General features: G+C 49.1%; 2 protein-coding genes across 3 annotated transcripts; one reads left to right on the top strand and one right to left on the bottom strand.

The window, feature by feature from the left end:
* The first annotated feature begins 72,456 nt into the window (after window positions 1-72,456).
* Window positions 72,457-84,097, top strand: CEBPG (CCAAT enhancer binding protein gamma). The gene is made up of 2 exons (XM_037139145.2): window positions 72,457-72,664; window positions 79,872-84,097. Exon 2 carries the CDS (start codon window positions 79,968-79,970, stop codon window positions 80,415-80,417), a length of 450 nt encoding a protein of 149 aa, XP_036995040.1. The 5' UTR covers window positions 72,457-72,664; window positions 79,872-79,967; the 3' UTR covers window positions 80,418-84,097.
* Window positions 84,098-86,477: 2,380 nt separating this feature from the next.
* On the bottom strand, window positions 86,478-210,525 carry PEPD (peptidase D). Of its 2 annotated transcripts, XM_037139146.2 has the most exons (15): window positions 210,363-210,521; window positions 199,946-200,129; window positions 197,957-198,084; window positions 190,458-190,521; window positions 184,308-184,355; window positions 182,859-182,920; window positions 163,768-163,812; window positions 154,751-154,826; window positions 153,277-153,323; window positions 109,562-109,630; window positions 108,376-108,453; window positions 99,505-99,653; window positions 90,871-91,055; window positions 87,406-87,597; window positions 86,478-86,949 (listed from the first exon to the last, which is right to left on the bottom strand). In XM_037139146.2, exons 1-15 carry the CDS (start codon window positions 210,377-210,379, stop codon window positions 86,812-86,814), a joined length of 1,482 nt encoding a protein of 493 aa, XP_036995041.2. In that variant the 5' UTR covers window positions 210,380-210,521; the 3' UTR covers window positions 86,478-86,811. The 2 variants fall into 2 exon arrangements, with proteins under 2 accessions (XP_036995041.2, XP_036995042.2); XM_037139147.2 differs by lacking the exons at window positions 108,376-108,453; window positions 109,562-109,630 and having other exon boundaries at window positions 210,363-210,525.
* Window positions 210,526-280,952: the final 70,427 nt, after the last annotated feature.

The following is a 280,952-nucleotide window of genomic DNA, read 5'->3' as shown; positions in this document are numbered from 1 at the left end:
TCAAAAGAGACTGAAAAAATGAACAGCACCTCAAGGACCTGTGCAACAACATCAAAATGTTTCACACGCATGTAATTGAAGTCCTAGAAGAAAATAAGAGACAAATGAGACAAAATGTTTAAAGAAATGGTTAAATTTGGTAAAGAAAAATTCAAAAAGCTCAGGAAACTCTTAAGTAACATTTTGAAAACAACGACACACCTAGGGACATGAGAGTCAAATTGCTGAAAACTAGATAAAAATTAAATCTTGAAAGTAATCAGAGAAAATAACATAACATACAAAGGAACGATGATTCAAATGACCTGGGACTTCTATCGGAAACACAAAACCCCAGAAACCAGTGGAACAACTGGGAGAAAGAAAAACTGCCAATCCAGAATTCTCTATCAAATGAATATATCCTTCAACAATAAAGGTGGAAAAAGACACTTTCAGATTAAAGAAAAGCTGAAGGGATTTGTTAGCAGTAGACATCTACTGTGAGAAATACTGAAGGAAGTTCTTTAGACGGCAGGAAAATGGAGCCAGAGGGAAACCCAAATCTTCAGGATGGAATGAAAATCATATGGATTTACTGTAAAAATGATCTTTGTCCTCTGGATTTCTTCAAACTCCAAATAATTGTTTAAAGCAGAAATTTATAACATGGTATTGTGGGGATTGTAATATGTAGCATAAAGACAGGCAATATAAATGAAACTATATGGTTGCAGGCTTTCTACACTTGATGTGAAGTGGTACCATTCAAACTCTAAGCAGTATAAAAAATTAAGGATGTACATTCTAATCCTGGGACAACAAACAAAAAATAACGCAAAGAGATATAGCTACTTTTCTAAAACCAGTAGAAAAATTAAAACTGAATTGTAAAACATCCAGTTAATTAAAAGGAAGAAAGGGAAACGGAAAAAAAAACCCAGAAGGGAAAAACAAAAGACAAATAGTAAAATTATAGGCTTAAATCTAACTATATAAATAATTATATTAAATAAAAAGGACTAGAATTCTAATTGAAGGCAGTTTGTTACAATGGTGAAATGCAAGGCCCAGTTATACGCTGCCTATAGAAGTAGCACATTTTAAATATAAAGACTCAAATAGGTTAAGAACCAATAGATGAGAAAACATATATCATATAAACATTAAATGCTAGAAGGCTAAATGTATATAAAAATATCAGTAAAATAGTATTCAAGGCAAAGAGTATAACCAGAAAGGGGGATGTTCCATAATGATAAAAAGCAACAATACATTATGAAATATAATAATCATAAATGTGCAAAATACATAAAATAAAAAACTGATCAAACAAAAAGGTGAATTGGAGGTTGACAGTGTAAGGTTTCTTTTTATTTTAATTTTATATATTTCTTAGAGTTTACATTTTACTTCAGTGCCTGTTCTATCGTCATCATCACAACAACAAAGAATGGAATTGATGTCTGAGCCAAGTCTTCGAAGATAAATCAGAGTTTCCAGAGAGATGAGAGCGGAAGGCATTCCAGACAAAGGTCACGTGCCAGTGCAGAGAGGCACTCGAGTGCCTAGTGTGTTCTGGGACTAGGTTTTTGGCTTGCCTGAAGTAGGGACTGAGTTGGTACAACTAAGGAGGAATAGGAGATAAACATCGGGTGAGTAGAAGCCAGACTCAGAAGAGTCTTGTAAATTTGCTAAGAAATTTTAACTTTATCATGATGGACACGAATAGTTATTGAAGCGTTTTTCAAAAGGAAGAGATAAGAATTGAGGCTATTCTAAATTATAATATACATTTAGCCTCACGTTTAGGCTTCAGAGAGACGATTACAAGTTCAAGTTGGTGAATGGTTTAGAGGAGACCACAGTGGCTTCTGGAAGATGTTTCAGTAAAACAGATGAGAAACGTTGGAGGCTTGCGCTGAAAGAGGAGAGCAGAGATGGGGAGGGAAGCACAGTTTCAAACAGTTCCATCGGAAGCAGTCTAGCGAGGGTTTGGCAATTCCGGATCCAGATGACGACACAACCGACATCTCTGAACGCCCAAAGCTGAGTGTTATGAAACCGCTTGGTGAATACTACCTCATTACCATTTCCCATAAAGTAATAATAACAGCACAATGATATCTACTATTTTAAAAGTTCATTTTATTTAATGCAATCCCTATCAGAACCCTGCTGGCTTCTTTGTAGAAATGGGCATGCTGAACCCAAAATTTGTATAAAACTTGAGGAATCCAGAATAGCTAAAACAATCATGCAAAGAACCACATTGGGAGGACTTGCACTTTTCTAATTTCAAAACTTACTGCAAATGAAAAGTCATCTAGGCAATGTGATACTGGTATAGGACAGACATATAGATCAACAGAATAAAATTGAGAGCCCAGTAATTAACCCTTATAGCTACAGCGAATTGATTTTTTTTGCAAGGGTACCGAGACTATTCAGTGGGGGAAAATAGTCTCTTCAACAAATGGTGCAGGGACAGCTGGATATCTATATGCAAAAGAATGAAGTTGGACCCCCATCTGGTACCACATACAAATATGAATTCAAAATGCATCAAAGACTTAAATCTAAGACATAAACCATAAAACTTCTACAAGAAAACTTAAGCAGTAAAGTCTTTGACATTGCTCTTAGCAATATATTTTTTTAGATCTATCTCCTCAGGCACGGACAACAAAAGCAACAATAAACAAACAGGACTGTAACAAATGAAAAAGTTTTTGAACAAACAGTGAAGGAAACCATCAACAAAATGAAAAGGCAACCTACTTAATGGAAGAATATATTTGCAAATGTTATATTTGAAAGTGGTTAATATCTAAAATATATAAAGAACTCATACAATTCAACATAAAAATCATATAAAGTGAAATCAGGTGTTATTTGTTTTTTTTTTGTCTGACTTATTTTACTTAGCATGATATCCCTGGGATGTAAGCACAAGGAATATGGTTAATATCTTAATAACTTTGTATAGTGGCAGATGATTACTAGACTTACTATATGTGAGTCTTACTGTATGTAAGACCTACTACCTTGCAGTGTGGGCACCACAGTACATTGAATCACTACATTGTATACCTGAAACTAATAGAATATTATATGTCAACTATACTTTAATGAAAAAATAAAAATTAAGAGAAAACAATCCAATTAAAAATGAGCAGAGGACATGAACAGACATTTCTCTGAACAAGACACACAACAGACAAATGAAAAGATGCTCAACATCACTAATCGTCAGGGAAATGCAAATCAAAACCACAATGAAATACCACTTCCCACCTGTCAGAATGGCTATTATAAAAAAATAACATGTTACAATACAGACAAATCTTGAAAACATGCTAAGTAGGAAGCCAGTTACAAAAGATGACATATTATATGATTCCATTTACATGAAGTGTCTGGAACAGGCAAATCTATGGGAGACAGAAAGTAGATTAATGGTTGATTCGGACTAGGGAGATGGGAATACTGGGGTAGCTAAAGGGTACATGGCCTATTTTGAGAGTGAAGATGATGTTCTAAAATTGATTGTCATGATGGTTGTATAACTCCATAAATATATTAATAATCATTAAACTGTACACTTTAAATAGGTGAATTGTCTGATAGAAAATTATGGCTCAATAAAGCAATTACTAATACAGTTATAAAACAAGAAAAAATTCATTTAATTTTTAATTTTTTAAATTGTACACCTAGTTGTGGTTACTATTCTTTTAAGAAATCCCAAATATAGCAGGGTGTAGAGGTCAAAAAGTTTAAATTACCATCTTATCCCAAACTTCTAATTCTGCAGCAGTCTTGAGAGGAAGTCACCTATCAGTTTAATGCAAGACTTTCTTCACATTTTTCTTGTATTTGCATATGTAGTAACATGAACAAGGTGCAGATACATAATTTAGTTCTGTGATTTAAAGGATAAGATGGCTTATGTATTGTTCTCCTGCTCACTTTTCACTGAACATTGTGTTTTGAAAATCCTTTCATAACTCTATGTATAAATCTTCCTCCAAAAAATACTGTCTAGCATTCACATAGTAATGCATTAGTAAAGATGTGTGTGAGGTGCACAGCTAACAGAGGAATTGTTGGCCAAAGGGGATGGGGTTTCAAATTTGACAGACACTGCAAATCGTCCTCTACAAGGCTGTACCATCGCACACACCAACAGTGAATGCATGTTCCCTTCCTACACCCACCCGAGTGAGGAGCATCATTAGTACTTTTAAATCTTGTTTTCGATATCTTCTTGTTTTAACTTCTATTTTCCCGATTATCTATGAGGTTAGTAAATTTGAAATGCCCTCATATTTTCACCCTGAGTTATTTATCTTACAATATCTGGTATATATATTTTTATATCTTCTTAAAATGTTTTCATCCTTTTAATTGATCCTTTGGTTTTTGTTTTGCTCATATCTTTTTCTAAATAGCAAGTAGCTGGATTTTCTTGGTGTAGTACCGATAGATCTACCTGCATGTGAACTAAAAAAAAAAGAGACTTAAAAAATTTATGAGAGTTAGTTAACAATAAATAACTAAGACTAATATTGTTTAAACGCCTGTCCATTATTTTTGTTTAGTATATTATCATGTTTTGCTGTAGAATTAAAGTTTTAATGTTTGTTTATATGATACATTTTAGTTTTGTTACAAAGGTTTCCACTTGGTTATTATGATGTTTTTACAATATGTCCACAAATTCTTTGACCCTTCTCTGCCAAAAGAAGGGATCCCAATATTCCTCCCCTGGAATATGAGCTAGCCTTAGTGGCTCATTTCTAGCAAATAGAATAAAGTAATGCTGTGGGACTTCCAACTTTTACTTGGCTCTTTCTGTTGGAATGCTTCCCTTGGAACCCAGCCACCATGCTACAAGGAAGCCCCGTCTACACCTGGAGGAAAGGAGGCCCCCCGTCAACAGCCAACTCCAACTGCCAGACCCGTGAGTGAGCCAGCCTGTGAGTCTTCCCACCCAGGCCTCAGACGTGGGGAGCAAAGACAGGCCATCCCTGTTGTACTGTGTCCCAGTTCCTCCTCCACAGAACCCATGAGGAAGATATATCATTGTTTTATGCTATTAATTTTGTGGTAATTACTTATGCAGTTATAGTAACTAGTATATTTATTAATAAAGATAGTTTTAGAGGTGTTTCTAAACACCTTTCTGTTGGGATGGAAAAGAGAAAACGGCCTTACTCAGATATTTTATTATGTTTTTCTAGAAATTTACTTTTTCACTTTCCTCAATGAGATATATTTAGACAAATTTTTCTATCTATCTATCTATCTATCTAGATATCTATTTTTAGAGAGAGGGCAAGAGAGGAAGAAAGAGAGGGAGAGAAACATCAGTGTGTGGTGGCCTCTCATTTGGCCTGCACTGGGGACCTGGCCTGCAACCCAGGCATGTGCCCTGACTGGGAATCGAACTGGCATCCCTTTGGTTCACAGCCTGTGCTCAATCCACTGAGCTACACCAGCCAGGGCATGTTTAGAGAAATTTTTTATCATCTTCTTTTGAGTTTCTATTTCTAAATGGAGTTCTTTTCTCTTTATCTAAAAAAAATGTTTTACTTTCTTTGAGTTAATAGGGTGCTTTTGTTGTTCCATTCTTAACATATATAGAATTTATGCATTATCTATTCTTCTAGGATTATGCTTACTTTTTTCAGCACTCATTTGCTCTATCAATATATCCAGAGGTGATTGATGTCTATTTCAGTAGTCACTCCATTGAACAAGATGAAGAACTTACTCAGTTTTTGTTTTCCTTCTACTTCTCTCATCCACCATCTCTCATGTTCACATCATTTGAACTTGAGTTTCAGACTAACTTAAAAAATAGCCAGCAATTATTTACACTTGATTATATATGCACCCTTTCCCCCTGTTTCTTTGCTTGTCATTGTTTTTAGTATCACATATCTTTCTCATGTATTCATTTTGTGACTTGCTGGAGTTCATGTTCTAGTACATTTTTCAGGGATGTCTATAGTACAAACTTTATGAGTCTTTGGATGAATGAAAATGTCTTCATTTTATGCTTTCCACTTGAATGCTCATTTGACTTGGTGTATATTTCTGGGTTTCAAAAATTACATTTCTTTCAGAACAATATAGTGTTCCATTGCCTTCTAGCATCCAGTGTTGCCAATGAGAGAGATACAATGCTAATGTGATTGTCATTCCTTTTGGGTAACTCGGTTTTCTGTCTCTCTCTCTAAAGATTTTCTGAAATTTTATGAGACAGATTTTTTCATCACTTGTCTAAATAATCCAAAGGCCACTTTCTTTCTTCCAGTTTGTGTATGTTTTTCTCTTAATCTTTGTCTCCTCCTCCTGCTTCCCGTCTGCTTCTTAACTTTTCCAGCACCACCAACTCTACTCCTACAGAACAAGACTCCTCTCATCCTCCTACCACCTAATCTACAGGTGTCCTGCATCCGCACCCATCTTCTGCATGGCCCCCTCTTTTGTGACAAGGGAGGTGACCTTTCTCCTGCTCCAGGTCAAGCCCTTTTCTCATACTCTGGATGCATTCTTCACACCTTCTCAGGGCCCCACCTTATCAGCATTCCTCCGTGCCCTGGTATCCCCCACTTAAGAAAACAAAACACCTCTCTCTCAACTCCACCCCCTTTCCACACACCTCCCTATTTCTCAATTCTTTTTCACAACGAAGTTTCTTGACAGATTTGTCCCCATATGCCATCTCTACTTCCTCACCTTTTATTAATTTTCCAGCTCAGTCCAATCTACTCCCCACACTCGGCCATGTTACTGGAACTGCTCTTGTTCACGTGCCTTCCAAGCTCCCAGATTCAGCAGTCAGTCCTCAGTCCCCACCTCACTTTCCTCTGGGCAGCTCTTCACGCTCTCTCCTAGTTCAAATGCTTTAATTCTCTCGGCCTCAGCCTGCTGCTTCTCAGTCTCCGTTAGTGGCTTGTCCCCTCTCAGGTTCAGGTCTCCGCCATCTTCTTTTCTCTTTATGCTCTTTTCCTGGGGATCGAACTTTTCTCCTCTGGCTTTAAATACCATCTATTTGCTCTTAGTTCCAAAAGCGTGTCTCCAGCCCAGATGCCAAGCCTGAGCTCCATCTTCTGACATCTCACCTCCTCCGGGTGTTTCACAGGTATCTTAGAGTTGACAAGTTCAAGACTGAATCTTGTTTTCCCTCTGAACTCCCCTTCCAACCTGCTTCTCTTTTCCAGTTATCAGGATGGAGCCCAGGGAGTTGATCTCTACCTCTCCTTTGCTCTCACTGCTCTGGGTCTAATCTCTTAACATAATCTGTTGACTGTGTTAACCCTTGATTATGGCTCAAGCGTGTCTATTAACCTCTCCTCACACCCATGCCGGTACCTGGGCCCAAATCACCACCGTCTCTCACCTGGACCACTTTATTCTTGGTATCATGTTAAGAGGCTTAAGCACAGACACTTAAGCCTCACTCTGTTTTGAAAGGAAATGGCCAGTTGAAGAGGAGATGGATGGTGGGACAAGGTACCCAGTGAGACAGGTAATTGGATGCACTCTCCTGTGACATTTAGGATAGTTAGGATACTTAGTTTTTGGACTCAGGACTGAAGGGCGGCTGAGAGACCGCTAATGGGGAAACTACAATACACAGGTTAAAATCCACCATCCACAAAACCCTCAAACTGAGAGAAAACCCCACAAACAATGCAATAAAAATGGAAAAGGGATTTAATAGACTTTTCACAGGAAGAGAAATCCAAAAATCCAAGAAACATGTGAAGAAACTGAGGTCTCTTTCTCCTTTTAAAAAATTCATTATAGCCCTGGCGGGGTGACTCCAGTTGGTTGGAACAGAGTCCCATACTCCAAAAGGCCCTGGGTTGATTCCCAGTCAGGACACATACCTAGACTGTGGGTTTGATCCCCAGTCAGGGCGCATGTGGGAGGCAACTGATCAATGTTTCTCTCTGTCTCTCCTTATCCTGCCACCCTCCCTCCCTCCTTCCCTCTCTTTCCAAAATAAATAAATATCCTTGAATGAGGGTTAAAAAAATCCCAACTCATTAGATTGATAAAAATGAAAGAGTGGCTGGTAAGAATACATGAAACCAGACACTCTTGTACCCGTTGGTAGAAAGATTAATTCCTGCAAAGTTTGGGGGGAAATAATTATCAATGTCTATTAAAATTAAAGCACATGTTCCCCTTGACCCAGAAATGAGGCTATCGAGAATCTATCTTGTAGATATAAAATTACCAGCCTATCAGTATATATTTACCCCAGGACGTCATTTTTGCAGTGTTTGCAATGGCAAAAGTCAGAGAGGAGATTAGAAAAGGATTGTAAGAGAATGAGAAATTATTCATGATACCATGTTAAGTAAAACAGGAGGATTCCAAATTCTACCAATACTACTACTGCAACTTTGTAAACATGAGTTGAGCATAGGGACTGAATGCCCTGGAAGCATACACACTGACAGAAATAGCTGATGGAACTGTGGGGGATGTTTGCCCTTATTTTAACATTGTTTTGGCACTAATGCAACTTTTGAGAGCTTGTTTGTAGGTTCTAGCAAGGGAGCACAGCTACTATATACCTTTGACTGAAGACAGTCCTCTCCTCTAGTTGGGAAGGTTGCCCTCTTGACCCAGTGCTCAGCTTTGGAAGGGACGTTCATGGATCGGTGAGGGAGGAAGGGGACACCTGCCTAGCCAGCCGGCCAGCCGGCCAGATCAGCCGAATCAACCCTGGTGATCCATGGGGTGACAGATGTTGCCCCATTGATCCCAATTAATCTCACATCCCAATAATGTAATTTTTTAAAATATCTTTATTTATTTATTTTTAGAGAGAGAGGAAGGGAAGGAGAGAGGAAGAGAAACAAACATCAGTGTGTGGTTGCTTCTCAGGCACCCCCTACTGGGGACCTGGCCCGCAACCCAGGCATGTGCCCTGACGGGATAGAACCTGCCCTCCTTTAGTTCATAGACTTGCACTCCATTCACTGAGCTACACCAGCCAGGGACACAATAACGTAACTTTTAAAAGGCATGAATGGTGAGTCCTGGAAGGGGTGATTATTTTGGGGGTGGAGGTTAATTCACCTTGAAGGCCATATAGAGGTTTTCGGACTACTCTTTGGGAAAACAGGAGTCATGGGTGGATTTGGGGCTTGATCCACTGTACAGCAGTGAGTGAGGTGGTCTTGGGGTTCAGGAGTGTTAGAGATGGGTATGGAACGGAGGGGTGAGGGTGGAGACTAGAGGTCAGTATCTTGGGTGGGGAAGTAGCTGCCACTGTAGAGATAAGACTGGAGAAAGGATCAGATGTGAGGCAGCTGAGTGAAGGGAGGAAGCAGGTACAGAGCAGTTCAGAAGAAGAAACCACCCACTGGAGAAGCAAAGAGGAGAAACAAAGGTGATTCAAGGTAATTCCAGAGGGCAGGTGGGGCAGCATGGTAGCCACTCACCTGGGCAGGGAAAGCAGTGGAGGTCAGGGGAATTTTTTAAAGAGGTGGAGTAGGAAGAGTATGAGTTTGAGTTCAGGCATGCTGAATTTGAATGTTGAGAGTTTTCTGAATCAGTTGGGAGTAGGGAAATATTTGCGGTGAATGACAAAGTTAAAAAAAATTAAAGAAGCCAGGATTGAACCTTCTTTTGTTACTTGATTGATCTGTAGAAAGATTGAACTTTTCCTCCAATAAGACAAACTACTTTCAACAGAGGGGGTTCTAAAAATAGTACTTCCTCCCTTTCTGGTAAAACTATTCCTTATTTCATATAGCTTTATCTTAATATTTTCTCTAATATTGAACTCAGATTTTCCTTTGAAGTCTTTGAAATGCTGCTAGCATATCTTCACTAGTTAGCATATCTCTTTTCTTAAAAAAAAAACCCTTACTGCTTTTCACATTATATATTTGTAACCAGTGGGTTCAGATGACCCAAACTACCCCTTGGAGCTTCAGTCTTTGCTATGGACCAATTCCTCCATTCTTTTAATAACTTTGGTTCCTCTTTGTACTCTGCCAATCTTTTCTCTACATACTTGTGGTAGAAAGTAGCCCTGGCTAAGCACAGTTTTCTGGGTGTGGTTCTACTGCACTTCCCTCCTCTGGGCAGCCATGGCTCTCCCTGGCTCTTTCGGGCTCTCTGGCACTAGCTGGTCTGTGACCTTGTCCTGCAGGCACCTCGTCAATTCCTCCAACTATGGCTGGTTTCAGTCCTCTCCACCACAGCTTGTAGCTTTACATTTTCCAAATCAGGTGTGAGTGTTGCAACACCCAGGCACACCCAATTAAGGATGACTGTAATAATTTTAGAAAGGAAAATGACAAATGTTGTCAAGGATGTGCAGAAATTATAACACTTGTATATTGCTGATGGGAATGTAAAATGGTGCAGCAACTGTGAAAAATGGTGGTTCCTCAAAGACTTAAAAATAGAATTACCATATGATCCAGCAATTCCACTTTTGTGTACATAACTGAAAGAATTGAAAGCAACATTTCAAAGAAGTATTTCTACATCCATGTCCACAGCAGCATTACTCACAATAGCCAAAAGGTAGAAGTGACCCAAGTGTCCACTGATGGAAAGCCGGATAAACAAAATGTGGTCTGTGTGTGTGGAATACTTCAGCCTTAAAAGGGAAGGAAATTCTGACACATGCTATAACCTGGATGAACTTTGAGGACGTTATACTAAGTGAAATAAGTCAGTCACAAAAAGATTCCACTTATACAATGTATCTAGAATTGTCAAATTATAGAGACAATGTACAATGGTGATCACCAGGGGCTGGCAGGAGGAGGGCTGAGGATTTGTTTAATGGAGTCCTGGGTATGGAGTTTCACTTTTGCACGACAAAAAGAATTCTGGAGGTCGGTTGTGCAACAGTGTGAATGTACTTAACACTTCTGAATTGTATAAAAGAGGTTAATTCCATGTTATGCATAATTTACCACAATCAAACAATTTAGAAAAATTAAAAAGAGAAAAGAGGGCATTAGGATTCAAATCTAGGTCATCCAATGACAGTGCCTGCTCTTACCAGTAGGCTATACTAGTCCCGCACGTGTGGGGCCTGTGTGCCTTAGAAGGCAGATGAGATGATCTGTCACCCACTCTTGCCAGAGTGTGTCCCTTGGAGGTCTCATTCCCCAATCTAAGCGGCTTATCAATGGATTCTTCATATGTACACTCAGGACACATCCACTGCCCCACCCCCTCCACCATGCTTAGACGGGTTCTGGTAAACCCATTTCTCTTTCTTCATTTGTCCTCTCCTGATTGGTGCCCTAGTAGCCAGCTGGCTGAGCCACACTCAATCAGACTGAACAAAAGTAGCACGTCCTCTATCATGTATTAAAGTAGGAGTCTTGGGAATGGGCTGACATGCAGCCCTGGTACCCACCCATGGAATTCACTCATCTTTATTTGTGTGCTCGTTTGGCTCCCTTATAGCCAGTATTAGTTTCTTCAGGGTTCTCATCTCTATTTGGAAGAGTCATATTCCATTGTGCTCACAAAAGCTTTTCTGCATAGACCAAGAATTCTGTATTTTCTTTTAGCTTATACATTCCTTGAAGTAGGATCTTGTCTTATACATAATATCATTACCACCATGTCACACACATGCTTGGTTTTTAAAAAGAACAACTTATAGAAATTTTCAAACTTCACAAATGTAGAAAAAAGAGTTTAATGAATATCTATGTATTTATTACTCTGCATTAGCATTTTGCCATTCTTGTTACCTAATAGGCGTTTAATAAATCTGAAATGAGATAATAGCATTAAATGGATATAGCCCCAAAATTAAGAATTTTAAGTTAGACATAAGGAAGAACTTCTTGGAAGAATGTGTTGGTTAAGTATATTCAGTTTCTTAGTAGGTGACATTGTGGCATACACTATTTCTGCACAGCTCGCCCAGATTTTGCCTTTCTGAGATCATTCATATCTAATTCTGCCTAAGGATAATCTTGAGATGGGCTAAATTACCTCTTAATGTATTTTCCCATTGTGTAAATCCAGAATGAATCCAGGTCTTTGTTTAAACACAACAGAAACTGAGTCTGGTTAACTTAAATCAAATCATCTACTGAAAGGATATTGAAAGTTCACAGAATTCAAGGAAAAAGAGAATGACCTTGGAAAGGACAGAAACCTGGGCAACTCCAGGGCTCCAGGAACTAACTGAAAATCTATTTAGGCTGCTGCTTCTGTTAAGATGAATCAGCTCCAACCATTCTCTGCCCTTCAGCATTTGAATTCCCAAGAGAGAACGTCAGTTGCTCTAACCTGGGTTGTGTGCCCACTAGCACATTCAACCAAATCACTATGACTGATTTAGCCAGGTCAGGCTGGTTGCCCAAAGAAGAATCTTATGCTATTATCAAAAGAATAAACAAGGATAAAAGGGTGAACAGAGACCATAAAGAATCACTGAACTTCTCTCCTTGAAACTACCTCCTAGCTTAGCATCTTGTGAATTTAATTTGTCTTATGTAGCTAAAGATATGGCTTTAATTTTTTTAATCCCTAAAATACTGTCACCCTCATGTTTTCCTGTGTGGCCTCTGTCTATGCAGACCTTTTGAAGAATGAAGAGTACCCAGAAGGGTATGAATCAGCCCAATCTATTTTACTCCAAATTCAGTTTACTTCACTTTATATAATTGATAAATGATTGGACTCCATATGTAAGTACTTTTTAAAATCAAATCGAGTTATATTTTCTTATTAACTTATTTACAATATCAAAATTTGTCATCTTCACGTTTAACTGTTCTTTAGTAAGGGGTGGTCATGACAATGAATGTCTCTTATAAGTGATGAGAAGCTCTGTTCAAAGACCACTCCAGAGAATCCAAGGTGGAAGCTACATTCACCTCCTTTCAGGACCAAACTGGAATTACAATTAAATTATAGAACAATTATGAATAACCAACTGAAAACTAGCTGAAATGAAGTCTTATAACCAAGGATTCACAGAAGCCACATTGGACTGGTAGGAAGGATGGATATGTGAAAGGGCTGGCCCTACCCCCATGTGTAGCAGCTGAGGTTCTGGAGGGATATCTCAGCTGTTGGGGGGGGTTCCCCCTGAGAACTGTGGGGTCTCAACCCCAAGCTGGGCTCCCTACCCTGGAGCATCAGAGCCAGGAAGAAGCAACCACATAACATCCAGCTATGAAAATCAGTGGGGATTCTAAGCATCAGGGAGAAATGAGAGTCTACTTGAGACACAGGCATCTTCTTAAAGGGCCAATGAACAAAATTTCATTCATAGCCACTCACAAGGGACTCTGGCAAAGGGAGGATGAATAGGACTAGAGTTGTATGAGGAGAGTCTGGGATTTGTGCCTCTGGGCAGAAAGCTGAAGGGACAACCACCAAAATCCTTATGCTAAGTCATTCTTCCATACTTCCATCTTCCTTAGATGGAACACTCTGCTTTGGGCAGCATCGGCCTGGGGGAAGGCAATAGCTCCATCCTTACAGTTGTGAGCCCCATCTTGTGGAGCTTACTTTCTGCTGAAGAATAAGCTGCCTGGCTGAGGCGTAGCGATCTGGGCAGATTCAGTGGGTGTCTGTCAGTGACTGAGTTAGGTGGCTTTCAGGTAGAGGCCATTCCCCCCACTTTTCTGCGAACCTGACTGGCACTTCTCCCTCTCAGGAGATACCCTAGAACCACCCTCTGGGTTTCCAGCAGATCTACCCTTTGGGCTCTGGTGGTCTCACCTGCCCAACTCCTAGTAGCTCTTCCTTATTGACTTCAGGGCAAAATCTGGGAAAGACTAAGTTTTGTGGCTCCTGGGCAAGGCCACAACCCCCACCTTCCTGGAAGCCTAACCAGCACCCCTCCCCCCATGGGAGATCCACTAGACCTATCCTCTCAACTCCCAGAGGCCCCACCCTGCTGAACTAAATCTCCTTGCAGAATCTGCGATAGACTCAGTTGTGTGACTCTAGGACAAGACCATTTTTCCCTCATATGCTCAACCTAAGCGGAGTCCTCTTCTCACATGTTTGGGGCTGATAAACTCTGTTGGCCTCACTCTGATGACTCTCTGAGACCCCACCCCACTATAAAAGTGTGTGAGCACCCAGTGGGTGGCAGCTATGGTTGGTATTTAAGGAGACATTTGCTGAGTGGTATCAGACACAGCACTGGCACCAAATTTGGACCTGTATCAATCTGGTGAATACCATTTGCCCTTATCTGATGACCCACTGCCAAAAGTTCTTTAAGTGACTGAGCTTAATAGTCAGCTGGCAGACAGAGGCAGGCAAAGGTGGATCTTGGGGTGCATTGGGACATTTGCTGGACTGCCTCCAGGTTCGGTGCTGGTAAAAGCACTGAATTTATTATGCAACTTGGTTCTTCCCATGTACATGCAGGCCCAGCAGAGATAGCCACAAATTGTGGACCTCTTGTAGCTCCAAACAGGTTGCCTGGGACCTGTTACAGGTAGCGCCTGGCATTGGTCTGAACAAGAATTCCTCCCAAGAGGCCCAGAACCAACATACCCAATTACCAGCTTCAGAAAACATCAGAGTAGGATTCAATAAGCTTCACAATAAGCATATCAAAAAGGAGATCTCAGCAGACACCAGACACTGCTGAGGCAAATTTTGCTTCATGTTGTTCTCATCTGTACAGCAGCTTGCACACCATGGTCAGGGTTAATCCTCAGAGTCAGCTAGTCTGAGGGTTGATCCCATATGTGAATGAGCCAATAGCAGTCAAGACTCAATTACAATAAGAGGGTCCACATAACATACGTGAGGGGCACTCCTGGAGTACCCAGCTCAGGTGATCAAGGAGACTGCACCACTGTGCCCCACAAGACACATTCTATATAAGGCCACCACACGAAGACTGGGAGTCATAGCAGGTCCACCTAAGACATTGAAACAAACCCAAAGAGGCAGTCAAAATGGAGAGACAAGTAAAGATGCCCAAATGAAAGAACAGGAGAAATCACTGGAAAAATAGCTAAATGAAATGGAAGCAAGCAATTTATCAAATATAAAGTTCAAATTAATAATTATGAGGATAATAAATAGTATAAAAAGACATAGAAACTATTAAAAAGTACCAGTCAGAAATGAAGAATACAATATCTGAAATAAAGAATAAACTGGAGTGACTACACTGGTAGGTTGGATAAAGCAGAGGACTGAATCTGATTTGGAAGGCAAGATGAGAACAACACCCAAATAAAGCAGAAAAAAAATAATGATGATGTTTAAAGGAACTTTGGGACAACATGAAGCATAAGAACATCTGCATCATAGGGGAACCAGAAGGAGAGGAGAGAGAACAAGAGATCAAGAACCTATTTGAATAAATAATGTCCAAAACTTCCCCAAACTGGGGAAGAGAAAGCACACACACATCCAGGAGTTCAGAGTCCCAAACAAGAAGAACCCAAAGAGGCCCACACCCAAACACAACATAATTAAAATGGGAAAGTTTAAAACAAAGAGAGAATCTTAAAAGCAGCAAGAGTTCCCCACAGGGGAACTCTCATAAGACTGTCAGCTGATTTCTCAACAGAAACATTTCAGGCTAGAAGGGACTGGCATGAAATATTCAAAGTGATGAAAAGCAAGGACCTGCAACCAAGACTACTTTAACCACCAAGGCTATCGTTTAAAATTGAAGGAGAAATACAGATCTTCCTAGATAAGAAAACACTAAAAGAGTTTGTTACCATTAAACTAGTGTTACAAGAAATGTTACAGGGCCTTCTTGAAGAATAAAGAGAAGGAGAAGGAGAAAGCGAAGGAGGAGGAGGAGAAAGAAGGAGGAGAAGAAGAAGGAAAAGGAGAAGAAGAAGGGAAAGAAGAAGTTGAAATTGAAGATGAAGACAATGACAGGGACATAGTTAAAAGGGTAAAATGACAATAAATGCATAGTTATAAATAATCACTTTAAATATAAATGGCTTAAATGCTCCAATCAAAAGACATACGGTAGCTGAAATAATAAGAAAACAAGATCCACATATATGCTATCTAAAAAGACCCACTTCAAGACAAAAGATACACACAGACTAAAGAGATAGAAAAAGACATTTCATGCAAATGGAAAGAAAAAAAAAGCTGGGGTAGTAATACTTGTATCTGACAAAATAGATTTTAAAACAAAGGCTAGTAAGAGATAAAGAAGGACAATAAATAATGATAAAGGGAATAATTCAACAAGGGGATATAACCCTTATAAACATTTATGCACCCAACATAGGAGCATCTACATATATAAAACAAATACTGATGGACATAAAGAAAGAGACCGACAGTAGAACAGTCATGGTAGGGAATTTTTAACACACCAGTGACATCAATGGATAGATGTTCCAGACAGAAAATCAAGGAGACAGTGGCCTTAAATGACACACTAGACCAGATGGATTTAATTGATATCTTCAGAGCATTTCACCCCAAAGCAGGAGAATATGCACCCTTTTCAAGTGCATGTGGAACAGTTTTTAAGGTAGACCGCAATAATCAATAATCACTTTAATGTTTGGAAACAAAACAAGTCCCAATTAAATTTAAGAAGACTGAAATCATACCAAGCATCTTCTCTGACCATAATGGAATAAAATCAATTATAAGAAAAAACTGAAAAATGTGTTACTAAACAATAAATTGGTTAACAATGGGATCAAGGAAGAAATCAAAAGATACCTTCAAATAAATGAAAAGGAGAACACAACAACCCCAAAATCTATGAGACACAGTGAAAGCAGTCTGAAGGGGAAAATTCACAGCATTACAGGCCTAGCTCAAGAATAAGAAAAATCTCAAATAAGCAATCTAACTTTACACTTAAATGAATTAGAAAAAGAACAACAAACAAGGCCTAAAGTGAGGAGAAGAAAGAAAATAATAAAAATAAGAGTAGAAATAAATAAAATAGAGTTAAAAAAATACAAAAGATCAATGAAACCAAGAGCTGGTTCTTTGAAAAGATAAACATGACTGACAAACCTTTAACTAGTCTCATCAAGAAAAAAAACAGAGAAGACCCAAATAAGTAAAATCAGAAATGAAAGAGAAGTGACAATTAACACAAAAGAAATACAAAAGATTGTAAGTAAATATTATGAACAACTAAATGCCAACAAATTGGATAATCTGTACAAAATGCATATATTCCTAGAAACACAATATTCCACAGCTGAAGCAGAAAGAATCAGGTAATCTGGACAGTAATTAAAGAAAAACAAAAACAACTTTTCAACAAACTAAAGTCCTGGATATTCAAAGAACTGACACCTTCTCAAACTAGTCCGAAAAGTTCAATAGAAGAGAAGTCTCCTAAGCTCATTTGATGAGGCCAGCATTATTCTAATTCCAAAATGAGACAAAGACACTACAAAGTAAGAAAATTATAGACCAATATTCCTGACAATCACACAGGCTAAAATTCTCAACAAAATATTAGAAAACCATATACATCAATACACTAAAAAATTATACACCATGATCAAGTGAGATTTATTCCTGAGATGCAAGGTTGGTACAATATCCACAAATCAATAAACATGATACACTACATACATAAAATGAAGGATAAAAATCACACAATCATATCAATAGATACAGAAAAAGCATTTGATAAAATCCAAGCACCCATTTATGATAAAAACTAATCAAAGTGATAGTGGAGGAAACATACCTCAATGTAGTAAAGGCTATATATGACAAACTCACAACCAATATCATACTCAAAGGGCAAAAACTACAAGTGTTTTTCTTAACTTCAGGAACAAGACAAGAATATCGACTTTTACCCCTCTTATTCAGTATAGTACTGAAAGTTGTAGCCACAACAATCAGATAAGATGAAGAAATAAAAGGTATCCAAATTGGAAAGGAGGAAGTAAAACTGTTATTATTAGCAGATGACATGATATTGTACATAGAAAACCTTAAAGACTTCACCAAAAAATTACTAGATCTAATAAATGAATTCAGCAGAGTAGTAGGAAATGAAATAAATATCCAGAAAATAGTTGCATTTTTATACACCAATAATAAACTATCAGAAATGGAAACCAAGAAAACAATCCCATTTATAAATTGCATAAAAAATACCTAGGAATGAATTTAACCAAGAATGTAAAAGATCCACACTCAGAAAATTATAAGAAACCAAAGAAAAAGTTGAAGAAGATACAAATAAATGGAAACATATATGGTGTTCATGGATAGGAAGAATTAACCTCATTAAAATGTCTTGTCCATACTATCCAAAGCAATATATAGATTTAACACAATTCCTCTAAAGATACCAATAGCATAGCCCTGGCTGGGTGGCTTGGTTGGTTGGAGCATTGTCCCATACACAAAAATGTTGTGAGGTCGATACCTGGTCAGAAAACATACCTAGTTGTGGGTTTGGTGCACACTTGTTAATTAGAGCATGTAGGGGAAGCAAATGATCAATGTTTCTTTATCACATTGATGCTTCTCTCTCTCTCCCTTTTTCTATGTCTAAAAAAAATCAATAAACACATCTGTGGATGGAAATTAAGAAAAAAGATATGGTGGTGTATATCACCGAAGTAAAATAAATATTCCAAAATTTTAATGGAACCACAAAAGACCCCAAATAGCCACAGCAATCTTGACATTGGAGGAATCACACTACCTGATATCAAGCTATACTACAAGGCCATAGTTATCAAAACATTATGGTACTGGCATAAAAAATAACATATAGATCAATGGAACAGAATGAAGAGCCCAGAAACAAACCCACACCTTCAAGGTTAGTTAATATTTGACAAAGGAGATCAAATCATACAGTGGGGTAAAGATAGACTATTCAATAAATGGTGTTAGGAAAATTGGACAGATACATGCAACAGAATGAAACTAAAACACCTTCTTACACCACACACAAGAAACTCAAAATTGATTAAAGACTTAAAATTTAGAATTGAAACCATTAAAACCCTAGAAGAAAACATAGGTAGTAAAATTTCAGACATTTCTCATAGCAATATTTTATTGGCATATTGCTTTAGGCAAGGGAAACAAAAGAAAATATAAACAAGGACTTCTGGCCAAGATGGAGGCATAGGTAGATACACTTTGCTTCCTGGCACAATCAAAAGAAGGTCAACAACCAATTTAAAAACAAAAAATAATCAGAACTTACAGAAAATCAAACTGTATGGAAGTCCGACGACAAAAGAGTTAAAGAAGAAATGTTCATCCAGATTGGTAGGAGGGGTGGAGACAGACAGCTGGGAGGAGAAGACTTGTAGCAATGCAGTGGCTGGAGGAGCAGGCGGTCCCACATTTTCATGCAGTTAGACCAGGAGAAACAACTGCAAAGTGAGACAGACCACACAATACAGGGTTCCAGTGACGAGAAATAAAGGCTCAAACTCTCTGACTGAAAAACCTGTGGGGGTTGAGGTTGTGGGAGAAATTCCCAGCCTCACAGGAGAGTTTGTTGGAGAGACCCACAAGGTCTTAGAATGTATACAAACCCACCCATTTGGGAATCAGTACTAGAAGGGCCCAATTTGTTTGTGGGTAGTGGTGCAAGTGGCTGAAAGCCTGCTGAGAGCTGAGCAAGTGGCATTACTCCCTCTCCAACCCCTCCCCCACATATAGCGTCACAACACAGCAATGTGGGTTGCTCAGCTCTGGCAAATACCTTAAGGCTCCACCCCTTACTATGTAACAGGCTTGCTGAGACAAAAAAAAAAAAAAGGCCTAAATGAAAGAACAGATCAAAGCTCCAGAAAACATACAACTAAGCAATGAAGAGATAGCCAACCTATCAGATGCACAGTTCAACACACTGGTAATCAGGATGCTCACAAAATTGGTTGAATATGGTTGCAAAGTAGAGGAAAAAGTGAAGGCTATGCAAAGTGAAATAAAGGAAAATGTAAAGGGAACCAATAGTGACAGGAAGGAAACCAGGACTCAAATCAATGGTTTGAACCAGAAGAAAGAAATAAACAATTAACCAGAATAGAATGAAGAAATAAGAATTCAAAAAAAAAAATGAGGAGAGACTTTGGAGCCTCTGGGAAAACTTTAAATGTTCCAATGTCTGAATCATAGGGGTACCAGAAGGAGAAGAGGAAGAGTGAGAAATTGAAAACTTATTGAACAAATAATGAGGGAGAACTTCCTCAGTCTGGCAAAGGAGATAGACTTCCAGGAAGCTCAGAGAATCCCAAAGAAGTTGGACCCAAGGAAGCACACACCAAGGCACATCATGATTACATTACCCAAGATGAAAGATAAGAGAATCTCAAAAGCAGCAAGAGGAAAGGAGAGCATTACCTACAAAGGAGTTCCCATAAGGCTGTCAGCTGATTTCTCAAGAGAAACCTTGCAGGCAAGAAGGGGCTGGAAAGAAGTATTCCAGGTCATGAAAGTCAAGGACCTACATTCAAGATGACTCTCTCCAGCAAAGCTATCAGTTAGTATGGTAGGGCAGACAAAATGCTTTCCAGATAAGGTCAAGTTCAAAAAATTCATCATCACCAAGCCCTTATTACATGAAATGTTAAAGGGACTTACGTAAGAAAAAGAAGGTCAAAAATCCAAACAGTAAAATGACAACAAACTCATAACTACCAACAAATGAACCTGAAAAAAAAACCATTCAGAAACAAAAACAAAAACAAACTAAGCAAACAACTAGATCAGGAACAGATTTACAGAATAGAGACCACATTGAGGGTTATCAATGGGCAAGAGGAGGGGGATAATGGAGGAAAAGCTACAGGGAATAAGTAGCATAAATGGTGGGTATAAAATAGACAGGGGGAGGTTAAGAATAGTATAGGAAATGGAGAAGCCAAAAACATATGTACGACCCATGGACATGAACTAAGGTGGAGAGGGGATGCGGGTAGGAGAGGGTATGTAGGGCATGGGGGAATAAAGGGGGAAAATTGGGACAACTGTAATAGTATAATCAATAAAATATACTTAAAAAAAGAAAAGAAAAACAAATGGGAGTACACAAAACTAAAGTTTCTGCATAGTAAAGGAAACTATGAACAAAATGAAAAGACAACCCATAGAATGGGGTTAGTATCCAAAATTAAGAAGTAACTTATGAAACTCAACCCCCCAAGAAGCCCAAACAGTCTAATTAAAAATAGGGAAAGAACCTGATTAGACACTTGTCTGAAAGACATACAGATGACCGACAGACATGAAAAGATGCTCAATGTCACTAATCATCAGAAAGATGCAAATTAAAACCACAATAGATATAGCCTCACACTGGTCAGAATGGCCATCATTAATAAATCAACAAATAACAATTGCTGGTGAGGATGTGGAGAAAGGGAAGCCTCATGCACTGTTGGTGGGAATGCAGATTGGGGCAGCCACTGTGGAAAGCAGTATGGAAATTCCTCAAAAAATAAAAAATGGAACTGACTTATGAACCAACAGTTCTACTTCTGAGAATTTCTCTGAAGAAACCTGAAACACTAATTTGAAAGAATACATTATCCAATAGTAGATGAATGGACCAAAAAGCTGTGGTACATTTACACAATGGAAAACTACTCAGCTGTATAAAAGAAGGATATCTTACCCTTTGTGACAGCATGGGTGAACCTGGAGCACTTTATGCTAAGTAAAATAAGCCAGTCAGAGAAAGACAATTACCATATGATTTTTCTCCTGTGTGGAATTTAATGAACAAAATAAACTAACAAACAAAATAGAAACAGACTCATAGAGACAGAGAATAAACCGACAGCTGTCAGAGGGGAGGCAGGTTGCAGGCCTGGTGAAAAAAGGTGAAGGGATTAAGCAAAAACAAAAACAAAATTCATAGACACATAACAGTATGGTGATTACCAGAGGTAAATGGGGGTGGGGGAGGTAGAAGAGGGTATAAGGAGATACATGGTGATGGAAGGAGACCTGACTTTGAGTGGTGCACACAATATACAATATACAGATGATGTATTGTAGAATTGCACACTTTAAACCTGTATACTTGTATTAACCAATGTCACCCCAATAAATTCAATTAAAAAGGAAAAGCACCATTTCATGTGAGATTCTAACTTGAATACTTAGTAAGAGAAAGTTCTACTGTAAAGTGAACCATTCTTCTCACTCTTTTTCAGAGAAGACTATCGGCTTGAGCTTAATGCATTTTTAATTCTTTTTAAATTTTATTTTATTGTTTATGTTATGATTGTCCCAATTTTTTTCTCCCCCACCTCTGCTTCCACTCAGCTCCCCTGACTCCCTTAGGCAATCTCTACACTGTTGTCCATGCCCATGGGTCATGCATATATGTTCTTTGGCTACTTTATTCTCTATGCTGTACTTTACACCCCCATGACTATTCTGTAACTATGAATTTGTACTTAATCCCTTCACCTTCTTCACCCATTCCCCAACCTCCTTTTCATCTAGCAACCAGCAAAGTGTCCTCTGTATCTATGAGTCTGTTTCTGTTTTGTTGCGCTTGTTTATTTTATTTTTTAAATTCAATTATTGATAGATATGTATTTATTACCATTTTATTGTTCATATTTTTAATTTTCATTTTCTTCCTCCTAAAGAAGGCCTTTTAACATTTCACATAATATTGGTGATGAACTCTTTTAGTTTTTTTCTGTCTAGTAAGCTCTTTATCTGTCCTCTGATTCTAGATGATAGTTTTGCTGGGTAAAGTAATCTTGTTTATAAGTGCTTGCTTTTTCATGACTTTGTATATTTCTTGTCAATCCCTTCTAGCCTGCAAAGTTTCTTTTGTGAAGTCAGATGACAGCCTTATGGGTGGTCCCTTGTAGGTTACTAACTGCTTTTCTCTTGCTTCTTTTAAGATTCTGTTTGTATTTAACCTTTGGCATTTTAATTATGTTGTGTCTTGGTGTGGGTTTCTTTGGTTTCATCTAGTTGGGTCTCTCTGTGCTTCCTGGTCTTGTATGTCTATTTCCTTCACTAAATTAGGGAAGTTTTCTGTCATTATCTTTTCAATTAAGTTTTCAATTTCTTGCCCTCTCTTCTCCTTCCAGTACCCCCCATGATGTGAATGTTGCTATGCTTGAAGTTGTCTCAGAAGCTGCTTACACTATTTTCATTTTTTAAAGATTTATTTCAGCCCTGGCTGGTGTAGCTCAGTGGATTGAGTGCGGGCCTGTGAACCAAAGGGTCACTGGCTTGATTCCCAGTCAGGGCACATGCCTGGGTTGCAGACTAGGTCCCCAGTGAGGGGGGTGTGAGAGGCAACCACACATTGACGTTTCTCTCCCTTTCTCCTTCCTGTCCCCTCTCTCTGAAAAAAAATCAGGAGGGATATATCTGGAGCAAGGAGTCCCAGCCCCAAATCAAGCCCCAAAGCCCAGTGTTCCAGTGCCAGAAAGATAAGTCCCCATACCTTCTGGCTGCAAAAATCAGCAGGGGTTGAGTCAGTGTAAGAAACTGTGTTTGAAGCAGTTCCTCTTAAAGTACCCACATATGGACTGCTCAAACTCATTCCCTCCGAGGTCCAGCACCAGGGCAGCAGCTTGAAAGTCACTAGTGGCATACAGGGAGGAACTGAAGTGTCTGGCACCAAGGCAGACGGGAAGAACAGCTTTCTCTCAAACAGAAAGGTGGGCAGAGGCCATTGTCCTTTTTTTGAACCTTCACCACCCCCCCACACACATACACAGAGCCACAGACCCACGGAATTGGCATGCAGGTGCCATATCGGGAACTCCATCAACTTGGCTGACGCTGTTTGCCCTGCCGTGGAGATCCCTTGAGACTTCATCCCATGCAATTTACAGGCCCACTCAAGTTGTTAACCATGATTTTTTCCATACGAATGGCTAGTCTTGGCTCATGCTTTACAATTTCTTAAATCCTCTCAAACAAGCAACAGCCAGCTTCAGTGAGGTCTCAGCCCCCATACTTCTTGCTAAGTGGCCTCAGGCAAGGCAGTAGCAGCAGGCAGCCTAGATTCACAGCTTAGCTTTTCCTGGGAATCTCCAAGTCCAGCACAAGTAGCAGCCATCTTAGATTACTTTATAGCTCATGCAGGTTGGCCCTGGGACAGAACACAGATGGGGGTTGACCTTGGTGTGAACCACCTGGGAAACCCTAGAGCCTGTATACCCAGTGGACAGCTACAGACCATGTTGAAGCACCACAACCTTGCCCCTCATAGCTGATCCTCCATGGAGGGTGAAGGTTGGTGGTCAGTAGTCACAGCCAGTCCTTGCAGCTGACTGGCCTAGGTAAATCTCTCCCATTGACCTTCCAACAGCAATCAAGACTCAACTACAATAGGAGGGTGTACTCAGCCCACAAAAAAGGCACACCTCAAGTACCCAGCTTGGGTAACAGAGGAGGCTGTGCCACTGGTCCCTACACGATACCTACTGCATTAGGTTATGCTACCAAAACAGAGAGTCATAGCTGCTCTACCTAATACATAAACACAAACATAGGGAGGCTGCCAAAATGAGGAGACAAAGAAACATGGTCCAATGAAGGAACAGATCAAAACTCCAGAAAAAGAACTGAACAAAATGGAAATAAGCAATCCATCAGATGCAGAGTTCAAAACACTGGTTTTAAGGATGCTCAAGGAACTTAGTGAGAACTTCAACATCATAAAAAAGATCCAGTCACAAATAAAAAATACACTAATTGAAATAAAGAACAATTTACAGGGAATCAACAGTTGAGTAGTTGAATCCCAGAATCAAATCTATGATTTGGAACATAAAGAAGCAAAAAAACAACCAATCAGAACAACAAGAAAAAAAGAAGATAGTGTAAGCAACCTCTGGGACAATTTCAAGTGTTCTAACATTTGCATCATAGAAGTACCAGAAGGAGATAAGAAGAGCAAGTAATTGGACATCTATTTGAAAAAAAATAATGAACAAAAGCTTCCCTAATTTGATGCAGGAAATAGACAGGCAAGCCCAGGAAGCATAGAGAGTCCCAAACAAGATAAGTGAAAAGAGGTCCACTCCAAGACACATCATAATTAAAATGCCAAATGTTAAAATACAAATAGACAATCTTAAAAGAAGCAAGAGAAAAAAAGTTAGTTACCTACAGGGGAGTTTACATAAGACTGTCAGCTAATTTCTCAAAAGAAACTTTGCAGGCTAGAAGGGATTGGCAAGAAATATTCAAAGTCGTGGGAAGCAGAGACCTACAGCCAGAAATGCTCTATGCAGCAAAGAGCAGATTTAGAACCAAAGAGCAGATAAAGAGCTTTCCAGACAAGAAAAAACTAAAGGAATTCAAATAGGGAGTTACAGAATAGCCATTGGGATGCAAAGTACAGTATAAGAAATGGGGTATCCAAAGAACTTATATACATGACTCATGGACATGAACAATGGTGTGAGGATTGCCTGAGGGAATGGGGGGTGCTTGGTAGAGGGCGTTAAATTGGGAAAAGGGGGACAACTGTAGTGACATAATCAATAAAATATAATTAAAAATAAAAATAAGAAAAAAGTCATAATTATGAGAAGTAAAACATGAAAGTCTTAGTATTCGTATGCAGTATGATGGTATATGTTGGAAATCCAAGAGAACCTACAAGCAAACCTAGAATTTACATGTGAATTTAAGGAAAGTTCAAGTTCTATATAATGTTTTTGTATTTCTCTATACCAGTAACAAATACATTAAAACATCAGATATAATAGAGTAAGAATATGTCAAATAATAAAGCTTTTTAAAAAAATACAGACGAATATCTTTGTGATCTTAAAGTAAGCACAGGCATGAAAAGCAATAACTATAAGAGAATATAACTGAGAAAATTGGTTATATTAAAACTTGAAACTTCTGTTCATGAGAACGATGTTAGGAAAGTGAAAACACATACAAAAGTGGTAAAAAATATGCACAATATATAAAGATAACAGGCTCTTACACAAACTATATGAAGATCTCCTCTAAACCAAGAAGAAAAATTCAGACAACTCAATAGAAAAGTGGGTAAAATACTTGAAAAGACATTAATAGAATATATATATATATATTTAATGAACATATGAAAAGATACTTGACTTCATTAGCCATTGTGAAAATGTACCTTGAACTGTAATGAGATATATACTACATATTCACCAGAATGGCTAAAATGAAAAAGGGAGTTCAGGTGTTAGTGAAGATGTGAAACAACCAGTACTTTCATTCATTGCTGGTAGGAGTATAATTTATGACAACCACTTTAGAAAAATCATTTGGCAATATCAACTACAGGTCAAAATATATATCAATTCTACTCTTAGCTCAGAAATGCATATGTGTTCACCTAAAGATATATTAAATATTTCCTAGCAGCACTATTTGTAACAGCTTCAAGCTTGAAATTGCAAAGTACCCATTAATTATTGAATGAATGAATAAATTGATGAAATACTATACAGTGATAAGAATAAATTATCAGTAACCAGACAAACAACATGGATAAATTTCACAAAAATAGTATTGCACAAAAGAAGCCAGATACAAAAGAAGACATATGGGGTGGGGGGACCCAAAATAACTGGGAATTTATTTATAAGAAATTGTGCATTTATTCTTACATATTTAAATTCCAGTCACCTTCAAAGTACTCTTCATTTGATGTAATACATGTATTAAGATGTTTTCCCACTGTTCAAAACAGTTTTTGAACTCATCAATTTTGATGAGTTTCAGTGCTTCTGACATTTTTTGTTTCACTTCTTTCACATTGACAAAACCTTTCCCTTTGAGGACTTTTTTCGTGGTGGGGTGGAAGTTGCTTGGGGTGGGATAGGGTGAATAAGAAGCCTGGGGCATTTATTAACAACCACACCTAAAACAAAACCAAAAACAAACTAAGCAAACAACTAGAACAGGAACAGAACCACAGAAATGGAGATCATATGGAGCGTTATCAACAGAGGAGTGGGAGGGGGAGAGAGGGGGGAAAAGGTACAGAAAATAAGTAGCATAGATGGTAGGTAGAAAATAGACAAGGGGAGAGTAAGAAGCAACAGAACTTATATGTATGACACATAAACATGAACTAAATGGGGGGAATGTGGGTGGGAGGGGGTGTGCAGGGTGGAGGGGAGTGAAGGGGGGAAAATGGGACAAGCGTAATAGCATAATCAATAAAATATATTTTTCAAAAAGTGTGGGGCATGGGGGTCATGCAGTTGTTGGTCAAAAACTGCTGAACACTCAGTGCAGTGTGAGCAGGTGTGCTGATAAATCATCCATCACAAAATGGGCAAACGCATTGAAAAAGTCTTCAAAAAAAAATTCACTGAAGCCAATAGTAACCTCTCACTACAACACCAGCTGATCCTAATACAGATGGGTTCCTAGAACACTCACCTAGTCAGGGAAGCCTATACTACAAGGGGTCTGCCCCCCAGAAGATAATTTCAGTTGTTTAGGGAGTTCCCTCTCGAATATGGTAGCATCTAAGATGGACCTCGATCTTTTCTACCTTCTGGTCTTCATGCTCTTGTTTAAAATCCTCCCCTTAAATATGGACAAGACCTAGTGTCTCACTTAAAATAAGTATGAGAAAAGTAAAAAAAATGTGAATTCTGAGATTAGGTTGCAAAAAGGCTCTGACTTCCCATCTTGGGTTCTCTTGCTCTCTCTTTCTTATTTTCTCACTGTGAGAAAAGCCTGTTGCCATATTGTGAGCTGCCCAGTGGAGAGACTCATGTGGCAAGGAGCTAAGGAAGACCTCAGTCTAACACCCCGCAAGGATTTGAGTCCCATTAACGATCTGCCATCTGGACATTGATTGTCCCCCAGCTGAGTCTTCAGAGGAGGCCACAGTCAGAGCTGACATCCTGACTGCAAATTCATGAGACACCTTGAACCAGAGCTGCCCAACTAAGGCACATGTGGATTCCTGACTAACAGAAACTAAAATAACCAGTATTTGTTGTTTTCAGGTGTGAAAACTTGGGTTATTTGTTATGGAAAAGTAGATAACTAATATGCTATCTGATTCCATTTGATAGGCAAATACAGAAGCAGACAAAACTAATTAGGATGGTAGTTATCCTTAACAAGGGTTAATGACTAGAAGGGAGAATGAATGAGTAAGGCTTCTCAGAGGTTGATTAAGTTTTACTTATTCATTTTGGTGTTGGATACATTGGTGTGTTCAGTTTATAAAAACTTACCAAGATTTATAATTAAGATCGGTCCACTTTTCAGTATGTACTTGTAATGGTTAATTTTATGTCTCAACTTGACTTAGCCACAGAGTGCTGGTATATTTGGTTAAACATAATTTCTGAATATGTGTATGTTTCTGAATGAGATGAACATTTCTATTAGTAGACAGAGTAAAGCAGATTGCCCTCCCTGACATGGGTAGACCTCATCCAATCTGTTGATAGCCTGGATAGAATAAAAAGCTGAGTAAGAAAGAATTCCTTCTCTTTGCCTGACTCTCTTTAAACTGGGACATCAGTCTTCTGCCTTCAAACTGCAACTTAGACTGGAACTATACCTTTGACTCTCCTGGGTCTGGACATCTCAACATGTATAATTGCATGAGCCAGTTCCTCATGATGAAACTCTCTCTCTCTTTCTCTCTCTCACATCCTATTGGTCTGTTTTTCTGCAGATTTCTTCACTTACTGTATTAAATATGTTATACTTTAGCAATAAATTTATTAAACCAATCAATACAAAAATAGGTGAATGGAAATTTTATCAGTAGCCAAGTGTTTCATTTAAAAAAATAAAATAAAATGGAGCCCTGGCTGGTGTGGCTCTGTTGGTTGGAGCTTCATCCTTTAACTGAAATGCTATGTGTTGATCCCCAGTCAGGGCACATACCTAGGTTGTGGATTCCATTTCCATTAGGGTGCATACAGGAGGCAACCAATCAATGTTTCTCTCTCTCCTTCCTCTCTCCCCCCACTTTTCTCTCTGAAAGCAATGAATAAATGTCCCTGAGTGAGAATAAATAAATAAACAAATAAGTAAATAAACCGAAGTTTCTAGTCTGTAGTTAAGAACACAATAGATGGGGTTAACAGTAGAATGACACTGAAGAGAGGTCAGTAAAGTGGAAGACAGATGGCTCTGAAGCAGAATGGAGACAAAAGAGGGTTAATGAACTAGAAGATATGGGTCTAGACTCAACTAAATATGCAAAAATAGAGAAAATAATGTAAAAGACAAGTGAAAAATGCTTAACATCATATGATTGGGATCCAGAACAAGAGGAAAGGGAGCATGAATTCCAAATTGGGAGTAAACAAAGAAAGTCACACATCAGACCTGACTGGTATGGCTCTGTCGGTTGGGTGTCGTCCCCCAAAATGAGAAGTCACCAGTTGGATTCCTGGTCAGGGAACATGCCTGGGTTGCGGTGCTGTTCCAAATTAGGGGCATGTGCAAGAAGAAACTGATTAATGTTTCTGTCTCACATTGATGTTTCTCTCTTTCTCCCTCTTTCTAAAAATATACAAATAAAATCTTTAAAAAATAAAAAAGCCACACCTCAGCACATCATAGTCAAGATTCTAAAAAGTTAAAACAAAGAAAAAATTTTTTAAGTATCTAGAGAAAAAAAACATTATCTTCTAAAGGAAAAAGAATATTGACAGATGAGTTTTTGATAGAAAGGATGGAATCCAGAAAAAAAATGAAGTAATTTGAATATACTGAAAGAAAATTGCCAACCTAGAATTCCACAGCTCATGAAAATCTGCTTCAGAAATGCATGTGAAATAAAGAAATGTTTAGACAAATAATAACTCTAGAAGAGTTACTAAAGAAGAAATCTTTAGAAGATTTCTAAAGATTCATTCTAGAAGAAATACTAAAAATTCTTTATGCATGAGAAAATTCCAGAGTTAAAGGTGGAAATTTGGGAAGAATTAGAGTGGCAAAAAGATGAAATGTGTTTTATAAGTCTAAGTGAATACTGACTGCATAAAACAAAAGTAATTATAACTTGTGAGTTTTATATATGCATAGAATCAAAATATATGGCAATATCACAAAAGATAAAAGTTGTTTTTTGTTTTTTTTACCAGAGCAGACCCTGAAACGAAGTTTGAGTTCAAACAATTTATTTGGTAAATTAATCCAGGTAGTATGAGCATGGGGCTGGGAAAGTGAAGTAGGGAAGGGAAGAGAAACAATGAAGCATAACTCAGCAAATCATCACTACGGGTAATTGGAGCTTAATCCTGCTTATAAACTCTAGGATGAAAGAATATGCCCCTCAGAGTTAATCCTACCTCAGGCACAAAGAAGCTGAGAGATTTATCCATTAACTCTGGTCAGCAATTAATTGATTGACAACTGCTTCAATTAAAACCTCAAAGGAGGTTTTAATTTTCCAGTACTTCCCAGCCTGTTCAGCACTCATCATCCAAAGATGCCCTCAGTCCAAGTTGAGTCACAGATGCTGGGAGCTGTCAATTGAGTCAAAGTGCATGGAAATGGGAAGTGACAATAGGGTTTAGGTAGAAAACATCTACTTCAGGAAAAAATGGAGTTTAGAAATTCCAATTTATTTTTTATCACCTAGGAAGAAATAAATGCACTAGTTTTTCAAGACTCCAATAAATAGAATATGCACATTGTAATCCCCAGATTCTAAAAAGTAAAATACTATGTATTTGACAAGTTAAGAGAGAGGAAAATGGATTATTAAAAATGACTTGACTAATCAAAAGAAGGTAAAAACTTTTAAATGAACATAGAAGAATTAAATGAATAGAAAATAAATACTAAAATGGTATATTTTAATCTCAATGTGTCACTAGTTACATAAATATTAAAAAAAGGATTCCATTAAAAGACAAAGATATCAGATTGAATAACAAAACACAATCCAACTAAATGCTGCTTACAAGAGTCATGCTTTCAATACAAAGATTTATTAATATTAGATAAAATAGATATTAAAATAAGAAGTATTACTAGGGCTAAAAAGGGATAATGAATCACCAAGGATGTATGACAATTTAATATGTATGTATCTACTAACATAGCCTCAGTATGTATAAAGCAAATGGTCAGAACTAAAAGGAAAACAGACAAAGTCACATTGGTAGAGAGAAATTTTTAGCACATCTTTCTCAGTAACTGATAAGACACACAGAGCCAATAAGGACATATAAGATGTAAACAACAAGATTAACAAACTTAACCTAATTAAACATAAAACGTGGCTTCCAATATCTGATGAATACACATTCTTTTCAACATTATTGTACCATTCACCAAAATTGGCCATACCTTGGGCCATAATGCAAAAATGAAAAAAATTTAAAGAATTGAAATCACACAAAATTTGTTTTCTCGTGGAATTAAGCTACAAATCAATCATTAAAAAACAAACAGAAAACTCTCTGAATGTTGGAAATTAAGAAACACTTTAAAAAATCTAATGAGTCAAAGAAGTAATTGCAACAAAAATTGGAAAATATTTTGAACTGAATGATAATACAAATATGATATAATGAAGTTATTGAATGCAGATAGAACCACTTTCTAAAGTCTTAAATGTTTATAGTAGAAAAGAAGACTGAAAATCAATGATGTAAGTATTCATTTCAAGTGCAAGAAAAACAACAGTAAGTAAACCAAAACAAGTAGAAGGAAAGAAATAATGAAGATTAAACTAGAAACCAATGAAATTAAAAACAAATGCATACTTAAAGAACAAAGACAAAAATTAGTTCTTTGAAAGTATTGAAATCTATAAACTCCTGTCATGTCAGATCAAGAAAAGAGAAAAAAGAACATATTACCAGCAAGCAGCTGACAAAGAGAATATCACAGCTGATCTTCAGACATTAAAAAAGATAAGATAAACAGTGAATTCTTTATGCCAATAAATTTGAAAATTTAAATGAAATTTAGAAAAATATCACAACCAACCAAAAATGACAAAGGAGAACATTTTAAAATCTATTTAATAAACTGAATCCATGATAAAAAAATCTTTCCATAAAGAAAAAATCCCCAAGCCCAGACAGCTTTACTAGTGAATTTTACTAGTTTCATAAGGACCAAATGACCTTGATTCCAAAAGTGACAAGGAAAAGGACTTCTGCCAAGATGGAGGCATAGGTGGAGACACCATGCTTTCTCACACAACCAAGTTTAGAGACAACAAAATATTAGCAACAGAAAACACAGCCAGAACACAGAAAATGGAACTTTTCGGAAGTCCGATAACAATGAATTCTTTAGCCTGACCGGTAAGAGGGGCGAAGCCAGCAGCTGGCGGAGCAGGGTTGCACAGGAAAACTTGGTCAGATGGACTCAGGCACACGGATCCCAGGCGTGGGGTTGCAACGGGCGGACCCAATGAGCGACCCAGTGAGCGACCGGCGGACCCAGTGAGGGCACAGGGCAGCAGGTTGAATTGTGATTGCCCATTCGTGTGCAGATAGATCAGCGAGGGAGTGGGAAGTGAGACGGGACCCAGCGAGCCCCAGCGGCTAGTGCAGCAGAGGGGCACTGCCATTTCCCCACTCTGACCCCACCCCCACATACAGTGTCACAAACCAGTGACCTGGGAGGCCCCGCCCTGGTGAACATCTAAGGCTCCGCTCCTCATACTTAACAGGCACGAACAGAGCAAAACATGGCTCAAGAAGATCTCAAAGCCCCAGAGCCCATAAATCTAAGTGACAAAGAAATAGCAAACTTTCAGACGCACAGTTCAAAACACTGGTGATCAGGATGCTCACAGAACTGGTTGATTTTACTCACAAATTAGAGGAACATATGAAGGCTAAACTAATTGCAATGAAGGGAATTGCACAGGAAACCAATAGTGTTGAAAAGGAAACTGGGACTCAAGTCAAGGGAGTGAACCAGAAGGAAGAAAAAAATGGCCAAACAGGAAAATATGAAGAAACAAGAATTCAGAAAAAATGAGGAGAGTCTTAGGAACCTCCAGGACATCTTTAAACGCTCCAATATCCGAATTATAGGGGTACCAGAAGGGGAAAAGGAACAGCCACTAGTGGAAAACTTATTTGAACAAATAATAAAGGAGAATTTCCCCAATCTGGCAAAGGAAATAGACTTCCAGGAAATCCAGGAAGCTCAGAGAGTTCCAAAGAAGTTGGACCCAAGAAGGAACACACCAAGGCACATCATCATTATATTAGCCAAGATTAAAATGAAGGAGAGAATCCTAGAAGCAGCAAGAGCTAAGGGGACAGTCACCTACAAAGGAGTGCCCATCAGACTGTCAGCTGATTTCTCAAAAGAGATCTTACAGGCAAGAAGGGGCTGGAAAGAGGTATTCCAAGTCATGAAATCCAAAGACCTACATCCAAGATTGCTCTATCCAGCAAAGCTTTCATTTAGAATGGAAGGACAGATAAAGTGCTTCTCAGATAAGGTCAAGTTGAAGGAGTTCATCATCACCAAGCCCTTATTATATGAAATGTTAAAGGGACTTATCTAAGAAAAAGAAGATAAAAAAGATGAACAGTGAAAGGACAGCAAACTCACAGTTATTAACAACCACACCTAAAACAAAAACAAACTAAGCAGACAGCTAGATCAGGAGCAGAACCATAAAAATGAAGATCACATGGAGGGTTAGCAACAGGGGAGTGGGAAGAGGAGAAGGGGGGAGAAGGAACAGAAAATAAGTAGCATAGACGGTAGGTAGAAAATAGATAGGGGGGCAAGAATAGTATGGGAAGTATAGACCCTAAAGAACTTGAGACACATGGTTATAAACTAAAGGGAGGGAATGGTGGGGGCAGGGAGTGCAGGGTGGAGGGGAATAAAGGGGGGAATAGAACAACTGTAATGGCAAAATCAATAAAATCCAAAAAAAGAAAAATATATATATAAATAATAAAATGGCAATTTAAAAAAGTGACAAGGATATCAGTCAGTGGCCCTCAATATCTAGGTGAGACCCTCTACCAGAAAAACAATCATGACTAAGGCGACAGGGTCACAATTATCTGTGTTCCTATGGAAACTAATTGAATATTTGTTTTACATGGATTTTTACTCAATTTTCAAACACTACTAAAGATTCCCCCTCAGCTGCCAAGCAAACATTTGTAACTTGTACATTGACAAAATGGGCCAGATGCTTATGATTGTGATCTGTTTTAAAATAAAGTACCTTGAAAATTAAAAAAAATATATATATATATTATGACTTGCTGAAGGCTCAGATAACAGTCACCATTTTTAGCAATATAGCACTTTTAAGTTAAGATATATATATTTTTTTAGACATAATGCTACCGTACACTACAGTACAGTATAATAGACTGCAGTATGGTATAAACATAACTTTAATATGCACTGGGAAACCAAAAATTTGTGTGACTAATTTTACTGCAATATTTCCTTTTTGAGGTGGTCTGGGATCAAACCTACAATATTTCCAAGGTAAGCCTATACTTAATTTATGATAAAACTGACAAGTGGAGCAGTCAGGGAAGAATTGCTTTTTCAATAAATGGTGCTAGATCAGTTGGATAACTTCATGGGGAAAAAAATGAATGTTGGCCACAACCTCAGACCATATGGAAGAATGAACTCCTGTCATACCAGTACTCTAAATGTGAAAGTTAGAACAGTAATGCTTCTGGGAAAAAAATGTAGGACAAGATCTACATTACTATGAAGTAAGCAAAGCTTTCTTAAGTAGCTCAGAAAGCATAAAGAAAAACACTGACAACTTTTATTACATTAAAATTAGGAACTTCTCTGCTCACAATAGATGCATTGAAAAGAGTAGAAGTCAAGCCACAGAATGGGAGATATTTGCTGACATAGATCTAATGAAGGATTTATGTAAAGAACTCTTATAAATAAAAAAATCCAATAGAAAAAATTCAATTGGCAGTTCACCAAAGAAAATCTCCAAGTGCTCAATAAACATAGAAAATGGTGCTCTATTTCATTAAGTATCAAAGAAATGCAAATTAACAGAACAATAGAATAACACTGCACCTCTCTCCAACTACAACGGCTAAAATTAAAATGACTGACAGTACTGCATATTGGTGAAGATTACAGTGGAGTGTGTATCAGTTTGCTTGGGCTGCCATAACAAAAGTACCACAGACTAGGTGGCTTGAACAGCAGGAATTTATTTCCTCACAGTTCTGGAGGTTAGAAATCCAAGGTCAGCGTGTCAGCAGTGTTGGTTTCTTCTCAGAGCCTGCTCCTTGACTTGTGGATGGCCTTCTTCCCCCCGGGTCTTCACATGGTCTTCCCTGTGTTTGTGTCCATGCCTTAATTTTCTTTCTTACAAGGACATTCATATTGTATTACAGGCCACCCTATAGCCCTTATTTAATCAATGCTTTAAAGAGTTGATTAACCTATTTTCCAAATGCAGGCACATTCTGAAGTACTGGGGGTTAGGACCTTAACATACGAATTTTAGGAGGGTACAGTTCAGCCTACCACCTGGAGCTACTGGGCCTCTCCTACACTGGGAATAAACTGAGATAACTGCTTTGGCAGCATCCATGACAGCTGAAGAGACACACATGCTGTGACTTATGGACGATTCCATTTCTGGGGGTGTATGAAACAGAAATGCAGACATGTGCACATCAAAAGATGTGGGAAGAATGTTCATGGAGGCATTTATAATTGCCTCAAACTAGAAATGACCCAAATATCCACAATGAATAAATGAATAGATAAATTCTGGTATATTCATCCAATATAATTCTTTAAAATAATAGAAACAAACTATCTATTGTTACTCCCAACATAGTTGAATCTCATGAACATTATGTTGAGTGAAAGGAGCCAGATATGAAAGTGTACATTCTTATAGAATTGCATTTACACCAAGTTCAAAAATAGGAAAAACTACTCCATGATGTTCAAGGAGGAAGTACAATAGTGACTGAGGGTCGGGAATCGCGAGGGGGCTTCTGTTCCTTGATCCGGAGGCTCACTTTGTGCAGTTTCACTGAGTTCTATACACTTAGAATTTATGAAATTTTTCTCAGTATACCGGTCCATTAAAAAAAAAGTAAAGCCCCTAAACCTAGCCTGACACTACTGTGCAACTGATTTTAGAAAAAAATACCGGTGTCAGGACAATTGCAACCTTCCGGGTCTCAGTCTATGCCAGGTAGGAGGCCCTGAGGTTGAGTCAGGGTTCGTACCTCCAAGTTGCTGGCCATTTGTCATTTATCTTCTCAGCAACAGTTTGGAAAATTTCTACCAAAACACTACACTTTGTATGGTTAAAGGAGTATTAAACTGACTATTCTTAGAAAGAGGAGCTTACACAGAGGACTACTTTTTATTATGGAATTGAAAAAACTGGAGCAGGACAGAAAATAACTTGCATAAATAAGACAAGAAAAGAGCCCAACAAACTTACCCAGACAGTATCTCGATCCCAGAGAAATCTAATAAAACTCATTTTGAGCACAATCCCTCTTGAGGACGGAGTTTCCTTGTTCCCAACTCATCTGTTAGCTGAATCTGGGCATTAGGTGTCCCAAAGCCAGCTGAGTTTGTAGTTACCATTCCCAAACCCCTCTTTGCCCGGATACCATGGAGACAGGTAATCAAAGAGCGTGTTCCCCTCCTCTTCCTTATCCCAAGGGGCAGAGCTGAGCACTCAGAGTCACAGCTTTGGATTTCTTTAGTTTGATGTCACAGGGAAAAAAGTTACCCTTGGAACTCTTAACATTGGGCATCTGTGCACCTCATGTGATTCTGGGGGAATTCTGTATCAAAACCAGGATTTTTTCCACGACAATCTCAGTTTTATGAATACCCTAGTAATTGCGGGTGAGGATTTCCTCCCACGCTGGTGCCTCTTTGGCTCAGTGCCTTGACTCTTTTGCTCTTTCAGGCTAATGAGAGCAAAATCCTGGCAGGCCTCAAGGGAGCGTTTGGAAATAGGTGTGGTGGTTACTAAACCCGTGCACAAGAGAACACGTTCTATTCCCAGGTGTATCCCACTCACTCTTGTTTGGACATGTTTTGAATCAATAGGCCCCTTTTAAAAAATAATTCACCAAGTATATAATTTGGATGGGTTTTATTTAAATTTCAAATTAAAAAAAGGTCTTCCTACAGGAACAAATTTCCTGTTAAGAGAAAGAAACTTACCCTTTCCTCAGTATGTCTGGCTGCTTCTCTGAGCATATATCATTCATATATATATATAATCCTTGAAAAGAAGGGCGGGGAGGAGGGGAGGAGACCATTCCCAAAGGAATGACTGTGCTTATGCCTACAATAGCATGTCCTAAGAGAAAACATGAACCTGGCAGTTTTCAGAGTAATGAGACACCTGTAGAAAGCCATTCCAGATCGTTCTGTTCTTTCGGGGCTTTGGTTTTCTTGGTCGGGCTCTACAAGACTTTGGTCCCACGTGGCCTTCTCCCTGAGGCCCACACAGAGCATCCTATTTCAGTGTACTCTGCCCCACACCAGTCCTCCTTGGGTTCCCCTACTTTCCCTTAGCACCTTTTATTTTATTTTTTTTAATATTTTTTATTGATTATGCCATTACAGTTGTTCAATTCCCCCCTTTCATTCCCCTCCACCCTGCACACCCCTCCCCCACCATTCTCCCCTTTAGTTTATGACCACGTGTCTCAAGTTCTCCAGATTCTATATTTCCCCTACTATTCTTGCCCTCCCCCTATCTATTTTCTACCTACTGTCTATGCTACTTCTTTTCTGTACCTTCTCCCCCCTTCTCTTTCTCCCACTCCCCTGTTGCTAACCCTCCATGTGATCTTCATTTCTATGGTTCTACTCCTGATCTAGCTGTCTGCTTAGTTTGCTTTTGTTTTAGATGTGGTTCTTCTTTTCTTTTTTTAACTTTTTAAAAAATATTTATTTATTTATCTTTACAGGGGAAAGAGAGAGGGAGAGAAACATCAATGTATGGTTGCCTCTAGTGCATCCCCTGCGGGGAACTGGCCTGCAGGGAACTGGCTTGCAACCCAGGCATGTGCCTTGACTGGGAATTGAACCGCGATCCTCTGGTTCCCAGGCCTGCGCTCGATCCACTGAGCTACATCAGCCAGGGCAGTACATGTGGTTCTTAATAACTGTGAGTTTGCTGTCCTTTCACTGTTCATCTTTTTTATCTTCTTTTTCTTAGATAAGTCCCTTTAACATTTTATATAATAAGGGCTTGGTGATGATGAACTCCTTGAACTTAATCTTATCTGAGAAGCACTTTATCTGTCCTTCCATTCTAAATGAAAGCTTTGCTGGATAGATCAATCTTGGATGTAGGTCTTTGGATTTCATGACTTGGAATACCTCTTTCCAGCCCCTTCTTGCCTGTAAGGTCTTCCCTTAGCACCTTTTAACACAGCATTCCGTTTATCTCTGTTCTTTGTCTCTTGGTAGTGATCTGTCTTCCCCTGCTAAAAGGTGACCCCAGAGCCCTGGCTGGTGTAGCTCAGTGGATTGAGTGTGGGCCTGTGAAGCAAAGGATCGCAGTTCAATTCCCAGTCAGGGCACATGCCTGGTTTGCAGGTCAGTTCCCAGCAGGGGAGGCATGAGAAGCAACTATACATTGATATTTCTCTCCCTCTCTCCTTCCCTTCCCCTCTAAAGATAAATAAATAAATTCTTAAAAAAAAAAAAGGTGACCCCCAGGAAGGTGAGGCTCTCCCTCTGGTCTGTTTCCTGGTTCATAGTAAATACCTAGGGCTGTGCCCTGCACATAGTGAGCACTCAGTAAGCACCTGTTGACATTTGAAAATTCACTTCCATAATTAACCAAGTGCCAAGCTTTTTAATCTTCTTGCCTCAAATTAAATTAAAAACTTTGACTAAAAAGTCTTTGCTGTTAGCCAAAAAGGATATTGTAACATATTTTCCAGATACAGGGTCAAGTTGCACTATTCCTTTTCATGATACCATTTAAAACAAATTATAAACGTTTAAAGAACAATAAAATTGTTAATGTTTGAATAACAAGGTTCAAAAGTCTGGAAATTTTATCTTATTTTATTTTATGTTTTAAAAAAAGTGTATTTATTTATTTTTAAAGAGAGGGGAAGGGAGGGAGAAAGGGAGGGAGAAAAACATTTATCACCCGCTTCTTGCATGTGCCCCAACTGGGGACCAGGCCCACACCCAGGCTTGTGCCCTGACTGGGAATCGAACTGGCGACCTTTTGCTTTGTGGGACAATGCTCAACCAACTGAGCCATGCCAGTCAGGGCATACAAAAATCTGGAAATGTAAAAAATTATGTATGTGATAAATATATACTCTATGACATAAACTAAATTTGGAGTTAATCAAAGATTCTTTAACAACAAACTTAAAAGACACAAAACATTTGTTTTTAATCATGGCATGAAGTGTATGAGGAACACCATATGAAAAAGTTCATGTCCGATTATAATTGTTAAAACTGTGTTTTGGATGCCTGGTAGGCACCAGGTACTTTTCTGCATTGCCTCTAATTTTTCCAATAGCCCTTTAAGGTAGGTATTATTATCCACATCTATAGACGAGGAAACTGAGGCCCAGGCAGGAGAAATAACTGGCCTAAGGTCATACAGATCTCAGATGAGAATGAGGGTTTGCTCAGTTCCAGGATTTGTCCCTAGACACTGTGCTCATTCTCCAGAAAATAGTGCAATGCAATTTGATGTGATATTCACATATGCCATTGGTTTCATATTCTTAGTCAACACATATGTTTTGAGTAATTGTTATGTTCATAGCACTGTGCCGGCTTCCTTGGAGATCACTGCAAGAAGCTTGCCATCTCTCTGGGAGGTGCTCATGAACTGTGGGGGCAGACTGTGTGATGGGACAAGTCAGTGGGATCCAGTAAGACTGTGGGAGTTCTGAAGAGGGAGAAGCCCTCATGGGCCAGGCGCCTGGAGCCTGATCACAGGTGTCCCTTTGCTTTCTTGTCCAGGAAGGAGCCCTTGATTGGGTTTGGCTGTCCGGCTTCTATCTCCCCCACAGTGGCACCTCAGTCCCCATGGGAATCAACTTCCCTGCACTGTATGCCCTTAGTACAGAGGTAACCCCAGGTTGTTGCTTCCCACTGCCCTTCCCCCACCCTCTGTGGATGCTAAGGAGGCAAATCCTTCCCTTGGTTGCTGATAGGATGGGAGCAGGCATGAGACCTACACTATGCCAATCGCAGATCCACTGTCAGGACCTTGGATCTTGAGTGAATGACAGAAAGATGGTGGACCTTCTGTGGACAGCAATTACCATGGTGAGCAGAGGTTAAAAAACTGAAAACAGCCACAGTTAAAAACGGAAAGAGCCACATCTTGATTGGGTTGCTCCAGGGATGAGGCAATGGCCTGGGTCCCAGTAAGTCTGGAAGAGCTTTCTAGAAACCCCTCTGTAGTTGACACAATCATAAATTTATGTCTTGTCTTTGCTGGAAAAGTATCTCTTTTCCTTTACCCTTTATCCTGAATTTAACATCGATGAATCTAGTTCATGAAAAATTATTCTAGGGATGATCATCACTGAGTCAGACTGAAGTCTGCTGTCGGGTAGTTGTCATTTGCCTACTGTGAAGCTCTCTCCACAGGCTGAAGAGTGTCTGCTTCTTAATAAAGCTGAAGAAGTTCAGTGGTTTCTTCAATCCTCTGAAGTTACCTGAAACTTGATAACCACTCAAGATGCCAGCAGGTGTCTCCAGGTTGAGCAGGGGTCTGGCTGAGGTGTCAGGATGTGATGCCAGGGCTCTGGGTAGCCTGCTGGTTTTGTGTTGTGGGATGATGCAGGGAGAGGCTTTCCTATATTTTGGCTCTGAGCAAAAGATCTTATCTGTGAAATCACAACACTGTGCCTGGTCCTGAAACCATGACAGAATTAAGCCTGGGATGACCCATTTACTGGAGGAGTGCTCTGCAGCTTCCAATTGTTTGTTACCTCCCACACTGTGTTAATTCAGAGTCTATTTGCAGAGCACATCTGCCCCTTTAAATCCTGTGCGTTCATAGTTAGTATGCAACTCTAACTTGAATTCATCAAAGCCAATCATTTCAGTTCCTTTTTCTCAACTCAGAGTTTTTTAGCTTAAGTTGTCATGGGAAAATAACTCTTAATAAATCCCTTTAAACATAGGGAATGAGGGCAATTAATGACATTTTAAGAATTATTGAAACATCTTAAAGTTTGTGATTTGTGTTCTAAAGGACATAAGTAATCCTTTTTTCTTTTTGGAAGGGTTTCAGTTAATCTCGAGGACAGACATTGGGCACACAGACTGCTCAAGTCTGATTAATTATCTGGTTTTGCCCACAACTGTCACACCTTCAAAACACTGAGACTGTAGCTAATCATCTCAAATTCTCCCACACTGGAATAATTGCACACACCCTTTTGGGCTAGATGGGTGGGTATATGTACGAGGTGAATTACAAGAAGGGAAGTCGCACACCCAGAGGGAAATCAAGTTATGTTTGTTTGTTGGTGACTCATCAATGTAGCCATGCACTAAATATTCAATATCTGATGTAAAACATTTAAAATCCTGATGCAGTACCTTGATGTGAAAATACATGAGTTGATTTAACCAACCACATTAGTATTTTCATACCATAAATTAGATTAGAAATCCCAGAGTTGGGAAAAGCAGTGGTGGAAAGATCCCAGGGATGGTGTGGCTCAGAAGTCCTTGGGTGAGCAAACCTGTCGAGGCTGGGCAGGGAGTTTGTTTCAGTTTATGATCAATGGGATGCCGAAGGCCAATCAGCTTTGGCCACCAGAGAGATCTACCCATGCTGAGTGGCATTCATCTGAATTGTTTACTGCATTAGAATGTGCACCCCAAAATGAACACAGTTATGACTCATATTTACATTTAATTAAAAAAAACACTTTATTTTTTCATGCACTGACACACTTTAAAAAGTAAGGTAAGAGAAAAATACTTTACCTTGAAGCCTCTCTTGGAAAAGGTACTTCGGTTACCTGGAGCAAGGCAAAAGATAAAATATGGCAGCCTCATGTTGAAAGCCAAACCCTTTCTATTTACCTCACACAAGGACACATCACACCAGGTTTTTAAATATACCAAAGGTCTTATCAGAGTCACAGTTGAGTAGTGGTATGTAGGTCTGGAGTACAGATACAAAAAGAAGTGTTAGAACAGGCTGTGACATGCCACATGCCCATCAGATGCATCTTTTCTTTGGCACAGAGGTTTGGAATTCACTGCTCCAAGGAAAAAAACTGCTTGTCACTCCAAACCCTGGACACCGATACTGGCAGCCAACTCAGATGATCTTTGAGTGTGTCTCAGATGGTTTCTGAAAGGTAAGAGAACCTTTTCTGTGAGAGGCTCGGGTACTGTTGCCAATAGGGTGCCTTCCAGCCCTGTTTTCTATAGACATCGGATGTAATCAAGAGAAACTGGCTGCTTTGGAGGCTGCCTTGTGTGAGCTAAGGGAGAAAGGAGCAACTAAAGTAAAGCCTTACTTTTCACAAAAGTTGGGCAGTGCAGACCAGAAGAGTGACTTCCACTTGATTATCATTGATCATTCAAGGAAAATCAAGTGTTTGGATCCAAATGTTGGAGACCAACTGCAGTGGTATCAACTTGTGACTGTCTAAGACTGATCTTCCATTTTCCAGTGCACAGTGGTACAGGCAAACTGGCCTGACAGTGTGCACTCCCTACTCAGAGGACCCCACCTGCACCAAGCCCTTCTGGTGATGGGCCAGGGTGGAAGTTAACTCCACCTTTCAGTTGTTCCACACCTGCCTCCAGACTTTTGCCTTCAGCTTTTTAGTGATCAGAAAAAAAAACAATACACACTAAGGAGCCAATTGCTGATGAAAGGTTAATTTGTGGGAGGTCCTCATTATCCTAGAATAAAAAGCAAAAATTAAAAAAAAAGAAAAAGAAAATGGAAAATTGAAGTGAATCTACTTATAACAGGAACCAAAATATCATAGTATAGTGAAATAAAATATGATTGGAGCTCTGTCCTGAAAAATTAAACAAGCATTATAAAAAGCCAATTTTATACTTTAGAAACTTGGGCTAAAATTGCAATTATGCATAATTATTAAAATTAACTAAGAATTGAGTTATATGTTGGTGAAGGAGGTTCTGTTTATGGTGTACGGTGATAGTCTACAGATTCCCCTCTAGACTGTCACTGTGTGATGACAAAGAGGGCCACTTTATTAATTTTCCCAAGAGTCTTCCCTTGCTATTTAACTCTTTCATATCAGCATGCTTTATCCATTGACTTCCCTTCCTCAGTTATTAACCTGTTTGAAACTTGCCTTATCCACCCCTGCCAATGGCTTTGCTTGTGATACTAGCAGTCAATATGACTTTCATAGACTGTGTGAAATGTGGCCTTTTGTGCCAGTTCACTTCATGGTAGATCTATTGTATATGTATCTCACTCCTTTGGCAAGAAAAGACTGACCTCTCAAGGTGGTCACATGAAAGGCAAGATGATTCTCCTATTGTGTCGGAGAAGTGTAAGTGAAGGTTAGTTTTAACCATGGCCAATTTATTAACCACAGCCATTCATATTTTTATGTTATGATTACCTTGTATTCCCTGAACAGTTTCATAAATGTCAGTCTTCAGATTAAAAAAAAGTCTTTTTACTCCCAAGAACGTTATGATTGCCCATTTACTCTTTCCAATTATACAACCTTTAAAACTATAATTTTCTTTTTTTTATTTTTATTTTATTGATTATGCCATTACAGTTGTTCTATTCCCCCCTTCATTCCCCCCCACCCTGCACACCCCCACCCCTACCATTCGCCCCCTTTAGTTTAGGACCATGTGTCTCAAGTTCTTTGGATTCTATATTTCCCATACTATTCTTGCCCTCCCCCTATTTATTTTCTACCTACCGTCTATGCTACTTATTTTCTGTACCTTCTCCCCCCTTCTCCTCCTCCCACTCCCCTGTTGCTAACCCTCCATGAGATCTTCATTTCTATGGTTCTGCTCCTGATCTAGCTGTCCTTTTAGCTTGCTTTTGTTTTAGATGTGGTTGTTCATAACTGTGAGTTTCCTGTCCTTTCACTGTTCATCTTTTTTATCTTCTTTTTCTTCAGTAAGTCCCTTTAACATTTCATATAATAAGGGCTTGGTGATGATGAACTCCTTGAATTTGATCTTATCTGAGAAGCACTTTATCTGTCCTTCCATTCTAAATGAAAGCTTTGCTGGGTACAGCAATCTTGGTTGTAGGTCTTTGGATTTCATGACTTGGAATACCTCTTTCCAGCCCCTTCTTGCCTGTAAGGTCTCTTTTGAGAAATCAGCTGACAGTCTGATGGGCACTCCTTTGTAGGTGACTGTCCCCTTAGCTCTTGCTGCTTCTAGGATTCTCTCCTTCATTTGAATCTTGGCTAATGTAATGATGATGTGCCCTGGTGTGTTTCTTCTTGGGTCCAACCTCTTTGGGACTCTCTGAGCTTCCTGGATTTCCTGGAAGTCTATTTCCTTTACCAGAACGGGGAAGTTCTCTTTTATTATTTGTTCAAATAAGGTTTCCACTCGTGACTGTTCCTCTTCCCCTTCTGGTACCCCTATAATTCGAATGTGGGAACGTTTAAAGATTTCCTGGAGGTTCCTAAGCCTCTCCTCATTTTTTTGAATTCTTGTTTCTTCATTCTTTTCTGGTTGGTCATTTTTTTCCTCATTCTGGTCCACTCCTTTGATTTGAGTCCTAGTTTCCTTCCCATTACTATTGGTTTCCTGTGCATTACCATTCATTCCAATTAGTTTAGCCTTCATATGTTCCTCTAATTTGTGACTAAAATCAACCAGTTCTGTGAGCATCCTGATCATCAGTGTTTTGAACTGTGCATCTGAAAGTTTTGCTATTTTTTTGTCACTTAGATTTATGGGCTCTGGGGCTTTGAGATCTTCTTGAGCCATTTTTGGTCTGTTTGTGCCCATTAAGTATGAGGAGAGGAGCCTTAGGGGCGGAGTGGGGCCCCCAGGGCAGGGTCTCTGGGTTGTGATGCTGCATGTGGGGGCAGGGTCAGAGTGGGGAAATGGCTTACCCCTCTCCTGCTTCCCGCTGCTGGGTGAGGAGCGAAGCCTTAGGTGCTCACCAGGGTAGGGTCGCTCAGGTCACTGGGTTGTGACGCTGTATGTGGGGGTGGGGTCAGAGCTGGGAAATGGCGGTCCTCTCTGCTGCCTCCAGTTGCTGGGACTGGCTCGGTCCCGTCTCACTGCCCACTCCCTAGCAGGTCTATCTGCGCAGGAATGCGCCAGCACAGTCAACCCGCTGCCCTTCACCCTCACCGGATCCGCTGGTCACTCACTGGGTCATGCTCACTAGGTTGCTCACTGGGTTGGCCCTTTGCAACCCTGTGCCTGGGATCTGCGTGCCTGAGTCCATCTGACTGAGTTTTCCTGTGCAACCCTGCTCCGCCAGCTGCGGATTTTGCCCCTCTTACCGGTCAGGCTGAAGAATTCATTGTTATCAGACTTCCGAAAAGTTCCATTTTCTGTGTTGTGGCTGTGTTTTCTGTTGCTAATATTTTATTGTCTCTAAACTTGGTTGTGTGAAAAAGCACGGAGTCTCCACCTATGCTTCCATCTTGGAGGAAGTACTAAAACTATAATTTTCTTGAGTAACTAAAGCTTTGACTACAGCCTCAAAATTTAATACATACCATTTTCATAATTATTTTTCTAAACATAACTGAAACTGCCATATTTATTATATCCAAAATTTATTATACCCAGAAGATGTTTTACTACAGTAATATTGGTTAATAACATTATGTAAGTTTCAGGTATACAACATTATAATTTGATATCTGTATATGCTAGAGTGCACTCATCATCAAAGGTCTAGTTTTTATTCCTCAGTGTATGTTTGACTCCCTTTACCCACTTTGCCTTTCCCCCACCTCCCTTCCCATCTAGTAACCACAAATTCATTATGAGTATCTATGAGTTTATTTTTGTTTTTGCTTTATATTCCACATGAGTGAAATTATATAGTTTTTGTCATTTTCTGTATGATTTATCTTGTTTGGCATAGTATCATCAAGATTCATTCATGTTGCCTCAGATGGCAATGTTTCATCCTTTATATGGCTAAGTAGTATTTTACCGTGTTGTGTCTGTGTATCTACATCTATCAGTTTATCTATCTATCTAGATCACATCTCCTATTTTCATTCATTCACGTATGGATACTTACATTGTTTCCATATTTTGGCTATTGTAAATAATGTTACAATGAACATATGGGTACATACACCTTTTTGAATTAGTGTTTTTATATTATTTGGATAAATACCCAGAAGAGGAATTGCTGGAGCATATGATATTTCTATTCTTAATTCAAAAGGATTTTTTAAAAACTGTTTTTCTTTTGATTTATAATTGATTCTTTTCATTAACATCTAGTTTTTGATTATTTAATTGATCCTTTTTATTAACATCTAGTTTTATTGCATTGTAGACAATAGAAGTTGTACTTTAAAAAATTTATTCACATTTTTTATTGTCTAATGTAATTATTTGTATTTCAATATCCCATGGACATTTGAAAAGAAAATATATCAATACAGTATTGATATATTTTATCTATTAAATCACAGTTATCTGTTGCTACTCAGATCTTCCATGTCTTTTTAAAATGATGTCTTTGTTAAGATATAACTCCCATATCAAAGGACTTCTGGCCAAGATGGAGGAACAGGTAGATACACTTTGCCTCCTTGCACAACCAAAACAAGGACAACACATTTAAAAACAAAAAACAACCAGAACTGCCAGAAAATTGAACTGTATGTAAGTCTGACAACCAAGGAGTTAAAGAAGAAACATTCATACATACCAGTAAGAGGGGTAAAGACAGGTAGCTGGGGTGGAGAGGACTCATGGCAAGGCTGAAGCTGGCTGACTGGACAAGGAAGTGGCTGGTGGAGTGGGAGGTCCTGTATTTGTCTGTGGATAACTGAGAGGAACAACAGAGGAGTGAGACAGACTGTGCACCCAGGGTTCCAGAATGGGGAAATAAAGCCTCAAAATCTCTGACTGAAAAAACCTGTGGGAGTTGAGTCAGCAGGAGAAACTCCCGGCCTCACAGGAGAGATCATTAGAGAGACCCACAGGGTCCTGGAACATACACAAAACCACCCACCCAGGAATCAGCATCAGAAGGACCCAATTTGCTTGTGGGCGATGGGGGAAGTGACTGAAAGCCAGCTAAGAGCTGAGCAAGTGGCACCGCTCCCTCTCGGACCCATTCCCCACAGACAATGCCACAACACAGCAACATAGGTTGCCTCACCTGGAAAATACCTAAGGCTCTGCCCCTTACTTTGTAACAGGTGCTAGGAGATAAAAAAACATATGGCCCAAATGAAAGAACAGATCTAAGCTCCAGAGAAAAATGCAACTAAGTGATGAAGAGATAGCCAACCTATTAGATGCAGAATTCAAAACACTGGTAATCAGGATGCTCACAGAAGTGGTTGAGTATGGTCACAAAATACAGGAAAAGGTGAAGGCTAATGTGAAATAGAAGAAAATATACAGGAAACCAAAAGTGTAGAGGAGGAAACCAGGACTCAAAGCAACAATTTGGAACAAAAGAAAGAAATATACATTCAACCAGAACAGAATGAAGAAACAAGAATTCAAAACAATGAGCAGAGGCTTAGGAACCTCCAGTAAATCTTTAAACAGTCCAACACCAAAATCATAGAGGTGCCAGAGGGAGAAGAACAACAGCAAGAAATTGAAAAGTTAGTTGAAGAAATCATGAAGGAAAATTTCTCCAATCTGGAAGAGGAAATAGACTTCTGGGAAGTCCAGGAAGCCCAGAGAGTCCCAAAGAAGTTGGACCCAAAGAGGAACACATCAAGGCACATCATCATTAAGTTACCCAAGATTAAATATAAGGAGAGAATCTTAAATGCAGCAAGAGGAAAGGAGAGTGTTACCTACAAGGGAGTTTTCAGAAGACTATCAGTTGATTTCTCAAAAGAAACCTTGCAGGCAAGAAGGGTCTGGAAAGAAGTATTTGAAGTCATGAAAGGCAAGGACTTACATCCAAGATTACTCTATCCAGCAAAGCTATCATTTAGAATGGAAGAGCAGATAAAGTGGTTCCCAGATAAGGTCAAGTTAAAGGAGTTCATCATCACCAAGCCCTTATTGTATTAAATGTTAAGGAGACTTATCTAAGAAAAAGGTGATCAAGAATATGAACAGCAAAATGACAACAAACTCACAAATATCAATAACCAAACCTAAAACAACAAAATAAAAAACAAGCTAAGCAAACAGCTAGACCAGAAACAGATTCACAGAAATAGAGATCACATTGAGTGTTATCAGTAGGAAGTGAGGAGAGAAATATAGAAAAGGTACAGGGAATAAGAAGCATATATGGTAGGTACAAAATACACAGAGGGAGGTTAACAATGGTATGGGAAATGGAGAAGCCAAAGAATGTATATGTACAACATATGGACATGAACTAAGTTGGGGGGAGTATGGTGGGGATGGTACAGGGTGAAGGGGGAGAAAGGGGAGAAAAAAATGGGGCAACTATAATGGCATACTCAAGGAAATATATTTTTTAAAAAGATATAACTCACATATTATATAATTTACTGATTTAAGGTATATAATTCAATATTCCAATTTTTAAAATATTTACATGGTTGTAGAACAATCACCATATTCTAATTTTAGCCTAACTTATCAAACTCTACTTCAGATTTATAATAACTTATTTCCAGTGAAATATAGAAATTTGCTCCTAAATATCTCTATTCCATCCATATTTTGTTTCTCTATGTAAACCTAACAATATATTGTTATACCTAATGCATTATGTAGTCTCATGTATATGAGAAACAGAAAAGAGAGAAAAGCAATTATATATTTATGTGATTGTTATATTACCTTTTTACCCTTTCTAATTTTCTTCATTTATTACTGTAGATTTGAATTATCATCTTGTATCCTTTTTGTATTCCATTAACTTTTCTCCAAAATTCCTTCTACATAATGTTATTGTCAAATACATTGCAATTTTATATATACAATTACATACATATTGTTTTTAAAATCAGTTTGGGGGATACAGAAGAAATATACAATTATGCACTGTCTTTTGAAATTACTACATAATTACCATTACCAGTGGTGTGTGTATATTCAAATATCTGGGATCACTTGCTTTCTGCATGAGTATTTCTTGTCAAGCAGGTGTGCTATCAAAAATTCCATCAGATTTTGTTTATTTGGGAATGTCTTTATTTTGCTTTTATTTTTAAAAGGTAATTTTATTGGACATAAGATTCTTATTTGGAAATATTTTACTTTCAATGCTTTGACTATACCATCCCAGTGGCTTCTGGCTTCCATTGTTTCTTACGAAAAGTCTGCTGTTAATCTTTCAAGGGCATCTTGTATGTGATGAATTTTCTTTCATTGCTTTCATAATTTTATTTTCGTCTCTAACTTGCAACAGTTTTACCTTTATGTGTCTGGGTATGGATCTATTTGCTTATCATATCTGAAGTTTGTTGAGCTTCTTGGTTATATAAACTGATGGTTTTTATTTATAATAACTCTGAAAAAGTTTAGCGATTTTTTTTCTTCAAATACTTTTAAGGCTTTTCTCTTTCCTCTATTGTTGTTAATTCCATTATGTGTATTTTGGTGCATATAATGGTGTCACTTTTTTTTGAGGCTCTTCATTTTTCTTTATTTTTGTACTCTGTACTTCTGATTGGAGAATCTATATTGTTCTATCTTCAGCTTCACTAAATTTACTTCTGCCAACTCAAATCTTCTGTTGAGCCTCTATAGTGAAGTTTTCATTTTGATTATTGTACTTTTCAACTCCAGAATTTCTATGTGTTGCTGTTTAAGTAATTTTATCTCTTTCTAGGTGTTCTTTATTTGATGAAACATTATTATTATACTTTAACTCTTTAAGCATGGTTTTCTTTGGGTCATTGAACATATTTATAGTACGTTCAATATTTATAATAGCTGCTCTGAAGTTTTGTCTGCTATTTTACTATATGGGCCTCTTCAATTTTACAACCATTAAAATGTTTATTTCTTTGACCTGTCAAAGAATAAGAGGTATAGCAAAGTATCCCATTACAAATGTAGTTTTATACATTTCCCCCTTATATTTCTAACTGTTACCTTCACAAATTTTGATGCTGTCATTAGATACATAATGAGTATGGTGTTTTTTTTCTAGTATGGTCATTACATATTGTCAACTATAAATTAATATTATAAAACATGACTTACATATAATAATGATGTAACAAATATCAGAGTATATACCCATTAAATTTAAGAAAAAGGACATTATCAGTAATATTTTTTTACTTTTCATTTTGAAAAATTAATTTGGAGGATGTATACTACAAGATATAAAGATCTATTATTATGTTACTATGAAATGTCAGTGTGGTATTAGCACAAGGTAGAAAAACAGAACAGAGAGTCTAGAAATAAATCCACACATACATGGACACTTAATTTATGATAAAAGTGACAAATGCAGAATAGTAGATTTGATTTGTACAAACTCATATATTAATAGTATCCCTGTGTTTGTTATATATGTTATAAATATTTTCTCCCAGTTTGTAGCTTATCCTTTAAAACTTTAGCTTAGACTTTTTCCTTCATGCTGAATTTTTTTGGTTTTGTTTTGTTTTATAATTTGTAGGTGGCCAAGTCTGTTGATATTTTCTTTTTGGAATATTAGGTCTTATGAATTACTTATGTGGAGCTCCCCCAATTAAAGTTTATAAAAAATATTTCTTCTAATGATTTTAAAAGTTTTTTAATGCTTGGATCTATCATTCATCTAGAACTTATGTTCACGAATACTATGTGGTAGGCATCTAAAAAACATCAAGTCACATTTATTAACCAATTCCTTGTTTTCCCATATAATTTAAAGGGTCACTTTTTAAAACATATTCTAAATTCCAATATATAACTATCTCTGCTTTGGAGCTTTCTATTCAGTTACACTAGTCTAGTTGTCTAATCTTGGACCAATATCATATTGTTTCAATAGCTGTAACTTAATAGTATATTTTGATTTCTAGAAGAACAATTGTCTCTTCATTATTTTTTCTCAAGCCTGTATTAACTTCAGGGGTAATCTTTAAGGTATTCTGACTCTAGATGCAATGGTCTAGGGATGCACAGGCTGAGGCCAAGTAGAGCCTCTATAATAGATCAGATGCTAAAGAAGTGCCTTTTGTGCTAGGCTCTGTAGAAACAACCACAAAAAACACACTGGACAGAATTATAATCTCCAGTTTCTACTAGGCCCCAAGCTACTGTGAAATTTTAGTTTCCTAGACTCATTTCTCTTTTCTAATCATCTGAGTTTCAATTTCACACTTAAAGGTCTCTATAAAGCACCATCTCACCATTTACTTTTCAAGGATAAACTTCCCTTCTATTTTACAGAGTAAAAATAAACCATAATATGGAACTTCTTAAGTTTCAGGTGGCAAAGCTACAAACTAGCACCTGAATCCATCCTTTCCTCTTTTCCCATTGTTAAAATGGAAAGAGGGTCCTCCCCTCACCCTCCCAAGTTTCATTAAGTGGGATCTGGTCCCAACCACTTAGGGAATAGTTTCTTTTTGTCCTATCTGTGCTTGCATTTGCCTATCAATCTCACCTTCACACACACACACACACACACACACACACACACACACACACACACACACACCATCACATACCCTTTTACTTCAGATTTCCCTGAAGATATGTTACTATCTCCACTTGTTCAAAGCCACACAAAAAAAAAAAAAAGGAAAAATTTGTGTGAATGCATCATCTCTTCTTCTACTCATTTCTCAGTGTACTGCAAAGGTTACCTGTCACTTCCTCATGGTTAAATCTTTACTAATATTCTTTTATAATTATATTTTATTGATTATGCTATTACAGTTTTCCCAATTTCTTCCCTTTATACCACTTTTACCCTGCACCCCCCTTCCTCCACCATTCTCTCCCTTTAGTTCATGTACTTGGGTTGTACATATAAGTTCTTTGAGTTCTCTGTTTCCTATACCATTTTTATCTCTCCCCATCTATTTTATGTCTACCAATTATGCTGCTTCTTCCCTGTACCTTTTCCCTGCTATTCCTCCCTTCCCCGTCCCCACTGAAATCTCTCCATGTGATGTCCATTTCTCTGATTCTGTTCTTGTTCTAGTTGTTTGCTTAGTTTTTATTTTCATTATTTGTCTTTTCTTTTAGGTTCATTTGTTGATAGTTGTGAGTTTTGTTGCGACTTTACTGTTAATATTTTTGTTCTTCTTTTTCTTTGATAAGTCCCTTCAATATTTCATATAATAAGGGCTTGGTGATAATGAACTTCTTTAACTTGACCTTATCTGGGAACCACTTTATCTGCTCTTCCATTCTAAATGATAGCTTTGTTGGATAGAGTAATCTTGGATGTAAGTCCTTGCCTTTCATGACTTCAAATACTTCTTTCCAGACCCTTCTTGCCTGCAAGGTTTCTTTTGAGAAATCAACTGATAGTCTTCTGAAAACTCCTTTGTAGGTAACACTCTCCTTTCCTCTTGCTGCATTTAAGATTCTCTCCTTATCTTTAATCTTGGGTAACTTAATGATGATGTGCCTTGATGTGTTCCTCTTTGGGTCCAACTTCTTTGGGACTCTCTGGGCTTCCTGGACTTCCCAGAAGTCTATTTCCTCTTCCAGATTGGAGAAATTTTCCTTCATGATTTCTTCAACTAACTTTTCAATTTCTTGCTGTTGTTCTTCTCCCTCTGGCACCTCTATGATTTTGGTGTTGGACTGTTTAAAGATTTACTGGAGGTTCCTAAGCCTCTGCTCATTGTTTTGAATTCTTGTTTCTTCATTCTGTTCTGGTTGAATGTATATTTCTTTCTTTTGTTCCAAATTGCTGCTTTGAGTCCTGGTTTCCTTTTTGTCACTGTTGGTTCACTGAATATTTTGCATTATTTCATTTGTGGTACCTTTCATTTGTTTTGTTTTTCATTTTTCAACCAAGCTCAGTCAGTTCTTTGAGCATTTTGATTACCAGGGTTTTAAATTCTTCATCAGATAGGTTGGCTATCTCCTCATCTGTTAGCTCTCTTTCTGAAGTTTTGTTCTGTTCTTTCATTTGGGCCATATGTCTTTGTCTCAGTGCACCTGTTAAGTTGTAGGGGGTGGGACCTTAGGTGTTCTACTGGGAAGGGCAACCTGTGGGGAAAGGGCCAGAGAGGGTCAATGCGGCTCACCTGCTTGGTTCTAGCCCACTTTCCAACAAACTCTTGTGTGAGACTGGGAGTTTATCTCGTTGTGGCAACTGCCATAGTCCTCAGTCAGCTCTGTCTCAGTTTCCTGTTCAGCCATCCCTGCCCACGAGGTCCACTGCCTTGCCTTGGGTTCTTACCAGTCTGGGTGTTCTGTTTGTCTGTTTCTTTGATTCCTTGGTTGTCAGAGTTCCATGCAGTTTGATTTTCTGGCACTTCTGGTTGTTTGTTGATTTTAGATTGGTTGTTATCCTTCTTTTGGTTGTGCGAGGAAGTGAAGGGTTTCTACCTACCTATCTTGGCCGGAACTCCTTTATGCATATTCTTGCCTCTGGTCTTGCTTTCCTTTAATTTGTGTCTCACTGTAGCAGCCAGGATAATCCTTTTAAGATGCAGATTTGGATATATTTACTTCATTAAGAAGCTTTCATGATGCTGGGTGGAAGGGGGTGGGTGGTGGTGGAAGAGGATACCGGAGGGATAAACGATGATGAAAAAAATAATATATAAATAAAATTTTTTTAAGCTTTCATGACTTTTTAGTGATCTCAAGATAAGATCCAAACTCCTTGGCAAAAGTTTCACCTTCAGCCTCCTCAATTTTCTGAGCCCTCTCCAACCCTAAACTTGGCTCACATCACACTACTCACTGTCCCTGACTTCCTCACTATGCTTTCACCTGGTTTTTCATTTTGCAACTTTGCTCAGCTAACTTATATTTATTTTAGTACTCCAGCAAACAATGAGATGCCATTTTTGGCCACCACTCCAAAGCCAAATTAAGCACCTCGTTTTGTGTTTTTCCTTGGCACTGGTACTTATCATATTATATGTAGCCAGTATCATGCTATTTATTTCCCTCTGTCTCCAATGACACTGAAAACTCTAGAGAGCAGGAATAGTGTCTTAATCACCATCTAAATCCATTGTTAAGTAAAGTGCCTCACATATAGGCACATATAGGCAGATGGTCTATAAATAAGGAAATGAAGGAATAAATAGCTCCTCTGCTAACTTGAGAGCTCAGAATCATCTTTGACTTTTGTGACTCAAGAAGGCTGTTTTCGTTTATTTTGTGGTAAAAAAGCTACCATTTTAACCATTTTAAGTATAACTTCAGTAGTATTAAGTATGTTAACACTGGTGTGAAGCAGATCTCTGGAACTTTGTCTTGCAGAATTAGATTTTTATACCCATTAAACAACAAATTTTTCCTCCCTACCCCCAGTCTCTGGTAACCACCGTTCAATTTCCTATATCTATAAATATGACTACTCTAGATACCTCCTACAATGGAATTATACAGTATTTGCCCCTTTTCCTGCTTATTTAACTTAGCATTATATCCTCAAGATTCATACATGTAGCATGTTACAGAATTTCTTCCTTTTATAAGGCTGCACAGTATTCCATTTTATGTATATACTACATTTTGTTTACCCATTCAATACTGATGGACATTTAGGTTGCTTCCACCCATTGGTGACTTTTTCACAATTTTCTGTAGTATTATAATTCTCATTTTCCACAAGCTTCTAATTCTACAACATTCAAATACAGTATTCCAGATAATATATGCAAATATATGCTTTCTAGAAATATGACAGTCTTTATTAAACATAAGCTTTTGTTGCTATCAAAAAAGTTATTCACACTTTTTTCTAAAAAACCTCTTGCCATTAAAATGTATGTATTTTGGTATATATTTTACTTATAAATCCTCATTAAAACAGAAACACTTATATAAGACTTGGTACATTAATTATACAAAAGAATGAATTTAATAAGATTGATAAACATCAGATTTTAAAATTAGAAGTATAGTATTCTATATAATGTATATTATGTTTTCTTCCAAAGCTAATTGTGTATATCATTTAAAAAAAAAGGAAGAAACAAGAAATTGATTTTTGGTTTTGTTTTGTTGATGTAACAATGTCAAATAAGAATTTATTTGAGCTAAACTGAAAATGTACCAGGAAACTAGATGTCAAGTGCTCTGAAGGATGACAGTATTATTAAGAAATTATTTTCCTAAATATTTTATTTTTATTTATTTTCAGAGAGAGGGAAGGGAAAGAGAAAGAGAAAGATGTCAATGTGTGAGAGAAGCATCCATTGACTGTGGACCTAGGCATGTGCCCTGACCAGGAATCAAACTAGCAACCTTTGGTTTGCAGGACAAGGCTCAACCCACTGAGACATACAAGTCAGAGCTGAAGGATGACAGTTTTGCAGTTCTTTTTATACACGTGGAATTAAGAAGGGAACATAAGGAAGATTACACCAAAGTGAGAGGTGGGGAAATCTTTAGGATTGGATTATAGGATATCGAATAAGATCAAGTGCTCCCTTGAGGGTGGTTAGCCTCCAAGAGGTCTGAAAAAGAAATACTCTGGCATCTCAAAGGTGTGTTATCCTAGGTGCACAAGAACCAGAGACAGTGTTGAACGAAGATAAACCTTTTATAAAAGTTATACACCTGGGGCCTAACACTTCACCATGACCTGCCCAGGTAAGAATTTGTGATCAGATCACCCTGTGAGGTTACTTTCAGGCACTGATTTATTACACAGCCTCCTTTTCTCCCACAGTTCAAACAACAGACATCACAGAGAAGAACATTTTAAATCAACACCTGTGATCAGGTGGGGTGGATAGAGTTCTGTGCACTAATGATCAAATTATAGTGCAACCCATACAAATAGGCACTCAGTTCCTCAAGGGAGAAGAAAAAAGAAAAAAGGGTGGCAAAAAATCCAATAATAGTCCCAGTAATTATTCTGTTACTTTTGAGACAATAACCTACGTTGGGCATATCTTTTTCTGTTAATTTTGAAAATCTGGTCACCACTGGTTGAGGGTCGTTCAAATGGACATTTACATGAATTCTCTCTCCTTCCCTGCTATTCTAAACAACAGTATAATGTACTTCCTTGCGTGTTTGCATGAAGATATGATGATCCTAAAATAAATGACTGAAGTAGAATAGGTGGGTCAAAAGGGATGCATACTTCTAGTGTTGTTACTGAACAGCAATTTGGGGTCCTGCTGCCTGCCACCATCCTCTAAGCAAAATTCCAGAGGCAAAGGTTTGGTGGTAAAGGAAAGGAGTCTATTCAAAAGCATCAAAATTTTAAAATAACAGCTTTCCACAAGAATTAGTCACTTAGGCCTTCAATTAAGACTAGACTCTTTCATTCTTTTTCTAAAGATTTTATTTATTTATCTTTAGAGGGGAGGGGAAGAAGAGAGGGAGAGAAATATCAATGTATGGTTGCCTCTCTTGAATCCCCTGCTGGGAATTGGCCTGCAACCCAGACATGTGCCCATACTGGGAATTGAACCTTGATCCTTTGATTCACAGGCCTGAGCTCAATCCACCGAGCCACACCAGCCAGGGATTAAACTGTTTAATTCTTAGTTACAGCTTTAGGGACTTCTGCCAAGATGGAGGCGTAGGTGGAAACACCTTGCATTCGTGCATAACCAAATCTAAAAACAATAAAGTTTTAACAACAATAAATGCAACCAAACCACACAGAAAATCGACAATACGGGTCTGAAAACAATAAAATGCTCAGCTAAACCAGTAAGAGGGGCAAAACCAGCAGCAGACCAGGGTGGTGTGAAAGCAGCTGAAGGCGCGGAGCCCAGGTGTGGGCTAGCTACCGGCGGACACAGGGAAGAGGTGAGGCTGGCTGTCTGGGGTCTGTGGAGCATTTGTGTGCAGATAAACTAGTGAAGAGGCAAGCACTGAGATCGCAGGGCGCAGGGCAGCGGGCTCGCACATTTCCACTCAGATAAACAGGCAGGGACGAGCGGTCGGATGGACTGGGTGAGTGGAGAGGACCGCCATTGCTCCCTCTCTGACCCCACCCCCACATACAGCATCACAAACCAGCGAACTGGGCAGCCCCGCACTGGTAAACAACTAAGGCTCCACCCTCATATGTAACAGGCACAAACAGATAAAAACATGGCTCGAGAACAACTCAGAGACCCAGAGCTGATAAATCTAAGTGACAAAGAAATAGCAAAACTTTCAGATGCACAGTTCAAAACACTGGTGATCAGGATGCTCACAGAACTGGTTGATTTTAGTCACAAATTAGAGGAACATATGAAGGCTAGACTAATTGAAGTGAATGGTAATGCACAGAAAACCAATAGTAATGGAAAGGAAACTGGGACTCAAATCAAGGGAGTGGACCAGAAGGAAGAAAGAAATAACCAAACAGAAAAGGATGAAGAAACAAGAACTCAAAAAAATGAGGAGAGGCTTAGGAACCTCCAGGACATCTTTAAACGCTCCAACATCCGAATTATAGGGGTACCAGAAGGGGAAGAGGAACAGTCACGAGTGGAAACCTTATTTGAACAAATAATAAAAGAGAACTTCCCCGTTCTGGTAAAGAAAATAGACTTCCAGGAAATCCAGGAAGCTCAGAGAGTCCCAAAGAAGTTGGACCCAAGAAGAAACACACCAAGGCACATCATAATTACATTAGCCAAGATTCAAATGAAGGAGAGAATCCTAGAAGCAGCAAAAGCTAAGGGGGCAGTCACCTAAAAAGGAGTGCCCATCAGACTGTCAGCTGATTTCTCAAAAGAGATCTTACAGGCAAGAAGGGGCTGGAAAGAGGTATTCCAAGTCATGAAATCCAAAGACCTACAACCAAGATTGCTCTATCAGCAAAACTTTCATTTAGAATGGAAGGACAGATAAAGTGCTTCTCAGATAAGATCAAATTCAAGGAGTTCATCATCACCAAGCCCTTATTATATGAAATGTTAAAGGGACTTACCTGAAGAAAAAGAAGATAAAAAAGATGAACAGTGAAAGGACAGCAAACTCACAGTTAGTAACGACCACACCTAAAATAAAAGCAAATTAAGAGGACGGCTAGATCAGGAGTGAACCATAGAAATAGAGATCACATGGAGAGTTAGCAACAGGGGAGTGGGAGGAGGAGAAGGGGGGAGAAGGTACAGAAAATAAGTAGTATAGACAGTAGATAGAAAATAGATAGGGGGAGGGTAAGAATAGTAGGGGAAATACAGAATCTAAAGAACTTGAGACACATGTTCATGAACTAAAGGGGGGAATGGTGGGGGAGGGGTGTGCAGGGTGGAGGGGAATGGAGGGGGGAAATAGAGCAAATGTAATGGCATAATCAATAAAAAAATTCTTAGTTACAGCTTTAATCACTTTACCCTATCAATTAAGGCTAAACTCTAATACCTGGGTTCTCTTATCATTTTCCCCTATTAGTTGTTAGTGAGCACTTTTTTGCCCAAAATTTTTGGGGAAAAACAAGGATGCACATTATACATGGGCATAATGATAACATACCATGGGTATAATAATAAGTATAATAATTCCATGTATAATGCACACAAAAATATGGGTGCACATTATACACAGTAAAATTTCTATAAGGTTAGTTTACAAACTAAAACAACATAAGATGCAAAGCAATTTTGGAAAAATGGTAGGCTTCTGCCTCAGAGCTTGTACCCTCAAAGAATAAATGTGGCACCCTCCGCCAGGCCAGCCCAATCCTAGGCTGTGCCTGGAGTTCCTTCCCATCCAAAATACTGTCTGTTGGGAGAGGCAGGCAGCTGCAGCACAATCATCCAGGCATACTAGGGGAAGAAGAGTCTAAGAGCCAGAGAGTCTGTGAGCCAAAGAGCCAGCATCTTTTTATTTGTATGTGATCTGAAGGCATTCAGCTTCTCAGCCAATCCTAGACTGCTTATAATTGCCTCTGCAAACTCCTCCTACAGTCCCTCCCTACTTCTCCCCAGTGATCTGATCAGATCTCTCTGTATCAGGGTTTTTTTCTTTTCTTTTTTTAAAAAGTTTTATTTATTTATTTTTAGAGAGAAGGGAAAGGGGGAAGAAAGAGAGGGAGAGAAACATCAATGTGAGGTTGCCTTTCACATGGCCTTCCCACTGGGGACCTGGCCCACAACCCAGGCATGTACCCTGGCTGGGAATCAAACTGGTGACTGTTTGGTTCACAGCCCAGGCTCAGTCCACTGAGCTATACCAGCCAGGGTTTTTATTGCAAATTGCCAACTAACCTTTCAGAAAGGTTTTTTACCAACCACTCCTCCACTGACCATATATGAAGCACCAGTTTCCTTACTTTCTCACTAACACCATTTATTATTCTTTTTAAATGATTTGTAATCATAGACAAAATACAGTATCTCATTGATTTAATTATATTTTTTTAATAATAAAATCTTTTTTTATGTCTCGGGCCATTAATATTTCTCTGCAAAATGTTTGTTCATTTCTCTTGACATATTTAATATTGTGTTCTTCATCTCTGGTTATTGATTTTTAAGAGTTTCTTGTATGATAAGAGTATTCATACTTTGTTATATGCTGCAAATATTTTTCCAGTTTCTTATTTGTTACTAATTTTATTTATGACATATTTTTATATCCAAACACTTCAAATATTTATGCAATCAACTCAAGCAATTGTTGCTTTTTTTTTTAATTTCGAATTCAAGCTTAAGTAACCTGTGTGGCAGTTTCCTATCCCATAGGGGAGCAACTTGCTAATGACCTCTGGAAGAAACTTGGAGTAGGAATTGGGTGCTAGTGAGGGAAATTTGTCTTACTGTCTTGTGTGCATGGAGAATCTTACCTTCTGCAGGCCAGGAAGACCAGGTATATGAGTGGTGCAGGGTGGTGAGGGAGGTGTACCTGTCTCTTCTACACAATGACTGCTTCCACTCCCAACCTCCCAGCAGAAGCTGATCTGACCAGGAAACAATGATCAAATTTAGGAAATTAATGTTGGCACAACACCGTTAACAAATCTAAAGACCCAAATTGATTTTCTCTGGTTATCCTGAAACTGAGAGATCCTATCAGATCACTGGGGAAAAGTAGGGAGGGGCCATAGGACTGTTTACCATTGTACCTGAGGCACATGGTAAACCTGAGGCAATGGTAAACAGTCTAGGACCAAACTGGCTGAGAAGCTGAATGCCTCCAGAGCGTATGGAATTATGGGCAAGAAGATTTGAAATATAAGAAGGGCTCTTGGGCGGGTGGGTGTGGGCTCTTTCTGGCTCTCTTTTTCCTCGGGGATGCTTGGATGATGGGGCTGCAGCTGCCTGCATCTCCCAACAGACCGTATTTTGGATGGGAAGGAACTCCAGGCACAGCCTAGGATTGGGCTGGCCTGGCAGATGGGCAACAGGTTTATTTTGGGGGTTCTTTATTTTAATTTTTATTCTTTGGGAGTTCTTGAGGCAACAGGTTCTGAGGCAGAAGCCTGTCATTCTTCCAAAATTGAGTAACTTTTGTATACTACGTTGTTTTAGTTTGTTAACTAATCCTATAGAAATAAGATAACTAAAAACAGGGGGAACTGATAGGAGAACCCAGGTGTTAGAGTTTAGCCTTAATTGACAGGTTTAAGTGATTAAAGATGTGATTTGATAGGCTTAAGAGACTACTTTTGAATAAAGACCCCTTTCCTTTATGACTAAACCTTTGTCTCTGGAATTTTGCCTAGAGGGCATCGGAGGCAGCAGGCCCCAACTGCTATTCTGTAATAATCCCACTAGTTTCTTTTTTCAGGTCCAGAGCCCGGTCAAACATCCTGAGTTGCTTTTAGTTGTCACGTCACCTCAGTCTTCTTTAATCTGGGACAATTTCTGAGCAGTTCTTTGTCTTTTATGACCTAATATTTTTGAAGAGTACTGTCCAGTTATTCCACAGACTGTTACTCAATTTGAATTTATCTGATATTTTCTTGTGATTAGATGGAGGTTATGCATTTGGCAAGAATGCCACAGAAGTCACTTGCCTTTCTCAGTGCATCCATCATTCCAGGGTCATGGTGTTGAAGTATATTATTACTGCTGATGTTAACTTTGATCACTTGGTTAAAATGGTACCTTCCAGGTTTCTCCACTGTACTAAAGATACTATTTTTTTCCATTTTCATTACTAAGTATCTTGTGAGGAGATACTTTGAGAATATGTAAATATTCTATTTCTCATTATATTTTCATTGATGATTCATACCTGCAACAATTATTACTGCAGTGTTGTCTAAAGGTGATTTGCTATTTCAATCATTCTTTCTACATTTATTAATTGAAACTTGCCGTAAGAAAGAGCTTTCTTTCCTGCTATTTATTTCTTTGTCAAAAAAATATCTATTACTTTGAACTCATAGATATTTATTTTATTCTGCATGTTATCATTCATTACTATTATTTATTTTATTACTCAGATTGTCCCAGATCTAGCCATTGGGAACTTCAAATTAACTCCTAAATTCTTTTGATATGTCCTTCATCCTTTTACGAGCATTTCTTTACTTCTTGTACATCTTTACAAGATGTACAAGATTCTCGTCTTTCCCTGCCCAATGATGGAATCAACCAGTTCTCCAATGAGCCCTAGTTCCTCTCATTAAAGAGAGAGATTTACAAACCATGATATGTCTCTAGGTGGAATCATTGCTACTGGCATGTCACTGCATGCAGGTCCTCTCAGTGGATAAAGCCATATATGTGTATTCTCACACACCTATACACACATCCATATTTGTTTCTATATCAATCTGTGTATATACTACAAATCGTTAATTCATTCCAATAACCTCTGATTCCAGTCCAACACCACAGGGTTCATTCTAGTCTCCCTTTTTTCTTATTTGTAACTTCTTTCTCCAACAAGGAGAAACTTGCTCTAATTATCTAAATATATTTACCTATTTGCTTAGTCCTAGCATATCTGTAAATAATTTTAGAATTGCTACATACCCCTTTGAAAAATTTAGTAACTACTGAATATTATTTGCATACAGTTCTTCTATTTAGTCTTATCCAATCAAAATACTATTTTCTACAGTCACTCAGATTAGTTCCTTTCTTTGCTACTGTGCAATTACATTGTTCATTTGTAGTGCAGTTAGGTTCCTTGGTTACTGTTCATTTTGAGTTTCCCCCACATCCCAGTTGGTGTTAACTATTTATTTCTGAGATATATGAAACCTTAGTATGGTTCTCAGAGTCAGACCTATACAAAAACGTATACTCACAGAGGTATGCCCTCCTCCTCATCCCTTCTACTGTTTCCATTACCCATTCTTTCTTTCTTTTTTTTTTTTGCCTTTTAGGTGGTATTTTTAAATATATTTTATTGATTATGCAATTACAGTTGTCCCATTTCCCCCCTTCATTCCCCTCCACCCTCACACCCCTCTCCCACCATTCCCCCCTTTAGTTTATGTCCACGTGTCATAAGTTCTTTAGCTTCTACATTTCCACACTACTCTTGCCCTCCCCCTGTCTATTTTCTCCCCACTATCTGTACTACTTATTCTCTGTACCTTCTATCCCCCTCTCCTCCTCCCACTCCCCTGTTGCTCACTCTCCATGTGATCTCCATTTCTGTGGCTCTACTCCTGATCTAGTTGTCTGCTTAGTTTGCTTTCGTTTTAGGTGTGCTTGTTAATAACTGAGTTTGCTGTCCTTTCACTGTTCATCTTTTTTATCTTCTTTTTCTTAGGTAAGTCCCTTTAACATTTCATATAATAAGGGCTTGGTGATGATGAACTCCTTGAATTTGATCTTATCTGAGAAGCACTTTATCTGCCCTTCCATTCTAAATGAAAGCTTTGCTGGATAGAGCAATCTTGGTTGTAGGTCTTTGGATTTCATGACTTGGAATACTTCTTTCCAGCCCCTTCTTGCCTTTAAAGTGTCTTTTGAGAAATCAGCTGACAGTCTGATGGGAACTCCTTTGTAGGTAACTGTCTCCTTTTCTCTTGCTGCTTTTAAGATTCTCTCCTTACCTTTCATCTTGGGTAATGTGATTATGATGTACCTTGGTATGTGTTTCCTTGGGTCCAACTTCTTTGGGACTCTCTGAGCTGCCTGGACTTCCTGGAAGTCTATTTCTTTTGCCAGATTAGGGAAGTTCTCCCTCATTATTTGTTTAAATAAGTTTTCAATTTCTTGCTCTTGCTCTTCCTCTTCCCCTTCTGGTACCCCTATAATTCGAATGTGGGAACGTTTAAAGATTTCCTGGAGGTTCCTAAGCCTCTCCTCATTTTTTGGAATTCTTGTTTCTTCATTCTTTTCTGTTTGGTCATTTTTTCCTTCCTTCTGGTCTACTCCCTTGATTTGAGTCCCGGTTTCCTTTCCATTACTACTGGTTTTCTGTGCATTACCATTCATTTCAATTAGTCTAGCCTTCATATGTTCCTCTAATTTGTGACTAAAATCAACCAGTTCTGTGAGCATCCTGATCACCAGTGTTTTGAACTGTGCATCTGATAGGTTGTCTATTTCTTTGTCGCTTAAAAGTATTTGCTCTGGGGCTTTGATTTGTTCTTCCATTTGAGCCATAATTTTTTGGTCTGGTCTCGCCTGTTATGTATGAGTGGCAGAGCCTTAGGTGTTCACCAGGACAGGGCAACCCAGTCACTGGGTTGTGATGCTGTGATGGGGTTGGAGTCAGAGAGGGAATGATGGCACTTGCTGTGCTCTGTCTCAGATTTCAGTCCCCTCTGCCACTTCCCACAAGCAAATTGGGCCCTTCTGGTGCTGGTTCCCAGGTGGGTTGGCTTGTGTGCATTCTAGAACCCTTTGGGTCTCTCCAGTGAACTCTTCTGTGAGGCTGGGAGTCTCTCCCAGCACCTCAACCTCCACAGGTTTTTTTCAATTGGTGCTTTTAGGCTTTATTTCCCATTGATGGGGCCCTGGGTTGCACAGTCTGTCTCACTGCCTGTTTTTGCCTGGTTTATCTGCTCTCGAATGTGTGTCCACGGTCAGCCAACCACCTTGTGCACCTCACTGGGTTTGCTCATTTCCTCCCCGTGCCCGGGTCTGCCAACCACCGCTTTTTCTTCCTGGAACCCCTATCCACTGGCTGCCAACTCCACCCCTCTTACTGGTCTGGAAGAATGGTTCATTGTCGGACTTCCATACATTTCAATTTTCTGTCTGTGCTGGTTGTGTTTTTGTTTCTAAATTTTTTGTTGGCCTTACATTTGGTTGTGTGAGGAGGCACAGTACACCTTCCACCTATGCCTCCATCTTGGCTGGAAGTCCCCACTACCCATTCTTTTTACCCAATTCCCCTCTACCCCTTGTAGGTATCCAGTCTCATTTGTTTCTGATTTATTTTTCCTGTATTTCTTTTGCATGAAGGATTCCTTGTCCATTCTTTATGGTAAATGGACAAGTGCAATGGTCAAGGCCTTAAAAGGACAAGGGTAGAGATTTCTAAAAGATGAAGGTGTGGGTTACCCCGTTAGGTTACCTGAGTATTTAGATGTGCTAGCTAATGGTGAGGGGAATCTGGAAAGTGTAGTAGGGGAGGTGGGTGATGAGTATCAGTGTAGCCTTGAGGCCAGCTGTGGCAGTAGGAGTTGTAGTCCATCCACTAACTATCCTCTGGCAAATTTCTCCAGGAAAGGAGACCATCCAAAATCTTAGAGAGGCTATTTCCAGCTGGGATCAGCATGTTATAAGTAATGAGTCAATTCAAGCAGTGCAAGAGGTGAGCTGTAGTGGATTTCATGCTGTACCTCCCAGGTTCCCCATTCAGGAAGGAGACTCCCATTCCCTCAGCTGTGTTTTCTAAAGCCTCATAAGTACATGACACTGTAGAATGTACATAAAACCAAACCTTACCTTTCTATGAGATTAGAACAGAGTATAACAGACAAAAATAGCAAAAAGCACAACAATGTATACCTTAATGTCACATGCGTATCACAGAGAAGAAAGAGTAAGGTCAGCAAGAACTTGAATAGTCAGCAAAGGCTGAGAGTTGAGACTTGGCTTGAAGCTTCAGGGGTGGGAAGGAACTGGGTATGAGGAATTGAGAAGGAATGGCTCCCCTAGGTGACAGACCAGAACTGGTGAGCATTTGCAGCTTTCCTCAATCCTTCTCTACCTCCTTCCCCCATTTCTCTTTGCCTGAGACACAGTCTGCTCTTATATCCTGTTCTAGCTTCTGTACATTGGGCTCCACTCCATAGTCTAACTAAGATAAGGCTGGACTTTTTAAAAAGGAAATTCACTGTTTGGACTCTAAAGTTTGCCCAGACCTTCCCATTGCAGCCATGCAAGTCTCTTTAACAGTAATAGAACAAATCTCTAATCTTCATCACCAAGTGTTTCTTAGTTAGTGCCTAGGCTGCCACCAGCTATTAATGTACTGCACCATTAATAGCTCCTATCTTCAAAGTCTCTGGAGGATGGTCCACCTTAGCACTGTCTCTGCTTCAACTTCTTCTTCTCAAAGTTGCTGCCCATATGCCAAGGGGGCTGATCCTAATGTTTACAGAAACAGAAATCCTAGAGACATCAGTGTAGTTCTGCATTCACTCCAGTTCCCATCAGGCTGAAGACACAGGATTGTTCACAAAGGTAGGAGAAACATCACTCTTCATAAGAACTAGTGTGCTTGTCCCTCCAAATCTCAGCTTTCCCCCAGAAACCTTAGCAAAGAAAGATAAAAAGAACTCTGGCTGGTGTGGCTCAGTGGATTGAGTGTTGGCTTGTGAACCAAAGGGTCACTGATTTGATTCCCAGTCAAGACACACGCCTGGGTTGTGGGCCAGGTCCCCAGTAGGGAGTGCACAAGAGGCAAACACACATTGATGTTTCCCGCTTTCTCCCTCCCTTCCCCTCTATCTAAAAATACATAAATAAAGTCTTTAAAAATAAAAAAATAAAAACAAAGAAAAACAAAACAAACTCCATCTTCCTTTTCCTGTCAAACCCCCAACATTTATGCAAATGATGCTGGTGGCTTCACCTACCAATTTCAAGCAAATCTGAATCCTGATTTGAGTTTGCACAGGAACTGAACATTACTATAGAAACCTTTTTTTAAAAATGTAAAAGGAAGAAATTATGACAGAGGCCTAGAAAATTCCTGGCTCTAACTCAAGGAATTGTGGCCGACAAGCCCACCCAGGATGGTGATGCTTTCTTGGCATCGTTCTTATCTGTGGAGCACAAGTCCCCTACTTCCCCAGCCCCAGCGCCTTGTTCTATAGGACTGCCAGCCCCTGAGACAGTGCCTGGCACAGAGTGGGGCACTGTCCCAAATCATAAACACCCAATGATTGAGACAGATGAAAATGAAAGCAGGAATAAGTAAATGGGACATTCCTGTTGGGGAACTCATCATTGCCTCGTCTCAGCCCTGCAGCGCCCAGTGATTGACCTAGCACATGGACTTTCATGTGAGGATGGGGTTCCTCAAAGATGCCCAAAGATGCCTCCCCGGGCTTCCACATCATCTTGCAGCCCCAAAGTGGTCCCTTTCCACCTGTTCTTCCCTTTTTACCACTGCCCTCCCCTTCTGGAGGAGCCCCTGTAGTCCTTCTCCCTCTTCTTGGCTCCATTTCTTTGCCTGTGTTGGGTTTGCCTGATAGAGACACAGTTGCCACAGTGCTCAAGGCAGGAAGTGAGGCTCAAGGCTCTTCTGCTGAGCTCAACTTTATCAATTTAGCTAACATCTGGGCTTACTCTGATTTGTTAATGTTTTAGTGTGTTCTGTTTTAGGTTAATGTTAACACTGTAATGTACCTCCAATATAATTTTCCTAAATAGACTTTAGTTTTTAGAACAGTTTTAGGTTTGCAAAATATAGTAAAGATAGCACTGAGATTTCCCATTTACCTGGCACCCAGTGTCCCCTATTACTAACATCTTACATTTGTATACTATATTTGTTAATGAGCCAATATTGCTACATTATCAAATAAATTACAGCTGATACTTTATTGGCATTTCCTTAGCTTTTATCCAATTCCTTTTTCTGTTCCAGGATCCTATGCAGGACACCACGTTACATTTAGTCGTCACAGCTCGTTAGGATTCTTCAGACTATCACACTTCCTCTGCCTTTCCTTGTTTTTATGACATTGACAGTTTTGAGGAGTACTGGTTAGGTATTGTGTAGAATGTCCCTGTATTGGGATTTGGTGTTTTTCTCAAGGTTAGATTGTGGTTATGAGTTTTGAGAGGAAGATCAAAGAGGTTAAGTGCCATTTTCATCTCATTATATCAACACGGTTTATGACTATTGATGTTGACCTTGAACACCTGGCTGTAGTAGTGTTTGTCAGGTTTTTCTCCCTTTCATACTCTACTTTTCAGAAAGAAGCCACTATGTGCACCCCACACTTAAAGAGAGTGGGGGGTTACATTGCCCCACCTGAGGGTGGAGAGTCTACTTAAATTATTTTGAATTTTTCTGCATAGGAGATTTGTCTCTTCTCTCATATTTATTTATATATATTTATTTATATCCACATGGACTCACTGATATTTATCTGATACCTTGGGTTATAATCCAATACTGCATTATTTATTCTGCCACTCACATTGGGTCTCACTGGGTACTGGGAGCTCTTTCATTTGGCCCCTGTGACCCTTTCACATATTATTATATACTGAGTGTTTGTGTCTGCCCCCCGCCCCGCCACACTCACATGTTGAAGCTTTAATCCCAAATATTGTGGTATTTAAAAAATGGTGACTTTGTTACCATGGTTAGATGAGTTCATGAGGCCCTATTATGATGGGATTGGTGCCCTTAGAAGAAGAGACACCAGAGGGCTTGTTCTCTCTCTCCTGAAGAGGCCATGGGAGCACACAGGGAATGGTGGCTACCTACAAACCGAGAGAAGCCTGAGAGTAAAATCTACCTTGCTTGCACTAATCATAGACTTGCCAGCATCTAGAACTATAAGAAATTTCTGTTGTCACAGTCAACCAGTTTATGATATTTTGTTAAGGCAGCCTGAGCTGAGACACAGACCCTCACTGTTTTGCTTTCTGAGCATACTTCCTCATTTTCTGGCACTGCAAAACACTCCAGGCTCACCTTGTGTATTTTCTGCCTCAATCCTAGAATCAGCCATTTCCCCAAGGAGACCAGTTCCTTTTATTGGAGAATGATATTAAAAACCAAGAACTGAGTCCTAGGTAGCCAATTCTTTTTGGATAAACAAATTATTTTGTGCTTCCTATGTGTCAGACACTATGCTAGCTTTTTTTTTTTCCATGTCAGTTTACTTAAACCTCATAATGACTCTATGAGGTCAACTCTGTACAGGAAGAGAGGTTTAATTAGGTTATGTGCTAGCCAACATCACCCTGTTCTGCCTCCACTGCTCATCATGTTGCCATGATGGAGACTGGTGTCACATATACCACAAATAAACAAACCAAAACACCAAACAAAACAAAACCCACAAACACCATCATTTATCATCTGTGTTGTGCTTCATAGATACTGCAATAATTTGAATTAGAATAATTCTGTAACAGGTAATCACTGCTTATTCAGTGGAGTGGAGATATAAGAATAAGACCCCCTTGGGCCCACAAAAAATACAGACTACCTCTCCTGATCTGCACAGATGCCACGTCCCTCTTATGTGCACAGATGACATGTGCCTATCCTTATATGTGCAGACTATAGGCATTTAGTCTTATGTGCACAGATGCATACAGCTCTCCTCATGAGTGCAGATGGGCTGTACCTATCTTCATGTGCTCACATGGCACAAACCTATCCTTGTGTGCACAGATGTCTTATACAATACTATTATTTTTAAGTGCACAGATGGTATGGGATCAAAAAATCTGATATGTGGAAAAGTGTTTTATAATGGATATTCACAGTAAGTTTAAACTATGTCAGATCTTCCTCTTTAATGCATAGGACTCATGAAATTTGGGGGTGCCCTAAGACACCATTTAGCATCATTGCTATTACAATTCTAATAGTGCTTCCAAAGATAAAACTGGAGGTTTAAGTATTCTCGATATGGCAATCATATCACATGGGAAGGAAGAAATCAGTCAGAAGAGTGCCATGACTAAGGCTCCATCAGAGTGACCATGGTGTGATCTGACATTTAAAATGGATATTGATGGATTGTCTGCTTAGCACCCCCTTTTCTGGGGACTGCCTCAGCCATACCATCCATAGCTGCCATGTTAGTGAATCATGATATGCCCCGGGCCATTTCATCATTCCCGGTATGAGCACTTAACCCAGCTGGGCCAATCCCAGAGTCTTTGCCTAAGGACTGTGTAATAGGAACTAAAAAGAGAGTTTTCCTTTCTTTAGTGACCAAAGCTATGAGCACTGAGGCAATGTGAAGAAAGTTTGTGTGCAGGCAGAAAGAATGATGCAACCAATACACACAAACACACACACACACACACACAGATGAACATGAAGGCACTTGAGCATTTGAGTTCTTGGTTCTGATATAGCCTGGGTATTTTGTGAAGAGTGCCTTAAAGTTTTTGACCAACTCCTTCTTTATGTTAAGTCTAGTCAGGGATGGCTTTCAGTTACTTCCAATCAAAAGTGCCCTAACCAATACAGAATGACTATCACTGTCATATTATGTGTTGTTAATATGCCACAATAAATATCTACTAAGATCCAAACCTGACAGATATCTTATCAAATTTTTATAGATATGTTTCAGCTCTCCTGTGAAAGTGGTTAATTTGGTATATTAATTTTTCTGAAATTTATGCTAAATACTTAAGTATTATTATAGATACTTAAGATATACTGAAGATAGTTAAATTTGCATAATAAACTTCTATTGATCTGGCTTTCAAACAAGAGCTTTCAAATTACAAAATTTTTCTTCCACTCTATGGAAATAAATGAAATGATAAGATGTGGCAACTAAGGAAACTATTCTAACACATTTTGGGATACACTACAGGGTCCATATCAACATCTTCAACATAATGTATATTTCAATGCCTGAATCATCAAGGCAATATTAAGGACAGCTTGACCTTGTTTGGAAGTACATTTCAGTTTACTGTAATTCTAGATGATAATTTGTTTATAATTCACATATGAGCATCATGATAATAATAGTTAATACTTTTAATCTCTTACCATGTAGTAGGCAGGTACTGCCTACTACCATGTAGGGCCTAACATTAGTTCCTTCGGTCCTCACAGTAATCCTGTTGGGTTGTTATCCCCATTTACAGGTGACAGAGAGGTCAAGTAATTTGTTTTAGGTCATATAACCAGTAAGAGGTGAAGCTGTGGACACAACAGGCTGACACTAGAGTTCATGTTTTTTTAGGTAACTTAAGGTAGTTAATCATAGCAGCTCTCAGGTAACTAGCATATTTAATTAACAGGACATCCTATTTCTCAAGTTCTTTGGATAGGATTTTATTGTACTGCCTGCTTACAAATTCTTTGGGTTTGTAGAACATGCACAATATTGTTATCAGTGAGGCAGAGATCTATGCAGAAAAACTTTATGATGGCTTGGGTCCCTGTGACTTGCAAGAAAGCAACATGGTATATATATATATCCTCATCCCAGAAACAGAGCTTCCACCAGGCTTTCATCATTTCCCTATGATGAGAACAAGTCTTTCAGAGGCTTCCCATCTCTCTTAGAGTAAAATGAGAAACCGTCTTGGGCCACAGGCTCTGCCTTTCTCACCACTCTCCACTGCCACACTGCGCTTCAGCCACTCTGGCCTTAATTTTCTCCCATCACAAAGGCCCTCTGATAAGACTTTCCCTCTGACTGGCACATCTACTTCATCTGTGTCACCTGACCAAATTGTGTTAATTTTGTAGGCTTTCCCTAAGCCACAGATGGGTTTGATTTCATTCTTAAAATCTCTCACAGAATCTTGTCCTTCTTATAGTATGATAACAGAAAAATTGTGTAACTACAGAATGTCTGTCTTGCTGGCTCTAAGTGTAAATAAACTCCATATGGGCAGGGACTGTTTATTTTGTTTGTTGCAAAATCCCCACAGCTTAGCACATAGCTGGCACCAAAAAAATAATGTTTGTAAACTGAGTAGAAAAATTACCAGCCGAAATGGAAATAAACACTCTTGTCTCCTTGGCATGGACTACAAATACACCTGCTAAGTGTGGAGAAGGCCTGCCCAGGCAGACACAGAGAGAATATTGGCCCAGCTCAGCAGAGTGGCTAGCAAACCAAAGGAAAAATGAATATACCTATGCGATCCTTAAGTGATTAGGAAATGGTCAGGGTAAAATTATGCTTCTGTGAGTAACAAAATATAGTCCAACTTTAACAGTGCTAAAATCTTGATGAAAGAAATTTCAACGCAATACTTAGGGCCAAAATGAAAGACACATGCTGGTTTTGATGATGTCATTCTACCGAGTGTGCTTTTATGGTTATAATTGTTTACCTTCAATTGCAGCCCTTTTATTTTTATTTACCTTTATTTTTGCAAATGTTTTATTATCATCTCTTTCCTGATTCCTCGAAACAGTCTTAAGCGGAGAAGTGTTGGTATCACCATGGCCTTGGCGATGAAGAAATGTTTCCTCTTTCAAAGACTCAATTTTTCGGACGATAAGAATTGCTAAAGAGGAAGCAATCAAACCTATCATGAATGGCTGTCCTCCACCCAGCCTACGACTTCCTGGTTTTAAGATGCTTTCAGATCCTCCTGTGAGACTTTGATAAACCTCGGTTGCCATTCATTTTCTTTGGAGATCACGTCTCTTAATCTGTTCACCTGGAAGACATCACACTGAAGTCGCTCATGGAAAGTCAATTCGTTTTTTCCCAACAATGTACCGCAATCTGCAGTGTTACCAATGTGATATGAACGCTAATCCTACTCTGGGGCAATTTTACTGTATTCATTTTCAACAAGTCTGCAGTTGCTTTCACTGCCGTGAGGCCCAGCACCTCACTCCAGGCTTCGTCCGAGTTCGCGGTGCCCCACCTCCCGGGATGCCAAGTCTGGTAGGTCGTTCTAGGAGACTGTCGCTGTGAGCAGGGGAATCCCCGAGGACGTAGTGGAACCGAAACAGAACTTGATGATTCTATCAATCACCTCAGAACACTGTGCTTTCCAAACACAATGCTGCCTTCACAAAGCTACACTTCTCCAAATTCCACAGACACTTTCTCAAACAGCGGGCAGCCGCCAAACGCTCAGAGAGGAGGGACAGCAGGGAGCGTCCTGGGTGATTCTCTTCTCCCACCACGCCCGCGGCCCCACCGCCTAGGCCAACGCCTCCGCCACATCCCCGCCTCCCCGGCCAGGCCGCTCGCGATTGGCTGGCAGTGCTGCCTATTGCGAAGCGAGGGCGTGTCACTCGCAGGTCGGCGCTCCCATTGGTCTTGCGGTGGTGGTAGCGCGCGCGCGGCCTGGGCGAGGAGTGGAAGCCGGTCGCTGAGGAACGGGCGGTGGCTGCCGATTTCGTAACCATCTCTCCTCCTAGCTGACTCGCGAACTGCGAGGACTAGGTCGGGTCGGGCCGCGCCGTGCCGGCCGCTCGGAGACCAGGCCGCCTGGGGGCGGGCGGGCTGGAGGTGCAGGTAAGGAGGCCGCGGACGTGCGGGCGGGCTGGAGGAGGAGAAGGCCTCGGTGGAGCCTGCCGCTCTCGTGGGTGCAGACCCAGCCCGAGGTGGCACGGCGCGGGCCGCGGAGGCCGGCGGGTCGGGGAGGCCCCGCGTAGCCGGCGTTGCAGGCGGCGGCCCCGCGCGGCTTCTGACGCAACCTGCGGGCAACACCCGGCGGGGCCGCTGAGCTCATCACTGGCTGCGGCCCAGCGCCCGGGCGCCGCCCGCCGACCCCTGCTCTCCCCCGGGCGCCCCTCACCGCCGGCTAGGGATGAGCTGGGAGCCGAGATGCGTCCCCCTCCAAAACCCAGCCCTCAGAAATGTGCAGTTATGACAAGCCGGGCTCGTATTGGCCCCTGGGGATAAAGGGTGTTCCCAGGATAACAGGAGGTGGACCGTATTTTATTTTAGTGCCACATCGGATATTTCCTACTCCTCCAAAATTGCCCAATGTGGGGTCGTCGAGAATTCTGTTAAGTCAATAAAGTGGTAGTCAGGGATAGCACTTGATACTTAAAGGCGAGACTTTACAGACATACTATTATGTAACTTATGAAGCTATAGTTCTAATACCCTGCAGTTTACATAGGTGAGATGATGCAGCAACCACGAGTTGAATAGAAAAGAGGCAAGAAACGAAGCACATGAAGCACATCGTTAACATGGTGGGGGAAACAGTAGGAAAACAGCTGACAGAGGTATCTTGGAGAGGATGGAAATGCAGGTTTGAGGGAAGGGTAACCTGTTTTTCTAAGTAAGCTTTCATGTTTTTCTTCAGAAGGTTTAAGTGTTTGGTTCTTCTCTGAGGTTTATGCTTAATCTGGCATCTTAAAGTGTGTCAGTTTCAGAAAGGTTTTAATGTTAGGGGTTGCACAAAAATTGGTAGTTCTGTCTTTGAGCCTACTACACTCAATTGAATCCTTATTTGGAGAGCCTGTTCTTTAATTTAAATAGGATATGTGACTACTAAAGAAGTTTTGGAAGTAAAATACTATAAGGGCTTTCCATACTTAGAAATTCTGCATCCAAATTTTTGATATTTAAAGTTAAAATCTGGTCAGCTATTACCAGTTGAGTGGTATTTGGGATAAGCTGTTCTTAAAGTTGGTTGTTTCTGGAAGAATTTACTGTAAACAAGGCTAAATAATTACAGGATGCTAGTGAGAAGAATTTGCCAATTTCTTGACACTTGCTTCTTGTGGAGATACTTGGCTGATTCAGTCATTTTTAGTACCTGCCTTTAAAAACATTGAAACAAAACTTTATTTTGTTTCAGACTATCCTTTAAATTCACAATAACACCAGCAAGTGTTACCTGATCACAGTTCCTCCCTAGGGATTTTAACAGTGCCTGGTGGTAGTGCTTGATAAAGACAAATAGGATCTCATGGGGGCTGAATTTAGACTTAAAGTCTAAGATTGTCTGATCTGATCACAGTAATGATAAATGTAGGTAGCCACAATTCCATGTTTATTGTATATTCTTGAGAGGGGATGGCTTCATGGGTTCTTGTATTGATATCTTGTACTAGTAGGTAAGGTACTTTGGTCTCCTACTTTTTAGGCCTTCCAGTCCGCAGTTAAAAATTTTTTACATGATCTAATAGATATATATTTTATAAATAATGTGTGTGTGCTATTTATTGTGTATGTTGTAAATCAAACCAAAAGTGGGTTTTAAAATGACATTTAAAAAAGACAAATGAACATACATTTCCTTCTTATATTTATGTACTTACCAAATGTATATACCCTTCTTCATGGACCCCTGTTTTGGATCATGAAGCAAGCAGTGCAACTGAATAGAAATAACTGCTTGTTTCGGTGTGTATTGACTTTGACTGCTTACCTTGACTTCACTTGTAGTACAGAGTTATCAGGTCCTGGCAGTACATGCCTAAGAACTTGAGGTTATTAATTAGAAAACAGTGGGACTAAATAGAAAATAAAGCTTCTTAACTGAAGTGAAGCAAAGACCAGACAAGAATGATGTTCACTGTGTAGACTGGGGACCTTAATTTTCCTATTCACCTTTAAAAAACACACTGAAGTTTGGGTTAGTAAGACCATAATTTCTTAGTAATACTCTTGATTTAATTGCAGCTGTTTTAACAGATTGTAATGCTAGAGTATCTCATTGTGTAATATACTTTTTAAAATTTATTTATTTTAATTGTTGTTCAAGTTATGTAATACATTTATTAAAACATGTTTTCTTTTAGCCTTTTGAGACTGTATTTAACAAATATTTCTTGAGCATCGCCACTGTATATACCTAGCCCAGCACCAGATGCTGGACATGTGGAGATGAAATGAAGACAGAGTCCTGCCGCTAGGTCTCTAGTAGTCTACAGAGAGACACACTGTAGAGCTGACATTGACAAAGAAAACTGGTTAACGAATTGCACAGAAGCACAAACTAAAGAGAAAGCATGGTCCTAGAGGTGTGGATTTAAGAGGACTGGTAATGGTTCGGTATTGTTGAGGTGTGAAGTATAAGGGAGCAGGGGCTAGAGAGAGGGTTGATTTGATGCTGTTTGTGGGAGCCACCGAAGAATGAAGATTCTTGAAAAACAGGAAGGTGTGTGACACACTAAGGTTTTGAGTGTTAGATTGCTCTAGAGACAGTGGTTGGAGAGAACACTGCTAACCAGAGGAGACTGGTGCCCCTGAGAGATGATGTCAGCCTGAGGTAATTCGGTGACACTGGCATAGAGAGGTATAGTGGATGTAGTCTTTTTCTGGGTTGGGGTTAGAATTGTCACATATCAATGATTGAACAGATTTGGAGCAAGGCAGAAACATATATACATATTTTGGAGTATAGACATTACTGAGGAAATGTGAGTAAAAAAATTTGTTTTGGAGGACCAGGGAAGAATATCTGTACATATGCGAGCAAAAAAGAGACAAGAAAGTTAGGAAAATTCTTGACAGGTTTATTTATTTTTTTTAGGTTTATTATTTTTTTTAATGAAAAATTTTTATTTTTGTTTTACTCATTCTAACACTGAGTTTACAGCATGTTACTGATTTGAATGAACATTACTTGAATTAAGAAATCTGAATTTAAAAAATGTTACCTACTCTTTTTTTAAAGATCCATTGTTATCTTTAGTAGTGGCTTTCAGTGTCAACAGAAAAACACTTGGAGGTTGTATTAAAACAAGATTGCTCAGCCCTACTCCTAGGGCTTCTGATCTCTAGATCTGGTGCAGCTTGGGAATTAGTAATTCCAACAAGTTCCCAAATGATTATGTCGCTGGTCCAAGGACCACACTTCGAGCTCTGTTGCTCTTCAGTTTTTCTGCTGCTTCCTGCTTGAATGATTCACATGCAAGGAAACAAGGCACCACCCTGCTTCCTGTAGACTGAACTTTGGAATAGAATTTGTCCGCTTAGGAGCCACCAGACTTGCATTTAGGGTTGAATATCCAGATTTGAAATAAATTAATTTTTTTCCCATTGTAGGGCTCATATGTTTGTGGAAGGAACAAAAGCACAAATGACACTGTATACTGTAAAATGTATAAATTTTGGAGGCAGCTCTTTGCTGAGTATAGAAACAAAATGGATAATCTGTTTGGAGTTAAGTCTTTAAGACCATTTTGCTCTTTGAATCCCTGTACTTGGTTCATTTTCCTTAATGGATATCTCTTCCTCTTTATTTGTTTAAATATTAATCTTCACCCAGGGGTATAGTTTCTTTCTTATATTACTGATTTTTGAAAGGGAGGAAAGGAGGGGAGAGAGATATCTGTGTGAGACAAATGTCTATTGGCTGTTTCCAGTATGCACGCAGATGGGGAATTGAAAACATACCTTTTGGTGTATGGGAAGATGCTCCAACCAATTGAGCCATCCTGACTGGGGTGAACTATTTCTTCATTTTAAGAGCCACTTTCTTGGCTTGTCTTTGGTCCAAGTACTTTTTTAAAAAAACATTTTTTAGTTCTTTTTATTATTCTCAGTTTTTCCTTTCTTACAGTTTTACCAGTTTGATGATTATTTTTTGTTTTTCAAGCTAAAGGGCTCATTTTCAAAACCTGGCCTATTCAGCCTAGTATCTTGCTTGGCAAGATGAGTCAGACTGAGGTAGAAGAGCCCTTTCCTATCTTTGGGTACAAAAATGGGCATGAGCATCACAGAATTTGGAGTCTTTAATAAGAGTTTAGTGATCGCAGTTCATGGTATATTGTCAGTAGGAAGGTGTTTTACTATTCTATATTCCCCTTTGTTGTTGCTGAGTTGACTGTAGAGATTAGCTTTAAAGACTAAAAATATAAGTGGCGTATGAAAAGTAAGAATATAAGATGATTATGATTGTTGAGATGATCCCAGTAAATAAGATAATTATGACTGTTGAGATTATCCCAGCAGAGGTGTTAAATGAGTTATTAAAAATTGAGTAAAACAGCCCTGGCTGGTGTGGCTCAGTGGATTGAGCACCAGCCTGCAAACCAAAAGGTTGCTGGTTCAATTTCCAGTTAGGGCAAATGCCTGGGTTGTGGGCCAGGTCTCCAGTTGGTGTGAGAGTCAACCACATGTCGATGTTTCCTTTCCTTCCCCTCTGCCTAAAAAATAAATAAATAAAATCTTTTAAAAATTGAGTAAAACACTTATGTTCACTTTATACCAAATAATTATCTAGGGAAATTGTCAAGCGTCCATTACTGAAGATAGACTTGGAGTAGGTGTCCCACAGGGTTTGGAAGGAAGCTTTATATTCTGCCTTAGTACTGGAGTGAAACAGATGACCCACTAGCTCGAGGCTGCCTGCGTGGCTTAAAAACAGTTGAAAATAATGATATAAAATTTTTTTGGTTGTTAAATGATCTTTAATTGAAATATTTTCCTGTGTAGTTGTTTTGTTAATTTGAGAGAAAGGGAAGGAGAGAGATTAAAAAAACATCAATTTTTTTTTGTTCCATTTATTGATGCATTTATTGGTTGATTGTTGTATGTGTCCTGACTGGGGATTGGGACGGTGCTCTAACCAACTGAGCTATCCAACCAGGGCCTTCCTTTGTAGTTCTTTTTTTTTTTTAAGGTTTTATTTATTTATTCTTAGAGAGGGGAAGGGAGGGAGAAAGAGAGGGAGAGAATATCAATGTGTGGTTGCCTCTTGCACATCCCCCATTAGGGACCTGGCCTGTAACCCAGGCATGTGCCCTAGAATGGGAATTGAACCAGCAACCCTTTGGTTTGCAGGCTGGCACTCAGTCCATCCACTGAGCCACACTAGCCAGGGCTCTTTGTAGTTCTTAACTAGGTAAACATTCCATTGTATCACTGTTGATGTCATCTATGATCTCATGAATGTGGCAACCATCGACATTGCAGCCCACAGATGGGGTGGTCCCCAGGATCTCTTTCATGGTTCCAGAGAGTTCTCTACCTAAAGATTGGTGCTGTATTTGTTGGACAGTGTTGACAGTCTTATCAAAAGTGGTATTTCCACTGTGCTTAATGTTTATTTGGTTCTTTCTGTCTCTTGGTGGTTCTTTGAGGGCTTTGACGATCAGGGCAGATGCAGAAAGTACTACCTCAGTGTGGGTCTGTCTGTTCTAAATGGTCACCTTCACTGTAATCCTCATACCCTTCTAATCACCAGTTGCTTTGGTGATGCCATCACCAACCTTTTTTGAAGACTGATCTTGGGGGCCAGGGCAGACATGGCACCGACTTCCCCACACAGTGCAACTCACACACTGTATATGCACAGTATATGACTAGTCTTGTGGGGGCTGAACTTTGGAGGCGTGGGGGGAGGTGGCTGGTGTTGGGTTAATCCAGGTCTGAGATGACTGAACAAAGTTGCACTTAGACCTCCTCCAAGCCAAAACCCAAAGGGAATATGGACTTTTTAAAAGTAAATATTTTAAAAAGCAGATGTATAGACAGTGTTTATACAGAAATGCCTGGCTAAAGGTTTGGGTGAAGCTACTGGTGTTTTTGAGATGTACTCATTTGAGGCATTTCATAATTCTGGCTCCAGGTTTTACCATGATGTAGTCTTAGCAGTTTTGTGAAAAGATAACAGGATAGTTTTATGGGTTATAACACTGCTTTCTAAATTTTTAGGAATGCTATGACTTCTTGGTGGACATGGTTCACTCAGCCAGTTTGTCTTGAAGTGGCTTTACGATAATAGGACAAGTATGGTTTCTGACACATCTTGAGGCAGTGGTAGTGACCTAGTTGAATTTGTAGTAATCCAAATATGACTAGTTTTTGAAACTGTGACTTCATTTGTACCGGCAGCACTACAGTTGTTGCAGAGCTGGCACGTGTTCTGAACTCCTTCAGCAGTGATGTGGTTGCAGGCACTTGCCTCTGCTCTACTCCCTCTAGCCTGAGTCCCGTTACCTGCACTTCCTGGATGCATTGTTAGAGCTTTTGTTTCTTTCCTTGTGTTTTTAGTTTGATTATGTTTAGATGTGTTTTTAAGTTAGGTCAAGAAGAAAAAAAACACTATTAGAAGCATGGTGGGGTGAGGAAACAAATTGGGTTTCTCAGAGCTCCTAAATCTTTGATCCAAGAAACAAACTTAGAAAATCTCTGTAAGCTCGTAATGTTTGAAGTTATTCAAAATTTTTAAATGCCAACAAACACCTTTTCAAAATATCCCATAAAATAAGTCGTCATTGATGATTCACTCTCTGCATGTTAGAATAAGAAACATGCAACTCTCATAGTCCAGTATTCCTGCTGAATGCTGGAGTTGGGGCATTCTGCTGCAGCATTCCTTATGACTTCAACAAACAGTTGAAACTTTTTTCTCCTTTCATTGCAGGTGTCTCTTCTATCATAATTGAACTCAGCTGTTCCGTGATTAAACCAAACATCTGAAATTTCTTTCTGGCAGATTGCCAACTAATATTACAATGTGCTGCCTAATTAGGGATATTCATGTGTTTTTCTCCCACTTTTAAAAACAGTCACAGATGGGCAGTACCCTCAGGGATTCAGGTGGGCTGAATTTGGCCTTATGGTGCTTCTGTCCTAACTTACTTTTCTCAGTTAAATGGTTTAGACTTCTGAAACATCGGAACAGTTGACAGCTCCTGTAGACTTTTCTCAGCATAGTCAAATAATGTTGGCTTGCTATTAGGTACATGCAGGTTTAATCTCATTTGATCTTGTCATTTCAAATTTTTAATGCAATTTATTCTTTAACTAGGTACATGTGAAGATTTCTTGGCAGTGTAGAGTGGAAACAGTTGATCACCTTGCCCTCATTTCTGCCTGCTCTGTGTTGGCGAGGGAGAGTGCCCAAATGAGCAAGATATCGCAGCAGAACAGTACTCCAGGAGTGAACGGGATAAGTGTTATTCATACTCCAGCTCATGCCAGCGGCTTACAGCAAGTTCCACAGCTGGTGCCCGCTGGCCCCGGGGGAGGAGGTAAGGCTGTACCTCCAAGCAAGCAAAGCAAAAAGAATTCACCCATGGATCGAAACAGTGATGAGTATCGTCAGCGCAGAGAGAGGAACAACATGGCTGTGAAAAAGAGCCGGTTGAAAAGCAAGCAGAAAGCACAAGATACACTGCAGAGAGTGAATCAGCTCAAAGAAGAGAATGAACGATTGGAGGCAAAAATTAAACTGTTGACTAAGGAATTAAGTGTACTAAAAGATTTGTTCCTTGAGCATGCGCACAATCTTGCAGACAACGTGCAACCCAGTAGCACTGAAAATATGACAAATTCTGATAATACAGGACAGTAGACTGCACCCCTTTCCAAACTCCACACCTTGTGGCTTGAACATTAAAGGTGTGACAACCTAAATCACTCATATCAATGATTGAACATTGTCTTGTACCTTAGTCAAAGATCCACTGAAGGTTGTTTTCCAGGATCAGCACTGAAGAGTTGATTAGCTAAAAATGTTAGCCATGTAATTCAAATTTCAGGTTTTAAATGTTATGGGATAAAGAAACAAATTTTTAAGGTATATGGTAAAAAGTCCCAGACCTGGATATTCTTAATAAATCCTGACTTCTCAAGAAAAGCTTCTTTTTTAGGTTGACAAAAGGAATGAGGAACTGCAGGTCATGCAGAAGTTTCTTGGTTTTAATGGATATGGTTAACTGGATTAAGAAAAAGTGAATGTTATCTGTGTTAATCTATTTGATTTTATTCAAAATTACGAATTAAAAATCTTTAGGGCTGTAGAAACCAATCACTTTGAAATGTGGAGTGATTTTATGTATAGCATAAACCTTGGTTTAGCATAAGTAGTACTGTTTCCCCCACAAGTACAAGTTTTTGAGTAGTGATGTCAGGTTAAGTAAAGAACCCATTGTATTCTTTTTGCCACAAATGGCAGTTTGCAGCCATTGGGCTTAAAAACATAATACTTATGAAGCAAATACGTTTTTTAAAAAATGAAAGTAAAGCACATTAGAATTATGCTTTTAGAATACCTTTGGGTCCTTCGAATTGGCATTTTTTGTATCCTTAAAAAAGAAAAAAAAGTCCAAACAACTCAGTAGTTTAGAGAAACTTTACCAAAATTTTAGTTTTTGCAGATGCTAATAAAGCATTTAAAAAATACTATTTTGACAGCCAAATTAGTAAACAAAATGTTTTAATACTTTGATCACATAAGCTACTGGTTAGGCTTTGGAATATCAATTCAACAGGTAGTTTCTCCTGTATTCCGATATCTGCCCCCGTGGCCAGGAGTTTTCAAGACAAAAATTTCTTATGAGGGACTATGTGGTGTTTGAACTTAATCAAGTGATTATTAGGAAAGTGCTTTATCAACTCCCAAAATAATAGTCTAAGAAAACTTGAAAGTGTAAGGTTTAACCTTTAATTTATTTCACTTAAACACATCTTTTTATTTTTGTGATACTTCTTTTTCTAGTTAGTGGGCTGTTCTTCCAGACTTTTTGTACCGCTGTTTCTGTTATGTGTATGCTTTTATATCCCATAAATTATTTTAGGAAGAAAATATTGATAAAACTCAGGATATTGACCTTTTTATTGAGACTAAAAAAATGGCAGTCACTAAAGTCAGGAATCTCTAGTCTGATTTATATCAATGTTGGTAGTTTTGATTGTCCTTGTTGACTTTTTTTTAAGTGGCAGAAATCTAGCTAAAATTTATTCGGCTCTGTGGGGTGTGTCTCTCTCTCTCTCTCTCTTTGTGTGCCTGGGCTGGTGACAAGAGACTGAGTCACATCTGATAAAAAGTTTATGATACTGGGTATCTCATTTGAACTTAGTTATTTTTGGCCATATCACTGGTTCATACTAGCACTTGGGAGAATGTAGCCAGCATGTATGTAACTCAAGCTGTACTTTTGGGTTGGTGGGAGAGTGCTCTGTGTTTTTCCTGGGTAGGAGACATCACAGCACTCTGAAACCCAGCGAAGCCATTATTAAGGCCATGAGCCTCTTGTGCAAGTGACAGGAGCCCAGTGTCCTATGAGAGGCACTGTCCCAGGAAGGTTAACTCCCAGTATAAAGCCAGGAGACAGGATAGGTGTTCATCTTAAGGTCCATCACCACTGTACTTTGGATGGAATGTTGATCCAAAGTACACCACTGTACTTTGGATGGTAATAGATGTTTTAAATAACTAACTAGGAGATACCTACAGGTCCTACTGAATCTTTAATAGCTGATCAATGTTATATAATTAACCTAAATGAAGATGCAGTTGGGTCATTTTAATCTTAAAGCACCTATAAAAGGTGTTATGGACATTACAATCTCTTACTACAACTTTCAGAAGTTGATGTCTCTGTGGAATTAATGGTTACCAGTTATATGAATTGACTTAACTGCCTTAGAAAAAAAGGCTTTAGGGAAATAATCAGGAATGTGTACTCAATATTTAAAATCAGAACATGAAATTGAAAATTTGGAAAAATGGGTTCAAGCTTTCTTGTTACCTCTGCAAATTAAACTTTAGCATAAGCAGTCCTTTATGCATAGGACAAAAATGTTAACTATTGCCTGGACCCTTACTGAAGTATTTGAGAATGCAAGTTTTTAGTTTGATAGACTTATCAGTATAAAATTGAGGGAAATCAGGTATGGGGAATGGGTAAGTTTAGAGCTTTGGGAACTAAAATGACTTGTAACTTCTGTGGGTTACTTTTGAACCATTAGGATTTGGTCTGCCTTTGCTGGCAGGTCCAGTTGTTTAGGAACTAGGCTTTAGTATATCAATTTCGAGCTGTATCTGAGTCTTCGGGGATGGGTGCTTTCTGACTTGTCTTGGCTGCAAGTGGTGAAGGATCAAGAGCAGTGCTTCCTGGTGTCTGCCCCTTTCAGTTTTAAGGGTGTGAGCTCAGATACTTTGGACATTATTACAAGGAGTAGTATGATTTTAATAAAGTATGTCCAGAACATGGTCACAGACCAGTCATGAGTGTGAAATCCTCAAATTTACATAAAAAGTAAAAGTGTGTACAATTTAATATTTGATAATAAAGGAAATTGTAGCAGTTTCTGGTATTTCTTAATCCCCTTTAGAGGGGATTAAACACTTAGCACTCAGTGCTTTTTGATGCCTTAGAACTAGGAAAAGTTGTTTTTGTTTGACAAAAGCTAGAAAGGAGAAAGTCCATTTTACAGCTGTTAGACCTGACTCTCAGGAAAAAGTACTTGTTCCTTTTGTTCCAGCCTTCCTCAGTTTGTGAGATTACTCTATTTTTTTAAATATAATTTTATTTCTTTCAATGAGTTTGAAATAAAATAAACCTTTGGAATACAGAATTTCATTGTGGGTTTCTTTATGTTAGATACCAAGAAAGTGTCCAAGCTGTCTCCTGTCCTAGCTCGGGGTTGCAGTGAGGTGGGGCTGGGAGGGACCAACGGGCATTTTGTCCAAGTCTAGGGAAGTTTAGACTTCCCTTAACTGATAGGAACATAGTTTCCTGTGAATATAGAGTGCCTCTTGAGTTATAATTCTCCTGTCACCTGGTCTAATCTAAAAATGTGTATTAGAGAAAGCAATAACTGGTATTCGTGCTTAGATACATAGTATCTCAGTGGGTGGTTTCTATTTACAGGGTGGTAGGAAATTTATTCATAAAGTAGGAATGTCAAAGTGAAGCTTTCCCCCTAATGATATAATTTGTGGTATGTATGTAATAGTCTTCCTTTACATGATGCCATGGACTGTCTATAGAAACAAATTCATAAATACTGAGTCCAAGAAGCTGGTTTGAGTGTTTCAAGATAAGATGCCATTTAGATGCTTTTCTTCTATTTATGTCTTGGGAAATGTACTCACAGCATCTTATAATCATTTCAATGGGTAGTAATGTTCCATTTCATTTTTACGAATTGGTTGTAATTTAGAATCCAGTATCTTATCTGGGGGAATTTTATAGGCATGATTTGTGAAGGTGCCAGCTCTTTTTAATAAAAGTACCTTTAGACCTACTGCTCTTTCACTGCCTGTGAGCGTCTGAAGAGTTCATATGCATTTTACCTGTACTCAAAGGAATAACCAAGCCTGAATGCTCTTTCCTGCAGTATGCCCACACTCCTCATAGAGCTCTTGGCCTGAAGGTCACACAGAGCCTTCTAGAGAATTTGGGGTTGAAGAACTGGGCTTGAGAATGGAGTTGTTAGGCAGTCACACATTAAAACATTTTTGCAGCCCAAATATCCAGGTCTTGCCACTGCCTTTGAAGCAGCTGTTAGAACCAGATGCTCTTCCACATCTCCACCATTCAGGTTCAGTTCCACCTTTCTAAATGTCTCTTGTACCTACCTGCCTGCTTCCCTTCCCCTCCCTCACCTTCTGCAGAATCATTCTCCTCTGCCTGGACTTGGTCTCCCTGGACCACTGAGTGTTCTCCAGATCTTTGGTTCTGCATGGCACACAGGGTGAGGCCCAGCCTCCTGGCAGTGTGGCTCCACTTGATCTTGCCGACTTCATTTCCTTCCATCCTGTCTCATCACTCACTGCTCTGGCTGCAGGGATTTCCCAAGCTCACTATCCCAGAGCTGCCTTGGGGCAGCTTTTCTTAGGTTTTGGGTAGCCTCATTTCTCACTTTTCCCTTTAAACCCTTCCTGCTTCAGATGATATATTTGTGTATGTTTAAGGTGCAGCCTTTTGAGACTACCAGCTCTGAGAGCAAGAAGCATGTCTTTATTACGCACTGGCACATAGGAGATGCTCAGTTATTTCTTGAATGGATATGCAGTCCCAGGGTTTTGGAAAGACATTTAGCGCTGGACGGCTCTCTGGAAGGCTCTTAATGTGTTTCTGAAGCTGTACAAATGTCCTCAGTGGTTGAAGGAGACGTGGGAACCTGCTACCTCCTTTGGAATGGTGGGTAGGGCAGTTGGCTGCTGCTGGCCATTTGAGACCAGCACCTTCCTGGAATGCCCTTCAGCTTACCAACATGGGCTAAACCAGAGTCACATCAAAGCACTGCGTTACTGTGATTTCTTCTCTCTTTTTTTTTTTTTTTTTGTCTATTGCTTGATAATCAGAGAAAACATTTATATGAAGTGAGCAGTTTTGGTATAAAATGTCTAAAGGAGAAAGATGTATGAGAGCTACTTTTTTAAATTAACAAAACTAAATGCTTCATTTAGAGCAGGGGTGTCAATAAACTCATTTTCATCAGGGGGCCACATTAGCCTCACAGTTGGCTTCAAAGGGCCAAGTGTAATTTAGGACTGTATAAATGTAACTACTCCCTAACAGTTAAGTGAGAGCTTGGTGCTGCCTCGGGGTAGAAACAAGGTGCTGGGCCGGATACAACAAGGTTGGAGGGCCGGAACTGGCCCATGGGCCTTGTGTTTGCCATCTGTGATTTAGAGTTTCAGCCTAACTTGAACTGTTTTATCCTGGGGGTGGGGAAAATTGAAACCGTAAACACCAGGCTCAGCTGGGGTAGAGGGATGGGGCAGTCTTGAACTCCTGACATTCAGGCAAGCAGCCATTACTTAACTGCTCCATGTCAGAATAACACGGAGCAGGGAATATATCTGTACTAGCAGAACTGAGTGTTATAAATCTTAGAAACGAGATAAATGGTTTCTTGAAATTGAGATTGTTTTATTTTAATGTGGCTACATCACAAGCATTTTTGTGTTACTGGCATTGGAAGAAATCAATTTGTATTAAACTCTTCAGTTGACTTCTCAAAATGTGTCTAGCTTGGGCTACAGAGTTTTCCACTACATCGTGATTCATCTCTGATGTCTTTTCTCTCTTGCCCTTCACTTGGCTGGGAAACTTCTGGACAACAGCACTGTGGAGACAAACTGGGAGTGGTGCACAGAACTCTAACCAGGGGGTAGGGCAGTCCTATGGGGCCATGTGGCAACCAGGCAAGCACAGGTAAGGACCAGGCCCAGCCAGCCCAGGACGGCTCAGCCTCGGAATAGAATTTGGTCAGTGGGCTTACAGTTACAATGGACAGATGGTTTCAGTAGAGACAGAAGGAACTAGGAAGCTCACCTGTGCCTAGTGCTGCCTTTGTCTTAGGTGCTGTCAACCCACTGGCTTTGCTAGCATGTCCTGCTTGAAAAGGATATCAAGGACAAGGAATCTCTGTAAGTCTCATGTTTTAAATCACTGTGCCTCAGGTGCTTCCTAATTCTGCCCCCTTCAGAATCTAGCTTTGAGGCAGTAACCACATCAAAAAGCCTTACTCTACCAAGTCACCTTTCAGCACGTGCAGAGGTGTGCTGTGGGACAGCTCCGTGTGTGCCTGACCTTTAACCCCCGGAGTCTCTGACTAGGTCTCAGTGTGCGTGCTCATCTGCAAAGGGATAAAGGACAGAGACGTGCCTAAGGGATGATTTAGGAAACTTTTAATTGCAAATTCCATTCTGTGTATTGATTTTTGAGAAAAAAACATTGGTTTTTCCTGAGCATAAGAGTATGAATGACAGCAAGATACATTTTAGTGGCTACTAAAGAACAGGCTTTTTTTTTTTTTTCAAATAGCATTTTAAAAGCCACTGGCATTTAAGCTAACTATTAACAGATTAGGGTATGATCTTGTACAAAGTTAATAAAGTCCCCCCCCCCCCCCCCCCCAGGACACAGCACTATTTGGTGTGGTCAAACTCTGATCCTGGCACATGATTTCTGAGCTCCATCTCTCGCTGCTGGGCACTCCCGCGGGCTCTACTTTGGGCCAGAGAAGGAAGCAAAGGCCTTGTCGGAGCCTGCCATGCAGGCTTCAATTTCCTCCACTGTGCGGGGAACACAGGTCAGCAGCTCCATGCCACTCTCAGTCACCACGATGTCCTCCTCGATCCGGACCTGGGTCAGATCAGTGGACTCAGTATTTCTGAGCTGGCCTCATTCTCCGGGTGAGAGGGCAAGACTGGCCCCTACTGAGTGGGGGAAGCCCTTCCTGAGGGAGGTGCTGGCCTCTACGACCTCTGGGCCACTGCCGAGAGGAAGGCTCATGCCATGGGTCCGTGTGCTCATGCTGCCTGCCCACCCTCTCCCTGCCCCTTGTGCCCTGCCAGGTGGAGAGACGCCCCTGGACACTGCAGGGGTTCTGCAGAATCTGTGTCTCCTCTGTTGAGGACTGAGGCACCTATCCAATGACAGACTGCAAGAAAGGGCAGGCCAGGTCCTTCTCAAGTGAGAGAGTCAACTCCCCTCCCACTAGGGCCCCTGTCCTAGGACAAAGGTGGCACACAGCAAAGCGGGGAACATTCGGGGAGCATTCTGGGTTCAAGGACACAGGGCCTGTTGATTGATACCTACCCCACCAAACCCACGAAAGCGCTGCAGGACCTCACAGTTAAAGAAGCAGGCGCGTGCCGGGTCAGCGAGGGCCTCGTCCAGGAGGTGGTCGATGAAGTAAATGCCTGGCTCTACAGTGAGCACCATGCCTGGCTCCAGGCGCCGTGCGGTGCGCAGGCTCCGCAGGCCAGGCTCATCAATGCGCTGCACACCCTGTGGTTAGAGGGATGGTGAGGAGGACCCAAATGACAGCTCGCACACAGGAACACCCAGCGAAGCTGTCCTCTGCCCCTGCAGGCGTCCTTGTGTGAGGGCTGGCTCCAGCCCTGTGGGGTTTCCCTGCAGCTGCAGGGAAGGAAGGCTTTGTGACTTGGGGATGGGGGTGGCTCTGGCCCAGACTCTCCCTGCGGTGCTGTGCACTTCAGAGAAGGCCCTCTGATTTTAGTGTCCCTGCCCCTGGCACCCTCAGAACGGCCTACGAGAGCCCTGTGGACACCACATGTGCACACACGGCAAGCTGCCTAGGGGGCTGGCTGGGTGTCCAGCTGCCCTCACCTGGGCCTTCTCCTTGCCAGGGGAGCAGTTAGAAGCCAAGGCTGCGTAGCCAAAAAAGCTCTTAAGGAGGCTGAGGCTGCCGGCTGCATCTCTTCCAGGCGTCTCAAGTGGAAACCAGCCCCAGAAGTGCTGAGCCTGGCTCCCCCAGGCCAAGTCCCAGGTTTTCATATGGCTTTTCAGGAGTGGGGACAGGTACTCTCATCAGGATGGGGCTACCAGCACCAGCTCTGGCGTATATTCGCACAAATGTACGCATACTTCAAGTATGCTCTGTGCGGTCTAGCTGAGCCTGGACAGCAGTGCCCAGCCCTTGAGGACTGAGCAGCAGTGGCAGCCGCTTCTGGCAGAAGCACCCCCTCTCCCGCAAGTGTGCACCCAGCTTGGGCCTGTCCTCACACGGGTGTAGCTGACAGCGCTGCCTGAGCTGTGAAGGCAGGTGGTGCCTGGGACGCTCGCAGAAACTTCCATCTTCCTCAGGTCCCCGAGGCACCCACCCAGCCCTCGGCCAAGGCCGAGGGTGGGCAGCGGGCTTTCTGCTCAGGCTCGGAGCCTGCCCTGCCCTGCTCGCAGCAATCCCCTGAAAGCCCGGCTGCTGGAGACAGAGCTGTCGTTTCTGACTGTTTGGGGGCCAAAAACATCAGACTTCAATTAGTGGTTCATGTAAGGTAACTGAAACAGGCTGGCTCAGCCTCCATGCCTGTGCATGGCAGGGAAGGCTGTGACTGTGACTCCCTGAGGGTGGGGACAGCAGGGTACTCATGGAAACTGGTGTACATAGCCCCTCTGACCACCTGGCATGAGCCATGCTGGGACAGAAGTGGTGAAGGGACACTGGGGCACTGTGACCCCTGTGGGTCCTGCTCTGGGCTCAGAAACCTGGTTGGTGTGCAGCCCACTCCACTTTGCCAGGAGGGGCTGGGTCTGGAGGGTGGAATTGTGGAAGAGTCTAGTCTGCAATGGCAGCCCCTGTGCTCCGGTCCTGGGGACTGGGGTGTGGGAGCCATCTCCTGCCCAGAAGCTGTGTGTCAGAGCTAGGAGTCCAGGGTTGACTCCTGCCTTCCTGCCCCTGCCCTCTGAAGTCTGTGCCGGCCCTAGGCTCTGCCTTCTGAACCTCGCCTTCATGCTACTCCTAAGTGCCTGACCCCCTTTTCTCACTCCAAGGTTGCCAAAGCCGGGGGCCTGGCGGAAGCAGAGACCTGACAAGGTCACGTCCCCAGTTCCCCTCAGTTGCTACGGACCCATGTTTTGCTGTTTCATGGATGTGCACAGGGTGGTTTGCTCAAGCTTGCACAGACAGGCTTCCTTCTGGACATTTTCAGGTGAGGAGAGGGGAATGGCAGGGACCCCAGGGGTGCAGAGGAGGCAATGCCTGCGCCAGTCCACCAACCTCTGCCCCTTCAGAGCAGCCTGCCCGTGGCGGGTGGCTACCAAGTACGGCCAGGGCAGGGCTTGGACAAGGACGGGGCTGGGCCGAGTGCAGGGCAGCTCCCACTCGGGACAGGCCAAGCCCCAGCCTCCCGGGCCCGGGGACTCCGGCCGTGTTGGGGCTGGGGGCGCGGGCCTCTGCCTGCTTCCACCTAGGCAGAGAGCTCGACAGGCCTCGGCTTTTACTGGGCTCCAAGCAGAGGAGACCCAGATGTGTCTGCAGGCCTGAAATAAAACAAATGACTTTTATAGGAAAAGCCATATTTTTTCCACAATGTTTATCTGTCAGAAGAATAGACTGAGCACAAAGGGCTGCTTACTGGAAAAGATGAAAACAGTTTGCTGCCAATTTTCTCTGGTGGAAAAAAAGGGCTTTGGCGACTAATGAATAACGAACCTCAGTTAACAATGTCTGGAAGGCCCCGCTCTTGGCTCCCTGCACACAGTGTGATGGATAGAAATTAGGAAATTAAAACTGATTTTGTTTCTCTAAATTTAACTGTTTACACTTGAGGAAAAAAATAATTGAATAATAATGCTTCTCTTGAGCAACTCCTTCCCCTGCCCCCCCCAAATCATTCTTAGTGCTTTCAAAATACCCTGCGGCCAGCAGGCCAAGCCTGCCTCGGCCTCGGCTAACTGGCTGGCGGGCCCCAGGGTGTGCTCTGATTGCACAATCAGCCCCTGCACTGTGGGCACCAGGCCAGGCAGCGAGGCCGGGTTCATCACCACCCACCAGCCGAGAGGCTGCAGCCACCTGCCGGGCAGGGCCTCCGGAAGGCCCCCTGGGTGGTCTTTTCAAGGATCTGTTGGTAGGTGGTGGAGGGGAAAAGCCTAGCTGGAGATGCCCACACAAACCTCCCTCCCTCGCCACGGAGATGAAGAGGCCATAGGGGCATGCTGGCCCAGGGGCCAGGGGTGGGGGTGCGGACAGAGGGTGCCCCAGGAGGAACAAGGGATCTGCTGCTGGCTTGTGAGGGCACTGGGCTTGGCTAGTCCCAGGAGAGACCAGAGCCAGCCACCCCTGGTGGAGCCTTACCCAGATGAAGCCAGAGGCAGGAGGGCATGGCCAGCACAGTGTCACGCCCCATCACACGGACCCAGCCTCGGGCTTCCCACTGTCCGGTGGTGCCCTGTGCACTGCGCACGGACGGCCTCCCAGCCTTCGGGAAAGGCCAGGCCCAGTGCACTCCAGGGGGCTCGCTGTGCGGTGCACCCACTGCAACCAGGTCCTGTGAGGTGGCCACTGGAGGTGGCGGCTCAGAGGCTCCCCTGCCTTGACAAGGGCTTTTGGGGGTTGGGGGCACTGTGGCAGCAGCCTGGGCCAGGACCAACCGCTAGGTGTAAGGGGAGGGGGGGCAGTGGGCCTCGCGGGGCCCCACTCCGTCCCTGCCGGCCTCGTCACCACAGTCCAGCTGTCTCCCAGAGCCCTAATCCACCCTGGGGAGTTCCGAGCTCAGCGACAGTCCAGAGGCAGGCCACTTGGACTGACGTGTCCACACTGACCTCTGGGTAGCCTCCCACGTCGTGCACATCAATGCCCAGGAAGTGACCAAGTCCGTGTGGCATGAACACGGCTCCCAGATGGGCCTGGACCATGGCATCGGTGCTGCCACTCAGGATGCCGATGCGGGCTAGCTCCTCCAGGTGGATGCGGTCCGCCAGGCGGTGCATGTCCGGCCACCAAACGCCTGTGGCTCAGAAGGAGGCTGCAGTGAGCTGTGGACACTGGCAGCCTGGCCAGGGCTCCCCAGGGTGAGGCTCGAAGGACACGAAGCCCTCACACCGGTTGAGGCAGGAGGTCCGAGGAGGGGGTGGCAGGATGATGAAGCCCAGGGCGGAGCTCCATGCAGGGCTCTCCCGGCCACAGCTCTGGGCCTGGAGCCCCTTCCTCTCCACTGTGTCCTCAGAGGTAGGCTTCTGTCACCCGTGACCAGGGGCCTAGCCCAGGTGTGCGCCCCACCCTATGCTGTGTCTGCTCCCGGCCAGCACATGCTCCTGGGGCCGTGGGACCTCAGCCAGATGCTCAGGCACCAGAAGGAGAGTGGTGAGTGTCCCCCACAGTGGGGGTGGGGCAGCCTCAGGAAACCCCAGGCAAAGCTCGGGCCCACAGTCTGCCTGACCGCCTCAGGCTGTGGGCCCGGGGAAGGGCAGAGGAGAGGGGCCATCTTACACTCCCGCGAATTGGGCTGAGTTGCTCTGGGAGCCACTGTAGGGGAGCAAAGGTTTCTGGGGTGAAGGTGCAGCCGGTGCCCACTCAAGGGCTGGCTGGCAGGGGTCTGCGGCTCTGCCTCCCACAAGCCCCGAGTGACCATTTCTGTGACAGAGCAGACATCCAGGCCCCAGGTTGCTAATGAAGCCCATCTGTGCCCCGTATTTCTGAGGCAAAGGTCACTGCGAAGGGCACCAGGTTGGGGTGAGCAGGCCCTGTGGGCCTCTGCAGCTCCGTCCTGCCTTGTCCCCCAGGGGAGCTTTGGGGGCTGTAGCCTAGGGTTCTTGGAGAGCCACCCTCAAAGACTGCTGGCCACCCCCAGGGCACGCCAGGTCTGCCCACGGGCTCCACGGAGCCCCACCTTCAGCTTTGCTCAAGGGCTCTCAGCACACAGCAGAAGCATGAGGCAGGACCCAGGCCAGTGAAGTTCCTTGCTCCACCCCCCCAAGGGCTGAGCGTGGGGCAGGCCATGTGCCTGCCAAGGCCAGTGACCCCAGGACACACAAGGCCTGGCAGACAGGGTGGGGCCTGTACCCTGAATGTGCTCTGGCCACAGAATGTTGTCAGCCCCGGTCTGTACAGTCTTCTCCATGTGGGTGGCAACCCCGGCTCCCAGGGGCCTCCGTGCCATACCCTGCCCTCCACATGAGCCACCACTGTCGGTCACTGCTGCAAGGGGGCAGCGCTACGTTCTGGACTGCGAGGGCCTTGCTGGGCCCTGCACTGGCCGGAGCTGAGCCACCAGGGTCTGGGCTCAGGGCTCTGAACCTCTGTAGCTGGCAGGGGGCAGATGAGCTTGAGGGGAAAGAGAGATGAGAACCCCCCCTGAGATGTAGGCTGTCTCAGCTGGGCACCGGTCCCCCAGATGGGGGCCCCTCCCCTGCCGGAGACAGAGGGCCCTGATTGGGGTCTTGGGTGGGCTGAAGGGACAGGGCTGGTCCAACCCCTTGGGTCCCCAGGGTCCAGGCTTTGAGCAGTGAGTGGGCGGGGCTGCACCCTGGAGAGTGCACAGAGCAGTGGCCAGCTGGTGGCCCAGGGCACAGAGAGACCCAGGGTGAAGGACACCAAGGCCTTCCCCTGGAGACAGAGAGCCTCTGTCTCTAAGGGCAAACCTTGCCCATTCCACCTGCCTCAGCCCATGAAATGCTGAAGTGGGGGTGGGGTGGGGTCTGGCTACAGCCACAGCAGTGTACGGGGAGAGCCCGGTCTGCACCCCAGGGTGGAGCCCGGGTGGGGAGCTTTCCCCCAACGGCATGGCGTCCTGAGATGGAGGCCCAGGATACCAGATCTAAACTCGGCTGCTCCTCACAGTGTGACCGGGCAAGCCTTCACCTCTGTGAGCCTTGGAGGCCTCCCATGTCAGACGTGGCCCTAGTGCTGCCGTAGAGGGCTGGCTGCAGAAGCATCTACCAGGCGACTGGGTCCATATGCCCCAGAAACTGCCATAAGCCACTTTCACCCATCACTTTTGACCAGCCAGACCCCTAGGTTCACTTTCGTTCACTGCACTCACTCATGGGCCACAAGCTGAGTCTGCCTTGGCCTTGGGCCCCTGCTCTTCTCTGAGACGGATCAACCCCACCCCTCCAAGGGACCTACCTTCCCAGACTCACTCCCATTCCTCCTGTGGGCCTCTGTGTTGAAGCTTTCTCCAGGAAGCCCTCCCTGACTGCCCTGTCCTGTGCTGTTAGGACGCAGCTGTGCCCTGGTACAGCCTCTGAGCCCTGAGAGGGCAGGGCCTGTGCCCTGCTCTGTGCCTGGACACCTCCTTCCAGAAGCGCACGGGGGTCTTCCTGCCCCAGACCCTTTGCAGACTCCCCCTGGCCTGTGACTTCTCATCCTTGCGGACACAGCATAAAAGTCAGCACTCCCTGGAGACCTTCTCACCTCCCTTCGCTATTCCAGTGACTTCCTTCCTTGTATTTAGTCCCCTGGACAGGTTGGCCTCCCTGTGTCTCACGTGTCCCCCAGGAGAGCGATATCCCGTCCGCGCCCCCAACACACACGCCCCCTGGGGCCCGGCAGGGCGAGTGCTGGTTCAGGGGAGGGTGCACAGTGAACATTCGCCTTAGATCTGCTCCCGCCAGAGGCTCCGGGTCTAATAGAGCCCCAAGCAGCTCTGCAAACTTGGCAGGCTGGCCCCTGGGATCGAGGAAGGGTGTCCTATGTGGTAGCTGATGCCCCAACCCCAGCACAACTGTTTGACTTAGGCAGGGGCCTCTTTCCAGTGCCAGAGGAGAGCCCCCAGAAGCAGCCTGCCTTCAAACCTGGCCGGCTTCCACAGCAGGCTGCGGTCTCAGCCTGGCCTCCACAGCAGGGGGACCAGGTATAAATCATGCTTGTGCTGGCAGCTCAGCTCCTCTCTGGTCCTCGTGGGGCCGGACGTGTGGGCCCAGGCGGTCCCCACGGCGCCTCTAGTCTTCCTTGCCTGTGGGCCCTCGGGGAAGGCCTTGCACACAGTGCTCTTGGCCGGGAGTGAGAATTTCTGCCTGTGTGTGGTTAGGGCTGTGACAGTGACTAAACCTCCAGCAACTTGGCCCAGCGTCTGGCCCGGATGGCGGTTACAACACCCATGGCCAGGGCAAGGGTCCCTGAGTGTGCGGAGGCTGCTGTCTCTGGGCCGTATGTGTGCGCTGGGCACAGACGGGAGACTGTCCCCATCACCTAAGCCCAGCCCTGACTCCCGGGCTCTGCGCGCCTCGGCGGCTCGCAGGTCCCTTGGGGCCGCAGCGCCCACCTAGCATCCCTGGGGTCAGCGGTCCCCAAGGCCTGCTTATACTGGGGACACCACACTGAGGACCGCACTGCAGAGACTAGGTGCCATCTGCCCCGCCCCTCACCCCCAGCAGGCACCAAATCCCGTCCTGTCTTCCTGAAACATCTGAACCTGAAGCCTCGTGGGCCCCCACCCCTCCTGGACCGCTGCTGTTCTCTCCCCCTCCCTTGCAACGCCTTGCCCCTGCTTCACCCTGCCTACGGCCTGGACACCAAGGCCACCTCTTTAAAGCACAGGTCAGATGGGCCAGTCCCCGCCCCGAGGACAGAGCCCTGAGTTCCTCAGCCTAGCTCCCGTCTCCAGCCTCATCTTCGTCTACTCCTGGGCCAACGGCGCCCAGTGCCGGTGCCCCTGTGCCTCCTACTTGTGGTTCCCTAACCGGGACCACCCCTCCAAGGGTCCTGCCCTCCCAGACTCACTCCCATTCCTCCCGTGGGCCTCTGTGTTGAGGCTTTCTCCAGGGGGCCCTCCCTGACTGCCCTGTGCTGCACTGTTAGGGCGCAGCTGAGCCCTGGTTACCGCCTCTGAGCCCTGAGAGGGTGGGCCTGGCATAGGTGTGGCCTGGGTGGGAACCCCAGCCTCTCATGGCCCTCTTTCAGCCGGTGCTGTCACCTTGTGGGCCCAGGATTCAGGTGTGCCCCCCACCCCAGGGTGGCAGGGTAGCCTCTGGGTCTGTGCCCCATCATCTGCCTGTGGGCTCAGAGGGACCAGAAACCAGGTGCCCAGGCCCCAGAATGTATGCAGAGCAGCTCCAGGCCACCAGCTGGTCTTCTGTGCCCACCTGGTCCCCTCAGGCCACGCCTTGCCCTGGTGGGCTGGGAGCCTGCCGGGCCTGCTGCCTGGGGGTGGCTCGGAGCCCCAGCCACATCTATCACAGCCTCAGGGCCTCCTGCCCAGAGCGTGACAGCCTGGGGCCCGGGGGCCTGAGCCAAGCAGGGGAGGCCGAGGAAGACCTCCCCCCCACCCGCCCCCAGCTGCATCCTCACAGCCACTTCCAGACAAAGAACTCACTTCATCCGAAGACAATGGCCCTCCAGGGATGATGTGTCGCCAGGCCCTGGGGGTGCAGGAGGGAAGGCTCAAGGCAGGGGTCCCAGGGCAGGCCCTCGGGGCTGTAGGGAGCTGCCTGGCAGGCTGAGCTGGCCCAAAACTAAGTAAGGGCCTTCAGCCCACCCCACCTCGGACCCCTGTCTGCTGCCAGGATATCGGAGAGCCCACTCACCCTGCAGAAGGGCCATGTGTGCCCAAGCAGCAGGCGCCTAGATGCTGAGCTGAGTGTGGCTGCTTTGCTCAGTGTCCTCGTGGTCCCTCACTTCCCCAACAAACACCCTGGCAGAGTGTCCTTGGGAGTAAATGAGGCCAGAGAGGGCGGGAACTGCCCCCACTCTCCTGTAGCCAGCAGGGGGCCCTCTTGGGCCAAAGGGGTGACAGAACCCAAAGACAGCCCTCTGGGTCCTGGCTCCTGCCACAGGGGGCACCTGTGGCCCGTCTCTCTCAGCTCACCCCTGAGTTCCTTGCCATCTCTGTGGAGAGGCCTGAGGGGAGTCCAGCCCCTGCCCCTGCCCCGTGGAGGGCAGCAGAGTCCAGAGGCAGCCTGACTGCAGGCCACACGGGCCAGCACAGCCCCCAGTGCCTTCTCCCAGCTGGTCACTGCGGCTCTAACAGCAACCTCTCCTGTTGTCTGGCCCACTCTGAGGCGAGGCATGCCCCTCCGGTGAGAGCCCCAACTTCACATTGGCAGCAACCCCACCACACGGCCGGAATCCTGTTACCAAGGGCAGAGCCAGGAGTTGTCGGCAGCTGCAGACAACCGCACAGGCTGTGCGCAGAACGATGATGGCTGTTCGTGCTGTTGAGCAGACGGAAACACAACTGCTTCTGCTGACCTCGAGGGGCCCCAGAGCCCAGTGCACAGTCGGCACCACCTATGTGGGGGCCGGGGGGCGCGGCCCTGCAGCCCAGGCCGGGGCAACCCAGGTGTGGGTGAGCAAGGAGGCAGAGGGAGCAGCACCAGGTCCTGGGAAGTGGGAGGTGAGGCTGCAAGAGACCTGGGTGCTTAGAAGGGATCTCAGTCCTCCAAGGTGACTAAAGAAACAGCACACAGCATAGCCCTGAGATGGGCTACCCCAGCCTCCTCCCCTCATGAGGGTCAGGGGTCCCCTCAGTACACTTCTGTGCCCAAGAAGACAGGGTGCTCTGCACAGGAAGGCCACAGGCCCTGACACAGAAGCCACGGCATGTATTCAACTTCACCAACCAGAAGTCAGCGTATATCCCGGGGGGACCGATAGGACCCGGGTAGATGCCGGAGCTGCCTGGCTCACCCCTGCCCACCCTCAGGGGGCCCCGTCAGTGAGCTCAGCCCTTGCTCCCCGGCTACGTGGTGCTGGGAGGCTCCCCTCTGGACCCCAGGGCCAAGGGCCACGGCCCGCCGTCCTCAACCCCGGGCTGTGTCCCAGGGTCCGAGTGTACTGCAGTCGCCCACCTCTGCCTCTCCTCTGGGCATCTTGCTGGGACCTGGCTGTCTGTACTCACTGCTCCCTGGAAGGGGGTGGGGAGCAACTGTGCAGCCTCAGTGGGTATTTGTCCTGGCCTAGGAGCTGAACCCACAAACCAGGGCGTTTCCACTGGGAGAGGGCACGGGGCTGGCCTGGCCTGGCCTCCTGACCACTGTGCAGAGGCAAACTGCCCGCATCCGAGAGCAGCTCTGTGGTTGCAGAGCCCCTCCCTGCGGGGCCTGCACTGCATGTGACCTCAGCGGAGCCAGGCTCAGCCCTTGGGAACCAGCGGCAAGCTTGTCGTACCTGTGGTCAAGGTGGGGGGGGGGGTACCGCGGCGCAGGCCTGGTCTGCGTCCCGCAGTGTGCTAGGGGGGCCGCCCCACGGTCTGTGGAGAGCAGCCTGGCTGGGCCTGGTGCCTTGTGCCTGCCCAGAGAGTGGTGTGGCTGGGCAGCCCCACAGGACCGAGTGAGCACCAGGCCTCTCTCAGTAGAAAGCAGGGCCCTGGGCACTGGCCTGCCTGTCGACTGACTGAGCCAGGACACCAGCTGCAGAGATGCCACTCAGGTCCTCCCAGCTGGCTTTCTTGTGCCGGGGTCAGGGGGCAGGTAGGGTCATCCAGGCCTTGGCCACCACCCCTGTCTCAGCAGCAGGCAAAGACTAGGCAGTGCCAGGGGCTTGGGCACTGTCCCTCTGAGGCCCTGTCTGCCTAGCATCTTGTCGAGCAGCTCCCCCAATCATGGGGGCAGCCATTATGCCCCCACCTCGCTCCACTGGCCCTGCTGTCTCCAGTGTGAAGGGTGGTAGGCAGCCCTCTTCCCTCTGTACTGTGGTGGGCGGTGGGCTTGGATCCAGGCAGGCCCGGCCCCGTGCTCCTTGAGGGGCCTATGACGGGGCATGGGTGCAGTGCATGGGGGTCCTGGGACTCAGGGTGGGCACCAGCCACCTCCCAGGCCTCTCGGGCAGCAGAGCCCAGCTCCGTCCAGCCTGGGGCCTGGGCATCTACATTCACAACGGCCTGTGCAGCGGGACAGCTGGTGTAGTTTGGTTTGCTCAGCCTGTGTGGGGACAGAGCTACAAGGCACAGCTGCAGGGCGGCACAGTGTGGAGGTGCAGGGGAGACCCTGACGCCCCGGGGGCTGTGCCCAGCTCAGGGCCACATCCGGCCCAGGGCCCTCCTGGGAGCCGTGCACCACAACCCACGTTCTCCAGCCACGCCCTGTCGCTGCACCTGAAATACTTATTTAAATGACTGATGTTACTCAAAGTGGAACAAACATGTTCATCCCTGGTGAAAGAAAGGGTGTGGAGAGGAGACATGCTCTTGAGGTGACTGCGTCACAGAGGCTGGGTTTAAAGGTCAGAGTATGAATAGGTCACAGCAAGCAGACGCCCTCCTCCCCAAGCCCCCACCCCGAGGGTCCGTCTCGTGCCTCCTCCAAGGGCTCAGAAGCACGTGCGAGTCCGCTTCTCACCGCCGCCTTCCTTTGACGAGAAAGGCCACGCCATCCTGCCCTTGACCTCACGCAACAATCCGTCCTGGAGTTACCACCTGGTGACCCGTGCGGACTGCTGCTTAGAGGGGGGGCTACTACTCTTTAAATAGACAAGTGGCCTCTGCTGCTGAGCCAGGCAAGTCCCCCCGCCGCTGTGCCCCATGGAAGCGGACTCCTAGGTTTTCCTCGTCTCCCCGCGGGGGGCTCATCTGAGTGCCAGGCCTCATTCCCGCTGGAAGAGCGAGGGTGCGGAGTGGGGCCTGGCGCCCCTCAGCAGCCCTCCCTGGCTCCCCAGCCTCTGGCGGGAGCTCTCGGGGCTGGACAGGGGCCATCCCGTTCACAGCGCGCCTCCTCGGGAAACGACAGTGGCTGAGAACCCTCAAAAGCAGCCCTTGGCTGTGACCCATCCCAGCAACTGTGTGTGGGGCCCCCAGGGCTGCTCAGCCACGGGCCAAGCCATCGGGTTCTGGGCCTGCAAGAGGCCACATCAGGGGCTTTTACACTTGGGGGCCCAGGATCTTTTCTTCCCTTTCCTTTGTAAAATAAAGTCTCCTCAGAGGGATGTAGATCTAACTGCCACGGTCCCCCTCAATTTAGTCTGAACTCAGAGTCTGGCTTTCAGGACTTGTCACGGCCAGGACCCCAGATGGCCTTGCAGCCTCTGCATCCCACCCCCGAACACTGGAGACCAGCCTGGTTCGGGGTGGGGAGCAGAGGCTGCAGCCCCCGGCAGACCGGCCACGGCTGCTGCTCCCGAGCAGGAGGGCACGCTACCGGGTGCTGGGGTGCCAAGCGGGCCAAGCCCTGCCTGCAGCAAACTCTGTTTGGGGACAAGGCAGGGGACATGTGACATCCCAGCGGCCAGTGCAGACAGGGGATGTACAGGTGGAGATCAGATGGGCCTGGGGTACCCTTGGGCCGAGCCTGCTGACTCCCAGGTCTGCCCCTGCTCAGCAGCCAGCCCCAGTTTATAGCAGTGACTGGGGACCAGACACCACCCAGTCTCATGGACGCGAGGTGGGAGAGGTTCGGGTGGTAAAGTGCAGGGCCCGCCTCCCGGAGGCACCTGGCCACAGCCCAGGATGGGCCGGCCGGTCATGCCGCTGCCTAGAACCTTCTCGCCGGGCGCCCCCCACAAGCCCCCAACCCCACCCTCACCTGGCTTCACGGCGCCCATGACGGCGCGGGAGCTCCGCAGCACCGCCTCGTAGACGGCCCTCTGGTCTTCGGTGAACTTGCCGTTGGCAGGAAAGGAGCAAGTGATGTCAGAAGAGAAGCAGTAATACTCGCCGCCCATGTCAAACAGGCTGCGGGGAGAAGGGGCATGAGGCCAGTGGGGCGCCTGGGGACACCCCACCCAACTCTCCCCGCCCCTCAGTGCTCAGGGGTAGCCTGCGGGGTCCTGGGCCCGTCAGGGTGCTGAGGCCGTCTTACTGTGTGACTGGTCAGGCAGAGTCGGGGGCCCCCACACTGGTGTCCACAGGAACCGCAGGCCATGCTGGGAGGCCTCTGACCCCGGAGCAGGGAAGGCTGGGGGTCGTGGGGCTGGCCGTGCTCTCACGCCCCTGCCTTCCTGTGACCCCGCTGGCTGGCTGGGCCGTGGGGACTCACTTGGAGAGGGAGGGAGAGACAGAGATGTCCCCAGGATGCCCTCTACCACCCGGTCTCCATATGAGCACCCCCATAGGCCCTCCCAGCACTGCCCTGCTCCCACTACAGGGCACGGCCATTGCCACAGGGCAACGTATGTGGAACTGGATGGGGCATCAGGGTGGACGCACCACCTGCCTCTCGCAGGAGCCGCCTCTGAGTGAAACCCAGCCAATGGCTCTGCTTCCGCTCTGGCAACCCCTTGACCAAAAGGAAGCAACCCTCCGTGTTGGGACGGGACAGATGTGCTCTGCAGGGCCTGACGGAGGGGTAGGGAGACACTGCAAAGGGCAGCCCTCGTGTCCAGCAGGGCTTTTCTGGGGCCCGGCCAGCTGCACACTGCCCTTGGGGCCGCCTGGAGCCCGGCAGGCCCAGATGAGGGTGTGGAGAGTCGGAGGACAGATGAGGCCCGGGCTGACGGACCGAGGTGTGAGCCAACAGTAGAGGCAGGTCGGTGCTGGGACAGACGGCAGCCCTGCTGAGTCAGGAGGGCAGGCCCAGCTGACCTGCCCTCTGGACACGGTGTGAGGGGCCCTGGCGCAGCGAGGCTGGAAGTGGAAGTGGGCTGAGCTGCACGGCACGTCCTCGCTGCCCGGTGGTGCGCACTGCCCCCCGCCCCCATGGCCCGGCCTCCGAGCCCTCATACCCCCCACAGCGGGAGGGGCAGGGCACACAAGGGGCTGCAGAATCCAGGCATGGCTCCCACTGGGTTGCCAGGCTGCCTGGGGCTCTGGGCGGGGGAGTGGGGCACACAGACTGAGCCCTCTCCCGCCCTGTCCCACCTGAGTGCCTGAGCAGGCACAGAGTGGGGACCCGCCGGCCTCTCAGCCCCTTCACGGGGTCACCGCCGAGTCCTGATGCTGATGGTGGCAAAACCAGCTGAGGGACATTGGTCTAGCCTCAGGCCTTAGATCCTCCTGCATCTTCAGGTCCACCCCAGAGCCAGGTGGAGCTGTGGCGGCGGGGGGCTGCCCTCTGGGACCACTAGGGACCCTGCTCTGCCTCCTGTGGGGGTCACTGCAGTCCCCGGCATTCTGGCAGCTCTGAGCCCAGGCTGAGCCACGCCCGCAGCGCAGGGGCCTCTCACCCAAACCGGGTTCTATGGTGTTCTAGAAGCTGCCTGTGCCTTTAGGGGCCTCTACCCCACAGCACCGACTTGGGGCCTCCAGACTCGTTTGTGGGACAAGCAGTCAGGCGTGACAGGCAGCACCGAAACAGGGTTTTAAAGGACAAACTCGAACGCTCAGTTCCCGGGATGTTCTGCTGGAATCCAGGTTCCCTGCTGGGCACTGTTTCCTCTCCTGTCCTTTGACGACTGCAGCTCACTATGGGCGGGGCCCACAGTGCACGGGCACCAGCCAACCCTCAGGCGACTCGCAGAGGGTGGGGGGAGCACCCCCCCCAAGCACGGCAGGAAAACTTTGTGTTGGGTCAAAGTCACAGAGTCGAGGGGACCCTGTCTGGGCTGGGCCGACAGGGCAGCCTGGGCCTCACTTGAGGTGACCCACCCCGAGTCCAGCGTGAGAGCGGGGGATGATAAAACAGAGAGGCCCTGAGCAGACACGCCCAGGCGTCTGCTCCCCAGGAGGCTGCGATGCAGCAGCAGGCGGGGCCAACAGCTGTGTGTGGGTTACTCCTGCTGGGCCGTGCTCCCCAGGGCCGGCCAGGGGGTGGGCAGCTCTTAACCAGCAACTACAGGGAAGCTAAGGCTCTGTGTTCGGGGGTCGGCAACTCAGGGACCAGATGGAGATGGGGTCTCCTGTCCTGGCTCCGGCACTTGGCCTTCAGAGCCTCAGTTTTTCCACTTTCAAAACGGGGACAACAGCTCTGTGCAGGTCTGTGTCCTCTGGGTGCCAGTGTGCAGGCAGGCGTGGGAGCGAAGCTGCGTGGGGCAGGGCCCGCCGCACTGGGCAGCAGGGTGTCTTCTGAGTAGGGCTCCTCAGAGGCAGCAAAGGAGACCGTCCGTGGTTTGCCAGTTCGGAGCACCCAGGAACGGCCTGAGCACGCAGAGTGGTCAGGAGTGTGGGGGGACACAGAGGCCAGGGACCCCCCACATCAGAAGGTGGCCCACAGTAGCACCCCAGACAAAAAGATGTATTGGATGGTGCTGATCTCAAAGAAAAACGGAAATTGCACTATTTAAAAAACCAGGAAGCCCACCAGAGCGCACCAGATGCTGGAGGCATCTGAGGCAGTAAAAACGAGACTCCTCCCCAGGCAGACAAGTTCTCCAAACTCTCCTCAGAAACTCAGCGAGCGTGGGGTGGTGGCGGCCTGGAGCTCCTCGGCCAGCCTGGCTGTACCACTGAGACTCTGGAAGACTTTGGCTGTAATTTTTGTTTTAAAACGACCTGCTCTCTGGAGAAGGAAGTGCAGCACCAGCCGGCAGCTCCATCCTGCCCCGCGACGCCCCGGCCCGGGGGCTGGAGTCTATTTTCGTGCTCTCGGTTCCCTATCTTTCAGGGTATTTTTTTTTAATCCCCCACAGAGTTCCTACACACATAAGTTATTCAGATTCAGGCCACTCTGGAATCCAGGGACGGAAGCCATCTCTCTTATAAATCACCTCCCTGCAGCCCCTTCGTTTGCGCTCACCCATCCTCCGAGCGCAGACGGACAGCAGGGGGCTCGGTCCCACTTTGGCTCCACCGAGAACTCAAGGCCACCTCCCTGGCTGCCTGGGGACACCACCAGGAACCCTACCATCTTTGGCCCTGTAAATGCGTGTGATAATTTAAGACATCTGGGGAGATATTACACATCTCCGAGCAATATGCTGGCCTCTCTTTCCTCACATGTGTTCATCTGCTTCTATTTCTGGCTGGGATGCGAGGTTCTGTCTGCCCTTGGCTCCTCCCGGGCAGCTTCATGCCCGGGCTGCCTGCCACCACGGGCCCACCCAGACCCTCCCCAGGCCCCTCAGCTCCCTCGGTCCCAGTGCGAGGACCAGCCAGCCCACAGGCAGAGAGCCTACACGATGGTTTGGCCAGCGATGTGCTTGGGAACAGTCGGGGAAAGTGCTACAGTGCTTATTGAAGGGCCGCTTTGCACTGAAGTCTGTAGCTTCGTTTCAGTCCCCCTGAGCTGTGGCCTCCCCCCCAGGACTGGTGGTGCGCGGCGCCCGTGCACGAGCACAGGGGCCAGGTCCTGCAGACAGACACATCTCAGACCCCCGCGTGCAGCCACCCGGGCTGCGTTCGGGCCGGGCCAGGGGATTTCTGAGTGGGAGGAAACCCTCGCTTCCCTTCAGAGGCTGGCGTGAGACAGAAAGGAAGGAGGACCAGTCACTTCCCAGCTCACGTGCTGCCGTGGGCAGACCCTCCCCACGAGGCCCCTGAGCCAGCTGCCTGCTCCCAGCCAGACTCTTAGTGAGGGCCCAGGTGCAACCAGCAGGGCAAAGAACTTCACTTGGAGCCCTGGAGGTTCCCTCAGTGCCACGAGCTGACCCACCAAGCAGGCCTCTCCCTGGTGCCTTTGAAGCATCTCTGCTCCCCAACCCAGCCACCCGACAGCTGTCCCCGTGGGGCTGGACAGATGGGAAAGTCAAGCAGCAGCTCCGACAGCCAGCGATCCCAGCACACCTGGGGCTAGGAGCAGGCCCATGCTGGGGGCCTCCTGAGTGTCCACAGAGAACCACAGTTGCCACACCACAGGCGGTGTGGGATGGGACAGAGCAGCAGCGTGGGGCCAAGTCCCCAGGAAGGACACTGCACGGCCCCCGGCCGGGTGTGTGGGTGGGGCCCGCGGCCGCCAGCCCCAGGGCCTGCCGAAACCACAGCACGGTGGGGCCCCGGCTGGGCGTCGGGCAGTGGCCTCCGCGGGGGAAGAGTGAGTCGGCGTCACGCGAGCGGCGCATGCTGCAGTGTCCCGTGGTGTCTGCGCGCACCCAGGCTGTCTGGACCCGTGCTTGTCAGACTGCGGGTGTGGAGCCAACTGCGTGGGGCGGGGGTAAGGAACGTGAACAAAAGGGTGGGGAGAGGACACACAGTCGGGGTGTCTGGCTGCACTCTGGGTGCACGGACGGAGCACTCACGCCATCGCCATGGGGCTGGACAGACGGCCGACGAGGGCCTGGCCCTGAGGACTGGGCACAATCTTAAAACCGTGAAATCCCCAGGGTGGGCCTGTTCCTCCCAGGGGAACTCCAGGACGTTCCTCTGACGAAACAGCGCGGTGGCGGGGCCCGGCGTGGCCTCAGGGCATACGCCCTGGGGGTGACACTTGTCCCCCAGTGGCCGCTGAGGGGTCAGGCACTTGGAAAATGGGACCTAAGAGGCCTCCCATCCCAGCCCCTACACCAGCTGGGGAGGAGCCCCAAGCCCAGCCTCACACCTCAGTACACGGACACCAGACATCAGACTGAGCAGCCACAAGCAAGCAGCACCGTCCCATCATAGCCTGTTGGAGCCAGGAGGTGCCAAGGGCGCTGCTGGGGTGCTGGGTGAGCAGCGGCACCCACGGTGTATGGGGGGGTGTTGAATGTCTGTGACGGAGACAAAGGCTGCTGCCCAGAGATAGGGGGCAAGTTGGGGGTGACCTTTGCAAGCAGCTGAAACTAACATCTAGTCCACATATGAGCTGTGGAAATAGCAGGGAACTCGCTTGAGAGAAAGGGCAGGAAGGAGCCAGGTGGTATAGGTACTATGAGCAGGAAAAAGGTGACCAGGTGGGGAAAGAGCCTGTCCTGGCCATGACCCCTTATCTGCAGGAGGAAATGACAGGGCAGCTCTGGGGTGACAGGGTAGAGAAGGCTCCGATGCCACCTCGGCTTGGGGAGGCACCCGGGCGGTGGGATCGGCAGCACACCAACCTCATGCCGGCCACTGTTCAGGCGTCTTCGGAGGCTTTCCTGGGGGGAAACTGGTGGCCCTTACTCATCTGGGCAAAGAGAATTGGGGTTTTGGTGGAGGTGAGCTGTGTCCCCGCCTTGGCTGGTCGGCACTTCAGGCTGAACATCACCAGGGCAAGGAGACAGATGGGGCCCTGGCCCCATGGCAGGGTTTGAGAGGGAAGCTAACACTGCCCGGCTGCCGCGTGTGGGACTGGGACAGGTCTGTTCCCCTGACTGGGCTGGCTGCACCCCTACCTCACACTGGACACAGAAGATCAGGGCCAGCAGGGATGAGGCCCCACCCACACATCCCGACACAGTGCTGCCCTCTTCTGGCCAGTGCTGGGAGATCTGGTTCACTACCCACCAGCCACATCCTGCCAGCAAGCAGGACAACCCAGGTCTGGGAATCTTTAGACTGGTGCTCTGGAAGGTTCTGGGAGGGACCACATGACATCCTACCCCTGGAACCACTCCTCCTGTCACATGACCAGATGGTGGAAGATAAAGGATGTGGCAGGTGAGGAGGGGTGTCCCACCTGTTTTCCAAATCGGAGCCCACTGGAGGCACACCTTGGACCCTTTCCCACCTCTTCCCCCAGGGTGAGCCTGCTGACGGGCCCAGAAGAAGCGGGGAGTGCCACAGGTTGGCCTCAGACCCCCAAATTCAGCACAAGAGTGGGCTTCTCCAGGCACACTGCTTCCAAGTGTATTTAAACAAGGACAATGGCGCCCCCTGGTGGCTCATGGGCAGCACACCACTTCCTGGTACCTCCAACCACACTAGGGGCTCTCTCCAAAGCCCAGGCTGTTCTGGGAGGACTTGGCAAGTGCTTGAGGGCTCAGAGGACAGTCAGGGTCAGGATGATAAGGAGCTGCCATGGTGTGAGCAGTGCACCTGCACACCTAGAAATGCACTCCTCAGCTCACAGGCCCCAATTCTCAGGGTGCTGAGTGAGGCTGACAGGGGCCATGGCCCAGCTCTAGGTAGGCGCCTGATACTGAAAGGACGGAGGCACGGAGGCGGCCAGCCAGCCTCTGGCTCCCCCCAGCACACACCTGGAGAACAGTTTGGGGGCCGAGGGCACAGAACAGACAGGCCATGTGACTCAAGAGCTCCTTGTGAATAAACCGGGCCTGGTGGCCCCCACCTGCAGCTTGTCTTGGACCCAGCTGCAGGAGCACAGGTAGGAGGGGCCCGGCCTGCTGGCTCTGAGGGGAGATGGCCCGTGTTGCAGTTTGCACCCGCCTGGGCTCATGTTTTTGCCCTGTCATCACGGAGTCCTCCCAGAGCTACATGCGATGTTACCCTCAGTGACTGAGAGAGAAGCTGGGGCCGAGGGACAGCCACTCCGCTGGGGAAGGCAGGGACTTGCACTGGGGGGCCTCTTTGCTCATCCTCACACCGCCCCGCCTCTCGCAGGCTCCCAGTGTGTGCGGGGGGAAGGAGTGTGGGAGGCAGGGAGTGTCTAAGACCACGGGGAGAGGGAAGGCTGGCCATACTCGGCACACAGTTCCCACTCCCCACCTTCTCCAGTCGAGTGAGTCTGACGCTCCTTGGCCAGCTCTGCCCCCCGAACAGCCCCATGGACGGAATGTTAAAATACCTCGAGGGTATTTTCACCAGACATCAAGGAACTGAGTTGCCAGGGTCCCTGCTCTGGGAGGCTCAGCTTCAGGGAGCATTCTGCACGAGGCTCGTATTTTGGTCTCGTGCATTATGATGAAGTGCCGTGGCTTTTATGTTGGGATAACAGAGTTATTTACTATTTACCAAATGTAGTGGGTGCTCGGCAGATCAATTTCAATAAAACAATGGCTTATAAACGCCACCAGCAATCTGGCAGGAGCAGCAATCAACAAAACATGTTGTTGTTCTAAATCCTGTGTAATAAATTGACTATAATAAACTTGTAATTATTCTACTGGCTACATTTCAAAGTTGGCACTAGAAAAATAAAATCACCAATTCGGGCTCGGCATTAACATCCGAGGAACTCCTTGGATCACTTGTCTCTAAAGCCGTGGCCGGGGGACACAGGTGTCAGTGCTGCCCGGGAGGGCTGAGGCCACAGCACCTGCGCTGGGTGGAGGCCCGGTGGCCACTGTGCACTGGTCGGCCAGGAACGGAGCTGGAACTGGCCTCTCACGGGGAAAGGCCCCTCCCTGGGCAGGAAGACGGGAGTGGAGAAGCAGCCACCTCCTCTGGGGAGCGCTGAGCCCACAGAGGAGAGATGCTCACGGCCATGCAGCCTGCACCAGGGCCCCCTAGTGGGTCAGAGGTGTCCCCGGACAGCTGGGACTCTGCCTGGGGACTGGCTTCCCACGTCCCGGCCTCCCAGCCAGAACGGGCCACAGAGTCAAAGAACATCAGGAAATGGTACAGCAATCAGAGGCCTTGAAGAGGCCAGGTGGTCTCGCTGGTGTGAACAGCACTCAGCCACAGCCCAGGGGGCAGGGGCAGCCGCTCTGTTCCCTTGGTCTCCAGCTGAGCCAAGTCTGAGGCAGCCAACCCTTCCCCAAATCCCTCTGGCCCTGCACTTGGACCTGGCACCCTTCTGTCTCTGTGACCTCGCCTTCACATGGCAAGGGGAGGTGGGGGTGAGACACCTCTTCATGGGAGCAGGCTGTGAAAACCTGTATCAGCTCCACCAGGAAGGCGGCTGCAGGAGCCTTGCTCAGGTGCCATGGCAACAGGAGGGCAAGGCAACGGAGCTCCACCTGGGCAGGACAGTGCACACACCGCACCCTGCCCCCCACCTGCGTGTCCACCACCACAGTGTGATACCTGATGGCCCAGACAGGGCAGCCCCGTGGGGCTTGTGGCCCCGGGACGGCTCTCAGGCAGCCTGGACTGGCCCTGCCTGATGACCAGGTGGTGGAGAGGACGGGGCGGGGGGCCGGTCCAGGTCAGGGAGGCGCTCACAGACCCCTCGCAAAGCCCAGTGTGGAGGCCCAGCAAGGCGGGGCCTAGGCCTGGCCGGAGCCCTACAGGCCAGGCGTCCACAGGCAGGATCCAAGAGCCCACCCACAGGGGACAGTGCACGGGGGGCCCACCGTGCCTGCTTAGCCACGGCTCCGTGAGGAGCTGGGAGCACAGTAAACTGTGCTCAGAAGACGCACTGGAGCAGCCTTGGGGTGAAGCACCACGTCTGACCTCCCGCACTAACGCCGCTGGGGCTGGCGGTTTCTGAGGGGTGGGTGCCCGCCCTCCTGGCACCGAGATGGGGGCGTGAGTGTGGTGGGTGCTGAACACAGAGGACGGAGGGCAGGGGCTGGCGGACGGTTCGGGCCCTCTTCAGAGAACCCACGGTGCCATGGCCCCACAGCACCCGCCCCGACCCCACAGTGTCTGGTCCCTGTCCCCCTCCTGGAGCCACGGCACCACGCAGGCCAGTGCCTGTGGAAGGACCAGGGCCTCGCTGTGGTCAGCTCTCTCGGGGTGGACCCAAGAGGCCCCAGTTAGTCACTCTTGAGGTTGGGTCCACGATGGCCCCGCTCGGTTAAGGCGGGACCTGGGCAGGGGCAGCTCGGCTAGCCGCACTCACCACATGTCTCCGTCCCGGATGGTCCGGTCGTTGGGGGCCCCCGCGTGTCCGTAGTGCAGTATGGCCGAGTTCTCGCCACTGCAGAGAGTGAAGGGGGGTCAGCAGCTCATCCTCGCCCACCAGCCCCAGGGGCTGGCACCCCAACCCCCTGTCCCGTGGGCAGTGCTCCACACCCAGGGTGGCCGGGCCAGGCCCACAGCCTGAGGAGGGGACGTGGGGCACGGTGGCCCCATCAGCTACGGCCACACACTGATGGGCAGCCGCTCAGCTTGGGGGGACCCTCCAACAGGGCTTCCCTGGCTGATGCTGCCCAGGCAGGTACCCCTGGGGCCCGGGGTGTGGTTGTGATGTGAGCAGCACGTGTGAAGAATGGAATGGGGAGCACGGTCTGTGGGCCTGAAGGAGGGGCCAGAGATGCCCCCCTTTCCTGGAAGGCGCCCGGGCTGGGCCGGGGTTCCCAGGGGTCCCACTGGGGGCACACGGACGGGGCACCAGTGGCTCTTTGCTCCTCTGCTCAGGGGAGCTTTCCTCATGAGCGGCTCCTTTAAGAAAAAAGGACTTTGAGGTCTGTCCCAGAGAAAAAAAAGGCTCACCTGGGTGTAATATTTATGGCCCTGTTCGGGAGTTTCAGGAATCATAAAAGTAGAAATAATGATTTTTCTCTCTATCTACCAGAGAACATTTCCAAGGACTGAAATGTTCACATGTATTATTCATGTGCCGAGGCAGGCACATCGCCGGCTCGGTCCTGGCTGAGCGGGGGCCCGGCTGTCTGTCCGGAGGGCACGGCATGGGGAGGTGAGGTGGGAGAGTCCACGGACGAGGAGGCCACTCGCAGACCGGACATGCCCCTGGAAGACACTCCTACACTGAGACTCTCACACACGCACAGCTCCTGCCATCGCCACTGCACACAGCCTGGCCCGACCCTGCCGGGCAGGTGGCCGCGTGGGGAGGGTGAGGAAGGCCAGTGGTAGGCAGGCGCCTTCCCTCGCAGCACCGGCCAGAGCAGGCAGAGGCAGCCTCAGCTCCTGGGGCCGAAGGAGAAGTAACTTCCGAGCTTAGATGGGCACTGGTGTGGGCGTGGGAGCGAGCAGGTCCATCTAAGCTAGGGAATGGTGGGACCCCTCGCCGCCCCCGACCTCCCTCCACAGTCACCCTCGTGTGGCCTGGGAGGCCCACTCACCTGCCGCAGATGCAGGTGTAGGAGCTGTGGCGCATGCCGCCCCGGGAGTAGCAGTAGTGCTCAAAGAGGCTGCGGGAGAGGGGAGACACGTCAGGGCCACCAACGCACACAGCCGGTACACCCCCTGCAAGGCCTGAGCTCACCTGAAGTCTCCAGTGTGGGTCTGTGAGGCTTGTAGCTGCAGCTGGGGGCAGCCACAGACCACAGACACACCGAGGTCAGGGTGGAGGACACAGGGCCAGAGGAGCCGCCACCTGCAACACCGTGGCCCTGGCCCATCGAGGAATGAGCTGATGCAGGGTCACAGTGTCCGCAGGGCCAGAGGGAGTGTCTCCCGGACGCCCACCTCCAGTGCCCACACCCCACCCCACCCCACTAGGAGGGGCTGGACACACTGCCGGAGAGGAGCACAAAAGCTCTCCCAGTCCCTGTGCTGGACTCACCTGGGGCCTTGGACCTGACCCCAGGGAAGAGAGCAGAGAACAGACAGCAGGAACTGCTGGGTGCGGGCCTGGAGGATGGGGGCGAGGGACCTGGCAGGGCTGGGTGGTCTCAGGGCAGTGGAGAGAGGCGGGGCCTGGGGGTATGGCAAGCCGCAGCCCAGCACGATCCCCCATGGAGCTGGCCCCCCACCACCCCACGCCCTGGTGGGTGGCCTGGAGTGACACCGGCTCAGCACGGGCATCTCTGCTCCCTGCCCAGACACGGAGACTCCACGCAGCAAGCACGCTGAGTGGCAGATGCCGGGCGTGCTGGCGAGCTGCAGTGCTCCTCAGCTCTGAGAGAAGCTAAGACAGAAGCAGGCTCAGAGGGCTGCGTGGCCGAGCTCGAGGCCAAGGGCAGCCCAAGGAAACGGCGGGGCCGGTCCCTCCCACAGCAGGCTCAGCAGCCTTCACCCCTTCCTTTCAGAAAAAAGGCCTGAACGAAGGACGCTGCCCAGTTTTCCCCTGCAGTCGCCACAGCCGCGCTGGCTGTCTCTGTTGGCCACGCGGGCAGCCCCTCACACCCAGGGGAAGAGCTGGAAAGACAGAAGCAGCGCCACGTGCGGCAAGCCCACTCCAGCGGACAGGTCTGAGGTTCCTCCACTTGGCCTTCAGCACCTGGCTTTGTTTTAAAGTGAACCCTGACTTGATGTGAGGACAGACTAGTGTTCTGGTGGCAGCAGCAGGGGATGCAATGGGCCCGCGGTTCCTGCTCAACGGCTCAGCAGACCCTCTCTCTGGGGCCTCGGCTGTAGACACAGGAAGGTGTCAAGGTCTGGGGCAGGTGCAGCAAGCGACTCAGGGGGTCTGTGGAAAGACATGAGTCCGACGCATTTCTGATCCTCAAGGGGTGAGGGGTGAGGAGTGGATGCTCCAAACTGGATCCACATGCTGGACACGAGGCCCCCCAGAGCTCGGTCAGGGCCGAGCACAGACCCCCCCACCCCGCAGAGCCGCCTGGCTCCCACGGGGAGGCAGCAGAAGAACACCAAATAGAGACCCCTCCCGACTTCTACGGGAAACACAGTAAACCGAGCCAGAGAGGGTGCAACCAGAGGGACACGGTCTGCAGCCCAACCGAGCCACAGCGACACACGGCGGAGCACGGGACCAGAAGCCCTCCTGCCTCCGGTACCCGGAGGAGCCGCATGGAACGGAGCCAGCAGAGTTCACGGGACGGGAAAAGCGGGGTCGGGAAGGAAAGGGGGCTGCAGTCCCGGGAACCCACAGCCTTGGCTCTCACTGCCAGGTGGTGATAGCCACAAGACCCTGGCGCATGAGAGGTGGGGGACTGGAACTGAGCGCCGCGCCCACCTAAAGCTGGGGCCTGGGCAGGGGCGCACCCTCAGCTGCAGATTTGGGGGAGTGTTCACCGCGTCCAAGGAGACCATCGGGGCACTGGCCTGGGCTCTGGGAGAAACAAAGAACATTCTCTCAGGTTTCACAGCATGGGTCTGACTTCCATGGGGTTCAAGTTCAAGTGTGAACTGCCTGCATGGTTTGGACACTCCCAAGCCAGGAAATTAACAAGGAACTTGGTCCCTGGCCAGTGACACCCAGAGTGCCCGACAGAGGCAGACACAAAAGCCAACCAGGCCGCTGTACCCTCAACCCAGGCCAGCAAGGATCTACACACATGTGCACACAACACATACATGTATACACACAGGCACATGTACACACAGAGGCACACACACTTGTGCACACACATCACAACACCCATGCTCACAGGCACATGCACACATGGAGGCACACGTGCACACACAACACACATGCAAACGCACATATGCACACACAACACACATGTACATGCAGAAACACACGGGCGCACATGTTTGCACACACATGGGCACACCACAACACACAATGCATACACAGACACATGTACACACATAAATGTACACGTGTGCACACACTGAAGATGAACTCACAGTCTGAATGCACTTCACAAGAGCTGTCAGGCACAGCAGGCAGGAGGCTGAGACTCCCAAGAACTTGTGAAAACAGAACCCTCAGATGCAGGCTGTACACACAGGGAAAATCATTACCACCTAAACTTACAGTGTGAGAAGAGATCAGGCAGACTTCATGAAGAACCAAAGCAAAACTTCCAGAAATGAGCAGTCTCTCTGCCAGAGGACCACAGACAGGATAGGTGGCAGGTCATCAGTGACCTCGGCGACCCCCTCCGCCGGGTCTCTCTGCCAATCTGTGACTCTCACATGCAGCACATGTGTGGTGCTGGGCCTCACCGCCCCTGCCCACTGAGAGGCAGGTGGGGTGGGAGAATGGGGACTGGGCTCCACCCCCGCCCGCCCCCTTCCCCAGGGGCAGGACGGAAGGGCGGAGCCTGCCCATGTCCCTGCCGCCAGCCTCACAGACTCCCTGCTGCTGTGTGGTCCCTGAAGCTATCCTCCACGTGGCCAGTCTTCTAACGTCCTTGTCTATAAATACCCACAAGCGAGGCACAGGCAGAAAATGCTCTGCACCCAGGCATAAATGAGAACCTTTAAGTGACCTGAAAGAGTCTGTGCTGCAAATAATGAGGCAAACGCAGTCACTGCTGCGACAGAAAGCTGGGCACATTTGCTGGATTCGAGCTGGGGTGGGGGGGGCACGCGGTGCGTAATGGGGTGGGGGCAGCAGGCTCTGCGCTCTGGTCTGCAGGGACTGTGTCTCCAGGCGCAGCCTCACTGGGCCTCCCTGGGGGCTGCCAACCCAGCCCACGGAGCCTACCTGGGCTCTGGGGTTTATTGTCCGATGAGCAGACAGATGTCCTACAAACATGCGTTGGCTGCCCCAGGTCGTGGTGGAAGGGCTGCCCCAGCAGCAAGTGTCCTGAGCCACCAGCACAAGCGGGAGCCAGCCAAGGTGCTTGGCCCTGGGCCACATCAGCCACATAGTCCCCCTGCCAGGCCGGGCCTGGGTGCACCTCGGGTTCCCGAGGCTGGGCCAGGAACAGACGCATGGCCAGGGAGATGGGCGGGGCGGGGGAAGCCACTGGGCTGAGCAGAGGGTCTCGGATGGTGAACAGGCCCGGGCAGGAGCCCACCTCCGCTGTCACTGCAGTCTCCTCGTGGCTGCCCTCCCCGCCTCGGGCCTGCGGGTTCCCCTCTGCCCTGCCCTAGTCCCGGACCTGGGACACTGCTCAACACCAAAGCCAATGCCAAATCCTGGCTCTGCCTCTTACTACCCCGCTGTGTGGCTTCTCCATGCCTCAGTTTCCTCATCTGTAAAATGGGACAACAGCACCTCACACAGGCACTACTGATGCACAGATCCACGGCCTGGACACCCGTGCACGCACAGGGGGCTCTCTGTGGACGTCCTACGTGCAGGCCGGTGTACATCCAGCAGCTCCAGGACGGACGCGCTCGGGGCCTCCCTTGACACAGGGCCGCTCGGCATGGGGTTCCTTCCCAGCTGCCTCTGCTCACTCCTATGCTGCGGGCTCTGCTCAAAGTCCCGGAGTCCGAGCTCTTTTAAGGGAGTTCTCCGTGGGCCTTCTGAGGAATGGCGAACCAGCAGGGGCGGGGTGGGGGGGATGCCTGCCCCTCCTCTGCCCCAGGCTGCTGGGGAAGGAAAGACCCAGAACACTAGGGAGTCACCTCCAAGACTTCAAGAATGTTTCAAATAAGCAAGTAGCATTCTAATGGTCTGTCACCGAGAAGGGACTATTTAGAGCCTTGGACCAGGCCCAGATATGCATTATTAATACACCAGTGCTCCTGGCACAGCCCGCCTGGTGCGGCAGCACCAGGGACGCAGGCGGTCACAACGGCTACAGTGGCCGTCCCCACCGCCAGCGGCTTTCTTCCCGCCTGCCGTCCCCTGAGTCCCCTCAGGCCCCTCCTGCTGCCCCCACCCCAGTCCTGGGCCAGGGCCAACATCACCTGCCGGCCCAGGGCCTCCTTCAGGCGGTGTGGGGTATGTGCTGCCAGATACCCTGGGCCTGCCCTGTGGACCATTTCCACACAGACAGACGGACGAGAACAGACTCTGAGCCCCGCTTCCTGCCCAGGCTCTGCTGCCGAGTCTGCAGCCGCTGCTGGCGTGCTCTCTCCAGCACCCTGAATCTGAGGGTCTGCCCTGGAGCTGGGGCAGGGCTTGGGGCTCGTACAGCACTGAGCCAATGCAGGCCCTGCTTCCTCCTCGGTCGGAGACGTGGGCAGGTGACACGGCCCCTCCGATGAGAAACACCACGAAGCCGCCGGCAGCATTTAGCACTTAGAATAACTCCTGTGGGAGAGGCGCAACCCCCTGCTCCCCAGACAAGGAGACTCCCACTCAGAGCGGCTACGTGCTGGGGTCAGGGGCCCCATCGGATCCGTGTGGGGGCGTGGGGTCCACACACAGCTTCGGACTCCAGCACCTCCCAGGTCTGGGGTCTGCAGTGGTGGGGGCCTGGGACAGCACCTGCCAGCAGGACAGAACTTCATGTTCCACCAGCACTGGGGTGGCACATGCTCTGCCCTGGCCTTCCAGAGCCCCAGCCCCCCACCTGAGCTGAGCGTGGCTCTGCCAGGACAAACGGCCCTACGCAATCCCAGGACGGTGGTGCCGTGGGTGGGCTGGTGCAAAGGGGAGCCGGTGCCCCGGAGAGGCAGTGACCGCCACTGGTCACGGCAGGAAGACAAGGAGGACCACCGAGAAGCCACTCACTCTGTCCCCAAGAGCAGCTTATCAAGTTTTGAGATAATTAACATTTTAATTGGATAATTGGGAATTCTAAATTGCCTGTCTCGTATTAAGCATAACTGAGGACATAACGTGACTCTCAATGAACAAATATCCCCTTCTATTCTTGACATGCTTGATTAGGTGGTTTCTTTTTCTTCTACTTAAATTTAAAAAAATTTTATTTATTTATCTTTAGAGGGGAAGGAAAGGAGAGAGGAAGAGAAATATCGATGTGTGGTTCCCTGCTGGGAACTGGCCTACAACCCAGGCATGTGCCCTGACTGGGAATCAAACTGCGATCTTTTGGTTTGTCGGCCCGCGCTCAGTCTGCTGAGCTACAGTGGCGAGGGCCTAGGCAGTTTATGAGTTCCTTGGTATCGGTTACTGGATGAAACACTCCTCAGCGGTCGAAGCCCTGGCTGCACTAGACGGATAATAAACTTAAAAAATGCATATGTGTGTGTGCACACACACAAATGGAAGAGATCTTAGAAATTCTCTACACAAAGAAAATAAACTAAACATAAAAATCACCCACAATCTTATTCTCCAGAGACAACCTCTGTTAAATTTTCACTGACCACCCTTCCAGGCCCCCCCTTTTTTTTATATAAGCACAGATTTTTAAAAAATTGCCCTGGCTGGTGTGGCTCAGTGGATTGAGTGCCAGCCTGTGAACCAAAAAGTCACAGGTTCGAGTCCCAGTCAGGGCATGTGCCTGAGTGGGTCCAGCCGCTCCCTTTGCCTCGGGTCTTGTGCCTCGCAGGGCCTGTTCCACAGAGGGGTCACGTCACAATTAAGGGACTCCTCTGTTCGAACTTGGCCCTGGCTTCCTGTGAGCAGTCTGCCTGTCCCCCAGCCTGTCTCCTTGCTGCTCCGGGGACCCCGAGGCAAGCTCCCGCCTCAGGGCCCCTGGGCCAGCCCGGCCCTCCGCCCGGAGTGTCTGTCCCAGAGGTCCGCGGCCTGCGCTCTCCCCCTTCCCGTCCCCCCTCCTTCGCTTCCTTCTCAGGGGTGGCCCCAGGCAAAGAGTGCCCCTCCCCCTTCAGCCCTGACCATTATCTAACGCAGTGCCCGTCGGTCAGTGTGTCTGTCTGTCCGTCCATCTGTCCGTCCAGTCTCACCTCCCAGTGGGCGGGGGTTTGTGCACTGTCTTCACTGCAGGCGCCCCAGAGCCTGGAGCGGTGCCCGGTGCATGGGAGGTTTCAGGACCCTTCTGCTGAGTGACTGCATCGGCAGGTGGCGGGGTGGCGGTGCCACCGCCTGCCATTCACTTAACTGCTTCCATGCTGTCAGATGTCTGGGCTGTGACGGACGCCCGTGGCCATCCGCCTTTTCACCGTCTTCAGGCTAAATTGCTAAAAGCAGGGTTACTGAGCACAGGCACACTTGGGAGTCTCAGGTCATGCTCCCCGCGTGACCCCAGAAACACCGTCAGGATTGTCCGGGCCCGCGGCACCGCCAGGCTGGTGGGCCAAACCGAACGCTGCCTCCTCCTGTCCGCCACGGGGAACTGGCAAGTTTGGGTGCGCTTTATGTTGATTTCCTCGTCCTGCCTCCTTTCTGAATGGCCTGCTTCTTTCTTAGAAAATCGAATGTGTATCTTTTCCTATTGTTCCTTAAGGGGTTTCTATAAGAAGGATACCAGTGGTTTTGACCGAAATCTATGTAACAAGCCGCTGGCCCCCTGGGGCGCTCTTTCGTGTTGTACCTTCTCTGCCGATTCCCCAAAGGACGGGGCACCTGGGGCAGGAGCTGCAGACCAGGACAGAGTGTGAGGGGGGCCGGAGGGAAACCCTACGCCTGTGAACCCAGGCCCCTTGGAGCCCACCCAGCTGGGCACGGGAGAGGGCCGGCGCCGGAGGGGCTGGGGCAGCCGTGTGAGCACCGGCCAGGTCTGCCGAGCGTTCTCCACCTCATTCTGGGATCAGTGACTGTGCACAGCTGACCCATCTCACGCCTTCCTTGGCCTCAGACCGAAAGCTCATCTTCCTTTGAAGATGCACCGGGTGCCCTAGGAATCATTTAGGCCAGTGACCAGGAGGGGGTGGAGGGAGGGAACCCTGTTTAACACAATTTAGAGGCTACTGCCCCACCAAGGAACATGGCGGGAGGCCCAGGGGAGGGAAGCAAGGTGCACGGGAACCTTCTCGGGGTGGGAGCGGGGGTGGGGAGAGGACTAGACAGGAAGGGACCTTCTCTGAACTGCTAATTCCCAAAGCCCGGGGAGCGTCCACAAGACGGGGGCACCGAGACAGGTGCTTTGTGCATTAGAGATTTAGAGTATTAGCCTTCCATTTATGGTGAGTCATACTGGGTTTCACTCAAGACAGAAATGTAAAACTTCCCTTTAAACTACCTGTTTTTAAAAAGTAAAGAAACTATTAAGCCAATAAAGTGCCGCCCGCGAGCACTTTTTGGCAGGACCTGTGAGGGTGTCGTGTGACCGACGTGCTGGAGGTTCTGCTCGAGGCCTTTGCGAGGACACTCCTGCTCCTGGTCTGGGTGGGGACATTTCGGTCCTGAAGCTCCCCGGTGCCCAGACGGCATGGGCAGTCTTTGGAAAACAGCTGGTGGGGCGAGCTCCAAGAGAACCCCAGTTCTCTTCTGTGCCCCAACCCTCCTGTCCCCAGCTCAGCAGCCTCAGACACCAGGTCAGCGTGGACCCTGGAGACAAAAGGCCCCTCAAGGAACAAAGCCACCTCCAGCAAAGCTGGCTGCTGAGGGCCTCGGACGTGCAGACACCACGCTCTTACCACAGAGAGCAGGCAGCGAGAGCTTCCCTCGGCCCAGAGTCCCGGCTGGAGCCGTGCTTGGCCACGCTTCCGCCTCCCTTTATTTCACAGCTCATCCCAAGGTCAGGCCATTTGATAGAGTCTGGTCGGGGCAACGAGGCCCCCCCTGGGCTGCCCCCCAGGCCACAACTGTGCAGCACGGAGGGCGCCCAGGGCCCCCCACCCCATCTGGGGCGTCCATGCCGGCACCACCTGCCACGACCTCCACTCCCTCTCCAGTGGAAGAAACAACTGGGAAGCTCCCACCCAACAGGCGCCTCCTAAATACCAATCCTGCAGGAGATAAGCCCGGTCCCACCCAGCGAAAGCAAGACGGAAGCACCTAGGGGTTCCTTCTGGAGAAGGAGCAAGCTTTGCCTTTTGAATCTCTCCAGGGTGTTCTGTTTTGTTTCCAGACTCCAGGTCTACTTTATCTCCAAGCATCAAACTCCTTTCTCCCAGACGTATGATTTAAAAACATTTCTCACCGATGTGTCATTTCAGATAGAACGTTCTCTAGAAAGCACCATTCTATACCAATGCCTCTCAAAAGCGGCCGTCCGAAGCCCCGACTCGCTGACCCCTGCCTGCTCCAGCCCGGGGCAGCCCCCGGGACCTCCTCTTCTGCATTGGTGGGCTGCCTGGGCCCCGGCAGAAGCAGAGCGGGGCTCACACCCGGGTCCACACCATCCCTCCCAGCTGCCCTGTGCTCACCGCTCTGTGGGGAGACAGGTGCGGTGCCAGCCAGGCCGGCGTGAGGCACGCCAGGTGTTTTAGGCACAGGGCACAGAACCCAGGGAACTGGGTGTGGGGGGGTGTCAGTGCGCAGCAGGAGGCCGGGGACACTCCCTGGCTGGAGGGACCCCAGGGAGCGGGGTTGCTGCAGCCCAGGATTCCTGACCTCCCGCAGGAAGGGAGTGCTGTGGACACCTCACTGGGTGAGCACTACCCTGCGGACGATTCTCCTCAGCTTCCCAGGAGTCACGAAGCCGCGCCAGCAGCGGCGGGAGGCCCAGACACTGTCCGCAGGCCGAGCCCCGTCCCTGCTGCGTGCAGCTGCCCAGGGGCTGTCCAGTTCTCTAAACGTTCCTTGGTCACATGTGGCCAAAGGAATAACAGGACTGCTATTGATCACTTTGAAAGACTTTATCCAGTTACGATGACAAATGGGGGTTACTCGCCCGCTGCCCCTACAGAAGGAGCAGCTCTGAGAGAGGGGCTGCTGGAGGGGACGCTGCCGGCCTGGGCGGGGCCTGGGGGCAACAGGGCAGGGCTTTGGTCTGGCCAGCGGCTCCTCCAGCACAGTGGGGGCTGCATCTGGGTCCCCCCGGAATCGGCGGGGCCTCGGCCACAGTTCAGTGTGGCGAGCACAGGTTCAGGGAGTGACGCTGCCTTCCGGAGCCTCAGACCCTCTCGTCCCTCGGAAGACGGGCAGGTGGCAGAGCCCCCGCGGCAGCGAGGGGTCCACAGAGGGCAGGAGAGGCGACTGAAGAACCCACTCACGTGCTCTGAACGTTTGCCCTGCCAACATCCCAGAGATGCGGGTGGGTCCCTATTTCTAGGGACCCATGAGTGTAAATTTTTGGGAACTTAAACCTATTTATCAATAGCTAATTAACAAGGTCTAAGTCCTTTGATGACAGGGTGATTAAACTGTTTTTGAAATAATCCATTTTTAATTAAAACGCTATCCTCTCTTGGTCTCTGGATAGCTTCAAAAGAGAGCCTTAACAGATGTCTTGATTTTAAATACACATTACAGAAAGCCAATCATTAGAAGAATTCGTGCTTTTAATTACATTTTAATTATTCTTTGCCTATTGATGCAAAGTGAGTATTCTTTCTTTATGGCACTAAAACTGCGCACGAAAGCCAGCAGACAGTGAGCAGGACCTCTTCTGAGTGTGAAACGCCATGCCGGCCAGCCGTGCGGTGGCAGCGGTGCTCGCCGAAGCTGCCTGCCCCGGGCGGACACCGGACACCGACCTGTCTGGTCCAGAGATGGGCTCCGGCTTCGGGCTCCTGGCCTGGGAAAGTCATGCTCCGAGGTGGGAGCAAGGGCTGTGTGATGAGGGTCCAGCTTCCCCTTCTCCTGTTCAGCCCGAGGCAGACTTCTCCACTGCCCTCCCCGCACACACTCGGAAACCTCCCACTGAGGCAACCGGCATTAGCAACCAAATCACCCACCGGAATTCAGAAAGCTCGCAAAATGCAGCGAGAGCTTGGAGGATCAGAGAGAGGGGCCGCACCATGAAGGTGTGCTTTCCCCCGGCCTGGCTGGGCCACCGGAGGGGCTTGGGCACCCATATACCACACAGCAGGCCCTAAGCGCACTCTTCCAGGCTCTACCCCAACACCATCCCACGACCACCCACTGCGGGGCACTCAGGCAGGCCCTGGGTTACTGTGGCCCCTCCTCACAGCTCCCCCTGTCCATCTGGCTGCCCTGGTAGCCTTTAAACAGCTTCCCTTGTGGCCGGCCTGCCACAGCTTCCTCTCTCCCTCACCTCCCCCACCTTGGATTTTAGTGTTGTGTATGGCTACGCCACAGTGCCTGACCCTTCCCCTACCGGCCTCACAGGGAGGTCCCAGAGGCAGGCCCACGTCATCCTGTACCCAGCTGCACACAGGGATGAGCACACAGTAGGTCCTCAGTAACCCTCAAGGAAAGGTTAACAGATGGCAGGGATAGTTGGCCTGAACATGCCTAATGATCAAAACAGAACGTGCACACACATGTTTGTGCATGCACACACACGCACGCACAGCCTGAACCCCCATCTATCTGAGGGGAGCTCTGGTGGACCCTGGCCACGTGCTCCCCGCTGCACTTCCTTTCCCTGGGCACACGTCTCGGCCCCGCTGCAGGGAGCCAACCGTTGCCAACGGTGGACATGAGACCTCGTGCTTTCTGTCTCCCTTCCCCAAGGGCACAGGGTCAGGCGGCCCCGACGCCGTCGGAGGAGAGCCAAGGGCTGCCTCCGACTGCAACGTGAGCAGGAAATAAACGTCACTGGACTGCGCCACGGAGATTCGGGTTTGCGTTACTGCAGCAAAGGCTACGCTGTGCTGACTAACACCGACGGGAAAGTAGAAGAATATGGTAAAGGAGGAGTGTTCAGTCAGTGGGGCGAAGGCATTATTCCAAAGATATCAGATCAACTGTTCACTTTGAGGGGCAAATTGAAATTCCCCCCAGCAATTCCATTTGTAAGAATCTACCCCAAAGGGGTTGCCAGTTAAATACCTATGAGGCAAGTGGGGAACCACCTCCTGCTCTCCCCTCCAAGGACTGGTTAAGCAGATTATGGGGGCCCCACAGACGCAGGGTGCCCTGGTTCACTGCCAGAAAGAGATTTCTGCTTCACACAGGGGAGGAACAGACCCCTCCCGGTGCAATGCCAGCAGATCGAAGCCTCTCTGTGCTGCTGGAGAGACCTGGGAAGCCCGTCTGCCGAAGCCACAGGGGTTGGTGACCCTCTGCATCACGGGGTAGCTTTCATGTCTTGTTTATAATTCTCTGCACTGACTGCACTTCTACTGCTGTGCATAATACCTTTTCATCAGCATAAAGGTATTTTCATTTTGAAAATATTTTTTGGAAGAAATAAAAAAGCTGTCAGTTACACACCAGCTCCCCCGAAACCCAGCCACCAACCAGGTCTCTTTTCTGATGATGTTCCAAGTGGACACACAGCTACAATCCAGGGCAATTACACGGAGCTGCCACAAGGGGTCGCTAGCACCACCACTGGCCACCCACACAAAGCACCTGGAGAAATTTTCAGCCTGTTTTGAGGGACCACAATTCAGAAACAAAGTCTGTAGGCAATTAAAGACTCTTTGGTATGGGGTGTGGAGAGTCCAAGCCATGAGAGTGTCGGCTGGGCTCTGCTTTAAAAGCCCACTTATCTTCCTTCTTTGGCATTGGATTTGGTGGCCAAACCTCCACCTGCACGAGTATCCCTCCTGCAGTGTGAACGGGATGGGATGTCCCACGGCAGAGACTTGGGGGGAAACGGGCTTCAGCTTCTTCCTCTGGCTGCCCACACCACACTCGCTGCCCTCTGGGGACCGCCTGCCCCAGGGAAATGTGCAGACTCAGCTCCCACTGGATGGAGGGAGCCAGAGACAGGCTGGGGCCAGACGCGCAGCTCTGAAGGGCCAAACTGAAAAAGCAAACTGGCCTCTGCTCTGTGGCTGGGAGAATCCCGGCTGCCTAGCTGGCTGCCCTGGGGGCAGACGGCAGCTTCTCTGCCACGGGGCCTGCCACTGTGGATGGGTACGGCAGGCACAGGGCAGCTCACTAGACTGTATAAAACGTGACTCTCACTGAACGTCCCAGACAGAAAACTCGGGTTCAGCAAAGAGCTTGGATCTGAAGGGGTTTCCTGCACAGCTTCTAAGTCCCCGGATGAAACGCACTGCTGTGCAGCAGAGGCGGGAAGTTGGGGCTCCCTGCACGCGCAGCCTAGACACAGGGACCCTGACCTTGCCTGAGGTTTCCTTGGCCCCCTCAGCTGTGCTGCCTGCAGCCATGCAGGCCCGACCTCTGTGCTGTGGCTGGGTGTTCTGGGGGAAAACACCTTAAGGGACTTGCTTTACCCCCGCCCCAGTGCTGGGCCCCGGAAACTACAAGCACTTGCACAGGGCCCCCAACCGACGCCAAGCCTTGTGAATCCAACCCTCTGTCCTGGCCTTCCTCACCCCAGAGCACCAAACAGCTCAGTGGTGCGCCAGGGTGTCACCCTCGACAGGAGCTCCAGTAGCCAGGGAGGAGGTTTCCTTCTGAAATCTCTGTAATCCGGTCGCCAGCCCTCACTGGTCCAGCGTGAGCAGGTGTCTCACCCTCCACCGACAGAGCCGTGTCTACCCCTTCCCTGCAAAGGGGGAGCTCCCACTCCACAAACACAGGGGGCGCCAGGGCCCTCGAGACGGCCGTAGAATGACGATGCCCACTCTGCGCCTCTGGGGGCCTTAACTAATTTATAAGGTGATTTTAATAATAGCTGTATATTAACTTTACATTCCCTTTCTTCCTATTTTGGTGGCTATGAACTATTAGGAATGAGGTGATACATCACACTAGGCTTCAGGGACTTTTTATTAACTAATGCCCCACATTTGAAAACGTTCTTTTCAAAGAGAAACATTAAGGAATGCCGTCCCTTTGTAATCGCCTCTAACAGACCCCCTGCTCGGGTCCTGGCCGGGACAGACAGCCTGGGCAGTGCCTGCCTAAATGGCATTGAACTTTCATTTCCTTTCTGTCTCCGGCCAACAGGACGGTTCTGAAAGCACGCAAGCCTGTGGCTCCTGAGCTGCCTGTCAGTTCTGGAGGTACAAGGGCCACTCAGGACAGACGAGCAACAGCCTTTCTGTCCCGACTGTCACCACGGCAGCCCTGCTTTAGGTGCTTTGGGTTTTGTTTTTCTGTTGCTCAACCTGCTTATTGAAAGATAGGTAAAGTACACATATATCAGGTCCCACTGCCACAGCCTGGAGTCTGGCTCCTTCTGTGAGAGCCGTCCGTCCACGGTCCTGGGTGCGGGGCTGACCTGCTCGTTCCCACTGCTTGAAGGTACTCGCCGTGTGGGACAGCAGAGTTTATCCACCTCCACGGCAGTGCCGGGCTCCCAGCCTGTGTACAGAGCATTCTCACGCGTGTGTCTTCTGTGTGTTTGCTGAGTGCCAACCAGAATCACTGGGCGCCAGGCGCGGACCGCTCAGCTTCGGGACATGCTGCCTGTTGTCTTCTGGACGCTGTCCCAGCATCTGCTTTCTGTTTGCCTTTTTTCCCCTGGCAGGGGAAAACTTTCAAGCCCATCACTTTATGAACCAGAGACCCGAACCCGAATGTGGGCTTCGGAGCACCCGCCGGGCCTGGGGCCCCCGCACCCTCCCACCAGCCTGCAGCCTCCCAGGCAAGCACCTCCCTGGCCGTCTCGGGCCAGCAGGCAGGAAGGACCTTCCAGTCAGACCTATCCCGTGGGACCTAGCACGTCTGGCCTTCCCTAGGCCCCGGGGACACGAGTCCTCCAGAGAGCAGAGACAGACCAACAGGTAACTGTCTTTGTACAACACAGACCTCCACAGAAATGGGAACCGCATCAGGGACGAGATGGGGGAGGGGCAGTGGGAAACACAAAACCCTTCAACGAGGGGAGAAAGCTGCGGGCTGGGGGCGCCCAGAATTGGTTGGAAAAGGTCATGGCATTTGGGCGGTCATTGAGCCGGGGAACAGGGTCAGGAAGGAGCCAGGTGGAGCAGTCAGGGGCCAGCGAGAACAGGTGAGGGCCAGTCTGCAGAGGAGGGAGACCCCCGCCCAACCCACTGCCACAGAAATGCCCCGGGGCACAGCTGCCCCAGGCCGGGGAAGATCAAAGCATGGGCTGCCACAGGAAGCGAGGGGAGAGGTGGGCCGCCCCCGGGACAGCTCCCTCATCTACCCAGCCCTTCCAGATGGAGGAGAGCAAAGGCCCAGCCTCCTCGGGCTGTGGAGAGCCACCGAGCTGGGAATCCTTTGTTTTTATTTCCAGAAGCAAAGGGACCCGGCTGAGTGTCTAATCCTGACTCAAAGCCACAAGGGCACCCCTGGCAAGCCCGACACAAAGGAGCCTCAGCTGTGGCAGCCCAGGGGCCTTGGGAAATTGAGGCCCAGAAGCCAGTTTTAGAAGTTTATGAATAATAAATGCAATTAAACTGGTGGAAAACAGAACTCGGAAGCCAAGCTGAGGCCCCAGGGCGGGTGACTCAGGACGTGGGGGCCTAAGTCCTCACCTGGCCACAACCAGGTCAAAGAGCAACTGGGGCCTGCATCCAGCTGGGGAATAAAGGCCCCCAGAACCCACCCCCTTGTCTGGTCCTGGGTGGGGCTCTCCCTGCTGGTGGGGTTCTGGACCCCTCACACACCCCTCTGGCCTCAGCGCCCTCAGCCGTGAACGGAAACAATGATCATGCTTGGATCAGATGTTGCCACGTAAGTGCTGTTCCTATGACCTCTCACGGTACCATCCTGGGGCCGGAATCTCCAAGGGCTGCCGGTGGAGGCCTGCCCTGGGTCCCCCACACCACACTCCGGCACTGTCCCTGCTTGGTCTCCGACACTGGCCCCACTGAGGGGCTCGCGCTGGTCTAAGGCCAGTGTGCACATGGGCCTCCCACCCAGGCTCTCAGCAGGTCCTCTGCCTGCCTGGTGCCTGGCACTGAATATCCACTTAGCAGACGTCGGAGGAGGGTAGAGCAGGTGAGGAGGAAGCGGCCTGCCCTGCGGAAAGCAGTGAGAAGGAAGAAAGGCCACGGAGCTGGGGAAGCAGAGGAAAAGCCTGAGGTTAAACTGGCCCAGAGCTCCCTCTGGCCGCAGGCCTCCAGTGCAGTTTCGGGGTGCGGCCTCTGGCCTAGAGGAGGGGGGAAGGGGAGCGGAGGCAGCGAGGAGGACGCTGAGGGAAGGGTGGGTGAGGAGGGGGAGGGGGCTCCCAGCACCTCACTGGGGGCGAGCCTGAGCCTGCTTTAGCGCCTCCTGCTGGCCCAGGACAGGTGTTCCTGCCTGACGGAGACAGCACAGGCCAGGGTTCGGGTCCTCCCAGCACAGAGGGCACGCCTGCCCCCACCCTGGGCCGTGAGCCCAGTGGAACCAGGGAGGCCTCAGTGGCTGCCACAGATTAAGTCACCCAGAGACATGCTCCCCTCTCCCCATAGCAGGTGCAAGGGCCTGTCAGGGAAGATGGGTGAGACGTTGCCAGGAAGGTTCTCTTACTACAAATTGCACCTTTATGGGAAAATCGATGACACTGCCTCCCGATCTTCCACACTTGTTGCTGATCTACAGTAATTACCCTGCAGTCCGACAAGCCAGAACTGGGCTAGTGCCCAGGAACGCCTGCCCTGCAGCCCAGGGGTGCGGGGGGAGGGGGGTGAGAAGAGAAGCTGTTGGGAGAGAGCTGCCAGACCCAGTCCCCCGGGAGCTCAGGAGGCCCTTGGGGTCCGTCCATCAGCTCTGTGGGCAGCACCATGACATGCCTACTATGTGCCAGCCATGAGGCGCTGTGATCACAGGGTGAGCAAGGCAGAGCCTGGGCTTCAAGTCCTCAGAGGAGCAGAGACCCCCTGACCCCCTGAGACAGCGTGAGGCTGGACAACGCAGAAGCTACCTGCTGGCAGAGCACAGCCACAGGAAAGCGACTCCTGGGAGGACTTCCTGGAGGAGGGGGTCTGCAGCAAGAGGCAGGGCAAGTGGGCAACCCAGAGGTGGAGAACAGCAGGGTGGGTGAGAAGAGAGGCAATGAAGCCCCAGGAGGCAGCCGGGGCTCGGGGAGCAGCAGGAAGAGTGAAGGGAGAGGGGCCCGGGTGCTGGAGAAGGGACACCCCTCCCACCTCCCCCTGAGAACAGCAGTACTGCTCATGCCTGGCCCAGTCACGCTGAACATTAACTTCTCAGACAGTCTACTTTTATTTCTTTCAAGATTCTTTTAAATGATAGCTTGTTTAACTACCAACATCAATTGGCCAGCAATTCCACGAACAAATGGCTCTCTGCTTATCTCTGAGTTCAGCCACTTTTATTTGTCCCCAAGTAGTTGGCAGCAACCAGGCACATCAATAAAGGAACATCAATTTTTAACAGCCACACGAGACGCAACAGCTTCAGATGGATTTTCCACCAGCAAATGGGGAGCCTGGAGGAGCGGTTATTAACAGCCATTAGAGACGCACAGGCAGGCCTGGGAGTCAGGGCTCCGGCATCAGACCGGATTAAAGGGACACTGTAGGCACTGGACCTCTAGACGTCATAAATAATGCTGAAATTTTAGACTGTGGTTGAACTCTCTGTTGTCACAACCGTTTAGGTCATGGTGTGTTTGATGTTATATAGGAAAATGACAAATCTCTTTCTCTACTGCTAAGCGCAGTGAGCCCATCGGAATAAATCCAGCTACACTGCCCACTACGGGTGAGCAGACAGCGACACTGGGGGGGAAAACCCGAAGCGGGTGGTGGTATCAGACACGACTGGGACAGTGATTTCCGGACGTGCATGAGTAGTGCAGTGTGGGGCCTGTTTTCTCATTGGTCCTCGCCACTTCCGGCTGTGCAATCTCACTGTTGGAAGAGGTGGGGGGTCTAAACCCTCATGGGGTGCTCACCCAGCCTCTCCCCAACAACCACCAAGTCACAGCAGAGCCAGCGAAAGGGGCAGAAAAACCAGTGCAAGGAGAACAATGCAACAAAGTGTCTAACCGTGAACCAGAAGGACAGAAGTGCACTAAAGCAATGGGTGACCCTCCTGGACAGCAGGAAATAACTCTCCATGTCCAAGGGCTGGCTCACTGCCCAGACACACCCAAGAATGTTGCCAACAAGACTCTGGGGCTTGTCCAGGATCCAGAATCTCAGAGGGCCACCCATAGGGCGCTGTGTTTCTGTCACAGATACTCAGCGGGACACAGAGTGAACACATCCATCCGCTCCCTGGGCCTGGAGAACTGGTGGACAGGCAGGGATGCTACACCCAGCTCTCCCAGGACCCACTCTGTGTCCATTCAGCAGGAGAAACAAAGCCGTCTTCAATCCCACCCTGGCTCGGAGCTTGGATGCATGCGGGCTGCTTCCTCTCTGAGGCCAGGCTGGCCCGACTCTGGCTGCTGGAAAACGAAGCCTGCAGGGCGTCAAGGGGTGACGCAGGTCGAGGGTCCACTGGACCGTTAACCCTGTCACATGCCAAGCCAAGGCCTGAGCTCGGGCCCCTATGGCCCCTGCCTGGCCTGACGGCGAGTTCTCCCACCGTCCAGCAAGCCAGGCCAGGACTGGGGCGGCCCCTGGGTAACGGGGGTGGGAGCACAGTGTCCCGCCTGCAGCGACAGCCAGGAGGCAGGCAGCTGTCCCAGAGGAAAATGTCCTCCCAGAGCTGGTGCTCTCCCGCGGCAGAACTGTGGAGCCTCAGCAGCGGCGGCTCCAGGACTGAGGAGGCGCGACCCTCCCTACTCTGTTACTGGAGTGGAGGGAACAGGCCGGATGCCGTTCAGCAAAGGGCGCCTGAGCCCCAGTGCAGGCTGGGGGCACAGTTCTCTCCACCAGGCACAAGTGGTGGTTCGAGGGGCCACTCCGGACTGGTCAGGGCCTGAGCAGGGAAAAGCATCACATGCCCAGGGAGCTCCCACGACCTGGGCACCTCTCACACGCACCCATGGCCCCCACGAGGCACCAGCAGCACCGGAGCCCAGCACCTCCTGGCCCCCGCCTCTCTTTGGCTGGGCGCCTAAGCCCAGGGGCCGCCCCAGCACCAGACCCTCGAAATCCTCTCCTGGAGGGGCTGAGCCTCAGGCACAGGTGGGTCACCTTCCTCCCCCTGCCCACAGGGGTGTGTGGGGATGTGGGGCTGAGCACTGGCGACCTGCCTGACACAGAGCAGGCTGGCCTCTGGGTGGGCCAGCTGGGATGACCAAGGAGCCTCCCTCAGCACCTGGGGCTGCTCGGCAATGCCATCAGTTTTAGCTTCCTGGGGGCTCTCAGCAAAGACAGCTCCCCAGATGAGAGAGATCCCACCAAGAGATGACCGCCACAGCTGGTTCCTCAGGTGTGGCGCAGCCCAGCGCCACCTAAGGAGCGGTGACAGGTGCCTCCAGCTGTCAGCCCACCCGACTGGTGCTGCCACTCTCGATCAATGCCTTTCACGAACTCCCCCGAGCAAATGCCAAACTTCACGAGACGGGGTTCTAAGAAACGTTCTTTATGATTCTATGCTGGCTTTTCTTTAAGCACAGCAACAGTTCATTTATAAAAATTCTGAATGACATCTAGTGGGACCCGTCATAAGAAGGGTAAAAACTCCCTGCAAGGGGCCCTGGCTGGAAATGAATCTTTCCCTCATGCTTCTCCGTCCCCACCCTGCCACCTCGGCTCCCTGCGCACGGGGGGTTCCCAGTCTTCTCTACCTCATTTAGCAGCAACTCCATCCATCCAGGTGCTTGTGTCGAAGAGCCTGGAGTCTGACAGGGAGTCCTGCTGGCTGTACCTTCAGAATCAGGCGTGGACCAGACCCCCGCCCCCCCATCACCACTGGGCCTTCGGGCTCGCTGGGGCCAGGTAGACCATGCCCAGAACCTGCCTACTTCTCACCTGGGACACTCAGTCCCCTCTCACAGCGCAGGGGACGCCTCGCTGGGCTCCCCGCTGCTGCTGCCCTTGCCCCTCCAGTTGCTCCTCAGCACAAAGCCAAAGGATGCTCTCCTCTGCCACCAGGCCAGGCCCCTGCTGTGCTGGGCTGCGCTGCGCCCGGGGGCCCGCCCCTCCCCTCTGGGACCTCAGGCCTGTCCCTGCTCCTGGCCTCCCTGCTGCTGGGCTGTTGCTCTCCACTGACGCCCCACGGCCCTGCTACTCGGCCCCTCTGGAACGTACTCCACTCCTCTTAAGAGAAGCCTTCGGCACCACCGTTTCAGAACTGCAAATCCCTTCCAAGACTCCCTCTCTCATCCTCCCTGGTTGCGCTTTCTTTCTGTAGTATTTGTCGCCATCAGCTATGCTGCCCCTGTGGCCAGTTTGCTTTGTTTACCCCTCCTCCAGAGCTTCACAGACAGGCTTCCCTCTGGCCTGTCCCCTCCCTGGGGCAGGCTGGGCACCCGCTGCTGCCAGCAGTGTTTGTAATCCACCAAAATGGCACAGGCAGCCCAGGAACAAGACAGACTGGGCAGAGCGGTGTGGGCAGCGGCGCACGGGGCCCACGGGCGGTCTGCTCGCCAAGGACGGTCAGGCGGGGCGCGGGGGGCATCTGTCAGCCGGCTCGGCCAAGGACAGCACGAGGGTCAAGAGGGCCAGTTGGGCGGGACACACCACACCTGGTCTTAAAGAGACAGCTGTGGGTTCTGCAGGTTACACCCGCCCAGAAAGATCAGGCCTCCTCAGAACCACAGGCCTGTCTTCAGAAACACCCTGCCGCTGAACGCCCCTCTGGTGAGGCGGGCGTGGGCCTGGCCCTGGGCCCACCCGCCCGCTTGTGAACGACTGCCACACGCACCGCATTGCAACACCAGCACACGCCCCTTCCCCGCCCGCCCAGGGGCACAGACCTGATTCCCCAATAACCACTGGGCCATCAGGGTCATTAGGGCGGGGACCACATCCACAGGAAGCAAGGCCGCCTGGAAAAGTGCACAGGCCTGGGGTGGGGATGGCACATGACCCTGCTCTGGCATGCACAACTTTGGCCCCAGCCTGGCCGATGCTCCTCGGACCCTGAATCCTCTGAGTGCTAAGTGAGGAGCCTGCAGAGTCCTCCTTGCCCACCACCTGAGAGAGGAACAGCCCTGTTCCTTTTCCTCCTCGGGAGCATTTACTGAGGGTCTGCCAGGCCGCCCTGGCCCTGCGAAGCATCCCCGATGGTGCCGTCTTTCCACCCCAGGCCCCTCCTGCATCTCGACCCCTGTCCAGCCCGGCCTTGTGCTCTGGCCCTGTGGTCTCCCAAGGGCCATAGAGAGAATGGTTGCGGAGACTGGAGCAACCTCTGAAGGCCAAACTCTGCTCCCTAGGTGACGGCCCCAGGACTTCCTGGCTGAGCTTGACCGTGACCATGGGGTGGGGGTGTCACTGGGCCTCCGGCCTTTCTTTAGCAGTCTTTCCACTCGGGAGGTGGAATCTTGCCCCTACAGGTGACCAGATTCTGCCTGGAGGGTGGCATTTGGTAGGCATTTGTCCTTTCTTATCTTTGTAGGCATTTTTAAAACCAGAACTACCCCCAAGGACAACCATGCCTTCTGGTACCCTACACTGCCACAGGACGACTGTGAGGCTGAAAGAGGTGGCCCCTTTCCGCCAGGTGAGGTGGCCAGGACAGAGCAGTGTGGGCCTGAGGGCTGATGCGCAGGGCTCAGATCCTCGCTCCCTCACTTGCGGATGGTGTGACCTTGGCCTCGCAATTAGCCGTCTGGTTCCTCACTTTCCCTGCCTATCAGAGGATCTCCACAATAGTCCTGAGGCTCAGGGCACTGCTGTGAGGGCGAATCTGGTGGAACTCTCATTTGATCGCCACACTGGCAGGGCTCAGGCTGCCTGGCATGTGGTCAGACCTCAGCAGAGGCGCGCGGGGCTGCCGCCCCTGGTGGGTCGATGCCCACTGCCTTTCTCCCCCAGAAGGACGTTCCCTGGGAGCAGGGCCTCTCCCACATCGCTGCATCTCCAGAGCGCAGAACCGGGTTTGACAAATGGGAGGTGCTTGATAAGTGCTTGCCGAACACACACATGGGCTCGCGGTGGAGTGGTCTGACTGACGGGACTTGCCCTGGCCCCAGGGGTTTCGTGCCTGATGTGCTGGGCCAAGCACGGCTCAGCCCCCCAGCGCCCCTTTGCCTCTCTTTGAAAACAACCAGCCTCCTGTCTGCACCCGTGACTGACCCCAGAGCAGCCACCCCGGCTCCCCTCCCTCCTCCACCTGGGTGGTGCTCCCACGCGTTTGCCCTGCCCCGCTGAAGACCCGTCTCAGTGGGGTCGAGACCATTGCATCCCCTGGCCCGGCTCCTCTGCAAGGGCGGGGCCTGTGGACTCTCAGGTGAGCAGAATGGGGGGGGCTGCTTAGTGAGTGTGCCCCACCACACACAAACACCCCGTGTGCCCCCAGGCAGAGTGAGGGGCTGCTTATGAGTGCGTACACCACACACACACACACACACACACACTCAAGGCGGAACAGGGCACACGGAGGTGCCAGGGCCCTGGGGGTTTCCCGCCTGTTCTCAGGAAAGCACGGCCCAAGGGCAGTGCCTGTGACTTTGGGAGGGGAAGGGAGTGATTCCTCCTCTTCCCTCACCCCCAACATCCACCCCATCAGCAAGTCCTCAGCTCGAGCGCCAAACTCATCCTCCGACCTGCCCTCTCCTCCCACAGCCCCACCCCACAGCCTCCACTGCCCCCTGCGGCCGCCTCTATCCACCAGCCACCCAAAGCCACAGCCCTGGCTGGTCAAGTGACTCTTCAGCTCACAGACACCTCTGAGGGGCGTCTCACTGAGACTGGCCCTGCCATCTGCTCCTCTTTTATCCCCTGGGTCCTCCCTGTCACCTCCCTGTCAGAGGCCTGGGCCTCTGACGGAAGAAAGAGCAGACCCCCACCCAGACCACCCCTGGCTGAGGTTCTCCCCCTCCCGCCCCCGGAAGGACTGCCAGTCCCGGGCATCCAGACGGCAGCCTCTTGGAGATTCATTTCTGTCCTCTTCAAAGGATTATAGATCGACTGTCAAGTCTTGCCGTAAATCAAAAGAAAGTCACTACTCATTACCTACTTAGAATTCCTCGAGTTCTCCCTGGGAAACCATCTCTCAGCCGGTGGATCCCTGAGCCACCAGCACTATCTCCACGCACGCCACCCATCACCACAGCCGCCAGACGCTTTTTCCTTCCGGGCTCCTTTCATTGCACCTAGATGGATTTCCACCTTTTTCCAGTTTCAAGAAGAGCTGCCAGGATGAATGATTCGAAGACTCTGGCTCAGCTGAAAATACATAGACTGCCAGAGCCTGTTCTGCATAACCCCAGGGTGGGGAGGGAAGCACATTCCCTTTGGATGGGTCACGCTTGCAGCTGGGGCCCCAGACTCACTCAGGGACCTGGGCACTCTTCCTGTGTCTTTGCATCTGTAAGACAGTGACGCCTGTGCAGCTTCAGCCAGCACGAGTGCCCATGTCTACCCCTCCTACCTCTCAGTGTCTAGGGGAGCAAGGACGTGCCCCACTGGTAAACTGTGCATCCAGAGGGAACCCCTTTCCCGGGCCTGTGGCTGGTGCCACTTTTCCAAACATCCCTCACCCCCAAAGGCCTACTCAGCACCCAAGGAGCCAAGGGCTCAGTGGACGTCAGCCCCCACCCATGCAGGGGCTCCATCTCCGTAGCCATCAGCCCAGCTTCAGGAGAAGCAGTCAAACCCCACTTCTCCTGCTGGGATGAATTGCAAAACAAACTACAACAGCAAATACAAAGCCCACCAGGTCCTGACCCTAATGGCTACCAGGCATCTACTGGGGTGGGGGGGGGGTCGGCTGTCGTGCACCTGGCTGGGATGCACGGGAAGGTCACCTGAGCTGGCCACAGACAGAGCTGCCCCAAAGGTTGTGACCTGGCACAGGCCTGGATGCAGAGAATGGGTCAGCAACGGCCACTCGTGAACTCACAGCCCCAGGTGCAGTCACAGGTGCAGTCCCTTGGGCTGGCGTTAGGTGTGGCACTCACAGAGCGGGCACCGCTGCACACCAAGGAGCGGCCGGGGATGAGGAGGGGTGGGCCCTGGGGCTCTGCGGCCGCAGAACTGGCTTTTCAAACAAAACGATGGCAGCACGAACGTGGCTGGGCCCCAGGGACGCCAGGAGCAGTGGTAACCACGACCCCAGATCCCCTTCCTGCAGCCCCCACCAGGTTCCCGCAGCGCTGGGGCAGAGAGAGGCCGGCCTGTGGTCGGGGCCTCGCTCAAGGGCAGAGGCCATTTTCCATTCTGCTCAGAGAAGCAGGGGACAGGAGGAGGCCTTGGGCCATGGCAGTGCTGGGGGCCCAGAAGGACCCAGGGCCCTGCACGGTGACGACATGCTCACTGAGACCCCTGGTTGGAGGTCTGTAACTGACGCAGGACATGCTCGCAGCCATCAGCAGCCTGGTCCCTGGGCACCCCTGAACCTTAACAGCAGCATGTGGACAGTTCCACATCCAGGGAGAGCCACGTGGGCAGAACAGCCGGGACCCATCTCCCGACTGGCCACGCCGTCCCTGCCCCTTTCTTCGTCCTGCTCTGGGACAGTTGTGGGGGTGAGGGGACACGGCTGGGACTGTGGCATGCCCTCTGACAACCGCAGAGGAAGCTCCAAGGCCCACACCGCCCCCCTCCTCACCATGACCCAGGGGGCCGGGGCCCGGGGCAGAGGCTGTCCTGGCCCGCAGGCTTGCGGGGCTCAAGCCCGGCTCCCCCACACCCTGTGGAGCGCGTCAGGGCCTCTGGGCGGGAAGGCCCTCCCTGTGGTTGCATCGTAAATGACCTCCAGGTTTCAAGAGCAGACGTGCCTGCTGGCAGACACAGAAGCAGGCTTTCAGAGTTCCTGGATTAAACCCTTTGTGCCATCTACAGAATTCAGAGTTAGGAGGGAAAAACTCCCAGCCCAGAATAATTGCTCCCACAGGGAACATCCTTCTGCACCAGCAGGTAATAGGTCTGAACGAGAATTTTCTAAAAACCGGCACCGAACCTCGCAGCATAACCGCAGCTGTCTGCCTGCTCCGGGAAGCGACCCCAGGTGGCGGCTCCTGCAGGAGAGCTCCTCACGAGACGCTGCCGAGATGGAGCTGCCGATGGTCAGAACTAAACTGGACAGACGTCCCCTGTGCCGCTGGGCTCCTTTGGGAAAGCCTCTTCGGGGCGGCGGTGAGGGCCAGGGCCAGCTCCGGGGCAAAGCACGAGAAGCAGGCTTTTCCCATAGCTTTCTCTCCCAATTTTTCTTGAACTACGTGACCCTTAAACCATCTTTCATTTTTCTCTCTTTTGATGAAGACACTGGTATGAGAAATCCTTCTCAACTGTAAGAAAGATGTTGTGTGAGGCTGAGGAAAGGGGCAGTGAGAGGTGGCCTCAGTGTCTGGGGGAGGGGGGGGCAACCAGTAGGGTCAGGGGGCAGCTCTTCCAGGGGCCCCAAAGCCTACTCAGCTCCCACTGGCTGCTGCTTTGTGGGAACCAGCCCAAGGTTACTAGCTATTTCACTGTCTAGAAAATGCCAGAAAAGTCTCCCAATTTTAAGTTGCTGACTTTAAACAAACCTAACCCTGCCCCCTGCCCCCGCCCTTGCATGGGCCAAACTGAAGCTGCCTGTGCACTGGCACCAGCCCAGAGGCTACCAGCTTACAACCTCTGGCCTTTGTCTTGCTAGAAAATTCCTCCCGGGAGTGAGATGTGGGAACCCCACGGTCTCCCCGCTAACACACACACCAATTCCTTTCCCTGACAGAAGCTTCTGGAGGCCCAAGAGGCCCCAGTGGAAGGCAGGCCATCTAGCGGGCTACGGCCAAGGCCAGCCGTGGGCAGCGAGCCCACAGTGGGGAAGCCGCCTCCACCCCCCGAGGGGCGCACCCCAGGTGTGGCTGGCACGCCCTCCGCCTCAGCTCCTCTGCGAGGCTCACCTCGCACGGTGAATCCACAGGCAGCCCAAACTTTCCACCCTTTCTTCTGGGCCTGAGCAATTTCAACAGCATCCTGGGGGCTGATGGACAGCTCTGGGTCAGCGGGCAGAAGCAGCTGGGACCAGCCTGCCTGTGGGAAGTGGGAGGGAGCCAGTGTCCAGCTCGTGTTTTCCTGGGTCCGTGCGGACGAACAGGACGTGGAGAACAGGCCAGAGGAGAAAGGGCTCCCTCGGGCGACAGGCGGGTTAGGAAATGGGCGCAGCCAGGGGCAGCAGAGCCAGGCTGAGGGAGTTAGAGGAAGTGGATGGGAAGCAACCTGAGGACCTTGCACTGAGGCCGAAGAGGGAATTACGAGGAGGGAGAAGGGCCTGGACAAGGCGCCCAGGGACACAGTACATGCGGAATAGGAATTTACTTATGTCTACTTTAAAAATATTTTATTTATTTATTGTTAGAGAGGGGAAGGGAGGGAGAAAGAGAGGGACAGAAACATCAATGCGTGGTTGCCTTTCATGCGCCCCCTACTGGGGACCTGGCCAGCAACCCAGGTATGTGCCCTGACTGGGAATCAAACCAAGGGCCCTTTGATTCACAGGCTGGCACTGAGTCCACGGAGCCACGGCAGCCAGGGCTGGAACAGGAATTTAAAATAAGAGCCTGGGGCAAAGAAAGGCATCATTGTTCGGATTAAAGAGCCAGTTCCTAGACCATCCTGGGAGCTGGCGGGGGCAATCCCAAGCCTGTGTGTACAGCTTCTGTCCCCTCCCTGAGCCACCACATCAGCTACTGTGACTGAGAGGAGCCACGAAGTGCCTGGGGAGTGACAGCCATCAGGGTGCCATGGCAGATACTCCCATCGCAGGTCTCAGCGACCTACCCCAGGGGATAAAGGCTCGCCCCTGGGGAGTGGCCAGTGGAATAACGGGCAGAAAACACGTGTGGGACAGTCCCACTTGGGTGCTGAAACGGCCACTGTCGCTGGCCAGCCCTCTGTGGCAGACCAGCCCTGCGGATGGCCAAGCTGTTCTGACTCCCCGGAGCTGCTGCCGGGTCCCAGTCATAGGCCGTGTCCCCTGCGCCTCATCTGCTGTGTGTGTCAGGCACGACTGCCAGCTGCTTTGCTCTGCCCTCGCTGGCCTAGGTCAGACGGCCCCTGGCCTGAGTCTTGCCATTTGAGGTGTGTGGCACCCTGCGGCCACCGGAGTTGTGGCCTGGTTAAAGAACTTGGAGTTAATGCAGCCCAGCTCATACCAGTTCTCAGGGGCTGCCTCTGCCTGGGCCTCTGACCCCGCCTCGAGGCTGGCAGGGTTTTGATGCCCAAGATACTGAGATTCTCAGAAAATAGTTACTCTCCAGAATAAAGGCAGAATCCTCTAAACATCAAGGAAAGAAAATAAAACAGTCCCCTATAAAAAAAGAATGAAGAGAATTTGTCTGAGATCTCTAGCAACAATGGAGGGAATGGTTTCATGGAACAAAGATGCAATTCCCAGCGAAGCCATCCTTCATGTAGGAGGCAACAAGAGGACTCTCAACACACAAGGTCAAAGTGAAGCATCAGAGCAGCGATTTTCAACTGGTGCCGCGAGAATTTTTAAAACGCGATACCTGACTGTTTAGTCGGGGCCGCTGACCTCTCTTCCCTTAGGTTGTCAAATGAAACACTGACAGCGGCCAACAAAGCAGGAGCTGTCCACTGGGAGTAAATCACAATTATACCTGTCAGATCGGCAAAAAGTACAATTTTTGGCCTGTCACCAAGTTTTAGTAGGCAGGTTACGTGTGCCGTGAGGTGAAAAGGGCTGACCGCCGCCGCACTAGGGGGTGGGGAACCCTGTCAGGATGGCCCACGCTGGCTTCGCTGAGGCCGGGCTACACCTAAGTCACTTACTAAAGCGATCACCAAACAACGCAAGTGTTGAACTGGCTGATGGGAAGAGAAGTTACATATATATATATATATATATATAAAAACTGGAAAAGAGGAGGGAAGTGGATAAAGAGTAAAGCCATGCTACATTTTTCACTCTTCAGAGTGAGTAATCAATAGTTTTAGACTTTTTACCAAAGGGAGAGAACATAGAGAAATACAGCTTTTTTCTTAATTTGAAAGAAGTTCTGCACCAAAAGTGGAATGCATATAAAAGAAAACAAAGGAAAATTTCCTACTTTCCAACGACAGAAAAACTTTTCAGAGCCAGAAAGGCAGAGCAGAAACAGGATGTCACCAGGGAGACGAGCGGTCCAACCCCGGTCCGCACGGCGGATGCTGAAGGCCCGGCCAGGGCAGCGCGCGCTCCCGTCTGGACCAGGGAAGCTGCCACTGCTGAACGAAGGTAAACACAAAGGAGTAAGCAACGCACACCAGGGGAAGGGCAACACACAGAAAACATTTAACGACAAGGCCAAGATCAGATTAAGTCCGACTTGAGATATGTGGATCAATGAGGTCAAAAGGGATTCTTACAAGCTGGAAAAAGATAAAATACATGATGAAGACACAACACAGCCCATAAAAGCAGCCTGGCTCCCAGGAGACGCGGCCGACCCCAGGGCCGGGGCGGGGCATGTACCTGATGAGCCTGCACTGGCTGGCGGTGGCATAAAGACAAGAGTGTTCAAAATCCAAACGACAGGGGAGGAGGGGTGTCAGACTGCACAGGCGCCCAGAGAAAGAGTCCCCAGTGACACAAGGTGGGATGATCCCAGCGTCAAATTAGGTAGCTTAGTATGAAGTTATAATCCCAAGTACAGACTGTATATCCATGTAGATGTAAGGAAACCAATGGTTGAATAAACACACACGGGGAAGGAGAGAGAGCCCTGCTGCACGGAACTACAGCAGTGTGTGTGAAACTCCTCCCTCTGGGTGAGGGCAGGCCGGGATGGAGGTGGGGGTTGGGCAGAGGCCAGGGTGGGGCGAGAAGCTGAGATACACCCCCTCGGGCAGGTGCTCAAGGTCAACAACAGCGGTAAGCCCCATTGACAGCAGGCACCCTTGACGTGAGGTGGCCCTGAGGTGACGGGAGTGACCCTGTGCCTCTGTGCTCCTCCTCCCAACACCTGCTTCGAACCCCGAGGAGACTGTTGGAAAAACGAACCCTGAGGGACACTCTGCCAGCTGTGACCAGCACTCCCGAAAACTGCCACAGGCTCCGAAAGCAAGGGAAGGCAGAAACTGTCACAGCCAGAGGGGCCTCAGGGGGCGGGGCAACACAGTGTAATACAACACACGAGGCTCTGCAATGGAAGAAAGGACATTAAGCAAAGCTAAGGAAACCGGGATGAAGTGTGCACTTCAGGTAGTAACAAGGCATCCACACCGTTCGTGAGCCGTGACAGACGAGCCGGGGTCATGAGAACGGCAGGGGAACGGGGTTTGTGGGAAGCACCCAGTGCTCTCCTGGCCTTTCTGTGACCGAAACTACTCTAAGATACAAGTGTATTAATTGCTTCACAGGCAGAGACACACACGAGGCCAAGGGAGGTGCCAAAAAGGCAGCTGACAAAATTCAGCATCCTTTCCTGATAACGTCTCCTAGCAAGCCAGGATAAAAAACACGACTTCCTTAGACTGGCGCTAACTATTTATTGGAAACCAACAGTCAAAATCAGGTTCAAATGTGAAGCACTGGAGTTAAATCATAAAGATGCCTGTTGGCGCCACTGTTACTCAACACCGATTCTCTCCAGGGGCAATTCCTCTGATATTTGAGAAGAAAATGCCTATTTCCTTTGTCCTCAACAGCTCTCCCCAGGGCTGCATGTTCCAGGCTGCCTTTCCCTCTGCTTCTTTGTTCAGCTTTCTAGCTGAATACCAGGCTGGTTTGTGCCCACGTGTGCCCATTTCTCAATTACTCTGAGAGGCAAAAGGAGGTGTCCCCACGTTAAGCCACGGTCCCCCAGCCTGTCCCCCACCGAGGCCCTGCTACGCTCTCCGACGCCAGGCCCTGCCGACCTTCACAGAGGAGCTACTCCCTGCCCTCGTGTCGGGCGTGGCCGCGGTGGGCTGGGTGGGCACTCGAGGCCGTTCTGCCGGGGTGGGGCAGGCTGGGGTGAAGCAAGCCTCCTCTGAACTCCAAGGAACTGTCCCCCTGAGACGACCCTGGCTCTTGAAAAGGGCTCAGCCCCCTGAGGTGTGGCCAGCCAGGCACAGCACTCAGGGCTGCCTTCCCGAGGGGGCAGGAGGCAGACAGGGGTTTCCTGAGCCCTCGCGTGGTGGCCCTAGTGTGTCTCGTCCCCAACAGTCAAGGAACTGCTGGCAGAAAACCTGCACCAGCATCACAACACGAGGCGAAGAGCAGGTTTCACCACACCCAGACCCGGGGTCTCGGGGGCCCTTTTTGAACAAGCCATGACACAGTCTTATCCCTCAATGTGGCCAACAGAGAGGCTACGTCTGCTACGGAGCACACAGGGCCCGTGGACAGTGGCCAGGCCCATGAAGAATGGCCCATCTCATCTGTTCTTACCCAGGGGCCTGGGTCTCAGAGGCCCCACAGCTGCCAAAGGCCCCAAGCAAAACTCTAGCACTTTCATGGGGGTAGGTGAACTGAGGGTGGCCTCACAGATGCCCAGGACTTCCCAGGCTGAGGCCAGTGTAGGTCACACCACTCCCAGGTACCTGGAAGCTAGCTGTACATCTCCAGAACCTCCAAGAAGGATGAATATGAGCTTCTCGCTGCCATCCACCATCATTGAAAACACCCCTCTGCATGGCCTGGGGTGGGCGGGGGGGGGGTTGCCATGACCACCAGGGGCACATATGACCACTAAGCCCAGCAGGGAGAGCTCCGGGCAAGACCCGGAATGAGAGAGGGGCCCAGGCCTCTCAGATGGTCCGTCAGTGTCACAGTGCCCCAGGAGGACCGACAGATGCCAGAGGAAGGGGGCAGTACAGGACAGAGGAAAGTGGCTCGGCGCCTCGACTGCCGGTGCCTCCCGCAGCCAAAGTCACCATGGGTTGGTAGGGCTGCAACTCTCCCACCTTCCCATTGTGCTCAGTGGAGTTGAAACCCCTAAATCTCAAAAAAAAAAAAAAATGGCCTTGTTTAGCAAGAACACAGCAAGGGTTTTGGGGGCGGTTAAATTGAAAGACCAACCACTTGACCCAGCACCCTGTGGCTTAGGTGTGGTGTGTGTGTGTGTAGGGGGTGTCTGTTTGTGTGTGTATGGTGTAATGCATGTGGTTGTGTGTGAGTGGTGTTGTGTGTGCGAATATGTGTATAGAGTGTGAGTGGTACGTGAGTGGTGCGGTGTGTGAAGTGTGCTTGTGTCTGTGTGGGGAGTGTCGATAAACGTGGTATCGGTGAGAGGTGTGGTGTGTGTGTGGCATGTCTGTAAGTGTAGGGTGGGGCCGACAACCCCCCTCAGGAGAAACCCCTCAGGCTGGGTCCCTGTCCCCCACCCCCAGGTCCCGACTGGGGGTAAGGGACACAATGAACACACAGAATCATGACTTGCCCCATCTGACCAAAGGACAGAAAAAAGCAAGGAGACTTTAAAAAACCCTCACGCAGGGATATGCTAATCAATGTCAGAGAGAGAGGAACATCGATCAGTTGCCTTATGCGCCCTGACTGGGGATCAAACCCACAACCTTTTCGTGCACAGGACAATGCTGCCACCAACCGAGCCCCCCGGCCAGGGCAAAGCAGGGAACCTTTTGCCCACGGGAGCAGAGCTGGCAAGTTCTTCATTAACAAGGAACTGGGAGGAAACCGGAGGCTGCTGTTGCGGGCTGCTGCCTGTGTTGAAGAGCAGAGGAAAACCCAGGCCCTGCCAAGGGCCTCCAGATGGGCTCGGGGTGTTTGCCAAGAAGGGCCCCCGCCCAGGGAGGAGGACAGCGGCACATGGCTCCCCCCCGACACTCCTCCCTCTGCCTTTCAAACGACTCCGCAATCCCCACAGAAGCTGTCAAGGGAGGGCCCAGGTTGCCCCGATCACCATTTGGAGAGAAAGAGCGTAATTTCAATTAGGGTCCCAGGCTGTCAAAAACATCAAGTTATTAATCTCCTTGTGGCAAATGTGAACCGGGACCTGCTTACACAGCCAATTGAGCATGCTCTAAATTAGTGTTTGCAGGTAATTGATTCAGCTGCCAGCCCCATGCCAGCCGGCTACAAGCTGGTTACGCCACTAACATTAAATAATATGCGCAGTAAAGTGGCCTGCCCGGTCGGGCCTGCAGTCAGATGCTGTTAGCGCCCGATTTACCCAAACATTATGTCTGATTGGTTTAACACAATTTACTACACATCAATTGGGGAAAATGATTCTCACTTCCCTGAAACTCCACTCACGGGCACAGCACAAAGGAGAAGGTGTCTTAATAAATGCCATCAGCACACTCTTTTTTTTAGCATGCCCTCAAGAGTTTATAATAAACTTTTGATAATAATTTTTTTTTTTTTAAAAGCATGGCCCTGGCCAGCTGGCTCAGTTGGTTGGAGCTTCATCCTGTGCACCAAAAGGCTACGGGTTTGATCCCCGGTCAGGGCCCATGTGGGAAGCAACTGATCAACGTTTCTCTCTAAAATCAACGAGCATATCTGCATATCCGTGGGTGAGGTCACGTTTTTAAAGCGTAACTCTTAGAACTGGGTCTCCTGGCCGGCATCTCTCGAGTCTGGGTCTGAGCACCATTGTCTTGGTGGCGGTGGTCTGCCCTCCTTGGGGAAAACCAATGCTGCTCCCCATGTCGCCACCCCCGCCCCACCCCCCTCCAGTCCTGACACATAGGAGGCCCTGCCCTCCTTGCCCTGTGTCCGTCTGTGGCCTGGGGGTGCCAGGCACTCGGGAGAATGTCCCGATGGTTCTAGGGATGCTCTTCTAACCCAGGTGTCAATGGCTCTCCCAGGGGTAAGTCCAGCGTGTGCTTAAAGGGCCACACCCCATGGGGGACTAACAATTCAGGTGGGGCTTCAAGGCTTCACCCAGTTGAGAAAAGAAGGCTCAAGTCCACTGTGGCACCAACGACAGCGGGAAAACACCTCAGGACATTCCTCCTATCTCTCTCCCATCCGTGCAGCGCACCCTCATGTACGTCCGGACAAGAACCGTGGGGCAGACACTGCAGATAAGTAAGACAAGTCTCCGAGAAGCAGCCTCTAGGCTCCCAAGGTCGCAGACGTCAGAGCAGTGTTTGCCAGCTGCCCGGCACTGACAGAGAAGTGTGCCCACGGGGAGGTGGCTCCAGGCAAAGTGAAGGGCCCCCCTCAGAGCTGCGGGTGGCTCTGGCCGTCGAGGGTGCCCTCCTCAGGTCAGGCCAGGGACATCCCCAGACGTGACAATGTCCTAGCACAACCATCTTCCTACTGTCTCCAGGGGGCGACACCCTCTGCCTGCAAAGGCCGCCCTGGCCCCCTGTGCTTCGGGAATAGTCTCCATCCCTTGCTCTTGTCGTTTCTGCTTCGGCTCTTCCCGGAGCAGCCCCCAACCCCTCCCCACACTCTACTCCAGAAGCCCCCACTCTCAGCTCCCAGGGACCCACAGGCCGATGGGGCAGGCTAGGCACATCACGCTGCAGTAATGCCGCCCAGCGCCCCAGGCCAGCTGCTCTTGGCCGTGATCTGCAGGCTCATTTCTCTGAGAAATGTCCCTGGTGCGGAGGTGGCAGCAGTGTGTTGAGCCCAGGAATGGGGAGGGGTGGAGGCTGAGGGGTTTGAAGACAAAAGTGACCCCCCCAGGTCTCAGCATGAAGAGACCCCCCTTCAGACAACAGCCAAATGCAACTCGTGGACTTCAGCTCCTGACTCGAACAAACCAACTCTGAAAAGATAGTTTTAGACCAACACAGCTAGATATTGATAATATTGAAGAACTATTGCTTATTTGGTTATTTGTAATAATGACATCGTGCTTATGTAAAGGGAAAAAATGTCAGCAACTGAGACCCCTACTGATGTACTGTTAGGGAGAAATAACATGATTCTTGGGGGGGTGTATTAACAATTTCCTATTAAAGGGTAAAAAAAAAAGACTGTTATTACAGAGGCAGGGCGGGAGGGTAAGGAGATGGAGGAAGCAGCCCAGAGCAGCCCCTGACGCGGAGCTCACATGCAGGCCCCTCTGGCTGCAGCAGGGCTGGGCTGCGGGACACAGGGCCAGAGTGATAGGAGAAACCCTGGGAGACCTTTGCTCACCCAAGACCCCAGGCGCCATAGGAGAACAATAAGGCCGTCTAGGAAGAGCAGATAAAGCAGATAGCCAGAAAGTCACTAGGACTAGGGCTAGCACCCCCGCAGATAGAACCAATTTTCACATTTAGCCTTTGAACTGTGCTTCTGCCCCGAAGATAGAACTAATTACCGCATTCTGCTTCTGTATCCTGCTTTGCCACGTAGATAGGAAGACCCCTAATCTATATATTCCCCAAGAATCTTTTGTTCGGGGCTCAGAATTTGGAGATTGACTCCTCTGAGCCCGTGCACGTAAAAAAGGAATAAACCTCGTACTCCAGAATCCCTTGGTGTCTGGTCGCTTCATTTCCCGTAACATTTGGTGCGTTGGCCGGGAAGTGCGACCTCACACAAATTCAGGCCGTTTGCCACCGACTGGATAAGCCGGGAGGCGGCCGCAGGTCCAACTGGGGAAGCAGGGGTGCACGTGCCCTGAGATTTCTTAGGCCCCGTCCGGTTGGGGCGACGGCCGCTGACCCGCACGGCCAGGCAGGAAGCGAGGGATCCGGACTATGACTTGACAGAAGGCGCCAAATTGGTGAGTGCCCCGGGGACTTGACACGAGACTGGAAGAGGCTGATCACCTCTAATTAGGACCTTGGGTTGGATCCACGCTGATCCGACCACTCGACCCTCACTCAGGGAGGGATTGTTTAAACTCGGAGTGCTTGAGTGTGAAAGTGTGTGTGACTGTGTTTGTGGCTCCACGGGCTGGTCCTACGGAGCAAGAGTGGGTCCCAACCTGCGGTTCCTGTGTCAGGTCATACGGCATAACGGTTGGCAGCTAACCCTGAATTCTGCTGGGGCAACCTTAGCCAAGACCGACTTCGTCCCGCGAGGGAGCAGGCCAGGCGGACGAGCGAATCTACCCCACCCTTTGTGTGTCCGCATCGTGTGGGAGGCTTCAGAATGGGAGGAAAACCTCCACTATTTTAGACTGCATGTTGCAGAATTTTGGTAAATTCAAGGGACAAGACTCGTCCCTAAATGCTGGTCAGCTAGAAACGTTTTGTACCTTAGAATGGCCGACCTTCGGAATCGGCTGGCCCCCCCGAGGGAACTTTGAACCTCTCCACAATTAGGGCAGTCCATGCCAAAGTCACAGGGAAGCCAGGACACCAAGATCAGTTCCCCTATATAGATAGGTGGCAGGAATTAGCACAGGACATGCCTCAGTGGCTGAGCCAGTGCGCAGGGGCCCAGGGACGATCGAGAGGTGCTAGAGAGAGGAGGGGAACGAGGTCTGGAGCTTGCGGCTCCCAATCTAGAGAGAGCTCATCCGCTGTCTTAGTGGCTCGATCTAGGCCTCCCATCGACCAAGACCCCTCCCAGGAGGATGAATTAGTTGTCCTCCAGCCGCCCCCTTATAGAACACCATCTGCACCCCCGACCGCACTGCCAGCTGAGCCACTGACTCCGCCCCAGTCAGTCTCTCCGCAGCAGCCTCAGCAGCAGGAGGCGGTCCGTTACCCTGTGCTGCCTCCGCCCCGACCAGACTCGCCGCCAATGGCGGCCCGCCTGAGAAGCCACCACCAGGGCCCATTCCAGATGCCCCGTAGGGAAGTTTAGGCAGCGCCCCGTGTAAATGAGGATGGGACGGTCCAACCAGGTCCGGTCACGTACTATTATCAACCTTTTAGTACAACTGACCTGCTGAACTGGAAACACCACACGCCACCCTTTTCAGAGAAACCACAGGCGATGATAGAACTAGTAGACTCCATCTTCCAAACCCACCGACCAACGTGGTTTGACTGTCGCCAGCTTCTCCTCACCTTGTTCAACACTGAGGAGAGGAGAAAGATCCTTCTAGAGGCCTGGCAATTTCTAGAGGCGCATGCCCCGGCCGGGACCCTAGATCCTTCAGACTATGCCCGAGTAGCTGCACCTGAGCAGCAGCCAGCCTGGGACCCAAACACTGAACAAGGTCCGGCAGCTCTTGACCTTTATCGCCACTCCCTCCTCCGGGGAGTCAGGGCGGCGGCTCGGAAGCCGACTAATATGGCCAAGGTAGCCACAGTGCTCCAGAGGGCAGATGAGTGCCCCGGGGACTTCCTTGAAAGGCTGATGGAGGCCTATCGAGTATACACCCCCTTTGACCCCGAGGCTGCAGAAAATCAGCCTATGGTAGCCATGGCATTTGTCTCACAGTCCGCTCCAGACATCAGGAGGAAATTACAAAAGTTAGAAGGATTTGCTGGCATGAACCTGAACCAGTTGATGGCAGTGGCCAATAAGGTCTTTGAAAATCGGGATGAGGTAGCAGCCACGGCTCGGATAGAGAACCAAAAGATGCAGGCTGCCCTACTAGCCGCGGCCTTAAGTGGGTCACCCCAAACCCAAAAGGGCCCCACTAGGAAAAAAGGCCATTCCAAGGCAGAGAAAGATCAGTGTGCCTACTGCAAAGAGAAGGGACATTGGAAGCGTGACTGCCCAGCCCTAAAGAGGTGGGAGAGACAAACCTCCGATCCGGCAGGGACCGGGGTCCCAGCAGCACCGGCCCCCAATGTCTTAGCCTTGGCAGGATTCGGGCAAGACTAGGACCAACCGGGCTCCATCACTCTCGGGCCCCCAAGAGCCCATGGTCAGAATGCGAGTGGGGGGCCAGGACATTGACTTTATGGTAGATACCGGGGCGGAACACTCAGTCGTCACCCAACTGGTAGGCCCACCCACCGAAAAGGAGGTACTAGTGCAGGGAGCGACGGGACTCTCAGCTAGCCCCCAGAGGTTCTGCCAGGCCCGGGAGGTGGAACTAGGGGGCCACCAGATCACCCACGAGTTCTTGTACCTACCAGACTGCCCACTCCCGCTGCTAGGCCGGGACATCTTGACCAAACTAGCAGCGCGCGTGACTTTCTGTCCAGAAGGGGCCACGTTGGACCTCCCATTTCCACGGACAATTGCACTAGTACTGCCAAGGGAGGAGGAATACAGACTCCACCAACAGCAAGGGGCGGCACCCCGGGACGCCCTATGGGAAGCCTATCCCTGTGTATGGGCAGAGGATAATCCTCCGGGACTAGGACTAGCTCGAGGCAGAGAGCCGGTGCTGGTAGAGCTGGTGCCTGGAGCCACCCCGCGGAGATTAAAGCAGTACCCCATTCCCCGAGACGCGCGGCTAGGGATCGCGCCTATAATCAACAAGCATCTACAGGCAGGAATTTTAATCCCTTGCCAATCCCCATGGAATACCCCTCTGCTCCCGGTGAAGAAACCGGATGGAACTGGGTACCGGCCGGTCCAGGACTTAAGGGCAGTCAATCAGGCCACAGTGACTTTGCACCCAGTTGTCCCGAATCTGTACACCTTGCTCGGTCAGATACCGAACGCCGCTACTCATTTCACCTGCCTAGATTTGAAGGATGCATTTTTCTGCATCCCGCTAGCTCCACAGTCACAGGCCATCTTCGCCTTTGAGTGGGAAGACCCGGTATCAGGTGAAAGGACACAATTAACGTGGACGCGACTACCGCAAGGGTTTAAGAACTCACCCACCATTTTCAGTGAGGCCCTGGCAGGTGACTTGCGGCCGTTTAGAGACGAGTACCCGGAGGTCACTCTCCTCCAGTATGTAGATGACCTCCTACTGGCAGAGCAAGGAGAAGATAATTGTCGAGCCCATACGGGGGCTCTTTTACAACTGTTGCAAGAGCAAGGGTACCGGGTGTCTAAGAAAAAGGCACAGCTCTGCCAGAAGACGGTAAAATACCTAGGGTTTCAGATAAGTCAGGGGCAGCGGAAGCTAGGCACGGAGAGGAAAGCAGTCATAAAGCAGATGGCGGCCCCGTCAAATCGCCGACAACTCAGAGAGTTCCTAGGGGCCGCCGGGTTCCGCCGCCTGTGGATTCCAGGGTATGCCCAGCTGGCTAGGCCCCTCTATCAGGCAGTTAGGGGCCCCGATACAGAGCCCTTTCTGTGGACTGGGGACCAGGCGGAGGCCTTCCAACAGATCAAAGACTGCTTGACCAGTGCGCCTGCCTTGGGGCTCCCTGACCCAGAGAGGCCTTTCTGGCTCTACGTCCACGAGAAGGACAAAATTGCTTTAGGGGTACTGACCCAGGACTACGGCCCCTGGAAGCGACCGGTAGCCTACCTTTCCAGACAGCTGGATAACGTAGCAGCTGGGTGGCCGCCGTGTTTAAGAGCGGTTGCCGCTGCCGCCATCCTGCTGAAAGAGGCCGACAAATTGACTTTTGGGCAAGAGACTTTCCTCTATCTGCCCCATGCCGTGCACAGCCTCCTGGAGGGGGCTGGACATATAAGTACCTCTCCAACCCTCGGCTGGCCCAATACCAGGGGCTACTTCAGGGCAACCCCCCTGTGCATCTAAAGACAGTACGATCAGTCAACCCAGCCACGTACTTGCCTGCTGAGGAGGGGGTCCCAGATCATGACTGCATAGATGTCACAGATCAGGTATATGCCAGTCGACCAGATTTAAAAGACCAGCCACTCCCTTCGAAAGACTGGACATTATATACTGATGGGAGCAGTTACCTAACAGAGACAGGGGAACGTCACGCCGGGTATGCTGTGACCACCCAAGACATGGTAGTCGAGGCAAGAGCTCTGCCAGCAGGGTGGTCAGCGCAGAGAGAAGAACTGTTTGCCCTCATTAGAGCCCTAGAGCTGAGCAAAGGGAAAAGGGTCAACATCTATACCGATTCAAAATACGCCTATGCTACTCTGCATTTCCATGGAGCCATTTATAAAGAAAGGGGATTACTAACCTCAGCAGGAAAGGGGATAAAGAACAAACAAGAGATATTAAGGCTGCTAGAAGCTGTCAATGTGCCACTCCAGGTAGCGGTCCTGCACTGCAGGGGACATCAAAGGGGAAACAGCAAAGAGATAAGAGGAAACTACCTGGCAGACCAAGCTGCTAAACAAGCAGCACGTCTGCCCCCAGAGGCCCCGGCTACCATGGGACCGCCGCTAGGGACCATTCCAGCCAAGGAAGATTACAGCCCGGAAGAACACAAATGGGCCGTGCGAGTACGGGCCCGGGAGACCCCCGAAGGGCTTTGGAAACTCCAAGACGGGCGCATCTACATACCGCAAAGCCAAGGGAGGAACCTGGTCCAAAACTGCCACCAGCTAACCCACCTCGGGAGGACAAAGCTGAGCCAACTGTTGGGAAAGTATCTGTACATCCCAAATCTTGATGCCCTTTGCTCCTCAGTCGCCTCGCGGTGCCAGACGTGCGCCCAACACAATGCTAAGGTAGCAAAGGCAGTCCCACCCGGGATCCAGTACACAGGAAGCCAGCCCCTAGAGGACCTTCAGGTGGATTTCACTGAACTCAAGCCCAGCCGCGGTTACAAGTATCTCCTAGTCCTCGTCTGCACATTTTCAGGGTGGGTAGAGGCCTTCCCCACTCGGACGGAGAAGGCACACGAAGTAGCCCGGGTGCTACTGCGGGAAATCATACCCTGTCATGGACTACCCTACAGTCTCCAGAGCAACAATGGACCAGCTTTCACTTCAAATGTAGTCCAGTTGTTCACTAAGAGTCTAAACCTCAGATGGAATCTCCACGTCGCCTATCGACCTCAAAGTTCAGGAAAAGTTGAGAGAATGAACAGGACCCTAAAAGAGACTCTAGGGAAGCTCTGTCAGGAAACCCACTTGCCATGGCCAGACTACCCCTTGCCCTCTTTAGAGTTAGATGCACACCTAACTTAGCAGAGTATATACCTTTCGAGATTCTCTACGGGAGAGCCACCCCTAACCCGACTGCCCCGCACAACAGATTTAGTTACCCTGGGAGAAACCAGACAGACTGTTTACTTAACAGCGTTAGGCCAAGAGCTAGATAGAATTAGGCAAGCTCACCTAGGGCTAGAAATAGTCCAGACAGGGGGGCCAGCCCACTCTTTCCAGCCAGGACAATACGTATGGGTAAAAGACTGGAAAAGAGAATCCCTCCAACCTAGGTGGGTTGGGCCCTACCTAATTCTGTTAACTACCCCCACTGCTTTAAAGGTTGCAGGTATAACTCCTTGGATCCACCACACACGAGCCAAGGCTGCAGCACCTCCCGAGGGAGCCGCTGAGAGGAGATAGCCAGGACCAGACCGAGTGCCTTGCCCTGAGGCTCCGGAAAACTCCCCAGGAGGGGAGAACAGAATGGACCGTTGTTCCTGGGAGCATCACGCCATCATCGGGACCTTCACCGTCTTCGGGGGACTTGGACTCTGGTACGCCGCTCCAGAAGACTGGTCATCAGGTGAGCAAATCATCCTAGAACTCCTTTACCTTGGACTGGTGTGTACTTTTCAAGTCCTTGGTTGTTTCATATAGAATTATGACCTCCATAGTTCTTGCTCTAACTGCCTTAACTTTCCCCCTCGTCTTCACCACGGGACAATATAAGGAGACAATAGTAGTACAAGAATGTAGAAAACAAGGGACTCAGACTAAAGTAACCGCTTTGGCTACCTTAGACTGTAAGGGATTGTGCAAGGGAAAAGCAAAAATAGCTGTTAAGGTGGGAGCCCTCGAATGTCTAAATGACTGGTTTTGGGGCACAGACCCGTTTGTTTGTTTCAGGGAAGATCAGCTGCAATTGGTGGCCAGAGACGTATGGGGGTGTGCCTACCGAGACTGCAGAGTCCACGCTAATGATGGGAGATGTATCTGGATCACCCTAGACAGAGCAGAAGACCCGAAATGGGAAAAGGGAGTTAAAGGGAAAGTTTACGTAAATATGCTCCATTCTGGACCAGTAGATGTTCTAGTCTTCAAGAGAAGGGAATTATATATAGGACTACATCATCTAAAAACTGTTCAGGAAACAGTAGAGAATACTGAACCAGCAGTTAACAACCCAGGGACCCCCTTCTCCTGCATCACTCTATTCCAGGAGGGAGCCCCTCTCCTTAATTTGAGTAGCCCTGAGAACTTCACAGACTGCTTCCTCTGTGCTTCCCTCAGCGAGCCCCCTCTGATAGCAGTCCGAGTGAACGCTACTCCCTCTCAGACAGCAAGATCCAGCCCAGGCCGGTACACCGGACCAGTCAAGGCTCCCCTATATAAGAACCAGGGGGAAGAGTCCTACCTCAACAGCTCGGACTGGTGTAGGGAAAAGAAAGCCACTACCCTTCCTTCGCCCACCAGATGGACTATTTTTCTGGGCTAATCAGACCTTACTTCCAAAGATTAATTGCTCGGATGCTCAGGTATATATTTTAGTAGCCCTAGCCCCTCAGCTTTTTGCTTATCCCCCAGGTGAATTAGAAGCTAAGCACGTAGGTTCCACCTTGCGTAAACGAGCTGTATTCCTCCCAGTTTTAGTAGGCTTGAGCTTTGCAACTTCTATCGCTGGCATTGGTGCAGGGGGAGCTGGCCTAGCCACTAGTCTGCAATCCCAAGAAGCCATACGTCAGGAACTCAACGAGGCTCTATCCTCAGTAGCCACCTCCATGGCTTCACTCCAACGCCAGATCCTCTCCCTGGCCAGAGTAGTGCAGCAGAATCGCCGAGCTCTGGACCTCCTTACTGCAGACAAAGGAGGCGCCTGAATATTCTTGGGGGAGGAATGCTGTTATTTTGTTCATGAAAGTGGCCTAGTTGAAGAAAATATCCAGTGCATAAATGAACCAAAAAAGTAGATTCAGGCCAGGCTAGGGAATGGGCCCACATCTTGGTGGCAAGATATTTTACTCTCCACTCTGGCCCCCATCCTAGGTCCTGTAATAATACTCATAATTACTATAGGACCCTGGGCCATCAGGACGGTAGTCAGTCAGCTAGAAAGTACATTAGTAAGGAAGACCACCAGCCGCGTACTAATGCTTCAACAACAATACGAGCAAAGGAACCCTCTCCTGGGTGCACAGACAAATGGAAGCGCTGTCTAAGCACCCACAGGGGGGAATGATAGGAGAAACCCTGGGAGACCTTTGCTCGCCCAAGACCCCAGGCGCCACAGGAGAACAATAAGGCCGTCTAGGAAGAGCAGATAGAGCAGATAGCCGGATAGTCACTAGGACTAGGGCTAGCACCCCCACAGACAGAACTAATTTTCACATTTAGCCTTTGAACTGTGCTTCTGCCCCATAGATAGAACTAATTACCGCATTCTGCTTCTGTATCCTGCTTTGCCACGTAGATAGGAAGACCCCTAATCTATATATTCCCCAAGAATCTTTTGTTCGTGACTCAGAATTTGGAGATTGACTCCTCTGAGCCCGTGCACGTAAAAAGGAATAAACCTCGTACTCCAGAATCCCTCGGTGTCTGGTCGCTTCATTTTCCGTAACAAGAGAAAAGCTCAGGTCCCTCCAGGGGTCACCTTCGGAGTTCAGCTCCTGCAGCGCAGGGCACCAGGCTGCCAGTGTGCGGCAGACGGCAGGGTTCCACACTGGGGCAAGCCAGTCCTGATCCAATTTCTGGGTTATTTTCATTGGGGACATCAGCTGTGGGTCACCTCTAGGCCAATTCAGATGAGAACAGATTTCTGGGGCAGTGCCAATCTCAGGGCCGCTGCCCGGCCCATCTCCCGGGTAGCGGGGCAGAACTCTCCCTGTTCCAGACAGATCCTTGGGAACCAGGGACGATGGTTCCCCACCTCCAGGGTCCTTGGTGAGGCTCTCCTTTGGCCACTACTGGAACGCCATAGCAACCAGAGCATTCAAGGCCATGTTAACCTCTTACTGCCCAGAGTAAGAGGGGAGAGGCACAGAGGTTCCCTGTCCATGACCCTTTCAGGGTCAGACTTTGAAAAAGACACCCACCCCCAAGCTGCGTGACGATGAACATTAATGCCCATGCTGCCCCCTCCACCCCCTGCTGACTCCACCTGCTCCTCACACTCCCCCAGAGCTGACGAAGTGCAGGCCTGACAGGTTGGGAGGGGGGCTGGAGGCAGAGCGGGCCCTGGGGTGCCCCGGCAGACTTGGGTCCTGCAAGGTGGGCAAGGGGACGCAGCGCCAAGCTCTAAAGCCAGGTAGGAAAGGGCAGTCCTGGATCGGGACGGGTGGGGGCGAGGAAAAGAGATACAACTCTTGTCCCACACTAAATATGGGGGCTTTGCATGCAACCAATTCTCTAATTCTCTGTGGACACCACAACAGTGTCCTGCAACGTACCTCTGGCATCAACTGCCAGAGTCCCCACAGACCCCACTGGTTAAAGGGCTTGGTCCCACAAGACTGCCCCCACCTCAGACATAAGTCCAGGCCTCCCTAACTTCTGACCAAACGGCTATAAATCGGGAGTGGGGGCAGGGTGTCCCATGACGCCCTCTTTGGGTTTGATAATTGCCAAAATGGCTCGCAGGACTCAGGAAGCGCTTCATTTACTGTTACCACTTTATCACAGAGATTCCAACTCAGGAGGAGCCAGGTGGAGGACACGCACAGGGCGAGGTGTGGTCCCGGTGTGGAGCCCCGATGCCCCCCAGGAGGTCCCTCCCCGCAGCCCACTGTATTCACCAACCGGAAGCTCTCCACGCCCTGTGGGTTAGGTTTTCAGAGGCTCCATTTTGCCGGCACAATTGATTAAATCACTGGTTAGAATGGAATCTCCAGCCCCTCCGTCCCAGGGGTTGGGGTCCAGGCTCAAAGTTCCAACCCTTCAATCACAGAGGAGGATCCCCAGTTACCAGCCCCCATCCTGAGGAGTCATTAGCATAACCTTGGGCCTGGTTGCAAGGGGTTCATTATGAATAACAACAGACTCTGTCTGTCACTGGGGGAATTGAGGGTTTTAGAAGCTCTGTGCTAGGGATTGGGGGCAGAGATGAAATGTGGACTTCGTATGTGGGGGGCAGAAGAGGGGGGTGTGGCAAATGGCAGCCTATTCCTTGTCCTCTCCCCAGGGGGCTTCCAGATGGTGCAGCCACCGGTGCGGTGACTCAGGATATGGGTGGAAGGGGAGCCATTGGAGCAGTCTGGGTCTGACCAAGGGCTTCCTCGCGCCGTGAGCAGCAGTGGGCTGACCACGGTCCCGGAGCGAGGCCAAGCACTGGCCGCCCACGCCCACAGAGGCGGGGCGGCCCCAGGAAGCAGCCGCAGGCAGCACCGACTCGCTGCGGGCCTAGTTGGAGCCCCAGGCCAATGGAGCTCTCCAGAATACTTTATGAGCCACTTAACCATCCCGAGACCCAATTGTCCAAGCACAGCGGACATAATGACAGTGTTTACACATAAAAATGGCAAGCTGTTTCACTTGTGCCTTTCAGAGTCACAATAGCAGCTCTTTGGTAAAGTTTCCTGCGAATTGCACAAATGCAGTCCAGAGGCTGGAATGATGGGGCACTAAAGCAGCCTGAAGAGCAGTCACAGGCCATTACCATCAAACACTCTGCCAGGCGCCAGCAAGGTGGCCTCGGCCAGAGGCAACCCTCCTTGCCCAAGACGCCCAGGCCTCGCCGGAACCCACTCGCCCACTACTTGCTCAGGGAACATAAATCACTGTTTTCACACTTCAATCTTCCCGCAGAGAAACACAGCAGCTTACCTTTCCATCTCGTATTCTTTCATTCCCACTTTCACAGCCTTCATCACCTGGAGGAGCGAACAGAGCAAAGACAGACATTGGCATCACAGAGGTAAGTGGCGCTGCCAGATAAATGATGTAGAGCACTTTTTCAAAAGAATCTCCTCTTTAAAAAAAAAGTAATACGTACACACAGTGGTGCAAAAAAGTCCCAAAAGTCACACAGTTTATTGAAGCCACCCTGGAGCACTCCCCTCCGGGGGCTGGCAGACGCTCAGCACAGATGAGTGGTGGGCTGACGGCAGTGAGCACCCAACCAGGACGTCTGCGGACACTCAATGTTCAGAAAGCCGCGGAGACGAGCCTTGAAGGTTTCCTTTGTTTAACTTCCACGGAAAGAACGTGTGCACCCCTGTGTTCACTGCAGTGTTAACTGCAATAGCCAAGAGAAGGGAGCCCCCAAGGGTCCACCAGTACACGAGTGGATAAAAACGTGGTGGTATGTGCGTACAATGGAATAGTTAGTACTCGGCCATCCATAAAAAAGAATGAAATCTTACCATAGATGGACCTAGAGGGTATTATGCTCAGTGAAGTAAGCCAAAGACAAATGCCATACGATTTTACTGATATGTGGAATCTAAAGAACAAAATGAACGAACAAACAAAACTGAAAGAGACTCCTAGACAGAGAGCAGACTGGTGGTGGCCGGATGGTAGGGGCGCCGGGAGCTGGGTGGAGGGGTGAAGAAGGACGAGTCAGGAGTTACAGACTAGTCACGGGGTGTAAAGCTCAGCGCGGGGAGTGCAGTCGCTAGCACGGTCAGAACTGTGTGGGGCCGAGCGGGCTCCGAAGCCCTCCGGCGGAGCCCCGTGTAAAGCAGGGGACTGCCCACTACGCCGCACGCCTGAAAGCAATACGGAATGCCACTGAGTGTAAACTGTCATTGAAAAACAAAATAAAACAGAGAAAGTTAACTTATACAAGAGATTCTGTTGCCCATGAATGACCCATGTCTGTCTCAGACACAACTGGGACTGTCAGCAAGCACGTACCAGGCTGTCCCAGTCGCCCTGACAGTCTCTCTGGAAATACTCCTCCTTATTTGCTCCCACTCCTCAGGGAAAGTAAAGGGGGAAGGTTTGGGAAAGAATGAGGTGAGGACATTTAAGGAAGGACTGTAATAACTGTGCTTGGACCGTGGGTAAGAACTTCGGGAACTCCGGGAAGGGAAGCCCCGCCCTCCTGGCAGTGGGGCCTTCCTGCTGGGGAACTCCCCGAGGGTGGGGGCCTGACCCTCTGCTGTCCCCACCGGGGAACGGAGAAGGGACAGCACTGTCTTTTCTCCTGCAGCAGCCTTCCTGCCTGCTCCACCTGGCACTCTGAGGCATCTGCCTGGATGCCGCCTTCCCGCCCCTCCACACAGCGGTGTGCTTTGCCCGACACTCCTGCCCCAGCCAGAACACCATCCCAACAAGCCAGGGCCTCGCTCACCTCCCGGTGGGCCTCACTGGAGATTCTGTTGGTGTAGCGCAAAACCTCCAGCTCCATGTCCGTCTTGAACACCCGGCTTCAGGGAAGAGAAAGACAAAGGGGCAAGTCAGGGACTTCCAGCAGGAGCTGGCTGGACTCCTCCAGAGAGACCCTGGAGCCGCCACACCTGCACAACCTGGGAAGCTTCACAGGGCCAGGTAGTGCCCGGCTGGGCTGCAGATAAGCTGCAGATGGGCTGCCAGGGTGTGGGGGTGGCGGTGGCGGCAGGGCGGACCACCAATCTGAAGGAGTGAGAGCAACATGAAGCACCACCCGTTCTCAGCTCATGGCAGCCTCAGGTGTGCAGGCTGTTTCCAGATCTGGAAGCTGCTGTGGGTGCTGGGAGAAGCCCAGGTTCTTCAGCAACACAAGCCTTGCCTTACTGAGACTCAGTTTCCTCATCCGTCACATGGAGGGAAATCTACACGGGGGAGGCTGTTAGACCTGAATCTTAAAGTGTGTGGCCTCTCAGAGCTCTGCCTGGTTGGCTGAAGAGGTCCCCCATTCCCTCCCCACACCCATGGGGACTCAGGCTGCTGACTGAGACAGAGGTGGGTGTGGGAATGGGGGGCATGTGGTGCACCCACTTCCAGCCTAAGTGCTGGAGTGAATGTGGAAGGAGCCAGTCTGCAGAGCGAAGCAGGGGCTGAGGAGCAGACACCAGAAAAACAGCAAGGAGAGAAAGGTTTTATGTGGGGCAGGTGGTACAGTCAAGTCACCCTGCTGACTGCCGGAGATCCCCTGTATTTCCTGCAACTGGACGCCAGGGGGCCCTCACAATAAATGCCTATTAATTTGTACAAATATGGTTAAGAGTTTTTGGTCTTTGCAATCAATCTCATCCCCAAGTAAGACCCACACAGAGAAGCTAAATAAATATTCCTTTTCTACCTCCACCATATCCAATAAGCAACTTCAGGTCATGGGCATTTAAGTGGCAGCCATGGTCAGTCATCAGGAGCGCAGAGTCCTCAGCCATCCCTCCTGACTCACTTTCAACAAAGCCACCGCTCCCTGCCTCAGAGGGAACACACTCAAGCACCCTCGAGGGCAGCACAGCCACGTGCCTGATGACAGCACACTAGCACCTGCCCTGCATCTGTGCGCCTCTCATCCAGCCACTGGCCGTCCTTGGGAGCCTGGCCACCCTGAGCCTCAGCAGAGGTAGACAGGATGGCAGGGAGCACGGCACAGAAACAGCCGGAGCCACTGCCTTGTGGTCTCCATGGTACCACAAGGACAGCCAGGACAGCCAGCCTTTTGTCCCCAGGAAGTGAGGAGGGCATTGGACAGCGCAGGGATGCCCTCTTAGGGGGGTAAACCTTCTGGGGAACGTAGACAGGGCAAACCCCCAAGCACACTGAGAGTTCTGCAAACAAACAATGCCTTCTCCCTGAGGGGCAGACACTGAGCCTAACTTTGCTTTTTACCATCATAAAGATGGCTTTGGCTGTGCACCAGGGCACTGGGAGCAGCCCCACCTGGGGAACAGAAAGCTCATTCCTGTGCCCTGGAGGATCCAGAGCCACAAATGGGACTCAGAGGAGCAGCCAGGGCACCTGAGGTCCAAATCCACTCACAGGATGACCTAGCAGCGCCCCCCCCCCCATGTGCTTTGCTCCTCACTGCTGCCCTGCTCAGCACCAGCCCACGGACCTGGGAAGGGGCGGGCAGCCCTCTCTGGGTGGACAGAGTGACAACACAGGTGTAAAACGGCCCAGGCCGCATGTGCCTCTGGCCCTCTGCCTCTCTATTCAGCTTAGATCCCTGGTTCGTCCTTCCAGTTACCACTCTTCCTGAAAATTTAGACCTCGAGGCCCTGTGCCCATCTATCCAAACAGGCTTAGCCAAACTCCACGAGGGTCAAGCCAGAGCCCATGCCCATGGCTGTGTGCTTCGGGGCTACGGGGGCTGCGGGGGAATCCTGCGGGTGGATGGGTGGATGGCACAGCCGTCACCGGCCCCGGGCCTGCCACGAGTCGCAAGGGGGCGTGGAGGAAGCCTGGTCTCAACTTTCTCCACCTCCCTCCCCGCTGGCCTCTGCAGTACCCTCCCCTCTCCTCAGAGGATGCATGAACTCATCTCCTACTCAGAGAGCACAGAAGCCAGCAGCTGGACGCACTCCACCTCTTCTCTAAACAACCCGGCCTTCCCCCTCATGCTCTCCCTCCTCCCTTCTAAGGGAAGGGGTGTCCTCTTCCAGATGAGGCTCAGCCTCTCTGCCCCACACCTGGGCTCGGATCCCGGCCTTGACCTCCATCCACCTGCCCCTACTACTGAACGCCCCATGGCCACTCACTCACTTCCCCTCCTCCAGCCAAGCTTTACTGAGGCCGCATTTCTGGAAAGGAAACTGAAATGGACCTTGCCCTGGGAGAGGGGAGGGAGCAGCTTTTACGTTTTACTTCTAACCTCTTCCTTCCTCACCTCCTTCCCTCCCCTTTCCCTCTTCTCCCTTCGGCCCCCACGCCCTGCCTGCTGCTCACACCAACGTGCGGAATAATGACCCTAGCTGCCAAATCCAGAGGCACCTTGACCTCCCTCAGAGGCACTGGTCCCTGCCTCCCCTCCTGGTGCCCCTGACAGGCCCTCCCCTCCCTGCCCCTCAGCCTCACCTCTGTCCCAGCCCCCACACCCCTCTGTACAGGCCCCCAGGACCCCCAGCTCAGTGTGACAGGAGCTCCCACCCACCCAGGTGCCCGTCTCAACTCACTGCTCTGACGTCCCTGCTGCTTGAAACACAACCGGACATCATCCCAGACACCCGCCTCTGGTCCAGCCAGTGCTCCCACACCCAACTGACAACCGAGGACTGTGACTCCACCTCTGCGACCTCTTTCAGACCCTCTGTTTCTCTCCATGCAGACCCCACACCCTCCAGCCTGCCTGGCCTCTCCTGCCTCGCTGGCCTCCAAGCCTCCAAGCCTGTCTGCTCCCTGACGGGCAGATCTTTAGGAGATGCAAATCTGACCTTGCTTGTCCTTGCCCAAAACCATCAGTGCCCTTTCGATGTCCTGGGAATGAAGTCAAAACGACAAGGTGCCTCCTGAGGCTGTGCAGGTCCCACCCCACAGCGCACTGCTCTGCCTGGAACTTGCTCCAGTCCCTCTGGCTGACCTTCCGTCCTCCAGCTCCCACCAGAGAGGCACCTTTCTCAAGGTGGAGGAGAAGCCCCTCCACTCCCCACACCAAGCTCGGCCGGCTCCCTGTTCCCTGGCCAGCTACCCGGATCCTCAGCAAGCTCTCACACCTGCAGTTTCTTTTTCACCTAAGTCTCCTCCAAAACCGAAGCCCTGGAGGGCAGCCCAGGGCAGAACAGTGCCTGGCCCAGAGCAGACACACAGGAGCTTCGGGTTAGAAATAGCATCTGGGCACTGTACCAAAGCTGGGAACACTTTCAAGGAGGAGAAATAATGGCCTCATTTCAAAAGAAAAGGAGGCCACCCCTCCCCCGCCCCAAGGGGAGTTCACCAGGTCAGTGGGGGCGCTGCTCAGCCTGGCATGCCCAGGGCAGGACAGGGACACAGCAGCCCAAACCGCACTGCCACTGCCAACCACCCCCCCGGAGGCAGGAAGGAGCAGCCCCAGGACTTGACCCCCCAGGCTCTCCTCTCAGCCTCCTCCCCAGGCTGGAGCGCCCTGGCCCTGGAGATGAGCAGGGTCAAGCACACAAGCAGCCCAAGGAGAAGGGAGACGGGAAGTTCAGACCACGCTCTCCTCTTTTTGGAGATGTTACTACGCATTTTCAGCCATTGAGGACCAGGGTCCTGCTTTCTTTTCCAATTTTACTCTGGGAAAATGGCAAACTAGGACTCTCACCGATTTCCTCACAACTTATGTTTTAGTCACATTAAAAAAACATCAGGTGGAACCACAGTGGATTACCCCACAAAGGCAGTTCTCTGGAGGAACCGGCCCAGCCCAGCCCAGCCGAACCCAAGCTTTAAAGGCCTTGAAGACAGCTGTCTCTGCACACTCTGTGTGCAGCCTTCCCCGGTCGTCCGCAGGGCACTCTGGGCCCAAAGTCGCTCCCAGTTTTCTCCGTGACACAAGCTCCGGAAACCTGTGAGATGATTGCAGGAAACAAGACGACTTGCCAGCATTCTGCACAGCGTCTCCCATCTTCAGGAGGAGGTCACAGCCCTGAATCTGCAGAGGTTATTTCCATGGCTCCAGAGCACAAAAAAGGCGAGGAAAGGGGGATTCCACCGCGTCCTGCCCTGCAGGCCCAATGGCCGCTGGAGTTGAGGGGGCTTAGGCCACACTCCGCGGCAGCCTTTTCTGGCCCAAGGATGTGTGAGGTCATGGTTGGAAATGTGATCTGCAGAGGTTCTGTCCCCAAGATAGGACGAAGGCCACCTCCTCCACGAAGCATCAGAGGACTGAGGCTCAGGACAAGACAACACCCATGACACTGAAGAAGTCTGGACAGAAGGCGGGTCAGGCTTGTCCGGCAGCAGGAGGAGGTGCTGACCTGTGTGGGGGATGAGCACTCACACGGCCGGGCTCCTGGCGAGGCCAGTGAGCATCAGCACACCAGGGCTGCTCGCGCAGAGAGGCAGCACCACGGGCAGCGCGCGGAGGGGAGGCTCAGAGCCCCCAGCTGCAGGCCTGAAACCCTACAACGACAAACACTGGACTAGGCTGAGATTCATTTGTGCAATTTTTCCCCTGGTAAATATTCACGGGTCACAAAACTGCCTCTGGATAGTAAACCAGGATGAAGACACCAATTAACTGGGGTCTGATGCTCTGACAAAAACAGTAGTAAGACAGGATGAAGTGTTTCCAAAAATCAGTCGTAAGTGTCAAAGTGCCACCGTGTTCACCAAAACCCGGTGGGGAGGACAGGAACTCCATCTCCCCCGCAGATGAGTGTAGGGGGGATGTTCTGTGAGAGAGGGCGGTGAGAACTCAATCCCACAGGACCCCCAAGACCATTCCTTCCAGCCCGTGACCCAGCGAGGCAAAGGGTAAAACCCCAGAACAGCAGCAGGCACAGAGAAACACAGAGCTGGTTGGAATGACATATTTTCAAGAGGCTCAATCAGTAAGTCCTCTCAGAGAAACCGGAGCCATGAAGTAATGATGGCTCAGTGCGGCTGTGAGCCCCGTGGGCCTGAGACCTGCCTGGGCCAGGCTGAGACGCGCCCGTGCAGGGGAGGTGTGGGGTACCACCACCACGCCCGGGCCAGCGCCCGACGCGCCCACATCCTGTCTCCGGCCTTCTAGTGTGCACCGTAGATCAAGTTCTCCCTCTGCTGAGAATCCCACTGTCCACTTGACTTTCTCGTCAGCTTAGGGTTAAATGCCTATCCACTGGGAGATGAAGACAGCAACCCTGCTGGGATACTTTTCACACACACACACCAAAAATCTAGGTCATCAGTGACAAACCTTTTCTAATTTGGGACATCCTGCCGGGACCCAAGATCCTGGTGTGCTTCTGCCCCTGAACCACCCACGGCTCACCATCTCCAGGGAACGGACAGCGGGTAGACACAGTTCTGTTAACCCACTGCCTGATTAATACAGACAAGACACCTTTGCTCGGCGTAATTAACAGTTCTGAAACTGAGCTATGACTCACTTTCAGTCTCACTTAAAACCCAAGAAGGCACACAGCACTTGCTACATGCTCGCTCTCCTGTGTGGCTTCTGGGGGTGCTTCGCTGGAATCCGAGGCACTGCACTGCTAGACTCCTTTTATTTGCCGCCCTGCCTTCAGACCGATTTAATCATCTGCAGACAGAAGAGGAGAACCACAGCCTAAATTATGGAAGTGAGATGCCTGCTCTTATTAAGTTTCAACTTTTGACCTCCACATTCAAACTGCAATACCAGCACAAGAAGCAAAATGATCAGTTATAATCTCATGTTTGTAGGGAAGAGTATGATTATAGAGGAATTTACAGGAAATCAAAAAGGCACCACTTGAGAGAATGGAAAACAATAAAGCAGTCACCAAAAGGAAATGAATGACACCCAAACAGAAACGAGAAAGGAAGCTCGGGGAACACTGGGAGAGGCTGCTCACACCTCCCCATCACACAGGCTCTGGGAAGCGCCCCAAGCCCCCAGCCCAGGGGCTAAGCAGGAGCCGGGGTGTGTGTCAGTGGCAGGAGGCGTGGTACACCCCCATACCCTGGGCCTCACACAAGATCCACTCCAGGGGCTCTGAGCACCCCCAAATGCCCAGTGGCCATGAGTGGACGGACAGAGGCTGACACTCAAGTGGGCCCTGCCCCGGTTTGCTCCTCAGGGCTGGGAGGGGCAGCACGAGACCCCGGAATCATTGGGCTGGCTCAGCTCCCAGCTTTTTCTTGGGCAAATCCCTCATTTTTCTCATCTGTAGCATTGGGGTAATCAGAGTAGCTCCCTCATAACATTCATAAAATATCTCTTTAAAGAGGGTGACATGTGTCAAGTGCTTGGCAGAACACCTGGCACACAGAAAGTTTCAAAAGGTGACAGCCATTGTAGTGAACAGCTCAGGTGTGTCGGCTCTGGTGCTCTCGCTGAACTCCTCAGCCATCCATCGAGGAAGACCACTCCTACTTTGGAGGACAGGAAACTGAGGCTCAGCGCTACAGACTGAGTGCTTGTCTCCCTCCAAAATCCATGCTGAAATTGAATCTCCGCTGTGTTGGTACTTGGAAGTGGGATCTTTACAGATGGAGAGGCTGGGGCTCAACAAACTTCAGTAACTTTCCAAGAAGAGTGGGCTGGGGTTAGAATTTAGATTTGCCCGAGAGGGTGGCATGTCCATTGTGCCAGGCAGCTTCTCTCCATGGGCCTAGAGACAGATGATGGTAGAAGCATTTAGGACCCAGGGGCCCAAAGATGCAGCACCGAGTCATAATTTAAGGTTATGAAGAGCCCCTCCCACTTGTAGATGAGGGACCTGCCACCATCCCACCCAGACTCCTTCTACAGCAACTAGAGGAGGGCCACCGTGGCTCTCACTGAGAACGCGGCCGTCATCACTGATGCCAGCACTCACGCTATTAAAACACACCCCTGAGGCAGGAAGGACAGTGTGACATTTCTAAAATAGTTCTATTGCCATCAAATTTCAAATAAGTCCTTGCTGTTCCTGGCTTTAATAAAGTTGGGAGGTGTTCTTATGAACGCTGAATCCACTTCCAAGCCTTGGAAATGCCATTAGAATTAAAGCAATGCCTGTTCTAAAGTGACAGACTAATGACATGTCCCTTCGGAGATGCTGGAGTGCACAATTTAGCTCTCATCTACAAGCGTCCGACTCTAAGCAGCCACAAGGCAATGCCATGTGTGGGGTGTAAGTGGACTCAGTCCATTCCTGAGTATGCAGGATTTGTTCTTCTGTCAGCGGGGGGGCTAGTGATGGGCCAGGTACGTGTTACTTTATAGAAACAAGAGGCAGCCGTGTACTGGAAGGACACAGGTCCCACCCTCTGAGAGTGTGGCTGTGATGGGCCCTGGGCTGGAGCTGCTGACCAGCTAGGCTCCTGCCCTGCAGCTCCCAGGGGTGGGGTCGGAATCAATACCTGTCCACAGCCCCCAGATCTTTACCTCCTGCCCAGCCTCTCTCCCACTGGCACCGGACTCAGAATCGACACACACCAGACAAGTCCCTGATCTGCCATAGAATCTCTCCCTCCCATCCATCCCCATCTTTTGCCCCCAGCTGTTCAGGACAAAAACCCAGAGTCACTTTGAACTTCACCCTTCACTCAGCCGTCAGATGCTCCTCTCAGGAGCATTGGCCCTGACTGACACTTCATGTCTCCACTTCATCACACCGCCCTCCATTACCACCGAGGCCTTGCAACAGCCTCCTACCTGGCAGCCTGTTTGCACCCTCGCCCTACAACTGAGTCTCAGTCTAAAGCCAAAATGACTCTTTAAAATGCAAACCTGATCCTATCCTTCCCCTGCTTAACTCTTTCAAAGGTTTCTTTTGGTTCCCAATACTCTCAAGACAAAGTCTAAGTTGACACCATAGCCAACCCATCCCCTGACCAAGTCCAATCTCCCACTGGAGCCACTTCCCCAGTGTGTGGCTGTACGCTGGCCACACAAAGCCATTACCCTTTCTCTTGTCTCCAGCCATTGAACAAGTGGTCCCTCAAACTGTACTATGCTCTCCTTCTCCTCTACTTCATGCTTTCCCCAACCTCACCAGCCAACTCCTACTCATCCTTTAGATCACTGTTCCCAAATTCCAAGACGAGGTGAGCGAGCTGTCCCAACTGGATGGACAAATGTGACCATATGGCCTAGATCAGACATGAGGCGTCTGCACACCTTCCTGTCAGATAACGATGTGGCAAAGGCCCTGCCTTACCTCTCCCCTACACTCATGGTACGTGCAGCCATACAACAAAGAAAAATGTTTTCGTGCTACTAAAGAGCAACTCAATGACCAGGAAGAAAACTCAGTGGTTAGGATGGCACACCAGAGTTGGAGGGCCACTCCCAGGGTCCACTGAGGCCAACCTGAGAAAGCTTGTCTTGCTTTGACCAACCAGAAACTGGTTCTGCTGCAGGTAGGGGCTGCCAACCTCAAGGGAAGAAAGTAGGCAACATAAAGACGTGGATAACAGGAGGCCAACTACTCAAGACCGATGCACGGCAGGAGGAAAACATGTTTATCTTTCGATAATAGGCTTACCCATGATATTTATTTTTACTCTTCTCACTATCTACTTTAACTGAGCTACATAAGGTTGGCTTATTTATAGTAGAAGCTTTAAAAGACTAAAAATAAATGAAAAGATAAGAGGAATTTAATTGACATTCAAATGACTCATGCCCTTTTAAAAAAAAAACCCCAACCAACTGACAAACAAAAACAAAGAAGACAGTCAAAGAAAAGAGGCTCTGCAAACTGGTTTGTCTGATGGTCACTCTGACTTGGAGCTGGCAGGAACAGCAGGGTCTTTCACCTTCCCTGAGCACAAGGAATAGCCATTGTAGCCACAGGCTGTACTTACCATTCCACAATCTCCGGATGAAGAATAGTGTTGTTAACATTGAACCTATAGAGAAAAAACAAATTAAGCTCATTAGTTCAATGATCTGTCATCTCCCAGCAAGAAATACATCATTGAAGACATATACACCATGATCAAGAGGGGACCATAAACTTTAATTTAATAACCCACTGGTTCGGAGAAGTCCTGCTGCTTATTCTTACAGCAAACAAGGTAGCCCAGGCCATGTCCTCTAAGTGTAACCAGTTGTGGAACCAGCTGCAATCTTCCATCCTTGCTAGGCCAAGAGTTTAGCTTCTTCCACCAAGTATAGCAACATACACATAATGGGAGTTTCAGAAGAAAAAGAGAAAGGATCAGAAGAACATTTGAAAAAATAATGACCTAAAACTATGCCAATTTAATGAAAAATATTAATCTACAAATAAAGCTAAATGAACTCTAAGTAAGATAAAATGAAAGAGATCCACACCTAGACACATCATAATCAAACTGTTGAAAGACAAAGAATCTTGAAAGTAGCAAGAGAAAAGCAATTTGTCACATACAAAGAATCCTCAATAAGATTGAAAGCTGCTTTCTTATCAAAAACTACAGAGGCCAGAAGGCAGTGGGATGACATATTCAAAGTGCTGAAAGAAAAACACTGTCAACCAAGATTCTATATTCAGCAAAGCTGTGCTTTAAAAATGAAACAAATTAGAGACTTCCGCCAAGATGGAGGCGTAAGTGGAAGCACTGAGTCTTCTCGCACAACCAAGTTTAAAAACAACAAAGTTTTAGCAACAAAAATGCAGCCAAACCACTGAAAATTGAACTATATGGAAGTCTGACAACAACAAACCCTTCAGCCAAACCAGTAAGAGGGGCAGAGCCAGCAGCAGAGCGGGGTCGGGCAGGAAAGCTCCACCGAACCGACCCAGGCGCACGACCCAGGCACGCCTGCAGTCGTGGGTGGATCCTAGGTGTGGACTAGCGGGCGGACCCACTGAGGGTGCAAGGTGGCGGACCCACTGAGGGCTGACCACGGTCACACATTCGTGCGCAGATAAACCGGTGAAGGAGCGAGCGGTGAGATAGACCGTGTAGGCCCCAGTGGTGGGAAGTGGCAGAGAGGACCACCATTGTCCCTCTCTGACCCTGCCCCCACATACAGCATAACAAACCAGCGACCTGGGCGGCCCCACCCTGGTGAACACCTAAGGCTCCGTTCCTCATACATAACAGGCATGAACAGATCAAAACATGGCTCAAGAACAACTCAGAGCCCCAGAGCTAATAAATCTAAGTGACGAAGAAATAGCCAAACTTTCAGATGCACAGTTCAAAACACTGGTGATCAGGATGCTCACAGAACTGGTTGATTTTACTCACAAATTAGAGGAACATATGAAGGCTAAACTAATTGAAATGAAGGGAAATGCACAGGAAACCAATAGTAATGGAAAGGAAACTGGGATTCAAATCAAAGGAGTGGACCAGAAAGAGGGAAAAAATGACCAAACAGAAAAGAATGAAGAAAAAAGAATTTAAAAAAAAAGGAGGAGAGGCTTAGGAACCCTGAGGACATCTTTAAATGTTCTAACATCCGAATTATAGGGGTACCAGAAGAGGAAGAGGAACAGCCACGAGTGACAAACTTATTTGAACAAATAATAAAGGAGAATTTCCCCAATCTGGAAAAGGAAATAGACTTCCAGGAAATCCAGGAAGCTCAGAGAGTCCCAAAGAAGTTGGACCCAAGAAGAAACACACCAAGGCACATCATAATTACATCAGCCAAGATTAAAATAAAGGAGAGAATTCTATAAGCAGCAAGAGATAAGGGGACAGTCAGCTACAAAGGAGTTCCCATCAGACTGTCAGCAGATTTCTCAAAAGACACTTTAAAGGCAAGAAGGGGCTGGAAAGAAGTATTCCAAGTCATGAAATCCAAAGACCTACATCCAAGATTGATCTATCCAGCAAAGCTTTCATTTAGAATGGAAGGGCAGATAAAGTGCTTCTCAGATAAGACCAAATTCAAGGAGTTCATCATCACCAAGCCCTTATTATATGAAATGTTAAAGGGACTTACCTAAGAAAAAGAAGATAAAAAAGATGAACAGTGAAGGGACAGCAAACTCACAGTTATTAAGAACCACACCTAAAACAAAAGCAAACTAAGAGGACAGCTAGATCAGGAGCAGAACCATAGAAATGAAGATCACAGGGAGGGTTAGCAACAGGGGAGTGGGAGAAAGAGAAGGGGGGAGAAGGAACAGAAAATAAGTAGCATAGATGGTAGGTAGAAAATAGGGGGGAGGGCAAGAATAGTATGGGAAATATAGAATCTAAAGAACTTGAGACACGTGGTCATAAACTAAAGAGGGGAATGGTGGGGGAGGGGGTGTGCAGGGTGGAGGGGAATGAAGAAGGGAAATAGAACAACTGTAATGGCAGAATCAATAAATATATTTTTTAAAAAATGAAACAAATTAAAACAGTCTTAGATGAACAAAAATCAAGAGAATTCATTGCTGGGAAACATATCCTACTAAAGGAAGCCCTTTAAACTGCAATGAAAAGACATTAAAGAGTAATAATTCAAATCAACATGAAGAAACTAAGAACACTGGTAAAGGTAGTGACATGAGCAAGTATAAAGACAATGTAAGTGTATTTTTTGGTTGTGATACCTTTTTCTCCTAACTTAAAATACAACTACATAAAACAATAATTGTAAATCTGTGTTTATAAACACAAAATATACAAACAATGGATCTGTATGCAATAACAGCATAAAGGAGAAGGGAAATGAAGCTATATGGGAACCAAGTTTCTGTATACTTTTGATGTTAAGTTGAGTTAAAGCAAAGTAGATTTTTAACTTCTTGTCAAGATAGTGGTATAGGCAGACATGGCCTGCCTCCTTGTACAACCACATCAAAATTACAACTGAAATACAGAACAACCATCATTCAGAACTGTCAGAAGTCAAGATAAGAGGGGACAATTATCTTTTTTAAAATTTTTATTAAAAAAAAATAAAATCTTAAAAAATGTAAAATAAAAAGAGAAAGAAATCAAGCTGAATGGAAGCCTGAAAAGTATGGAATTAAAGAAACCACATCCATCCAGACTGGTAGGAGGGGTGCAGACATGGAACAGGCTGGTCCCTCACCTACATGTGGTAGATAAAAATTTGGAAGGGATATCTTGGGAGCAAAGAGTCTCAGGCCTCCTAGCCCAGGGTACCAGGGCTAGGAAGGTATGTCCCCACAACTCTGGCTGCAAGAACCAGTGGGGATGGAGTCAGTGGGAGAAACTTCTGGAGCCACAAGCAGTTTTTAAAGAACCCACACAGGGACTCACCTACTCAGACTGACTCCCTCTGAGCTCCAGCACTGGGGTAGCAGATTGAAAGGCACCAGTGGTCCATAGGGAGAAACTAAAGCATCTAGCATCAAGGTGAGCAGAGGCCATTGTCCCTTTTCTAAACCCTTCCCTGATAGAGTCAGTAGGCTGGTCCCATATCTGAGATTCTATCAACCTGGCTAACACTGTTTGGCCCACCCTGAAGATCCCCAGAGGCTCTGCCCCACCCAACTTACAGGCCCACCCAAGTGCTTTTCCATATGAGTCTGGTCTTAGCTTATGCTTCACAACTTCCTAAATCCTCTCAAAGAAGCAACAGCTGGCCTCAGTAAGCCGCAGGCCCGGCACTAGCAGCAACCAGCCTGTTCACAGCTTGGCTTCACTTGGGAATCTCTAAGCCAAGCACAGGTAGCATCCACCTCAGACTGCTTTACAGATCAGGCAGCGTGGCCCCAGGTAAAACACAGGTGGAAGCTGACCTTGGCCTGCACCATCCAAGAAACCCCAGGGCCAACACACTCAGTGGACAGCTACAGACCACTCTGGAGAGCCACCACCCCACCCCTGCACAGCTGATTATCCATGGAGGGTGGAGGTTTGTGGTCAGTGGTCACAGCCAGTCTTTGCAGCTGACTGACCTGGGTAAATCCCTCCCAATGACCTGCCAACAGCAATCAAGGCTCAACTATAAGAGAAAGGTGTACATAGCTCACACAAAGGGTGCACCTTGAGTGCCCAGCTTGGGTGACAGGGGAGGCTGTGCCACTGGACCCTATAGGACACCTACTACATCAGGCCACACTGCAAGCTATGAAGTCAAAGCAGCTCTACCTAATACATGGAAACAAAACACAGGGAGGCTGTAAAAATACGAAGACAAATAAACATGGCCCAAATGAAAGAACAGAACACAACTCCAAAGAAAGAGCTAAATGAAATGGACATAAGCACTCTATCACATTCAGAGTTCAAAACACTGGTTATGAGGATGCCCAAGGAACTTAATGAGGACCTCAGCAGCATAAAAATGATCCAGTCAGAAACAAAGGCTACAATATAAGTGAAACAAAGAACAATTTAAAGGGAAACAACAGTAGAGTGGATGAAGCCGAGAATCAGATCAAGGATTTGGAACATAATGTAGCAAAAACCAACCAATCAGGACAACAAGAAAAAAAGAATACAAAAAAAAATGGAGAATGAATGTAAGCAATCTCTGGAACAACTTCAAGAGGTCCAACATTTGCATCATAGGGGTGCCAGAAGGAGAAGAGAAAGAGGAAGAAATTGGAAATTCTTTTGAAAAAATAATGAAAGAAAACTTCTCTAATTTGGTGAAGGAAATAAACATGGTCCAGGAAGCACAGAGAGTCCCAGTGATGATGGATGCAGAGGTCCACTCCAAGATACATCATAATTAAAATACCAAAGTTTAAAGATAAAGAGAGAATCTTAAAAACTGCAAGAGAAAAGCAGTTAGTTACCTACAGGGGTGTTCCCATAAGACTGTCAGCTGATTTCTCAAAAGAAACTTTGTAGGCTAGATGGGACAGGCAAGAAATATTCAAAGTCATGAAAAGCAGGGAACTACAGCCAACATCGCTCTATCCAGCAAAGCTATTGTTTAGAATCGAATAGCAGGTATAGAGCTTCCTGGGCAAGAAAAAAACTAAAGGAGTTCATCATCACCAAACCATTATTATATGAAATGTTAAAGGGAATATGAAAAGTAGATCAAAACTATGAACAATAAAATGGCAAAAAATACATATCAACAATTGAATATAAAAAACCAACAAACAAGAAGAACAGAGACAGAATCATGGATATGGAGCATTTTGATGGTTGCCAGATGGAAAGTGGCTAAGGGGGAATAAATGAAGATGTGAAGGAATTAAGAAGTACAAATAGGAAGTTACAGAATAGCCATGCAGATGTAAAGTACAGTATAGGAAACGGAGAAGCCGAAGAACTTATGTGCATGAGCCATGGACTTGAATGATGGAGTTAGGGATGTCTGAGGGAATGGAGGTGCTGGGTGGAGAGGGGCAAAGGGAGAAAAATTGGGACAACTGTAATAGCATAATCAATAAAATTCAATTTTTAAAAAAGTTATACATATCTATTTGGAAAAGAAAGATATAAAAGAACAAGGAAAAAACTCAAGATAACTACCTAACTTTAGACTAATGTAAGTGTTCTGAGCAATTTTAAAGTAGGCTGGGCTAAGCTATGATGTTCAGTAGGTTAGGTGTATTACATGCATATTCAATTTACAATATTTCCAACTTAGCAATGGGTTGACTGGGACAGAACCCCCTTGTAAGTCAAGTTGCATTTTGCAAACGGAAACCAAAGGAGCTCAGCTAGCTCTCCTAGCATCAGCCAAAATAAGCCTAAGACCAAAAGTTTAGGAACTACAATAAAAGAACATTTTATTTTGATAAAAAGGTAAACTCATGAAGTATATGTAATAATTACAAACATATCGGTGCCTAACAACATAGCCCCAAAATATAGGATCAAAACTGGACAGAACTGAAGGGAAAAAGGACAATTTAACAACGGTTGGATTTAACAACAATAGACTTTAATACTTTGCAGTAATGAATAGAATGACTAGATGGAAGATCAACAAGGAAACAAAAGACTTAAACAACATTATAAACCAATTAGACCTAACAGTCTTTATCCAATAGCATAATCCTTTTTCCCTAGGGTACCTGGAACAGTCTCCAGAATAGGTCACATGTTAGGCCATAAAATAACTCCCAACAAAGTTAAAAGGTCTGGAATCATGCCAAGTGTGTCCTCCAACCACACTGCAGTGAAATTAGAAATCAGTAACAGAAGGAAATTTCACAAGTATGTGGGAATTAAATTATACACTTCCAAATATGGACCAACAAATAGGTCAGTGAAGAAATCACAAGGGAAACTAAAAATACTATGAAACAAATGGAAACAATAACACAACACACCAAAATGTATAGGATGTAACTAAAGCAGTGGTTGAAGGGAAATTTATAGCTGTAAATGGTTACATTAAAAAGGAAGAAAGTTACCAGAAACCAATGACCTGGCTAGACTTCTGGTAACTTAAGAAGCTAGAAAAGAGCAAACTAAACACAAAGGAAGATAAAAGAACAAAATAATAAAAATTAGAGCAGAAATATGTGAAATAGAGAATAGAAAAACAACAGAGAAAATAAAAAGATGGTTCTTTGTAAAGATCAACAAGGCCGAAAGTCTTAGCAAGGCTGTCCAAGAAAGAAAGAGAAGGCTCAAATTATGGAAATCAGGAATAAAAAAGGAGACACCACTACTGACTTAACAGAAACCAAAGGGCTATGAGGGAATACAACAAAGAGTTGCATGGCAATGAATTGAACAACTGAACTAAAAGGACAAATTCCTAAAGCCACAAACTACCAAGATTGATACAGAAGAAATTAAAAATCTAAACAGACCTATGAAAAATAAAGAGATTGAATTACTAATCAAAACACTTACAAAGAAAAGTCTAGGATCAACTGTCTTCACTAATGAATTCTACCAAACATTTAAAGAAGAATTAACACCAATTCTTCATAAACTCTTACCAAAACTAGAAGAGGAAGAAACACTTTCAACTCATTCTATGAGGTCAGTTGTACCCTAATACCAAAACCAGACGAAAACAGCACAAGAAAACCACAGATGAAAATCCCTTAAAAACAGACACAAAAATATCTTCAACAAAATCAGAGAAAACAGAATTCACCACCAACAAAATGGATGTACACTCCGATCAAGTGGAATTTATCTCAGGAACATAAGGTTATTTCAACACACAAAAATAATCAATGTAATCAATATTAATAGAATATGGGACAAAACCACATAGATGTAGAAAAAGCATCGTACAAAATCCAACACCTTTTCATGATTTAAAAAACTCAATAAACTGGAAAGAGAAGGGAACTTCCTCAACCCGATAAGGTGTAGCCATAAAAATCCCACACCTAACATCAGACTTGATGGTCCAAGACCAAAGTCCTTCCCCTGAGATGAGGAAAAGCACAGGATGGGCTCTCCCTCTGCTTCTCCTCCGCTTTTTACTGGGAATTCTAGCTGGGTTGACCAGGCAAGGAGAAGAAAGGGCACTGAGACAGTACAAAAAGAAGTTAAACTGTCTCTGTACATGAAACGATCTTGTAGACAGAAAACCTAAGCAATCTATACACACACCCAAACCCCACAAAAAACACATGCTAGTGCTAGTAAACAAGTTCAGTAAGTTTACAAGATATATGATCAACATATAAAAATCAGTTATATTTCCATATAGTAGCAATAAATAGTCTGGAAATGAAATTTAAAAAACAATTCCATTTACAATGGCATCAAAAAGAATAAAGTACCTAGGAATAACTTTTAACAAAAGAAGTTCAAGACTCAAACACTAAAAATTATAAAACATTGTTCAAAAATAACAAAGACAGCCCCGGCTGGTGTAGCTCAGTGGATTGAGCACGGGCCTGTGAAACAAAGGGTTGCCGGTTTGATTCCCAGTTGTGGCACATGCCTGGGTTGTGGGCTAGGTCCCCAGTGGGGGACACATGGGAGGCAACCACACATTGATGTTTCCCTCCCACTCTTTCTCCTTCCCTTCCCCTCTCTCTAAAAAATAAATAAATAAATAAAATATTTTTAAAAATTATAATAATAAAGACAGTTTAAATAAATAGAACAGAATCTCATTTGTGGGATTCTTTGTGGAATGGAGAAGTTTCTCCAATCCCGTTTGTGGATTGGAGAAATTAATTTTGTTATGATAATAATACTCTCCAAATTGATCTGCAGATTTAATGCAATTTCAACGAAAACCACAGCGGGCTTCTTTACAAATATTAAAAAGCTGATCCTAAAGTTTATATGGAAATTCAAGGGACCCAAAATAGCCAAAACAATCTTGAAAAAGAAAAAGAAAATTAGAGGATTGACACTCTCTGACTTAAAAACTTACCGTAAAGCTAGGTAATAAAGACAGTCTGCTACCGGCATAAAGATATATACATGCATGTACATATATAAAATTTAGAATCTAAACACAAACACATATATTGATAGGCCACTGATTTTTCTTACTGTGGTAAAATACACATACACATAAAATGCACCATTCAAGCCATTTCTAAATTTTATTTTTCAATTACAGTTTATGAGTAGTATTATTTCGTATTAGTTTCAGGGGTATAGCATTATGGTTAGACAGTCATCTACTTTACAAAGTGTTCTGCCCCATATTTCCAACACCCACCTGGAACCACAGGTCATCACTACAACATCACTGACTCCTCCCACTGACTACTGACTAGGCTGTACTTCCAGCCATTTTTAAGTGTGCAGCTCAGAGGCATTAAGTACGTTCACACTGTTGGGCAACCATCACCACTGTCCATCCCCAGCATTTTCTCAGCATCCCAGACTGAAACTCTGTCCCCATCAAACACTAATTCCCCAGCACTTGTTTGTCCCAGCTGCTGGTCACCATTATTGTATTTTATGTCTCTATGAACTTGGCTATTTCACGTCAGTGGAATTATGCAATATTTGTCCTTGGTCGATTGATTTTTGACAAGGGTGCCAAAAAAATGCAGTAGGGAAAAGATAATCTTTTCAACAAATGGTGCTGGAACAACTGGATATTCACACAGAACAGAATAAAATTGACCCCTACCTCACACTATATACAGAAATTAGCTCTCACTAGACCAAAGACCTGAATGTAAGAGCTAAAACCATACAGTTCTTAGAAGAAAGAGGCAATAGTTTCTTAGATAATGACATCTAAAGCACAAACAACTGAGGAAAAACACATAAATTAGATTTGGCAAAATTAAAAACTCTTGTGTATCACAGGACACTTCAAGAAAGTGACAGGGCAGCACACAGAACGCAAGAAATTTTTCAGAAATTTTATGGTGTAGTATCCAGAATATAAACAGAACTCTCACAATACAACAATAAAATTACAACAGAATTTCAAAATGGGCAAAGGAACTGAATAGACATTTCTCTAAAAGAGATAAACAAATGGCAAATAAACACAAGAAAAGATGTTCATCATCGGCTACCAAGGAAATACAAATAAAAACCATAATGATACTACTTCACGGCTTCTTACACGCTACAATAAAAAAGATAGATAATAACAAGTGTTGGTGAGGATGTGAAGAAACTGAAACTTTCAGACGTTACTGGAGGGAATGTAAGTTGGTACAGTCACTTTGGAAACTAGTTTGATAATTCCTCAAAAAGTTTAACACAGTTACCACAAGACTCAGAAATTCTACTCCTAGGTATATACACAAGGGAACTGAATATATATTCAATATATATTCAATGTACACAAAGACTGGTACATCAATGCCCATGGCAACATTATTCTTCACAATTAAAAGGTGGAAGCAAACAAGTGTCCATCAGCTGATAAACATTCAAACACAATGTGGTATGTATCTATCAACTGCAATATTTTGCAGCCATTAAAATGAGCAAAACTGTTTCATGCTTCAACACAGATGGATGAACTTTGAAAACATGCTAAATGAAAGAAGCCAGACATGAAAGGCCACATATTACATGATTCCATTTGTATCAAATGGGAGAATAGGCAAATCCATGGAGATAGAAAGTAGATTAGTGGTTGCTAGGGAATGGGGAATGACTTCCTAATGGGTATAGGGTTTCTTTTGGGATGATGAGAATATTCTAAAATTGATTGTGATGACAACTGCACAAATTTATAAACATATAGAAGCTGTATAATTGTGCATCTTAATGGGTCAACTGTAATGTATATAAATTATATTCCAATAAAGCTATTTTTAAAACTTATTGAATTATGTACATAAGAAATTTTATTGTGTGCAAATTTTATTTCAATAAAGTCCCACAAAGAAATAAACCCACAAAGCAAAGTTTGAGATTTGCTCATACCTCTGTGGTGATAGAACAAGCAGATAAATCAGGAAAGATGCAGAAGATATAAACAATTAGGACTAATCAACCTGACCTAATTGACCTACAGAGCACTACAGCTGACAACTACACAATACGTGCTCTCTTCAAGTACCCAAGAAACACTCATCTTAATGATTGTATGCTGGAAGTTTTAACAAACTTCAAACTGATGAAATACAGACAATGTTCACTGATTAAAGTAGAATTACCATATTTTGACATGTATAATGTGCACTTTTTTGCCCAAATCTTTGAGGGAAAAATAAGGGTGCACATTATACATGGGTAGTACTAATTCCATATCTATATAAATGTTTTAAATTATTTTATTTACACTTATGCATTAAGTGTAACTCTAGAAAGCAATAAGAATATCTGTATGCAAACTAATACCCTGAAATACAATAATCGGTTCTGTTTCTAAATAAAATAAATAAATAATTAAATTGAAAAGCCAAAATGAAAGATATTTTTCCTGAAAGTTTAGGCCAAAACTGTGAGTGCTCGTTATACACAGCAAAATATGATACTCGAACTCAGTAACAGAAAGAATATAAATCCCAAATTGTTTGGAAATACAGATTTCTAAATAGCCACTGTTCAGACAAAATAATGGAATTAGAAAATAAAAACATAAAATATGACCATTGAAATGCAGCTAAAACAAAGCTCAGAGGAAATGCATAGCTCCAAATGCATTTAGCAGAAAAGAACCCTGAGAACAAGATCTAAGCTCCATCAAAAGAATGTCCCTTCCTTCTTTCTCAAGAAGCTAAAGAACAAATGAACATAAAAAAATTAGAAAGAAATTAAAAACAGCAGAAATCAACGGAATAAAAAGCAAATTTATGAGAACTGCCAGAAAATCAAACTATATGGAAGTCCGACGACCAAGGAGTTAAAGAAGAAACATTCACCCGGACCGGAGGAGGGGTGGAGATGGACAGCTGGGTGGAGAGGACTTCCTACAAGGCAGTGGCTGGAGGACTGGGGTGGGCAAGGTAACAGCTCACGGACCAGGTGAGATGTTCAGCTGGAAGAGCAGACAGTCCCAAATTTGTGTGCAGATAAACTAGGAGGAACAACTAGGAAGCGAGACAGACCTTGAAACCCTGGGTTCCAGTGTGGGGAAATAAAACCTCAAAACCTCAGACTAAAAAAATCTGTGGGGGTTGCAGCGACAGGAGAAACTCCCAGCTTCACAGAAAAGTTCACTGGAGAGACCCATAGGGTCCTAAAGGAACACAAACCCACCCACCCAGGAATCAGCACCGGAAGGGCCCAATTATGTGTAGCAGAGGAGGTGACTGAGAACTGGCACAGAGTGGAGCAAGCGGCACAGTTACCTCTCAGACCCCTGCCCCACATGCAGTGCCACAACCAAATGTGGCAACGTGGGCTGCTCCACCCTGGCAAACACCTAAGCCTCCACCCCTCATATCATAACGAGTGCTCTGAGACAAAGAAATATGGCCCAAATGAAAGAACAGATCAAAGCTCCAGAAAAATACAACTAAGTGACGAAAAGATAGCCAACCTATCCGATGCAGAGTACAAAACACTGGTAATTAAGATGCTCACAAAAGTGGTTGAGTATGGTCGAAAAAGAGAGCAAAGAGTGACGGCCATGAAAAGTGAAATAAAAGAAAATGTATAGGGAACCAAAAGTGAAGGGAAAGAAACCAGGATTCAAATAAATGGTTTGGACCAGAAGAAAGAAATAAACATTCAGTCAGAACAGAATGAGGAAACAAGAATTCAAAAATACGAGGAGAGGCTTAGGAACCTCCAGGACAACTTTAAATGTTCCAAAATTCAAATCATAGGGGTACCAGAAGGGGAAGAGCAATAGCAAGAAATTGAAAATTTATTTGAACAAATAATGAAGGAGAACTTCCCCAATCTGGCAAAGGAAATAGACTTCCAGGAAGTTCAGGAAGCTCAGAGTCCCAAAGAAGTTGGACCCAAGGAAGCACATACCAAGGCACATCATAATTACATTAGCCAAGATTAAAGATAAGGAGAGAATCTTAAAAGCATCACGAGAAAAGGAGACAGTTACCTACAAAGGAGTGCCCATAAGACTATCAACTGATTTCTCAAAAGAAACCTTGCAGCCCTGGCTGGTGTAGCTCAGTGGATTGAGTGCGGGCCTGTGAACCAAAGGATCGTGGTTCAATTCCCAGTCGGGACACATGCCTGGGTTGCAGGCCAGTTCCCAGCAGGGGATGTACAAGAGGCAACCATACACTGATATTTCTCTCCCTCTCTCCTTCCCTTCCCCTCTAAAGATAAATAAATAAATAAAATATTTTTTAAAAGATTTTGGGAAAAAAAAAAAAAAGAAACCTTGCAGGCAAGAAGGGGCTGGAAAGAAGTATTCAAAGTCATGAAAGGCAAGGACCTACATCCAAGATTGCTCTGTCCAGCAAAGCTATCATTCAGAATGGAAGGGCAGATAAAGTGCTTCTCAGATAAGGTCAAGTTAAAGGAGTTCATCATCACCAATTCCTTATTATATGAAATGTTAAAGGGATTTATCTAAGGAAAAGAAGAAAACCAAAAACTATAAACAGTAAAGCAACAACGAATTGACAACTATCAACAATTGAACATAAAACAAAAACAAACTAAGCAAACAACTAGAATAGAAACATTAACAGAAATGGAAATCACATAGAGGATTATCAGTGGGGAGGGGAGTCAGGGAGAGAGGGGGAAAAGGCATGGGGAATAAGAAGCATAAATAGTAGGTACAAAATAGACAGGGGGAGGTTAAGAGTAGTATGGGAAATGTAGAAGCCAAACAACTTATATGTGCGACCCATGGACATGAACTAAGGGGGGTGGGAGGGGCGGTTAAAGGCAGAGGGAAATAAAGGGGAGAAATGGAACAACTATAATAGCATAATCAATAAATTATATTAAAAATAAATATCTCTATTTCTCATTAAAAAAAGCAAACATACAATAAGGATAAATCTATAAACCTAAAACCTGTTCTTGGACAGGATGAACATAACTGAAAAGGTGACACCAGCATATAAATAACAGGGTCAGACTGGGGCACATTCCTGACACTCTGTGTCAGGTGTACTCCGCAGCTCAAGCTATCAGTGAGACTGGTGGGGAAGTGCCACATGGCCCAGCACAGAGGACAGGACTCGGCAGAGAAAGCCGGGCAAGCTCTCACCCCTCTGCATCCTCAGCCCTGTGACATCCTGGGTCAGGATGTCACACACAGGGCATGCAGGCCTGTAACGGACCGGGGGCTCTCCATGACCTCATTACTGGGACTTGAAAACAACCCCTACTGCCACAGCTGTGAGCTGGTGCCCCCACCCGCGGCCGAGCCTGAGGAGAACGCTCAGCGACCGGGAGAAAGGAGAGAAGCGGTAGGGGCAGGCTGATGGCCAAAGCTTTGGGATTCCTAACCACATAAATAAGCCTACTTAATTCAAAGTCAACCAACGTGTTGCCGAATCAAAGCCCTCCTTGTGAAATATCAAAGAGACCGCAGACAGCCAACAAGGTTCGGCAGGAAGAATAGAGCAGCAGACGACATAAATCAAGACGACAACACAGACTCTGCCTCCCATTTTGCCAAATGTCACTTTGACATTAGGAAAAGCAACGGCTTATCTCCTCAACAGCCAAACACACCAGTAAAATCTCACTTCATGAAATGTATGTGTGTGTACACACACACCCCCACAAACCCCGGCAGCAAAGTGACCCAGCAACCGATAATGTGAACACAAACACAACAGACAAGATGAACTCATACACAGGCGGTACATACTCAAAAAAGGAGCATACAGACACACAGATGTGTATACAACAGATACACTCAGACACACAGATGCACAGAGATGTATACTCACAGTCACAGGCACACACATACATGCACGCAGACTCAGGCACACAATCACAAGAGACATGCAGACACACACACACAAGACAGGTATACACAGACTAACATGCAAAGATCCACACCCAAAGACATACACATACAGAAACACATACACTCACACGAATGCACACTCAGAGAGACACCTGCAGACACACACGGAAGAGTCCGAAAGATATCCCCCCGCAGTGACGACAGACTTTAACTCGGGGCTATAAAATTCTGCTATTCCTTGCTTTTGCTGCTGCGCTAGTTGGCATTTTCTATGATGAGCATGTAATTGTGTAAAAACAGCAGCAAACAAGTGCCTGAGAGTGAGGGGTGTCCTAGCAGCACAGGGTAACTCCCTGGTGGGCTGCACCCACATGCTGGGTGATGCGGGGTTAAGCAGCATGGGTGTAGCCACACCGCTGCCCTGGCCGCCTGCAGTTTGTAACCCAAAGAGCAGGCCCTGGGAGACCCCCGCTCCTCACCCCTCCTCGGGGCCGAGGCGGGTTCTTGTCCCTTCGGGGACATCCCCTCAGAGAGTCTGCAGGCCTTGCTGAGAAGCCCAATCCTATACTAACTTGATACACAGGTTAGCATTGATCAGAAAGCCGAGGTCCCCACGCCACAGACCAGCATTTTGCCATAACTGTCAAGTTTTAATAATGTCCCTCTCTTTCCTGGGTTTTAAAATTCACATCTTTGAATATTAATATTCCTGTGTTAACAATTCCCAAATTTAGCAATTTCATTTTTAACTGCTTACTTAAATAGAACTAATTTGTAACCAATAGTCTTCAACTCTGCAAGGCAATTTAAGTAAATGCCAAAAGATAAAAAATAGGTATATTCTGAATAAGCAGCTGATGCCAAATACCGACCACATTCCCGTGGGACAACAGTATGAAGCAGCTCTGTGTAACTCACTGCCCCCCACGGGGCCCCTGGGCACAAAGTCTGCCTGGTTTGGAGGGGGCTCCATGCCAGGGAGGCGCCCCCGTTAAGCTGCACAAACTCGATGGATGAGTGACCTCAGCTCAGGCCACCTAGGCCCCCACAGACCACATGGCCAGCATCTCTCTCTCAGGAAAATCTGCTCTGAAGTCCACCTCCCCAGGTGCTAACAAAGATTCCTCCTGACTGACTTTGCCCCCAGGCTGCAGCAAGCAACTGTTCCAGGTTGCTACTGGGGGAAGCCCAGGGGAGGAAGCCTCGGGCCCTCTGGGCTACAGAGCAGATCCAACCCTCACCTCTCCTAGCCCTGGAGCCCCGGACCTGCCGGCCATGCTCTCACCAGGCTCTGACCGTGAGCGCCTGACCCCATCCTCCAGCCAGAGCCCACAGAGAGGCTTGCTCTTTGCCCCTCTTCTGGGGACTGCCCCTGCTCCAATCCAGCCATGTGGGAACCATGGCCTGGACCAGAGCCCAAACTTGGCCTGAGGCCTGCACACCATCCCCACCGTCTCCCGTCACCCCTGGTTCCCCAGGGAGGACAAAGCCACACCCGTTGAGTCCAGGGAGCCCAGGCCATGGGGAGGTCCCAGTGGGTGTCTACCATGCCCACCCCATCTCTGGCTCTGTTCCCTCTGCCCTTGGCCCTCTACCAACCCCACCACTGCAAGACTGGGCACACCCCCTGCTGCAGGCAGCAGGCTGAGGTGGGAAGGCAGGGGAAAGTCCAGGGTCTCCCAGGACCAAACCCACAGCCCCACCGTGGCTGAGCCCAAGCGTGATGGAGCCAAGGCAGTCAACCCCGAGAAGCCACGCTTCAGAGGTCACAGGCCGCTCACCCAGCTGGACCAGGTCCCAGAGGGTCTGGCACGAGTGGACAGGTAAGGCTACTGTTCTACCCCGAGTCCCTCCTCTCCCCAGGCCATGGGATGAAAGCAGCCTGGGATGGCTCATCAGCACAAACTGAGGGGCCAAAGCTGAATTTCTGCTCAAGCAGGTCAATCAAGGATCCAGGATGGAAGGTGTTGGAGAGAAGTTCAAAAGGGCCCTGACCAGTGTGGCTCAGTTGGTTGGAGTGTCCTCTCACAAACCAATAGGTAGCATGTTCAATTCCCAGCCAGGGCACATGCCTAGAGTGTGAGTTCGGTCCCTGGTGGGGCATGTGTGAGAGGCAGCCAATTGATGTTTCTCACATCAATGATTGTCTCTCTCTCTCTCTCTTCCTCCCTTCCCTTCTCTCTAAATAAATCAATACGCATGTCCTCAGGTGAGGATAAAAAAAATTCCAAAAGGGCCCAAACCCCCAAATTACCAAAACTCCAGGAAAAACACACTTCATTAGGGCAGTGAGAAGTGACCTGTGATAAAAGCAGTTGAGCAGCAGAAAGTAGGACGACAGCAAGATTCATCTTGCTTAGGAGTCAGGCTATTATTATCCCCACCAAACAGCTGGAGCTGCTCGTGGCCATCGGGGGAACACGGCGCGGAGGCGCGGCGGCCCTCAAGGACAAGGGCCTCCCCCACCTGGCACGGAGGCGAGGCGCTGGCAGGCAGAGTGGGTGGAAGGCACTGGCAGGCAGCTGGGGCCGGGGTCTGTGCTCACGGTGTGCGGAGTGGGGGCCAAGCTGTACTGCCACAGTGGGGTGGGGGGCCAGAGGGAGGCATGGAGCACTAGCCTCCGGGGGACAGGAGGGGAGGGAGCACCACAGCAGACCAGGGGACCCCAAAGCGCAGAGATGCACAGGAGGGACCTCACATGCAGTACGTCAGCCAAGTCGGAAAACCGAGCCCCATACGTTGGTGTGGGAAAGAATTGGGCTCAGCAGCGAGGGGCTGGGGAACACCCCAAGTTGGACCCCTCTGGACCAGAGCCTGGGCTGGAGAGGGGCCAGCCCAGAGCCTGGAGAGAATGTGCAGTTAGGGCAGTTCCTGGTTCTCTAAATTGCCCCCCAAGTGCTGACCAAGTGGGTGGGCGGGCGTTTGACAAGCATAGAACCCTTGGGCCCTCAGCAGGGGCCACCGAGACTCAGGGAGCAAAGGAAACAGAGGTTGGGATCAGGGCAGGACGACTCCCAGGGGTGGAGGTGACGGTGATGACGTCCCTGGGGCCCCCAACCCCGCCTCTCTCCAGGAAACTTTAGGGAGCGGCTAGCAGCCCTCTGTTCTCAGGGGCTACATCCTGAGCTCCCCAAGAAGCAGGATGGCCACACCACCACCAGACCTGTTCCTGGGGTGCTGAGTAGGCATTCTCTGCAGCAGAAAACTCTGGAGGTGGCAGCCCACGGCCTCTAAGCCCCCCACAGTTCACCGGCACCAGGAGTCTTGTAATCCGCCATCCTTCTGGGTCCACCTGGCCCACTGCACAAACAGGGGGACTGAGGCTCGGAGGGGCAGTGGGCTGGAGGGGGGTTTGCTTGCGAGCACCTGTTTACCGAGCGCCAGCTCCACATCAGGCTCGGGAGGAGAAGGACCTCGTTTCACTCCCATGACAAGTCTGAGTGTGCTGCCCTTGGGGGCTCCAAGGTTCAAAGGGCGATTTCTACTAAGGTTGCAGAGCTGGCCAGCAAGGGTGCCATCAGGGCTCCCTCCTCGTAGCCCAGGGCCCTCCCCTCAAGGCAGAGAACAAAGCAGAGGCTGGAAGGGCCAGCCCATGGACCACAGGGCCATTGCATGGTGTTGGCAGAGGCACCTGGCAGTGCAGGGCAATCACAGGAGGTCTGGCCTGGGCCAGCTGGCAGAGGGTTATGCCCCCCCAACACACACACTCTCCAAGGGTCGAGGGAAAGACGGCAGGTCTATGGCCAGCATTTCAATGAGCTGGGCTAATTGCTGGCAGAGTGGGAGGCATGGCCGCTCTGGGAAAAATCCCAAGAGGATGCGGAGATTTGAGCAATGAAGAGAAGCAAACCTGACACCCGCTCCCCCTGCCCCATTGCTCTTATCACAGGGAGAGTGATCCATATTTATGAGCTCATAATCCTTCCTAATCACCCCTACATCACACATATACACAAACTCCTGTGGCTCAGGCTCATACATAATTATAAGGCACTTCCTCTGTTGCTGCCTCGGTCCACCAAAGGACAAAGGACGAGAGAGGATGCAATGGTGCAGAGTAAGTGCAGTGGGGGAGGGGCTGTGATCAAGGTAGAGGAGGCGGCTGGGAGCGGTCCAGCCCAGCAGCCTGGAGGAGCAGGTGCGTCCTCCACCTCACAGCCCAGCTCACTGCTGTAGCCTTGGGCTAGCATCACAGACCTCTGGGCCAACCTGCCCCAGCCCAGACACACACCCTCCAGCAGACAGAGCGTGAGGGTGGCCAGGAGGGTGAGGAGCTGCATTCTGTGTGCCTGAAACCTGCCCTCCTGCCTGGAGGGACCTAGCATAGGAAACAGGGCTTGGGGGGCTAGGCCTGGAGCTGGACTGAGGAGTGAGGGAAAGTAAGGGGGTCCTGGCCTGGGTCTAGGGCAGGGGAGGCACGGGGGAGGTTGCAAGCAGGGCTGGAAGAGTTGGGGGGCTGGGAGTGAGGAAAGGGGGTTGACTAGAACAAAGACCACAGAGCCCAGAGCAGGTCTGAGAACCACGGCGCAGGGGGGCCTGCCAGTGCATACACTGTGGCCGGGGCTCCCTGTGCACCCGGTGAGCCTGCACTTTGGTCACGGAGCCCCAGACAGAAGCGGCTCCTGTTCCTTCCAGTAAAAGTTCAAGTGAATTTTGGCAAATCATTTTTCTGAGGATTTCTTCAAAGCACCCAGTCTGACCCTCCTTGGGCACCCTCCTGTGTCTGTGGTTCCTGTCTAGGCTGTAGACCGGCAGAGGCCTGCTGGCCAAGGTGCCAGCTGTGGAGTATGGAGAGAGGCAGCTCCCGGGCCCCATTACTCACTTGCTGATGCCCTCGAAGGAGGCCTCTCTGCAGACACTGCCGCTGTCGGTGTTGACGCCGCGCTGGGGAGAGAAAGAGCAGGTGAGGGCACAGACGTGCCACATGGGGCTGCAGGGCATCCCTGCAGCACGCACTGGAGGGCCTGCCTCCCCAGCCAGGCTCAGAACTGGGGAAGAACCTGGAGTCGCCACCCTGCCTGGTAAAGCACGCCAGGCCCCAACACAAGGGCAGGCCCTCCTTTCTGCTGCATCTTGAAAAGCAGAGAACAGAGGACCCGGCATGTTGTAGACACTGGGTCAGCTGCTCAGGCGGGGAAGGGGGGGTGGGGCTGGGCAGGAAGAGCTGGGCCAGGCCACCGCCGGTCCGCTCTCCCGGGCCGGCCCCATCTCACGCGCATGTGTGCACACGCACTCTCCACTGACTCTCCTGAAGGGCTCTGTCAAATCCAGGCCTTCTGGAGATGCCATGTTACATTTCTCTCCTTTCCCTAATTGTGAGGAGACTCCAGGTGGCACTTGGACAGGAGCAAAGACAAATAAAAAAAGTAAAGATTTAGAAAAAAGCGTGCCACCCTCAGAGAGGGAAGGCATTTCAAACACTCCTTCTTTCCCAGAAACTGCAGGTCAGCATCTAATGGACCACCCCCCCGACCCCACCCCAACAAAACACTCTGGACCGTCTGTGACCACGGCCACCTCACAGAGCCTTCCTTCTCAGCTGTCAGAACAGCAGAGCAGGAAAAAGAGACCACGTGAGGCGCTCACAAAAATAACCAGGAAAAATGATTTCGGTAAAGATCAGTTAACAAAGGAGAGAAGGGTCACTTTGAGAGGAAAAGAAGGGTTTTACACTCTTCATGTCTGAAGCTCCCCAAAGGCAAAGAAGTACAAGAAAGCAGCCTTCTTTTATGTGTCCTTCCCCAGCCTGGGAGCCCCACACATGCAAGGGCACCGGGGGTCCCTGTGCAGCCGGGCCGGGCCCCAGGCTGCGGCAGCCATCAGTCATTCAGAGCCCGCGTTCAAAACCTGATGGCGTGCTGCCCAGCACCCTCACCGGCAGGAGCTGGGGGTGTGTGTTGCAAATTCAATTAACAATGGAGGAGACACAGGACGGAAGCAAATTGATATTCTACATCCACAAGTCCCACAAGCTCAGGCCGACACAAACACATCCTCCAGCTGGGTTTTAGCCCTTGGAGTGGCTATGGTGTTGTGTCCACAGCGGCCTCATGGCAGGACACAGCACATCCTGGGACACTGGGAATCGAGGACGTGGTCCTGGACACGCCCAGCCTTTCAGACTGAGAAGGTGTCACGACTTATCACAAACGACCGTTCTTGCTGGGTTCTCAACCTTCCCGGACAGCTCTGACCTCTGCAGAGGTCGGTGGCTCCCCACAGCCGCTCCCCATGCCCAAACTCAGCCCGGTCCCGGGCACTTGTCACTTACCAAAGTGAGGAGGACAGAGGGGCTCTGCGAGGTCAGGACAGTGGCGATCTGAAAGGCCAGAAAGGGAAACCACGTTACGGCACCCACAGGAGGCTGATGGAGACGGTGCACGGTGCCACCACTACTCAACAGTGGCAGCTCACAGTTACTGAGCAGAGCCTTAGAACAGGCGGTGCTGCTGTTGTCCCCACCCAGCAGATGAGGAAACTGAGGCTAACGGAGAATAAGGGACTTCTGAAAGCCACGCAGCTAGCAAGGGGCAGAGAGGAGTCCGAACACAAGCCAGCACACTTCTCCACATGCTGCCCGCTCCAGGACCCCAGACCTGCCCACCCTCCGAGGCCGGCACCTCTGCTCACCCAACAAGCCCCTCCTGAAAGACCCGCCCTGGCAACCTCTTAGGCACTGGCCCCACCAGCCTCCCTGCCCCCCCCCCAGTACTTTACCAGACCCTGGGATGTTCGCCACCCTCAACTCCCTCCCCACCACCTGGCCCCCAGCCTGCATCCTGGCTCTCCATCCTTCCACCATGGCCCGCTACGACCTCCCGCCCCTGTGCACTGCTTGCTTCCGACCTCGTGAATGAGGGCACTACGCAAACTCATCTCTCCGTGCCGGAGCGCGGGCTCTCCCCGCAGCCTAGGTGCCTTCTCCCCATCTTAGCTACTTTATCGGTTCGTACTCGGGGCTGAGGCCCCTGCCCCCACACCCACAGGTTCATCCACTCCCTCCTCTACAGCCCCAGTGACAGACACCATTTTGTTGGCCAAGTGTCCATCACGCTGCATTCAGCCATGACACCTATAACCCAAGGTGCAGCCACCGTGGTGGGAGCATCTCCTTCCTCTCCCGGCCCCCTCAGGCTGCTCTGCATCTTGGCTAATGCAGCCCCCACTGCATGTGAGCCCCCAGGGCAGAGCAGAGCCTCCTGTCTGCAGCCCTCGCCGCTGCCCACATGCCCGCCCTAAACTCCTTAGCACCCTGACACAGGGCGAGAGGGAGGAGGATCTGTTGTTTGTTGTCTTTACAGCTTTGTGGAGCTGCCGCTGACATATTCTACACTGCACATATTTAAAGTGCACATTTTGATAGTTTTGACATGTGTATACATATGCTTTTTACTACCGAGAGGCTCACAGAGAAAACCTGGAAGATACTGAAAACCATAAAGATAAAATACACCTACAGTCTCATCCCCAGAGACGTTTTATCTCTGCACATAAAAATAGAGATCCGTAATGACATTTGGATCATGCGAAGTCACAGGCTTCCCTTATTCCTGGGCATTAAACTAAATATTCCTCACACCCACGATGTCTGCCAGTCACCACCACCAGGGATGGGAATGTCGGACGAGCCCTGTTTCGGCCTGTGCCGGGCACTGAGGACGTCACCTCACTTGACCACCCACGAGGCTGGTGCCGCAAACATCCAGACTCCACAAAGGAGAGAGGCTCACGGGTTCTGCCCAGGCTTACGGTTAAACGAGAGCAGAGCCCAGGGTTGAACCTGTGGCTGTGTGATACTCTCTTACCAGATGTACCCTCAGGTATGCATTCCTCTGTTGGACACGAATTATTTCTTGGGATTAATAACTATAAATAATGCCCTGGTGAAGATCCTTCTACATAAGCCTCTATTTGCTTAAGATAAATTCCTTAAAGTTTTCATTTCCTTAGAGCAAACAGAGAAGCCTGACCCAGTGACTGCTGGGTGGAGCCGTGTGCTTCGCCAGGACTCCTGAGGCCTGTCCAGACCAAACCAACCACCCTCCCTCCGGCGGAGCCTGAGCCTCCGCTCCCTGGCACCCCTCACTGACTCAGCGGTGGCTCCCAGAGCCACTGAGTCCCTCGGATTGTCTCAGCTGAGTCCCTGCTACTCCCCTGGCCCCCTGGAGGAGGGCGAGGCCATTGAAAGGAGCGAGAGCTGCATGCTGGGCCCTGAGCGTGTTGTCACATTGGTGAAGGGCCTCCATTCATCAGCACAGAACACTCCATCCATTACTATGGCACAACCCGAGAGCGAGTAGGCACCTGGGAATTGTATGCGCGACTGTCCTTGGGAGAGAGGAGCAGGATAACAAACGTGCGAGCTGACGGTTTTCCTTTCCACAGTGACTCAGGGTGTGCCACTTAGCAACGGCGGAGAAAGCAGCCCTCTCGCTGCTGCTGCTGCCTGCTGTGCAGACGGGGCGAGGCCGGATGCAGAGCAGGCTGGGCGTCTGCTCGTCCTGGCAGGGCCACGTCTCTTGTTGATCACAACTGCTTGAATAGGTCTTGGTTACCTCTGTGGCTGCCAAGCCTCCCCCAGCCTGGCATCTCCGTCTGCCCGCCCCCCTCCCCGTGGGGACCTATCAGTGCTGCAGCCTCATCAACACAGCCTGATTCCACGCCTCGAAAATTAAGGGACATGGCAGGGCTATGTGCTGCCAGCTTGCAATACAGCTCTGTCAACACAGGGCCTCGTTTCAGGGGCTGGGGTCACCGGGGACCCATGGGCTCTCACTGGCCAGTGCCGCATCCATCTCCCAGGCAGCCCGGCCTCTCCAGCAGGTCGAGGTGGACAGCACGTGCAGGTTTCATGGGAGCCCCATGGACCTGGGCCCCCAGCCCTCGCATGCCTTGTGCCCAGAGCCCCAACCAGCCTGCAGGCCAGTCTGCACACTGATCCAGAAAGAGGGACAATCCCTGACCGCGAAGAGCTGCACTGCTCTGGGCATCACCACACCAAGAACCTAAGATTCTGGACAAACTGCTTTCCATGGAAGTCTGCAACAGGTGTGTAAGGATGGCGAGCCATGCATTTAAAATTTTGAATTTGTTTCTAAAGTTTAAACATCAGGAAAGATCACATACAATATGGCATCACAGTTACTCTTGAACAATCCGAGTGTCTAGCAACCCCAGGCGGCAGCTCCACGTTCAGCGGCCTCACAGACGCCACCGCGCACCTCTACACACCGGGGCGAGGGGCAGGTGGCAGGCATCCCCGTGCCACCACGGTGGGCTCTCTCGTATCCATCCTGCCTGCACCAGAGCCAGTGACCCTGGTGCCCCGCCACTTGCCCGAGCTGTGAAGAAGAGCAAGGGCTCACCGGGCGCCCTCCACTGTACCAGCCCCCACCCCATGCACAGCGCCCCAACAGCAACGGCTGGGAGAGCCTCTGAAGGTTTTCTCCTCGGTGCGCCCGTCCCAAAGGCACACCATTCGCTCTGCCTTCTCAATAGTTTAACTCAGGGTCCACTGTGGGGAGGAAGGGAACTCGAGAGCCAGGTTTGCTACCACAGACACCTGCATTTTACTCTTGATATCAAGTGGCCAGCCGTGGCCTGGGGTTGGGGACCTTCCTGTCTTCTTTCAGAGGAGACAAGTGCCACCTGCTTCCCATCCGTCATTGGTCACAGATTACCAAGGCTGCCTGAACTTAGATGGGAGCACTGTGGATGCGAGCACCACGGAACTGTCTCCTTCCTGTCACCTTCCAGGATGGAGGACGCCTGGGTACCTGCCACGCCTCCAGCCCAGGTGCCTCAGTCTGGCAGTCAGGCTCTGTTTTGAGCCACAGAGGATCAAAGGCACTTGACAGCCTGTGTCCCCTCCGTATGTGTGTCCCCCAGCCCCATCTCATTTCTGCAGGGCTAATGCAGGGGTGAGAGGCCAGGGGTCCAAAAGTCCTGGGGCCCAACCCTGCTGCTCCCTGGCTGCGGGGCTGTGGCTGAGGGCCTACGTCACCGAGCCTCGGCCTCACCCTCTGTGACGGGGTGAGAGTGGTGGGCCACCATGGGCCAGGCCAGGCCGGGTGGGGGCCCTGTGTGGGGGGAATGAGGGCACCCATGCGAGCTGGTGACGTCGCTGGGGCCAGCGGGAGCTGCCCGGAGTAAAGAGACCCACTGTCGGCACGAGCCCCCATTTCCAATGGGGACCACACAATAGCAGTCAGGACCGAGCAGATAAGTGATAACCATGACAATGACCTGCAGAAAGCACCTGAACCTGAGAGTCCGCCCTCTTGACGCCACGGAAGCCTTCTCGTAAGGCTCTGTTTCACAAGCACCGACTGGGGATGAGCTGGGCCGTGGGCTGTAATTCTACACTGTCATTACAGGCTTTCCTGTTCTGACACTTGAGACCTCCTCTGTTTCACTGCATCTGGAGGCCAGGTCTCCTTCCTCTCTCCAGGAATCACAGCATAAATGAGGCTGGGTTGCCCCCAGGCATAAAAGCAAGAGCGCCTGAGCCTGACTGCAGCCGGGAAGCAGAGGTACGGGGATGCCCTGACCCAGGGGCTGAGTCCTGGGACCCACCCCAGCTGCCCCTCCAGCTTTCACACTGAGGAAACCCAGAAGCTCAAGTTCCCAAAAGGCAGTCGGGTTGAGATGCAGTTTGTGGAGGCAGGAGGAAGACACCTGCCAAGGGAAAGGGTTAGGAACACAATCAGAGCTAAGGATGAGCAGGCTGCGCTCTCTGTAGCTCTTAGAAATGCAAGGGAAGTGGCAAAGGACCTCATTAGGGGCATGCAAATAGATGTTGAGACCATCTGAGATCCTATATCCAAAGAGATCAATACAACAGGTCATGGGGGTATTAACAGACACTTCAGATGCTAGAAGTCACTCCCCGATAACTTAACATTGAAATCACATGACATAAAGATCCATCAAAACCCGTCTCTCCACAATCCAACCAGGCGGCAAGTGCTGCAGGAACAGCCCCCGTGGCCCTGGGGACGTCACCTGCATTCCCTCACCGAGGCCCCCCGACGGCACCACCACGCTGCGGTGAATACTCACCCGCACGGTCACTTCTTCCCCAGACCCTGCCTCTGCCTGCTCACTTTGGCCCTGGGCTTCAAGCAGCTCCGATGCCCACATATCCCTGGGCCCGGGCAGGCAGACAGTGTGAGAGCAAAGTCTGGGGGGAAAGGACGCTGCCTTAGTCACAAATACAAGACAGTCAAGGGCAAGGTACAGATGAGAACACAGCCAGGGCCCACTAGTCTACAACTTGTCTCAGGAGCCAGAGGAGGGGCGCCCGTGTGGCCTGGAGTGAGAGGGGATGTGGTGGGCTGGCCCGAGGCCTCAGACAGCAGGCAGGAGGGAGGGTCGGAGGAGTGGGCCGGGCCTTCCAGGACAGCAGAGCTGGAGCAGGACTGTGCCTGGGAACGGGACGGTACTGACGCCGGTCTGCCTAGGAATGGCCGCATGTGTCCATCAAGGTCAGCTGTCTGTTCCTGACCCCAGGCCGAGACACACTGGCTCCTCACAGCCTTCAGGGTCTGGCCAGAATCCTGGGGAGCCCTCCTTTCACCCAGCACTGCGCTCACCGACACGGCCTGTGTGCAGCTCAGGGGGAGGGGGAGCGGCTTGGCCTCCAGCCCGCTGCTGGCGCCCGTGGCCACTTCCCCACCGAAGCTCTAGCTCTTAGTGCATGTCCACGTGTGATCTCTGTCTGGGGAAGAGTGGCATGGGAGGGCCCAGTCCCCCTGACTGTGCCGGGCTGGGGGCGAACCTCGGGCACTAGGCACTGCCCTCTCGGTCTCTCTGCTCTGCCAAGCACAAACCTGCAGGGAGCCCAGGAGGTGCAGCAGCATCCAGGACAGGGAAGAGGGCCTCCTGCGTGCCTGGCAGTGGCTGCAGCGTCAGGAGGCCGTGGTCGCACAGGACACAGCGAGAGCACGGAGCTGCATCTCTCCCCTGCCACGGCCCTGCCCCCGCAGCCCCGCCGGACTGCGGGGCTTCCAAACAGATTCAAAGCCCACGGATGACAGTCGCACACCTACCGAGGCCGCCTGGGCCACACGGCACCACTGGGCAACCACCACATAGAGAAGTCAACTAAAACCAGGGACCTTCACCTCCACCCCTCCCCACGGTCTCTCGAAGCCTGGAAGCTCAGCCGCCAGAACCCAGGCACCAGACCCTTCCCGCCACCGAGTCGGGGGCGCTGTCCTGTGAAGAAGGGGGCCGTCTCCAGGAAGGTCTGAGGCTCCTGTTTCCCACCTGCTCTCTCCCCAGGGGCTGGCGGTCGGGTGGTGGTGGCCAGCAACACAATGCCAGCCGGGCTGGGGCCGTGGGAGGAGAGAGAATCCAGAGCAAAGGGGTAAGCGGAAGCCCTGAGCCCCCTCGAGAGTGGGCAGCGGCCACTACTCACCTCGTCAACATACTGGATGTCGTCCACAGCATACTTCTCCTTGAAGTGCTCCTTGGAGTGGATCCTCAAAGGGAAAAACAAGGAACACCCCGGTCAGGGTTTGGCCACCTTCCCAAGCCCAGGCTATAAAGCCCAGGCCCATCCCTGCCCTGCTGGTCTCTGGCACCAAATGGGTCTGCCCAACACAGATTCAGGGACAGAGGTGCTGGGCCACCAAGTGACTGCTGAAACACACCTGTCCCCATTGACCTCTGCTCCTCCTTCGAGTTGGTGACCCAGACCACCGGAGATGAGCAGCTGCAGACAAATCCCCCTCCGCCGCCAGTGAGAGCCCACCAGGCAGCCAGCTAGCACACCCTACCCTTTGGGATGTGAAATAAGCTGCCTCACAGGCCCCCACAGAGACTCTTTAAAGGAAAGTTAAAGATTTAACATTTTAAAGAAGTCAATGTCAGTATTACTCACTGCAATGATGAGAAACATCCAAGCTTACTCACCAGCCCTGAAAAATCAGCCAATGAGGAGACAGAGACACAGGACAGAGGAGGTTGGGCAGCCCTTGCCCACCTAGCAAGGGGCTCCTGGCCAGGGCTGCTCTGGGCAGGAGTCTGGCAAACACCACCCCCAGCCCCAACCTCTTGGCCAGGGGATGAGTCAGTGTCACTGCCTGTGACAAGGCTCCCAGGGGAAGAAGCACTAGCCACGTGGGGGGTGAGCAGGCTGCTGAAAGCCAAGTCTAATGACACATACCCACGATCCTGCACCATCCCACACCCACCTGGGCACCACGTCAGCACGGGGCATGTACCCCCATCCTGCCTGTGGTCGAGTGGTATTCTAGTCACCAAGTGTTAGAGCCGAAAGAGGCCTTGGAGGGAGACAGCAGATGGTTTCAGACTGCGCTTTCCGGGCTTTCAGGGGTGAGCAGATGACAAAGGGTGTGGGTGTGCTGGACAGTGGGCTGGGGAGGCTCAGAGGGGACAGAGCAGGGAGAGCACCCTGGGACTCAGAGGTGACCACCTCCAAGAGGCAGCTCCGCGTGCCTTTGAGACACCACTGCCCAGGGAGCAGAATCCCTCCCCCTCTCAGAGCCCTGCACCACTTCCCTCCCCACCCAACCAAGCATCCCAGACCAGACTGTGGCCACAAAGCACAGAGCACAGACCTGGGACAGGTGGGTGGGCCTGGGGGACCAGCAGCAGGGTGCTCACAGCCACACGCAGCAAGCTGGGCCGAGGAGATGACGGTCTCGCTGCAATGGGCTGCTCGGGGCCCCTGAAAACTCTGTGCGATCTCCCTTTTGGGGTCTCTGAAGTGGGCAGTGGTGTCAAGCTCCTGCTATGAATTAAATTTGCACACTCCGGCAGCTTGCACCGTTGAGACAGGACTCAACAGTTAAATGGTCACAGTCCGGTGCCTCCACCAGCACCGCCCAAAGCAGCCCGGGCAGGCACTGATGACAAGCACCTTGCCTGGACACTGGAGGCCCCGGCTCCAGGCTGACCTGCGAGCCTGCTGACCGTCTGCTACGAAGGGGTAAACGACGCTCCCAGCAGAGAGCTGGTGTGGCAGAGGTCTACAAAAGCACATGCCAGAAGCTCAAGAGGCAGCACCATCAGCATCAATGCCCTGTGTCCTCAGCAAGTCCCCAAACCATCTCTGGTCCCCTGTCACTTAATCACTTCCAGCTGTGACAGGCATAAAAAGCAAACTCCCGAAAGATTCAAATAGTGCCAAAGACCTGTATTCAAAGCCAACCCCGATGCTCGCCTATGGACAGGCACCGTGGCATTAGCCTTGCACCAGACTAAAGCCTGACTTTCCACCTCCAACCCGACGGGGACCCTAACCCTCCCAGCTCACCCAAGCCACCCTGCCAGGGGGTGCCCCAGAACACATATTGCTGCCCGCCCTGCCTGGGAGACTTGGCAGTCAGGCCTCAGCAGAGACCTGGGAGACGTGAGACCGGGGAACGCATCTGTGCACTCAGGCTGGAGTCATGGTCATTAACAATGTGGAACTAGAGGAAGTAGGGGGAAGAGAGAGCAAAGGGAAGGCAAGTGCGAGGCAGCTGTAATCCACAGGTGGCTCCGGGGCTGGGTGCTCAGCTGTCTACCCTTCACCCACCAGCCACAAGCCACTCCACTGGCCCGGGAGCCAGGCAGTGCCAAGAGGCAGCCTGCCCACGGGAGAGTCTTCGCTGCACCCCAGTGTCCAGGAGGAAGTGTGTGTTGGTGTCACCCCACTAAGTGCCCTCTGTCCTTCTCAAGAGCTGGGCTAAAACGGTCCAGAGCACACACTGGGCTTCAAGGGCCAAAACCGCCCAAGCAGCCAGAGGCGTGGCTTTCCACAGAACACCCGTTAGACAAGCACAACCTGAGACGGCTGCGGGCGTCTCTTCTCGCACTTGGCACGTCATTCTTTTCTAAAGGGCAGAGATAATTAAGTTTGAATTGTATTTATTTTTCATGTTTTAGAGCTAATTAGAGCAAACACCACTTAAATATCACCCTAAGGAATAAGTGTGTCAGGCTACCAGGTCGAGCCAGTGACAGAAGGCTCGGCAGCCACAATTTGGTGGGGCTATTGGGAGAAGGGGCAGCATGTTTGTCCGCATGAGCCCTGCTGGCTGGAAGGGTCACTGGGCAGCTATGAGTCTGCTGAGGGCCAGGCTGGCAGTGGCCACACAGAGGGCCTTCACCCTGCCCCACAGCGTCGGGGGTCCAGCAGGCAGCTTGCACCAGTCCCATGACATGGGGGACCCAAAGAGAAGTGACCGTGCTAGAAAAGGGTGGCTCAGGGGGAAGCTGACCCTGCCCCAGAAACTCTCCTTTCAGGTGGGAGGGATAGCGTTGACAGGAGACAGGACGCAGTGCCCCACTCACAGCGTTGTGTCCTGTAGACAGAGCCAGCACCCAGGGACCCGGCCCACGGCTCCAGTTAGAGGAGGCCTTTCCTGGCGCCGAGGGTCGGGGCTGATGTGGCGTGTGCCAGCGCCTGTGTGGGCCCTCCCACGGGAAGGAGACATTACACTAACGCCCATGGTTCAGCTTCTGGAAAATGAAATTGCCAAGCACAGGTCTGGCCAGCTAGTTGACCGCCTGCCTGCGGTTGATGAGTAAGTCACAGCGACGTTACAGCAGTCACCATCCGCTTCCAGCAGCCAGCACCTGCCTCCAGCTACAAACAACGCTGCCACCTTTTAGTCAGCTCTCCGCACAGGGCCCCTCGCTTGCTCTGGGGTGGCAGTCAGCACCCCTCTCAAGGTTCTACCAGCTTGTCAGAGAAAAGTAGATCTCTCCAAAGTCATGCAGGCTGCCCCTGGGGACTGCTCCCACAAGTGGACGGCCAGCAGCACTTCTCAGAGAGGCTGGGCAGCGGCGGAGCTGGCAGCTCCGGAAAAAGAGCTGATTGAGAGGAGGCCTGTGGTCGGGGGGCCTGGGAAAAGTTCCCAGCTGGGGACCCTGGCAAACGCCTCGCCGGGCCTCAGGCTGCTGGGCACCAGGATCCCCACAAACCGCCAAGGGTAAGAGCGAGAGGAATTCCCTCGGCCCTCCTCGTGAAGGCCTGTACCCCAACTAGTGCCTTGAAGACAGAGAGAGACAGAACGAAGCCTCCAGACAGGCTGAGGCAGCCTTGATCCTCGTGACCCCAGTGTCTACAGGGTGGGAGACAGTGACTGTGGAAAACCACATAAAACACACACACCACACACACACACACACACGCCACCCACCCACAGCTCACCCCAATGCACGCATACCCGTGCACACACGTGTACACATATACGTACACACAGGTTCCCACCTCAAACAGCAATGCTTAGGGCCTCAGACCTGGAGAAATTCACTCACGCCACTCCTGGGTGGTGCCCCCAATAAGGGGGCACCCTCCCCCCTACACACCCAAAGCCAAGCTCACTGTCATGAGCTCCAGGCCCGAGGTCTCAGCCAGGGACAGCAGCAGAATACAGCCCAGTTGCAAAGGCTCTAGGAGGGTCCCCCAACTTGGCCCAAAGCTGTTCACCCTCTGTGAGCACTGAAGCTGCCCAGGGTGTTTTCCTGGCCTGCTCAGAGAACCCAACACCCCAGCAGTCAAACAGGCCATCAGCTAAACCTGAGTCTGACAGAAATGATGGGAAACACTCTCACATCAGAGAGGCAGCAGACTTTTGTAAGCAAAGACTCCAAATAAAAACGAATTTGAAACTACCACCTTCCTGTCCCAAAAAGCCCCAGGGTGAGGGACAGGCCCAGCACCGGGTTGCCCACATGTGCCTCAGCACCTGGCTCCAGGACAGGCTGTTTACACAGGAAGTGGCAGATCTGGAGATGGAGGTATCGTTTCCCCAGGCAACTTTATCTGCCAGATGGATTTTCAAAAGCCATCAGATAGACACTCAAAAGGAAGCTGAGCAGCTGAAGGTCAAATGCCCCGTCTGGTGGGTTTTGATTGTGAAGGTCAGGTAGCCTGGTCAGCCTCACTCTTCCCGGGCTCTATGGCCTGCTGCCCAGAGTGCACACGAAGTCTTTATGGCAGGGAGACCACCCTGCAGACCCACTTGCATCCTCAAAGCTCAGCCATGACTACGTGTCCACACCAGACAGTCAGCGGGCTTGGCAAAGAGGGAACAGACTAAAGCGGGACTTGCAGCCGTGACTCTGAAACCCAGCTGTAACCACAGGACAGAGCGTCAGCCCTGTATCACTGCAGAGTCCCTTTCAGAAGAGCCAACTGTTGTTAATAGACCGGTCAGGCCCTTTGTATGAACCCCCAACACCAGTGCCCTGCGGCTCCCTAGTTGGTGTCTCTGGGGAGATTTGCTCAGGTTTCTTCCCCCTGGACAGTGGTTTCTCCTCCCAAAACCCTCTAGGATGCCCACCCTCCAGGACTGGCACTCCCTGACTTGTCCCAAGAGCCAGCTCCGCGTAAAGAAGCACACAGACACACAGATGAGAAAATGCGCTCAGAGCCCCTCCCTTCCACCACCATCCGTGCCCACATCTTGGCAGAACCCGGAGGCAGGACCACAGGGAGGCTGAGAGGGCAGGAGCGTCGCCCAGGCACAGGGGCCCTGGCTACTCCTGGACGTGCCACTGGCAGGAGGAGCTGAGGCCACGGCCGCGTGATCACACCAGAGTGCAGGAAGGATTCTGGGGGAACCCTCTTACCAAGACCAGATCTCAGCTCTCACCAGAAACGTCCTCACCGTGGCTGCCCCGTTACAGGGCTCTGTCACAAACCACCCGACACGGAGGGGGCACGACACGCTCACAGGCGCGGAAGGGCAGGGCTTCGATCTGAGCCCACAGAGGAGGACGGCCCCACAGGTTCCAGGACCTCGGCAGGAAGACTTGGGGGCTGGGGCTCGCCCCCTGCTCAGGTGGGGGGGGCTCGCCATGTGGGTGCCTTTGGGCTTCTGCACAGCATGGCAGAAGCCACGGTGCCCTTCACGGTCCAGCTGCAGAAGTCCCACAGTGACCCTGACACTTTCACGCATCAAAGCAGTCGCCAGATCCCAACCTGAGCCAAGCGGGAGGGACAAGATTCCAGCTCTCCATCAGGAAGGGCCCCAGGTAATGCTGCGGCCACTTCTGGAAATTACAAACTGCCTCTTCCCGGCATCCTCGCCACCTGATTGCAGTGTCACAGATGTAACCATCTCCACAGTGACCAGTGCCTCACAAGTGCCATGCCATCGGTTCCACAGAAATGGAATCAGAGGCCCCAACAGCGGCCAGACCCAGACCTGCTCCGCGGAGAGGCCACACTCAGCTGCCAAGCAAGCTTCCAGCTCCGCCAAGGCCACACGGCCAGGCTGGGCCCGTCTCCTCTTTAAAACGGGGCAGTCCCAAGCATCCAGCCAGGAACGGAAGGAAGGATGCCAGTAAGGGCCACAACAGGATATGGAGGCGAGAGCTGGGCAAGGCCAGGCCACCTTCCCAGGAGCACCTGGATCTGCTGAGCTAGCAGGAGGAGAGGCCCCACATGTACGGGCTGATGGGAGCCCACCCCCGGCCAAACCTGAGGCCGATTTCTCTGCAGGTGCAAGACTCACTCTGGTAAGGCAGGCAGTCTACCTCAGAGGCCTCCCGCAAGTCCCCCTCTGTATCCCACCCTGGGCTGGGGCAGCGTGGAGCCTCCGGGGGCTCTCACTAGGCCCTGCTCTGTCATGCCCCGTGCCCTGCCCCTTCCCTCTGGGAAGAAGGCAGCAGACCTCCCAGTGTCCCCCCTAATGCAGGTATGGAGGCCTGTAGGAACCTGTTTGTGACACAGCAGGGACATGTTTATGCCGTCTACCCCGGGAGCCTCTGAGAGGCCCAAATCTAAGTGGCTGCCTAGCCAACTAGCCCAAAGGTCGGCGGGATCAGGCATGTCCACTCCCTGCCCTCCCTTCTCAGGGCCAAGCCAGGTAAACACAATGCCAGAAAAGGCCCACCTGCTTCTCTTACGCTGCCAGTTCTGCCCAGAGCCAGGTCTTCACAGCAGTCAGAGGCTCTGGGCCGGGGACACTGCCAACGAGCTCAGAAGAGAGAAGACAGCGGAAGAAGTATGCACCAGGCACAAAGGAGGCTCTGGGCTTGGCACTGAAGGGCTGGTGGGGAAGGGCAGCACGTGAAGCAGAGGAAGTACGGGGGCCGGCCCTGGCCCTTCGCACTGAGCACGTCCCTGCAGCAGCCAGGTGCCTGTCATTCAAACCAGCCACAGACCTGCCAGCCTACCTGGTAATGAGCGTTCAGGGACTCCAGGCAGTGAAGGCTGCAATTTATACATTCGCCCAGAATAATCACTCTCCAGGCAGAAATGACACTCTGGAAGGAGTAAGCATGGAGCGGGGTCCTCCAATCACCTCAAGCATCCCCAGTTAAGTACAGCTTCTGCCTCAGCGCCTCCGAGCAGGCAGAAATGGCTCCCAGGACAGGTGGACACAGCCAAGGGCCCTGGAGCTGGCAGGTGCCATTAGTGATGAGAGAGAGGTGTCTCAGCAAGGCCCAGGCCTCTGGTCCCGCACTTCTCACACAGCGCTGCCCCATCTCACAGGTGAGCCAGCCAAGGCAGGTTATACATCTGTGGCCCTGCAGAGCTTAGCCAAGAGGAAGGTACACCACAGGCATCTAGTAACGGCCTGCTGTGAGCTATGGGCCTTGGAGAAAGGCCCCAGGTGGGGCCATCTCCTGTGGATGCTGTGCAGATGCACTGGTCCACTGGGGTCAAAGCCTCAGGCATTTTCACAAAGCTGGGAATCCTGAATTTCAAGATTAATAAACAGCACCTCTGGACAAACATGAGCGGTTCAGTGAGGCTCTGCCTCTGATACCGCCCACCCCCACCCAGAGAACAGGGCTCTGGACCGGAGCAGGCTGCCAGTGGGCCTCCCCACTGAGCCCGCTCCTCCCTACTCCTTCCCTCCTCACCCTCCACAAGCTGGGCCCTGCACCCCTACCCCTGGCCAGCTGGTGGTCAGCAGGCATGGTCACGTTGCCCAGATTGCTCCTTACTTTCCCATCCAGGTGGCATAGTGGTCAGGAAGCCTGGGCACGAAGAGGGTGGACTTCCCGGTGTCGACGTCAATCACGCCATAGCAGCCTGGCTCAGTGACTCCGAATGCCCAGTGAAAGAAGGACTCCTGTGGTGGGAACAGGACCAGCTTACCCCGTCAGCAGGACAGAAACATGAGGTGCAAGGAGGGAGGTGGGGCAGCCAACTGAGTACCCGCCTTCAGGCCCACCACCCTTAAAGACGGACCCCCAGATTCACACCACCCTCTACCTCAGCACTCTTGCCCCCACTCTAGCTTCGGGCTGCCTGTCCCTTCCCGGGTTTGGCAGGGGGCAGCCTGGCTGACTTTGAGCTTTCTCTGATGATGCGGTTTCATGCCCCAGCCCCATGAGCACCCCCACCTCATTGGCCACGCCCCTTGGGCCCTTGTAGAGCACCTGGGTCGCCAGTACCCACGAGCACCATAGGGTCAGCTCAGCTCTCTGCCACCCGAATCTCTCTGCAGCCTCCATGCCCCCAGGCAGGCAAGACGCCACCTTGACTTAGACACGAAGGCCGGACACAATCTGCACGGAAATGGATTCCTCCGTTTGGGACTCCTTACTTCCTTTTCCCACCCCCAGGGCTCTGGATGACTTCAGTGTTTAGCAATAAACACTGAGCTAAAATATCGTTAGAAAGGTATCGAGTGGAGGAAGAGCTCTTCTAAAATTAACCTTGCAGGCATCAGCAAGGGAGCCAACAGCTGAATTTAGGAGATTAGTTTTTAAACCACAGAATACGTAAACCTTGAGAGGCATCAAGACAAGTCAGAAAAACTTTAGAGCTCGTCTCTAGCAACCAGGGATTGCAGCTTAGGAAAACCTTCCAACAGGAGGCACTTCTGGTAAAAAATACCGCAGTCCCTTCCGGCCGTGGATCACAGCCCTGCAGAGTGGACAGTCTCAGCAAGGTGGGAACAGGTGGCATCCTGGCCACCCCCGCTCCACACTCAGCTCCCCTTCACAGCCTCCCACCTCCTCCCTGCTCAGGATGCTGGATGGCCATGTCCTCCAGGCCCTGCCTGACCCCAGGGAGGTTCTGGAGTTGCCAGTGTATCGGGCCCCAGCTCTGGGCATGGCAGGTTGAAGAAGAAAGCACTAGACTTGGAGTCCAGAGATGGGGTTCTGATTAATCCCAGCTCCACCTTCAAAGTCTCCGTTTCCTCATCTATAAAGTAGGTGCAATGCTAGGATCAAGAAGAGTGGGGTCAGCTCAGGGCCCCCCCAGCTTTCTCAGTGAGCTCCTCTGTCGAGTGTCCTAGCTCCTGTTCCTGGGAACTGAGTTATGTCAGTGATTCTCAGCCAATGCCACCACCTCCAGGCTCGCTTCCTAGAGCTGGGGCATCACACCACAGGTTTCCAGAACCTCGAGGAGCCCCTGGGCACTTCCCAGGTGAGGGTCACAGGGTTGGCATTGGCTAAGCCGGGACGACTGCCCGGGCCTCCAGCAGGGTACTGTATGTGCAGGGTACTGCGTGGTACCCTGCACATACACCACGGAGTCCGTGCAGGCCTCCACTGCCCCAGCCCTCTGCGCTGCTGGTGGAAGGACCCGAGCCCTCCCAGCTGCACCTGTCTGAGCGCATGGAAAGCTGCCCAGCCTACCTTCTGCCACCCACACCTATGGACTCCATCTCCTCCACCTAGAGCACCGCCCCCCAACAAAATTCACCCTGGCCTTCAGGGACCATACCAAATGCTACCTCCTCCGTAATGCTTTGCCTGCTGGCTTCCTTAGGAATATCCTTCTGTACTCGGACCTGAGAGCTGAGGTTGCCTGGTGACAGGCACCAGTGAAGGTGGGCTTCCTGAGTGCCCAGTCCTGGGCCTGCCTTCAGAGCCTCTCAGGATCCCCCAGGAAGCAAAGCTGCCCGCGGCCTACCAGGTGGATGCTGGAGGAGGACAGCCACCCAGAGGAGACTGGGAAGACGCGGGGGCTGGGCTCACCTGGCGGAAGAGGACCCCGGTGTCCGTGCAGTAGCGCTGAGTCTCCTCCCCGCCCTGCAGCAGTACGACAGAACCAGCCTGCACAGCCTGGTTCTTTCGCAGACGCTCACACAGACGCTGCCTGTTCAGGGCGAAGAGAGCCAGTGGCACCTTCAGGGTTTCATTCCCCAGCCAAAAACACAGTCTGCAAAGACAAACACACACACCGCCACAAAGGCCTCTGTTAGCACCTCCAAGCACAGCTACCACGCACGGCCACCGCCCATGCACAAGCAGGCCAAGCCTGCCACGTGGCCCCCATTGGCATGAGGCTCCCCACTGGGCCTCCCCAGGACCAGAGGGGCTTGTCAGACAGAGCCTCCCCTGCTATCCCTGGGCAGAGGGACCACAAGGGGGGATGAGGGACAGCTGGGTCTGTCACAGAGGGCAAATGAGGCATGTGGAGGGAAAGCCTGCAATCGTGTAAAGATGAGCTTACTCAACTCCTGCCCTCAAGGAGCTTACATCCACGCCAGAAAAATGCCCTGGCCCAGAGAGCACTGGACCCCTGCCCAGGCACCAGCATGCTGCTGTCCCCTCCGCAAGTCACAAACCTGGCAGCCAGGGCTGACTGTTCCTCACCTGGTGGGACACCCCGCCACATACACACACACACACACACACACACACACACACACACACGCACACGGCACCCAGCGCCAGCCCAGGAGTATGTGTGGAATGACCAAGGGGAACCCTGGCAAGACAGGCCTGGGAGTGGCAGCCCCAGCGGTGCTGACCTTGAGGAGAGCAGCCTGCAGTGGACCAGCTGCTGAGGCCGCATGGGAGGCTGGGCAGAGCCAGCAGGCCTGGCAGAGCAGGTGGGTGTCTACCTCCAGCCCTGCGCTGGCTCCCCTCTTCCCCGAGAAACTCCGCTGACCCTGCCAGCACCACTCTCTTCAACAGCTCCCACCTGAGGCTTCCCCACCTCCCCCCACCCGCATGCCTATTTCCTGTGTTGCTCCAGCATCAATTTTCCACCCTCAGGAGCATTCTCAGCATCCAGACACACAGGAACCCCACCTGTCTTGAAAAAATAAAAATAAAAACACTTCCCTTGACCCCCATGCCCCCCAGGAGTCTAGTTCTCCCCCATTTGCAGTGAATATCCTCTGAAGGGTCACCTAAGCACACCATCCCCACGCCCTGGCCCCCCCCTCCCCTGCCCTCCTCATCCACTCCACCAGGTTTCGGCCCACCCCCTCCCTGCGCTGCAGGCTTACAGGCCTGTGGGTGCCCAGGACACTGAGTGAGGGCCACACTCAGATGAAACCCTGCCCAGCCCCAGCCCCTCCAGGCTCCCTCCCTCCTTGTCTCACCCTCCACACTGAAGCCCCACAGCTGTGGGGCTTCACCCCATCTTCCCCATGGGCAACTGAAGGGAACTCTCAACTGCTCTCTCAGTCCCAGCACCCCTCACTCCCCCACCCCCACAGTCCCAGCTTGCACCCTTCCAGGGGGGCCCTTCAAATGCAAATCCAAGCAGGCACTCCCCTGTTCAAGCCTCCCAGCTTCCTAGTGCATTCAGGACACAGTGCTCCCTTACGCCCCAGCCATGGGGAGCTGAAAAGCCGGCTCCCACTCCGCCGCACAGGCATCTCCTCTCGTCCCAAAACACTTGCACGCTCCCCCTCAAGGACTTCTGCTGCTGCTGTTCCCAGTGAGGAGAGCTCTTCTCCCAGTGCTGCCGTCCTGGGCTTTCCCAGGCCTCTGCAGAAGCACACCTCTCCCAGAAGCTTTTGCAACAACCCATTCAAGCCTTAGCCCCTGTTTTCTTCACTCCTCTCTAGAGCTCATGTCACTGCCTAGGTCACATGTTTACTTGTCTGTTGTCTCCCCAAGTAAAATATAAGCTCCAGAAGGGCAGGGACCCCCGACTTCTTCTCAGCACCTAAGGGTGCTGAGTGCCTAAGTGCAGGAAGGAAGGGCTGCCCCACCCAGGGGGGTGGCCAGGGGCTTGAGGGGGAATCAGGCAGGTGCTCTCTGGCCGGTGGGGAGGGTGGGCATGGAGGCTGAGGAAGACAGGGCTGGCTCGGAGCTGCAGTGAGAGGGGCTCTGCCTGGGACCACAGTGAGAGAGCCAAGCCAGGTGCACGGAACCTTCCTTCACTGCACTTGGCCTTACAGAGGCCACGGGCACCTCCTGCACTGCCCTGGCCATGGGACTCTTGTTGGCAGGGACACTCCTACACATCTTGGCTCTAATGCCGCCTTCTCAGGATGGTCTTCCCTGGTGTCCCCCTCCCCCGCCATCCCCACTTGGTACCAGGCTGGGTTTCCTCTACTCTCCCAGCACTGCCCAGGACTTCACCAGCAACCTTCTCCACGCCTCTGGCCTGCAGGCGGGTTCAGCCCGTGGGAGGCACCACAGGAGACAGGACTGGGGAGACTAGAGGAGGTGAGAAGAGAAGGGAGAACAGACAATCCATTATCTCGCTCCCTCCCTGGTGGAATCTGGAATCTCAAAGCTGGGCAGTCCCTTCACACAGGGCCACAGTTCCCCCAGGCCGCCCTTCTACAGCACACAAAGCCCTGGATGGTCCTGACCAGCTTCCCTCCTCTTCCTTCCCAGACTCCCTGAACCTGTCCGGAGCTCTGTAAACCAACCCTGCACGCACCTCCTCAGTCACTTCTAAGTCAGCTCTGCCAGGTCCCTGGCTGCAAGGGCACACTCCCCTGCTATCACAAATGAGGCCTGTGTTTATTGGGGTTCATGAGAGACATCTGCTTCTGCCCACTGTAAACCCCATCAAGACAGAGACCTGGGTCTGCTCTGCTCACTCTTGTGCCCAGTATCTGGCACCCTGCTTGGCATACAGCAAGTGCTCAATAAATATTTGCTGAGTGAACAACTATCGCAATGTGGGGCCACATACACAGCTGTGCAGACCAGAGGTTGTCACGTGAGCCTCAAGAGGGCAGGAAGCAGAACCTTGAAGCCCCAGCCAGGTGGGACGAGGGGAGGGGGTCAGGCACAGCCTGCACGTGCTAACGGGACTGGAGCCTCCCTCCCATCCTTCCCCTCCCCAGCATGGGCCCTCACTCACCCTCCCAGGAGGGTGGACACATGGGCCAGGGTTCCCTCTAAGTCAGGCCATTTCCTGTCAGGCTCAGCCACAAGGATGAAAGTGCAGAGACGACAGCTCCCAAACAGGCCTGCATCCAAGCTGGCCACGCGGTCAGGAACTGAAAGTGCAGCCGCCAGCATCCCTGCAGTGACCCCCACCCCTGCAGTGCCACCCTTTCCTCTCACTCTGCAAAGCCCGTGGAGTGGGTGGGGACAGGGAAGAACCTCATCCTTACAGACTCCCCAACAGCACAGAGGGAATGACACCAAGGCACAGCTACCGATGGCCTGGCCAAAGGTGCCAGATCCAAAAGGCCTCAACAGCACGACTGGCTGAAAATGCCCAACCTCAGCATGCAGAGCCCAGTGCTTCCCACCTCATCACCCTCCACTCCTGGCCTCTGGCACAGCCTCCCTCCTCAAACACACCAGGTGCCACTCCACCCCACCGGTGGGGCCAGCCAGCACCCCGCCACCTGGAAGGCTCTCAGAACAGCTGGGCTTCCTCGTGTCTAGAGCCTTCTGAAAGGCCTAAATCCCTCAGGACACCCAGACTATGGCCTTCTGGCCTAACGGCCAAACAGCCCAGGTCAAGACAGAAAGTCTGATAAGGCACCTCTTTGTGAGCATGAGGATGTCTACCACAAGGACTCTCTACAGTGAACAGTGCCTGATGCAGTGCGGCTTGGAGAAGGGTAGCCCAGCCCAAGCCACTGGGCAGGCTGCTGCGCTGCATTCATTCGTTCCTGCAGGTATCCCCAGAATCAAGGTTCATAGAGACACACCCTTTGATTTCCTGTGGCACAAGCCAACCCCCTCGGAGAGAATGTTGGGCCCAGAGCCAATGCAGGTGACTTCTCTCTGCAAGTTCAGCAGAAGCAGCATTAATAAAATATCTCCAACTGGTTCCTGATAGAACTTTTAACTGACACCAGAATTTAAAAGGCGAAAGCCAGGTCAACCCAAATCTGAGCATAGGCTTGGTTTCTTGCAGGCAGCTGAGGGTGCAGGCCACACCCAGGGAAGACCGCCGGGGCTGGCAGACCACAGCTCCCAGGCATCAAACAGTCCCAAAGAATAAGCTCTGGCCCCACAGGCCAGCCAGCCCAGGAAGCTGCCAGTGACCAGGAGCGGGGCAGCCTCTGCTGCCCCTGTAACCCATTCCCATACCCCCAAATTGTCCCCTTCCCTCAAACAGGTACTAGGCTACCTCCTCCTTTGCCTTCCATGGTTACCTGCCAGTGGGGTTCTCACCCAAGGCTCAGGGTCCCCTGGATTCATGCATAGAATTTAGGAACTCCATCTATTTGGAAGGGAAAAAAAACTATGTTTATGTTCTCTGACCCCTCATTCCAATGTCTTTCAATTATTAATGCAAACGACTAACTACAACAGCATCGGCAGTGTGTGACTGTCACAAACAAAAATCACAAGTGGTTTAGCCCTGACTGGTATGGCTCAGTGGGTTGGGCATCAAACTGCAAACTGAATAGTTGCCTGTTTGATTCCCAGTCAGGGCACATGCCTGGGTTTTGGGCCAGGTCCCTAGTTGGGGGCATGTGAGGGGCAACTGATCTGATTCCCTCTCTCTCTTTTTCTCTCTCTAAAAATAAATAAACAAAATCTTTTTAAATTTTAATTATTTTATTCTTAAAGTATATTTTATGGATTATGCTATTACAGTTGTCCCAATTTTTCCCCTTTTGCCTTCCAGCAATGCTTCCCGCCCCTCACCTTTAGTTCATGTCCACGAGTTGTGCATGTAAGTTCCTTGGCTTCTCCACTGCCTACACTGTTCTTAACCTCCTCCGGTCTATTCTGTACCTGTCCCAGTGTGCTTCTAAATCCCTATGCTTTTCCCTCCATCTCCCTCTTCCCCCTCCTACCTGATAACCCTCCAAATGATCTCCATATCTATGATCCTATTTCTGTTCTCGTTGTTTTGTTTGCTTAGTTTGTTTTTGTTTTTTAGATTCAGTTGTTGATGGTTGTGAGTTCATTGACATTTTAATGTGCACAGTCTTGATCTTCTTATTTTTCCTAAATAAGCTTGATGATGATGAACTACTTTAGCCTTACCTTGTCTGGGAAGCATTTTATCTTCCCTTTTATTCTAAATGATAGCTTTGCCGGATAGAGTCATGTCGGATGTAGGACCTTGCTCTTCATCACTTTGTATAGATCTTGTCATTCCCTACTTGCCTGCAAAGTTCCTTTTGAGAAATCAGCTGATAAGTCTTATGGAAACTCCTTTGTAGGTAACTCTGCCTTTCTCTTGCTGTTTTAAGATTCTCTCTTTACCTTTAACCTTTTGTATTCTAATTATGATGTGTCTTGGTGTAGACCTCTTTGGGTCCAACTTGTTTGGGACTCTGTGCTTCCTTGACTTGTATGTCTATTTCCTTTACCAAATTAGGGAAGTTTTCTTTCATTATTTTTTCAAGTAAGTTTTCAATTCCTTGCTCTTCCTCTTCACCTTCTGGTTTCTCTGTAATTCAGATGCTGGCCCTTTGGAGATGTCCCAGATTCTTCTTAAACTCATTTTGTTTTTTTTTCTTTAATTCTTGATTTTTTTCTTTTGTTCTGGTTGAATGTTTATTTCTTCCTTATATTACAACTCATTAATTTGAATCCCAATTTCCTTCCCTTCACTGTTGGTTTCCTATTGATTTTTATTTCCCTTAGTAGAGCCTTCATTTCTTTCCTTATGCTTTTGCTGTAGTGAATGAGACTTTTGAGAATTCTGACCACCACTGTTTTGAACTCTGCGTTTGATGACAGGTTGGCTAGCTCTGCATCACTTAGTTCTTTTTCTAGGGTTCTGTTCTATTCTTTCATTTGGGCCATATTTCTTTGCTGATTTTAGCAGCCTCCCTGTGTCTATGTACTAGGTAGGGCCACTTTGATTCTGTTTTAGGGCACCTGTTACGTCATATGGGGAAGAGCCTTGGGCATTTGCCAGGGTGGGGCAACTGTGGTTCCTTGTGTCAGGGAGGGATCAAAGAGGGGACAATGCATGCCCCTGCTGGCTGACTTCTGGGGGCTGGCCTGGCCGTCGCCCTGTTGCCAGTCATTTCACCCACTTCCCATATGCGACTGGCATCCCTTCAGCTGCTATACTGATGGTTCCCAGGGTGGGTGGGTTTGCAGATGTACCGGCAGTTTCTCCCATCACCCCAACCCCCGCTGGGTTTTGAACCAGAAGTTATGGGGCTTTATTTTTCCCGGAGCTGAGGCCCTGGGCTACTAGATCTGGCCTAGGACTGGGCTTGCTCACTCACAAGGTGTCCCCTTGATTTTTATCCACCACACATGAATGTGGGGCTGCTTGCCCGCCAGCCTCCACCGCCTCACCGCCCCTCCGCCTCTCCACCCCGGGTCTCGCGCAGCCACACCGAGTCCTCCTCCCCACGACTCCCTGTCGGGATGAATAGAGCTGCGTTAAATCTTTGGCTGTTTGACTTCTGTACAGTTCTGGTTGTTTTTCTGGGTGATTTTTTTCTGGCGTTCTGGCTATTTTTTGTTTTTAAGTTAGTTGTGTTCCTTCTTAGGGCCGTGCAATGAGGCTAGGCATGTCTACCTACGCCTCCATCTTGACTGGAAGCCCCACATAAATAAAATCTTAAAAATCACAGGTATTTTCATATCACATCATCAGTGTCACGGTATCTCCAAATATCACTTTTGCTCTCACTACGTCAAAGTTAAGGTGGTTATTAGACCTGTGGCTTTTATTATTTAATGTGTTAATACAAAGTATATGTTACTCTACCCCAAATTTATTTTTTAACATTTTGATCATTGTTCTTCAGTATAACTGGTTTTCCCTGGAACCCTCTGCCTTTTATTTCATGCATTTTAAAAACATCGTGTTGCGAAGGGTGCCAAGGTCTCACTGATGCTCGTGCAGCCTACCACCCAGGTAGGGACAAGCTTCCCATCCTAGAACGTGAGGCCGCTTCTGGGTGGGGCCACATTGGCGAGGACCAGTCCACTTCCTCACCCTCAGCCTCCAGCTCGGGCCTGGCAGCAAGCCCACTGGCTTTCAGCGAGGCCAGCCCACTCAACCTGGTTGGATGGGGCCTCTCTGCGACTGGTCACCAGCTCCCAGCCTGTCTCCTGCTCTCCAGAGGAGGGTTGGAGGGTCTAGGCACAACCAGAGATGAGAGAGCACTCTGGGGAATCTGGACCAGGCCAGGACTCCCCCCACAAACCCACCCCTACACCAGGCCCCAAGGTCAACCTGATGCTTCTTTCTCAAAGAGCATAATGCTCTTATCAGGGTAGGTATGAGCTTTGATCTACAACTTGAATCACCCAGGTACTTTCTCTCCAGAAGAATGCTGACCCCAGTGTGACCTATGACCCAACAGGTCAGCTCATCTGCCACTTTTCTCTGGGCAAAGGCTCTCTGGACAGCAGCTTCCTAGGAGCCACTCACTTAAGGAATTAAAGATATTTCTTTATCCTACTCAAAACTTTGTCCCTCTCCCACCCATACCTCCTTTCTCCAATTTCTGAGAGCTTTCTGGAAAGCGAGAGGGCATGTGGGGCTAGTTTAGAGTAAATCCCCATTTTCTTCATTCAGCACCATGTTATTCAGCATCAATCCCAGGGTGGCCACAAACTGAACCAGTCCCTGGGCTCCAAGGATGCTAGCAGAGGCATGAAGGGCAACAAGCCCTCACCCAGCCGCAAGAAGTAGGCATGCAGACGTGAGAAAGCACCCAGCCAGCAGGCAAAACTGGGACTCTCTGGGGCTCTGAGCAGGTAGTCTTCACTGGGGGTTGGGAGAGCGGGTGGGACGTGTCGGGAAAGGCTTCTACGACAGAAACCATCTGAGCTGGTCCTGCAAGTATGTGAACAATTATGTCAGAGAACAAGGACACTCCAGGGCTAGCAGGTCGAGTAGATGAAGTGAAGAGGAGAAAGGAAAGCTCTGTGTGAAGGAACAGATGCAGGAAGGTCTGGCTGCAGTGCAGAAGTTTCAACTCTGTCCATGGAAAGCTCAAAACATGGCTTAAGGAGAAGGCAGGGCTTCTTCCCACCAAGTGCCACAGGATGGGGTGCAGGGTGGCCTCAAGCAGGTCTCTGGGGGCTGTGGTGCTCTCTGTCTCAGACTGGAAGTCCCTGCCTGGACAGAGCAGGATCAACCCTGAAACATTCCTCAGAGGACATTTCAAGTCTCTAGTTGAATCTGAGATGCTAGCTCAGGGCTCCCAAAATCACAAATAGCATACCCCAGTCAGCTGGGACTCTCACGAACTCCCCTGGCCCAGGCTTTGGTAAGACTCTATATGCCACTAAATCGGACTTCCAGGGACCCCGTGACCATGACTTCATGGTGTGGTGCCTCATTATGCCTGACTAACTGATCTGTCCTATATGTGCAACTGGGCACCAAGCTTTGCTGGAAACACACAACTTCCTTCCCTTAAGGAAGATGGCGGGGCTTGACCTCAGGCTCCAGGTCCAGCAGGGCAGCCCCATATACCCGCCTGGAATGGCTCTTGCCAAGGAGGCCCTGTCAAGCTCTGGAAGCTCCCTGCACCTGTCAAGTTCAGGTCCCCCTCCAAAAGCACACCTCTCCTAGAGCTCTGTCACTCCATTTTACACTTTTACCCCCTACCCCTGGCCCATACCATCCTACAGCCCAGAGAATCAGCTTTGCTATAAGTTCCCTCCTTCCAGCAATGGCTGGTATGACTCAGTGGATTGAGTGCCGGTCTGCAAACCAAAGGGTCGCTGGTTTAATTCCTGGTCGGCCAGCCTGGCTCCTCTGTACCTTTGGGAGAACAGCAAGCCTCAGACCAGCATGCACCCCTGAAGCCAAATGCAGCCTCTAGAACTCCCTGTGACCAGCCCAGATATCAGGGTAACAGATCCACACCCAGGCACTGGCCTACACCTACTGCTCACTCTGCTCTGTAAGACAGGGTCACAGGCTGGGTTCAAGGATCTGACCTTGGTTTCCTCGACACTCTGGGACTTTGCTCACACAGTTCTCTGCCTGAGGGGTGAAGCCTACCCACTCTCCCCTGAACTTAGAACCCACCCTCCTCCATGGCGCGTACCAAGACTAGAGGCAGGATGACGGAGTCCCATGTGCCCAGCTGCCCCAGTGGCCTGTGAACAAGCACCTTAGGGTAGGGTCAGGGCTGTTTCTGCAATACAGCAGATGCCCCTGTATGTTTGATCTCTATGTCCTAAGCCCTTCCAACTTTGAGGACCAATAGAGGATGCCATTTTCTATTTTCATTCTCCCTACCTCCCAAAAAGAAAGATGCCTTCAGCCTATTAGTTCCCCCATTCTGACCTCAGCTCCCAGCCTTGAATCTGGATTCTCCGTCTCCTAGCACTGGCCCTCCTTGCCCCGGCACCACCAGGCCCGCATGCTGTCCCCCCGCACTCCCCCTCGCCCTGAACTCACACACAGCCCCAAGCAGTGATCATCTGAAAAGCAGATCTGAGCAGATTAAAACCCTGGATGGGCTCCAGGCCCTCAGGACAAAGTCTGAAGAAGCCATCTAGGGCACCACCCCCTCCAGCATGGAGACACACACTCCTCTCTCCAGTCTCCAGAAGAAGCTAACATTTGCTCAAATGTTCCTTCATCTGGGACAGTATCTCTAATGCTTCATTGACACTATCTGTCCATACTTTCCCCTACTAGGACCACTCACTCATCCATTCATGCAGCAGAATTTATGAAACATCTGCTGTGTGCAAAAAAAAAACGTACTGATGCGGCCCAGGAGTGAACCACAGAATTGCCCTGACCTTACATTCTAAACGGGAAGATAAGAAGCAAGTGTACTATATACTTTATCAAGTGCTGAGAAGGGCTGCAAAAAGTAGAACAGGTGTTTGGGCAAGGCTTCTCTTTAGAGGGGCATTTGGGTCCTGAAGGAAGTGGGGAAGTGCTCTGCTGGGGAGGAGATTCCAAGCCCATCTGAAATACTGCCTCTTCCCCGGAGCGCCTAAGGCCCCCACGCCCTGGCAACGTGCTGAGTTCCCACCTGAGGGTCCTGGCCGTGAGCTCGCGGGTCGACCCGAGCCCCCCACCTCGGCTGTACAATGGGGGCGATGGAGGCGATCCTCCCCCCCCCAGGGCCAATGGGTAGCGGGAAAGGGAGCTGCGGGCACAATGCGGCCCGCGGTTCAGAGGGCACACCTAGCTTCCAGGAGCTACGCGCGCTGTGCGCAGCCGCCCAGAGCGCCTGACTGGGGCTGTCGCCCACTGTTCAGCTGGGAGGCCCAGGCCCCCTCTCTGCGCCGCCAGGCAAAGTCCAGGGACTGGAGCAGCACTTACCCAGTGCTAGTAGCCATGTTCAACCGGCTCCGGCGTCACGTGAAGGGCAGTGTCAGCTGAACCACCACCGCCACCACCACCACCAGCACCAGTCGGGCTTCGAGGGGCGGAGCCTGGGCGGGAGTCCCTGACCCGCCCCCTCTAGCGCCAGACCCCTCAGAACCCGGGGAGGTGGAGCCCCGGAGGGGGCAAGGTCTAACTACCCAATGACTTCCTGTTACAGACGAGGGGCGGAGCCGGGGTGGCGGGGCGGAGCTCTTTCTGTAACAGGGAGGCGTGTCCTGAGACAGTGGACGCTTGCTTCAAAGCCCCCGACCTGGCGTCTCAGTCCGCCCTGGAAAGGACAGTGTGGTACTGGGAGCCTCTGACCCAAGGTAGTGGTGGGGCAGAGGTGACAGCTATTGCTTAAGGAGGGAAATGGCCTGAGCAAAGGCCAGGGCAATTGGAGTAACGCAAAAGTTCAGCAACCGGGAGAGAGGGTGTGGGAGTGAGAGGTGTGGCCTTAGAGGTAACCTGAGGTTGGGGAATTATGTCTGATAGGACCTTTCCAAGCTCCAACAGCTGCAGCTGAAGGCAAGGCGGCCAGTAAGGATCTCTGGGGAGAAGTAGGCGCGTGGAGAACACGGTTCAGGAGGGAGTGTCTACCAGAGGGCATCCCCCTCGGCACTGCTGGGCACTGGTGTTAGGTGCACAGTCCCTCGGAGAGTTGGGTGGAGGGGTCATGGGAGGGGGAAGGGAAGTAGATGTTCTAGGAGAGCAACCTGGGCTACAGGTGCCTGAGAATAACAGTAATACTACCATCTACTGTGCCCCAGTGCTTTGCAAATGTTAGCTCTTGGAATCCTCACAACAGCCCTGTCCTGTGAGGTAAGCTCTGTCCTGAATGTCATTTTACTGAGGCCCAGAGAAGTGGATAAGTAGCCTGAGCTCACTCAGGGGCTGAGTTCGGGCAGTCAGTCAAACCCCTGAGTTGTGACTCACACTGGTTCTGTGAAGGAGGGGGGCCCAGTCCTGAGGGGTGGGTATTGCTGGGGTCCTACCACAGGATGGTATGCAAATATGTGTGGACAGGAGGTGGGTCCTAGCGCATATCCCTGGGGCTCCTGACCCCGGCCCCTCAGCTGTTTCAAAGCTGAAAGTAGCTTCTGGTCAAAGGGCTTGTTTCTTTATCAAGATGAGAATGCAGAGGCTATGAGATGGAGAAGCAGCTGCTGTTTGTCTCCCAAAGCTGGGAAGAGAGCGGGCCCCTTAAATTGGGGGAGGAGTCGAACCAGACCATAAGCAGAGTGGGTGCCACAGCATGGCTGCTTCAACTCCCAGCACCATCCCTGGTCTCATCTCTCAGGTGGGAGCTAATGGAACCCACCTCAGGTGACTGCTGGGAATTTCCTGAGGCAAATTAGCACCCTTAGCCCATGGCGGAGCCAAAGAGGATGAAGCTGTGAGGGGAAGGCAGCGTGTTCAGACAGACACAGATACCACACATAGCAACGCTCAGGGGTCTCTGTTCTCTAGGCGGGACCACAGGGAGGGTCCAAAGACCCTCTTGCCAGTGTCTGTAAAGGAAAGCAGAGGCACAAGGCCCTACACCCCACCACCAACCCCAAGAACATGAGCCCCTCCCTCCCATTCAGCAGTTGCTTTTCCTCCAGCTACAGATGTGATTCCCTAATAAGGGACACTTTTTTTTAAATTTTTTTATTGATTATGCTGTTACAGTTGTTCTATTCCCCCCTTCATTCCCCTCCACCCTACCCCCCGTCCCCACCATTACCACCCCTTTAGTTTATGACCATGTGTCTCAAGTCCTTTAGATTCTATATTTCCCATGCTATTCTTGCCCCCCCTTCTATTTTCTATCTACTGTCTATGCTACTTATTTTCTGTACCTTCTCCCCCCTTCTCCTCCTCCCACTCCCCTGTTGCTAACCCTCCTTGAGATCTTCATTTCTATGTTTCCACTCCTGATCTAGCTGTCCTTTTAGTTTGCTTTCGTTTTAGGTGTGGTTGTTAATAACTGTGAGTTTGTTGTCCTTTCACTGTTCATGTTTCTTTAACTTCTTTTTCTTAGATAAGTCCCTTTAACATTTCATATAATAAGGGCTTGGTGATGATGAACTCCTTGAACTTGGCCTTATCTGAGAAGCACTTTATCTGTCCTTTTATTCTAAATGAAAGTGTTGCTGGATAGAGCAATCTTGGTTGTAGGTCTTTGGATTTCATGACTTGGAATACCTCTTTCCAGCCCCTTCTTGCCTGTAAGGTCTCTTTTGAGAAATCCGCTGACAGTCTGATGGGGACTCCTTTGTAGGTGACTGTCCCCTTAGCTCTTGCTGCTTCTAGGATTCTCTCCTTCATTTGAATCTTGGCTAATATAATTATGATGTGCCTTGGTGTGTTCCTTCTTGTGTTACAGTATTGTGATTCACTCCCAGTGCTGCCACTTAACTGTCCAACCTAAATGCATTGTAATTCTGAGTTTTAACACTTTGTCTTTGATTCTACCTATGGATTAATTGCTGTGCTTTGTTTCAAGATAGTGCTGGTAGAACTTTTAACATTGTGACTATCGCAGTCATGTTATTGTAAGAGTTAAGGTAATGAAAATGAGAACAAGTTTGAGAGCAATGCCAGTACGACCCAGATGTTACCAGAAAGGGAGGCTATGCGACTGTGTTTAATGACAGATAAACAGACATGAACAGTAGATTGGGGGATAAATAACCAGAACAATAGCATCCTGCACAACATGCAGACAATAATTACGGATTAGGTTTGGTGGAGAAGGGGATATTAAAAGCAAACACGTAAGTAAGTCTGGGACGAGACATGCAAGTTCTAAATTATTCAGAAGTTTTTCCATCTGTCCACAAAGACACCGATGTAGGAAAAAAAGAAATATAAGGCATCCAGATTGTAAAAGAAGTAAAAAGATGTAATCATATCACATGCAGTTTTTGTGACTGGCTTATTTCCCTTAGTATTTTTTTCAAAGTTTATTCATGTTGTAACATGTATCAGTACTTCATTTCTTTTTGCTACTGAATAATATTTTATTGCCTGCATATACCAGATTCTAGTTATCTATTCATTAGTAAGTAATGATTTTTATTTATTCTATTTGAGAATGTATTCGACAATTACATGACCTTGTACATAGAAAATCCTAAGTAATCCACTAAAAAACTATTAGAACTAATAGCTCAGTAGGATTGCTGGATATAAAAATCAATATACAAAAATCAATTGTATTTTTATGTACTTGCAATGGATAATCTGAAAATGTAATTAAATAAACAATTCCATTTAGCACCAAAAGTAATAAAATGCTTAGGAATGATTTAACAAAAGAAGTGCAAAACTCACAGACTAGAACCTAAAAAATATTGTTGAAACTAAAGAAGATATAAATAAATTGAAAGACATCTCATGTTCAATGAATCAGAAAATTTAATATTGCTAATTTAACAATACCCCCCAAAATGATGTACAGATTCAACATAATCCCTATGAAAATCTCAGCTGACTCCTTTGCAGAAATGCATTAATTGATCCTAAAACCCATATGGACATTCAGAGGACCTAAAATAGCCAAAACAATGTGAACGAGAACACTTTGGAGGACTCAAACTTCCCTATGTCAAAACTTACCACAAGCTACAGTTATCAGCACAGGGTGGTTCAGGCACAAGGATAGAAACATAGGTCCATATGTTGGTGGGATTGCAGACTGGTACAACCATTATGGAAAACAGTATGGAATTTTCTCAGAAAAATAAAAATCGACCTGCCTTTTGACCCAGCAATTCCACTGCTAGGATTATACCCCAAGAATCCTAAAACATCAATTTCAAAGAACCTATGCACCACAATGTTCATAGCAGCACAATTTACAATAGCCAAGAGTTGGAAGCAACCTAGGTGCCCATCAGTAAATGAATGGATCAAAAAATTGTGGTACATATACACCATGGAATTTTATGCAGCAGAGAGAAAGAAGGAGCTACTACCCTTTGCAACAACATGGATGGAACTGGAAAGCATTATGCTGAGTGAAATAGGCCAGGCATTGAAGGACAAATACCATATGATCTCACCTTTGACAGGAAGCTAAAGAATAAAACAAACAAGCAAACAGAATAAAAACAAAGACGCTGAAATAGAGAACAAGTGGGCAGCGATCAGAGGGGAGAGGGAAGGGAACTTAAGGGGAAAAAGGGGGAGGGATTTTGAGGAACAAGTATGAAAAACACAGAGATGAGGACTGGGGGGGGGAATGGGAGGGAGGGGGGAGACTGGGCGAGGGGGTGGGGTGGGATGGGAGAAATAGATTAAAAAAAATGTACTTGAAAAGTAACTAAATAAAATTTAATATAAAAAAATAAAATAAAATAAAATAAAATAAAATAAACATAGGTCCATAGAATAGAATTGGGAGTCCAGAAATAAATGCTCACATTTATGGTCAATTATTTTCGACCAGGGTACCAAGGCCTACAATTGTGAAAATAGAAGAACTAGAAAACTGAGATGTAAACATGGCGGTAAATCTTTGTAACACGGGACTAGGCAGTGGTTTCTTAGATATGATGCCCAAACTCAAGCAACAAAATACAAAATAGATAAACTGGACTTCATAAATATTTAAAACTTTTGTGCCTCAAAGAACATGCATCAGGAAAGTGAAGATATATAAGTGGCCAATAAGCATGTGAAAAGATGTTCAACATTATTGGTCCTCAGGGAAAAGCAAATCAAAATGACAAAATACCACTTCATAACTGTTAGGATTACTACAGTCAAAAAGAATAAAATTGTTGAGAATGTGGAGAAATCGTAACATCCCTATGCTGCTGTGAGAAAGTAAGTGTTCAGCACTTTGAAAACATTCTGGCAGTTCCCAAATAGAGTAAATAAGTACAGTTACCACGTGGCTCAAAAGAATAAAAAAACAGGTGTTCAAACAAAGAGTTTGAACTTGTTTATAAATCTTCACAGCAGTAATATTTATAATAGTCAAAATAGTGGAAATAATCCCATTTCCGTCACCTGAAGAATAGATAACTAGAATCTGGTATATGCAGGCAATGAAATATTATTTGGCAGCAAAAAGAAATACTGATATATGTTACAACATGAATAAACTTTGAAAAAAACATACTAAGGGAAATAAGCCAGTCACAAAAACTTTATGTGATTACATTTTTATGAAATGTCCAGAATAAGCAAATTTATAGTCATCATAGGGGATGCAATAAGACAAGAAAAGAAAGCATATAAGATTGGAAAAGAAGATATAAGACTGTCTTTGTTCAAAGATGACATGATGGTCTATGCAGAAAATCTGAAAAAATCAGTTAAAGAAGACTCTTGGGTTTAAAAGTCAAATGGCTCCTCTTGGTAAGGATATTTGTTTACAAGTGTCAGGAAATAATAACTTTTGAAACCTGCATTAACAGATTTCCTTTTGCCTAGAGAAGGAAAATAAAAATGAACCAAAGGGTATTTCCAGAACAGATAAATGTGTAAGAAGGCTGTGATTCAGTTTTTTAGTGTATATACTGTTCAATATCTTAGAATTTTAATATATAAAAACAAAACATGTTCTTCCAATTACAGACTACTTTAAGGAATTGCTATTGTTCCCTTTTGTCAGTGTTAATATCAAGTGTTGGGAATTAAATAATTTGAGAAAAAATATTACCCAATGAGAATGAATGTAGATGGCTCAATGATTCTTACTCAGTAGGATGTGTAAGGCAACAGGGACCCTTGTCAATTGTTATATGTCAATACAAATGTCATAAGTGGTGAAAAAACTCTTGGGTTTAGTAAGTGATCATAATGGGGTTGCAAGATTCAAGGTTAATATACAAAAATTAATCATTTCCTACATACCAGCAATAAACAAGTAAAATTGAAAACACAATAAAATTTACATTAGCATCCCCCAAAATGAAATACTTAGGTATAAATCTAACAAAATATGTACGACAAATATACAAGAAACACTCTGATTAATAAAATCAAGGAACTACATAAATGGAAACATTTATGGATAGAAAAACTAAATATTTTCAAGATAATTGATTCTTCCCAATTTGATCTATAAATTTAGTGCAATCCCAATCAAAATTCCAACAAGTTATTTTTGTGGATATTGACAAACTGATTTTAAAGTTTATACAGAGAAGCAAAAGATCCAGAATAGCCAACACAATAATAAAGGAGAGGAACAAAGTTGGAGGACTGATATTACCTGACTTCAAGATTCACTATAAAGCTATAGTCATCAAGACAGTATGATCTTGGCAGGAGAATAGACAGATCAGTGGAACAGAAGAGAGCCCAGAAATAGATTGACTTCAATATAGCCAGCTGACCTTTGAAAAAGGAGCAAAGAATATACAATGGAAAAATTATAGTCTGTTCAATAAATGCTACTACAGCAATTAGACATCCACATGCAAAAGTGAAAAAGAAACTGAATCTAGATATAAACCTTACACCCACTACAAAAATCAACTCAAATGTATTAAAGACCTAAATCTAAAATACGAAACTAGAAAACTCCTAGAATTAACTTAGGAAAAAATCTAGATGATCTTGGATTTCATGATGAGTTTTTAGATACAACACCAAAGGCACCATGCATGAAAGCTAGACTTCATTAAAAACAAATTGTTCTGCTCTGTGAAAGACACAGAGAATAAAAAGAGAAGCCACTGGCTGGAGATAACATTTGCAAAAGAGACATATGATAAAGGACTGGTATCCAAAATACACAAAGAACTCTTCAAATTCAACAACAAGAAAACCCAGTTTTGTTTTTTTGTTGTTGTTTTTAATTTTTTAAATATATTTTATTGATTATGCCATTACAGTTGTTCTATTTCCCCCTTCATTCTCCTCCACCCTGCACACCCCTCCCCCACCATTCCCCCACTTTACTTTATGACCACATGTCTCAAGTTCTTTAGATTCTATGTCTCCCCTACTATTCTTGCCCTCCCCCTATCTATTTTCTACCTACCATCTACACTACTTATTTTCTGTCCTTCTCCACCCTTCTCCTTCTCCCACTCCCCTGTTGCTAACCCTCCATGTGATCTTCATTTCTATGGTTCTGCTCCTGATCTAGCTATCCTTAGTTTGCTTTTGTTTTAGGTGTGATTGTTAATAACTGTGAGTTTGCTGTCCTTTCACTGTTCATCTTTTTTATCTTCTTTTTCTTAGATAAGTCCCTTTAACATTTCATATAATAAGGGCTTGGTGATGATGAACTCCTTGAATTTGATCTTATCTGAGAAGCACTTTATCTGCCCTTCCATTCTAAATGAAAGCTTTGCTGGGTAGAGCAATTTGGATGTAGGTCTTTGGATTTCATGACTTGGAATACCTCTTTCCAGCCCCTTCTTGCCTGTAAGGTCTCTTTTGAGAAATCAGCTGACAGTCTGATGGGAGCTCCTTTGTAGGTCACTGTCCCCTTATCTCTTGCTGCTTCTAGGATTCTCTCCTTCATTTTAATCTTGGCTAATATAGTTATGATGTGCCTTGGTGTGTTCCTTCTTGGGTCCAACTTCTTTGGGACTCTCTGAGCTTCCTGGATTTCCTGGAAGTCTATTTCCTTTGCCAGATTGGGGAAATTCTCCTTTATTATTTGTTCAAATAAGTTTTCCACTGGTGGCTGTGCCTTTCCCCCCTTCTGGTACCGCTATAATTCAGATGTTGGAGCGTTTAAAGATGTCCTAGAGGTTCCTAAGACTCTCCTCATTTCTTTGAATTCTTGCTTCTTGACTCTTTTCTGTTTGGCCATTATTTGCTTTCTTCTGGTCCACTCCATTGATTTGAGTCCCAGTTTCCTTCTCATTGCTATTGGTGTCCTGTGCAATTCCATTCATTTCAATTAGTTTCGCCTTCATATATTTGTCTAATTTGTGGCTATACTCAACCAGTTCTGTAAGGATCCTGATGACCAGTGTTTTAAACTGTGCATCTGAGTGTTTTGCTATTTCTTCATCACTTAGATTTATAGGCTCTGGGGCTTTGAGATCTTCTTGAGCCATTTTTGGTCTGTGCGCGCCCTTTAAGTGTGAGAAGTGGTGCCTTGGACTCCCAGGTCGCTGGGTTGTGACGCTGTATGTGGGGGCGTGGTCAGAGCGGGGAAATGGCGGCCACCTTTGCTGTTTCTCACAGCTGGGTGAGGATCAGCGCCTTAGGTGGTTCACCTGGACCGGGCCACTCAGAGTTGCTGGGTTATGACGCTGTATGTGGAGGTGGGGTCAGAGCAGAGAAATGGCGGCGCCCTCCCTGCCTCTTGCTGTGGGGACCCGCTGGGTTCCGGTCCAATCGCCCACTCCCTCGCTTGTCTATCCGCGCACAAATGCGCGACCACAGTCAACACGCAGCCCTGCTCCCCTGCTGTCTCCTCCGCGGTCGCTGGCTCAGTTGCTCACTAGGTCCAACCCTGCGTCTGGATTCAACGCCTGAGTCCGTCTGACCGAGTCCTCCTGTGCAACCCCGCTCCACCAGCTGCTGGTTTCGCCCCTTACTGGTCAGGCTGAAGAATTTGTTGTTAACAGACTTCTGAAAAGTTCAATTTTCTGTGTTCTGGCTGTGTTTTCTGTTGCTAATATTTAGTTGTCTCTAAACTTGGTTGTGTGAGAAGGCACGGCACATCCACCTATGCCTCCATCTTGGCGGAAGTCCCGAGACACTTTTAAAAAATAACCAAGAATGAGCAGAATGCACTTTTCATGCTCCTTTATGGAAGGAAAACCTGTTCCTGAGCTAATCACAGTCCCTCTACCAATTGTTAATATAAAATAGATCAAAATTAAGCTAACTATCAGTTCTGAGTATTTATTAATGTGAACAAGAATTATTCAAAATCCACAAAGTGATACGGGGAGAGCACCTACTGAGTGGCGCGCTCTCATTTGCAAACAGTAACAGGAGGTCCTGCCCATGACTCCTGCCCAGCCAGGCCTGTCTGGGCTTCGGGCCTGTCTCACCACCATTACATGAGCCTGGAACAGAGGGCCGATCCCCCCCTGCACCCCTCCCCATCAGAGCTCTGGCAGGGGCCCAGGACAAGTAGCCCTGGGAGCAGGAGAAGATTGCATAGTTACTCATGCAGGGCAGGCCCTGGACTCTGCTGGGAGCCAGAAGGCAATTGGGGAAAGATTGATTCTGGAGAGTTGCAGTGGGAGTGTATGAATCAGCAAGAGAGAGGCAGGCAACACACTGAGACCTCGTGCAGGATACCTCTGAGGTCACAGGCCCTTGGCTGGAACAGTCTCTTCTCTAGTGACCTCCAGGTGGCTGGGATGTGTCTGTGCTCAGTGAACCCGGCGGTCAGAGCATTATAACCCTCCAGAAGTGCCCTGCCCCAGCCAGAGACCCAGTAGAAATGTGGCTCCCATTGTCCCTGTGACACCATGTCCTGCCAGGTTTCCCTGCCCTGTCCGTCCCCTCGATCTAGCCCCATGCTCTTACCGCTCCCTGGATGGCGGCCGGCTGCCTGGAGAGAGCAGGCCCGGAGGTGGTGACCGGCCAGACTCGGACTCATGAGCCGCCCCCTGTGGCCTTTCGGGGTGTCCCTGGGAGAACCATGACAGGGGCCCCAACCACTTTCTTCGGCTGCACACCAAGTATGCTGGTCTGCTGGGAGTTTCCGTGGGACCACCCTGGAGGTGGCCTGGATGCTGGCTCTGCCCAGCTACTGAGAAATCGCTCATGAAGCCACCCTGTGACTGACCAAGCTGTGAGGAGTGAGGGCCGAGGCCCTGCCCTGGAAATCTGGGGACAGAAGAGGAAGAGGAAACCTCAGTGTTGTCTACAAGAAGCCCCCATCTGGGAGAGCAGACAGCAGGGTCCATGCTGCTACTTCCTACTGTGACCAGTGAGAAGTTACTGAGATTCTGAGCAGGAGAGCAGCAGAGTCCAGGCCCATGTCTTGGGAGAGCACTCGCGAGGTTCAGAGGAGAGATCTGGAAAGGTCCAGGGAGACTCTACACGAAGGCTGCATCCTCAGGTGGTGAAAACCCAGTGCAGATAGCGTTTGGGGGTTTGTGATTGCTTGTTTACTTTTTCTGAGAACAGAAGGCTGGGCTCAGAAAACCAACACCTAACAGACTGAAGAGAAAGATGTGGGGGTGTGGGGTGTAAGATGGGGGCGGGTGGTGTATCTCAGCCTGACCTCTTTCCAAGCGGGGAAGGAAGGAGAGTGATAGAAATGAAATGCCTGGGAGGCTGCCTCGGCCTCGGCAACATCAGCCGTGGCCGCCCTGGCTCCCCCCTCCTGAGGCCGCGTGACCTGCTCTCTCCCCCAGGACCGCAGCACAGCTGTCACCACCTCCTCGGATCCCGGAGGAGCCCCACATCACGTCATTCTCCTCCTGCCCTTCCTCTCCTGGCCCAGGCGCCAGTCTCCATCCTCCTACAGGAAAGAGGCAGCAGCAGCGGGGGTCCCCCCCCTCAGGAAGCCCCGTCACTGCCTTAGATGGAGTGGTCCCTGCTGAGTGCTTTGCCAGGGTCTGTGAGGCAATTCAAGATGAGAAATGGAACGGTGGCTTCGGGAAGGCAAATCATTCTAACAGCACCTTAAAAACATCGGCAGAAACAAGTTCTTTGTGTGTGTGTGAAAATGAGGAATATATTGTTTTCCACTGTTTGTAAGACTGTTTTCTCATCTTGAAATCACAAGCTGTTTTCTTCCAGAGAGACTTATAAATACATCCAATTATTGATATTCAATACAGGAAATAAAGTTCTGAAATGGTTTTCTCCCGCGCACACACACGGAGTGGGCTGGCCAGGTTGGGTAGGTGATAATTACTTTTACTTCCTACAAGTGCAGGCCTGTCGGTGCAGAGTGGCCCCTCTCCCGCACCTTTCATCGCTTTCACCTTTACTACGTTTCCCGTGCTGTGCAGGGCTATTCATTGGTGTAACTTTATCACCACATTTCAAGATCTTGATAAAAAAAAAGAATGAGATTCCTAATATTAAAAGTGTGAGTGCAAAGGCCCAGGGCAGGGAAACTTGGTTCTGCCGCTCATGTCCTGGAACTTCCCCTGGGGGATGGGCTCCCCCTCGCTCAGCTCCAAGTGACTGAGCGTCTCTGATGTTCCCGCTCACACTCAAAACTACCCCTCCAGCCAGTTCGAGTCAGGCTGGCATTTTAAGGAGGATGCTTTCAGCCCCTCATGAAATTGCCCACAGACTGTGTTGAGGAGATTAGATGGTGTGTCCTATGAGACACTCAGCACAGCCCCTGGCTCATGATGGCCATCATCCTTACCTCAGTGGTCCTGAGAAGCAGGGCAGCAGAAAAGGACGCACACCCTTATCCCCAAGGGGTGGAGGTGATCGAGATGCTTCATGAGGTCATTCTCAGCCCTGCCCACCTGCAGAGCAACTTCAGAACAAAGGGGTGGGTCCCTTGCCCCAAGCCAAAGTGCTCAGAGTCACTCTCTTCAAGAAGACTGGCCAGCCCTGGGATCCCTGCATGAGGGCTGACTTTCCAGGCAGAATAAAAGCTGCTAAAGAGAAAGGAGAGTGAGTGGGGAAGGCTGCCAAAAGGGGGTTCCCGTCTGCACCTAGGGCTTCTGGCCCAACTCGGGGCTTCGACCCATAGGACTCCGCTGTGGGTGTGAATTTCCATGTAGGGAAGAGGGTGCAAGGAGATTTGTGAGAGGGTTAGGGACATAGAATAGATCACAAAATTGACTTCAAATCCTCATCCTTGCCGCGTCCATATCTTCACTTTGTGATCCTGCAGCTCCTCCCATTCAGAGGTGGAGCCTTTTCACCAGCCCTTGAATCTGGGTGGCCACACGACTTACTTGGGGTAGTGGGACATTAGCCAAAGCAGAACACCGGGAGGGTGTTCATCCCCTCAGGCTGATTCTCTGGCAACTCTTAGGAGCCTGGCCCATGTGAAGATACCCTAGCTAACCTGCCAGGGTGTGAGACACCTGTTCAGCAGCCTGTCAACCAACAGACCACGGGCAAGACTGGCCTAGAATGTCAGCCTCCCGCCAACCTGGGTTCAGCAGAGACCAGCTGAGCTGGCCCTCAGAATCCTGCAGTATATCAATGGTTGTTATGCCAGGCTATCAAAGGTTCTGCCCTGGAGAGGGAGGGGATCCTCCTCCCCCGAGAGGAGGCGGGGGCCAGACGCCAACAGGGCTGTGAAGGGGTTCAGAACAGGCCTCCCCAACCTGTGCCACTTTGACAGATGAATTATTTCGAGCCGAAAGAAATGGAGACCCTGCAGGCTCACAGGAAACTTACCTCTCCCTTAAAGAATTTAATTAGGGACCTTGCCCATAAAAAGTTATTACCAGAGATAACTTTTTATGACCTATATATAGGGAAAGACAAGTTCCTAATTACTGCCCATCTGTTCTTCTTTCTTATTGCCCTGCCTGCGAATGACCTTCCTTCCTCTCAGGCCCCAACGTGCCTTACCCCACCTTAGCTACGAATGCCACACATGTGTCATTTTCTGTCTCCGAACCTCTCGCGTATGTGAGGCTTTGGTAAGTATGCATATAATTCAATTTGATTGTTTCCTCTTGTTAATCTGTGTCATTTTAGTTATTAGACCAGCTGAAAGAACCCAGGAGAGTAGTTCCTTCCTCCCCCTCTGCTGTTTTCACAAGGAATCGAGGGAGATGCAGGGTGTCAACAGCACTGCTGTGGGACCCTGGGGAGAAGGTGTGACCTTCGCCTCACCTCTGCCTGGAGCCCAGCCTGACTGCTGCTCAGAGGAGGCTGAGGGACCTCGCTTCTGCCTCAGCGTCCCAGAGAGGCAGCCCCCGCACCCACCCAGTGCTGCGCTGCTGCTGGGGGCAGGAGGGCAGTAGTGCTGAGACGTGGGCCCCAGGGGGCCTCCTGGGCAGCAAACCTGCAGCACAGGGAGGGGGAGGACTCTTCGAGCTTCTGTGAGAATCCCCAGGGATATCTGGAAGGGACTTTCAAGGCCTCCATACATTGGTCCCATACAGATGGGACTGGGACCAATGAAATCCAAATGTTCATGCAGATGGAGCCTTGTGTGCACAAGAGCTGGTGAGTCTGACCTGGAGGCTCAGCCTGCACTGATGCACTCCAAAGCAAGGCTGGCCTGGGGTGTGAGCACGGGTTTGTACTGGGTGGCCTGGACGGGTCACCAGGAGGTGGCAGCCGGTAGGGAGTTTGCTCCCAGGCCAGCCTTGCCGGAACAGACCCAGCCTGAGCCTAGGTCGAGAGTAGAGCACTGATCCTTCCAAAGCAAAGCTCCTCCTCCAGTTGCTGCAGAGACACCCGCCCAAGTTCAAGGCTAGGGCTGTCCAAGCTGAGCGTCCGCCCCTCTTCCAAGTGCTGGCCACTACATCCGAAGCATCCTTTTAAAAGATGGATGGATACCCAGAAGTTGTCACTGCTGTGCTCAGTCCAGATAGCAGCTCCATCTCTGAATCAGACACCAAGTTCACTGACAACATGCTGAGCCGATAGGGGTCTCACTCCCTTCCTCGTCCTTTCTGAGCATTCAGTTCAAACAGTCTTTGCAAAAAAAATCATAATTTTATTTCTAGATCTCAGAGATCGATATCTAGGGCTTGAGGGAGAACCTACTGCAGGACCCTCCGAAGAGGCAGCTCAGCTCAGTTCCCAGACCAGATTCGCCCGCAGGAGGCCTGCGCCCAGCACAGGGCCTGTCCCAGCTTCCTCCTGGTGACGCTGGCAGCTGACAGGGGCCACCCGGAGCCCCACCACCCGAGCTGGTTGAGGGTGGGCACCAGGCCTTTTCTCACTTGGATTTGGGAGAAGAGACCTCAAACCTCCACCAGCACCACCTCTGCTTGAGAGAGGAGGCCACAACTGGGCTGAGAAGGGCTCGCGAACTCTGTGTGGCCGTCCCCTGAATTCCAGGCTGCAGAACGGCTGCTCAGAAAACCCTTTTTACCTTTGGATCTGGCACCAAGGGTGTACTCTGTCACCAGGGGACACTTGCCATGTGAAGACTAAAGGCCCTTTCTAAGAGGGTTCAAGGCCTCAAGACAAAGCCCACCCAGCTGAGGAACACGCTCCAGCTCTTCGGTGTGGTTTTCAGGGTGGGGGTGGGCCCGCGCAGCCCACCCCTCAGAGATCCTAATTTGGTAGGCTGAGGTGTGGCTCAGACACACGGATTTTTAACCAGCACTCCAGCTGCCTGTGGTAAGTAGCCAGGTTCTGGGTTCCTTGTGTGGGCAGCCACCCACGCAGCTCGGCCTCCCTCAAGCCTGCAGTGTCCTCACGCTACTAGGCCAGGCCCTGCCAACCGCCTGTCCAGGGGTGAAACGTGGGCCCTGGGCATCAGTTCTGAGTGCAGTCAACACCTCTCCACACACACACACACACACACACACACACACACACACACACACACACACACGTTTATCCCCCCTTCTCCTTACTGACGGCCCTTCATGCCCAAGGCCCCTTCAACCCCACTTCACTGCGAGGCCAACTCCTTCTGCCCTCGTCACAGCCCAGTCAGCAGAGCTCCCTGGCCTTGTGGCCGCAGCACGGCACCCACGGAGCTGCAGCCCCTGCCAGCCGGAGAGCCTGTTAGCCCATCGCTCCCACCTCAAGACTGACGTCGAGTGAAAGCTTGCTAAGACCGAGTGTTATAGGGCTGTGGGGAAATAAATGGGAACACTTACATTGGAGAGTACTTTGGAAATATCTGTAAAACCATAAAATGTAAAACTAAGTCTTCTGACCAGTAATTGCAGTTCTTACCACCTACGCTGAAGAAACTCAGCCTTTGAGCGTAAGGAGCAGCCTTCTTAGCGATGGTGAAAGCTGGAAGCCACCGGCACACTCACTGGTAAGTGAGCTCTCAGCTGCTCACGTGCTGCGGGACCAGTTAAAGGGAATGTGCCTGATCTATACACACTGACACAGGGACACCTCCACAGCACGGTTTTCCCAATGCATGTAACATCGGGGAAGTTTATTGTCAAGGACAAAGCTCCTCCTCAAGTTGGAGGAAAACTTTGTCTCCCGTGGACAAAGTTTATCGTCAAGAACTTTAGTAGGTTTTTAAAAAGCCTGTCTTGGACCCTGACTGGCATAGCTCAGTGGATTGAGCATGGGCTGCAAATCAGAGTCACTGGTTTGATTCCCGGTCAGGGCACATGCCTGGGTTGCGGGCCAGGTCCCCAGTGGGGGCCACATAAGAAGCAACCACACATTGATGTCTCTCTCCTTCTCTTCCTCTCTCCTTTTCCCTCTTTCTAAAAATAAATAAATAAAATCTTTTTTAAAAAGACTGTTTTGGTTTAAGAAAACCGAAACATGATAATCCACCATAAGACATGTACAAACAAGGATAATGAAAATACTAAATACTATCTAAATTAAAAGGCCGTACTTCGAATTGTTAACTATATTCTTGGAGTCTTGCAGGAAGCAGCCGTACCCTTAGCCCTCAGGAAGTTCACCCCACAGCTCATGAAGATTGCAGAGCCTCGCTGCAAACTCGATGGCATCGCTCCCGGTTACCAATGCCGAGGGTTTTTTTGTAATCAAGCGTACAGTAGTACAGAAAGCACAAAATCCTATTCATGGGGACTGTTTGTTTCTTTAAAGCGTATCTCAAACATCTTTTAAAGTGTGAGCCTCAAATGTGCTCAACAGCACTTTGTTGAGTGGAAAGTCGAAGGACGGTGCCTACTGTGCTGTATCGTCAATGTTTACAACCCGCAAAACAATAGACAATTCTGTGAATTCTCTGTGGACTCGTGTTTATGTTGTAAAAGTGCTTAAAAGGTCTGGAAGAATATAAACCAGTGCTGTCTTCAGGGGTTGGGGAGGGCAGTGTGAGAGAACCTGAGGGGATACACCTTTATCTAACAGTCTAATTTTTCTAAAAAATGGGAGTATAATCATGCATATGTGCAATTAAAAATACATAAACCTACTTTACGGAAGAGAACCGCAGTCTCGGGGGCTCGTCTTGCACGTGGGGAGCCTGCTGTCCAGCGGTCCCGGAATGTGCTGGGGCTGGCTCTGCACCCCATTCCGCCTCGTCCTGCCACCGTGCTCACCGGCTCCTGGAAACAGAGGGGAGGTTGGCTGGTCTGCATTTTGTAGGAAAAGGCCTGGTTGTTATTTACAAGGACCACAGACAGAACGCTCCAGGGCAATGCCAGGAGGACAGCTGGGGAGTCGGGGGTTGGTGAAGGAACGACCCTAGTTCATAGGAATCCAGAGCCTCTGTGGCCAGGCCCGCCTCCCACCTCTGCTCCCACGCCCCACTCCCCAGTTCCTGACTCCCACCCCCCAAATTCTACCTGCTTCTTCTACTTACCCCAGCCCCAACCTCCCAGACCCAGAGCCCTACAACTCCAGTTCTGCCAACACGCATTCTTGACCCTGACCCCAACCCCCACCTTCATACACACCATCTACCTGACTTACAGTCCCCACAACCACTGTTCTCCCCCTTTCCCCTTAACCCTGACCTTGACCCCCACTTCCCAACTCCAAGGCCTGCTAGCACCCCCTGTCCTCCCCCAGAGAACTGATCCTCCTTCATTTCTACAGTTCTGGAGAGAAATGGAAGCAAATCCTTCGGTGGAGTGGTTGCCAGTGAGAGGAAAATGGTGATTTAGGCTTTTATTCATCAAGGAAAGGAATATCCCCCTCCCCCTCTGCAGGATTTGCAAGAAGGCACTCAGCCTCCTCCTCCCTCTGAATTTCCAGTCTCCTCTGTGGTTTCCATGGATTCAGAGATCGCTCCCAGCACCTGAGCCCCAGCGACGGGGAGGGAAGTGAGGGGAGCGGCTTAGCTGCGGCGGCTGGGAGAGAAGCTGCCCCCCAGGGCCCTCCCCGGGCCACCGGCTTGCTGCTCCTCCTCCTGGAGGCCCCGGAGCTCCCAGGGGGTTTATGGGGGCTTGCTGGGGGCTTGCTGGGGGCTTGCCGGGGGCTTGCTAGTGGCCTGACATCCTCTTTCTGGGTCTCCTCTTCTTCTGGATGGCCCGGGGGCCTCCAGAAACCGTGCTCTACCCTGAAAGACCTCAGAGAGTTTGGGAGACCGACACCTCTGGTGGGAAAATGCCAACGGTGGCCACAGCAAGAAAGAACTTGCCCCAGACTGTTGGCGAGAAGAGCAGCATAGCTTAGAAAGGGGCCAAGGCCCAGCTGGGCCCGCTCTGTTCTGCCGGACCGCAGGGGCCCAGCCAAGCGCTCACTTGGCCCCCAGTTTCCAGGGCTCTAGTGCTGGTTGCAGGCTCTGGGCTGCCTCGGAGAAGGTGAGAAAGGGTGTGGTGGGGAGTCACTGACCAGCCTCCACTTGGGGGTGTCCATCCAGCTCTGTTTGGCCCCTTCTAGAACAGATGCAGGGCATTCCCCACCTATCCCGGTGGCTGCCCTGAGCCCCCCAACCCTTTTACACTTGAGGGCTATTGGGTGTGCAGGCCCCAAGCATGGCCAGTCCAGTGCCCTGCCCAGGGTCCAGCTCAGCCGGGAAAGATTCACAGTGGCTGCAGGAGAGCTGCTTTCAGAGATGGGCAAGCAGCCGGTGGGGCCTCCTGGCCAGGCTGCCCTCCTGGGTTTCTCCCCGGCCCAGTCTCAGCAGGTTCTGAGAGCTGCTTCACGCCCCTCCAGTGAGGTCCCCTTTCAGTGTTCATTTGCTCGTCTGTTTTTGTTGTTTGTGACCAGGAGCCCAGCCCTGACACACTGTTTCCAGTGGGTTTGTGGTCTCACTGGTCAGTGAGACTCTTGGGGACCAACTGAAATCTCAGGGCCACTACTATGTGAGGTGCGGTGGCCCTCTGCCCTGCTCCCTAAGGAATGTCCTGGGGAGCCCCTAAAAGCTACTCCTTCCAGATCCCTGAGAATGAAGACAGGACCCAGTTCCCTCTGGGTCCCTATCCCTCAACTCTGCCCCTTCCTCCTGAAGGTGGCCTCCAGGTCCTGTCCCCTCATCTTCTTTGACATTCACCACTCACACCAAATCCTGTCTCACTCTTCACACTCAGCCTGATGGCTCATGAAACCTGGAAAGGAAGCCATTCTTTGCCACCTTAAAGCAGAGAGCTCACGTGGACCCAGCTACCCTACCCCTGGGTGTGCAACCAACAGAAATGTGACCACCTGTCCGGCAGTGGACACAGGCAAGGCTGCTCAGAGCTACACTGTTTAGAAAACACGCAAACCGGAGCTACCCAAATGCCCATCTGTGGGAGACTGGGTAAGCAAAGTGGTGCTCTCACACAGTGGGATCTGCGCCGGCAGGAGGACAGCCTCAGGGGCCTGACCCTGAGTGAGACCGGCCAGAGGCAGAAGAGCACCTGCGTCCAACTGGGTGGCTGCCATTGCAGGACAGCAGCAGAGCCGAGGAATCTGAGGGGTTTCGGAACAAGCCTCCCTAAGACGTGCCGCTTTGGCATGTGATTCTCCTGAGCCGAAGACCGTCGAAGCCCTGCAGGCTTACCTCTCCCTTGAAGAATCTAAATTGGGCGCCTTGCCCATAATAGGGGTTATCACCAAAAATGCCTTTTCAGGGCCTGTCTGCATGGCAGAGCAAACAAACTTCTAACTAGTGACCTCCTGCTCTTCGCTCCACCTACAGTGACCTCCCTCCCCTCTGAAGCCCCAAGGTGCCTGACCTCATCCTTCACTCAGCAAGCCACACGCACCTCATTTCCCTCTGCTCCAAACCTCTCGTGTCCCCGGGTTCTCTGACTCATGTATGGGGTTCCTGTGAATCCATATGTAAGTGAATTTTTGTTATTTTCTCTTGTTAATCTGTCTCCTAACACTTCAATTGTTAACCAGAAGGAAGAACCTAGAAGGGTAGAGTAAAAATTTTTTTCTTTCCCACAAGTTGCAACAGACACCATAGGGCCTGCCAACTTGAAACATTTATTACTCAGTCTTTCTCAGAACATATTTGCCAGTGCCTGACCTATTGGGAAGTAGGGATGGAAATGGGCAGAAATGGAAGCAAGACTTCTCAATGTATACACTTGTATATCATTTGGGTTCTTGAACTTATAAATGAATGTATTGGTTGTTTATTTTTAAAAGTCAATTTTAAAACCTTTAAAAGAACATTGGAAAAGCTCATCTCAACTGTTCAGAGTCAGACTAACAGCCTCCGGTGGCTGGTAGCACCTGGAAGGGGAGCGAGGAGAGCTCTGGGGGCCGGCGACGGGGGGTCGACTCGTCTGGCTGATCCACCGGAGCACTGCGTTGGTGGAAGTGTGTGGAGCTGCCCACGTGGGACGTGAGCACTTTTTGGTCAATGCGTGTGGTAGACTTGAATGAAACGTTGCTGTAATTAATGGGGATGCCCTCGGGAGAGGGATGGGGAAGTAAGGGAAACATTCCCTCTCATTAAAGAAAGGAAAAGAAGCCTGAACTGGCAGTCTTCCATTTTAGAGCCAGCCGAACATTGGCGTCCTGTCGGGGAGTGACCTTTCACCCCACACTTGGGTTGCCTGGGGCTCCAAGCAGGGGGCAAGCCTCAGCCTGGGGCTGGGGGTGGGGCCTGGAGATCTAGGTCCCTTGTCTTTCCAGACCCACTGGGCGCCTTTCAGCCTCGTCCTGCTTTGACCTCTCGGCATCTTAGGATGTTGTGGACCAGTCCCTCCTTGTTGAAACTCTCTCTTGCTTTGCCTCCCACCTGCCCTCCCCATCCTGGCGTTCGGTCCTTCAGCGGCGGACAGTCAGTCCATCCTCAAATAATGGGCCCCCCAGGGCTCTGTCTCAGAGCTCACATCCTCAAACTGCAGCAGCAGCTTTGGCCCCGGGTCAGGTTCTGCCCTGGGCTCCATTTCTGTGTTACTTCTCAGGTATCATCAGGCAAAACAAGCACCTGAAACGGTCACTGCTTGCCCACTCCACCCCACCATTGTTATTTCCCGTCTCTGATCGAACGCAGGCTCCTCTGAGCCCTCTTCACAACTGGCCGCAACCCTGACCTGTAAGGACCACAGACTCTGAACACAGACAGTTTCATCCACCCCTCCCCCCCCACACGCCTAGAGACTTGAACAAATTCTAGCATGGCTCCTGACAGCTCAAGGCTACATCCAGCCCCCCCTTAGGTTTTTGCCTGAGAAAGCTCAAGGTTGCCCCCCAAATTACTGTTTGTTCAGTAAACACCCGAAGCTAGGTCACCTGATTTCCTGGCTCTGGGGGAGGGCAGGGGCCTGCTTCCATAAGCCCAGTTAGCCAGCCCAGAGGCCCCGTCACACTGGCCACCCCCACTCTCGCAGGGTCTGTCTTCCCTGAGTCCACTCCAGCCCCCCTCTCGGTCCTCCCTGCTCCCCCATGGGCACTTTCTGCACTTTTGGGGAGTTGAGCTCGGCTCTACACCGCTGCTGTGGGGGTTACAGATAAGATCTGTCTTTATGGCCTTTAGCTAGTGTCTGGCTTTGCTCCCTCTCACCTCCTCCAGTATTTCTGTTTGAGTGAAAGGCAGTCAGGATGTGAACGGCCCCTTCCCCGCTCTCCAGTGGGGGTGCTGCATTTGGCTGAGTCCCGTAGGAGGCAGTGGGCCAGGGCTGGCCAGACCCTCCCCTAGGGGGGTTCCCAGGTGGACCGATTTCCTAGGGTGGCTATAAACAATTGCCATACCCCGGGTGGCTTAAGATGATAGAAATTCATTCTTGTAGGTTGTGGAGGCCAGAAATCCAATATCAAACTGTGTGCAAGGGTGGTTCCTCCTGAGGCTCTGAGGGAAAATTGTCCCATGCCCTTCTCGTGACTGCTGGGAGTCCCCGGTGCTCCCGGGTTTGCGGTGGCATAACTCCATTCCCTGCGTCTGTCTTCAGGTAGCTTTCTGCCCTGGGCCCTGTACCCTGTGCCCTTTCCTTTCCAGTCCTTTAGAAGGACCCTCATCATTGGATTTTGGATCTGACCCAGGATGGTCTCATCTTGAGATCCTTAACTTATTAACAGTGCCAATAGCCCTTACTCCAAATCCTGTCACATTCTGAGGCTCCAGGTGGACATTTTGGGGGGACCGCCATTCTTAGGGCTCAGCAGGCACACACTCCTCTTTCCGGCACTCATGTTGGCATCACCAGGACCATAACACAGATCCCCGGGGACAGCTGGGCAGGGAGGGTCCCGGAGTGTGGAATGACCTGGGATGGGGAACCTGTGACCCTGCATTCTGGCAGACACCCCTCCCAGCCTCTGTCATCTCCTTCCCAGTGATGAGCACTTGTTTCAGAGCCCAGTGACCTGGGTCCAAGGCCTAGCTCTGCCCCTTGACTGCTGCGTGCTCTCTGGTGAGCAGGTCCCCTATTAGGGCACAGATGAGCCCCCCCCCCGCCCCGCAGGTTCCTGCAGCCCCAGTCCCAGGCTGTGAGTGTAAGCTGCAGCGCCTCCTGTTTGCATCTCAGGACCCTGGTGTCTGGTGCCTATCCCAGCATAGAACAATGCTGAGTTACAGCAGGGTGTCCTGGGATGGAAGGTGTCTCAGCTGGGCTCACGGTGCATTTGGGAAGTCCCTGAACTTCCCAGATGGTCACATCCTCTCCATGGCTGTGTGCAATCGCTTCTTCCCGCATCAGTCAAGTTCCCTGCAAACAGTGAAGGATGGCATATGGTGACCAAGCTCAGAGAAAGATGCAGCAAGTGAGCCACCCTGGGGAAGGCCGTTCCTCTGGTAACGAGGCGGGGCTTTGAGCCCTCACAGCCTGTGATGTCATCAGGGGACAGGGAGAATGAGAGAGGAGGCGGGGGCTCATTCCTAAGACACTTGTGTTGATCCCGGACCCATCCTAGGTGTGCAGAGACCGCACACAGGTGTCTACCCCACCCCCACGCTGAGACGTGCAGCCTTCCCTGCGTGGAGGTGCCTCCCCCCCAGCACTCCACTGGTAACTTGGGGGCTCCCTGGAGGATTCGGGTCACGGAGTGCAGCCCTTATCATGTATCATGGGTGTGTGCCTTGGGCAAAAGTGTAAAAAGAGGGCAAACATTTGCTCAGCTCTGTCTCATCTCACTTTCATACTGTCCCAATGAAACAGGTGCCCTATTCGTTCCCATTTTATCGATGAAGAGAGAAACCGAAGCCCAGAGAAGCCAAGTAACTTGCCCGGAATCACACAGTTCTTAAATGAATAGGGCAGGCTCGCAGCCCAGTTTGTCTGGCTTCAGCGTGGCTCTCCACTCCCTCAGCTCTGCCTCCCCGGCCGGGCTGGGGCCGGGTGAACCGGAAGGAATGATGAACAGCTTGCTGGGCTCATCGGCCGCACCCCAGCCTCTGCCATTCTATCCCCCAAATACTTTTAACAACAGTCGTATTAGGGGTGTGGGATTATAAGGGAATATTCTCCTGTTTTCCAAATATTTGTTAGTGTCCTTTTATTATCATATAATTAAGAAATAAACGTTAAAAATTATCTATCAGGTTGCTTTTGTCAAGAGTACAGCTTGGATCATTGTCATTCAGAGGAGGCCGTGCAGGGGACAAGCTGAGCCTGTGCAGATTCTCTGAGCCCCATTTTCCTTGTCTCACCTTGGATTGCCGGTGAGCTCCTCCCAGCACTGCATTTCTCTGCTTTCACACAGAGTGGCTTTTACCAAACCACATCTTAGCACCATGCCCTCAGTTTCCGCCGAGAATCAATAGACAAAATGCACACATGTAGGTTGTCTCTGCATTTCCCATAAAACCTCTCTCGCGGACACCATCTGCTGCACCGGGCACATCCCTCACAAAGATCCAATTGACAAACTCCTGTCGGAGTCATAGCTAGGGGAAGCATTCTCTTGATCAACGCGTAAGCTCCTGAGGAGCTCAGCCATGTCTGTTTTCACTCGCGGCGGTTTCACAGTGCCCAGTAGAGCACTGGGCGATTACAAAGTGCTCACACATTATTTGTGGAGTGAAAAGAAGAGGAACGTATTGACTTGCACAATTGAGAAGCCCGAAGGGGTATCTTGCTTCAGGTACAGCTGGATCCAGGGGTCCAAATGATCTCGTCAGGAATCTACCGCCCTCTTTTGGCCTCATCCTCCTGCTGACTCCCCATGTCAGCCAAGACAGCCACACCACTTTGACATACCAGTTTGTAATCCAGAGGAAGAGAGGATTCTGGTCATTCAGCTTGAGTCATGTGCTCATCACTGAGCCAGTCAGGGTGGCTAAGGAAATGAGGTCCTGTCAATGGTCAGGTCTGGGTCATGTCCCACCTCTGAAGCCAGGGGAAGGGTCGGCTGTGTTTTCCTCTGGAGCCCAGCAGGGACGGCTCTGGTTCCAGAAGAGGGCAGAAGAAAGCATGCTGAGCAGACAGAACCCTAGGCTGCCCCGGTCCCTAGAATGTCCTGACCTGGGCTCCAGATGTCACCCCCTCTCACTGTACTTCCCCATCCTGATAGGTGGTACAACCAGCCACCAACTCTCCCGTTCCTGCAGCCAGAGAGCTGCAGATTATTCTTCGTTCTTTTCTCTCCCTCCCCTCAGGGCTAGTGGAGACTGAAGGCATGTGGCTAAACCCGGCCACCTGGCAGTCCAGCCCAAACCCAGCAGTTCCTGACACACCCACCCCCTCACGTCCTGCCCAAGCCCTTCACCGCCCTCGCCACAGCTCTGAGAACCCTGGAGCAGGGAAGGCACGGTGCCCATTTTGTGGACAAATACACTGAGGCCAAGCTGAGCTGACCATGTGTCTCCTAGAAACACACAGGAAGCTGATGGGAGGAGCAGGGCAGAGTCCACGTCTGAGACCTGGTTGAGAGACACCTCCACTCTCGCTCTACTCCATGGCCTGTGGCCCTGTGCACAGCAGACCACCAATACTGCCAAGCCAGGCACCCCTGTCCAGTAGCCGCGCCCCACCCCAGCTAGCCAGGGCCCCAAGTCCATGGTCTGGGGGCTCTGGGCCCCCCTAGGGAGGAAAGGGAGGAGGCAAGGCTCCCATGTGGACAGGGTCCTGTGGCCACTGCCGGGACAGCATTGAGCAGAGCTTTCCTTGGGAGACCCCTGGACAGTGGGTTGTTGGACGCCAGGACAGACGCAGGGGAGTCTGCACGTGGGCTAGGTTTTCTGCGAAGCAGGACCTATACCTTAAGCCAGGAGCAGCAGCTGCTGCTGGGGACACACCTGCTTTTACTCATGAGCTCCCTGGCACCGGAACATTTTAGTCTCTGATGAGGAGGAAAGGAAGTGCTGCAATTCAAAGACTCCAACGCAGCTCCCGGCACTGACGACCCCCAGGGCTGCCGGCAGGTGGAGGACCAGCTGCAGGCAGTGCTGCTGGCTGTGCTCGAGGCAGACGATGCACCAGGCATTGTGTGTCCCGCCCAGCAGTCTCGTCCTCGTTACCTCACTGCTTCCTCACTGCAGCTCCACGCGGAAGGCTCCTTGTCATCTGCAACAGTGGGTCCTCTGGGAAGCAAATGCTGGGAGGAGTGAGGCATATTTACTGGGGGGTACTGTGTGCCAAAGATAACAGGGGAGAAAACCATTGAGCCGGGAGCACCTCCGACCCCAAAAGTTTCAGCCAACTTAATGGCGAGCTCCGCAGCAGAAACTGCCCGCCGGAGGAGCCCTGCAGTGGGCAGCTCCATGCTGGCCCCCTGCCATGCTCAGCCTCAGGCTGGGAGGCCCCGGGGAAGAGCCCGGTGGTGGCTGGAAGGCTCCCTGATGCACAACAGCACTTCCTGAGGTGGGACAGAGGCCCGTCTTGGCCGCCACGCAGCTGTAGAAGCCAGCGCCAAGAGGAGTCAGGGACGCCCCCAGAGGCACAGCCCTGCACATGGCAGAGCTCCTGTCAAGCCCTGGCAGCCCCTGACTCTCTGCTGCAAGATGCTGTGTTCAGCAGACGGTCAGGATCCTGGGACGGGTTCCCCTCTCTTCCATTGGGGAGAATGACCCTGCAGCTGACCGAGATGACAGCCTGACTGAGCTGACAGGGGACCTGGGTCCCTGCTGGGCCTCAGCATAGCGGGGACAGTTGGGCAGCATTCCAATTTGCACGAGTCTCATGGAACTCTCACTGTGTAATGAGAAGCCACTCGGATGGGGTGGCTCACGTTCTAACAGGAATTCATCAAGAAAGCTGTAGCGTCCCCATCTTCCTAGGCCCTGTGTCTGTCTGGGATCATCCAGGGCCGTCTGCCTGACGCCACAGAGGTTCCTGCTCATTTCCACCTGTCCCCCTGTCCTGATGCAACATCAACGGGTAATTTGGTAGTTGTTTTTTCAAGCACTTTCTAGTTGTCAGCTTCATTATTGTCCAGAAAATCTTCCAGATCAGTTTTTAAGAACTGAGGGAGCCACGACTTTTGAGCACCCCTGGTGTCCTATCCACGGAAAACTAACTGCTCTAACGGAGAAGCCCAGACACCTGGTGACGTGCTTTCTCCAGTTCAAGACTGTCTTCTCACCCCACCCACCTCAGCTTGCCCCTTCCAGCAAATTGGTCCACTGTCCATCCCATTGCTCAGCCCCAAACCTCAGAAGTTTGTGCTGACCCCTCTCCTCAGCACCCTCCTGGTCCCACGGAACAGCCAGCAAACCCTGGGGTTCTAGTGCCCCAAGGGCACCTCCATCACTGTGGATGCATGGCTGCTCTGCCTCCTTCGACTGGAGGGGCTGGATGAGATTCTACATCGGTCTCCACCCCTCCAGTGGCTTCCCCAACACCCACAGTGACAGCAGGCCGGTGTTGTGGTTCTCAGCCCTGGATGTGCCTTTGAAAAATCACGATGCCAGATCTCAGCCCTGAAGTTGGTCTGGTGTGGCGCCCAGGCACTGGACATCTATAAAGGCCTGCAGGGAGTGCTGGCATTGATGGGTGTTCTGCTAGGACAGTCACGGGGGGGCCACCCGGCTCGGAACGGGGCCCTGGGCTTGAGCTTTAATTCCTGCCGTTGTCATATTATGAAATTCTTAATAATTTGTATACTTGAACTTGCTTTGTGAGGGACAACGGAATGGGGGCTTGTAGTAACCGCCTTCCACCACCTCTTCACGTCTCGGGATGGGTTCCCAGATGCCCCGAGTGGAGTGGGGAAGGGGGCTGAGCACAGGCAGTGGGTGGCCTGGGCTGAGCGCTGAGTTGCTGGGCAAAGCCGTGAGGGTTGCATGGACCCCACTAGCATCCCCCGTGCTCGAGGGAGGGTGGACAGACACGGCGACAGGGGGAGGGAGAGACTGTGGAAGAAGGGAAGAAATTTTACCCTGCTCTTTGAACAAGATGCTCTGTATTTTCATTTTGAACAGGGCCCTGCAATTATGTCGTTGCCCTGCCTTCGAGGGGCGACGATAGTGCTGACGTCACTCCTGAGCTCACACCCAGGGCTTTCTACTGAGAGCGCCACCACCCCATCCCGGAGGGCTTTCTCTGGGAGAGGATGGGGGCTGCTCTTCGGGGGGCAGCCTAACCCACAGACGCAGGAGGGTCTAACAGGGAGCTGAGTGGGACCACCCCCACTCCCATGTCAGCCTCCGAGCTCACGCCCTCCACTTGCCCCTCATTCCCTGCCCATCAGCCTCCTTCCCGTCCTCCCACCCCCTCGGTGTCCCTGTTGCTTGCACCGCTCCTGTCAGCCTCCCTGCTGGCTCCTGGGGCTCACTTCCACTATCCGCTTTCAGAGAGGCCTTCTGAGCCCTGTTGCATTGTCCTGGTAGCATGTGTCTCTCTCTCTCTGAAGTTCCTTTTCTGTGGATTTGACTGCATATCTGCAGAGCTCTGCCCCTCCACAGCCCCTGAGGGCAGGGCTCTTTCCGTTTGGTTCACAACAGAACGGTGCTGGACACAGCGGGAGCCCAGTGAATATTTGGTGAAGGTGCAGGCAGAAGTCTGGCTTAGCATTTGGGCTGTGAGGCTCAGTCTAAGGGGCGACTTCCAAAGTGCTGAGCCAAGACCAAGTTGAACAGACGTCCATGGGGCTGGCCACAGCAGGGGGCTGTGTGGAGCTGACAGGACACACTGCAAAATGCCCATCTCCTTCCACAGCCTGTCTCGGCAAGGCGGCAGTGAATGCCGGTGGCCCAGAGGGAAAACCACAGTGGCTTCGGCTTGAGTGAGGAGAGAGGAGGTGAGGTGTTGGATACACTCTATTATCACCCCGAACCCTATCATTGCTCATAATCTGCCTGAGATAAATCGCAGGCAGGTAATTATTATGTCAGGTCAGGTAGCAAAGAGAAGTTTTAAAATAGCAATCAAAGAACTTGCTGGTTAATTCAAATCCATCCTAACTCCCTCCAGGGACAAAAGTGATTTGGCTGTAGAATTGACCAGGCGTAGAGAAATGTGATTGCTCCATGCAAAACGAGGACTCCTGGACTTAATGTTTCTAACTCCGTCAGGTTTCAGAACAGCACGCCTGCCAGGAGCCCTAAATCAATGATCAGCCGTCTGGAGTAAGTCACAATGCAGGCACGCCCTGTTTCCTGGGCGTTTAACCCCAACTGCGCAGCCAGCTTGCCAGACTTCCCAGCCCTCGGGACAGCCTCAGACACAGCCCGCTCTGCTCTGCCCTGCCTTGGGCCTGGAGCCCCCTGCTCCCCCACACCAGTGTGGCCTCCCCATCCAGGTGCCAGCAAGGCCCAGCTAAAACCACCTGGCCCCCTGAGCCTTTTCACCCCAGGCACCCTTGAGGCCCATCCCTGGATCTGCCTCAGGAGCTCCCACCGCTGTCCCTTCCTTCAAAGGGCAATGCTGGGTTTATCCGTCCCTGGGCCTGTGGCAGGTTCCAAGGTCGCTCCTACAGCTGGGTCTCCCCCTTTTCACCCAGTTGAGCAAAACAGTGCCCTGGGGCCAGCTCCTCTGACCAGCAGCAGAAACCACTTTGGAATAACTTAAGTCAGAAGAGTGGGGGTGGGATTGCTGGGAGGATGCTGAACATGGGGAGCTCTCCTGAGTGGCAAAGGGCGGAACAACCAGCCCACTCTGGGCTGAGCAGACCCCTTCCAGGCAGGCTGGCTGTGAGCATGCCTGGATTCAGCTACTCTCTCTGGGCCCTGGGCTCTGGCTGACTGTTGGAGACGTTCCTGGGCTCTATGTGACGGAAAGGTGTTCGCACCCATCCAGGTGCAGGTCCATTAAACATGGCAGGCACTCTTTCTCGTTTGCCCAGACAAAGCCATGGGGTTAGTTCTACTGGGGCCTCGCCACGTGGTCGGTCACATGCATGTCACGGAACAGCAGCGCTGTGATGTGCCTGGGCCCTGGGTCCCATGCTGGCCCCACCCAGGGTGCAGTTCTGTTCCCGGCACGCAGGTGGAAGACCAGGGAAGACTGAGTCCCATGGGTGAATTGGGCCCCAAGTAGAGGAAGCGGGGGCTGGGCAGCCTCAAACCAACAAACGCCATGAGGGTAGCTCCCTGGGTCAACAAGGGAGAGCTGAGCAAAATGAGAGCGGCTCCAAGGCCACCGAGGGCGGGGGGGCTGGAGCTCACACCCCTTCCTGCGGTGGCTGTGAGCAAGGCGCTCTGCTTCACCCACCTCTGGGTCCCAGGAGAAAAACTCTGCTTGGGCAAGCTCACGCCACTGCTGCACCCTGGGCCTCCCCAGAGCAGAGGAAGGGGCTTTGAGAGCTGGAGACGTCCTGCTGACAGCCGCTAGAATGCGGGTGCTGCCACCGCCGCAATCGGGCCCCCTTCCCTCCAAATCAGAAATTGTAGTTTTCCTTTTATCACTAGTAAGTATGGGATGCAGTTCCATGGTGGTGCTCTATCTCAGGGGAAAACTGCGCCCTCCCCTGGCCTGGAGGCCTGGCCGGAGCCACTGAGGGATGGGTTGTCCAACTTCTCCCTTCTCTTAGGTTGGGAGGAATGAAATCACCTAACTTTTTGCCTCAGATTTCTAGCTGGTGAAGTGAAACTGCCATTACTTTAGGGTTGGGGAGAATCCCACATGAATGCCTGAGCCCCTCCAGGTGAAGTTTAAGACCATTACCTTGGGACTCCCTGCCCAACCCCCCCAACTGCCCACAGCCTTGTGTCCTTTCTTGTCCAGCCTCTAATCCTCCTCTGGCTGGCCCCAGAACTTGGCCGGTCAGGGCTCCTTTCGCATGTCTGGGCTGCCCTTCCCCGGCCGGGCACACTGCCCCCACAGAGCCAAGTGGGAGAGGCTGCGCTCACTGGGGAGCCCAGCAACCCCTGTGCCCCAGTTCCCAGCCCATGTGTGCCGGCGGACCTCACTGCGTTGTGGGTGCCTCCACCCCATCCACGCCTGGTCTTCCCCGGACCTCAGGTCACCAAGAGGATGGGGGCAGCGGGTGTTAAGGCATGCTAGTGGAGGATCTGATGACGCCGTCAGCAGGTGAGACCACCGCTCTGTGGCCAAGGCTCAGTGTCGTGGGGCTGCCCAGCCTGCCAGCCCACATTAGGAAATGCTCAGAGGGGCCTTAAGTCAAGAAACGAATTCACCAGTGCTGCAGCACCCGGGGACTGGGGCCCCTCAGAAGGAACTGTAGGGAGAAAGCCAGGAGTACATCTCTTGGAGCCCCCAGCACAAGGAGCCCCTCAGAGCAAGTGGGATTGGTGTCCTTCACCCCAGCCTGGCCCTGGAGGCCCCAGAGAAGGGTAGAGTCCTGGGAAATGCCAGACATTTGGAATTACGGGAGTGCGAAGGGCAGGAGCACCGACCCTACCCCTGGAGCGCTGCAGCAGGGGAGCAGGGTCTCGGACCTCCTGGGCTCTGTCTCCAGGGCCTCACTGAGAGGCTGGAGGTAGACCCTGTACCCACAAGTTTAAACAAGGTACTTGGTCGGCACAATAAGACTGAAAATAAGGAAAAGCAGTGCAGAGATTAGAAAGAAAGAGACAATGTTATCATTCTTGGCAGATAACATGTTTATGTTTACCTAGAAAATCCAACAGTTAACTCACAACAGTTAGAGCCACTGAAAGGGTCTGGAAAGTGTTCTCATGGACGATTCATCCAGAAGAGTCCACAGCTTCTCAGTGAAACAAAGTGGAAAAGGGCCTCATCCACAGCGCCGAGAAAGCTGCAAACTCCACGGACTTAACATGGAACAGGGAAGACCTCGATGAAGAAAACTCTAAAGCATTAAAAAGGACAAAAAGGCATGTGGTTGGAGAGATGCTTGTCTCCAAGATTATCTGTTTTCCTTGCAATTCCACCTTTTAAAATTCCTCCAAACCTTTGTACTGGAATTTGAGAGAAAAATGTTTAAGTTCATCAGAAAAGGCAGGAATGGGTGGGCTGAGGGGGACTGAAGTCCACCCTCCCCCCACCTGGCCCCGCCCCCAGCCTCGGACACACCCACACCAGCCCCAGCCTGAAGGGTGGACAGGACAACAATGCTGAGCTGACACCTGCTCTCCTCTCACAGCCCCCGAGCCACCCTGGCCAGCGTGGCCTTGTCCTGCTTTCTGAATCCACACTGGGAGGGCGGGTCTCCCGCGAATGGCTGTGAGCCCAGCGACGGGACTGACCGAGGTTGAGCCCGGCTCAGTCTAGGCCTGTGAGGGTGGCTGCCTGGGGAAGTCTCCCTTGCAGTGCTGGGACAGAGGGTGTGGTTTGGGCTCTCAGGGGTCTCAGCCCAGTGCAGATGGTCTGGGGAGGAGGAGGGGGTAGAGCAGGGCAGGGAAGACTGTGAGGGCCTCACCTCCCACCTGGGGGTGGCTGCTCCTCCTGTCCTGACCCTTTCCTGTCGCTTTCTGAAACTGGGAGGCAGAGCCTACACTCCCTTCTGGTCTGTCACTTCTACTGCTGTATGGCTTTGGACCGTCCTGCCCCTTGGTTTCTCATTTTCCCTGGCTGTAACTTGGCGGAGTCGAGGAGCTGGGTCTCGGGGCCTGGGTCTCTCCAACAGGGCTGCCTTTCACAGCAGGTGAGAACTGGCCTCTTACAGAGGGAAACCGGGATGTCAGGCTGGCTGGGCGGGTCGGGTGGGCCAGGACAGAGCTGAAGGCCCTGGAGAGTCTGGGAGAGTGGTCCGGAGGGGAGCTCTTCCAGGCTCTGGCGGTCTCAGCAGGCAGACAAACAGGCTGCAGGGAAGGGGTGTGGACCCGTCTGTGTCCTCAGCCTCACATCCAGCCTTCCCCGGGACCCTGCCTCTCCCAGACGGGCCCGAGACCAGCGGTCAGAACTGGGACCTTGTGTAGGCAACTCTGGGAGCCTTCCTGCTCCCTCCTCCCAGCTTGCGGCCCCCACGCTGGAATTGGGGACATTTTGCTGCACAATTCATGGCACGAGTGGATGGGAGCTGCAGGCTTCCCCACCTCAGAACTGAGGTTACTCTCAGATTCATGGGAGCTATAAACCCATGCCCTATTTCGGCTCTAATTGAAGCTATTTGTATTGTGACTAAAATAATCAGAGACAATTTTATTGTTACATTTTAAAAAATAATTACATTCCATATATTTAAGTTATGTAAGTGCAGCGGTAATCTGCTGGGGCTCCCCAGGGCCCACCCAGCTCACAGGGCGTGGGCTAGAGGATTTCACCCTTGCTCCGGAAACAGGCCCCCAAGGCCTGGGCCACAGTCAGGGGCCTTCCAGGGCCAGGTAGGAGAGGTGCAGGGGCAGGCGTGCCAGCTGTGCCCTGAACTCTGTCGGGAAGCACAGAAGTGGGGCTCCCTGGAGTCTGACCAGAACCCCACTCAAAACTGTCTTTGTGGCAGGTGTCAGTGCTTTGCTGCCCAGCAAGGAATCATCTGCCTAATAGTCACCCCATTTTCCTCTGGGGACCCTCCCTCTCTTCGTTCTCCTGCTTCTGGAGCCGCTGACGGCCCACCTGCTCTGGGAGGTGCCAATCAGAGCACTGCATTCCCCAGCTGTGGTGGTTGGTTCGGGGTGGAGCACGTGGCCCAGAAATAACACCTGTCCTGATCCCCAGAGTTTTTAGATACACAAACGAGGGCATCCCATTTTTGCTTAAGTCTTTTGGAGCCGGGCTTTTGTCCTTGTGAGCCAAGTGTTCTGACAGAGATCACTTCTGTGAAGAAAGACAGCTCCCACCTCTAGGGTTTGTCATGAGGACGCACAGAGAGGAGCTCTGCACAGCACCCTCCTACACAGTCGCTGTGCTGTTGTCGGGGGCCATCGCGGAACACGGACGCTTGTCAACAGTATCAGGAGACAGGGAGAAACTACGAGGGGCGTTGCAGCCCAGGAGGGTGTTGGCCCGCATGCTCGCAGGTGGCAGGGGCAGTTTGTCTGCCGGCTTGGCAGCGGGCCCCTTGCCTTCCCCGGCAGGCCTCTGCTGCGTGGGCCTAACACAACTGTCTGTGCTCAGCCTGGGGCCCTGGGTTCCCAGGACCCCATCCTGGCTCTCTTCCTTCTCAGCATCTCCTAGCTGTCTGTGGGCCTGACGGATGCCTCAGCACCCCCACCGCCCCCGAAGCCCAGGGCCCTGAACCTGGAGCTGAGCAGGACCTGGGTCTTCGTGCCCGCCAGCCCCACAGCACCCCAGGCACCTTGGCGCAGAAGAGAGCCGAAGCTCCCACCCACCCGGGGCAGGTTTCCACTCGCACAGCAGCCTTTCATCCTGGGGAAGCCTCTCTGTCGAAGTTGCCGACAGGTGTCTGGAGCCTTGCCTCCCTTCTCCCGGAAAGCCTTCTATCTGCTGGACCTGGACCACCTTGATCTTAAACAGCAGAGAGCCCTGCTGTCTGCCTGGTTGGAGAGATACCGTCTGCTCCTGGCTTATCTGGGGGCCCACTGCTTGGAGAAGGGTCTGCGAGGCATGGGGTCTGGCCCATCCAGCTGGCCCCTGGAGGTCCCAGGCGGTGGACACAGGCACACCCACATGCAAAAACACACATGCCCCCCAAATGCTTGCTTTTCCCACCCGTCCCAGACCAGAGGAAGCCCAGCTTCCTCTGGGGGTGCCCCTCTGTGGAACACAGCCCTGCACTGTGCTGTGTCAGCCCAGGAGACCACCTGCTCTTGGATGTCCTTGCCCTCCCCAGTCCTCAGGGTCCCCAGCCTGACTTATCCAGCATCCTTGGTCCTGGTGGACAGTGACTGGCCACACCTACCCACTGAGACATTCTCTCCACCCGGCCCTAGGGCTCCACCAAGGTCCTGATCTCAAACATTCTTTCCTGTCATCAGGCGGCTGTGACCCCAAGGTCCAGCTCCTCAGCGGCTCAGACATGATGCAGGGGACCCCGGAGCCAATGTGACAAAGTCCTCACAGTCACAGGGAGACAAGTTGGTGCAGCCACGCTCCTGGGAATCAGTGTGCGTGTGACAGAGGCACCCTCTGCCTCTGGGTCAGCTTACAGGTCTCCCCTTCACGAGTAGATCGGGGGACACAATTTTTGTCCCCTGATGGTGGGGGGTGGCACAGACAACCTAGAAATGCATGGAGGAAAGAGGGAGAGGATGGAGGGAGGGTGAGAGTGTGGGAGGGAAAAGGTGGGCAGGGGGAGTGGGACACTCAGAGGTGTCCAGAGAAGCTGTCACCTGACTGGGAACTTAGAGGGGTGCAGGGCAAGTCCAGGTGGGCCTGCTAGTGGGACAGACAGCTGACTGGGACATAGCCTGGCTCCCCACCTGGACTCCATGGAGATAAACAGGTCCACCCAGAAAGTGCCCCGGGAAGGTTCTGCCCCCAGGACCTGTGCTGAGCACCCTAAAGACCCCAGCCACCCCACCTCCGTTCCTTGTTCACAAGAGGAAACAGGCCCAGAGGCAGCCGGAGCTCCTCCAGGTCACCCTGTGGGCTGTGGGCATCCCGAACCCAGGTCTCTGAACTCTGGTTCTCTCGCCAGTGACCACCCCAAACCACCATGTCTCTCTACCCCTCAGTTGTCCTCATCTGCAAAATGGGGGTGTTGGGCCAGAAGGCTGCAGATGCCCCTTCTGGCTTGGACATCTAGAGATGTAGGACTCCTCCCTCCAAGTCTTGGGGGTCCAGCAGGAGCACTACGCACTGGGCACTTACTGCCAATTAGCTCTGTCAATTATAAAAAAAAAAGCACCTGCTGGCTTGTCAAGCTATTTCAGAAAACACAGAGGACATGAGGTGGAAGTGCCTCCCACCCTGGCCCATCTCCACCAGGCGCCATGTGGCCCACGAAAGCACAAGCAAACCCCGTCCTCTCTCCAAGCCCCTCTCCCCACAGAATTAAGCAGGGGAGTCTGGAGTGGGTGACCAGGGACAGCCCTGAGCCCAGGCTCAGCCATCCTACTTCACACGGCAGCCCTCAGCAGCCCCTGCCTGTGTCAGCCCCCACCTCCTGCGCCAGACTCCTGCTCAGAGCCCGGGGACGGGGGCTCATTATCCCATCCGGTCTGCCCGGGATGCTGCAGAATGACAGCTGCTCCGGGTTTAATTACTGATGGGCTGCGGCTATGCCAACCCATGAATAAAATTACAGTTGTTCTGCAATGCAAATACTGCAGCCTCAGTTTGAGGGTCTGAGGTTCTTATTTTGATTGGCTGGCTTTTTTAATGAGAAAAGTTTTATTACATTTTAAAGCACATTAGTAATGATGAAACTCACACACCTAAAGATTTATATAGCACTGCAAACAGTAGCAGGGAAAAAGGAAGTTATTTATAACTTCAAATATGTTCCTGCCATCTGATTGCATTGTTTCAGGGAGCAGGGCATTTTTAGCTGATAATTGCTTTAATGATAAATGTGGAAACTCAAGAACCAAAATATACAACGTCTTTAAGAGGCAAAAGCCGCAGTTAAGATTGGATGTGTCGATCTCATTTTGGGGAGGGTGGCAGAAGAGGGGGAGGTTGACCCCAGCAGGGCACAGGGGACAAGAATAAATTAGGGACATTTGACATCAACAGGTGACCACTGAACACAGGTTCAGCCTGTGGAGATGAAGCCAGAAACATACCACCCTCCTGTTGGAGCCGCCCTGAGGGGCACCCGTTTCTTCTTTGACATTGTTGAATGTTTCCCGTCAGAGTTATGTACCGGCGCTCTGGGTGACCACCTCCCCTGAGCCACAGCTGCATGAGGATGCAAAGTTTGGACGCAGTGACCCGAAATCCACAAGGATGCGATTACAGTGCCTTTGCTCTGACTTCCCCATCACTTAGCAAAAGGACTTTCCTGGGAAGGCGGAGTTTGCTGATGGGTGGACTTGGGAGGTGGCGAGTCCCTCACTAAGTGTTCTCAGCAGCTCTTTACCTCTGGGGACATGGCCGAACTCAAGAACCGTCCAGCTAGGAGGGAGAGTTCTCCCGTGGGCCTAGGTCCTCGCCTCCAAACAGAACAGAACCGACCGCAACTCAGTACCATTGGTGCATTTGTTGGTTCCTCCTGCCGACGTGTATTTATTGAGGGCTTCCTGTGAGCCAGGCTTCTGGCGTGTTCCGACCACGAGGATATGGCCTGTACCTCCAAAAGTGACTTAACGAGTATGGCAGAAACAGCTGAGCCCCCCTAAATGATAGTGTGACAAGGACAATGGACACCCTGCTCAGGGACAGCAGAGGATGGGTCTGGCTTTGCCTGGCCCAGGGAGGGGAACACTAGTGGAGGGGTCACCCAAGTCAGCCCCTAAGGGTGCTTAGGAGTTTGGAGCAGGCACCTACCACATCGAGGTCCGTGGGAGGAACAAGGACTTGGAGTGACTCGAACACAGGCTTCTGTCTGTGAGGGGCAACCGGGGTGAAATGAGGTGCTAGGCCATTGTGCTTAGCACTGGGGTCACCTCAGCAGCTCTGGGCGGGGGGTTCAGCGAGACCTACAGGCAGCTCTGGTGGGGGCAGAGCAAAGCAGGCCAGTGAGAAGGCATGTGAAAAACACAAGATGGAATCAGTGTTTTTTGCTTTCCTTCTCTTGGAGGTCACCCAAGCCGAATGCCTCCTGTCCATTCAGCCATGGGCCCCGTCCTGGCAGCAGGAGGCAAAGACGGTGCAGGAACCATAAACCAGCTGCAGGATGCCCTCTTGGCATCCTGCCCCCACTGTATGTGTGTGTGTGTGCAGGCTTCTTTCTGTGCACGTGTTTACCAATGTGCATGTCTCTGTACAGTGAGTCCTCACTCAACATCGTCGGTAGGTTCTGGGAACTGTGACAGGACGACTTACAGCAAAGCCAGTTCTACCCGAGGCTGAGTTCAGTCCCCACAGCATCTCATCAGTGTTGTCCTGAGATGACGCTGAACAACATGCTATTCGAAGACCCGCTGTGCGTGTTTGTGTGCATGTGTGTGCACGTTGTGTATGCTTCCGCATGTGTGCATGTAAAAATGTATATGGCATGTTGCCATCTGTGTGAACATGTGTACATGTGCCTGCATGTGTATGTCTCATGTGTGGATGAACAAGCTTGTGTGAATATGTGCTCATGCACGCATTTGTGGATTTGAGTGTGTGTGCATGCTCACCAGAAGACCCACGCCTAGACCAGACACTGGGTTTGTAAGTAAAGCCTGACATTATGGAATCACAACCACTGCAGCTTCTCAAATAAGTCCCACACAGCTACACACACAGCTCATACCCTTGGGTGGCTCAGGTTGCTGAGGTCCACTTGGTAAGGAAGAGAATGAAAAACTAAATTTTCAGGCAGCCTGGGCCAGGTCTGGAGGGCTCTGGAGTGGATGAGAGGGCATCTGATGATAGCCAGATGGGTTCTACCACCAGGGTCCCCAAGGGACAATAGGAAAAACCCAGCGAGGCCCAGCACAGCCTCGGTGGCCCTGCAGACAGAAAAGGCACACAAATGCCTGTGTGTATAGGTATGTATGGTGTGTGTACAAACATGCAAGTGTGCACATGTGCCCATCTGTGCAGCTGTGTGTACACAAGTGTATGAGTGTATGTGTGTGCTAGTGTCCATATATGGTCATGCATGTGATCTGTTTCCTGATCTAGGAAACCATCTCCATTGGCCATGGAGTTACCCAAAGCTGCATTTAAGGAAGATGAAGCCAAGGCAGAGAGGGCAGGGCACACGTCTGCACCGTCCTCCCCTGTGCTGGCTCTCTGGCCTACTAGTGTCAGTGCTGTCCAAGGAACAGACCATGCTGCGGGCTGGAGAGATGGCCCACTGGGTATAGGACGTAGCCCAGGCACCCTACAGCACACCGCAGTGGGACAGGAATCCATTGCCTGCACCGGAGACTTGGCCCACTCTTAATGGCTTTCTGGAGTTTAGCTGAGGGCAGGCCTGCAGTTGCAGTCATTATTGGGTTTAAGGAATCATTCCCAGGTAGCCAAGTCACTTGAACTCTGTTTCCTTTTTCTCCCTCAGTGCTGGAGGAGGTGGAGGAGGCTGGGAGCTGGGGGTAGCCAAGGGATCTGGTAATTTAGGTGAGTGGAAGCTGCCAGTCCTGGTAAGAACAGCTAGGCTATGGTTGTGACACAGTGGCCTGACTGAGTAGGCCAAGAAGTGCTTGGGAGGGGAGTGAGGACACAAGTGTAGGTTGCTTACCAAGCAGCTGGGACAGAGGCAAAGAGGGAGGTGACCTACTGGGCAGGACTAACAGAGCACTTCTCCCCACAGATGCCCTCTTACCCAGGAGCAGTACCAGTACTGTGAGCGCATCTCACAGGCCAGAAACCAAAGCTCAGGCTGGGCAGCTGCCTGTGGCCCCTCAGCGGGTCTGATCAGAGCTGTGGCCTGTGATGACCAAGACACAAATACCAGGCTGGCCTTTGAGTTTTCTCCCTGTGTCCTCATGTCCTACCCTCCTTGAGGGGAGCCTCACCCTGCCCTTTCAATCTCTGTTTCTGCCTTCTTGATTACCCCTCCCTGCCTCTGCTCTCCATCATTGGTTACTCTCAGATGAGATGTACTTGCATGTCCTGCAGCCCTGACCTTGGGCTGCTCAGCTGTCCCAGGGAATAGGATAGTTCTTGGGGACCAGAGGCTGGCAGTACCTATAAGCTGGGTCTCAGCCATTCAGGCTTTTCCAGAAGTGGTCCCTTTCTGCAAGTGGGGTTTGGAAAATGGAGAGAGACCCATCCTTCTGTGTGCAAATGCAGGGCAATCAATAAGACAAACCCTGAACAGCAGAAGCCACATAACTGTTGGGTCACATTTTAGACCAAATGAGTCATCTGCTCTCCTGAGCTGGCAAACCACTGGGGGCTCACCCAGATGCCACCTGGCAGGGTTGCCTGGTCCCTGACCACCAACCTAGCCTATATCCAGGGAGGGAAATCATCTGCCAACCGATTTCTCAGGTACCTTTTCCCAAGGGTCATTCCAGCTGGCAAGCCTAAATATCATACAGGGTATGAATGTGCTGCATTTATTATTTTCACCATGGAGACATCCAAGAAAACTGACCTTTTCAGCTTTAATAAAAGCGATTTTCCTGCAGGTCCTTTGACAGCAGCTGCAATCATGAGCTGGGATGAAACTCAGTATTAAACACCAAAGAACAGAAAAAGGAGTTAATTTCTCTTAGCTCGTGAGTCTTATTAGCACACATTTATGATCAGGCATGGGAAAGCATGTGGGGGCCTGATTCCAGCTTAGAGGAGAGGCCCAACTTAGACCCTGAGGGGGCAGGCACTCCGACGGGGCAGGCACCCCATCCCCATAGCATCAGAGGTACCTGCTATTCGTGCACTCAGTTCAGGGCAAGTTGGACTCAGAACAGAGCTGTAGCAGTGGGCTTCTTTATTATCTGGCAGGAATGGCTATGGAATGCTCAGGACTTGGTGGCCCTTTCTGGGCCCAGGAGCCCCCAGACACCTCACTTTGACTCATTTTCCCCTAGAGTCAGCCCGGAGCTGACTGACTGTCTCACCATTCCTTAGCCACACTGATGGGAAAACTCTTGCAGACTTTCTGCCCCATCATTTCTCCTGACCATGATAACCAACACATAGGGGGACAACATGACAGCCAAATGACAAAAGTGCTGCCTTGCACTGAGACATGATGTTTAACAGCAAAATCTAGAGTTCCTATTAAAACCAGTGGCTAGACCCCAGGCATTTTCTCTTCCCCATCCCAACCCTACTACCATGAAAGTGAATCAATTTCAAGAGGTATAAACCAATAAGATAAAGGAAGGAGTAATGGCAGTGAAGAGTTTCAATGGATTTTGGAAGGCAGGAAGTAGAGGGAAGAGTGCAACTGACTGCACAGAGCAGAGAGAGTACCACTAGCTGCCTTGGAAGGAGACACTGAGCATGAGTGCTCTGAGCATAGAATGTCCAGGCTTAGTAGCAGCTGGGGCTGGGAGTGGGGACTTAGGGAAATTCAAAACAAGGCTACTGAGTGATGTCACAGAAGATTGCAAAGTAGGAAGCAACAGAAATCTGTCCCACCATTCAAACAAGGATTGAGCTGGCAGGAGCTGTCTGAAGCAATTATCTTAGAACTGTGAAGTTTAGCTGAAAACTGGCAGTGTCCAGGGAAGAGCTTCATGAAGATGCCAGTGAATTTTGATGAAATATCATGTTTTGCATACTGGCTGTCATCCTCTAGCCACCAGTGCCTGACAGGCAGTCATGAGGATGACCGCCATGGTATGGCTTGCTGGTGCAGGGCAGGCAATAAAGACCCTGTACTCCAAAAACCAAGGCTGTATGTTTTGATCGCTGATCACTATTTTGATCACTGACAGTCTGGTGCAGAGGCCAGTCATTGTTTTTGATCCCCTGGGCTGAAGTAGCTTTCCCACTGTGAGAGAATTTTAAAGAGACACTACTCCCTTAACCCAGATATTTAAAGAAATCTTTTTAAGGTCACTGACTGACTGCAGAGACAAAGGAACAAAAACTTCAGTGACCATATGCAACAAGAAATACACATCTTGAAGAAATAGTTTGGAAAAGTCACAAATAGACATTTTGTGACTTTTTGTGATGGCCCCAGTCCACAACAAGTAAAAACTAGCAATACTGGAGAAGTAGAAGAAGGGGCTCAACAACAGATTTGGGGCTCAACAGGAGGGGTTCAACAACAGATTTGAGGAGCAGAAAAAAAGGACCAGTGAACTTAAAAGATAAGACAGTTGAAATTATCTAGTGAGAAGTAAAAAGAAAAAATGAAAGAAAATGAATAGAACCTGAGAGACCTATGAGCCACCATCAGTATAACAATATATGCATTACAGAAATCACAAAAGAAGACAGCAAGGAACAGAAAAAAATTCCTGAAGATATAATGATGAGTTCAAAATCTGATGAAAGACATGATATAAACACCCAGAAATCTTGACTAATTCCAGAATAAACTTGAAGAAATCCACACTGAGGCATATTTTACTCAAATTGCTGAAACCCAAAGACAAAGAGAGAAAAATGAAAGCAGCAAGAGAAAAGCAACTGGTCATGTACAAGGGATCCTCTATAAAATTAATACCTGATTTATCAACAGAAACCATGGATGCCAGAAAGCAGTGGGATGACATATTTAAACTCCTGAAAGAACAAACTTAACCAGAATTCTACATCTAGCCAAACTATTTTTCAAGAATGAAGAATAAATTAGGACATTTCCAGATAAATAAAAACTAAAGAAGATTATTATCAATAGACCTGCCCTACAAGAAATGTTAAAGGGAGTCTTTCAGGTTGAACTAAAACCACACTAGACAATAGCTAGAAGCCATAAAAAGAAATAGCACTGGTAAAGATAATTCATAGGTAAGTATAAAGTCAGTATTACTGTACTTTGATTTGGTTTGTAGCTTTCCCCTTTTTCCTACATGATCAAAAAGGCAAATAACAAAATAATAATTGTGAACCTATGTTGAGGTGTGGCAGCCTTTGGCCCATAGAGTCTGCATGTTGTGGCTGAAGATGAAAACAAATGCACAGACTACAGCAATCCTGTGGAGATAAAGAAAAGGTATGGTACTCCCCTAAGATGAGAGTCCCGCGGCCACTTCTCTCAAAGGGAGAGTGCACTGACCCTTGCCTAGACAGGCTTTTATTGTTTTTCTAAGGTCTTACATCAAAGAAAGACTTATTATCTATTACACAGAATATTGTTGTCTACATTTTACAGACAATCAAAGAAATGAAAATAACAAATGCAGAAAGGAAAGGCGGTGAGCTGATTAGCTCCATCCTTGGGAAAATTCACACAAGCTTTGGAAACTACCTTGAAGATAGGCAATAAACATCTACTGTTTCAGACCAGAGCGATGGAGTTTTAGCAAGAGCAAGCCATAACAGTCTGGATGCATTTTCTAGGCCTGATTCCCATGGGAAAACTTGGTTTGAGGGTCTGGCTCCTTCCTACCACTTCACTCCTATAGGTTTTCCATACAGAGCTGAGTCACGTTTGCCAGACCAAAACAAACTGGTTCCCTACATTAATGGGCACCCAATGTATAAAAATATCTGCAACAATAATAACATAAAGGAGAGTGGTGGAGGTATATGGGAGTAGATCATTTTTATACTATTGAAACTAAGTTGGTATTATTTAAATTAGATTCTTTTTTTAAAGATTTTTTATTTATTTATCTTTAGAGGGGAAGGGAAGGAAAGAGGGAGAGAAATATCAATGTATGGTCGCCTCTCATTCATCAACTGTTGGGAACTGGCCTGCAACCCAGGCCTGTACCCTGACTGGGAATTGAACTGCAATCGTTTGGTTTGCAGGCCCACACTCAATCCACTGAGCTACAGCAGCCAGGGCTTAAATTAGATTATAAGTTTAAGATGTTAATTGTAATTTCCAAGGTAACCACTAAGAGAATAATTGCAAACTAGATGAAAAAGGAAATAAAAATGGAATGCTACAAAATATCAACTAAATATTTTTAAAAGGCAGTAAGGGGGAAATTTAGGAACAAAAAATTTCAGACATACAGAAAACAAATGGATATATATTTGTTTTCATTTACAGAAATACAGAAAACAGAAGAAGTAAATTATTTTTGTCAGCAATCACATTAAACATAAATGAGTTAAAATCTCACTAAACTATCAGATATCGGCAGATTGAATAAATAAAACAAGATCTACTTTTATGCTGTCCACAAAGACTCGCTGTAGATATAGGGGCACAAGCAGTTGAAAGTAAAAGGATGGAAAAAGATATTTTATGCAAATAGTAACCAAAGACAGCTGGGTGGTTACATTACTGTCAGACAAAATAGACTTTAAATTGAAAAACGATTAAAAAAGACAAAGAAGGACTAGGGAAAAGGTGGATGATGGATAGATAGAGAGTTCAACACAGTAAGAAAATAGAACAATTATAAATATACAGGCACCCCACAACAGAGCCCCACAATATATAAATCTAAAACTGACAGAACTGAAGGGAGAAATAGTTCTATAATGCGAGCTGGAGACTTCAACACCCAATTTTCAATAATGGATAAAGCTAGACAGAAGTTAAGTAAGGAAACAGGACTGGAACGACACCATGACGCAACTCGATGTAACAGCCACGTACAGAACACTCCTCTCACCAGCAGGAGAACACACATTCTTCTCCAGGGCGCAGGGAAGACTCCTCGGCATAAACTGTATGTTAGACCACAATACAAGCCTTAATAAATTTTAAAAGATTGGGATGATACAAAGTATCTTTTCTGAACATGGTGCAATATATCTAGAAATAAATAACAGAAGGAAAACTGAAAAAATTCACAATAAGTGAAATTAAGTGGAAATTAAGTGACACACCCTTAAAAATTCACAGTAAGTGAAATAAGTTAAGTGACACACCCTTAAACTACCACTGGGTCAAAAAAGAAGCCCCATGGGAAATTAAGAAATACCTTGAGACCAATGTAAACAAAATCACAACATACTGAAACTTGTGGTATGCAACAAGAGTGTGCTGTAAGTGAAATCTATAGAGGTAAATACATACATTAAAAAATAAGACAGCTTTCCGCCCTGGCTGGTGTAGCTCAGTGGATTGAGCATGGGCCTGCGAACCACACGATTTCGGTTCGATTCCCAGTCAGGGCACATGCCTGGGTTGCAGGCCAGTTCCCAGCAGGGGACTCATGAGAGGCAACCATACATTGATGTTTCTCTCTTTCCCTTCCTCTCTAGAGATATATAAATAAAATCTTAAAAAAAAATAAGACAGCTTTCAAATCTATAAACTAAAACTGAATACCTTAAGGAACTAGAAAAAGAAAAGCAAACTAAACCCAAAACAAGTAGAAGGAATGAAATCAGAAAGGATAGAAAGAAGATGAATAAAATAAAGAATTAAAACCACAAATCAATGACAGTAAAAGTTGATTCTTTGAAAAGACTGACAAAAAATTGACAAAATTTTAACTGAAGAAAAAAAAAGAAGACTCAAGTTCCTAAAATCAGTATAATTACACTTAATGTGTAATGGGCACATTGCAGAGGTAAAAAAATATAATTTTTTTAATAAGGGAACATGCCAACAAATTGGAAAACCTAGATGAAATGGACAAATTCCTAAAAGCACACAATCTACCAAAACATATTAAAAAAGAAATAGAAAAACCTCAATAGACCCGTAACTAGTAAGATTGAATCAGTAATCACAACTCTCCTGCCCTGATCAGTGTGGCTCAGTGGGTTGGGCCTTGTCCTGTGAAGTTTGTGAGTTTCATTCCCAATCAGGGCATATACCTGGGTTGTGGGTTCGACTCCTGGTCAGGGTGCATGTGAGAGGCAACTGATCAATATTTCTTTCTCTCATTGATGTTTCTCTTCTCTTTCTCTCTTCTTTCCCTTTTCTCCAAAAAATAAACAGATAAGTAAAATCTTAAAAAAAGAAACAAAAAAACCTCTCCTCACAAAGCAAAGCCCAGGACCAGTGTCTTCCCTGGTGAATTCTATCAAACATTTAAAGAAGAATTAACATCAATCTATCCCAAACTCTTGAAAGAAAAGCATGAACTACAAAGTAAGGAAGGAACTATATTTCAAAAGGAACCACTAAGAATACTAACGCTAAATACAATTTGGATTCCTTCTCAAACTGGGCCGCAAAGGTTCACTTTGCACATGGCTTTGGCAAAAAACGAACTCATGAATAAATTCTTCCCAAACGGCAAATATGTTTGATGCCAGTGATACCTTGATATCCAAAAGAAAAAAATAGATATCAGCTTTCATTACTTTTATGCTTCTTTGAACTTCATTTTATCACTTCTAAGCATTAAAATATTTTTAAATTGTAAAAAAAAAAAAAGAGGAGGAAACACTTCTCCGGTCACTCGGAGTCCAGCATTATACTCACACCAAAGCGAGATGAAGACACCGCGAGGGAGAGTGAGGGCTGCTTCTGCCGCGGTCTCTTCAGGCCAGATTGCAGCCTGAGGGAGCAGGTCCCCACAGGGAAGTCCTCAGGGTGCGGTAGAACACAGGTTCCCTTGTGTCTGTCATTTTTTTCTGGTGCTCCTAGGCTAAAAGAATGCCTAACAGTTCTGTGTATTCAGTAGGTACAGGTTGGAACAACTCCATCAATATGGATGCCCTAACAATTCAGTGGCCACGTGGAAAAAAAAAACTAGTACACAAAAGTTGCAAGAAAAATACTTGGATTTCATTCTTTAATCACCACAGTCACTTCCTTCTGTGATATGTATGTCTGTGGGACACTGCACAGTTTCTTCACCCCTTGAATCAGCGTACACACCTTCACCCAGTACTGGCTTTTTATCATGACACTGCTGAAAACCCAGCCTTGCAAAAATGCGACATTGCCATCCAGAACGTAGTTCACGCTAACCGTGAAACAGTGAGCCCCGTTTGTAATACCTCACAAATGCCAACTATCTCAGAAATGGAAAACACCCCGAGGTGCCGCAGTGCGCTCCCTACAGCGTCCTGGGGCGCCCCGCTGCAGGTTGGGAGTTGTGAAAGGAGAGTCTATCAGAAATATTGTTAAGAAACGTGGGCAGAGATGTCAGAACATTTGGGAAAAATTAACGAAAGGAATAAGGAAACCCAGGCAAAGGAAAAAGTGCAGCGATTACTAACTTTACAGGAGAAAACAAGGTTGGACAAGAAAGACGAGAAATATACTTCTGGACTCAACCAGGAACGGCATTTTCACACAACAGCTTAAGCACAGACCGCGTGGGCTCGCAGGAGGGGCAGCAGGGGCAGAACAAAGCGGGCCTCGCGAGGGGAATGCGAGCCCAGGTTCCACCCTCCCGGGAGTGCGGTGGGGGTGGCAGAGGAGGCACTGGCAGCGGCTGCCCGGAAAAGTGAGAAAGTCATTCGCATGGTGGGCTGTCTGTTGAACGGCAGACTGATGGATGAAGAAAGGGCAGGGGCTGTGAATGTGGACTGAGAACCGGGAGGTCAGCGCCGGGGGAGCAGGTATAGGAGCTAAAGGTGTTGTCTCTGGGAGCAAGATTGGGATGTAGGAAAATAGAATTATAGTTCCTTATTAAACATCTTTTGGTAACATTTGACTTATTGAACTATGTGCATGCATCGCTTTGATAACAACATTTAAAAATTAAAGCAATAGTGAGGCCTAACAAATGTAGCCCACATGCTCCTTGGAATCTAGATAATGTTTCACCTTCAGCAGAAAGTCTAAGTCTCCCGAGATTTCTGCAAATCAAGCCTGAGAGAGGGGAGATGAATTATTTTCTCATGGTGCTTCAGGCTCTGGCTGCTGCCTCCGCTGAATTCCCATCCCCTGCTCTCCATCATGCTTCTGTGATTTACTCCTCACAACTCACCTTTCCCAGCCTCGCTGTGAAACTAAGAAAACAAGGCCCACACCTGAGAGTTTGTGGACCTCTGAGGAGGGACTGAGTATTAGACAAGGCACCTTTTTCTCCCCATCAGACCTGGGCTCCCCTTTCTGGTCTGGCTCGAGGGCCCCTGCCCGTCTCAGAGGTAGATGCCCCCGGGAGTCCCAGCTCTCACTTCCAGAGCGGGTTCCAGGCCATCATGGTTGTGTGTGTGTGTGAGTGTGTGTACACGAGTGTGAGCATAAAGACGCATGCGCATGCTCTTAGGAAGGTCCCTGAGGCAGAACAAAGCAACCCTCTGAGGATAAACAGCAGAGACCTTGGAACGATCTTCCTCACGAGGCTCCATCCTCCCAGATGAGAGCAGTGGTTTGAAGCAGCATTTCCCCTCCACCACATGTCACTTTCCTGGCACCGATAAGCACAGGAACACAGGGTCTAACCGTCAGGACTCGCGGTGGCCCCGGGGTGTGACGGTGGCAGAGCTCTTTCCTGACAGCTAGCCGTCCCCAGGCTCTGCGTGGCTCTACACGAGGAGCCGTTCAGCATGGCAGGGCTGCCATGCACCTTTGCAGACAAAGATGAACGGTTACTGCTCAGGTGCAAGAACTTAAATCTCAACAACCCCAAACAACTCGCTTGGAAGGCTTGTGGTAAGAAGCCCATGGGCAAATGTTTTTGGGGTAAGGAGTTGTGTCTCACTCACCAAGAACAGCTGACGAAGCACTGTGGATCCCTTTGCAGCCCTTGAACAGTGTCTCCTTCCCACGTGGGCTGAGGATCCCAGTTTGAAGAAGTTTGTCCTGTCCCTGCAGCCTTATGTCAAGCTTGTGGAGAGCAGCATTTTTGCATTTTTCTCCAATGTCCCCACAGCATGTACCACAGCCCTGGCTGGGCATCTGAGGTCTAATCCCTCTTTCTGGGGTGGCCAGAACCCAGCTTTGGTCCTCCTGGCCTCCCTGAGGACTCTGTCTACCCAGGTGCTCCAGACAGGGGTTGCCTTGAGGGCTACTCTCTAGCCTTCCAGCTGGTGGGCCGTGGATAGAGCAGCCTGTGGGAAAGGCGCAGTGCTCCTGGCCAGCACCCGCATCTTTGGGTGGGACATTCACATGGCCCATACTGAGGTGGTCTCCTCCACTGTGCCCTGGGGAGGGCGGTGGAGGGGTCCGGCGAACATCCAGCCTCCATGAAAAGCACAAACCTCCAGCACTGGCAGTGAAGGGAGTGCTGCCCTGAGGCTGCTCCGAGTGACCGCTGGCCTGGCCACAGCGGCTCCCGCTCCATCCACACGGCCCTTCCCCGAGGACTCCAGAGGACGAAGTCTGGGACAATGAGAGCGGACAATGGCCAGCATACACCTGGCAGCTAGGGCTCCTTTTTGGGCCTGGTGGGCCCGCTTTCCTCCCGGTTCCTGGCCCACCCCCATCCGAATCACAGCCTTGAGGCCGGTCCTCTGAGGCTATACCTCAGGGCTTTGCCTGCTTTAGGATCTACCTGCCCCTTCTTCCCACCCCGCCTGCCTCCTACCTGGGCAGACACAGCCTTCTCCACCTGTCTAAGGTTCCCCGAAGGAAGATCCAAAGGTCACTAGAAACCGTTTTCTCTTTATGAAGAATCTCTGTACCCCGACCCCCGCCCCTGCCTCACCAGGACTCCATTGCAGAAAACTCAGTGGCCACTGCTCAGGCACAGGGGAGTCAAGAGTCATTGCAGGTAGAACGCCAAAGTCCCCTCACACCAGCATCATCCTTTGGGCAGTCAGTCTCGCAGGCACCATCAGAAACCAAGCCACATGGGCTGGCGTCAAGTCCTCCGGGTCCTTCCCCCGAGGCAGGACTTGTGCCCTGGGCACACGCCGGGCTTGGTCACTAGTGCTCCCCGGAGCTGGGTGCAAACCCCTGCCCCGACTCACAAGTCCTCTATGGAACCCCCTTTTGCTTGGGGCCTGGGTCTGAACCCCAAACACACCGGCTATGGCTGCCGAGTAGCCACCCAGTGCCCCAGGGGAGAGCAGGGCAGTGGCGGAGCACACACTGCTCCGAGCTGCTCTGCGTCATCAAAGCCTCCGTGCCTGTGAGGCAGGAAACACTCTCCTTCCACCAGTGCGGCTGGTCCTCACCGCAGGGTCAGGATCGATACCAGTGTGAGCAGAGCTCCGTCCTGAGTTGTTGGTTGTCCTTCCTGGCCTGGGGCATAATCCATAATGCTTGGCTCCTGCTGCTCAGCTCCCCACAGGCCCCGGGGGTGCTGATGAGTGTGGCATCCAGTCAGGGTGAGAGCAGAGTCCTGGGGGCAGTTTGAGAGAATAATGAGGGGCATGAGGGCTGAGCTGGCTGGCAGCCCCTCCAGCAAGGAGCCTGGCTGCCCCTGATCTGGGGGCAGCACCTGCGTGCACCCCCCTGGCCCCGGCACCAAGTGCCTGAACCCTCTCCAGACCGCCTCCTGTGGCCAAGCTGCCCACATATCTCCCGCATGTCAATCTTGCTGAGGACAAATTGTTAAGAACCGTCTGCTCAGCTGAAAAAGAGGCTTGGCCCTTTGCTCTGGCCCTGGTCGGGGGTGTTCCAGGGAAACAGGCTCCAGTGATGCTTAGGCAGGGCCGTGCCGTATCCTGGCAACCAGACCCAAAGCCACGTCCTCCTGAGACCTAGGCTGCAACCCAGTGCTGGGCAGAGTGGAGAACGGTGGCGGTGCAGGATGGCCCACCCCACCCCTCGGCTAGACCCCTGCTGTGCAGGAGGCTTGGCCCTCCCTGGGCAGCCACAGCCTGCCCTGCACTGGCCTGCTTTCCCCCCACCCCACCATTTGGGCTCCAGGGCTGTCCTCAGCCAGAACCTCCTTTGTAAAGGGGGCCGGGGCTGGGGCAGGGTGGCGGGGGTGGGCTAATGGCTCCATGACCAGAGGGGTGTGGACCCCTCTGTCATTGCTCCTTCTCTGAACAACTTATTTAAAAGCAGCGGCACTTGAGGCAACTGGGATGGGGGCGAGGTGCTTGGAGATGTCCCGACGAAACCTCCTGCCCTCCAGGCAGCCCGCCCTGAGGCCCCCAGACCCAGCCTTCCCTGGTGCTTCTGTCTGCTCTTCTGGTCCAGGAGCTGGACTGGAAGCAGTGTGCTGCTGGCTGAGGCCCTCCTGCCCCCTGGGGGAAGGCTTCTCAAGAGAATGCAGCTGCCTGCACAGCCCGGAGAGGCACAGGGCACCACCGAAGTCCACTGGCTCAGGCCTGCTGATCACTCTGTCCAACCACCTCCTCCTCCTGCAGCAAAGCTTTGGGGGGACAGGCCGAAGCCTGCAGTGCCCACCGCGAAGGGCTTGCTTTTGACTGTTAGTGTTCCCCTCACCGGGCCTCTGAGAACGTCTCTTCCTCTGGTATCTCCCCACAAGCAGCTCTGTCAGGGAACACATGCCCCCAGAGCTCGCTCCTTGGAGGTGGATGCAACCCAAGGGTCTCAGAGCTGTTGCTTGCTGGGATCTCCCTCAGCCCCTCTCCTTGGAAAGTCCCAGCAGCCAAGACTTTTCAGGAGAGGAGACCACTCCGCCTTATCGCAGAGCAGACATCACCCACGGCCCTCTCCTGGGCCGACACCCACTGCCCCTTTGCTGCTGAGAGTAGCGCTGTGCACTTTGCCTGTAATTACACGGGCAGCCAGCAAGCACCTCTCCCAAGGTTATGCTCCTCAGCGGTGTCCCCACAGCCAGGGACTGGCTGATGTGGGGCACAAAGGCCTTTCCTTGCCTCGATACCGGACCAGTCTGAAGGGTGTCCTGGCTCCAGAGATCTCTGTCGGAATGGCTGAGGCCTCGGCCGTGACTCGGCTGTGAGTCTGCTTCCCTCTCCACCCAGTCCTGTGCTCCTCACTCCCTGACAGGGGTCCCTCCTCAGAGCCCTCAGCACAACCCCGTGCCCCAAACTCCCCACCTCCGTCTGTTTCCAGGAAACTCCGCCTAAGATGCTTTTGGGCTTTGGGGACAGCGGGCCATGAGTATGAGGGAAAACTCCTAGCCTCTTGGACTTTTCCCTGCCCATGCAGACTTGTAACTTCGAGTCTTAACCTCCAGCTAACCACGGCCTGGGCCTGACGCCGGCGCCTCACCCGCTCTGAGGGACACCAGTGGTTCTCCTCCCACACTTCTCTGGCCCCCTTTGCCACCCCTGCACCTGTGCCCGATGCTGCGAGTGGCACTTGTATCTTCTCCGATGCCTGCTCCGGGTTTCGGGAGCTGCTCTGTGCATAGACATGGGCAGCCCTGGGCCAGTGGCTGACAAGCGCCAGAGTATGAAAGCCCAGCTCCTTCTCTCAAGGCGGGGACAGCTGGGACCTTGCCTGAGGGGGGCAGAGTCGTTGGCTGCTTCCCGGCCCTATGTCCCCACCCTGTTGCTTTGCCCTAGGAGTCACCCTTAATAACCCACACACATGATCATCTAGGGCTCCACATCCAAGGCATTATTCTCTCACAGGGAAAGCGTGGAGCCCGGAGAGACCCCTGCCCACACTCAGGCCTGCGGGCCTTGGACTCTGCGGCTTCCCTGTCTGGGTCAGGCCTGGAGGACTTTCTCCCACTCCAGGGTCCACTGTGTGGAGATCACTCACCTACATTTTCTCCCATTATTCTTGAGAGCTTCAGTTGTTATAACTATATCTTTAATCTACTCCTTGGAATTTATTTTGGTGGATAGATAGGAAAGGAAACCAATTTAATATTTTTCATAAACAGTTAATCAATTATCACAGTCCCAGTTATTTATTTACATGGTTTTTAAATTAAAAATGAATTAGCACATGAAATGATATTCCAGATACTAGGTAAAAAACAAGAATGAAGCACAGAACACTGTATATAACAAGCTCTTATCTGTTTAAAAGACTACATACCAGGGCCCTGCACCCATGGACGGTGCTGAGAGGTTCGCAGAAACCCTTTCACGGTGGTTGTCTCGGGAGAGAGCGGCAGGGGCTGGAGTGGGGGGGCCTCCTTTCCTTGAATGCCCTTAGACCTGTCTCAATTTATCATGTTCAGATATGACCATTTGATTAAAAATAAATTAATTTAAAAAATTTGAAGACTGTACGTTGTAAGTAACAAAGCAGCTGATGAACAAGGAACACACATACACGTAATATAATGTTTTTAGAGAGAGAAGGGACAGCCCCCAACCAGGGACCTGGCCCACAACCCAGGCATGCACCTGACTGGGAATCGAGCCAGTGATGTTTCAGTTGACTGACTGGCGCTCAATTCAATGAGCCACACCAGCCAGGGCAGATACTATTCCTTCCTGTCCAGGAGGAACGTGGGAGTGAAGGGACCAATGGATTCTTGCCTTTCGCAGTTCTTTGCTGTCTTGCTTTCCCGGCCAGCAGCCACCCCAGAATGTGCTGGTCATGGGGGACTTCCTAGCCCCTGCTCCTACGGGGACCCTTGGAGGGGAGCACTGGGGAAGCTCCTCGGGGGGCTGCCTGCCTTGGTGGTTCACACCCAGCTAGAACCCACTTCAGAGCCGTAGGTTTCCTGAGGGACTGAGGGTCACCAGCCCCTTTGGCCAGGCTTTCTTTCAGAGGAAGGAGGGAAGGCAATGCATCTGTTGTCAAAACCTGAGCCCTCTAAACTATAGGGGTCCCTTACAGCCTTATTCTCTGCCGACCCCTGATCCTAGACCCGAGAGCCAACAGGCATTGTGATTTTTTTCTAATATATGACCCAGCCGGGAGGCTTCTGGGGGTTGGAACGTCTCACTGTTGACTCCCTCACCCCTTCCTGCTTCAGTCAGCTCATCGTCTTTCAAGGACTGCCTTCTTGTCACTCCACTTCTGTACCAAGGTGGATATCGGTTAATATTCTTCTAATTATATCATCCAACTGGAACAGGCCTTTTAAAACACATGTGATTTGTTTTTTAAAAGCTGTAGAACCTGTGAACAGGAATTTGGGCCTCAGGAAAATGCACCAGTTGGACCCTGGACTCCCCTTGCCACATGGTTGAAAACGTTGCCACCCACCAGACTCGGTTAGAAGCTCAGCCCCATGAGAGACCGAGGCGGGGACCAGAGGGTATCCCCGGCCCAGTTTGGGTGGGAGCCCATTCCCGGTTCGAGCCCTCCTTCCAGGATGGAGGCAGGGCTGGGGGTTAGGGAGTGGATGTGCACATTGTTCATGGTGCCCATTAGACACCCGCCAACACTGAGGCTCAAGGCCTAAAAATTATTTTGATTGAGGAGATACCTATGAATGGTGGGGGGAAAGCTAGTGGTATAAGAGATCATTTTTCTATTTTGAGAAAAATTATAAAACTCAAGAACACAGAAAACACCCTTGATCCCATCTACTTAGACAGTTATTGTTAACATCTTGTTCACCTCTCCTGTCCCCTCCTCTACCTCATCCTTGGGTGCACGTTCTTTTGGTCTTTGGTTCTCTGTATTTATAGTAAGTTTTATATATACGTGATAGCAGACTACAAATGTTCAGCCTGATTTATTAAAGAATCTAAATTATTTGATCTCTTTTCCTTTTTTTTGTAGCATTAGAGAGACAGAATGCAAACGTTTCACCTCTACTCTGGGAAGGTTTGCACGTGAAGCCCTCCTTGCCCTTGAGGAAAGCAAGGGTAACCAGGTTTTTGGTCGCTAAATGATAGGCTTAATCATCAAATCAGGCCTATTGTGAGAGAATGAGAGAAGATGAGGGGTTTGTTGGCATTTGAGGTGAGCTATAAACAATACTCTTCTCTGGCAGTCAGGTTCTGAGCCAAGTGAAAGATAAAACTCAGTAATCATCCTCAGGAAGTTGAGGATGAAATTAGCAGCGCTGGGTTGGATAGGCTGTTGTGGAGAAGCCCCTAGGATCTGCAGCGGGCGTTGAGCTTCCTGACATCACACCCCGAAATCAAGCCCCTCCCCGCCAGCTGGGACAGTGAGTGGTTAGTGACACTCCTCTGCTTGTGTATCTATAGAAACGAATTTTACTGTTGGTGGTGAGGACTGCACCAGGTGTTAGGCTGGTGGGGTCGGACCAGACCTTGTTCAGCAACATCGGTACCTGAGTTCTGGCTAAGGAGGAATTCAAAGCCAAGAACCAAACATTTATTTAGAAGGTCACAGAGGTAGAAGCAGCGAGCAGTGAGCGGCAGGAAAAATGGGCCCAGGAAACAAGTTACAGAGGTGAAAGACGGGCCCTTGGAGCTCAGGAGACAGGAAGGTAAAGGGAATGTGTTTGAGGGAAAGTAGAGAGGGAAGGAAAAGTGTGGGTGTGCTGGGTCCTCCATCCTAAGGACTTTTAAGGGTTGAGATTTTAGAGGAAGTCCCAGGGGAGGATCTCAACAGAATATGCATCCACTTTCCAGGGGTGTCCTTTCAGGGTTGTGGTCTCCGCTGATTGGTTGGCCCCAGGCCAGGGGTCATTCATTAGTGCAGCTGGTCCTGAGGCAGCCATGACATCACTTGTCTGATTTTGCTGCTTTTCTAGGCCTGGAGCTGAAACGCAACCGAGGCCTGGCTGTACTTGATGCAGGTCAGAGACTCATTGTCCTGGGGGCTTAAAGCTTAAGGGCTGTTCTCTAGCCCCCTTGCACATTTCCCTTTCATGGGGGTCTAACCCACATGTCTAGCCAGGTGCCAGGGGAGGAAATGTCAGGGGAGGGTCTGAACCGCATGACCAGTGCTATGAAAGTCAGGGGGTACGAACCAAATGACCAGCCATGTCCTAGGGAGGAAAGTTTATCCTGGGGGCCAGGTCCCTGTGATCAGCAAGAGTTTTGCCTGTTGCTAGGCACCTGGGGCTTTCTGCCCTGGCGACCTTCTGTACCTGGCTGATCGTCCTTGCTTGGCTCCCATCTGTCTAAGTGCCTACTATCATACCATGTTCATTCTGCTCTGAAACCTGCTTTGTCCCTTGTCAATGCCCTTTGCTTTATGAATCTCCATTAAATGGCATCTGTGTTGTTTTATCATGGAGACTGTTATGAACATTCTTCTTCATGTATTGTTTAAACCTGTTTGATGGCTTCCTCATAATAAATTCTGAGATTCGAATCCTGTTACAATTGTGAAAGCATACTGCTACATGTGTCTCAGAAAGATGACAACAGGTCAGAATCTGCCTAACAGGGAATGGGGGTTTCAGTTTTCCACCAGCTCATCAGCATGGGTAATTCTCCCTTCTCACTCTTCGCTAATATAAAACACCAGAAACATACTGTTTTAATACATATATATTTCTGATGTATGTATTTAATATATATATATGTCTGATATATTTATATATATATTCCATTAAAGTTGAATGTCTTTTAATATTTGCTGGGCATTTGCATTTCTTTTGGAATTGATTGCAGTTGGTTTTTCATCTTTTTCTTATTGATTATTTTCTTAAAGATTTTATTATTTTTTTATTTTTAGAGAGAGGGGAAGGGAAGGAAGAAGAGAGGGAGAGAAGCATTAATCAGTTGCCCACATCTGGGACCTGGCCTGCAACCCAGGCACGTGCCTCAGCTGGTAATCAAACTTGTGACCTTTGGGTTCACAGGCCAGTGCTTAATTCACTGAGTCACACCAGCCAGGGATTTTTCTTACTGATTATTAAGAGTTCTGTATACACTGAAGACAAAAACCTTTCGCTCATTATAATGTACTGTAAATCAAATTTTGTTTTCTGGTTGTTTGGATGGTATATGGGAATCACTAGGAAATTTTTCAGTATGCATATGCTAGTTACATTTATTAAGTATTTTCTATATGTCAGGCACTGTTCTCATTGCTTCTCATGTATTAACTCATTTAATACATAGCACAATAACCCTATTGCGTACATGCTGTTATTGTACCAATCCTACAGATGTGGAGTCAAGCACAGAGAAGCTGGCTCACTGGCCCGGTGGCACACCACCAGTAAGTGGGCCTCAAGCCCATTGCCCGTCTACAGAGCCCTCGCCCTAACGTGACCTGATGCCACATGTTGCTTACTAACCACGGAGAGTCTGAAGTGTTTCGGGGACGTGGCTGCTATACACACACTGACAAAGCTCCACAGGCCGCTCTGTTTACCCCCAGGATGAGCACCAGTTGTTAGTGGTGTTTCACTTGTTTGCGCTTGCCTTACAGAATCTGCACATTTTGACATAGGCAAAGTTGTCTTATTTCTATCTTATTTTTTTCTTTAGTGTTGCCTTAAGAAAAAAGCTTTTCTTAACCCAAATGTATCACTTATTTTTGCTGCACAACACTCCACTCCAAAGCATAGTGACTTAAATATTAACCACTATTATTTCTAACGATTCTCTGGATGGTTTGGGGGTGGTGTCTCTGCTGGCCCCACCTGGGATCGCTTAGCAGGCTGAGGCTGGCAATTGCTTCCGGCTTTTGCCTGGGGTGCCTTGGTTCTCCACCACAGTCTCTCTCATTCTCCAAGAAGCCAGACTGGCTGGCGTGGCATGGCGGTTTTAGGGCTATGAGAGGGTAAAGTAGAAGCCACAGCATCTCTTATGGCAGAGGCTCTGGACCGGGCCCGGGGTCACTTCCCTGCACTATATGGCCAAAGCAAGTTATGCACAGTGGGGAGATTGACACCTTGTGAATGGGCAGGTGCACAGGAAGCTGTGCTCCACAGGAGGCTATTACTGCAGCAGTCAAACCACAGGTGTTAAATTTCCTCCACGGTGCCTTCTAGTCCTTGTTTAAATGTACAGCTCAGTGCTATTTAGTATATTCACACTGTGGGGAAACCATCCTCTCTATCTAGTTCAAAGACGTTTTCATAATCCCAAAGCGAAAACCCACATGCACTGAGCAGCCACTCCCAAACCTCTCCCTGTTCCCAGCCCTGAAAACCACCGCTTTCTGTTGCAGATTAACCTATTCGGGACATTCCGTATAAACAGAATGATTCAACAGGCAGCCTTCGTGTCTGGTTTTGTCCACTCAGCACACTCTTTTCAAGGTTCATCCATGCTGCAGCTTGTAACAGTCCTTCCTTCCCTTTTATGGCTGAATGACATTCCATAGTCTGGACATGCCATGTTTGGTGTACCCACTCATCAGCTGGTGGACATGTGGGTTGCTTCCACCTTTTAGCTATTGCGAATACTGCTTCCGTGAGCACCTAGTACTCTTAATTCTCCTTACTTTGAAATCTCTCCCACATCTGGGATTCAGTTTTGTGCATGGTTTCAGTTTTGTGTGTGGTTTGATATACGAACGCTTACTCTATTTTCTTCCTTTTATCCCAGTGACAGGCTATTCTTACACCAAACCTCTCTGTCACTCATCATGTAACGGTGTATGTTCTTGGGCGAGTCATTCAACCTCTTTGTGCTATAGTTGCCTCATCTGTAACTTAGGATGGTGACAGGATTGTCCCCAGGAGTAAATGACTTATCCCATGGCAAGTGCCTAAGCAGGGTGTTGGCGCATGGGAGGTACTCAGTACGACTCACTGTTGTCCTTAGTAGTCCCAATGTCTATATATTTGAGGATCCATTTGGGACTCTTTTCTGTACTGTTGTTTTATTTTCCTATTTCTATTTTTAATGAGCATCCTTTATATTCTCTTTTAATCTCTAGCAAACCAAGACTACCTTCATTGTTCTTATTAAAAAAAGGTTCTTAGTTCATTTTGGTCATTTGGAATTCTTCCAACTGAATTTTATCAGGTTCTTCTCCCTAAATCCTGCTGGGGTTTTTATTGGAGTTACATTTATAGATTAATTTAGGGAGAATTGAAATATTTTTATGACTAAGTCTTCCTATGCCACAGTGTTTCTCTTCATTCGTTAAGCTCTTATTTTGTATTTCACAGTACAGTTTTATAGATTTTTTCATATAGATATTGCAGATTCCTTTTGGTTTATCCCTAGATATTTTATATTTTTTGTTGCCATGGTAAATGAGATTCTTTTTCATTATGTTTAACAAGTTACTGTTTGTATATTGGGAAACTATGGATCTCAGTTATTTTTTTATGTTGATGTTCTAATGTTTTTTTTACCTATTTTTTTGGCAAAGCATATAATCTTCAGATAGTTACCTTTCTTGTCTTTTCCCATCCTTATAGCTATGTTTTCTTGTATTATTGCACAGGCTAAGACTCTCAGAACGACACTGGGCAGCAGGCGGCAGCGGGTGCGAGTGGCTGGGGAGCCATTCCGGTGGAACAGCACGCGAGGAGTCTGTGGGAAGAAAGCAGTGATGTGTCTGAAGAATGGTCCACAGAAAGAAGTTGATCTTAAATCCCCGGGTGAGAATTATGGATTGGATTTGTGAGTGGTGGAGAGTACCCTGGTGTAGTAAGGCTGTGTTCCGGAAGCACAGCTCCGACCTCAGTAGGGGAGAGACCACAGGGCGGTGAGACCCAGACAGGGTGACCAGTGAAGTCCTAGTGAGGCATCAAATGGGAGGGGATGAGCCCAGGACTCTGTGGGAGGGTGTGCTGCTGCCGTCTGTGATGAGGGACACCAGCTCTTCCACTGAGAAGGGTTAGGTCTTGAAACCCTGGGGCCCTGTGCAGCATGGGGAGCACATCCAGGAGCGAAGGTTCATGCTTCTCCTAAAGAGGGCCAAGTGCAGCAGGACCATGGTGCTGGCTGGCCCCAAGGGCAGCCTCTGTGCGCCTTCCTGTCTCACCCTCCAGAAGATTGTCTCCACTCTCAGTTATACTTCCAAGTGGGGGCAGGGCTCTGCGGGTTTTGTTTTGTTATTGGTTGTTGGATATAACGTAAGTAACGATGCATCAAAACTCAAGATTTCAGGCCTGTGGCTGTGGCCCCAGCCTTTAGCACCCCATCTGTGGGTTACACATCCATGGTAGTAAGTCAACTGTCTCTGTCCATGATGGAGGCTCTCCCACATGCCTCCTTCACTGTCTGGCCTTCCTTGACTCAGTCTCCTAGATGGCTGAGACCGCAGTGGTAATCTCCAGGTGGGTGGGGATAACTTGACCTTGGGGGTGTGGTGTGAGAATGGGGAGAGGCCTGGGAGCTGACCCAGCACCTCCCCCTCCCCAGCAGCATCCCCAGGGCAGCCATTCAGACGTCCTCTCCACCCTCCCCATCCAGCCACTGTAGCAGCTGAAGAGCAAGATGTGGCCAGAAGTTAAGCCCAAATCTGGAAGTTAGAAAGGACAAGCCCACAGCAGCAGGGCCAACAAGAAGTGGATGGGCAGTAGCAGGCCAGAAGAGAAAGGGCAGCCCTGTGTAGCAGAGAAGGGAGCAGGTTGTGGGGGCTCCTGGGGGGTCCTGGGGGGAGTTCAGATAGTAGGGTATGGGTTTAATATGAAGGTACAACTGGGGAAGCAGGAGCACCTCAAAGTTTTCAAGGAAAATCAATACTGGGAGAGAGCCCTGGCAGAGAGCCCTTTGCTTCTGTGACCCCAAACTACCAGAAGCCGGGAGTGGTGAGGAGCCCCTCTGGACCCCATCCCCAACCCCACTCTGGTTCTTCTGGGTTTCTATTGACCCCCCTCATCTTCATTCACATCAGCACAGAAGCAATGCTAGTGGTGCCCGTGGCTTCTGGGACACCAAGGTCCAAGAACAATGCCAGCCAGGAGATAAACCCTGATTTCCTGCCCAAGTGCAGCCCTGGGTTCCTGGAAGGGACTGATTTGGTAGTTGGCAAAAGGGTGTCTGGTGGTGATGCAGGTGATGGACTGTCAGACAGGCAGAGCTCCTCAACCAGCACCCGATGGTTCTCAGACCCTCACCCAGCAGTGCTCACGTTTTCACCCGGGCAGGGCAGAAACCCAGATCTACTTCTGGTGATAGGAGGTGCAGAGTTTTCCAAAGCCCCCAGGGAAGACCCCAAACTCCGAATCAGGTAGGAGACCACTCACCCTGGCAAGTTGCTCAATTCTGATGTTGGGATCATGAGCCCTGCTTCAAGGAGGCTCTGAAGTTGCAGGTTCCTCTCTGTGCCAGACACTGGCGTGTGGGCAGTGCCTCACTCCTTCTCTGCTTGTCGTCTCACTCACAGTGGGTGTGAAGAAAGAATCTGGGTCCCACTGTGGCTGTGTGTTTGTGTGACTGTGGCTCACACTTCCCCAGAGAAGAGCCCCGTGGAAACCCACACAGAGCGAGCATTTTAATTAACAGAGCTGGTCTGAAACGTTAGCTGATGCAACTTTGCTCAACATTAAGGATGATCACAGTTTAACGTCAGGAGAAGAGAGCAATGAAGGAAATAGATCAGATGAGGCAACACTGGGACTTTATTGAATCCTGTGCATTTCTCGTAGCTTCACAGTGATCGATTTTAAACTGGCTGTCACCTATGCATGAAAAATCACCTCAGCCTGGGGTGGAGGGGTGTTGACAAGACAAACACCAGCGCATGGGACATGGGCACTTGTCTGGCTCATAATTCTTTCTTCTGCTGCAGAAGTGGAGAGCACCATGATAGCAAAGAGAGATGTGACCCTTGTGAGGTCTTAGAAAAAAACAACAAACAAACAGAAACCCTGGGGGCAGGGGAAGAAAGAAGAGAGCTAAGAAATAAATTAAAAAGCAGGATGCTATTTACATACCCAGGGAAGGCCTTGGAGACTTTGCTCAGTGCCTTGGATGTCAATAATAACTTGGTGATGGAAATAAAGAGACTCATCTGCAAACCCACATTGCCTGAGATGGTATCAGCACTGTTTTTCCCTTTGTTTCCAGATAAATTCCAGCACAGCAGTGGACAAGACAGGCCTGTTGAAGGGAATGGTGAGGTGGGAGTGGGGGTAAGTCTGGGGGTCCCTGTGAAGACTCAATTACGTTGGTTGTAAAAAGATTAATTAGAATTGAATTTTCTATTGATGTAAAACTGCCTTTTACACCTGCCACTGGCATTCTCGTTACTGGTTTTCTATTACAGGGGATTATATGAAGCAGTGAAATAAAGTTTATGCTTCCTGAGCATACTCTTAAAATGGGTTTACTGTACTTAAACTGGTGGTAAAGAGGGTTACCGGAGATAAATATGATTTAGTCCATTTTTTCTTCCTTTTTATTTTTAAGCAAGAAAACCTCTGTTCACTTCTGTAAATTGCAAGGTGCAGACACTTTAATGTGTGCAGGCCCAGTGGTCAACTCTGTGAGGCGAGGTCTGGCCTGTCCGGCTCTCTCCATGCTGACATAGAGAATGACGTCGAAGGAGCAGGGTGCAGAGATCTGAGTGTGAGGAACTAGAGGCCCTGGGAATGTTGTAACTTGTCCCTTGGGAAGGGGGCTAGAAGTGTGTATGTAAGGGCAGCCTCTGTGGTCTGGGAAGAGACTGGCAAATGAATGCCAGGGACAGAAAAATGCCTCTTGCCCATGACCACCTGCTCCTCCCTGCCACAGCAAGCCAGGGAGGTGCGGGGTGGGAGTAGGACCGTCCCTATTTGTCATATGAACAACAGAGGCATCACCCTCTAGAGCCTAACCCTCCCCAACTGGGATAATGACTAACCCTTTGGCCTCTGCTACCCCAGGTGTTAAATGGGTACAGACCAGGATGGAGGAGGCTATGGAAAGCAAATAATTCTTGGCTGTTTGTAGAAACTTGATTTCAGCTAAGTCAGCTTAAGTGGCGCTTCCTTCCAAACATGCCCCAAATTGGGGTCTCCGAGGATAAAGGTGTTGCCTCATGTTAGCACGCAGGTGCACCTGGCCTCCCTGTGTCCTTGGGGGCTCTAGGAACTGGACTAGGGAGCCTGGATGGGAAGCAGAAGTGGCAGAAGGCTGGACACACTAGCACTAGCCTGCGTTATCTTGCCCTGAGGTTTTCAGGATGAACCCATCTTGAGCCCTGGAGCCCACAGATGTCCCTGCTTCTCCTGAGCAGTCTCCACCACAAATGCGAGCCAGGCTCTTGCAACCTGGTTGTGGTATCATGTATAGGACTAATTATTTTATGCATTTCACCCTGAAAAAGTGAACCCTCCCAGGCCAGCCTCTGTCATACCTTTGTCCAACAACTACTCCTTGAGTACCTGCTGCAGGTCAGGTGTAGCTGGGAATACAGCAGTGAGCATGGATGACATCTTTCTCGCCTTCTGGGGTTTACACTCCAGTAGGCCAGTGAGTGGGTCTTTCTCATTAGATGCTCTGTGTCCTTCCTCAGGAGCTAGAGCCCTAAAGCATTGTCTTGGGAAATGTCACAACCCCCACCATCACCGCTGGGTGTGGGCAGAATGAGGATGAAACTATGAATTAGGAACATTTTTTAAAGAAATATTTTCATTGTAGAATAAAAAGAACAGAAAAATACGCCGAACAAATGTATAGCATAGGGAGTTATAATAACACCCACCAGGTCAAGGAGCAGAGTGTCCCCAGTGTCCCCCACGGGCCTCCTCTCCATCTCCATGGCCCCCCTCCCTGCAGAATACCCCTCTCCTGCTTTTGTTACTCATCTCTTCTGTCTTCACATTTTCATGATCTGCATGTGCTTCCTAGACATTTGTTGTAGTCTTACCATTTTAAAAAGTCTGATTTATGTTTTAGTCTTTTTAAATCTACAGGTTTTTCTTCACCACATATCTGTTAAAGAAGTTGAGCCTTTCACCTACTGTTTCCCATTGTTAGGAATCAGGGGATTGATACCCTTGATGCAGTTCAAGATGTTCCTCTGAATTTCCTGCACACTGGCAAGTGGGCCCAGATGCTGGATCAGACTAAGTTTCAGTCCTTTTGGAAGACCACGGTGGTGGTGTGTTCTTTCACCAGAAAGCACAAGATGTTTATGAGGTTAACAGCTGCTGCTGAACAACCTGGCTCTGTTCATTCACTGGGGGTTCAAAATGGTGATATTCTAATTCTACTCTTCCTTTTTCACATAGTAACCTGAGTGTTTCTTTTCTTCTTCTTTTTAAAATATATTTTATTAATTATGCTATTATAGTTGTCTCATTTCACCCCCTTTATTCCCCTCTACCCTGCACAACCACTTCCACTTGCATTCCCCCCTCTAGTTCATGACCATGCTTCATACATATAAGTTCTTTGGCTTCTACATTTCCTATACTATTCTTAACCTCCCCCTGTCTATTTTCTACCTAATATTTATGCTACTTATTCTCTGAACTTTCCCCCCATTCCCTTCCCACTCCCTCACTGATAACCCACCAGGTGATCTCCATTTCTGTGATTTTGTTCCTGTTCTAGTTGTTTGCTTAGTTTGTTTTTTTAATTTGATTGTAAATAGCTGTGTTTGTTGTCATTTTACTCTTCATAGTTTTGATCCTCTTTTTCTCAAGTAAGTCCCTTTAACATTTCATATAATAAGGGCTTGCTGATGATGAACCACTTTAACTTGACCTTATCTGAGAAGCACTTTATCTGCCCTTCCATTCTAAATGATAGCTTTGCTGGATAGAATAATCTTGGATGTACGTCCTTGCCTTTCATGACTTGGAATACTTCTTTCCAGCCCCTTCTTGCCTGTAAGGTTTCTTTTGCAAAATCAGCTGATAGTCCCCTGGGGACTCCTTTGTAGGTAACTGTCTCCTTTCCTCTTGCTGCTTTTAAGATTCTCTCCTTATCTTTAATCTTGGCTAATATAATTATGATGTGCCTTGGTGTATACTTCCTTGGCCCCAACTTCTTTGAACTGGGACTCTCTGGGCTTCCTGAAAGTCTATTTTCTTTGCCACATTGGGGAAAATTCTCCTATATTATGTTTTCAAATAAGTTTTCACTTCCTTGCTCTTCCTCTTCTCCTTCTGGCACCCCTATGATTTGGATGTTGGAGTGTTTAAAGTTGTCCTGGAGGTTCCTCAGCCTCTCCTTATTTTTTTTTTTAATTCTTGTTTCTTCATTCTGTTATGGTTGAATGTTTCTTCGTTCTTCCTGCTCCAATGTTGATTTGAGTCCCATTTTCCTTCCCGTCACTGTTGGTTCCCTATAGATTTTTCTTTATTTCACATAATGCAACCTTCATTGCTGCCTGGGTCTTTTTTATGCTGTTGAAGTGCCCAGTGAGTTCCTGGAGCGTCCTGATAACCAGTGTTTTGAACTCTGCATCTGATAAGCTGGCTATCTCTTCGTCACTTAGTTGCATTTTTCCTGGAGATTTGGTCTGTTCTTTCATTTGGGCCCCCCCTTTTTTTTTTTGTCCCCACATGCCTGTTATGTTGTAAGAGGTGGAGCCTTAGGTATTCACCAGGGCAGGGCAACTTACATGGTTGCATTGTGATGCTGTATGTGGGGGAGGGGTCCAAGAGGGAACAGTACCACTTGCTCTGCTTTCTGCTGGTTTTCAGTCACTTTCCCCACTTCCCACAAGCAAATTGGGCTCTTCCGGTGCTGATTCCTGGGTGGGTGGATTTGTTACATTTTAGGACCCTGTGGGTCTCTCCAATGAAAACTCCTGTGAGGCTGGGAATTTCTCCCACTGCTGCCTTGACCCCACAAGTGTTTTTAGTCAGAAGCTTTGAGAGCTTATTTCCCCATGCTGGAACCCTCAGTTTATCTGCTTGCCAGTGTGGGACTGCCCAGTCTGCAGTCTGCTGCCTCACCCGGCCCACCAGCCGCTGTCTTGCTGTGAGTCCTCTCCACCCTGTTGCTCATCTCTGCCCTGCCTGTTGATCTGGATGGATGTTTCTTCTTTAACTCCTTGGTTGTTGGACTTCCATACAGTTCAATTTTTCTATCAGTTCTGGTTGTTTTTTGTTTTTAAATTGTTGTTGTCCTTCTTTTGTTGTGTGACAGGCACAGTGTGTCTACCTATGCCTCTGTCTTGGCTGGAAGTCCCTGAGTACTTCTATAAAGAGATGCTTCCACTCATCTGCCACTTGGCTACCCAGTGGTGCAGTTCACATATTAAAGGCCAGGTGAATGTTTGATTCTTTCCCTTTATTTACCAGTTTTCAAGAGAATGAATTTGTTCCTTTTCCTCTAAAGGTGACGTTGTTTTAAGTAGCTTTATGAATTAAAGTTTTAAATGTATTTGATGAGTTTTAATTTATTCTAATTATGATCTTTATCGAAGGTCAAATGGCTCCATATTTGGCCACTGGGAGTGCTTGCAGATGGTGCAGATGTCCTATTGATAGTACCTTTTAGTCTTTGCTAGCCTTCTCCTTGTCTATTGAAGATAGGGGAATCTATCTATCTACCTTCCTCTCTTTTAAAAAAATAATGTTTCAGATTGGCCAAGATGGAGGCATATTTAGATACACTTTGTCTCCTCATACAACTGAAAGAAGGACAACAACAAATTGAAAAACAAAAAATACCCTGGCTGGTGTAGCCAGTGGATTGAGCCTGGGCTGCAAACCACAGAGTCTCAGGTTTGATTTCCAGTCAGGGCACATGCCTGAGTTGTGGGCCAGGTCCCTAGTGAGGGCCATGTGAGAGGCAACCACACATTGATGTTTCTCTTTCTCCCTCCCTTCCCCTCTCTAAAAATAAATAAATGAACCTTAAAAAAAAACAACCAGAACTGCCAGAAAATCAAACTGTATGAGAGTCTGACAACAAAGGAGTTAAGGAAGAAACATTCATCCAGACTGTTAGGAGGACAATTGGGTGGAGAGGACATGTGGAAAGGCCATGACTGGAGGACCAGGGTTGGTGTGGCAGCAGCTGGTGGTCCCACATTTGCATACAGACAAACTGGGAGGAACAACTGGGGAGAGAGACAGACCACACAACCCAGGGTTCCAGTGAGGAAAAAGAAGGCCTGAAAACCTCTGACTGTAAAAACCTGTGGGGAGTGCAGTAGCAGGAGAAATTCCCAGATTCACAGGAGAGTTTGTTGGAGAGACCCACAGGTTCTAGAACGTACATAAATCCACCCACCCATGAATCAGCACCAGAAGGGCCCGATTGACTTGTGGGTAGTGGAAGAAGTGAGTGAAAGCCAGCAGACAGCTGAGCAAGAAGCACTATTTCCTCTCCTGCCCCTCCCCCACAGACAGTGCCACAATGCAGCAATATGGGTTGCCCTGCCCTGGCAAATATTTAAGACTCTGCCCCTTACACCATAACACATATGTTGAGACAAAGAAATATGGCCCAAATCAAAGAACAGATAAAAACTCCAGAAAAAGAAATAAGTGACAAGGCGATGGCCAACATATCAGATGCAGAGTTTAAAATACTGGTAATTAGGATGCCCATAGAAATGGTTGTTTATGATTGCAAAATGGAGAAAAAAGTGAAAGCTATGAAAAGTGAAATAAAGAAAAATGTACAGGGAACCAGTAGTGAAGGAAAGGGAACCAGGACTCAGATCAACAATTTGGAGCAGGAAGAACAAAGAAACATTCAACTAGAACAGAATGAAGAAACAAGAATTCAGGGGAAAAAATGAGGAGAGGCTGAGGAACCTCCAGGACAACTTTAAATGTTCCAACATCCAAATCATAGGGAGGCCAGAAGAAGAAGAGGGAGACCAAGAAATGGAAAACGTATTTGAAAACATAATGAAGGAGAACTTCCCCAATCTGGCAAAGGAAATAGACTTTCAGGAAGCCCAAAGAGTCCCAAAGAAGTTGGACTCAAGGAAGAACACACCAAGGCACATCATAATTATATTAGCCAAGATTAAAGATAAGGAGAGAATCTTAAAAGCAGCAAGAGAAAAGGAGACAGTTACCTATAAAGGAGTCCCCAGGGGACTATCAGCTGATTTTTCAAAAGAAACCTTACAGGCAAGAAGGGGCTGGAAAGAAGTATTCCAAGTCATGAAAGGCAAGGACGTACATCCAAGATTATTCTATCCAGCAAAGCTATCATTTAGAATGGAAGGGCAGATAAAGTGCTTCTCAGATAAGGTCAAGTTAAAGTGGTTCATCATCAGCAAGCCCTTATTATATGAAATGTTAAAGGGACTTACTTGAGAAAAAGAGGATCAAAACTATGAAGAGTAAAATGACAACAAACAGCTTTAACAATCAAATTAAAAAAAAACAAGTTAAACTAAGCAAACAACTAGAACAGGAACAAAATCACAGAAATGGAGATCACATGGATGGTTATCAGCAGGGAGGGGAAGTGTGGAGAATAGGGGAAAAGGTACAGAGAATAAGAAGCATAAATGGTAGATAAAAAATAGACATGGGGAGGTTAAGAATAGCATAAGAAATGGAGAAGTGAAAGAACTTACCGTATTTTTTGGACTATAAGATGTACCCCCCCCCCTTAAAATTTGGGAGGAATAGCCCTGGCTAGTGTAGCTCAGTGGATTGAGTGTGGGCCTGTGAAGCAAAGGATCGCAGTTCGATTCCCAGTCAGGGTACATGCCTGGGTTGCAGGCCAGTTCACAGTGGGGGACACATGAGAGGCAACCACCCATTGATATTTCTCTCCCTCTCTCCTTCCCTTCCCCTCTATCTGAAAATAAATAAACAAAAATATTTTTTAAAAATTTGGGAGGAATAATGGTTGTTAATGCTGCTGTTAAATTCAGTTTATATTTACATTGGTGAAATATTATGTTATTTATGTTATCAAATATTTTACCACATTTTTTCCTTCAGAATTTTTTTTCCTTTTTTCCTCTACTAAAACCTAGGTGTGTTTATGGTTCAGAAAATATGGTATGTGTACAACCCATGGACGTGAACTAAGGGGTGGGAATGGTGAAAGGTGGGGTGCAGGGCAGAGGAGAATAAAGGGGAGGGAAAAATGTAACAACTTTAATAGCATAATCAATAAAATATACTTAAAAATGATGTGTCAAGAAAATGAGGAAACAAACCACAGACTGGGAGAAAATATTCTAAAACACATATCTGATAAAGGATTGTTATCCAAAATATACAAAGAAATAAGAAGAATGAGCTCTCAAGCTACAAAAAGACATGAAAGGAACTTAAGTACATGTTGGTAAGTTAAGGAAGCCAACTTGGAAAGGCTACACACTGTATGATTCAGACTATAGGACATTCTGGACAGGGCAAAACTAAGGAGCTGGCAAACAAGATCAGTGGTGTGATAGGCTGGGGAAGAGGGAGAGGAAGAGAGGGGTGAATAGGTGAATAAGTAGAGTACAGGGTATTTTTAGGGCAGCAAAACTATTCTGTGTGGTACTATAATAGTAGTACATATTATTATACATTTGTCAGATCCATAGACTATGCAACAAGAAGACTGAACTCTAAACAGTGGACTTTGGTGTTAGTCAAAGTTTGTACATGGGTTGTTGCAAGTACAGCATACCGGCGCTGGATGTGGGTGGCGGAGGAGGTTGTGTGTGTGTGTGTGGTTGGGGAAGGGGGTGTAGAGGAACTCTGCTTTCCACTCGTTTATGCTATGAACCTAAAACAGCTCTAAAAATTAACCGTTAAACTTAAAAAGTTAAAATGCCCAGAGAATGCATACCAATTTTTCCAATTCAAATTCAGAATTGTTAGGTGTTTACTTAAACTCTTCTTTCTTATACACAAATCCCTTTTTCTCCACCAAGAATCCTGATGCATGGGAGATGACAGTTAGAATATCCCATAATTACTTGTTTACTTTACCCCATATTTTACACACAATAGTCTCCGTGTAAAACACTAATCAACATCATTCCCGAAGAGTTTAAATTTTTCCATATGCTTTCTTCATTCTCTTATTTCTCATTTATAAATAGCTGCACTATATCTCAATTGTCAGAGCACATAGCTGTTATGTACTACACGCTTTCATTTTAATCTTCTTTTATTCTTAATCCTATAAACAACCACATATTTAATGTTTGCCTCCTTATTTTGATGTCTCTCTAACCACCTTGGTTCTCTGAATCACGTTCTCAGATGATTCCTCAGGAAAAACTCATGGAAAAAATATTTCCTGAATTCTATGTGTTGGCAAGAGTTCATATACTTTCTCCATGAAAGACAGTTTTTTTAGATCCTTGGTTCAATATTGGTTCAATATTTTATTTTCTCGAGCATCCTAAGTATAGTATTCCATGTTCTTGTGGCACAAGCGTGGCAGTCAAAAAGTTAACAATGATCCAGTTTCCTATCCCTTATAAATCATGAGCTATCTCTGCTATCTCTGCTTACTTAAAGGATTTTTTTTTAAAAGTCTCGCTATTTTCCTAAAATTAAGCCCTGATGTTGACTGCTCTGGGTCAATTGTCTCAGGAATGTGGTGTGACCTTTAGTATGTAGTTTCAACCTTTTCTGATTTCTGAAAGACTTTCTTGAATTATTAAAATTTGTTCTGTTTCCTGCTTTTGTCTTTTTCCCCTGGGGATGCCTATTCTCTGTACGTTGGATCTCTCCACCTAGCTGCAAGTTTTGCCGCTTTCTCTTGGATCCTCGTATCACGTTCATTTCTTTCTGATTTCTAAAAATGTCTAGTTTTTCCTTCTTCTATTCTTCTAAAGCTTTATCTGTCATGTTCATTCACTTCTGTATTCTTTCTAGTTTAGTCTTAATTTCTGAATTTTTCTCTTTTGAATCCAATTATTTCCCGAGTTTGTCATTACATTTCGAGTGTTTCTATTTCTGACTTATGGTGTTTGTTCATATCTGATACCATTTTATTCATTTCTTTTAGTTATTTTTTGAAAGTAGGGTTGTATCTTGTTTCTTCTTTCTTTGGTGGACATGGCTTTCTGGCGTGGTTTTCTTTGTCAGGATGGTATTCTACACATTTTCTTTTTTCTTACTTTGTGTGGGTTATGACTTGATCCCGTTCTGTTGCACATTTTTGTAAAGATTAAATTAGTTTTTCTGAACTTCTAGGAGAAGGTTGAGTTCAAGATCGATTTTCTAATTTCATAAGGCTCCTGGCTTCGTCTCATTTACTTAAAAGATATGGCAGTTTGTTTTCCAAGATTTTGGCTTTTACAAACATTTTCCACTTGTATCTGGGTCTTCTGTCTCTTCCTCTGATGTTCCTGCTGTGTTCAGTTTTGATTCTTTTTCTAGCAGCATCTCCTCGGGGAGGTGCCCTGCCCTGGAAGGAAGACCTGGCCCGTTCGTTCCAAGAGCTCACAGGGGCCAGGCAGCTCCAGTCCCTTCAAATCTTCCTGCCTGATGCCCTTTGCACTTCCATACTATTGGAGTGGACAGAATGCCTCCCAGTTTGACACGCTCTTCTAAAACGGGATCTCCGTGCTTTCCAGTAAACAGCTATTGGCTATTTTGGGGTGCTTCTGTTCACAGGCATGACAAGCACCCTGTTTCTTCTCTTTGCTGGTATTTTGATGTTTGGGGGATCCATTGCCCACTAGTTTTATTGTGAATGTTTCCCACAGGTTTTCAGTGTTGCCATGTAGTTGGTCTGTTTTTATTAGAGAATTCAAAGATACTCAAAATTATACCTCTAATACTTCCATCATCATCCCCACAACACCCTAGGAAATTTTAATACTGACACTTTAACGCCACTGGGAAATGCTTTGTCACAACAAAGCCAGAGGAGAAAAACTCTGTAAGCAGTCATTTGAGTATAATGTCTTATGCTGATTATGACCTTGAAGCCGACCCTATGGATCCCCTCAGCCCCTCTGAGGCCAGTCCAGGGACAGTTCCAACCTGAAGCTCTTGCATCTCTCCTCTCTCTAGAGCTGTCCCTGGTGGCACCCGAGCTTGTTGGCCTGCCTTGTGCTTCCTGAGGTCACTCTCAAATAAACCACCCGAACCCGAATGGCTGTCTCCAGTTTGCTTTTGTGGAAACACAATCCCAGACAGACACCAAGCTGTGTTCCATGAACCTTGTCTGTTTCAAACATCTCCCATGTAGTAAAAGCTGCTTACGATTTTCAAAAGTGGAATGATGTTAGTTTAATATTATTAATAGCTTTTGGTGAGACATTTTTTTTATTATATGCAAATAAAATGTGTGTCTTTGTCTATGCCCTCTTTATTCCCTCAAAAGGCCCTGGTTGATTAGCTGACTCCCCTAGACATTGTCTTTCCTACAGCCAGGCCTGTTTATCTGAATTCAACAAGCCTACCTCATAATGACAGAGTCGATCCTTTTCCTGGACATGGAAATGAGAGTCCTTTATCTGTACCTGCCAATGTATCCTTTGTGTTTAACACAATGTGTATTGGATTATCGTCTCCCTGGTTCTTTTTGACTGTGAGTCTTAAGAGTAAGAACAGACCAGGTGAGACTAGGTCAAGTCAAATGCCATCTCCTTTGTTAAGCCCTCTCTGATCTCCTGGGAAGATACCTCAGTCATCTACTTACGTCTGCCTTTTAATATGACTCGCATTCTAGTCTGTCTGTCCATCTGTCTGTCTTCTTCCTTGACTATGAGCTGCTCTCCCCTTTGCCTTCCCCCACCCTGTCTCTAGAAGTCCCTCAACAAAGGTTTGGCTGGTTCATGTGTGTAAAAGCAGGTGACTCAGACACTTGTAAGAGGGCCTGGGCTTTATAACCTTGAGCCTGGACCAACCAGTGCATCAAGTCAGCACCCCTCTCATTGGGGCTAAGCAGGGCCTCTGCCCCACATCCCTGAATCTTAGACAAGGTACTGAGGCTGTGACAGGCACAAAGGGTGGACTCATTTGAGCTCAAGACATCATCTCTGAGACCAAGCAGACAGGAAGGTCTGTTGGAGGACAGGACTGAGGGACAGAGTGTGACAGGCTCCTTGTTGGGAACTGCAAGGCTGCCTTAATACTACAGGGCCCTTTGTGTGGTGTCACAAGAGGAGATTTGGGTTGTCTTGTTTTCTTAAAGCTAACTTTAAACACTACTGACAGCAAGATGTCTCTGGCACAAAAGCCAAAAGCTGACAGGGAGGCAAAGACTCACTGTTTCCATAGCTACTGACAGGACGCCACTGGGCAGTGCTCTGAACTCCCAAGCACGCTGGGCTGTGCCTGCAGGATGAAGTTCCTGGGCTCTGGGAGAACTCAGCAGTGAAGTGGCGGTTGCTTATCCTAGTTTCTGCTGAAACTGCCTTCTGTTTTCAGAGACGGTGTTTAATTTTTCCTGGTATCCAAGGGTTTCCCTGCAGAACACTCTGGCACCCAGGAATCTATCTTGTGAAGCTGGAGATGTCCCTCCCCCTACACATTTTGCAGATTGTGTCATCTCTTCCAAAGCCTGGTGAATCTTCTTTGGTGCCTTCTCAGCACTGAAGGATGGTTTAGCCAGGCTGGGGCGGGGGGATTCCCTGGGTAGC

This window comes from Artibeus jamaicensis, unplaced genomic scaffold (genome assembly GCF_021234435.1).
Source record: "Artibeus jamaicensis isolate MK-2021 breed Jamaican fruit bat unplaced genomic scaffold, CSHL_Jam_final contig_589, whole genome shotgun sequence".
Classification (NCBI taxonomy): Eukaryota; Metazoa; Chordata; class Mammalia; order Chiroptera; family Phyllostomidae; genus Artibeus; species Artibeus jamaicensis.
This window is presented reverse-complemented; position numbering and strand designations above follow the sequence as displayed.

What these genes read in the sequence shown, in the direction of transcription:
- PEPD (XM_037139146.2), bottom strand. An exon ending in ACGTGGGAGGCTACCCAGAG is followed by an intron (nt 87,598 to 90,870) that starts GTCAGTGTGGAC and finishes CTCTAACCACAG; the next exon opens with GGTGTGCAGCGCATTGATGA. An exon ending in GCTTTCGTGGGTTTGGTGGG is followed by an intron (nt 86,950 to 87,405) that starts GTAGGTATCAAT and finishes GATCTGACCCAG; the next exon opens with GTCCGGATCGAGGAGGACAT.
- CEBPG (XM_037139145.2), top strand. Translation starts at nt 79,968, where the DNA reads ATGAGCAAGATATCGCAGCAGAACAGTACTCCAGGAGTGAACGGGATA.